The sequence below is a fragment of the Sturnus vulgaris genome, chromosome 19 (assembly GCF_052056855.1).
Source record: "Sturnus vulgaris isolate bStuVul1 chromosome 19, bStuVul1.hap1, whole genome shotgun sequence".
NCBI lineage: Eukaryota > Metazoa > Chordata > Aves > Passeriformes > Sturnidae > Sturnus > Sturnus vulgaris.
In genome coordinates, this window is record NC_142261.1 from 5,111,287 (window position 1) to 5,355,079 (window position 243,793).

At 45.7% G+C, this 243,793-nt stretch overlaps 8 protein-coding genes and 2 long non-coding RNA genes across 27 annotated transcripts; 4 read left to right on the forward strand and 6 right to left on the reverse strand.

The window, feature by feature from the left end:
* Positions 1 to 25,127: 25,127 nt before the first annotated feature.
* On the reverse strand, positions 25,128 to 59,797 carry MN1 (MN1 proto-oncogene, transcriptional regulator). 2 transcript variants are annotated; one of them, XM_014875046.2, is made up of 2 exons: positions 56,258 to 59,797; positions 25,128 to 30,144 (listed from the first exon to the last, which is right to left on the reverse strand). In XM_014875046.2, the coding sequence occupies exons 1-2, from the start codon at positions 59,688 to 59,690 to the stop codon at positions 29,957 to 29,959; spliced, it is 3,621 nt and encodes a 1,206-aa protein (XP_014730532.2). In that variant the 5' UTR covers positions 59,691 to 59,797; the 3' UTR covers positions 25,128 to 29,956. The 2 variants fall into 2 exon arrangements, with proteins under 2 accessions (XP_014730532.2, XP_088032453.1); XM_088176327.1 differs by lacking the exon at positions 25,128 to 30,144 and adding an exon at positions 48,249 to 48,330.
* A 9,245-nt stretch (positions 59,798 to 69,042) lies between these two features.
* PITPNB (phosphatidylinositol transfer protein beta) lies at positions 69,043 to 84,855 on the reverse strand. 2 transcript variants are annotated; one of them, XM_014875073.2, is made up of 12 exons: positions 84,742 to 84,855; positions 83,767 to 83,797; positions 82,814 to 82,959; positions 82,101 to 82,192; positions 81,965 to 81,972; positions 80,772 to 80,846; positions 79,562 to 79,645; positions 74,863 to 74,940; positions 74,267 to 74,377; positions 73,623 to 73,745; positions 70,520 to 70,604; positions 69,259 to 69,702 (listed from the first exon to the last, which is right to left on the reverse strand). In XM_014875073.2, exons 1-11 carry the CDS (start codon positions 84,759 to 84,761, stop codon positions 70,557 to 70,559), a joined length of 816 nt encoding a protein of 271 aa, XP_014730559.1. In that variant the 5' UTR covers positions 84,762 to 84,855; the 3' UTR covers positions 69,259 to 69,702; positions 70,520 to 70,556. The 2 variants fall into 2 exon arrangements, with proteins under 2 accessions (XP_014730558.1, XP_014730559.1); XM_014875072.2 differs by lacking the exon at positions 70,520 to 70,604 and having other exon boundaries at positions 69,043 to 69,702.
* A 2,489-nt stretch (positions 84,856 to 87,344) lies between these two features.
* TTC28 (tetratricopeptide repeat domain 28) lies at positions 87,345 to 195,915 on the reverse strand. Of its 3 annotated transcripts, XM_088176324.1 has the most exons (23): positions 195,832 to 195,915; positions 189,816 to 190,094; positions 134,945 to 135,092; positions 133,100 to 133,372; positions 131,945 to 132,075; positions 119,717 to 120,224; positions 115,760 to 117,101; positions 114,916 to 115,439; positions 113,234 to 113,343; positions 112,887 to 113,016; positions 112,294 to 112,512; positions 110,181 to 110,346; positions 107,372 to 107,512; positions 103,224 to 103,368; positions 102,198 to 102,377; positions 100,418 to 101,138; positions 98,639 to 98,763; positions 97,367 to 97,598; positions 96,874 to 96,950; positions 94,842 to 94,865; positions 93,904 to 94,033; positions 93,307 to 93,414; positions 87,345 to 92,842 (listed from the first exon to the last, which is right to left on the reverse strand). In XM_088176324.1, exons 1-23 carry the CDS (start codon positions 195,913 to 195,915, stop codon positions 91,221 to 91,223), a joined length of 7,419 nt encoding a protein of 2,472 aa, XP_088032450.1. In that variant the 3' UTR covers positions 87,345 to 91,220. The 3 variants fall into 3 exon arrangements, with proteins under 3 accessions (XP_088032450.1, XP_014730422.2, XP_088032451.1); XM_014874936.2 differs by lacking the exon at positions 94,842 to 94,865; XM_088176325.1 differs by lacking the exons at positions 189,816 to 190,094; positions 195,832 to 195,915 and adding an exon at positions 165,531 to 165,572.
* Positions 195,916 to 196,226: 311 nt separating this feature from the next.
* LOC148221634 (uncharacterized) lies at positions 196,227 to 208,420 on the forward strand. 4 transcript variants are annotated; one of them, XR_015807631.1, is made up of 5 exons: positions 196,227 to 196,334; positions 198,214 to 198,322; positions 199,254 to 199,297; positions 202,743 to 203,687; positions 207,608 to 208,420. It is a non-coding gene; the product is annotated as an uncharacterized LOC148221634 (long non-coding RNA). The 4 variants fall into 4 exon arrangements; XR_015807633.1 differs by having other exon boundaries at positions 196,253 to 196,319; XR_015807632.1 differs by lacking the exon at positions 196,227 to 196,334 and adding an exon at positions 196,508 to 196,633.
* Positions 197,115 to 211,105, reverse strand: CHEK2 (checkpoint kinase 2). Of its 6 annotated transcripts, XM_014875014.2 has the most exons (16): positions 210,697 to 211,105; positions 209,458 to 209,712; positions 208,816 to 208,940; positions 208,405 to 208,552; positions 207,562 to 207,652; positions 206,500 to 206,608; positions 205,407 to 205,460; positions 204,790 to 204,851; positions 204,238 to 204,337; positions 203,702 to 203,788; positions 202,818 to 202,981; positions 202,491 to 202,606; positions 201,095 to 201,180; positions 198,856 to 198,936; positions 198,195 to 198,283; positions 197,115 to 197,884 (listed from the first exon to the last, which is right to left on the reverse strand). In XM_014875014.2, exons 2-16 carry the CDS (start codon positions 209,705 to 209,707, stop codon positions 197,851 to 197,853), a joined length of 1,596 nt encoding a protein of 531 aa, XP_014730500.2. In that variant the 5' UTR covers positions 209,708 to 209,712; positions 210,697 to 211,105; the 3' UTR covers positions 197,115 to 197,850. The 6 variants fall into 6 exon arrangements, 3 of the variants coding, with proteins under 3 accessions (XP_014730500.2, XP_088031996.1, XP_088031995.1); XR_015807630.1 differs by lacking the exon at positions 197,115 to 197,884 and having other exon boundaries at positions 198,055 to 198,283; positions 202,471 to 202,606; XR_015807628.1 differs by lacking the exons at positions 197,115 to 197,884; positions 198,195 to 198,283 and adding an exon at positions 202,067 to 202,204 and having other exon boundaries at positions 198,888 to 198,936; positions 202,471 to 202,606.
* A 62-nt stretch (positions 211,106 to 211,167) lies between these two features.
* On the forward strand, positions 211,168 to 216,349 carry HSCB (HscB mitochondrial iron-sulfur cluster cochaperone). Of its 2 annotated transcripts, XM_014875018.2 has the most exons (6): positions 211,168 to 211,370; positions 211,437 to 211,533; positions 211,923 to 212,012; positions 212,501 to 212,645; positions 213,519 to 213,566; positions 214,748 to 216,349. In XM_014875018.2, the coding sequence occupies exons 1-6, from the start codon at positions 211,171 to 211,173 to the stop codon at positions 214,837 to 214,839; spliced, it is 672 nt and encodes a 223-aa protein (XP_014730504.2). In that variant the 5' UTR covers positions 211,168 to 211,170; the 3' UTR covers positions 214,840 to 216,349. The 2 variants fall into 2 exon arrangements, with proteins under 2 accessions (XP_014730504.2, XP_088032456.1); XM_088176330.1 differs by lacking the exon at positions 211,923 to 212,012.
* Positions 215,423 to 226,407, reverse strand: LOC106852402 (solute carrier family 2, facilitated glucose transporter member 11-like). Of its 4 annotated transcripts, none has more exons than XM_014875010.2 (13): positions 225,937 to 226,195; positions 225,545 to 225,615; positions 223,529 to 223,627; positions 222,020 to 222,180; positions 221,143 to 221,267; positions 220,769 to 220,898; positions 220,152 to 220,300; positions 219,110 to 219,297; positions 218,491 to 218,601; positions 218,279 to 218,380; positions 217,683 to 217,758; positions 217,119 to 217,246; positions 215,423 to 216,224 (listed from the first exon to the last, which is right to left on the reverse strand). In XM_014875010.2, the coding sequence occupies exons 2-13, from the start codon at positions 225,596 to 225,598 to the stop codon at positions 216,006 to 216,008; spliced, it is 1,542 nt and encodes a 513-aa protein (XP_014730496.1). In that variant the 5' UTR covers positions 225,599 to 225,615; positions 225,937 to 226,195; the 3' UTR covers positions 215,423 to 216,005. The 4 variants fall into 4 exon arrangements, with proteins under 4 accessions (XP_014730496.1, XP_088032454.1, XP_014730497.1 ...); XM_088176328.1 differs by having other exon boundaries at positions 225,545 to 225,634; positions 225,937 to 225,990; XM_014875011.2 differs by lacking the exon at positions 225,545 to 225,615 and having other exon boundaries at positions 225,937 to 226,407.
* Positions 226,287 to 232,959, forward strand: CCDC117 (coiled-coil domain containing 117). 2 transcript variants are annotated; one of them, XM_014875015.2, is made up of 6 exons: positions 226,287 to 226,384; positions 226,492 to 226,787; positions 227,376 to 227,426; positions 227,784 to 228,017; positions 229,365 to 229,502; positions 230,035 to 232,959. In XM_014875015.2, exons 2-6 carry the CDS (start codon positions 226,495 to 226,497, stop codon positions 230,285 to 230,287), a joined length of 969 nt encoding a protein of 322 aa, XP_014730501.2. In that variant the 5' UTR covers positions 226,287 to 226,384; positions 226,492 to 226,494; the 3' UTR covers positions 230,288 to 232,959. The 2 variants fall into 2 exon arrangements, with proteins under 2 accessions (XP_014730501.2, XP_014730502.1); XM_014875016.2 differs by lacking the exons at positions 226,287 to 226,384; positions 229,365 to 229,502 and having other exon boundaries at positions 226,495 to 226,787.
* A 1,764-nt stretch (positions 232,960 to 234,723) lies between these two features.
* Positions 234,724 to 238,144, reverse strand: XBP1 (X-box binding protein 1). Its single transcript, XM_014875017.2, has 5 exons — positions 237,526 to 238,144; positions 237,346 to 237,442; positions 237,137 to 237,268; positions 236,471 to 236,634; positions 234,724 to 235,732 (listed from the first exon to the last, which is right to left on the reverse strand). The coding sequence occupies exons 1-5, from the start codon at positions 237,732 to 237,734 to the stop codon at positions 235,543 to 235,545; spliced, it is 792 nt and encodes a 263-aa protein (XP_014730503.1). The 5' UTR covers positions 237,735 to 238,144; the 3' UTR covers positions 234,724 to 235,542.
* LOC148221635 (uncharacterized) lies at positions 238,009 to 241,001 on the forward strand. Its single transcript, XR_015807730.1, has 2 exons — positions 238,009 to 238,810; positions 239,904 to 241,001. It is a non-coding gene; the product is annotated as an uncharacterized LOC148221635 (long non-coding RNA).
* The last annotated feature ends 2,792 nt before the right edge of the window (positions 241,002 to 243,793 follow it).

Sequence of the window (243,793 nt, forward strand, 5' to 3'; positions counted from 1 at the left end):
ACAGCATCTTTGAAAAAAATACCAGCAATACAAGGCAAGATGCTTCCTCCACCCTTTAACCCAAATGCTTCAGGAAACCTCTGCCTGGTAGCAGTTCTAGCAGCAGTGTGGCAGGGACAGAAGCTCATGGCAGTGGGAAAAGCCTGGAGGAGGAGCAGTGGGCAAGGAAAAGGCTGCTCTTGTAGTGCTAGACAAGATTTAGGGAAGCCCGCTACAGGCAGCTCTCTGTATGTCCCCCACCCACACAGGTGACACACTCATCACCCCAGGGACACAGCCCAGCAACTCTGGGCTCACCTCGAGACCTCCGTGGGGAAAGAGAGCTTTGTCCCCCACACTGCAGGGAACAGCAGCCCTGGGGATGGGCAGCAGGCAGAGGAGGATTTTCTGCCTATGGGACAGAGTCTGCGGCTCACACAGGACCCAGGGTTGAACAAACAATAGCCTGGGCTGTGGTGAGCCTGGCAAAACCCGCCTCCTACTACTATGCTAAATAAACACTTCACTCAACAGTCTTGGCACTTATTAAGCACCTGGGAGAGAGACTGCCTCACGTTGTCCAAAACACTCTTAATTACTGTTTAATCAAGATCTCTTCCCCTCTAGAAAAAAAAAAAAAAAGGCGGGTAAACATTTGCATATATTTTCCACTGCAATCACATTACACATCTCTGTGACAAGCAAATTCTTGGCAGAGCTCAGGAAGAACACACTGCCTTGTGCAGGAGCATCGCAGCACAGCCTGCTCAGCCAAATAGCCTTAGGTCCCCCCTTCCTTAGGTAAGGAACAGAACCAGGAGGATTTCCTGGCACATGGACTAACGCCATCAAATGCTTCTTTTATTTGTTGTTGACACATGTATAACAGTAGAAGGATCACTAAATAGCCTTGTAATATCTTGATTTATGGATTATTCTTCCCTACGAATAGCACATGGCAGGGACAACATGCCTTCGTGCTGTATCTCTGCTAGCACAGGAGCATTGGATTCCTGCTATTAGCACCCACAAATCCCAGGCAGCACAGGGCTGAGCCAGGCAGATGGGATGCTCAATCCCCAGCTATTGGAGCAGGTAAAGGCACAAAGCACTGCGTGGGCGTTTAGGCACAGATCCTTTTCCTTTTTGCAAGCCTTCTCAAGCTGGATTTTCCCTGAGCAGCTCCTGCAGGGAGCTTTAGAACTGTGCCTGGCAATGTGCAGCTGTTTCCAGAGGCCAAAAGCCTGGGGAGTGCTCTGTGGCATCACCAGCCTGACTGCCCCAGCCAGCACATGGCCTGGGCTTGGGGGTCAAGATCCTGCACAGGACCTCCCTTCTCTTCCACTTCACACTCAGCTCTTCCTTTAGATACAGGGGATTTGCCTCAATTGATTTAACTGGCAGTTGCAGTGCTCTGACATGAATGAATTTATATCAGAGGAGCACAGGAAAGAGAAGGGCCTTTAGGATGGTATCACCACACTGCTTCACACCAAGGTCCCAAACGAGCCAGGCAGGGTTCAGTTTGGGTCACAGCACTCTGCCTCATCACAGAAACACATCAAGCAGTGCCCTCTGAAAGCTCTGGAAAGGAGCAGGATCATGCCCAGGGCATGTGTTCCAGCAGTGTGCTGCACCTGACTAGTTCTGTTGACTAAGTGACAATTACCCGGGATTCACTGCTGGTGATAGATTATCAATGGCATATGACTTTGCATTTTAACAGCCACTAATCTGCCTGCTAAACCCAGAATATCAGGTTAAATCGTCTAATGTGGTCTTCTGAGTAAGGCAAAGCAGAACTCTGGTGATAATGATTTAAACAGTTGCTGGTGAAAGCATCCAAAGCAGCTCAGCTGCAATATTCCAACACGGATGGTCAGGCTCTGGGTAAAGGGGACACCTGTACAGGAGAGGGGATAAACTGACTCCCCAGTACCTTTCACACTATGAATGCATTCAGAAGATCCAAATCTCTTCATAACAACAGGCTTTGAGAAAAGGGCAAGAGTCCCCAGGAGAGATGGGCACAAAGGTCTCTCTAGGATAAATAAGCAAGATGTAGGTAAAACAATCTTAGAGTACACATTAAACAAAGATTCATTTATTCATTTTTATGAATTACTGAATTTCTTCCATTTCTCCTCCCTATCCATGGTACAACACCCTCACACAGACAACAGGCAATCTACCAGATATGTGCACATCCATGTTCATGTGACAGTGATGTGACCAGGAGCTGCACGACTGAACCCAACACCCACTTCAGCTCCAAATTAGCATTCAAGCACAAACTGAGCTGTGTCAGTGCTCCTCAGCAAACCAAACTAGTCTAAGATTATCTCTGTTCTCAGCCCATTTACCAAATAGGTCTTGTAGTGAACATGTGCTGACTCTTGATCTAGGGAATGCATCCAAGGAAAACAGCTGCCAGAGGCTTCACTGCGAATGAACACTGTGTGCTAAAGGAGTCCCGTGCCTGACACGGAGCTGGAAAGCTGGCTGGAGGTTGAAGTGGGGACAGACAAAAGTTCACCCCCTCAAGTGCCATCTCTGAAGAAAGCCACGCAGGGACACAAAGGGTGGGGCAGTCATTTGCAGCAATCCCCAGCCTAGAACAGTCCTCTACAGGAGCACCAAGTCGTGCTGCTCTCTCTGGACAAGTTCCCCCAGCCCAGACACATGTGTCTGTCAGGCACTGAAGCCTGCCAGGTGCCTGCAGAGCTGCTCCTGCCTCTGTGCCTTTCCTCAGCTCCATGGGAGGATGGCTCATCCCACCACCAAAGACCCCTCCAACAGCAGCACTCCCACCCCAGAGCACAGCTCCAGACCAGCACTGCTCCCCTCTGCAGGGGGAGGGACAGCAGTCTGAACCAGCAGTAACAAATCTATTAATTAAAAACTTGGGAAAGGCTTAAAATTTACTTTCCTGGAGAACAGGAACAATTTTAAAAAACAAAACAAACATTTTTTTTCTTTCATAAACAGGCAGTGGAGCCAGAATCTCAGCATGCTGCAGGCAGGAACAGTGGCTGGGAGCAGGCTAATGTCCATCTCTGCCCCACTGGCTGCTCCCCATGGCTGCCCTGCAAAGCTTCATCACCATGGGCAAAAACACCAAGAGAAACAGGCTGGCTGCTGCTCTGTCAGTTAAACAAGACATTTCACATGTTGTGAAATCAGCATCTGATTTCACTGCTTTCTCCTTCCCTCATCTTTTGAAAATTCATTTTCAAAAAGAAAAGATTTTGAGAAACTACAGCAAGGAAGATGGAAACCACTTCAGGGCGCACAAAAGAAAGGTCAGCAAGTGCATCTGGATAACTTTTAAAGATAATTACACATTTTTCTAACCTCCTTCCATTCTTCTGGCTAGCAGCATCAGACACTATGCATACAGCCCTCCTTGGAGCCTTTTCTGGCACAGAGTGCTAAGGGTCTTCAGAAGAAACTCTGAAAACATTCAGACCTGGGAGGTGTTACCCTTGCATCTCACCAAAATGCACATCCCAGGGAAAAAACTAACTCTGGTGTGTAGGATGCCCATCCATTTCCATTTCCCACCGAGCCCACAGCAGGATTTCTCTGGGCCTGGTTAGTGAAGTCCCAGCACAATAGTGCTGCAAGGCCCTTCATCATGCTGTGCTTCAGCAGCATTCCTTGGCCCAGCAGAGCACACCAGCAGTACGAGACGTGAACAATGGCCAAGCTTTGTTTCCATGTTCCTGTCTCCTGAGCCCATGAGGAACATCTGGTTGCCTTCCTTGCACTGCAGAGGGTGGGCATGGGTGGGTCCCCAGTGACAGCAGCAAGGCTACAGTGAGCAGCACACCCCGAGCAGCCTATTGATCCACACAAGATGAGGCAAGACCAAGGACGTGCTTGGAGAGGTGCCTGCAAGACTTTCGCCACGCTGGCAGCAGAAATTGGAATCTGTGGGAATGTCAGCACTGCAAGCAAAACCAGGATGAAAGGCTTGACCGTGGCCTGCAGAGAAAGTGGCCACTCGTTTCCTCATCTCCACAGACTAGAGCAGGGATCCCCATGCTGCACAACATTTCCTGGTTCCTGCCAGGACATGGGCATCTGCTCCAAGGGCTTTAACCACACCAGAGGCAGCACAGGAAGATGCTCAGGCTCACAGGCAGTTTCAGTGGCAATGCAGGACCAAGAAGCAGGAGCCAGCAGCCCAGCACCCCACAGCCTGTGCTCGGTCTTAGAAGGGTTCAGGAAACCTTTTCCACAGAAGTTCCACAAGAACACTGCCCGTGCAAAGCAGAGACACAGTCCTGTTTCTGAGGGACATTCATCATGTGGGACTCCCATTACCAAGAGAGGTGAGGACACCAGTCTTTCATCAGGAACAGCCAGTGCACTCCCTGCTTTGAAGGGGTTCAGGTTCCAGGAATCTTCAAGAAATGACTGAATGTGGCACTGAGTGCCGTGGTCTAGTTGACAAGGTGGTCAGAGGTCGAACTCCATGACCTCGGGTTTTTTCCAGCTGAATTCATTCTGTGAGTCCCTTCTCTTGGTGTTTGGTAGGTGTTCCTTAGAATAGGCAAAGAGCAAGAGCACACACACTGCTGTGCCTCTGGAAAAGAAAGGCTTTTAGGAAATAAAAATCTTGATCCTATAATAATAATTTATATAAAGTAACTCTATAGACTCAGCTTGTCTGATTTGAAAGCCAAGGCACAACTCAGAGAGAGGTTGGGGGGCTGTGAGATGTTGGCAGGAGACACCAAGTCGTTTCAGGAACGTGCCTGCCCCACAGTTCCCTGCTAAGGAACTCAGGCAGATCCCCAACAACCTGGCTGTCACATGCCACATCTGCAGAAACCCATGACTGCAGAGCCACTGGGACCAGGGCTGTGATGGCACAGGCAGAAGCCTGGCCCTGAGCTGTGCCATGCACTGGTGCAGGGTGGTGATGGAGGCACTGCCTGGTGTCTGTCTGTCCACCAACGTGGCCCAGCAGTCTGTCCTGGGTCCTCAGGGCAAAGACCCAGCCAGCAAGTGACACACTGGCTGCAGGCTCAGCAGCTCCATGCAGCTGAGAGCCCAGCACAGAGGGAAGCCTGGATTAGCTCCTGGCACTGTAGGAAGTGCTATAATAGCAGAAGCAGAGCAGCAGGCAGCAATTGTGGAGCCTGAGCAAAAATCCCTTGTTTTCACTGGCTAGTTCTGGTTTCATGTTTCTGATCTTTTAAACATCAGGCACTCCCCAAGCCTGGCCAACAGCTCCCTAACGCAGCACTCTGCTCTGCCAGCAGCCTGACCTGTGCCAATGGGTTTCCTCCAAACTGCCAGCTCCAGGCTGGAGACGGAGCTCCAGCCCCTCTGCACATGGGCTGGCAGCAGCCCCCAGCAGCAGGAGCAGCTGAGCTCCCTGCCCAGAGGAGAGCAGCACCATCCCACTCGCCTCCAGCCAAACTCACAACTCCAAGGCACTTTTCCCAGCCTGTCTGAGTGCCCCAAACCAAGGCAGCAGAGGCACGGGGAGCAGTCTGCAATGGCACGGTGCAAGACCAGTACAAACCAGTGCCAGCTGCCACTGACACATGCTCTGCTGTCAGCCCAGCCACTTATCCACACAGTTTTTTCCCTGGCTGCAAGGCGGCCAACAGCAGACCTGCTTGATTCCCTTTCCAAAGGGGAGAAAGAGAAAGAAGCTTGTGGAAAATAAAATCATTCTCAACAGCCTGGAAAAAGCTGCATGTTATGCGTCCACAGAAGCTATGAGAGGCCGTGTGGGCAGGTGAAGGGTTAACAGGTGGAAGCCAATGCTCCTCTACCAGGCAGCCAATATTTCTATCAATAAATTATGCATCAGCATCTAGTAATAATGACCTAGCAGGCAACGCTATTTAAAACAAACCAATCGATGGTATTAACGTAATCCCCAGGAGAAAACAAGACACCACACACAGAGCTGGGATCGGAGCAGATCAGGCCAAGGAGAAAGGGACCTTTGGGAGAGCACTCAGCCAGCAGGGACAGAGGTCCCCGAGCTGCAAGGCCAGGCAGGGGCTCCAGTTCAGCCTAGAGCAGAGAATAAAAATCACTCCCCCAGCCATGTGCCACAGCAGCCTTGGGAAGGGCTGGCACTGAGACCATCCCTGGCTCACCCATGTGGCAGCTGCTACAGCCTGACTCAATCCCCCAGGCCAGACCCTGCCCTAGCACAGAGGCAAATGGATGCTGCCCAAGCATCTGGACCATGCCACACTGGCCCTCGCTGCAGGGCAGAGGCCAGAGCCCACCCACAGCAGGCACAATGTACTTAATCTTATTTATCCCTGATGCAGCTCACCCTGCAGAGCCACCAGAACCTGGAGGGGAACAGGGACCTGGGAGCTGTTGCACCCCAAGAGCATGGTCCCACTGCACAGATACAGGGCTCAGCAGCCCACACATATAACACACTTCATGTGCATTCTCCATATTAATAAATGGGGAAAGAAGGAACCATCAATCTGTGAACTGCCAATTTGCACAGGACTAGCTCTTTTACTGGCTACGCACTAGCACCTTTTACAGCCCATTAATTACTTTCTCTAATAAAGTTTGACAAAATGATAACTTGCCCATGAAAAGTGTTGTAATAAATACATTTTCTCTAACTTTGGACCATTCTTGCATGTCTGGCTCATAAACCCCTCCCACGGTTCAGTAACTTAGAGCCTACCTGTACTTTTCAGGCAAGGAGGGGGCCTTTGGCATGGTGGCTGGTGGAGAGCAGCAGCACGGTGACACTGGTGCCATGGCCAGCAAGCAGGGGCCTCTGCACACCAGCAGGAGCTGTCCCCACTCTGTCACACACAGCTTGGGCTGAGCAGGGGAGAGCAGAGCCCACACTGGGCCCTGGAGCTCCTGCCTGGTCCTGGGGACCCCACAGAGCCTGTGCTCAGGGCACCCCATCATTTCCCACTCCTTGTATCATATACAGACCCCTCAGCTCAAACCCCTGGCAGTGCCCATGACAGGGTCAGCCAGCTGCATCCACAGCAGCACCAGCTCTGGATGAGGAGGACCAGGGTGTCCATGAGTATGAGTGCTGTCATCACCTTCAAGAAGCCAGATTTCTGTCTCCCATGCATGCAGCCTGCACTGCTTCTACACTCCGTGTCATTTAACTTCCCATTCCAGCCACTCAGACACACCATGTTTCCTGGACAGATGCTGACAGCTTGGGATACCCACTGCTTCCACTATTTCTTTATCTACACAAGGCCACAGCTGAGCTCAGTAGACAATACAATAGCTGAATACAGAAACAGGCAGCAATTGGTATGTTTTAGCCTCAATTTCAAACCATAAGCTGTTTAAAGACCTTTTCGTTACACTCCTTAGGAGCACCAAGAGACCTGACTCATCTGAGACAGAAATTCAGATCTCATCTTTCCCAGTCAGCCCAGTAAACAAGAGTATTGGAGACTGACTCCAGAGCTAATGGTCAGCATGGATGGCCATCACAGCAACTAAAGCAGGAGGCACATCTGCCCTCTCCTGAGGCTGCCAGCTGCTCTCTCTGGCCCAGGCACAGGGTCAGGCAGAGCTCACAGAGCCACCACTGTCACCTCTGCAGAGGAGCACAGTGAGTGCAGCAGCTTTGACTGAAGGTCTGAGCAGGCTGGCACAATGATGGCACAACCCTGGCCCTGCTGCAAGCCAGCCCCACGTTCACTGTGCTGCTCCTCCAAAGGAGCCAAAGGCTCCTTCCCTGTTTAATTAGTTGAGTGACTCTGCTCTGCCCAATAAAATCATCACCCCCCTCGGCAGTGCCATGCCATGGAAATTTATGATCATAATTTAGAGGCTGAATTACCACTGTCGGTACCTGTGCCATATGAATTACTCAGTCATATTAAATTCAACTGTTGATTTTGCAGGGTTGTGTGAAGCAGGAACACTTAGAGCCAATGAAATAATGGAGGAGAAAGAATTATGGCCAGGGAAGTTACATTAGCTGTTCAAAGCACCCTGCACAGAGCCCACCTGCCCATCCCCAGCCAAGGGCTGCCTGCCCCTAGCAGTGCTGGGCTCCTGGGACCAGGAGAGCTGGGAGATGGAGCTGGCCCTCCCCATGGCCAGGGTCTGCTGTCAGAAGATCTGACGGAGTCTCTGTCCTGAGCAGAGTTAAGGAGCTCTGTCAGACACCTGCACTGACATGAAAAAATTCTTCCACTTCTGAATCCAGCAGGGCACATGCTGTGGTAAGACTTGTACCATACAGAATTTGCTGGTCTGTAGTGTCACAGACAGAAGCTCAGGGACACTCAGCACAGCACCAGAGCCTCAAATCCCAACATGATGATCTGAACCCAGCATTGACCTGACTTTCACATGGAGATACTTGTGAAGACTACCCTACAAAGTCAGAGCAATGAACTTGAATTCCTGCCAGCCTAGACACACTTGTTCCAAGACTTCAGATCCCAGCAGCCTGCTCTGACATAGAAAAGACAAAACCTGGAGCCCTGCAATGCCACAAACTGGAAACAAAAAGCCCTTTGACTGGAATGCCTAAGTCTCAAGCAGGCTGAATTTGGAGTGATGGCTTTAACAGCTTATGTGCAGGCAGGATTTCTAATGCACAAAGAGCAAAGTGCATTTGTATATGGAACAAGTATTAATCAACTAATGTAGAAAAAAATCCATCGACAAAAAAAGAAAGCCTGGGATGCTTTATTATAATTCTGAGGTTTTTGGTATTGGCAAAATAATTTCCTCAAAGAAAGTTACCAACCCTCATTTTACACACAGATCTCCACGTGTCCATCCCAGACCGCTCTAATCATGAAAAAAGTGCATATAAAAATTCTCATGCACGGTTTCAATCAAGTGCATTTATCTATATAGATTGCCCTTTTTATGCCAAGATAATGTCAGAAACTCTACACAAATCATCACAATTTACACTCTCCTCCTCTTTAGTATAAGGCAGACTCTGCCAAATCAAGGGCTAATATATCACATTATTTCTAGTAATCCAAGGGCTGCCTCCTGCCACCTGCTTTATGAAATACCTATGTCTTTGATTCATTGATCCCTGCCTAACCTTGTAGGTAGAAAAGCTTTTCTCCCTCCTTACAGAACTTTAACATGTTGTGTACTGTGCTGCTTGGCTGACAGCAGCCTCTGCCCCTCAAGGATTAACCCTCTCCTGTAACACAGGACCACATGTATTCTGGAAGCCTTTTTTAGACAATAAATTTGTTTTTCGTCCTTTTAAGGGAGACCACAAACGCATTTCCCACAATCAATGCAGTCAGTTGCATGTCTGGGGGAATGCAGAGGTGAGCAGAGCTGGAGGGTGCCCCCCTACCACAGCATCTCCCCTGTCACAGCCCAACACCTCACCTTCTGCCCAGCAGGAGCAAACGGACCTCAAGACAGAGATCCCCTCTGTTCTGGCCACACAACACTGAACATGGCAACAGCAGCTGTCACCAGAAACTCAATTTTTTTGTAATAAACTTTCTCTTCTTTACACAGAGGCAGTCATTTGAGTTGCCAACATGACCTCAAAGAAAAACACTAAGCAAAAACAAATTCCAAAGAGCCAAGAACTAAATCCAGCTGATGTGAGCACCTGAATCCCTTGGCAAAGGGTACCCAAGCCTGGTGGCAATGCTGGGCAGGGCACAGACAGCAGTGTGAGCATCAGTGCCAGACACTCTGCTTCTGCAACCACCAACTCCATCTGCTGATGAGAGGATGGGACCAAAGGGAACCCCAAGAGACCCCCAAGGCCTTCCACAGCCATGGCGTGGGTGCTTATACCCAAAAGCATTTGGGAACAGATTTCAGAGGCTCTGCAGCAGCAGTGCTCATGCTGCTATTGAAACTGGGGCCTCCTGCAAGAGCTCTCTGTCCATTCATGATGGAGAAGCTTAGTATTCCAGCTGTGCACCCCAGCATCACACAGCAGATCGAATAGGCATCGGTAAATACTGCTCCTGGTGCAAGAGTCCACAGAGAAGTTACCAAGAGGAAAAGCAAATGTGTACAGCAAACAGTGTGTGGAGAACACAACTGCAATACAAAGCATGTCCTTCCCTCCCAGTGCCAGCTCTGGGATGACTAATTGTGTGCAAGGATGCACAGAAACACCTCAGATGCCCTTCTTCCACAACTCTGAAAGCTGAAATAAAAGTGTGAGGCTGTCTATCTAGCAAAGCTGGTGCCTGCAGACCCAGGTGCTCCAGTGTACCCCTCTCCCCATGAGCAGACCTGTCACTGCTCTTCACATTAACTCAGCAGCCCCTGCAGCCTGCAACAGAGCTCCTGTCCCAGGTAGAGAACAGCCAGCATACCCAATACAGAAATTTCAAGGTTAAAAACCCCTCAGCAGTTTCCAAGCCCCTTCCAAAGCCCCCCAGGAGGTCCCTCCTGGCTGTTAAGGACTTCCCAGGAAGGAGCCCAGCCATGCAGAACCAGCTTCCCCAGCTCCTGCTCTTTCACAGACATCTCTGATCATTTCAGATAAAATTTTTTTAAGTGCAGGGTCTTCTCTGGTCTATCTAAAAGGGTTACAGCCCCTGGCCTAAGAGCTTGCTGGCAAGCCCTTTCTTCGTGCTTTTTTGGTCCAAATGCACTCTCCTAGCTGCGGTGACACAGCTCCCTGGGGAGTGCACACAGAGCCCAACAGGAGGGCACACCACAGCCAGGATGCACTTTGTCCACTTAGAGTCTCATCCAGGGCATAATTTCAGATATTTTCTGCAGATGAGAAAAAAATAAAGTTTGTTTGTTTTGGGGTTTTTTTTAACAAGAAGCAAATCCAGGGCTAGAAATCTTCCCCTGCATCTCATGTCCAGTAGCAAGGTCTCCTCTGTTCATTATAATCTCCAGTGTAACTTCTGCTCTGCAGCTCCTTTAATCACATCAGATATGGGAACAGAAAAATGTCATTGTTCCTTGGCCATGAACAATACCATCCGTGGAGCCATGAGAAAGTGCAAGATGGATATAAAAAAGGCGGGCTCTTGTCTCCCCATAATCTCTTCTACAAACTGACAAAAGAGGGTTTTGTATAGAGAAAATTGCCACATACAGAAACAAAACAAAAATAGAGCATGCGAGCTGGGACCACTTTTATCTGGAGAGGCACCACAGGGAGATATGCCAAATGTGATTCATTTTAACAAGTTTAGCCCTTGAGAGACAAGAGGAGAGCCCCCCGTTAAGAATGAGGAGGTTAGCCAAGAGGGTCAGGGGGGGAACAAGGCCTGGCACAGCCAGGGAGGGTAAGTGACCCTGAAAACTGCTGCTTCCCTTATTACAGTGGCAAGTGGTTCTGGCTTGGGACAAATGTCTGGAAAAAACAGCCTGGTCTGGGGTGAGGATGGGGCAGTTCAGGGTATTTTACTTCTGTTAGGTTAGCCTGTGCATTGGCTCAATTACAGTGGAGTAATTAAAGTCTATAAGCAGATACAGAGGTTTTTGCTCACCCGTTCATTATGGGCAGCTAGCAATGATTAACTGCATGACCCTTTGGGGAGATGCTTTCCCTACACAGACACCTGAGCAAACACCCCAGAGCTGCTGAGAAACTGCATGCAAAGCAGCAAAAGGCTTTGGTAAAACAGCATACACCCACCCACATGTGCTTGGGACCACTCCCCAGGCTCTGCAGGTACAGAAAGACCCAGATCAATACAACCACCAGCCCTTTGAATGAAATCAATGCAGCTCAACAAGCACCTAAGTCCTGGTCTCACCACATTATTTATTGCCCAAAGTCCCCATCCCACACCAGTCCAAGGAAGAGCTTGAGTACATTCCCTCCCTTTGCAGCACACAATTAAATCTCAGGCTCGGGTTCTGCTTCCCAATGCACAATGGGATCAGGAACAACACTGGCACCACACACCACCATGGGGCTCTGGAGCTCTCACCCAGAGGAGCAGGCAGCACCTTCCTGAGAGCAGCTCTGTGCCCACCCTCCTCCTCCTCACAGGTTCTCCTCCTCCAGCCCTTCACTCCCTCCCTGGGATGTCACTCTGTTCACTGCCTCCTTTCAAGCCATTGTTAGTTTATTAAGGGCTTTAAGAGATGCAATTTGTGCCCCAGGAGAACAAGCTGCAGAGAAAGAGCTCCACAGTCCTGGTGGCCTGGCAGCACCAGCCAAATGTCACATCCAGGCCCAGCATGGAAGCAAGCAGTGCCATCCCCCACGGTGCCTCCAAAGAATGGGCAAGATGGGCACGGCCCCACCCTCCACTGTGCTGCCCACCCTCCGTGGAGGGCCACAGCTCCAGTAAAACTGTGGCCATGACAGCAGATAGCCACGGGGCTGGGCACTGAGCCTCTGCAGGGTGGACAGGGAGCTCCAGCATGGCCAGTCCCAGCCTGTCCCACCAGCAGGCAATGGGGCTTGGGCAGGTCCAAAGCAGACTTGTCCCAGCCACCAGCCCCATGCAGGGAAAGGTCGGCCCAGGCTCACAGAATTAACCAGCTCTGGCCTTCCCTGCTCTCACTATGGACACACAGCACACCCAGGGAAAAACTGAGCAGGCTGTGGTGTGTCACAGGAGCAGACCAGCACCAGCCCTGCTCTGAGCACAGTGCCCAGCCAGCCAGCACTGCAGGGGCCAAGGAGATCCTCCAGAGCATCAGCCCCATGGCAGGGATGAGAGCTCAAACACTCCCAGCCCTGGAAATGCACCAGGATCCTCCCTTGCTCTGCTTTCATACATGTGAGAATGGAGACTAAGTGACTTGTCATACACTGGGGACACCCAACTGCAGACATTTTCAGGTCCAGCCATGCTGGGCAGGTGGCTCTCCTCAGCTGTGGGCTGCACAGTGCTCCATGCAGGCTCCTTCCAGAAGCTCAGGGCTTGCCCACAGCTGTGTGACACAAGTGTCAGGTAGGGGCAGTGCAGGAGAGCTGCACATCCCCAAACCCACATCAGACAGTGGCTCTGCTCCCTGCTGCAGCCCAGCACCCCACAACAGGGAGAACAAACTGCCCTCCCAGCACATCATCACAGCCCTCCACCCTACCCCAGTGCCACCTGAGACCTTCCTTACCTTCCTGGTGGACCTCAGGTTTCAACATGCAACGTGTTGCTAAGAATCATCATCACATCAAAAGCTTGCACAAAACACTCCAATCTGCCTTCTGCCATGCAGGTTTTTAACCTGAAGGCTCTGAAAGTCTCAGAGCCCCTTCCTGTACCACCAGCAGCTCACACAAACACCCTTCACAGGTGTTTGCTTTTTTCAGATTAATCCACATTCCCACCCATGAACGAGTGACAGGTGTCTTGCTTGACACCAGATTATGTCAGCCAAATCCCCAGCCAAAAGCCATGTCACAAATTAGGTCATTTAGGATTCTTAACCAACACTGTTAGCTAAATCCTTAACACCGTTAATTATGTTTCCTATCACCAATTTACAAAGCGACTCTATTGATCTTGCCCCTACTCTGCAAATTACAAAGAAATGACCAGAATTAAAAACACAACATCCGAGTGGGAGCTTCCCCCCAGCAGAGAGGAGGGCTGCACCTCAGCACTGCCCTCCCCTGATGTAAGTCTTCCTGGAAGATGATCTGCATGCTGTCATTTTTTTTTGTGGAGGGCAATGAACTAGAGGTCTAAGGAGCAATATATTTTTTAGCTGTGGTTCTAGCTTGGATTTAATGATCTTCCCACAAGCACAAAGCCAATCTGAGGCAGCAGCGGCATTTTACATTATCTCATTGAGAAAAATACCAGAGAAAAGGTGGTTATAAGTGTATGGTGCAGGAAGGTAGCCTGGGAACGAATACCAGGGAAACTATAATTAGTTGAGAAAAGTGTAGAAGTCTCATTTGAAACTGAGAAGTTTCCTCATTCCTCAACTGGGCAAATCCCCACTTTAACCCCCCTGGGACAGGCAGATGGGCCACTGAAGTCAGCACTGCCCTTGCCCTGCTCCCCAGCAGTCGTGGCTCCATGCAGCACCAGGGCTGCAAACCTGGCTCTCATCTGTTCCTGCCAGGAGCTGAGCTCAGCCCCAAAACCTGACACTCATTTCCATGTCGTTTGCTCTGGCAGGAAGAGGCGTTCTTTGAGATGAGCTCCATCAAATCTTGTGTGCATCGATCTCCTTACAGTCAGAAAGCTCAATTAGACCTTCAACAACAGGGGGAAATAGATGGTGATTCTTCCCACCAGCAGATCACAAATCCTCTTACTCAGAGGATACAGTTCATATTACACCCAAGCAAGAAATCTATCAAGTCATTTTAATTAATTCCTCTCCTCTAAAACTTGATAGCTGACTGGAGAGGGGACACACTCCTGCAGGGAAGTGCTGTGTGCTCACATGCCTGGGGCAGAGCATGTCACACTAAGAGCATCTATGGAGAATCCCTTCTGCCTTTACTGGACTGTACAGAAATTTCACTCCACTCTTTTCACATTTTTATTGTTTTTAATATTTCCTCACCTCCTGCAGCTGCAAGTTACCAAACCTGCAAAACTCCAGACGCCACTCACCCAGGCTTGGGGAAAATGAGGCCAACCAGAACAGGGGCAAAGCAACCAGGGCTGACAAAGCACAGCAGAGCCAACCCCACGAGAGATGCTAGCATTGCTCAGGCTCAGAAATAAGTGTGTTTGGATGCTTCACTGACAGTACAGAGAAAGAAAACCACTGGGAAAGAAAAGCCTTATGGAAACTGAAGAGATGGGAAGCTGTCATGGGAACACAGAGGAAGAAGCAGGCCAGGAATAAACCCAGGCTACAGATCAGCAGGAAGCTTCTAGCAACCAGAATGAGAATGTTCCAGACAGAATAAAGTTTTTGTCCCTTCTTCTAACAGCCTGGAAGAGGAATTCATCTCCACCACTTCCTCCTCAAAAAGTCCTACCCCTTCATTAGCACATCTGTCCCATGGGCACCCACTGAGTGACACTCTCAGCAGACAGACAGGGCCGACAGGAACACCCGTGATTCCACGCAGGAGAACAAACCTAGTGAATCTGTCTGTCTGGACATACAAACTGTGTTCAGCACCATAACATCCAAACAAATTCCCAAGGCTCTCAAATTAATATTGACTGCTCCCAAAAGGCTGACAGACACCATACAGGAGGGAGCCTGGGAGATGTTTTACCAGATTTTAGAAACAAAACCTCCTTAAATATCATGAAACATTAAAAAATCCTCATAGCTGCTAGTGTTTGCAAAACGAGAGATGACAGCAGCCGCTGTCCCGTTGCCTGCATGTGCAGCCAGTTGGGTTTTCATTGCAAATCCACTCAGCATCTCATTACTGTCCATCACGGGGGCTCCAGTACCAGGACCAGATTCACTTCAGCAGTGTGAGCCTTGCACTGCACTGCCTAATGCTGCTGGAGTAATGGGAACACATCTTAGGGAACATCCTCACCAACCAGAGGAAAACAGTAACATCCTCTGACAGTTCTTAGGCAGCAAAGCACAGATCCCCAAAGGGAGAGAAGTTCAAAGTATCTCAAGACCTGACGGGGCAGGGACCTTGCAAAAGGCTGTGTATGACATGCCTTCCTCTGCAAAGAACTCTCACAGCTTGAGCTGCAAGAACAGGAGCTACATTTCCACTTGCAGACATGATTCCACATGAAAAGAAGATGGTACGATGTGAAACTCAGCACTGCAGAACAAGAAGAAAAGTAAGATAGAAAAGATACAAGGGTAAAATACAGATACACGAACTCAGTTACAGTAAGCTAGAAATTTTTAAGAAAATTAACTCCTGTTAGCTGAAGGACAAATATTAAATGTCAATAGGAAAAGTATTCAAAATACAGACAAAAGAGACAGCCTGCTATCATTATGTTACTGGTATTGTTATATCACTATCTGACTTTATGTTGTGCTTCCTCAGAGCCATGAAATAGACTTGAAGCGCTCAAAACAGCTGTATTAACCAAAGGAATCCAGTTTTTAAAGTTAGTGTCTTGCTTCACTTCTCATAAAACACAAAAAGAAACAATTAGCTGCTAAAGCATGGAGTTCGAAGCCAGAGCTTCCAGCTCCCAGTCCACTGAAAAGGCTCTCAGTAAATATCCGATTTTGATGGCTGCTGATGACAAGGTGCATCACACTGACACCTCACTGCTTCATCAGTGGCAAGAACAGTGGGGAAAAGGGGCAGAAGATTTGCTCCACTGCTTTTTGCCTTTCCCGTCCACTTGCAGGATGGTCTGGTTTTATAGAAGACGTGTCCCACTCTGGGTAACATCCAGCTCTGATCTCCCTGTTCTGAAGGCACAGCTCAGCTCACAGACAGTCCCTCTCGCCACACCTGCATGGTCCTGCATTCCAAATGGAAAGCAGCAATGCTGAGCACAGACCAGCCACCCACAAGAGCCACCACAGCCATTCCTGTGCTTTCCCTTAGGTCTAGGTGCAGCCTTTAGCCACGTGCCTCCCACGTTCTCCCAGATAAGTTTCCTCTGCACTTTTCCGTCATTCTTATCACCCTGACCAACGGGGTCTGTCTTGCAGGATGTGAGCCAGACCACCTGCAGATTCCCATCCCAGGGAAGACAAGACCCTGCCTGAGGGATGCAAAGCAGAGCAGTCAGCCACACACGGTGGAAGTGCACTGAGTGAGCTCCCAGGGTGGCAGCCCTGAAGGTGCATTTCCATAGCTCGCATTTCCATAGGGTCACGCCGGCAAAGAAAGGACAGCGCTGGGGAAAGACTGGCTTGGTGAGTTTGAGAAGAAGGCTCTTCTCCACCAGCCTTTAGATACAAAGGTCGAGGGCTTGCAAGGGTCAGCAACCCCTCTTAATATTCACCAAAGCAGCAACAACAAAGGCAAGCTGGGGAAAGGGAAGCGTTCCTGTGGAGTCCCATCTTCACTCTGGATACCACTCCACAATGAAGTTATTTCAAACCGCCCATAGGTTAAGCTCCGGCTTTCATCCCAATAGCACAGTTCCTGCTGAGCTCTGCCTGCAAAGGCACATCAAGCACAGACACTCAGATGACATCTAACCTCACCCAGCTCGCTGCAGCAGCACCTTTCTCAGCCAGCCTGGAAATTCAGATAACAGAAGAGAATGTGTCAATTGCCTAACATTTAATGAGACCAGAAGGAGGTCACAGCTCTGTCTGAGCAGCACTGTAAAAGCTCCCATCTGTTACAAATGCTATGCTGGACATTGGCAGTGCTTGGTAAAGAGACAAGTTCCACCTTCCAAAGCAAACCACATGAATGATGCTTGGCTTTGATGGTGATTCCTAGGAGGCAAGTCTAAAATTTCACCTTCACACACCTGGGCATTAACTACAAAGTCAAGGACACTTACTGCTTTCTCATTCAAAAGATCTGGATCACATTTCCCTGAAATTATTCCCATTCTGTGACAGCAGTTGGGAAGCTGGGAAGCCTGTCCCTCTGCATGGAGCAGCCTGGGATGCTCCTGGGAGCCCAGGAATAGCGTGCCTGGCTGCAGGCAGTCACTGACACCATGGTGGGGAGCAGTGGCAAACAGTGTTTGACTACCCCAGAAAAATGATCGAGTTCTCCCTCTCAGGTTTGTTGTCTGAAGCTCTTCCAGGTCCTGTGACCACATAACACCTGCACATCAAATCCTGGGCATCAACAAAACTATAAAGGATTGGCATCACCACCAAGTATTCTCTTCCCCATCTGTGTTTCTCTGGAACTGAAGATGTGGCCATGACTACAACTGGTCACCTACCAGTTTCTTTCCCTTGTGTTTCCATCCTGCATTTATAGAGTGACATGGTCAGCCCTTCACAGCCCAACCCATGGCAGAGAGCAGGAAGGGAGCAGAGCTCCTGTGCCTCTCATCACCCACCTGGGCACTGCACAAGCAGCAAGGTCTGGTCAGCAGCAAGCACTTTGTGTCCTCCTTGTGCCTGGCTGTGCAGGCAGAGCTGTGAGAGAACATGAGGAGTTAAGGTTTTTTTTGTACAAAATGTGTAAAGATTTGGTCTGCACACTTGGTGAGCTGCAGCGGTTGTGGGCCAAAACATTTTGCTGCATATTTCTGAAATTATTTGTCAGAAAAGAACGTCAGTGACATAGAAAATGAGTTGCAGATGTAACCTTTTCAAGCATCAATAATAACTTAAGACATTTGAAACAAAATCTTAACTCACAATTGACTCCATCACATGGGGCAGTTTCTGAGGCGAGGGCTCACAGAGAGGCAGGACTGTAACACATCCCAGCAATGGTGCCCCCTCCAGCTCTTCCACGTAGCAAAAAACAATTCAATTCTTGCATTTGCCAAAGCTGCTTCCCTTTCTGAGACCTTTTTTTCCCGATTTCCAGGCTATTCCTGGAACAAATGGGCACTCCTGGCTGGAAAAGGAGGCTTCCAGACCAGGTCCAATAGCCAAGTCCCACAATACACTGACATTAGGACAGGCAGAGTGATTTCTCTGAGGTCCAGCATAAAGACAAAGGCACTACACAATAAAGATTCATGTTTTAACACTTCATTCACACACACCCAGAGCTCCTGCTCCCGTGGCCAGTGTGGCTGCTCCAGCACAGCAAGGATGGGGGAGAGCAGGGATGTGCATGCTGCAGCACTGCAGACAGCAGGGGTGTCCTGTGTGTCACTGTGTGCCACAGTGTCCCCAGCTCTGTGGACCCGTGGTTCATCCACAGCCTCTGGAGGGTTCCCACTGGCTCAGGGTCCATCAGTGCTACAGGTCTGGCACAGCCAGAGAGCCAGCACTGCCACCACCCTGGTATTTCTGTAATGAATATCACCACTGTCATCTCAGAGGCACATGCTTAAGGAATTTAACTACTTTAATACAATGGGCTCAAATTGCCAAAGAATGTTTGTGCATCAGTGTGAAATCAGAAATTCGGGGAGGGGGTGCTTTATCTGTCAAAGGCCAACCTCAGGGGGCTGCCAGAGCAGACAGTGGGAAGCTGGATTGCATTTGACACGCATCAGCCCATCAAACACAAACAGCCTTCAAAGTGCTGGGAGGCTGAGCCTGCCCCATCACAGGCTGTGCTGGCCCCACTGGGCTCCGACCCAGGTCACGCCCCATGGGCTGTGCAGGACCCACCTGGGCCTCCCAGCCTGATCTCACCCCATAAATCACAGGAAAAGAGATACTTCTTAACAGCTCAAATTAAGATGGAATGCCTTCGTTTTCAGGCTGGGAGCTACCTGTGCCATCCCCATGGCCGTGTGTCACTGCTGAGATGCCCCAGCCACACTGCAGGTGTGCAGGCACCAGGATGCAGCATCCAGGCTGTGCCCCCATCCAACCAGGTGTGAGAGAAAATATCCCAGCCCATACCGTGGGCACATGCTGCCAGTGCTCGAGGGAGGCCAACCCAAGCCAGAAATCCTGCTGGGATGGTCAGACATCAGCCAAGCATGGCCACTGCCCACACAACCCCACTGCTGGGTGTCAGTGGGGCTGGGAGTCCTGAGCTTGGCTGGGGCACGGTGAGCATACTCCCTCTGCCCCACAACCATCCCTTCAAGTTTTGCTGAAGGGTTTCCAGTGCCTGGAAAGAGCCAGACTTAAATTATTTCAGGGGAAAAGAAACTCAAAACCTTGTCTTCAGATTAATCCCCAGACCTCCATGCTGAACAGACCCCTTCTGCAGCTCCCATTGCCAAACCCAGCCTCAGCTCTCCAGCACAGGCTGCCTGTGGAGCTCTTCCAAGGGGCTCTGCAGCCCTCTGCAAGCATGAGCACAGCTGAGGGGAATAAATAACAGCCCCAACGTAAAAACCAGCCTTTTCTTACAAAGCAAAGTCTCAAAGAGTAAATGAAGGGAGAGGAAGGGGAGGGAACGTGCCTGGACACCCCCTCTTCACCTCCTCCAGCATGCACAGCATCACTCAGCTGAGCAGAGTGCACAGCAAATAATACCCACTCGAGTGTCCCCCCTGCCCCAGCACCGAGACCCCACACACCAGGGAATGCAGGGGAACAGATGGATTTTCCATGGGAAGGAGCTGTGACTGCTCCTTCCAGTTGAACATGTCAGCCCAGCAGAGCCATGTGTTCAAACCATTAAACTGCTGCCTTTGCTCTGCCAGCAGTGAGGGGAGAGAGGGCTTTGAGGAGGGATATTCAGAGGGAAATGCTCCTCAGCCTGGCACAAGGCAGACAGGCCACAGAGACCCAAGGCCAGAGCCTGAACCCATCATTTGTTTGCACCCCAACAACGAGGATTTTCTCTTCCAGATATTTCTTGTCAATGAGATGAAGTGGCAGTAAAATAAGAAATTGCATTTGTGCAGCAGTAATCTCACACATGGGGCTGCCTTCACCTGGGCTCCTAAGAGAGAGCCTTGATAAGGAGTACCAGGTTCATAAGGCCAGCATGTTTTGGAGGTTGTTTGCACATGGGTTAGGGGTTATTTCAGAGGTTAGAAGTTATTCCACTGAGGTTATTTCAGGCAAAACCCGTGCACAGCACTGAGCCAGACACAGAGATTTCTCTGAGATGAGGGTGTGGGCCATTAACTGGGGAAACTGACAATGTTTAATCTCACTGCATTAAGAATAAGGGACATTGAGGGTCCATGAATTGAGATAATTTGATTTTAACGCAAATACAATATTCCTCTATCTTTATTAACATTGAAAATGTAAATAGTTTCACACAGACTGCAAAGGAGCCCCTGCCATGTTTGCTGCTGGGAGAGAAGGCCATGGCAGACATAGTGTTTGTTTACAAGGGATTGCAGGCTTAAATTGTCAGCCACTTCCCCAATATCACCACAGAGCTGCTGGCAGACCAGGCCAGGAGCTCAGCACAGAGTGGAGGCTGCGCCAGTCAAGTTCTGAGGCATCAAACCCAGCACCTGCCCTTGCATTTAGGAGAGGAGACACAATGTTGATGGGGCCAGGAGCAGTCAGCTGGAACACTTCAGTTCCCCCAAAAGAGAGAAATTCTTTTCCATGGAAATTAACTAAAAGCTTCTGTTAGCAGCAATGGGAAATAATTTAAAATAGTATCTTGCAGGTAAATGAAAGTGCACACCAAAACCACAGCAGTGGAAGAAGGATGGGCATGCAGAGTTCAGGTGGGAGGTGGCAGGGCTGATGCTGCCTGCAACCCCCAGCACTGCAGCCCTCGTGTGAAGCTGCTTTCCAGGGGGATGTGCAGGTCTGCAGGAGGGATGTGCCATGACCCGCCTGGTTCTGGGTGCACGTGTGCAGAATCCTGTGCAGGAGTACCTGGGTTTACTCCTAAAGGACAGGATTCAGTTCATCTGTGAAAACCTTGGAGTCCACCACAAGCTGTTACCTCCTGAGAGGGTGGGCAGAATGGGAAAAGCACAGCATCATCACCAGCTGGGCAGGAACCTGAGACAAACTCAGGATTTTTTTGCATTTCATCCCAAAACACCTTTATTTGGGCTGAGTGATACTCTGAGTTGCTTGGCTGACCAAGACTTGGGAACACAAGGCACAGAATTCAGACCATTCAAAAATGTAGGTATTCTAATAAACAACCCAGAAGACCTCCCTAATATGGGAGGGAAGCATTCTGCGGGTAGGTTTCCACAGAAGCAAAATATTTCCTGGAGCAAGCTTTCCACCAGAGGAACAAATAAGGTTTCAAGGGCTGAAACCTTGGGCAAGGCACACCTCCCACTGTGGACAGGGTGTCCCTCCAAGGCCACTTTCCAGCCCAGCACTGCAGTGCACAGTGCCCTGGCCAGCAGTGCCCTGGCCAGCAGTGCCCTGCTGTGCTGGGTGCTGTGCACAGGTTATTGCAGGGCTCCCACACAGGTTCATGTCTCCAAGCATTCCCTCATGCCTCAGGAGAACCACGCAGACCTTGTCCAGCTTTGTTGTTCCAGCCATACTGTTGAGGTGCCTGTTTACTTGGGAATCATATGTTTTCTGCCCTGGTCCTCACTGTATTCAGAACAGTTACTTAGCTTCAATAAGCCCCTTGTTAAAGCCTTTTCCTTTCTGTAATCTCATCAAACTAACCAAAAGGAGTTTGTTCTGAAATAGAGTCCCATTTTGTAACCTGGCTTCCTGGAGGAGCGCTCCCCATGCTCACCCGGCCCCTCCACCACAAAAGGGCTCTGCTTGTCCTAGCGCTGACAAAACACTCCGTCTGTTTGGGTTAGTCAGCAGGGGGTTAATGAAAAGCCCGGCCCTGGGGACTCCCACCTTATCTGCAATCATGAATTTATTGAAGAATGTGTTAATGTGCTGGATTTTATTCATCAGGGGTCAGGGCTTTTCAAATTCTTCCTCCCAGCTCCCCCTCTTTCCATCCCTCCCCAGCAAGCTCACAATGCTGTTTAAACAAAGGACTCCCAACACAAAGAGCAAATTTACACAGTAAAGTTTTCTTGCAAGCCCAGAGCAGAGTCTGGAAGAATTCCAGCTTTATAAAGAGAAAAGGGGGTGGGGGGAAGAAAGGGGGAAGGGAGAGAGGGGCATTTTGCAGAGGATAAAAGGAAATTGAGAAAAGTTCCCACCTCCTGAAGCTCAGCCCTGAATATTCTCCATCAGTTAACCCCGAAGCAGGAGGATACTTTGGCAGAACATGAGCCCTCATAGCATCAAACTTCTCAGCCTCCTTCGAGATGGAGGCTGAAATGAGTGTTTCAATATCACATTTAGGGTGACACTTCAACAGCTCCTTTGTCTGTGGACTGCTAACAGAAACTCCTAAGAGGACACAGCAACCATTCACCAGAGCTCCTCCTCTGTTCCTTGTTTCACAGGTGTGACACAAGCACGATCTAAAAGGAAATAACAAGGCTCAGCAATGGTGACATGGTGACACGTGTCCAAGCGAGAATGCAAAGCAGCCACAGATCCCACCTCCCATATCCCTCCACATGCTGTCCCAACACCAGGGACCCCCAAGGTCCTGTCAGAGCACCCCTGGCACCTCCCACCCAGGCTTGGCAAGGTCCCAAACCCATGCTACCTGCCAGCGCAGGAAACAGGGAACCAGGGATCCTCTTCCATCACCTGGAACATCATCCTCACTCCACAGCTGGAATAAAGGGATGTTTGGTTGGTTGCTTTTATTATTTTTCACTAAAAGGTAAAGGCCTTCCACTACTCTGTCCATTTTGGTTGTGCTGGTCAGAGCTCTGCACATAAGAAAACAGGGCACAACCCTGCACTAGTGAACCAAAGATGACCTACTTGATTTTCTTCAGGTCTTGTCACCTCCACTTCCTGCACTGTCATTAATGAGCTCTGGCAACATCTCAGAAAGGAGAGCTTGGAAGAGACATCACCCCCATTCACTCCTCTGCCCTCTAGGCACAGCCTTACAGAGCTCACCTGAGAAGAGAGTTTTTAAAAATTTTACAGGCAAAATATACGTGATGTTATTGGTCATAATGCTAAAACTACTGGGGGGGGGTGTGCTTCAAACTGGTCCCCAGGAGGAGAGTAACCACTTCAAGCATATGACCTAGGGACTTTTGGAAATATTAAAAGAAACACATTATAATTCTATTTTCTAACAACTTTCTCAGCCAAAAGGATGCTATTGGCCCAAACTTTCATTCCTGTGTTTATTTACCTTGGTTTTTATGGAGAGAGATGCCTTCTGCCCTATTTTCATAGCACCAGCAGCAATCTGCAAGCAGCTCACCCGAACAGCTGGGGAAAAGGGAGTTTGAAGGATTCTGGAGTCACACACAGGACCCCAAACAGCACTGCAGGAATGTTGGCTGGCGCTGCAGGGGCAGAGCTGCCCCAGCAGCCACATGAATTCGTGGTGGCTGCAGAGGGGCCGAGCAGATCTCAGCACATGGGATCCAGCTGCACTGCCATGGATTCCTGACTGCTGAACATACAATACATATTTACAGAGCCTCCTCCGTGACAGGAATTCCAAAGCCTCATGCAGAAAGTAACTCAAAGGATGTAATTAAATCAGTTAAATGGCTCGGGCAGAGATGCAGCTACAGACAGATTTCAACTCTCGGCACAGTCACAGGCCACAGGAAACGATTAGGAGAACAAGAACTGTAAAAGCTCCAGGATCAACCACTTGCTTTTCTTTACTTAATAAACTATAATCCATGCTTAACACTGACACAGACCAGGTGAGCCTCTGAGCACAGTGCCCCGGGATGAAGGCGAGTGTTTGGGATAGGCAGGCGCCGTGCCAGCATCAGCAGAGGTGACGTTAGCAGGTGACAAGTAAAGCCAGCGTCAAGAGCAGAAATCAAAGACCAGTCAGTTGATTTTCATCTGTTAATGTGATGTGCAGTGAACAGTGAGCTCCTGCTGCCTTTTTGGAAGCAGGAGCTTGGGGCGGAGCGTTGCCGGAGCAGGAGGGGCTGCTCCAGCTGCTGGCAGAAGCAAAGGAGCCTTTGCACAGTGGGAGATCTGGGAGCCAAGAAATGGCCTCGTGTGCTGGAGGAGCTGTGTGAATCCAAGCATTAACAGAACTCGTGGTCAGTTTTACTGAACAACTAGGACAAAGCAGGAGCAGTGCTGTGCAGGGCTAGGCTCTTGTGGAGCTACGCCGGGGGCTGCTCCCACTGCCCAGCAGCTCCAGGCATAGTCCAGCCCTTCTGGACAAGCTCCAGTGACAGGAGAAGAAAGAGACACACAGAGAGGACAGGACAGCCCCAAGAATCCCATGGCAGCATCTGGGCAGAGGTGCACAGACATCTTCACCAGCCAGCAGCAAAGAGGGCACCAACAACCTCAGTGTACAGACAGGGCCACATTTCTGCAGTCCCTCCGAGGACAGGCTGGGGGGTGGTCACCAGTGGGAATGTTCCTCTTTTTTTTTTTTCCTCAACCAGTCCTCAGTCTCATGGGGGTACTGCCTGGGCAGAGGGGAAGATCTTATCTTCCATGGGCTTCCCTGCAGAGCAGGGACTGCACAGCTGCCACAAACACTGCCTTTCCTCCTCCCTCGGGATCAAAAAGAAGTAAAACTTAAAACCCACCAATCCTGCTGGGCAGAGGGTCACCACTGATGGCAGAGAGGAATCAGCAAAGCAAAGTGCACCCCAAACCTCCCAGGAGCCCCAGGGAGCCACATGTGGGTGAGGGTTTCCCCAGATCCTGGGCAAATTTGTACCAAGGCCCAGGGCTTACCTGAATATGAACAGTATCAGTTCACTTCTTCACACCCCGGGAAAAAGGACTTACTAAAAAAACAACAAAGCTGGTATGAAATATAGAGTAGCCACCATTAACATCATATTTATTGTTATTTAGTTGCTCAGTAAAACATATACAGATATGTACAATATGCAGGAATACAGAAGACTGCACTTTACATATTTAAAAAAAAAGAAAGAAAAATAACACTCAATTTCATGAGCTATCGTCACAGTCTTCCAACCAAGCATTTAGGAAATGAATTTAACAATAAAAAAAAGAAAAAAAAAAAAAAGAAAAAAAAAGATTACAGGATTGCCTAACACACAGCAGAGTCAAGTTTTCATATTTTACATGTGCAATAACATTTTTCAGAAGAGTTTGCTAATGCAGTACGGATTACCAGTGTTTTGAGGTTTCTTTTTTTTTTCTTTTCCATGAACCAAATTTAGTACAAAGAAATAACATCCTTTTGCTTAAGGCTGTTTTAAAGCTGTAATATTCTTGGGTAGTGAATAGTGATAAAGTTATAACTGCCGGAAATCAGAACCTGCAGTTTCATCAGTCAGAACCTATGAGTGGATGGACTCAAAGCAACAATTTTAATAGAGAATTTCTAAGACAAAATTAGACTATTTCCTCCATTAGCCTTAAGCATTAAAGAAGAAACAATTCTATAAAAACGGGTTATGCTCTTACACACCATCCCTTGAACAGCTGTGAATCCAGTAGCTGACAAAACCTTACACTGCAGCTTAACAAAAATAAGTCAAATGTACCAGTTTGGTTTCTATTGCCCCCCCTACCCTCCCAGTGCCCATCCCACTGCTGTGCTCACCTCATCCCTTCCACCTCCCAAAACTGGAACTTTTTTTGCTTTATTGGTGGTGCCTGGAAGTCCAGTCCTGATGCCAGGTTCCCAAGGGCCAGCCAGCCCCAGAGTGACCACAGAGACCACAGGACCTGCACAAGTCCCCAGGTGATCCAAGTGACAGAATTCTGGTGCTCATCCCCTTCCACCCTCAGACACTGTGAAAACCTCATCTAAGTAACAAGCCTAAAGCCCCTTACTGATGCTCAAACAGCAGAGAGCAAGTAACCCCAAGAGAATGTGATCTGGAGAAAATTTGCAAGAGTATTGAATAAATGAGGCCTATTCTGTCCTTTTTTGGCAAAGAGGTATTTGATCACTCCTCCCAATTGAAACGCAAGGGAAATTTTTCTCTGTTTGCTACGACATTGTAACTTGCAGACTAAGCACAGGGTTTCTTTTAGGGAACACAGAGGGAGCCAGGGCACAGGGCCAGGAGATGGGGGCATGTCCTGGCTCCCCCAGCCCAGCCCCGAGGCCGGCCATGGACAATCCCCACGGCAAAAGGCAAAGCCACATTTCAGCTGCTGTTCACAATCCAGAGCAGGCTGTGCATCGTACCACTGGTCTTTGGCTTCTTGGACAATGTCCCCCATCTGGAAGCCATGTAGGACACACAGGCGGGAGGTTTCTCCCAGGCATTCAGGGAACTCGTATTTGATAAAATTCTCCCCCTGTTGACCCAATTCTGCCCCTGAAGGAAGTGAGTCTCAGGCACGGGGCTCCACAGCAAGCAGAGGTCAGATCTCAGTGGAGCTCAGCCCTGCCACTGTTCCCTCAGTGTCCCACTGCTGTCTGTGCCTCAGTTTCCCTCTCCACAAGAGTGCAACTTACCTCTTCCACAACGGGCTTTTACCTACAGCTCCCAAGCACGTTTCATTTGGAATATTATTATTCAGAAAATGATGTAATTTCCATTCTTATTGTGTCAGGACATGCTGACACTTCACATGTGTTAACAAAATTGATCAGTGCATTCAGTATAAAATTAATGGAGAGAATGGGTAAAATAAAATTACTGCAGGTACCACCAGCTCTGTGACAAAGCTTGAGCCTTCTGTATATGCTGTCAGTACCACATCCCCAGGTGATGAGCAGGACATGATGCCTGTCCTGGTCAGAATGTAGAGTTTCTGTTCTGATCTTTGGCAAAAAGCAACAAAACCCTAAAAGCACAGGTTTGGTTGGTCCTGGCTAACAGCTGCCTCAAGCAGAGCTCGTTCAATCAAGATCAAATGGACAGGGGGTCAGCAACAGGACTGTGTGTGACTGTATGAGTCAGTTAAACTCCACGGCCAGTGAGCCCAGCACACAGCCAGCCACTGCCTTAACTCCTCACTCTCTGACAGTCCCAACCCTGCACTGCCTCCACTGCAGAGCCAGAGGTGGCCAAGTGCCACAACACCCACGGCTCCCTCAGCACCTTGACACACAGTCCCTGGCCTCAGGACACCCCAGCCTCCTCATCTCACAGGATTCCACTGATTTTAAAGGAATTGCTTATGCTCTGCATTTCCATAAGTGAGAAAGCAAGTTCCAGGTGGATGAGAACAACACTCCAGGAAAGAAGCACAAGCTGCTGAGAATGAGCCAGCAGAACTGAGGGGGGTGAGACCAAGCCACTACAAACGGGGATTTCTCTTTAAAAGCATCTGAACTCGGTGTTCCCTGACAGGTTCCTTCCCGTGGCACAGGGTGTGCATCCCTGACCTCAGGAAGCCTGAAAAACCTGTTCTCTTCAGTGCAGCAGGAAAAACTAAAAACAAAGCACAAGGCAAGGGACTGCACTCCGAGCAGGAATGCCACCAGACCATGAACTTGGCCAAAATTTTCAGCTCGAAGTGATGGAACACAGTGCTGTACTGGTGTCATCCCAGGGCCCCCTGCTGCAGACTGAGCCCCCCAGAGCAGCACACATGCTCTGGTATGCACAGAACACCCGTGCTCTGCTGACAGGATTTAAAATCAAACACATACTTAGGTAAGCCAGGACTTGAGGAATCACAGGCAAAGAGGCACCTTCCAGAAGGGGGATGACAGTGATTACTAGGAGATACTTTACTGGGGACGGTGACATTTTATTGCAGGTGCAGAAGGAGCTTTGTGCTCCTGGTTGCACACCCTGACAGAGGTACAAACCATCCCAGCTTTTTGATCCAAACCAAGTGGGTGTGAGGCAGCTCCACAGCCAGTTGCTCCAGGATGGGCAAAAATCCTCATCCTCGTGGAAGCTCCAGCTTTAATACAAAGTAAAATAATATTGAAAACCAAGATTAAAAACTATCCAAATTTATCCAAAGTCAATTCATTGACCAGACCCATAAATCAATCCATGCATGGTTAATAAGAGCACATTCAAATCACATTTCCAAACACTGTGAGTCTCTCTGAAGCCACATACGACTGAGAGTGAGGATTCCAGACCACCCTTGGCTTTTTTTAGGCAGAATTTCCTCTCCGTTGGTGTCTAGCAAGAATATTACGTGAAAATAATTAAAGACCCAGCACAATCATCAAAGATAAAATACAAAGCAGTCTTCAACTCTGTCCCTTCAGCAGAGACACATTTGTGAAATCATGAATAAATAACCCTAGAGAGGCCAACCTTTATTTCACAACCAAAACCAAGCCCTCCAGTGCTGTTCCTGAGCTCCAGGAGCTGTGGGAGGTGAGCTGCAGGCGCAGGGCAGGACGGGGCCACTCCTGGGCACAGGGACACACAAATAATGGACAGTGTGACGTAAAACCACCGGAGAATCAGCCCATCATGTCAGCCGTGGGTTTATCTGGTTTGCTTCCAACTTTCGTCTCGAATGAGCATTATCTAGCCCGAGCAGGAAAGTATGGCTTTCCTTTTATTGTGTGCATCCAGCAATGCTGTTCTTCAGTGTGTGGCAGAAACGGGGCCTTGAATGAGTTTGGGGGATTCTGAAACCAGGTCTCCCTGCTCTGGCAGATTAGGAAATGCCACTCCTGAGCACACAGCCCCCTGCATCTTCCAACCTGGGCCGTCCCCGACCCCTGCCACTACACTGGGACCTCTTGTGGCAGGGGCTGGGGCACTGCCAGGTAAATGCAAGGGACACCGGACCTGCTGCCAATCAGCAGCATCTTTCTGCAGTTTAAAATGGGCAAAAAATGGGCAGGGTACAAGGGATTTTCTTCTCCAGCATGAATAAAGTGGGAACTGCAGGAGCACCACCAGGCCCAGGCAAGCAAGATAGAGCCTAGGCCTTTGGAGGAGGAGATAATGACTATTAGATTTCTTTAGAAAAACCTCTTCATACCTTCCCTGCTGTGCCTGAACCAGCCCATTCATGACAGAGCTCCATCCCAGGGCTATACCCAGGTACACAGAGGAAGGAGCATCCTGGCCTCACCAGGAGGCACAGAGCAAAACGAGGCTGAACCTTTTTAACAGCAGAGCCTCATTCTCTCAGGAAAGGGCAGGTCCATGCCTAAACATTCAACAGAGCATCAACTGCTTGGTTTGCATGAGACTGGCAAAGGCTGGGTGTCACTGTAACATATGATTTAATGCTGACCATTTTGCTTTCACTGGTGTTTATTCCTGAACTGCTGCTCCTCAGGATCACCATCCTAATAAGCACTGAACAAAGCAAAACAAAACAAAACAAAAGAAAAACAAAGCAAATGAGGAAGAAAAGGAGGAGGAGGAGGAGGAGGAAGAGGAGAATCTTTGTCTTATTATGACATACGTGACTTGGACACACACTGAGATGAAAAAGGAAAAGGCCTCATCTATAAATGTATGCCAAGGTTACAGAATAATGGGAAAAAGTGGTCTAGCAGGAAAATCTTAAGCAAAAGTGTGCTAACTGCAGAAGGGTTAACACTGGTAACATACTGTGGCAGAAGATTAAAAAAAAGTTGAGGTTTACTTTAAATTAACCCTTTCCAGTCCATATGCCACTAAGCAGGTACCAACCTAGAAAAATAGTCCACCTAGCAGTAGCGGCCCTTTGAAATTAAAAAAAAAAAAAAAAGAAAAAAAAAAATAATAATTTCTTTTGTTCAAGTCAGGGCAGCCACAAAAGTCCCGAATCTGTTGGAGATGTCCGAGTGCAGGGACCTCCACGTCGGCACCGCAGTCCGGCCCTTCGCCTCGCCCACGTCGTCCGTGCAGTGGACCGAGAGGCACTGCAGGTGGGTGCCCGTCTGCGCCGCCGCCGCCGAGGTCTTGCTCGGGGGAAGGTCGTGGGCTGGAAAGGGTTCATAGAGAGACGTTAGGACACGAAACCTCATCAATTCACAGCCTGCCAGCAGCCTTGCCACACCCTCTCCCCCCGACCCGCATCCCTCCGCTCGGAGGATGCTGTGTAACCATCACCGAGTCACCGCCATGGGAACGGCTCCCCCGCCCCGAACCGAACCGAGATCCCGTGGCTGGTTGTACAGAACACCACCCGAGAGAAACCAGCCACGTCTGAACGCCAGGGATGGAGCCGGGACCGATGAGTGTGTCCCAGACCTCAGCACAATCGGGAAATTTCCTTCCTCCGCTGCTGGAAAGGCACGCTGAAACATCTCTGAGCAGGAAGCCAGCCCCAACCCTCCACTCTTCCCCTCTTCTGATGGAGCACTGTGATAATAGTTTTCTTAAAATTTCTTTCTTTAAAATTTTAGGACTTTGTATGATCTTTAGCTATCATTACTTTCTGTTAACCCCAGAAATGTAAGACTTTGAAACATCCTAAACAACATCCTTAGGCCTTTTTCCTCTGGATTTCACAGTTAATGTGAAGAGTAGCTAAAATGGGTGGAATACGACAAAGACGCCAAAAACCAACTGTGAATGTTTAACATCTCAGGACTTTTCCTCCCATCACCTTTCTCCTGCTCCTAAAAGCCAAGCACTGTAGGGATACCACACTTCATGGGGAAACTCACATTACTTTGACTGAACTTCCTGCTATACCAGATACAAAAACATAATTGAACAGCTTGTTACACAATCACAATGATATTAAAAATAATGCTAAACTAGCCTGGAAGTCCCTGGTTTAAACTGAAAAAGGCTTTCAATGCTTGATTATCACAGGACGTCAGAAATGCTCGTTAACTACAATAGTACAACATCACACAGGAACTACCAAGAAACTGGGGATGTGATGCCATAAATGCTGGACTCCAGAGCAGCACTGCTGCCTGCTCAGCCCAGCTCTGTGTTAGTGCTGCAATGTGTAAAACCCACACAGAGCTCCAGTGCACACCTCAGCCAGGCTCTGGGCTTGCTTTTCTCCAGACACCCTCCTGCACTGCTCCAGTCAGGGATCCAGCAGCAGCAGGACAAAGGTGCTCACATTATCTACACTGGAAAGGATTCCAGCTCCCTGCAGTCGGTGTTGGGTGTTTTTAGTCAGTTTTGGTAAATAGGCAGCATTGAGGTGCTGAGCAGAAGTGTGGAGCAGAGGCTGCTGCATGATACCCAAAGTTTCAGCAGGCAAAAAGGTGTTGGCACAGATCCCTTCCCAGCACATGGAGCTTCTACTCTTCTTTCCTGTCACTCCTGAGTCCCATAGCTTTGGGAAAACCACAAGGCAAAAACCTCAGACTCCCTGAATAACCACTGTTTGATCAGGTGGTCAATTTAACTTACTGTCCAGAATGCAAGTATACCTAAGACATTTTTTATTTATAAAATATTCAAAACTCAGATGGGATTGTTCAGAAAATTGTGAACAGGAAATGTTTTCCTTACTTGTATTTGTTCACAAGACACACAGTACCCACTGTTTTTATTCTTAGGTCTCCCTGACTGCACAGGACATGCTGGGCTCGGCACAGGAAGAGCCAGCGCCTCGAGATTAGTCCTTGTGACAGCAGCTCTCTTCCTCTCCTGCAGAGAAAGAGGAAAGAGTCCCACAGCTGAACTGCTGCCACAGGGGCCCAGGGGTCCCAGCAGTGTTCCTGCAAGGGCTGCAGGAGACCCCCACAACTGAGGATTCCAACAGCCAAGGCATTCCCAGGCTGGGATCAGAGCCAGAGCTCTGCTGCACCAGCTGTGCAGGCACCCCAACACCTACAGCAGAGCTGGTCCTCAGCAATGACTACATGAACAACTACATGTGCCACAAGCAATTAGAGAATAAAAAATTAGGCTTATTTGCTTGTAATATTTGCTTGTAAATCAGCAAATTATTTCTAAGCCATTTGCTGTGGATAAAATTCATAAGTAAACTACTGATAAAGAAATCAAAGCAAAATCTGTCCCATACGGATGAACAAGATTCCTTGGCTCGAGAGGAAAATCCAAGTAAAAGAGGTGAGCAGGAACTGAGCCTCAGTTTGCAAAACCAATAGTGACTGCCACTGCCCACATGAGCCTTGCTCACCATGGGACAGCACTGTGGGAGCTCCAGCTCTCCTGTCTATCGTTAACGAGCACAGAAAATGACGTATTCAAATCCAAAACAAAGAGAGCTCACAGCCAAGCTTGCACTGGCACAAGAATTCTCAAAGCCAATCTGGATGGAAATTTTCAGTGCAATTTACTTTTTTCCAGTATTTCTGTCTTGACAAAGGTATGATGCTTTCCAGGAAAAAAAAAAAAAAAAAAACAAAAAACAAAAAAACCTTTGTAGCAAAAAATTAAAGTTGTGCTGATCCAGCTGATGAAAATTATGTTCTTAAGCATGAGATGCTTGTCTGGAACAGTAACACTCTCCCTGCAGACCTGTTTCACCAGCCATCCTCTCTGTCTCCTCCCTCACAGCCACAGTGTCCTGGCACTCCCAAACCAGTGTCCACAGTCCAGAGCAGTTCTGGTAGCTGAGATGGACGTGACTCGGCACGTTAAAATTAGTCAGGTAATGCAAGATGGTGTCACCACATCATTGCCTCACAGCTGCCAAGTTCCAGATAAATCACTGTCAGTCATGAAGTACCTCACTGAAAGCACGGAATTTTCAAACAAATTATCTTTAAACTGCTCAACTGCCTCTATTAGCAACTACTGCAAGGAATTTGTGTTATTAAAAAAAGCAGTACTCTTCTAATAAGGGCCATCCTCCACACCCAAGATCTTGAGATGGTCTGGGTGGAGACTTCCCCTCCAAACCAAAGGACATGACACAGAAGCCGGGACTGACAAAAGCACAACCACCCTGCGCAAAGGACAGCGCGTGCCACTTGGCAACAGCAAATGCTGAAGCAGAGCTAAGAAATCAAACATCATAGATTAGATAAGCTCACGTCATGTTCATGTGAAAGGCATGAAACTCAAAGCAGTGAAGCGACCAAAGACAACAAGAAGTCTGGAAAACGCTCCCCCATGATGGTATCCTTCCCCAGCCTTGTTGGTGACACCGTGGTGGTCTCAAGAGCCAGTTTATTTTTAGGTACGAGCTTCTGACCAAGCTTTACCCATTTTCTGACCAAGCTTTGTCCAGCCAAACACATGGCAGCCATTCAGCCTCAGACAAACAGAGAAGAGTGCCCAGCCAGGCTCCCCAGCCTCCCTCCAGGCCCGACCCTCTGCTCTGACCTTGCACATTTAGGAAGCTGCTCTTTCGTTCTGCTCTACTTTGCAACGGCACACAGCCTTCCAAAAGAAAAGGTTGCTGTTTGTTCGTTTGTTTGTTTGTTTACACAGCATTAATGGCAGCGTGGTGACTAACCCAGGAGCCTGGCCAGCAGCGTTGGAGCCTGCAGCTGGGACACAGGAAGAGAACCAGCAGTTCTGCACCACAAAAAAATTCAATACACACACTGCATGCTGCTTTTCCATATCAGCTCAGGAAAAACACATTTCTCTAGTGAGGTTAGACCCTGGCATTCACCTCACTCTGTGGACACCATGCACCTTCAGTCCCTCCAGCTCCCTTCTCCTTTTTCGTGAGACCCTGAGCAGTTAAGCTGTTCCATATAAAGCCTCTTTTGTCGTGTAGCATCTTTTTATGCATTATGAAAAAACAAACGTGTTCTCTTTACTGTGACAACCCCACCGAGCACTGTGCAAACCCAGAGGTGTCCCAATTTTTAAGTAAAGTAATCCCATTAAAAACGAGTTCACCTGCACGGCTACCACACTTTGCCTGCATCTTCTCATCAGAGAGGAGGCTAATTGGGGGGGGCTGGTGTAGCCAAGGCAACTGCAGATGCTGTGCTGAGACACCGGGAGCCGATGCTGCTCTTCAGGTGCTGCTTATGCCATCCTTCTCACTTTTGCCAAAATCACCACCAACAAAAGGACGGAAAGCAGCAAGACACGGGAGTGAGAGCACAGACACAGTCTGGTAGGGGTCTGGTTGGGAGTGGGTTCCACTCCACATTTCAGCGTTCCTGCGAGATTGAAGTGACAAACAGGAGGTGAAGATCCCTAGAATGGCTCCTTGCCCCAGGGCTCATCCCTTACACTTCTTCACCGCTCTGACACAGCCTCAGCCGCCCGCGCTGCCCAGGGTCCGGCTGCCCGGCACAGCACGGCCCCGCCGCCGCCCTCGATGGCCAGCCAAGCGTGAAGGCCCTGCATTGCTACTCATCTTGTTAAGGCTGAATCTGAGGATTTGGCCAATAACACTATATTCCCCGATCAGAGATCTGTTTCCCCTCTACCATCCGATAACCACTCTTAAAGGACGCGTTAATGGGCTTCCGTTCACTCTGTGCCCGTTAAGCAGAGGCCAAGCTACCATAAGAGGGAATAGATTTGAGTAATGATCCCTTATGAGGCAGCAAACCTACATATAGTGTTTAAAATTATTCCCTTAGGACAAGATGTTTTTCACCAAATCTCCCACATGACAGTTTGACATATTGGTTCAGGCACATAGCTCTGCATTTGTACACAACACAGAAGCATCTCTTTTCAGTTTTTGAGAAAAATAAGGTCTGAAAATATTTCATGTTTCCCTGGACACTGGACCTAGTCTCCACAGATTAATTTATTCCTGAAATTGTATTTTTAAACACTCCCAACATTTTATTTTTAAACACAGCTAGTTCATTTGTGTTGATAAACAAATGAGCAATCTCCTTCCTCACCTCTGCAGCACTGACAGAGTCCTTGACAAAGGCATTTTCTTGACCCTGGAATATAAGGAGGCAATGGCTTGCATTTGTTCCTAGACACAAACATGGCACTTGCCGCCTGCTTACACCATAATCCTGCACTGCTTTCAGGTGTCTTCACCTCTGACAACCTGTGCCTGCTTTGGCCTGGATGTCCCTGCTGTTCCCAACACTTGGAGAGCACAGACTGCCTCTGGGCTCAGAGTGGCACCCAGCTCTGCTGGCACTCGAGGAAAAGCCCCAACTACCCATTACTAGAACATTCCTTTTAATCTGATTTTACTTTTTCATTTATCTTGTGCAATCCCTGCCCGTAAGACACTTACAGGTGCCGCTCTCCCTCCTGCTCTCTGCTCTGTATGCACAGAATTCAGTGTTGGTGGTTAAGGTGAACAGCTGATGCCAAGGACTGCTCACGACGAGCTCAGCGGAAATGGGGACAGGTGACTCCTCACGCTGCTGACCAGAAGCACTCTGCAGAGACTCCCCAGCTCCAGGCTATCGGCCACATTTCACTCCATGACATTTCAAGAAGCCATTTGGCTTGGTCAGCCCCTCAATTTATTGTCAAGGCCTAGCCAGCTGAGTGCTCTCTGAGAGCCTTTCTCACGAAAGGAGGGAAGGCTCTTCATCAAACATGCGTGCACAGTGCAGAGCATCAGCCCACAGCACTCATATATCCCACAAACCAGCAATAAAGCTCCGACTTTGCTGCAATACAGACAAGACTCACCCAAAGGCATGGCACACCCAGGCTAACACACAGTCTGTTCACTCCTAATGCTGCTTGCTGCCCACCCCTTCATCAGCCCATCAGCTCTGGTCCTCACAGACCCTTCCTCCACAGACAGCTTGATTAATTGGAGGTGCCCGAGGCTCTAAAGAGAATGTGTATCAGCCCATGCTGCAGAGATGTTTATTTTGTTTTCAGAGGTCTCCAAGCTGGCATGGGGCTCCATCAGAGCTCGCTGCTTGCACAGAATTCAGATAACAGGAGACACATAGTGCTTGCTGCAAATGAGTATTTTTCTTTTTTCTCCCTTGACCTCTTTTCCTGCTCCTGTTTTCACCAGGAGCAATGGAAGGATGTGCACACCACGACAGGGAGGCTGCCCAAACCCACGGCAGCGTTAAGAGTTTGCTGTCAGGCTGTAGGGCTACAGTCAGCCTGTGAGGCACATGCTCACAGAAAAAAACAGAAGAAACTGGTGAACAAAAAACATGAAGTAGGAAAAATGCTAACCCTATCAATGGAAAAGGCAGCACTCATCTTACATGTAGCATGACCTTGAAGACACAGAATGAAGGATGTGTGGATGAGGACAATGACATTATTGTTCTAAAATCCACGTTCCCTCCACTGTGCCAGGAGCAGACAAGAGATGGGGAACAGGTTGCTCCCCACCTTGCTGCCACTGCCCAGCAGGAGAGCAACATGCCACCATGGCTCCACAGGCAGGTGTGAAACTGCCTACACCTATTTATTTCTCTGGAGGCTACTGTTAAATCACTGTTTTCCAGCTCTGTGACTCTCCAAGAAGACAGGTAAGCTCTGCATCCCTGGAGAAGCCAGAAGCTCTGGGCCTTGGGACAGCACCAGGTCCTGTACCTTGCTAGATGGCCACAGGGACAACGGACTGTTTCTAACTCATATCCTTCCTCTCTTTTGGCTGCCTTCAGTTCCTCTTTTCAGTTTAACACACTGACTCTTAGGCTGGCTTCCCTGCAAAACACAAACCACAGAGGGGGGTCCTGCCTACTCCCTGGTGAAGTGGCTGATGTTGGGGTTTGGTTCTCACAGAGCAAAAGATCGTTCTGGCAAACCAGGTCTCACCCCAGCTCTAGTGCTGCTGTCTGCCAGTCTGGTCCTGCCTACCCCATGCAGGTCAACCACTGCTTGTTTGTGACAGCCATGTAAAGCTGAGCTTCCAACCAGGGCCTAACCCAACCACACAGCTCCAAACTGCTGGTCAGCTCCTGGCACCATCACCAACACTGTGCTCTCCTCAGCTCTGCACGGTGTGAGAACTATGACCCTGCCCAAGCAAGGAAAACTGGCATTAAAAATCAAACCAAACCAACTACCAAAAAATCAAACCAAACCAACAGCAGTCAAACAGTGTCTGGACACTTCCAAGAGAAAATAAACGTGAGTCTAGCAACTTCAGCCCATTTCAGCAGAGCTGACTCAACACTCACAACATCCATATGCTGCCATGGAGCCTTGGGGAGCTCCAAGGTATTCTCCAGGGTCTGTTGTTCTTCCCCCTCAAAAAAACCTGAACACTTCTGCTCACCTCTGCAAGGAGTGAACTGCCTAAGCCCCACCCACCAGCTCCATCACACTGACACTCAGACCTGGCATTGGGAAGATGCTACAACCAACTTCTCCCACATAACCCCTCCTTCCAAAGGGCTGTGTCTGTCTCAGACAGGTCCCTGCCTCCAAATCAAGCCCCCAACGTGACAAGACCACCTCCATGGCAGGAAAGAATACAGGCTGACTGATGCTGTGTTTCCTGTGCTGCTGGCATACATCACCTGCTTGCACTAAATGCTCTGAGCCTATTTTCACCAAGAATGACAAACGACACATCCATGATGAGTAAGGAAATGCTGGGTTTTGCTTTCAAATTTATTTCATATGTATGCAAACTATCACATGACAGTTTTACACACAGCTCCAGCCCATGCAAAACCCGTCTCTCGACTGCCAGAATGTACAAGCAAACAAAAGGTTTTCAATAAAATCCAAAGTGGAATTTTCTGATTGCACAGAAGTCGCATCAAATTGTTCAGTAAACCCTCACTTAAATAAAACCAGTTCTGGACACTGTCTAGTATTATTTCAGGTCAGGCCAAAATTGAAAAAAGATGCTACTTAAACGTTCTGCATTAAATCACCACCTGGACATTTCACATGGAGCAGGCCTCCAAAAAGAAGATAAAATGCCCACTTCTCCTAGCAAGGGAAGGGGTGTGCCAATGGATTTGTAAAGGCAGTGAATAGTTCATGATTATGCACAGAGCAAACAGAAAGGGAAACATGTAAATTCCAGCGCTCCATCAGATTCGTGCAAGAGCTTTGACACAATTGTGGGGGAATACACAGATATTGCAGTAGTAAGTAGGATATTTAAGCCCTGCGGATCATACATGGAAAACTATTTTCCTTAAGTGAGAACAGAATTAAAGATGAAGATTCCCTTCAAAGAACTTTGTTTGTAGTCATCTCATTTCAGGATGCAAATTAAATGAGCACTTGTTAGCCAAGCAAAAGAAGGGAACTAGCTCTGAAATACTGTCAGCCTCTTACAAGGCTCAGATACACTTGGCCAAAGACTTTAGGGTGTTTTGTCACCTTGTCTCCCAAGAGGTCCCCAAGGAGCTGTGTTGTCTCATCCCAAAACCAGACCTGCATCCAGCCTGGCAGCCAGGGCTGGGACAGGGATCTGCCTGGTCCCTCTGTCTCCTCCCTGGCTCTGCCCACAGCTCCTGGAGGTGCCTCTGCCCCATCTATAACTCACAATTACGAGAGACCGTAACACAAAACTGCCACAGGCAAAGTCAATCTCTCCCAGGGGCCTCACACATCTGAGGCTCCTGCACACCAAGAAACGGTGATCATGAGCAGTAATGCTTGGGGTTAAACCACACGAGTTCAAGGATATTCCTGAAAACACAGTGGGAGTTTACCAAAGGCTAACATTAGTGAGAAGAACCAGCATCAAGGATCATTAGCTCTTTTCTGCCATTTATTTATAGCCTACCTTGAAACACATCCCATTTCTCTTTAGGACACCTCCAGCTGAAGTTTGGTGTCTCAGGGGTGAATGAGGAGACTTTGGGAAACAGTGTTCATGAAAACAAAAGGTGTTAAAGCAACTTTACCACTCAAAGACCAAGAGAAAAGGGAGACCAGAGACCTCAGGTCAAAGCTGGCACCTGCAGAGACACAGCTCAGAGATGGACAGAGCAGGCTGAACAGGGTTCTAAGCACCTGGTCTAGTGGAAGGTGTCCCTGCCCATAGCAGGGGTGTGGAATGAGATGAGTTTTAAGGTCTCTCCCATCACAAACCATTCTGTGATGCTGTGGGGCACTCCTTGACCTGCTCTGTGCTCAGCAGCACCAGCTGCTTGACACTTGACACTCCAAAAACAAAGGGTTCCAAATCACTGCCTGCATGTCCCTTGCAAGTAATTCACAGGCAAATTCTAAAGAATCTGCAAGAAATAACTATAAAAATCAGAATTGTCAGGAGGCCTGAGCTTCTTAAAGAACACAAAATCTCTGCTGGAAAACATTTACGTGCTGGCAAATCAGACTGAGAGCTGATATTATCAACCCCGCACTTCCTGGGAAAATTCTTGCTAGATCTCTTCTGCTGTAGAAAAATCCCAAATTCTGATATACCCCAAATTTTGGCTACAGAAAGGGATAGAAATGTCATCATATAATGGATTTGGCATATTCAGAAACATCCCCTAAAACAGCAATAAGGTGTGGTGATTGAGCTGGGGCCCAGAAGTTTGATGGAAGAACAGGGTTTGATTGAACAGCATATTTAAAAATTAAACCTATCTGAAGGAAAAGAAAAAAATCACCAAAAGAAATACATGACCATATGAGAGGAGCAATGGCAGTGAGGGAAATTCAGCATTAAAAAAAGCACACAAAGAAACCTGGCATTCTTGGTACAGCTGTAAGTGCCACTATTAGGATAAGAAAAATATAAGCTCATCTTTTACTTCCAATTGTCACATCACTGTGGAGAGTCTTCATGAAATTCTCAGAATAGCAACGAATCAGGAGCAAACAGCTGTTCAAGCAGGAAAGTCACAGGTAGACAGACTTTCCTTGCTTCAACAAAAAATTAACTCTAAAGTTTCACAGGCCAGTAAATCAACAAAATGGGCCTGTACAACACAGGACCAACAGTCTCATCTTCCAGCCCAAAGCTGATATATGGGCCTGTGTTCTCCTTCCGGCCATATGCTCACGTGATTTATGACCCACAACAATTTCAATACTCCTGGAAAATGAAAGAACAGCAGCCAGTTAGTTCATCCCACTGTGCTAGGGACTGTGTGGGCTCTGCCCTGTGGCACCTCTCCAGGGAGTGGGGGCCAGAAGCCCCAGCTGCCCCTGTCAGGAGGGACACGGGGCTGAGCAGCACCCAAACATTGGCATAGGGAGAACAGCACAGCCCCAGGACTTCACTGCATGGAGCAGCCCACAGGAACTCCAAGGGAAATGCAGAGGGACTTCTAACCAGGGCCTGGAGTGACAAGACAAGGGGAAATGTCCTCCCTCTGAGAAAGGGAAGGATTAGACTGGATATTGGGAAGAAATTATTTACTCAGCAAGTACTGAAGCACTGGAACAGGTTGCCCACAGAAGCTGTGCCTGCCCTATCCCTACAAGTGTTCAAGGCCAGGCTGGATGGAGCTTGGAGCAACCTGGTCTAGTGAAAGGGTGTCCCTGCCCACAGCTGGAATGAGATGACCCTTCCAACCCAATTCTCTGATTCTCTTCTGTGATTCATTCCTATCCCATTTGTAACTACGGCTCTTTGTGACAACTGCTGTGAACCCAGTCTAGATCTGGTCAGTGCAGAAGTACAGACCATCCCACTAGCAAGTCACAGCACCTGGTAATCTCTACCTGCAGCTGTCCCAGGCAGGGCACTGCCTGCAATGCAAACAGCTCTGGATTCAGCTCTGCAGCACCTGCTTCACTGCCACAACACAAATGCAAAGGCATCACCAAAGAAACAAACAAAATCCTCCACCCCACCCTGAATCAGGCTCTTCCCTCGAACAGGTGGGGTGAAGTGCAAGTTCAACAGTTTGAGTCATATAGCCAAAACTTCACCCAACCCCAGCCATCATGGCAGCATCAGCTGGGGCTGATGCACTTATGAACCATCACAGAGCACACAGCTGAGAGCCTGTGAGATACCAAGTCTACTGGCACAACATCAAAACTGTTTTTTCTGAAGCCAAGGGTAACCAGAGTGATCTTTAGCTAACTTCTGACAAACCCAAGTCATGTGTCTACTCAAAGGCATGTCTCTGAACAGCAGCATCATGCCCTCCATGGATGAACGTTTTGTCCACTGGGAAATGTGCCAAATAACTCAGGTATCCATAGCAGTACTGCAATGAAATCTGCTATCTGCCATCCTCCTCGGGTCTGAATCCACACAGCTTCATCCCCCAGCAGCAGAACTGCCAAGGCAGATGGGCCAGCCAGGCTTCAACAAGAGGGTGAGCAAAATGGCAGCAGGAGCACCCAATACCCACAGGACCACAAGGATAGAGGGATGGAATCTGAGCTCAGTGTCTTAATGTACCCACCCTGCCTTCCTTCCTGCAGGTCTTAAGCAGAAGGCAGCTGTGCTGAAGGAGTTAATCTGGCCTGGAACAACCTATCTCCAGTTTCTCAGAAACTCCAAGGCTGCAGAGCTGGGCTTTCTGCTCCCTGCCTGCTCCTGCCTGCCCTGCCTGCAGCCTGACCCCTGACATTTCCACTCTGCTTCTCCCTGGCATGGAAAACTTAACCATACACAAACAAACAGGTTGGGAGGACAGATAAATGGAACAAGGGAGGAGAAAGGGAAGATTGCTGAGATTCCTTGTCAAGGTCCTGATTAAATAACAGCGGCACCACCAGACATGGGTGAGGGGCTGGCATTTATCAGTAAACCCTGAAGTCTACAGCGAGACATCTCTGTTTAATTAATCCTGAAAGGGTCCCTTCCCCCTTCTACTTCCCAGGGAGGTTTTAAGGATCTGCAAGTTTAAAGACACAGTGAATCCTTTTTAGCTCTTCCCTTACAAAACAGAAGGGCAAAACCACAGTCGGGATTTACTGATTCTGTGGCAAAGGCTTCCACTGCATGGAAACATGCAGGACACCTCCACTGAGGGGGCATCTTGGATTTGGTCATACCAAACCCTCGGAGGCAACACAGCCACCACGTCACAGCTTTAGTGACCAGCTAGAAGCCTGCACACACGTAATCATAACCAGGCATGGATCTGCACATCTCACCTGGACTCTTCTGCCATTCTTACACAATACCCATTTCCCAAGGGATAAATCTCAGCGCCTGGAGCAGTTCTACTGTCACCCATTTTTGTACAGTTTTCCCACGGGGGCATCAACATCACCCAGCAATGGAAGAGATTACATATAAACATAAAGCAAGACAACTGCAAATGCTCTTGCCTCTAGGCTTTCACATGGCTTGAGGAGGCTTTGGAGGACTTTCCAAGACATCTTCCATTTCAGGAGGTCCCCTGCCCTTTGATCCAAGGTGAACACTGTACAAGTGCAGAGCACCACAGTTTAAGCCATGAAGGGCCACAAAGCTACCAAGTCCCTCCACAGCTCAGCAGCAGTGCAAGAGCTCTGCTTCCAGGGTGCCTTCATCCCACCACAATGCTCAGAGAGCTGTAAGGTCTCTGAAGGTTGTAACAGCAATGAAAGCTCTGGACCCTAGAGAATGGACAGACCACCAAACCCCACAATAGCTTCCAACAGAAGAAGGTTCAGCGAGCACTTCCCAAGGCTCAGCACCAGTCCTCAACAGGGAGCAGGACAGGGAGGGTCTGGCAGCAGTGCTCAGGCCCCCTGGTCAGCCACCTGAACCACCATTCAGCCAACCATCCATCCAAGCAACCATCCAGCCAATGGTAGAACTACAGAGATCAATTATTTTTGTGTCGTGCAACCCGCAAAAAGAGAAAATGAAAAAGTAGCAAAAAATCGCTGTAAGAATGACTTCTTGTCCAAGCAGAAGCAAAAGAAGGGGTGGGGGGAGAGGGAAAATTTAAAAGTCTAAGTTCAAATTGTAAAATAAATCTGTAAGTCACATCAGCTTTGTAAAATTCCCAGGAAAATACAAAGTCAAAACCAGTTATTTTCTTGAGGATCTATATTCTTAAATACCTGGTTTCAACATTACCTCTTTTTAAAGAAGTACTGGGATGGGGGATGAACTGAGAGGAACTGAAAAAGGTCTCTGCCTACCAAAAAAAAAATCATTATGCAATGACAAGAGACAATCCAGTCTATAATCAAAGACAGAATCCTGACATATTCAAAGAGAAAATTATTGTAGCAACAGTGACTTTGAAGATGAGAAGGGTTTTTTTGATTGAAACAATGGCCATCAAGATTTTAACTGTAGCAGTCAATGTTTAAATGCATCAATCAGCATGCTGAGTGCCTGCAGGTACATGAGCACCAACAGCAAAAAATAATGAAAAAATAAAACAGTGAAAGCTAAGAAATTCCTACCTAAAGTGGAATCAGGCAATGCTCTCTGAGTGTGAACCACTCACACCAGAGAACAACCACTCCTAGTGGTGGGCATACTTGTCCAGGGAGTGAAGTTTTACAGGAAAACTCGAGAGCCAACGTCCCATAACACCAAACTCGCAAGTTACAAAAGGCACCACACTAAAATATTTAAATTTTCGACATCTGCTTCCAGGGAATTACACAATTGGCTGTAGAAGTCGTGATCTGCACTCTTCACTGAACTGGTGTGATTCACAGAAAATGAATCACAAAAGGCAAGTTTGGTGACTAAAAAAGCAGCTGTTCTGTAATGCACCTAACGAGCAGTATCATATTTGCTGCTGTTTGATTGGGAGACTATCAGAAGATGACTATAAATATCCCTTTCAAAAACAGAACTTGGATTAAGTTCAGTGTTAGTAAGGTGTAAGAGTCAGACAGACTGCCTCACACCTCTCCTGTATTTCACCTTTTAGGGGAAAGCCCAAGCACAGTCCTCCTGAAGGGTAATTTGTCATAAAAATGATGTAAAACTGTGCAGCATCACTACCATCAAAATTCATATTTTTAACATGGAGACTTCGAGTTGCATCAATCCTGGCTGTCTCCATCACTATGAGCATTGCTTACATGTGGGAACCATTTTATTAAAACTATGAAAACTCCAAACAATTTATTTAATAAAAGCATTTTCTCCACTGTAACTCAGCAGTGAAAAGCTGCTTAAAGCAGAGTCTATCAGCCCTACTTCTTCCACACACTCCTGTTCTCACCATTACATGAAAAACCTTTCACCAAAAATGAAACCATTAAAAAGCATGAATATATGTTTTGGTTTTCTCTTAGCTAGAACTGGCGAGTCTTCCTGGGGGCATCTCCACTTCAATTTTACAGCTACCCTCTATACAGAGGATTCCCCTTCTTCCTTTCATTAGACATTTATGTATCTTCTGCAGAAAAGGAACATATTGAAACTGATGTCTGCGTGTTTTTGCTGATGTTGTTCCAGGCCACAGCACACCTGGGCTCACCACCTGTGCCCCAGGTGTGCAACAATGAACCAACACAGGCTAAGGCCACAGTGGGCTTGGCCCTCCCCCCTTTTGGAATATTTCTGACAAAAACGCCCTGGTAAGTGCCACATTCATGTCCCCACTGCGTGGTGGCCACTGGCCAAGTAGTGGAGCTGTGAAAGCACAGCACACACCACCACAGTGGCAAACCCACAAATCCAGCTGTGACAGCAGGGTAAGGAGCACATCCTGTATGGAACAGAGTCAGACTGGGACACCCACCTTGGACCCCAACATCTGTTTTCCATGAGTGCCCAGACAGCCCATGGCAGCCAATCCCATGATATTTTAAAGCAGGCAGCACTGCAGATAAAGACAGATCAATTTTGCTGTACAATTTTAAATGAAACTCTCCTGTTTTGGAAAGAACTTCATTAAGGTGAAAATATAATACAGAACTACCCATTTAGGAAGAATGTGCTATTAATTCTTAGCAGTGTATATGGAAGGGAAAATTGCATTTTTATCTAAATGGTTTTTTCTGCATAACCCATTTCCAGTATTTTTTTACAGCTCAGTAGTGAGAACTTTGCACATTTCTATTCGGGCCAGACCACTGAGGAAGGCAGCCTTCAGGAACGTGTCAAATATAAACTCTTAAAACATATTCCAAGAGAAGCTCCACAAACTGGAGAAAGGCCAGAAGAGCACCCCTTAAAGGATGGTTGGAAAAGAAAAGGAAAAAACCTCTCTTTTAAAGATGTAAGCCAAAATTTTGAAGGGAAGAGGAAAAAGGATGTGGTTTAGGGTGTTTTTTTTCCTAAGGCCCAAGAAGAGTTTCAGTCTTTCCTCTCTTCTTCCTCACTTGAAGCAGAAACACCTCCTCTTTGATGCACACAATCCCAAATGCACACAAAGAGCAGAATGGGGCCATGGTATCACTCTGAAAAAATGGACATTCTGAGCTATAACATGTACTAGTACGTACAACCAAAACAAGTGTATGCTATGAAAGACTCATTTTATCAGCATAAACAAATGCTCATTTCTCACTACAGTTTCATACCATTTGAAACTGAATATAATCCAAACAATAATTCCAAACAACTGATGCTGGGATCCAAGTTTCCCTGACATACTGCCATCACACAGCAAGAACAACGTCGAGTAAAAGCAAATGCAGATTCGGAACTGACTGCTTTGAGTTTTACCCCCGTTTTCCTAATCTAGTACAAAGAAACGCAAACATAAAATTCAAAGTTTTTAAAATTCTTCATTTCATCATCAAGGATCTCAGATCCAAGTGAACCTAAACCACAACAGCACAGTGGCCCTGTGTTTAACAAACAAAGCCACTGACTTTCCAAGCACCGCAGCAGGGCTCACTGAAAAAGCTGAAGCTCCGTGTTTTCTAAGCATTGTTCATTTGACATTCTTCACCTCTTTTATTTTTTTCCCCCTGCATTGGCTTTTATTAGCTTACTTCAGAAAATTAGTATAACAAAAAATTTTATCTTTCAAAACAGACATTTAAAAGTGCAGCAGTTATGGAAATACAATTGGACAATGAACAGTTTTTATTCCCTCTACCTCGCCACACTCCGCACAGCAAAGCAGTAATTACAGGAATCTACTTCTGGTTTAAGCTCTACAGTAAGCTCTTTCCAAATTTAAGGCCAGCAACCAACCCTTCATTATACTTAATAGGTAGACATAAAACGTAATTGTATCACAATCTCCCCATGCACGTTCCCAGCTCTGAGGCTCACACGTGTCTGGCTCAAAGAAGAGATTTTTTATCTGTTCTTTTCCATAAGAGAAACACTGCAGCACCATTGGCATCAGCCACTCGAGGAAAACTACACAAAACACTAGAGGATCTGGAAAATTATTTGGAGCAAGACTTGACTGTGTTGTTAAAACCTCACATTTCCAAAGTGGTGTTTGTTGGTCTGCAGTAGCTGGACTCCTGTGTCCCTGCACCAGCAGGAGCCCTGGCACAGTCAGGACCGTGGGGTCCTGCCCTGAGGGCCCGAGCACTGGGAGCACCAAATTCCCTTCTGCCTTTCCCATTCCCACCTCAGCTAAAAAAAGTAACATCAGGACACAGACCATGAACTGGGTTTATCTACAGGACACACCACTTTGTCATGTAACACACAATATGACTCAAAAGCAAAAGCTCACCCAAATCACCAGGGCTGTCCTTGAGCTTTCCCCATTCCCCTGCACATTTTCCAGCCATTACCCTCACACCCATCCCGCCAACAGCACAAAGAATTGGTAAATGATGGGATGAAACTTCAATAATAATAATTATTATTATTATTATTATTATTATTAATAATAATAATAGTAATAATAATAAACCAGAATGAAGGAATGTTTTGCTATTCTCTCTTTTTTGTGACCTGCCCCATTCAAAGCGGTTTGTATGAAATTTGAATTGTACTTGGGACAGCCCTTGTTTTCCCTCTGCCTCCAGAAGCATGGCATGCTAGGGAGGGCACAGGGAACTGGGCTGCATTTGGTTTCTCCCAGCAGAAAAAGAACAGCATGTGCCTATATTTAGAGGTAGAGAAGGGAACTAGAGCATCCAGGAAAAAAAGAAATAAATCTTACTGATTTTATCTTCAAAAAAGCATTTGTGTTTTTGGTTTGTTTAAATCAAAAATGTGCTGCAAGCGTTTGACCCTATATCCAGCAACAATAAAATCTGTTCCATCATAAAATACCAGCTGCTTTGCACTTCGAATAATAATACTATTTTTAAAGGGTTTTAGAATTATTGTCTCAGAGATTGTGGTAGCTTTTATTACAATTACTGGGGAACTCCTTTTTTTCTTTTGTAAAATACAATCAATAGGCCCATTTATTATCTTCTTGTTTTAAAAACCGCATTTGGTCTGAAATTTTGGGTTACTTTTCAGACTAGGCAAAAAACATTTTTCAGCCTAGTATTTGGCACCAATAAAAATTAAAACAATTGAGTCAGATAAAAAACAGCTGTAACATTAGATGCAAACAGTTACCTGGCTGCCTGGCAGGTCTAAGGAACATCCTTCTAATTATCAGCTCAGTACCACTCCAGGAATAAGTCACACCAGGTGGTTGTGATCTACTGGGCAGCTCAGAGCTGGGGTCTGTGTCCTCCTGTGCCATCCCAGGGGAGCAGGGAGGAAAAGCCCTCCCTTGGTGGTGCTCCCAACCCCAGGCATCGGGAGGAGGTGAAAACCCCATCTTGCACCAACGTAACTATTTCTGCAACGTTTAGGTCTCTTTTCCTGTTGCTAAGACTGACAGTTATTTAGAAATTCACTCACACACAGATCAGAAGCGCTGTAACTGGGGTTTGGGTTTGTTTTTTCCACGAGAGGAGAAATGCTGCCCCGGAGAGGGCAGTACAGCCGCGCCATCCCCACCGAAGGAGGAATCCACGCAGAAATGAGATCACCAGGTGGGATGAGACGCTCTCAGCCCTTCATTCCCTGCCCACACACACTTCCCAACCCAGCAGCATTCAGCACCAGCGTGCCAGCCTTTGCTGGGTACCCAAGTGCTCTCCAGTTCCGCTGTGCGCCTCACCAGCATCCTCTGCCCAAACCCTGGTGGCACCGCACGGTGTTCTGGTGGCGAACCAGCAGCCGCCCAGCCCAACGACGCCTCTTTTATCTCACTTGGAAAGTAAATCTTTAGCAGTGGGAACATCTCTCAGGTTTCTAAAGCACCGTGGTAATTTATAGTGCAACAAAGATGATCTGAAATAAAAATAATCTCGGAGTGGGACCTGAACACGGACTCCGCCGCGCTCTGAATCACGCGTAGACGCCGATCTCGGTGACGGCGATGCCCCGAGTGACCGAGCCATGCAGCCAGGAGCAGGAACTCTGTGCAGACACTCCCTCCCTGCCCGATCCCACTCACAGCCTCACCTCCAACACGGCACGGCAGGGAAGGCTCAGCCCCATTCCCCAGGGAGCAGCGCTGCTTGCAAGGATGCGCAGCTGTGCCTCAGACCGACAGCATCCTCTGCCTCTTCTGACTGCTCTCACCTGAGACCAAAAGGCTTTTAAATGCCATTATAGGGGAATATTATATACACAACTCGCCCCCCCCAAAAAAAAAATTAGTGGAAGGTTTTTCTAGGAAAGAGATCCTAAAATTCTGACCAGATAATAACCCCAGCCCAACCTCCATTTCCTATGTTAATAGATCAATTTACATCTTTCTAGCAAAATGGTTTCAGGCTACAGCATAAAAATGAAAAAAGTCATGCCTTTTTTCTGAAACTGCATTTTGGAAGAGGATTAAGGAGGAAGGAAGGATATGACTCTTTCCAGGGCTTTGCAGTGTATTTGCTTCACATAGCAAATTAATATATTCTCAATTTTAACTCAGGAGTACATTCTTAATTAGGGTATGAAATGTTTTAAAATTTTCTTCGCTTTACAAATGGCTGCTTTTTCAATTAACTGTGCTTTCCCAGCCTCAGGATGATCTTTCTATTAGCAACAGAATGCTTTCGAATATTTTGTGAATACTAATTCACAAAATTAATTAAATGCAGACTTAACTCTGAAAACATATATTTTACCACAAAAAAAAGCCTGCTGTCTTCCAGGTACTGACCGATCACAGCCTTTGCTGGGATCAAGGGGATCAAGTCCTGAAGGCCCAGCAGTCAGAAGTGAAGGTAGGAGAGTTAAAAGGAAAAAAACCCAAAGTTCTTCATTTTGTATTTTAAATGCTCCAAACACAGAGGGGGATTAAAAAAAGATAAATATCCCAAAGTTCACACAAAGTGGCCGCGGGAGCAGGAGTGTGGCACATCTCTCCCATTGCTCACAGTCAGAGGTAGCAGAGCCCTTTGAGCTCCCACACGTGTTGTCTGTGTTTAAACTCAAATAAACTGTATTTATTTAGATGTAAAAAAAAAAAAAAAAAATCTATCAAAGCAGCAGTTAAACATAACCAGATTTCTGCTTACCAAACCGAAAAAAGCGTTTTTAGACAAATGTTAAAAGCAGATAAAAAATGTAGACCGCCCAGTGTCATACTCGGTGGTGTTACATTAAAACACTGAACAGACACAAACAGATTTGCTGGAATTGAAAACAAACAGACACAAAGTGCCCCTCTGCAGCACCCAGGCAGCACCTCAGGCTGCAGCTGAGACTTGGAGCTGCCCATGAGGATGCACACATGCATCCCAGGGAGCGGCACCCTCGGCAGTGCCAGAGCAGTTCCTGCCCAAATGGGCAAGGCAAAACTTGGGAAAATGTTACTTCTAAATGGCCAGCACGGATCAGACCCAATCCTACAGAGAGGGATGTGCCCTTCGTGTGAGTCAGGTGTCTCAAAAGCGCACAAGCACAGAGCAAAAATACTCCTATGACAATGCCTGTGCTGCTACAAAAAGTAACCTAAGTACAGGAAAGAAACAGAACAGCGGTGACCAAGTATTTTTGCATGATGTGGATAAAAAGTGCAACTCTAAGAAAGGCACATTTATAGACCATCAAGTCTTAAAACTTATTACATCAACTATGGAAAATGCATTCACCCCATCCAGATGCTTTTGTCATTTGCCAGGAGATGAGCAGAACATGAAGCCTTAGAGGAGAGGGCACTGGCAGGGAGACGAGAAGAAGGGGTGCTGAAGAGGGGAACAGTAAAGCAATATCATCTAAGATGTTCTCTTTGAAGTATTAAGAAAGTCAGCTTGTAAAAATTAATGGATTAGACCTCCAGCTGTTCAAGTCTCAGCTTTAAATTTAGAAGGCGTTTGACTTTGGAACATTGGCACATAATCCATAAAATATATTTAAATTTGTAAAAAAAAAAACCCAAATCCTTTGTATTAAAAGGTCACTAATAACTCAGAATGTTTTAACTGCACCAACGCAAAAGCATCTGGCAAAGGAAAAGCAGCAAACTACAAAGATTTGCAGTATTTTTGTATAAGCCAATCATCTAATCACTGTGTGTAAACTGGGTCTATCTATAGAACAGCAAAAATTCGGAATCACATTTTTAAAAAAACCGAGAAATCCACCCAAGACCAGGAAGGTGAGAGCAGAATTGTGATTCCACAGCTTCACCTATTTAATTTCCATGAGGTTCCCCGTGTCCCTTACCCAAGACCTGGTGCACAGCCAGCCATGTTCTGAACAGCCCTCACTAACAGAGGCTCTCGTTTAAAAACGCCGCGCAAAAAAAACGAAACAAGAATAATTTCGCATCGAAAAATAAACAACACGCCAATCTTAAACGTGTCCTGCAAACCTTAATCGTGTGTTTACAGGTGCAAACATCATTCTTTTCAAGGGTGTAGATTTTTCAATGGAAAAGCCAGACCAGCTGGACAGGGAGGTGGATGCCGGCCGGCGCCGCGGCGCGATGGCGAGGTGGGTACCAGCGCCCACCACCCACACCCAACACACTCCAGTCCAAAACATGCACAAGGACAATCTATTCTATACTAGAGATAAAACGGGGAATGATCCTCTGCCTACAGTTTGACAGGTCTCTTTCAATATTCTCAATGCGCTTGAGAAAATATGTCATTAAACGGCTTCTGATATTTCAGTAAATTTAGCATTAACAAAGCACACACGTTAGACCACCTGAAGATTCATTTTAGAACTGGCTCTGCACTTTCTGAGGAGACTCTCTTCACACTCAGATTTAACAGAAATACACGAGAAACCACTGACTGAAAATGTACAGTAATTTGTCTAGTACTAAAATTTTATATGGCCACATAAAGGCATTTTACTGTACCAAAACCCTTCCCTGGTATAGAACTCTACCGAGGCTGAGAGTCAGCTGGTTCAAATAAAAGCAGCCTATTTAGTTTTAGGTTAGACTTTTGTTTGATGCCTTATTCTTTGTTCTACACAAGTAACAACAAATTGTATCTGTAGACATTGCTAATTAATAATGGTTTTTATCAAAATATTATTTGCAGTCCTATGCCGAGCATTCCACTAGGTCATTGGTAAAAAGAACAGGTATTGTACCTTAAAAATTGAGGAGACATGGTGTAATACATCACAGATCAAAATAAATCTATGCTGTCATCCAAGCTCATATATAAATACTAAGTCTAATACATTTCCTTTTTCATCATACATAAAGATCTGAAGCACATTCACACACCAATTTCAAGAAACATCCCCCTCAAAATCCGTCTCATGCACATCCTCACACCAAGTGTGTGCAAAATAACCCTGTTAAAACTCACCTTGCAACTGAATGGGCCATCAGAAAATAACAGACTTTGGGGCAAGGAAGCACCAGGATGCAAACCAAACAGGTAAGCTGCATTAATTCAAACACAGCTAGATTGTCCACTGAAATGAGAACAGGTAAATCTCGAGACCAAAAATTAATAGCCAGACAGACGGTGGATGCAAAGGCAGACAGTGACCACAGTTGTTACTGAAATGCCAATAAATTTACACACTTCCTGCACTAAATATTTTAGTATATCACAGCAAGAGGAAATACTACTGAAAATTTTGTCCCTTGCTTTCTCTAATATATGCCATAAAGGTCGACAAGCACAATGCTACAGAATGTTTGTAAAACAAAGGAAAATATTTCTAAACAGGACCATTTTCTAGAAGAAAGTATTAAAAATTATAGTCAGTAAGGCAGACAATAGAGTATTTCTGTCATTCACAGGAGGCCAAGCAGGGGCAACCCTTGCAATTTTTTTTTAACAGGTTAGAAAAGTTCAAAGCATCATATTAAATCCAAATCTAACATACACCAAACTCTCTCCCAGGATAAGCAGCGGGAGCGTTCTTCCCTCGTCACTCTGCTTGCTAATCCAGATGATTTAATAAAGATGTGGATTTGATATATGCCAAGTTTATCGTGTAACTTCAAGACAAAGGCAACAGCTTCTTTTCTCACTAAATTGTTAAAATTGTGTAAGTTTCAGCAGCCCAGTGAGGCAAACAAAGCAGCTCCGGGAATCACAGCCCCCTCGCTGGAAAAGGCGCTGAGCTCTGCTGCTGAACTCGCTCTCACAGCGCTCACTACAACACAGCCGCTCACAGCACATCGCTTGCAGTGAGGGTTCAGTGCCTGAAAAACCTCACCAGAGGTCTGACAAACTCAGTCCCAGCAAACAAACGCAGTCCCTTACTAAAGCCTCTAAAAGAACTAAGCAGTATTTAAAATAAAGCAGGCAGCAGAATGCACTGGAAAGGGAAAGAAAACAAAGGCTCCCGGCCGCATCTGGACCGAATTTGACCTTTGTTAATGTATTTCTAGTAATTCACAGATGTTACACACTGGTCCAGCGAGAGGGCTGGCCTGTGGGCTCATTCTAGTGACTGGTTCGGTGTAAGGATGAAATATTAACAAAAACTCACAGATGAAGGCGAACGGTGCCGTGTGGCACGTGCCCGTCAGCCCAGACTGATAAGCCACTGAGCAGCAAAATATATTCCCATCCTTTCCAGTCAACACCTGCAAAGTTCTAGGTACATAGTGATGTCTTCACATGATATCTGCAATATGGGACCTTCAAAATTTCAGTTAAAAACTAAAACCAAAACCTCACCAGCACTTAATCACTGGGTTTCTAAAGAGCACTAATACATATTTCACTGAACATGAAATTGCTCTGGTTCGGTCAAACCAGGAAAAGCAAAACCCCCATTAAACTGGCCCCAGATTTTTAAGTTAATTTGATCTGGTTATTCTTTGTCAGCTAGAGCTGTGGTGTTGGAAGACAAGACAACTCCTCTAGACTCAGTGTTATTTATCTCTCATTCCCAGTTCAAGCTGCTAGGCAGAGGAAAACACGAAATTCTAGAAAGCATTTCCACGGGAAAAAAAACCCCCAAACCTACCAGCTACTTCACATAAAACATGTTGGCACAAGAAATGATGCATCAGAGAAAACTCCTTACAAAAAATGCATTTCAGGGCAGAGCCACGTCCAGGCAGCATTACTAATTCCACATTCCGAAATGGAACGTGCTCGCGGCAGGCCAGCATCGGAGGTGTCACACCTCGCAGGGGCACCGACGTCTGCTCTCAGCAACCTCCAGACATCCACAGCTCACACAACTGCCAGAGACCAGCAAACCATTTGAATGCCATTATGGGAAAAAAGGTGAGCTCCAAGGAATCTGAGCAGCCATTAAAACAACCCGAATTGTTTCGCCCATAACCTGCGCATTAACAGAGTATTTGAGAAGTTCCTGCTGCGTTTTGGGGAGCCTGCTCCTTCCATCATGGCCAGCACTGAAGCCGGACCCTCTAGTCCTGACACTGGCTGAGAGTGGCAGGCAGGGGACACAGTGCCCAGCACTGTACCGAGGGAAAGCTGCCCCTGACACCCACCGCCCCTTCCTCCACCTCCCCGGCACCTGAGGAGCCGCCGGTGCCAATGGCAGCAGTGCCACAATGGGAATAAATCCCCGACCGCCTGCCCTCTCACGGCAGGTGTACATCAACAATGCCTGCACTGGGGAGGACTCCGGGTCTAACGCTGCTCTCACTAACACTGCCCAGCCCCGAAACAGTGCCCACCTTCCAGCACAGAACGCCAAGGAACTGCCTCAATTCGGAGGAGCGCTGTCTGGAGCCTGCGCATCCAGCCGGTCACTGGGTTATGCTGGAACAAACACCACAGTGCAAATCCCAGCCGACTGAGAAGGTCTAAAATCCCAGCCCATGTCTAAAGAAAGCCTTTTCTTAAACAGTTTCACACACTCAGACTATGGCAATGTTAAGTTACATTATTTCTACTGACCGAGGTGAACAGCCTGTTTTGTCTCACCCATTGTATCTTTATCATCTCCAACAACAGTTAAAGTAAATTCTCCGCGAGTCTGTATAAATTTCCTCATCCGATGAACCAGCCCATTCAAATCCCTCAAGTGACTAAAGCATGAACCAACCCGAGCGCCTCTGCATTGTTGTGGAACTGGTTTGCTATTTTATGTTAAGCCTCTGAAATACTAAAACATATCCTTATATAGGAACACTGATTAAATGGTTTTCTTTCCAAGTGATGAACTGTTTTAACACCAACATTGTGGTTATCGCGACCAGAAAGCAATTACTTCTTTCACTAGCTGTTACTAAGAATAGCTGTGATCAAAGTGACTGGAGGAGTGCTGTTAAAAGACGCTGCAGAAGCATCGCTCTGTATGACACACACACACACAAAATATAGATCATTTTAAGCCAAATTACACTTTTAATAAAATGTGCTGTTCAGAACTAAATCACTGCTCAGGATTTCTTTTAAATCACTGCTCAGGATTTCTTTTTTCATCCAGGAAGTCGAGATCTATAGAAGTTATTCTTTCAAAATCTATTTCTAAACACAGCACGATCTGAGATCTGTGTATCTGTGTATGTGTGTGTGAAAGTGCACACGTAACAGGGTGCGTGTGGTGTGAGAGAACGTATGTATGTGCTTGAGCCTGCCAAGGCAGAAGTAACAGGAACTGTGATTTGTGCTAACTAGCTATTGATCCAGTCAGATCTAGATGTTGTGTACAAGAAACAATAAAAGAGAAGGGGCCAGGAAGGATGCTGTGTGCAACTCCATTTAAAAATGGAAAAGAAGGGCCCCAAACAAACCAATTTATGTCCTTGCCTGGGTGAAGCATGGAGAATGCTGATGGGCTTCCTCGGGTCTGCCGTGCATGCTAAACACTCTGCTCGAAATGAGAGTCTCCTGCGCTGGGCATTAAACATGAACAAAGAGACAAACCGTGGGGGCTAGGATTCACGCTTCAGAAAGCCAAAGCTGCAAAGCCAACCAGAACCGGGTTAGGAAATAACCCAGTTTCCTAACCAGCTCCCTTCTAATTTCACCAACAACTTTCTTAGCAAAATTACTAAATGTGGAGAGCTGTAAGAAGTCAGTCTCTACTACCAGAGATAATGAAAACAATTTCAAACTACACTGCAGTACCAAAATATCACCTTTCCCGGGCACAAATAATGAGTTGATATTGTGTAAACTGCACACATGTATTTCTAGCACACCAAAACCCACTTGCCTGCCCTCAGATAGCAGGTACACCATGTGCACCCATTGTAACAATCACACATACAGCTAGGCAGGTTGCAAAACAGGGATTTGATAAGATAAAATAGAAACCAATTGAATCTATAATCATCCTTATCTTAAACAGCTTTTATAATAGAGGGTTTTTCCATTAAAATATTTTTCCTAAGCCTGGAGAATTATGATGCCCTCTGGACACAAGGAAGGATCAAAAATGACAACTAATGTCAAAATTAAACATCTGTCAACTAAGCAAGTTTTACACTAACAGATCCAGAGCCTTATTTTAAACTGCCTTTCAGTTAAATAAAAAATCATTTGTTACAAGCCGTTCAGTTCAGCATCACACTGCTGTGGGCTCCAAATGCAAGCAGGGGGCACCTGGACCTGAAGGGGCAGCACTACCACCAAATTCATGTTTTTGTGGTTTGGGAAATCCTCAGTCACAGTTTTGGGAAAGTGGCTGGAAGGTTCAGCTGGCACTAGGCTCTGTGGGAGGCCCCTCCTCAGCACCCCAAGCCTGATGGGACCCTGCAGGAGCCCCCTCCTCAGCACCTCAGGCTGCAGTCCCATTCTGCAGCACCCCAGGCCCAGGAGCTCAGGTGGGGCTCACTGAGAGCCCCTCTGTCCATTCCCTAGGAGGCATGACAGGGACAGGGCTGGCAGGAGAGATGCCACGGGGCAGTTGTCACCTGGGCCGGTCAGCAGCAGGCACTTTATCCCTGACACTGGACCCCCAGCAGAGCCACCCAGCATCCTGCAGCCCCAGCCTGGACTGGGAAGGTGCCTGGCACCCACCAGGGGTGGAGAGGGTGTGGAGCCAGGGTGTGCTCAGAGTACCAGAGCTGCAGCCCCACCCAGTCCCCTTCTCTGAGCAGCCCACAACCACCCCTACCCCTGTGCCAGCACCCATGTGGGACAACTGATACCTTCTTTGCTGGGGTTCGGGGGCTTGGGCTTCTCCCAGGGCGCCATTGGCTTGTCCTCCTCCTGCCCCTCCATCAGGGCCTTCTCTCCAGGCAGGTACCAGGTGGAGTTGTGCTCTGCCATCAGGGAGTCCAGGTCGATGGTGCTCATGGTGCCCTTGACACCCTCTGAGCAGCAGCTGCCCATGTCGCTGTCCCCATTCTGCCCCGCACACTCCCCCTTCTTGCTCTTCAACCCCAAGGGCTGGTCTTCCGAGATGCTGAACTGCTGCCGCTGGAGCTGGATCTGTGCCTGCAGGATCTCCAGGGGGTGGATCTCATCCTGGGCCGAGGTGCTTGTGGGGGTCCGCACCTGCTCCATGCTTGGCGTGCCGGGGTGAGCGCCCGCCGTGGTGCTGAGCCCATAGCTGTCGGGGGTCGAGGTAGATGTACTGAGAAGGCCAAGGGCCAGGGGCTTCTGTCCGTTGAGAAGTGCGTGCTCCCCACGGGGCAGCTTGGGCGAACCACCCAGCAGCGGGCTACGGGTGGGCTTGGAGGTGGCATTGTCGGAGCTGGAGGACACCTCGTCCTCGTTGCCATAGCTGGTGCTGACCTCGTCGGGAAAGTCCACGTGCGGGGAGCTGCCGTCTGACTTGGTCACGCTCTGGATGCCGCTGTCCAGGGAGGACATCAGGTCGGGCTGCTCCGCCAGCAACAGTTCACTGCCCTTGCCCCAGGATGGTGAGGTCAGGGGCTTGTCATGAGGGGTGCCTCCACCGCGCTCAGCGCCCGCAGCCCCCGGCGGGGCCCCCGCCGCCACCGGCACTGCCGGCTGCCCCGGGCTGACACCGGCTGCCCCACCCTCGGCAGCTGAGAACTTCTCAAAAAACGTGCCGGGGCTGACGTGCCCACTGTCCCGTTTCCGGCGACCCCGACCCCGCCCGCCACCCGCCTTCCCCTCGCCACCGGCCACCGGCTCCAGCGCGTAGCCGGGCGAGAGGCTGCTCTCCGCGGGCAGCAGCGGGGCACTGCCCGCTGCTTTGCCCGTGCCACCCCCACCTACTGGTGGCCCTGCTGGGAAATAGTCCGGGGCAGTAGGTGGTGGGTCAGGCTCGGCCTGGCTGAGCTTGCGCTTGGCCTCGGCCGGGCTCTTCTTGTTGAAGGTGACGTTGAGGTTGGGAGCGCCCAGGCTCGCGATCATGTTTTGGCAGGCAGTGGAGAGGGCAGCCAGGCAGCTCTGCCCGAAGACATTGTCCTTGCTGGCCGCCTTGCTGAAGGAGCCCAGCGAGAGGGCACCCAGCTTGCTGGCGGCGGGCCGTGGTGGGGGTGGCGGGGGAAACTCGGGCGGGGGTGGTGGGTAGGCCCCTGGCGAGGCGCTGAGGGCAGGTGCAGCCCCGTGGGCCGCCGGCTGCCGCGCTGCCGCCCCAAAGGGAAAGCCGGGCTGAGCGGCGAAGTCGGCGGGACCACGGCGCTCGGCAGGAGCACTGGGCAGTGCCACACCGCTGCCTGGTGACTGCAGCTGCGAGAGGCCACCCATTGTGGGGGTGAAGGGCGGATGGACGCCGGGCGACGGCAGGGCCTGTGCCGGCCCCTCGCCTGCCATCCGCAAGGGCTCCTGCAGCCCCAGCCCGCTGGCGCCCGGCCGGAAGAGCACGGCAGGGCCACCCGGCTGCAGGCCCAGCTCGTGGGGGGCTGCCTCGGCCGGTAGCCCGGGTGCTGCCAAGCGCCTCGGCAGCAGCTCCCCGGGCGGCGGCGGCCCTGCGAACCAGGCGCTGTCGGGGGCCAGGTGCGGCGCCGGAGCATCGAAGCTGCGGCCGCCACCAGCCTCCCGCTCGAAGGCTGGCGGGGGCAGGCCGCCGGGTGCGCCCACCTCACCATGATGCCCCAGCTGCTGCAGGCTGGGCGGCCGCAGGCGCTGCTGGCTTCGCGAGGCCATCTGCTTCATCACCAGGGCCGCGTTCTGGCGCTGCGCCAGTGCCGGGTGCTCAGGGCCGCCGTGTGGCAATGGGCCCCCAAAGGCCTCAGGTGCCGGCGGGGTGAACTCGCCCGGCAGGCCAGGGTAGGCCGTCGGGGAAAGGTGACTCTCCATGGCCGGGCCGTGCATGCCGCCGCCCCAGGAGGCGCAGCGCTCGACGCCAGGAGTGTTGGGGAAGTCAAACCGCGGCCTCTTGGCGACGCTCACGTAGGGGGCATCGAAGTGCTGCAGTCTTTGATTTGGTGGCTGTTGCGGAGGAGGGTGCTGCATATTAAACACGGGGTCGGTGTAGGGATGCATATTCCTGTTCTCCAGTCTGTGAATAGGGTATTCAAACTGTGCATGCTGGTTCTGCATTATGGGCCCATTGTCCTGCAGGTTGGAGTTGGGAGCGTTGGCTTCTGTTTGCTGTTGCCTAGGGATGGCTGGCGGGCAGGAGTTCTGTCTGGCCAGCAAGCCCGGCGGCTGCTGCGGTGGTTGCGGTGGTGGTGGCGGCTGCTGCTGCTGCTGCATCAGCGGGTGCCTGGCGTTGGCCCCCGGCTCCAGACTGGCCGACATCTTCCGCGCCCCCCCGAAGCGCTCGAAGAAGACGCCGTGCTGCTGCGGCGGGTGCGCCTTGGCCACGGCCATGCCCGGCGCCCGGGGCAGGGCGGGCGCCCCCGCGAAGCTGCCGCCCGCCGGCACCTGCCGCCCGCCGCCGTAGTGCGGCAGCTGCCCCTCGGGCTCCGACGGGGAGAAGACGGGCAGCTCGAAGTGGCTGGCAGGGCCGTCGCCAGGGTAATTGTATTCCAGCGAGTCCACGCCGCCCTGCGCCGGCAGCCGCCGCGGCTCCAGGCCGTGGGGCTCGGAGGAGCCGGCCGCCGGCAGCCCGTGGAAGGAGGCAGCGCGGTTGGGGGACTGGTCGAGGGGCAGGCAGGGCGCCGGCACGGCGTGGCTGGCGGCGCCGGCGCCGTGGTGCTGGAAATCGGGCAAGGTCCCGGGGCGCTGCTGCCCGAAGCCCTCGCCGCCCTGGCCCTCGGCCATGTGCTCGTAGCCGTCGGCGAACGCCGTCTGCCCGCCCAGCGCGCCGCTGTAGCCCAGAAGGCGCCCGCCGTGCACGCAGGAGGCGCCGGGGTCGGGCCCGAAGCCGCCGCCGAAGTGCGGGGGGTGCTGGTGCGGGTGGGGGGCGCCGCCGGGGCCGCCGTGCGGCTGCTGTCCGCCGAAGAAGCCGTGCACGGGCGGCTGCATGCCGCCGCCGTGCAGCTCCGCGGGGCCGCGGCCCGGGAAGCCGTAGCCGTCCCCGGCCAGGCTCATGTTCATGCCCAGGAGGGGCGGCTCGCCCAGCGCTCCCAGGGCCGGGTCCGCCGGTGCTGGGCCGCCGCCGGGGAAGGCCGGCGCCTTGAAGTGCGCGCTCATGCTCAGTCCGGGCTGGCCGAAGCCCCGCTCCGCCTGCCCGCCGCTCCGGCCGCTGTTCTGCGGCTCGAACTGCTCCAGCCCGAACATCCTGCGCGGCTCCTCAGCAGGGCATGGCTGCTCCGCGCCGCTCCGCCGTCCCGCTGCCCGCCGCTCCCCGCTGCTCCGCTCCGCGCCACTCGGCCGCCCCCGCTCACATCCTGCCGCGCCGCCGGCACCGGCCGCTCGCCCGCGCTCACCCCGCCGCTCGCCGCTCGCTGCTGCCCGAGAGCCGACGGGGCGGCGCGCCGCCGCTCACAGGCTCCGGCGCCCGGGAGCTGCGCGCCGCATCGCCGGCCGGCCGTGCGCTCCCGCGGCTCGCAGCGCTCCGGCGGCGGCGGGGCCGGGGCGCGGGGCCGGGCGGGCGCTGCGAGGGCTGCGCCGCGCTCCCCGCGCGCTGCCGCGCTCTCACCCAGCGCTGGCGGAGCAGCAACAAGTTTTGCATTTCAGCGATGAATTTCAGCCATCGGGGCTGCGCCAATGAGCGCCGCGGTCCGGGGCGGAGCTGCCGTTAAGGTGGCTCCGCCGCCGGCCCCGCGCCCCGCCCGCACCGCGCCCCGCACCGCCCCCTGTGCCCGGCGGTGCCGCTGCTCCCGCGGCGCACGGAACGCGGGTGGACGGGGAGGTGCGCGGTGCCTCGGGGTCCCGGAGCGGGGTCCTGAAACGGGGCGGGGGGCACTGGAGCTGGGACCAAGTGGCGGGTGTGGGGAGCCACCGGGCGCACTGCCTGCCGAGGCGAGACCCGCCCGGCAGCCCCGAGCCCGGGAACAGGAGCGGCCCCGCCGGCCCGCCCCGAGCCGGGCACCGCACGGAGCCTCGCGGGGAGCGGGCGCTGCGGCAGCGGGGGGAGTCACAGCCCCGTTCTCCCGGAGGGACAAACACCCACCAGGCCCGGGGGCCCACAGATCGCCGGCGGGACACGGTGCTTCAGGTGCTCGCGGATGCACATGTCGATAGTTTAAAGAAATAGTAATGAATATTGCTCCCACTAAAAAAAAAAAAAAAAAGAGATCTATAAATAAGCGGCTGAGGACTGTTTGTATATGGCAGGAGAGTTTTAACGGGATTTTTTTCTGCAGGATCAGGATGCTGCGCTGTGATTAAATATTGATTTTGTGTAATTAGTTTTCATGTGAACTATCCTCCTTGCTGATGGCCTGGAGATTTCAGAACTGGCGAAGAAATGGAATTGGACGTGGAAATTATTACTTAGCGAAGTGACAAGGGGGGGAAGAGGGGGGCGCGGAGCTCGAGCTGCGGGGAGGGCACCGGGGTGGAAAACGCAGCACGCACGGTGCGACCGCGGCACAAAGGAACGAGGGGGACGTCTCGCTCCTCGCTACAGGAACGGCGACAACGGAGGGAGTGACTGATGGAGAGACGAGGCCTCTGGCCTCAGCACAGGGACAGCGGTCCGGACCGACGGCTGCGCCGGCCGGGACCCAGCACCCCGGCTCCGCACCCGGCGCGGCTCCGGGTCAGAGGCGGCTCCGCGCCCGGGGCTCCCCCAGCGCCGCCGCCGTCGCGCCCCCTCTGCGCCTGCGTGCGCGCCGTCGGAGCGGCTCTTCCGAACGGGCACAGCGCCCCCTGGCGCCCGCACGGCCCCCGCCGCACCCCCGCCGGGCGGAGAGGCCCCGCTCCGTGTCCCCTCTCCGTGTCCTCGCCGGGCGGAGAGATCCGATCCGTGTCCCCGCCGGGCGGAGAGGCTCCGCTCTGTGTCCCCGCTCCGTGTCCCCGCCGGGCAGCGTCCCCGCTCCGTGTCTCGCTCCGTGTCCGTGCCCCCGCTCCGCCCCGACGGCGGGCAGCGTGCCGGCCGGGGCGGGCCGGGACCCGCGAGCATTCCTCGCCGCGGAAGGACGGGGTCGGATGCGGGGGATCTCGGGCAGAGTCGCCGGGAGCGGCTGATCGGATTCATCTTGGGGCACCGGCTCTGCCGCCACTCCCTTCCCTGCCGCTTTTCTGGGGGCCCTGGGCGAGCAGCCCACCGCCCCGGGATGCCGCCGCTCCCTCCCGAGCCTCTCCTCGCCATGGGCACAGAACGGCCCTCAGCCCAGCGGCGATGTCGCCTCCGGGGCTGCATCCCGGACCTCGAGTCCGTGCGCCGCACCAGGGCTCAGCCCCGCTCCCTCCGGAGCCACCGCGGTCTCGCTGGAGCGGGAAATCTCATCCCCACCCCTGGCTTGGCGCAGCTCGCCCAGCACCACCCCTTCTGTGGACTTTGGTGGGAGCCAGATGGTGTCTATAGCTGGACAATGGCAAACATGGAAATAATCTCAGCGTAAGTATTCTGACAGTAAAAACAGTGAGCCGCTTGGAATGGCAAGGTCGGATACCAGCTGCGAAGTTCTGCTGGCCCGTGGTGTGCATGCGGGAAGGTGGCGCAGCCCCTGTTGTTAACCTGAGATGTGCTCTGGGGCTGCCAAGCTGCCCCACAGCTCCTGGTGTCCAGCACGGGGCTGGGAGCACCGGTGGGAGTGTGGCCCTGGGCTGTGGCCAGCACTGTCAGGTCACCTGTGTCACAAAGGGTCGCAGTCCCCAGCCAAGAAGAAGGAATCCTCTCTCCGTCAGACCAACCAGTGAAAAGTATATATTATAAAACATATTTTTACTTTCATTCTTGGGGTTTTGGTCATCTCGGGGAAAGCAAGGAAAGGCATTATTTAAATAGTTGTAGCTGCTGGGGATTATTTTCTAAATTAACAATAGTAATTGTGCCTGCCAAATCCAAAGTTGAGGGGATTCATTTATTTCAACTCTCCAGACAATAGCACAATTTTGGGTTTCATATTGCAAGCTCTGAAAACCAAATAGTGGGACTGATGTTTAAAAAAAATAATTCAAACATCAATTCATCAGACTTAAATCCAGCTCTTTCCACAGTGTCAGTTTAACTTGCACTTAGAAAAGTTGCTGCTCAGCAAAAAAAAAAAGAAAAAAAATTCCTTTTAAACAAAATGAATGCATCATACATAAAACATCACGGACCATACAATTAGTAAGCAAATGTAAGAGTTCAGCTCAGTTCATAATTATTCAGCAAACCTATTCAGAATGATTTTTTCTCCCTGCAGCAATCTACTGTGTGGGCTCATTACCACTGAAAATCTAACGAAGAAACCACCACAGAAACTGCACAAAATAAGCCCATATGCTCGAGACACTTTAGCTCAGCCAGCCCTTAGCAAGAGCCTCTTAAACCCTGACATGGAGGGAACCCAAGCTCACTTCTCTGCGGTGTTTGCACTCCCAGCTCTCCAAAGGTGCCCTGTCTTTAGTGCAGCTTCAGGTCTTTCAGCTGTAGCCACTCCCTTGTCCTCCGTGGTGCCACCAATTCCTGCTCCCTATCACACAGCGGCGGGCCCTGTCCCTGGAGCCACTTCACAAAAGAGCTGATGGCTTTCTCTTGGCAGGGATCTCCCTTCCTAGCAGAGATATTCGGTGAAATGAATTGTACTATTTTGAAGGACAGGTCTCCAAATCTGGCAGCTGATATTTTCAGGAAAGTTTTCAGCATTTCTGCCTGGCACAGTTTAGGGAAATTCCTGTATCCCCTGTCTCTCAAACTAAAGCGAACGTGGTGGTGGAATGGACGCAGGAGGCAAATGTGTAAAATCATTAGATGAGCTTGTGAGTGCAGGGAGTGCAGAGCCAGCTCCCGAGGAAAGGCAGGGGATAGTGTCTGTCTGTGCATCTGCTTCCTGAGAACAGAAGGATTTTTGGGTGTGGAAGGGCTCTGTTCTGGGCAGGTCCTAGGGTCTGGCATAGTCCAGGCTGTGCCCAGAGCAGGGTCTGCACACGGTGCCTCACAGGGATTTGCTGCCAGCACGGTCACACTGCTGAGCTGGGAGGCACCAGCTAAAAAGCAACACGTAGGGACTTCCAGCAATCCGACCTCTGCCACTCCTTGTCCTTCCCTGCTTGAGTGTCTGGAAGTGACATGGTTTGTAATTGAGATTAAAGAAATTTCATCTGTGAAACCTGATTTGCATTCAGTTTCTGGCAAGTTCACCTTGCCGGTGTAAAAATTTCATGCTTAGTTTTACCAACAATGTGGTTTCTGGAAAGACTGAACCAAATTCCTTCAGACACTTTACGGCTTCCCATTTTTAAAAATGCATAGCTGAATAAACAGAGTTAAGGGACCAAAACCACCTAACCACCTCAGTCATTTCCCATAGGGATAGACAGCAATTTCAGAACTTAGCCCTTCACAGGATTTTCCTGTTTGGCTCTTCTGAAAGGTTGGTTCAGTTGGTTTTAGTTCCTTTACATGGCTGCAGCCTTAAGCTGTGTATATTTTTCCTGTTTGGGTTTACAGGTTCCTCAGTATGGATCATGATATTTTCACAATATCAGCAGAGTTTTCCATTGTTGCAAACAGCTTTTTTTTTTGCCAATTTAGTATATTGGGTGCCCTTTATGTCACTTAGGTGAAAACTTCTGCAGCACATGGGGCACTTTGGTGTACATATAATGAACACCAAAAATATATTTTGATTTAACATAGAATTTGGATGACTAAGAAACAGGATAGTACTAAAATCATACAACACTGAGAGTTTACATTAGTAAAAACACAGGAAATTCTAAAGCAAATTTTTTCTGTCCATAGCACAGTCCATTGCTTGGGCTTTTATTTTTCCCCTTCCAATTCCCATCTCTAAAACACACAAGTAGAATCAGACATTACATTGGGAAAAGGATATTAGAAAAAAATAATGTATATATATACAGCACAACTATATATATATATACACAGCACAACAGAAATAGACAGAAATAGTGAATTAGTTTGGCTACAGGAACAGTGAAAGTTTTATATTTCCTAAAATAGCTCAGTGAAACATAAATAACAAAATGGCACTTCTTTGTATGGCTAATCGGTGTTTAACTCTCCTCAGTGTTTTATGGTGGAGTTTGTGTGACCAACTTTGTTCTGCTGTTTTCCTAAACTTGAACCAGGTGGGAATTTATTTAAGCGCAGTGGAGAAAGAACAATCTTCGAGCATCTGGAAAGTCTGGCTCACTGTGGGTGATGCCAGAAAACTACCAAAATTAATTCATTTTTCATCATCTTATAAATTGAATTATTGTGAAAGGAGAGAGCCAGAGGGTGTTCGATAAAGTCCTGACGACTTAATTTCCCCTAAGTATTAGGGGAGAGCACTGTCCTTGGTGATTCCTCTCGTCATCCTGCCATCCCTTGGGATGCCACATTCGCAGTTCCATCCTCCCCTTCCCTCCCTGTCAGGACAGCGCTGGGCACAGCGGGTGCGGGTTTGGAAGTCACTGGTTCTCAGGAGTTCACCCACTGGGGACCAGGTTGGTTTATCCTGGAGAACCTCCCTCCCCCAGGGCAGTGTCTGAGCATCCCCCGCATCCCGCTGCCATCCCTCCCATCCCGGCCACCACGGCTGGGGACTCGCTGGCTCCCGGGGCTCCCTGACCTCCTGGCTCTGCTGGAGAGCACGTCCTGGGGTGACAGGGATGCTCGAGACCGTGGGGCCCAGAACTCAAAGCCACCAGGCAAATAAGCTGCTCCTGTGTTTATTATTTATCGTGTTACTTCATAAGGTTTAACAGCACGATGTGCGTTCCTGAACCTTGACTCACAGTCCTGACTTTTCCAATTTATATCAAGTGCCCCTGCTCATACACTGTAGTGAAGAAGCACCCGGTCCAGCAGCACGAATTCACCTGCCCCCTTACAGAATTATTTGCTTTCCAGCAGGAATTACTCCGGCACTATTGGCTGCTCCACACAGCTGGCCCGACAGCCTCCCCCAAGCTCCCTGCCAAGGCACAAAGGGTTAACGAGCTCCTGCTGCCCATAGCCATCGCTCCTCCACCATCACGGCCCCTCAGCATCTGTACAAAGGGCCTGATTTAATCCGGGTTGCAGACGACTCACATTGTACTCGCAGCCTCGGAGTGATGTCGGGTGATCAGGTTTCCAACTAATATCCAAGGCACAGCCCGAGCACTGAGCGGGAACAAAGGCACCTTTGTTACTGAAGAAAAAAAAATCCCCTGAAGATATTAGCAGTGCAGTAGAGTTCAAACTGTTAAATGATTCAAATATTATTTAATGAATACATTTGAAATGAGGTCTCACAACCCAGAACACTTTTTAGATCATCGTTTACAAAGAGCCGCCTCTTCGCTTACTTCTTTATGAAGTTGCTGCTTTCAGATTGCAATTATGGTCATTTTGCTTCCAGCCTTTTTCAGGGACTTCCCATGTTGGTGTAGCTCAGTTCTTTTTATGGTACAGTTTAGCCAGTGACTACTGGGTTTTTCAGAAGTCCTGATAATCACATTCCTTTAATTTACCTTGGACTGTGTCTGTGTGAGAAGCAAGAGAGACAGAGAGACTTTTGCAAAAGGAGCAGCAGCATTAGATGTCGTTCTAGAGGGTGCTAAAGCCAAGCTTGTTAAACAGAAGTTTGGTAAATAAGCATATCAAGATTTTAGCTGGGATTGGAGAAGCTCTATATTTCAGGCTCAACAAATACCCTGAATTTCTTGTGTGTCTTGGATACACAACTCTTAACCAGAAAGCCGTGTAATTTTAGAGAGAAAAAATTAAGAATAAAGGTAGATGGGGTTCAGGAAAGAAACATACCTACAACCTGAGGAATAAAGTTTTAAAGTTAAATTAGGGCTTATAGCAATGAGAAATCCAAGGCTGCTCTGAAGCACAGACAGCAGATATTGTCCCCAGAGGGTAACAGCAGCACATCTGGGGCTCTGCTGGCGCCTGTGAGAGGTTTTTTAAAAACACAGCATAACTAGCAAACGTGGGGAAAGAGCACCAGAACAGAGTGACTACAAGTATCAGAACAAGTACCAGCATACCAGCAAAAAAAGGCACAGGGCAGTGGCAGAAATACCTCCAGACTGTGTCACTGCAAAGAAATCACATCCCCTCACACCAGGCACCCTCCTGGCTCCACTGCCACGGGTGGGACCTCAAATAGGCATTGCTGAGGAGACAGGGACAGCCACACAGGATTTCACTTAATTCACATTAAGGGTCCTCTTGCAGGTGATGCCTCAGGTAGAAACAATTGAAAATCTGCCCCAAAACCTGGGTTCGACACATTATAATCTTTAAAACTATTTTAAGTGCCAGAACACTGTTTGTGGTAGGGTTTGCACAGTGAATTCTGCCCACAGCAGGCAACAAGAAGAGGAGGCTCCCAGGAATGAAATGTCTGCAGCCATCATTCTGGATAATCTCTGCTTCCTGACAAGTATACACTGTTGATTAAAATTCATTTTCCATATCAATTCAAGCAAGTAGAAAGTCTTTCATGAAAAGTTACAAAACTTCAAAGAAAATCTTTTCCCAATGATTTTATCAAGACACAATTCAATGGAGAAGACTCTTGAATTATATGAACTGAATAAAACCCACAGCAAAGGACTTGTGCTTCAGATTTTGCCATAAAACCATGGCACTGCATTTCAAGGACTTGATGTAGCTCCTAAACGTGGCTGAATCGACTGGGGCTTGGAACTGCAGAGTAAATTGCCTTACAGGACGTTTTCAAATTGCTCAGAGAGTATTTAGAAAGGCCTGAGGGTGGAAAATCCCAAAAGACCCAAAATCTCAGCAGATTTTTTTCCTGACATTTCTCAGTCTACATGTAAAGGTAAAAGACAGAAATCATTCTCCTTTCTCTTCAGTGATTGAAAATCCTTCAGAAAAAAGCAAATTCTTTACAAGTCCCCTTTAGATCACACTTGTGTACAGCCAAGTGATGGATTTCAAAGGTTACTGCTGGAATATGGTTCACAGCAGTCTATTGCAGTGAATAACTATCACGTTTACATATCCATTATATCAAAACTACGTTACACTTCCACTGCTTCCTGTTGGTTCACCATCTGGAAGCTAAACAAGCTAGTAGTAAAGACAGAATCCAATTCTGCATTTACCAAAGGAGCCTTACAAGCCTTCATTTACAGCAGGTGATTGCACAACCTGAGCAGGCAGAACCCTGCCCCAGAGCCAGCACTGAGGGCAACTCAGCCAGCCCCGGGAATGGGAGCAGCCAGGGAGGGACACCCAGAAGCCTCTCAGCCCCTCTGGTGACCCGTGGGAGGCACCTGCCCAGTCCCACCTCTGCCAGCCCAGCACGTCACAGTGGGCAGCCACAGCAGAGTCCTCCCTGCTCAGGAGGGTCAAGGTTCCAGGTGCTGCTCAGCCTGAAATCCCAAACCAAACCCAGCCCTGGGAGAGATGAGCCTTTGGGACTCCAAACCCAGCTCAGGAGCAAAATGTGAGTGCCTGAGATAAGAGACAGAGCTTTTTATAATAAAATTTATTTAATTAAATTTCATTGCCTGCTTTACTGTCAGTTGCACCAGAGACTGCCAAAGCAAACTAAACATTGTACATCACTACAAGATTCTCTCAAATTTTCACAACTTGTCCAAATCCATGGAATTCAAAGGGCCACTTTCCCTCTGTGTTGCCACACGTGAACAATGGCAGGACACAGCTCCAGGACCTGAGCCCTCGGGTTCCAGGGTCCTTCAACAACCTCTGTGTGTGTGTGTGCCATGCCTCTGCATTCACCAGCCCAGCCTCCTGGTGGGACAGGACAAACAACCCCTGAACTAACCCAGAAAGGAAACCTAACACATCACTGTGGGGCTGGGGCGTGGATGCTGCAGGGCACAGGTGAGGCACCAGTGCCAGGCAGGTGTGGCAGTGCCAGCGTGCACAGCACCTGGACAAGGTGCACAGCACACCTGGCCCATGCTGCCAGGGCAGCAATATTTTGTCACTGATGGTAACAGAAATCAGAGCCCTCCTGGGAAGTCAGGCAAGGCTTGCCCTGCCAAGGGTGCTGGGAGGAAACCAAGCATTAATAGATCTTTATATAACTAGTGCTTTTAAAAATACTTTTTCTTTGATCTAACAAGCATTAGGATAATGTCCCCGTTATGTGCTCAGAATAGTTCCTTAAACATGCTGAAGACCTTTTCCCTAAGGAGTTTCCTACAGGAGGCATTTGTTATCCCAGGGGCTCTCACACATCAGCCCCTCACAGACAGCAGGGAAACATGTCAGGGGCTAAACTGAAACTGTCATCATATCTGCAAGTCTACATCTCCCAAAGTGTATTTCCAACATGAAAACAGCTCAAATCACAATTATATTCCATTGCTGTGTGTGAAATCCAGAATGCCTGCATGGCTTCCAAAGGGAAGCTCTGGAAAACAGCCACTGCACTGGCAGGAGTATTCCTGCAGGGAAGGGCTGACCCTGTTCTCACTGCCCAGCCTAAGATACACTGGAAAATGCCCTACAGGTACTGTCAGTGTACTTCTCTAAAAAGTAGCTTCTGGAAAATTTCAAGTTGCAAATTACTTTATAAATCACAAGCCATTTTTCCTTAATCTTGCCAATTTTAATGAAGAAAACTGTTAGCATTTCAATGTACAAAAGTCCAATAAAACATGATTTTTTTTCTTTTAAATCAGTGAGTGGGTAAAGTTTGGGTTAAACTTATTCAACAGTAAAAGTCTTCCAATTTCCACTAACATAAATTTTTTTCTGATTTGACTAGAGGATAATGACAATCCAGAAATAAATAGCTATAAATACATTCATTGTTCCTATTCCAAAAACTCATCACATAGGGAAGACATAAAACTGAAATTAACTTGTTTGAGTGTTCCTTTACAATGAGAGATGGGCAAGTTAGAGCAGAGTGACTTGGACAGGAGAGAAAACAAGTAGGGCAGAAATTGGTCCAGTATTGACATTCATGAACATACCAGTTAGCAAAATTCATCCTTTAAATGACACTACTCAGTTGATTTTTTATTTGCTTGGGGTATACATAATGAAAGCAGTTTCCTTGGAATCTTTGCTAGGACAGGTATAGCACCCGGAGACACTGTAACCACCCCTCCTGTGTGCGTGTGTGTGGAGTTATATACAGAGTCATGCACCCACACACACGGCCAAGGTCCGGCACCGGCGTCCGTCCGGTCACTCGTCATTGGCAGCGCTCGTTCCTCTCACTTGGCCTTGGTTACGCAGCTGTGGAGAGAGCAAGGGCAAGTTCTGCATTAGCAGCTTCTTCACACACAGCTCCAAACATGCAGGGAGGTTATCTCCAGGGACAAGCAGGACAGGGACTCAGAACGCCACCAGGACTGAGAGTCACACCAAAGCAATGCCGGCTCCTGAATCTCAGTGGGAGCTGTCCTTGGGTAGGACCTGCCCCCAGGGGTGGGAGCAGCTCCCTTCACTGGGGAGCCCACACTGATCAGTGGGATGTGGCACCTTGGGCTGGGATGTTACACCAGTCCCTGTGAGGAACAGCAGCACAGAAGTGCTGGGCACAAGCACCAAGAGGCTGTAACTCCTGCAGTAACCGTTCTGACACAGTTCGGTGTCTATGAAGACTGGGTGGAACTGGATTCCAAGAACTGAACGTGTTTGGAAGGTGATGCTCCACAGCTTCCCTGAGTGACATGGACCAAGTACCCAAATCACTTTGCCACTCTGTGTGCAGCAAAGCGATGCTGGTGTGTCTGACTGGTGCCCAGAAGGGGCTGAGCCAGGGCTCAGCAGCACATCTCACACCTCTGGTGTCAGCACTGGGTGAGCACCAGGCACCAGGGCAGGTGGCCAACGCTGCAGGAATTCTGCTCCCAGCCTCAGTGCCTGCATCAGTGGTGTGTCCTGGGCACTGTGGGTCAGTCCCACCTGCTGATCACCGCACTACAGTACCGAGCAGGAGGAAGGTAAGGCCCACGTGGGTTATGTGGACATTAAGATGATTTCTGCTAGCAATTCCCATCCAAAAGAACATTAATCCCTCTTCTCCTTTTCCATCCAACAGTTGACTTACACAGCTCGCTTTGCCTCAGAACCTACAGAGAACTCCTCTAGACGTCCGCAGCCAAAGTGCCTCGAACGGAACCCTTCTTACGCATCTGAAGTGAAATAAAACGTGAGCTCCACACACAGAACCTGCCACACTGTGGTTAGTATGAGAGAAGGAATGACCTGCAGGGCCAGGATCTGCTTCTCCCTGGCCAGGGCCAGGATAAGCTACAGCTCAAGGGGTTTGGCCATGGTATGATATTTCTTTTTGGCAAGGAGACCTGGGAACTGGAGAGCAGCTGTAAATAATGCTGCTTGAATTTTTACCAAGCCCACGATGCTCCAGCATGGAATCACTGCTCAGGATACCCAGTGTGGCATCTCTACCCTCACATAGGCATGAGAGAGGTTGGTCACAGGGCTCTGGCTGGACCAGATGCTTTCCTACTCTGCACTGATGAGCTGATGCATGTTTCATGGAGCAGAGGTGCTTCTCATCTCCAGCAGCCAGAGACAGAATCCACCAAGTGAAACAAACAGTGATAAAAAGATGGACTGGGATAGAGGAACTCTGGAAGAACACTAATGAGGATTCAGAGAGTAACAGAAAGTAACAAAAGCAGAGATCCTGACTATAAAAATCGACTGAAGATGAAGCACAGGAGCAACAAAAGAACTGGAATGTGCACAGAACCCAGAGAAAGATCAGCTCGGAGCAGAAGGAAGAAAGAGTGTTCATGAGAAGGGGAAGAGTACCAGGACACTGTGTGAGAACATGCACTGCCAGCCCTGCTTTGTGCCTGGTTTGGCTCTCAGCATCACAGAACTGCCTAGGGCAGCCCTGTCCATTCCTGACCACCCTGCAGGAACAGGGGCATGGACATATCTGTGTCACACTGAGCACCTCAACCCTGAGCATTCACTTCCCAGAGGTCCTGGCCATAAAACACTTTGTGGTGAACTGGGGATGTAATGGCAGTTACTGGTGAGCACAATGGATGGAGTAGTTGAATATGAAACAAGATGACAAAGTATTTTGGATAAAACTAGCATTCATATTATTTGGCAGTGATATTTTTGCCCTTAGGTTGTCCAATAATGCACTGCACCACGAACCCATGGAAATTACATCATTTATAGGTGTTTGTAGATACCCCTCTTGCAACAATTGGAAAAACCCCAAGACAGTAGGTCCTCACTCCTCTCACATTTCACAACATCCACAGAAATCGGGGTTAGTGTAACACCATACATTTATCTTGTGCAAAAAAGCAGACCAAAACAACCCAACTTTTTCAACAACACACAAACTCCAAATTCCTGACACTAATATCTTACACGAAAAGCTATTTGCAAAAAACAATTTGCCTTTGCAAAATGAGAAAATATTAAGTAAATACCTTTGATGTTTAAGAATGAAGATAAATGTTACACCCAGAGACACGTGAGCTGGGTTTGGCTTAAGGTAAGAACTAAAAGAGCAGCAAATATTTTGGAAAAAAATATTATAAAGGAGCTACTTACCAGTGAGAAATGTGAAACAAAACATCCACAGTCCACAGAGACACAAAGGAACAATTTCATCATGCACACAGGTGTGTCAGGTTCTGCTGCCTCTCTCCAGCACACCTCTGGTGTGCACTGCTCACTGCCACTACCCTTGCTCAGGGAAACTGGAGAAAGTCTGTTTCAGTGCAAATGAAGAACTATGGATGTGCAAAAGGGAACCCCTTCTGGCAAAAATCAGTTTAGGGAGGACAGCTGTTATGCTTCCTCCTCCAGAGACACCTGGGAACAGGTGGCTCTAGGAACAGGACCAGGCATAAATTAGAATTCAAGAAGAAACCTCCATGATTTGAAAGAACAGCTGCCAAAAATACCCAAATGAGAGAGCACAAGGTCTGCAAGAGTGAGTGAACACCAACCTTGTCCAAGGAGTATTCTGGGGCTGCTGACCCAAACCCTCCAGCTTTATGGGTAAAGAGCATTTGGTGCTACAGCTCAGCACAGAACCGTGAAGAAACACTTCTTCCAAAGCCAGGAAACATCCCTACACAACACAGGCTGTTCCACACTGTTTGCAAAGTCTCTGGACAGCACAAGTGGGGAGGAGGAGCTGCAGCTAGTTTGGTACCAAGAGCAGACACACCAGGCACAGACCACAGGATGTGTCACAGGGCCCCTGTCCACAGCTGGTGTGAAGCAACCAGGTTAGAGGTGTCTGGAATGGGTCAAACCATGCAAACAGAAGCTGTAGCTGAAGACACGTTGTGTTTTGGAAGGACCATGACACTGGAACTGTCTGGGTAACCTGACTGCGTTTGGGGCATGAGGCAATTGTCAAAATGGGGAGAAAATACAACTGCAAATCCGAGAACTGCAAAAATGCCAGCGGGATTTAACATGGGAAAGGTTCATGCCAAAGGTCATGTTCTGGAAAGAATCTACAGAAGAAGAGTCTATGGTGACCCTCCACCTCTGAATGGAGAGAGCAGTGACAGTGCCCTAAGTCTGAGCTTTCTTCCAGACATCAGCCCACAACACATCAGGCCACACAGATTTGGTCCTCACAGCCACTAAAGCAGGAAAACTGACATGAAAATCTCAGCTGATTTTACTGACTTTCTTTTTGGAAGTAAATCTTTGGTTTGGTGTGCTAATCAGAAGTGGAACAGCTGACAGGTGACACAAACTTGCTTGAAAACATGCTTGAAGAGACAAAGTAATCAGATCTAGTGATGACTGGAAATGAAACAAAGCAAGACACGTGATGGGACAGGACAGTAACAGCTTTGAGTTCCAACCAACAAGTGACAAAAGGGCCCTGAACAGAACTTTGTGCAATGGGAGTGGTGCCATAAAGACAGAGGCAGTCAGGGCAGACATCCTGCATTTAATGACATCACAGGTACTTACCTTACAGCACCTCCAGCGTGACAGCACTGAATGCAGGGGGCTTGAAGCACGTGGGGCTGCACTCAAGCAGCCACAGTGCTCACCAGCAATTGCCCAAACACACACACACACAGGCATGGACACCACACAACTTGCCTCAGTTTCTGCACAGATAAATCTGCAGGTAGAAGCATGCACATCTGAGCCTTTAAAAAAAAAAAAAGCTTTCTTACCGCTTCCAGCTCCTTCTGGGTTTCATCCTCCATTCTCCTGATGTCCTCCATAGTCAGCTCAATCCACTTGTCAATCCAACAGAACAGCTGGCGGTGGAAGTTGGTAAATATCCTTTTTTCTTGCTTTAAGAAGATAAACAAGCATTAGATCACAGGTAGGACTTGCTAAAGGCTGGTGAAGTGATAGCAGCTGCTCAGTTTGAAGAGTTAAAATCTTCAAGTGAGTGCTGCTTCACACTAAGATGGATTCAGCCACCTCACACCTCTGGACCCAATTTAAATTCACCTCATTTCTCAAATTCTTTAACATAGAAAAAATGCAAAAATTTCACTATCAAAAAGAGTTTCAAGGAAGTTCACTCATTCATATTACTTGAGAATTATGAAGAATGTTGTTAAAATCTGTTCCAGTTTCAAAGTGGCAGCAGCCAAACCAGTACAGCCACTTCCTGAAGATTTTGCTTTTTTCCCCTAGAGAACTGTTCTGGTACTTGCAGTGAAGCCCCACTTGCAGCAAACCAAGACACAAATGGTTTGACTGGCTTGGGAAATGGAATTCCCTGGCTGTGAGCAATAGGAAACTGCACCACTGTTCCTGCTCAAACCCCCAGATCAACACAGCCCCAAAAGGCAGAAGTACTCACCTTTTGTATAAAGTTTTCGACTTTGTTTTGCAGTCCCCACCACTTAAATTTGATGGTCACCAATTTGTAAGCACACATTTTGGGACACTCCTCATCGGTTGCTAGCTCCTTCTGTTTGGGGATAATAGGGGACATTTTAATACTTTAGAAATTAAATTATTAGAAATTATAATTCTAATTAGCGCATTAAAATGATAATATAATTAATTTATAATAAATTAATTAAATTTAACTATGTTGTTAGGATAATCAGCATTATTACAGAAAAACAACATTCTGATCATTAACTTGGGGTTGTTCCTGACAGCGTCCCTGTGATTCACTCCAGGGCACAGCACTGGGCTGCTCAATCCCTGTGGGGATCTCTGGTGTGGCACACACAGCCCATCCCCTCCTGGGAGAGATTCTGATGGCTGGCAGGGGGCACTGGCAAGCTCTGTGCTGCTACTGGGGACACTGAAGTGTCACATGGGGGATGTGCTGGGCCACAGGAAATTTGTTCCTCAGCTGGAGCTGAGCCAAGCTCTGAAGGAACCACGAACTTCATTCTTCTGCTGATAAAGACTACATAAGGCTGTAACAACAGCTCCTGGTACCTTCCAGTTTGGCCCCAGAGGTCCTCTCTTTGTCTTAACTGACTGGAATAATGCAGGATCTTCATCAGCTTTGTAGTCCTGTAAAATAAAACACTCTGAGAGTCAGAAAACACCACCAGATTCAATATCCCACTGTGTTAAGCTTCTGCTGCCTCACCATGGACAGCTCTGCTCACTCCCTGTGCATGGGGGGAAAGCCAATGGGTACAGAGCTGAAAGGGACAAATGCTTCCAACAGATGGATTTACTGAATTTTACTGATGAGGGGTACGAAAATGATTATTTGATAAAGATGCTGCCACAGAAACTAGGAAAGGATTAAAAACTCTGGGCTTAGTGAAAGCAAGTAAGGTTTATACTGTATATAAAAAGCATTTATCCAAGATTAACATTACACCCACGCAACCCAACTGTAACAGTTTAAGTGGCTTCAAAGCAGAACAACTGCTTGCTACAGAGAAGTCCAAGAAAGTTTAGCAGGATTTAAGATCTCATTTTTAAATTAAGTTTCAGTGGAGCCAAAATCTGCAGAACACAGAGTGAAAGAAACACCTCCAAGAGAAGCAGCTCCGGGCTGCTGAAGACCACATCAGTTTTCAGCTCCAGGTTCTTCCATCAGCACAGAGGAACAGAGGCTACTGCTAGACTAAATTCTGAATCCACACAGCAAGGCTACACATATTAACTGTTAATGCTTTCACAGACATTCTGACATTTACAAAAACCTACTGTAAGCCAAATGGAGCTGAAAAATCCAGGAAGTCCTCTCAGAGGAATATGATTTCACTTACAGAACATCAGCTGTTACACTTTCTTCTCCCCAGTCTTCTCTCATTGTTCCCAGTTCTTTTAACACATCTACCTACACTGCATATTCAAATAGGCTGAAGAAACCCTAATTTATCTAGAAAACTTTACTAGGTGCTCAGATAAACTTCCATATTAAGGACTCAAACATATACTTTGGGAATTGAGCAGGCATTTCCTAGAAGCAGCCAAGTGAGTGAAGACATTTCAGTCTCATTGGTAATCTGTGTTTTATGAACTTTCACAAACCAGGACTCTCCTCTAGTTCTCCCCCTAAGCTGAAACAACATTCTAGTTTGAAGAACTCACACAACAGTCAGCCAACCTCAGCAGGGGCTGCCATGGTGCTCCACAAGCTTTCCCCTGCCTCAGAGTCTGAGGAACCAGCGTATTTGTCACCTGAATTTTAGTGAAACCCACTTATTTATGACTTTAGTATAATAAAGCATGTCCTTTCCACAGACATCACAAAGAGCAAATACACAGCAGCACAGGAGATCCAGCCCTGAGTCCCCTCCTGCTGCACTGAGTACAGCACTGAGCCAAAGCAATTGGCTGTGTACACTTTTTAAAAATAATTTTTTAACAATCCTTGTGTGGGAAAAGAGTCACCTTCTTTATGTTTAAATCACCTTTAAGATAGCTATGCAAATACTACAGCAAAATGTTTTTACAGAAATATATTGAATGTTTTAAACTACTGATCATGACTGCCTTTTAAAAATTTCATTTAGCCACTGGAGAGAAGACAGTAAAGCGAATCAAGCTATAGCAATGGCTAAACAATTTTACTGTGTAACCAATTGCTGGCAGAACTGCTGCTGGTTTGGGGCAGCAACATGCCAAACAAACAGAAACACAAGAATTTCACATCTTAGTGCCAGTTTTATAAATAAAACCAGGTACTGCATTGAGACAACCCTGAATTTATTTTCACTGTGTGAACATCCTGCCAAGGCAGAGCTCACTGTAGTGGTGTGAGGCATGAGGCATTTAAACTGAGCTACATGTGCAGCCTTGATCTGCCTGGTTTATGGAGTGGAATGATTTGTCTGGATACCCCAGGGACACTCAAGTCCACACGGTGCTGCTACCTGCAATCCTACCTCCCATTGCACAGGAACACTGGTAAAAAACAACTGTGCTCTTGCATTTAGGGCCCACATACAAATAACCACAGCTGGAAACACTGGGGAAGAAAATGTTATCTATGAGTAAGATGTAGGAGTGAAAACAGAAATTCCGAGAAAACAGATGAGTCACAGTAAAGTTTTCTATGCTAGAGACAAGAGCTTTGAACCAAGACTTTTTAGAACACAGTTAACCCAAATCCTGTTAAGGACAGGAAAAACCCTTTATAGACTAAAGCCTAGATGGACAGGAGAGCATTGCAGGAACTCCTCTCTACACACAAATCCTACAAGCATGCAAGGAAGAAGACTGGACTAGAGCCAAAGTACAAATAAACAACAGTTCTTTGCAGAGTTTAAGGAAAATATCTATGCAGCAAGAGCTTAACTCCTGACAACAACAAGTCCTTCTTAGGAAGAAAAACAGGCAGCTGCTGGAGCAAATATTACAGCTCAAACCCCTGAAGCTCCCTGGAAAGCCAGAAAGACAAACATCAGCCTGCAGCAGCATAACAAGACAGAGGAGCAAAACCATTTCAAAGAAATACACAAATACCATTTCACAGGCAGTTTCTGCTCAAATTCTCAATACAATATGCATGAGTGCAACCATCTGTTATCAAGAATGAATTAGAGAGTCCCCGAACCACATACAATAAAGTAGTATCACAACAAACCCACAACATGGACGCTTCTTTACAATTCTGTCAGTCTGTAGACCTGCTCATAGTAGTAACAGTGCTCCTGAGAACTCATGGTTCACTATCAAATGGTACAAAAATTCAAAGCACATATACAGGAGAGAATGATTTTTAAAAAACTTTTAGAACTTAACGTGAAAATTACACAAGACTGATGCCTAATCTGCAAACCCATGAAAATTGAACTGAGCATGGGAGTGAGATCACACTAACTAGGTAGATGGACATAAATTCTAGCTTTCCAGCTCAATATTGTATTGGTGTTTTAAGCAAAATCATGTACATACTACTGGTGTTATTGAGCAAAAAGCTCACCTACAGATCCTGTGGAAGGAAACACTTACCAGCACTTCCCTCCAATGTCATCCACAGCTCTGAGTGCTTAGTGCAGCACAACAGAAGATCAAAATCAGGTTTATCCAAGTATATCATATTCCCATATCTTATAACTGAAACAGTCACCAGCACCACTGTACACTGCCTTGACATGCACTCGTGTGTTTTAGGTAGGTTTAGCTAAATGGCTTTTAATAAAAAATGTCTTGCAATCACTCCCATCTCCTGAAGAGTCCTGGAGCTGCAGCACAGCTATCAGGGGAACCACTGCCTGACATCACTTTTGAAAGAATGCCAAGGTTCAAATAAGAAATGACACCAGCCTGCTTATCACGGACGTACATCGTGGTGCCATGCCCAGAACGAGAAGTTAAAGGTCTCTAGGAACAAGGCTGGAAGAGATGAATATTTATAAACATCCAGGACAGAATGAAAAGAGGGGCATAAAACCAAAAGCACATTATATTTGTATACAAACAGGCTGTCCCATGGGATGTGTCATAGCATGATGATTCCAAGGTTCAGCACTAATAACGTGGAGCTGTTTAGCTGCCTATCGTGATAAATTAAGTCTGAAATGGGAGAGATCCACCTATCAAGCTCTGTAACTTGAGAATCTTTTAAGACTACAGAAGAGCAATTCCTATATTCCAATATATTTCCTCAAGATAGAAAAATGGACAGCACACAGAAATCCAAACTCTTAAGGCGTGTGTAATCTGATTCGTACAAAATGGGAATTTTAGAACTTACTTTCAAGTAATAAAGATCCACTATGACCTAAACAAGACATTTAATGTCCTCATTGTACAAAAATAGCTATAAGCCTGAGTTCAATTTGTTTTCTCTACACTCTACTTTTCTACAAATTGTTTCCAAAACCACAGCCTCCTCTGATGTTAATCAAGTGCTCACGTTTGCTTACACTTTAAAAAGTCTTTCTCTCCTGGGAAGTCACTTTTATAGACAAACAACATAAAGTGACACAGACTGTATGCTGGAGATGATTAAGAGAAGGCAGGGTTAAATGTGTATCTAAAGAAAAGTCACAGCTGTCACCCAAATTATTTCTATGCATACTTCAATGAGCACAAGTCAGCACATGCATGCCATCAATAGCTTAAAGAAATTTGTATTTTCATATTTATGCTGACTGTAGTTCTGAAACTAAAGTAACTGCAGCACCACAGGAGAGTGGATAATGTTCATTCACAGAACAAAAGGATACAACTTGAATACACGACAAGTTTTTCAACACTGCTGGATTTTACAGATGTAGCTCCACTCTTTCAGTTCTACTATTACCTGAGGTCGTGCATTTGAGCTTTTCCAGGCAAAACTATGTTTGAGAAAATAAATGTACAAATAGACCTCTCCTTTGGTAACACTGACTATTGCTTTTCACTAAAAAATGGAGCAGATCAAAAAACCTCACCCAGCCACTTAGAATTATAATTCCTAAACAAGCACCATAACAAAAAAAAAAAAAAAAAAACCAACAAACCATACCAAGCACACGATTTCAGACATTACCCCACAGAGTGAACTGGTGATAGCTTGAATATCACTGAACAAAGATGAAGAAACTGCAGGAAAGAAACATCTGACATTCATGTCTCTGTTGGGTGAAATCCACACCATTTTAGCTTATTCACTACCAGCACAAAGCACAAGTGGAATCAGCTGCATGCTACACCCCAGGCCCACCAGAGAACATTTACTTACCCCTGGTTCTACTTGAGTTCTATCTGCAATGTCAATATGGACAACCTCAACACTCTTCCATGTGTTTGGATCTAAATTGTGAACCTGCAACAAAAAGAAGGAATTATTCCCATGCTGGGAATCACACAGTGATGCACCTTGTGCAGTCCATGTGTGTGCCAGGGAGTTTTTCAGGATGCTGTGAAGGCAGCATCCTCCAAACCTACCCTTTCTTCCTCTGCCTTTCTTAAAGGGAATGATTTCCACAATTACAGTTTAATTCAGTCATTAATCAATTTTAAACCAGCACAAAGCATTCACTTCTTGTGCATTCAGGAAACTTGGATTTAAGATTAAGCTGTATTCATCTGTCACATTTGTTAGCCCTAATGAAATCAAGCTCTAATTAGAACAATTACCCATTCCATAATCTGCATTAACTTTTCGAGCTAGAAAGGAGGTGCCAAAATTCCAAGTGCAAATATGCAGATTTCAACAACCTAAGTGATTTCATAGGTTTCCTGAAGCACAGGACTGCCTTGAAGGTGGACCAGATGTAGTCTGAGGGTGTGTAAGAGTCTGAGGATGGAATCAGCTCCACACCTAAACTCAGACACACCCAGAGGAGCTGTTCAAGAACAATCCCCCCTCTGTGCAGCACACCCAGAGGTACAGCTCACCCAAGCACTGGAACTGGCAACTGCTCCTCTCCGGATGGTTTATAAATGTTTATTACTACAGATAAAATTTTCCTGAAGTGACACATGACCCAAATTGACTGGGGAGAAAAACAAGAGCATCACCAGCTGGGACAATTTACAGAGGCAGCTTCAATATTTAACTACACAGTGTTCACAGATCAACTCCAGTAGTCCCGTGAAACCTGTTCTCAAATAAACTTGTCAGCCTAACTCTCAGTAGCATGTCTACAGTAAAATAACATGAAATAACAAAAAAGGACTTGCTGAAAATCTATTTAAGTATTTGCATGAGAATCAAGCATCTGTATTGACTTCTAAACATAAAAACTAAACCTCTTCTCCTGTCCTTGGATCTCCTTAGATGAGACAGCTTGACCACCTTGCAAGGACCTAAAAATGCTTTTCTTGCTTTACTCAATGGTCAGACATTGACTTTATGCAGTAATTATCCACCAGTACCAGGTATAGAATACTTTATCTGTACTAACTGTACAATTGCACTAAGGCTTGGTATCCAAATCCCAACTCACGTTCTCTGTCGTTCCCAAATCTGGTTTATGCCAGGTCTCAATTTTTATGAAGAAGTCATCTTTCATGTATTCATTCTGTAAGAATTAAAAGCAAAACGCACAAGTCTGATTACACCTCTCTGCTCTAAGTTTAGATAAATTATTATCTTCATACAAGCCACTACAAATCCCTGACTAGCAATACAATCTATGAAAATTACCAGAGAAACAGCCCCTTTACCTACACACAGAAACAGGTACATGATAAATCTGAACTAAAGTAGTGAGTATTAAATTAAAACAAGCCATGTTTAAGAAATCCAGCTCTACCTGTGCACACCAGTGGAAATAACCCTGCCATTTGCTGTCCAGCTTCCTCAACCCTGAAGTTCCTTACCTCAATATTCAACTAATATTCAAATTTTTAATTCTGCAGTTAGATGTTACTGTACAGCACAATTACAATCACAAAGCTGGATCATAATGGTCCAGCTGCCACCAAATTGTAGACAGTGACAGAGCCCTGCTGATTCCAGAAGGGAATGCACAAGTATCAGCATGAGTCAAGCTCAACAGTTCAAACTCACTTGTTGTTACTCCTTGTGTCACATCCACATGGTAACAATCTAAACCATGTTTGCAAGTGAGCAGATAAAGCAGTTTAACATTTAACTAATAAGTTTTCATTAAACAGGTCACCAAAACATGTAAAATGGCATTAAAATCTTTAGGACATGCCTCCCATACATCTTAAAAAACAAAACCCAAATCCTGAGCTATGCTGATCCATTTAGATTCCCAATTACCCCACTTCAGATGAGGCAGGAATTCATTTTACAGCAATGGCATTTCAGACAGGCAGGGACTGATTCCATTTCACTGCTCTTCCTGCATTCAGGAGTGTAGAAGCCTCTGATATGTCACTTTTCCCCTCCTACTTTTTTTAGTATTATGTCTTACCAGGACAGACATTATGCATCTGTAATGGTAATTAAAGGCATAAAAGAAGACATAGAAAATGAAGTAATTTCTCTGACAAATTACAGTTCTAATTACAGCCACGTGCAGACAAATAAAGTAACAGGGAGCTCTACACCAGGAGTCCTAGCAAGGCACATATGTCAGGCTGGAGTCTGACAACTGTAGTGGTAGTAACAGACAAAATCTATCTCAAAAAACCCCAATATATAACTGGTAGGATTTCAAATACTCACTGTCACAACTGGTGTCGTTGGAAAACACGTGCAATGAAAAGGAAAAGAAAAGACAGAGCATTATTAGATACAATTGTTTCTGAAAGGTCTCACATACAAAAACACCAAGAAAAGAACACACATGGGGCAGACTCACTTGTTCTACAGTAGGGATATGCATTCCAGGCCTTCTCGTGGAACACCAGGGAGCCTTCTGGAGCAATCATCCTTACAAACCCAGGGACTTTACTGGGAAAACAAACACGGACAATGTGTTTAAAAACCTATCAGCTGAAAATCCTCATTGGTTCCTTCCACTCCAATAAGAAAGGCACATTCTACCCGAATTTGAGGGGTTAAGATGCACGTGGTTGCTTGCAGTAAAAAATACACAGAAACTTCAAAATCTTTCCTGACCACAACATGATTAAGAAAAAAATGAGAAAGGTAATAATAAGGTAACTGAGAACGAGCTGTCTGATCACAAGGAAGGCTGTGCTATCCTTCCTCTTGCAGAGCAGCAAAGACACCTGCTGAGGAAGAGCCCTGCTCAGAGCCCTCACCTCCAGCTCCCTGGCAAGCAGCTCCTGACCTGCAGCATGAACTCTATGTGCCAGTCATCTCTGACTCCTGTCTAGAGCAAGCAAACAATTCCTTCAGCTGTCCCAGACAAGAATCCCACATGTTTAAAATTCACCCATCACATCTCCCCACTCACCAGAACACTCATGCACAATTCAGCAAATTACAAAACGGCAGAAAAACACACACAAGTGTCCCAGAATAGCAAACAATGGAAGGCTACCCTCACCTTTAAACATTTCTTGCTCAATACCAAGGGACTACAACACGCATCAAGGCTTTTCTCACCTCTTTAAATGGTAGATTTTGTGAGTATATTGTCCCTTTTCGCCATCCTGTTCATAAGGCTCATTTTTTAAGACCTGGATTCCTTCTCCACCTCCTGTTTCGTTTTTGCTAGCTTCTGCCACAGAATAAAGTTGCCCGACTTGATACTGAAAATGAAAGAGAAGTCAAATGTTAGCACCAAAGTTGGCCAAAACTTTTAGCACGTTAACAATTAGCTGTTTCCTTTGACAATTCAGTAGCACAAAAAAGATTATCAGCAAAGTAAAATACACCATATAAAATATATTTAATGAATTCTGACAACTTTTGGGCAACACGTATCTGCAGCTCACTAACACCAGGTTTACACCCAGGCTGTTCCACAGCAACCCAACACTTTGGTGCACACCATAACTTCATTTTTCCTATCCCAAGAGCTAAGTGCATTTGTTATTCTCAGCTGCACCAAGAAATATCAATTTTGAGTTTAGATTTTGGAGTGACCGATTTCCAGCTCTGAGCCTTCCCAATTCACACTTTCAACCAACTAAATGCTGCCCTTACAGGACCCAGGACACACACACTACAGAACAAGCATAACCTTTCCCTCAGAAGCACGTTCAACACGCTGTCATGACAGACATCCTATCATGACTCTCATTTAAATGTGCTTCAGTGCCATTTGAATTGCTGGCTTCAGATCTGGGAAGACAATTCCTACACCTGAGTGCTGGATCAGCAGCAAAGTGCTGCCACAGGGCACAACTCTACTGGCAGCAGTGGAAGGCTCAGAACACCTCAAGGCTCTGTGCTGCATTTGCTTCCTTGGAAATTCCCTGATCAGAATAAGGCTCACCCCTGTGTCACTCATCTCTGTCAGCACAGCCACAGCACAGGGAATGTCTGGTCACATTTCTGGCACAAACCCCCTCCCACCCCTTAGTCCAAATAAAGCAAAGAGGAACAGGACATACCTCTTGCACTGAGCAAGGTAAAACCACTCGGCTGAAAGAGGAAAAGAGAAAATTCAGTAAAATGAATCGTTAGACTTCACCTGCAGATAACAGACATAACACAGATGTTCAAGAGAGGTGTCAAAAGGAGCCAATTCAACTTCTCTTCAGAAATCTCTGACAGGGAGGCTTTGGGTATAATAGAACAAACCCAAGTAAAGTTCAACGCCAGATACATTACGAAAGTAAAAACAAGGGATGGAAGATAGTAGAAGCCGCACAAAAGAGCCAGGAAATCTGGGATCTACTTCCAGCTCTGTCATAACTTTGTGTTATGCTAAATTTGTTTATAAACTTTTGAACCTACACATTACCTTTACTACCGCTGAGGCTAAAGTTACTGGACTCTGAAGTAGTTAGCAGCCAAAATGTGGGATAGAGAAATAAACCAGCTTTGCTGGCAGGAGCCGCCACGGGAAAGATCTACCCAGTGGCGTGGAACTCCGGGCGCCACCAGAACAGGGAACAGGGAGCAGGGAAGGGCTGTGGCCCCACCGCGGGGCTGTCACCGCTGCCATCCCAGCTGCTTTCTAAGGAAAACGGGGAGAAATGTCCCGCGGCCCCGCCGCCTCCCCACGGCCCGACCCGAGCGCCGGAGCTCGCGGAGCTGCCGGTACGGGGCCGAGCTCTGCCTGCAGCCAGGGACCGCCGGCACCGCTCGGTCCGCGTCCCCGCCCGCTCGAACGGCCTTTCCCGTGAGGGCGGCACGGAGCAGCGGAGCGGCCCCGCGCCCCGGAGGAAGCGGCGACCCCGGGGCCACACGGCAGGAGCGGCACAGGGCGGGCCCCGGCGGCGACGGGCGCGGCCGGGGGAGCGCCGTCGGGACGTGGCCCGGGCAGGACGGTGGCAGTCGCTGTAGCGGTGGAGGTGACGGCGGTCCCGGTGCCCGCTCCCCTCAGCCCCGGCCCCCCCGGCGCTCCCGCCGCCCCCACTCACAACTCCTTGATCAGCACCATCTTCCCGCCGCTCCGCGCACGCGCCGCACCCGAGCCAGGCCCCGCCCCCGCCCCGCCGGCCAATCGCGCGCTCTCCTCAACAGGAGGCGCGCACGCGCCAGGCGCCGCCAATCCGAGGGCGCTCAGCTCCCGCGAGCGCACACCTCACCCGCCAGCAGCCAATCAGAACGCGTCGGGCCGGCTCCGGTGAGCATCCGCCCTCCCGTCGTTGCCGACGGGGTGACGTCATCGGCGGGCGCCGCACGCGGGGGGCCGGTGAGGGGCGTGAGGGGCCCGGCCCGGCGGGGAGCGGCGCTGGGGCTGGTCCAGGGCACGGTTCCGGCGGTTCCGGGTACCGAGCGCGAGCCTACACGGCAGCGGGACGGACCCTCCGCAGTGCGTGGCGGGCGGGGACGGGCCGGTGCTGCACACCCTGCGTTGGCCGCTCCGCGGTGTCAGGCCCCCACGGACCGCCGCCGTTGCCGAGTAGGGTCACCCCCATCGCCTTCCCAGCGTGTGGAAATGAGAAGCTGCAGTGTTGATGAATTTCGGGGAGCCCGTCCCCGCTGTAACACCGAGCACCGTGTCCGGCTCCGCCGGCCTTGGCACTGTCGCTCTGGGCGAGTGCTGCCAGCAGCGCCGCTGTGCCTCTGCCGGTCCCCTCCTCTGTCACACGGGGGGAAGCTAAAATTCCCTTTTACGATCTGTTTCAAGCAAAATCCTTTACCCGCGGATCCCAGTTAACTCTGGACTGCCCCTGTATTGCCACGCAAAGGAAAGCACACCAAATCCGTAGCAGACTCGGTTTCCACGGCCAATGCCGCCCTCTTGTGAGACCACTTGTAGCCTCCACCGCAGTCACAAGAAGGACGACAGGGATTAATTACGATCAGACAACCTAACAAGCTTCAGCCAGGCCGGGGCTTCGACCTTCAGCTGGCATTAAAAAATACAAAATGAAAGGAGTCTGCAGGTCTAAAAGCTCAGAAACATTGAAAGAAGGCTGAAATTAGCCCCAATTGGAGCCCTTCCAGGCTGTGAGGAACCTGGAACACTGCTCCTGGAGGAGAGGAATTCCATGGTACCTCGGGGGTGCTGTGGGACAGTGATAGGGACAAGTTCTACTGAGGCTCCTGGCTGGGGGGTAGAGGGATGGGACCACCAAAGTGTGCTCAATTTGGATTTATCCTGGTTTACATAATGATTGAAGTTATCCTGTGGCAAAATGTTGCCGTAAGAACAAACCAGCCAGGAAACATACTTCCACTTTGAGGTTCTCAAAAACTGTAATTCAGGGAGAACTACAGGATTTACTTAAAATAATGTATTCTAAATATATTGATTTGCTTTCTAGTTCCTGAGCATTAGCTTTCTTTTTTTTCCCCAGATGTTTTCAACAGCCATACAGACTTCTACTTTCCCTCTGTTTGAAATGCACGCACATATGTAAAACCAGGTAAACTGGAAAGGAAAAAACAACCACAAGCTCCACTTGTGTGCAATGGTGCATCCTTTTCCCCAGAGGTGACCCATGACCCTCTCTGCAGCCCCTCTGGTTCCCCTTCCCCTGGAGAACCCATTGTCCCCCACATTTCCTCTGACAGGAGCCAGAACCAAGGAGGCATTTACACAACAGAAATCCCGATAAAATTCAGCGTTGCCAAACTCCCACATAAATGTCAGTAAGGAAAACCCTTGGCAGGCTCTTCCCATGGACTTGTATTTCCATGGAAGTCCTTGAATGGTGACTCAGGGTGCCCTGGCTCTGGCCATGAGGCACAGCAGTGATCAGGGCTGTGCTGGGGCACAGTTGGAGGGGGTTGTAAATCACTGTTTCCCCAAGCATTCAAGATTTTCCTTTATTTGGTTTTTCAAAACGCTGGCAGTGTGCATTCCCTGCTGCTGCTCCTTCCCCATATGGACAACATTTGTCTGGTGTTTGCTCAGTCCCCAAACCCTCTGTTTACAGCTGCATCCTGCCACACACGACAGTGACACAAGTAGCCACATCCAGCTGACCCCAGAGCTGGCACAGACAAACCACTTGAGCCCAGCTCCACCACAGCCCCACTTGAGGAAGGAACGCTTCCCCAGGAGCTGCTCCTCATGGCAGGGCTCCAGCCCAGGCTCACCCTGGGCAGAACCAGCACTGCCAGTGGCCCCTGGCTGCTCTCAGAGGCTGAGTGTGCAGTCCTGTGGCCCCAGTACAGCTTTGCGGGTTTGGTTTCACTGTCTCCAAAGGGCACTTTTCACATGGAAGCAGAAGGAAGATTTAACTCGTCAAGTTCCAGCTGGCAGCAGTATGGGGAGACTCATCCCTTTAACACCGAGTTCTCTCACAACCCTCAGAGCTCCTCCCCGCCCTGTGAGTCCTTCTGCTGTGACTACAAGAAACACGAGCAATTACTGGCTCTCCCACCACCTGTCAGGAGAACGAAAAGCATTTCCAATGAGCACTGGTAACAGGAACACTGCACAAAAAGGGGAGGAAAGTTCCACAGTGAGCTGAGGAGAGCTGCCGTGAGTTTCAGCCACAGGATGCAGTCACACAGGGGAGTCAACAACCACCCATCCCCAACATCCTTCCAGATTAAGAGACTGAGGCACTGAGAGAACTCATGCTTTAATAGACACTGAAATCACAAAGAAGAAAAGGCCAAATGCCTTAGCAATTTCAATAAAAATATGAAAATCTTTTTACATGGTAAATTTCATAATATAAAAAGTTTAATGCTGTCTGGAAACAGAGTTTTAATTTACAAAGAAAGTCCATAGAGGCCAAACATGGCTAACACTGCACATAGGGAGAGCGAGTGCTGAAGGGCTGCTGCTGGGAAGCCTCTGCTGACCATCCTCTCTGGGTCACTGTCTCCAGTGCTCTTCTGCAGCTGAGGGGACGAGTGTCCACACACACGTGCAGCCCTGCTGGGCAGCATGGCAATGCAATGAACCCGAAACTGCTCAAACCCATTATCACCATCCAGCTGAAACTACCAGTGCTTCCTAACAGATTCACAGACATCTCTGTGCCCCTGGATCTGTTCTGCAACTTGGAAGAGATGTTCACAGAACGAGCTTGCCCTAATGAAAGAAAATATGGCCTAGAGTGATATGCATGGGTGTAACACCCCATCAATGCTTTCTCCTTGTTTCAGTAAGGTATGATTAAACAGAAGGAAAACCAATATCAGGCCAGAGGTACAGGCTAACCAACAAAATCAAATTAAACTAGATTTTGATCACAGGGGTTGTTTACTGTTCCCATTTAGTTGGAGCTAAAGACAGTCAATAAAAAAATCAGAAATCTCAACACAGTAAAACATACAGGGCAAAACCAAAACATTTTGTGGCCTTGGGGAACGGTTGCATGTGGCAGGTTTAATGTGAAAGTGGTTAATACCTAATTGTTATTGCTCACTGTATTACGCAGTGTTGTCACTGGTACCATGCACAAATACAACAACGACAAATGCATTAAACCCACAGAAGGAATTCTAATAGCAAATGGAGAGCACGTGATTTTCATTTTCTGAATTTCTCCACGTATTGGGCAAACCTGATAAAACTCTTTTTTCCTCACAAAGGGGTCGTTTCTCATTCAGGAGGTGGAGGAGTGAGGGACAAGGTGTGCAGTGTCTCCCAGCCACGAGTAAGCATGCATTTCATGGCTCCTGGCAAGCCAATGGAAGTGACCTGTGCCAAGTCAAAGGAGACCTATTTCCCAAAAGACTTGTTCTAGTGACACTCACCTTCCATATTTATACAACATCAAATTCCCCAAATACTGAACTTTCTCTACATCCAAACCCTTCCCTGCTTCTAATGCTCCCCCCTCCTTAAAAACAACAACAGAAGAACCAGTCCCCCACACCCCCCACCCCGATTTAGCTCTGTCTGAAAGCTTTAAGCCAGCATGAAACCTGCTGGAGAACAGAAATGGGTTGTAACAAAATGGCAGCATAGATTTTCTACAGGTTAAAAGATCCTTTAGTTATGGAAGTAAACTACAACAAAGAGGCTTATTTCTGGCGTGTTATGCAGCACTACAGGGAGTATTTGCTGTTGCTATAAACAAAAAGCTGCCCACTTCCATCCTGGGTGTTCCTGGGATGTCGTTTCGAAAAGTTTATGCTGGTTAGAAACAGAGCAGGTCACATGAAGTTTCTCAGCAGTCCTGTGACCACAGCAAGTGGCATGATCAACAGCACCACTGTCTCCACAAGGGACAGACACTGTGCTGACTCATTTTGGCCCACTATTCTAATTTTTCCTGCCTAATGACACGAAGGTGATGTTTAGCACCAAACCATCATAGGAAGATGTCATGTACAGACAAATAACTTGCATCATAATGAGTTGAACAGATTGACTCAACTGTTCTGCTACATTGTGTATGAGTAGGTAACTATTCTTTCCCTCTGCACTGAAAACTTTGGTGATCCCCCCACCCTTGTAGTTGGCTGTAACAACCCAGCCGAGTATCCTTTGCCTTTAGTGCTTGTGTTCATTTCTTGCGACAATAAAAAGGAAAACATTCTCCTGAAACCAGCAGACTCCAGAATATTCTCACAGCATGCATCTGATTATGCCCTGTGAGTAAGCGGAGCCTAAGCATTTTCATGTTTCCATATCAGAAATTCTCTGCCCTGCTATGATGCTTTTCCTCCAAGATCCCTAAGAAAATCACAAATTATCAGATCCATGTTTACAACAAGAGCATCCAGCCATGCTAAGTACAATTCTCTGCATCAGCAACGTACCTTTGGTACGTCCACAGAGCTGCCTGCACTCTCCATTCAGCTGCAAGACTGGAAGTTGACATAAGATCCAGCTAAAACTCAGGGCCTAATGAATTCAGCCTCACAACACCTCTGTGAGGTAGGTAGGTAAGTATTACTATCCCCATTTAGATAGAAAGGGAAGACGAGGCACGGAGAGGTGAAGTGATTAGCCTTCAGTCACTCAGCCAATTCTGGGAGTGCAGAATAGACACCAAAAACCTTGGTGATACAGTGCTCTGACTTCACAGCCTGTGAATACCTTGTGTGGATCTGAGCTCACGTGGTGGGGTCAATGCTGCTGCATGCCCACGGCTTCAGTGCATGTAAATGATCACTGGGATCCTGATCACATCACTGCATTCCACAGCCACTTAGAAACCATCTCCAGCCTGCCCCTAACTCCTAAACCCCACCTAGCCTAGGGAAGCTGACTACATATCGCCCTGGGGGTGCTCTTGGTCCCCTTTCCTTCACATGTCAGAGGGCACTCGGGTTCTGCATCCAGCCCCTCCACTTGCTGCCTCGCCTTCTGGCTCCAGCTGCACCAACAGCTGCTCACACTGGCCCACCTGCTCCAAAGGAAATTTGTTTCCACACCTGCTCCAAAGGAAACCTGCCTCCACAGCAGGGAAAAGGTTCTCAGACCTGCCTGTGCTGAGCCCTGGCAATTTAGCAGGATCAAGGAGGGATGTTTTTGGTCAGGTGATGTCTGAATCACACACACTGATGTCACATTCTTGCCTGCTGTGGAACTGCAAAATAATGTTCTGAGCTGCAGCATCTGCAATCCTTTTCTGTGTTTACTGAGCAGACAGAGGTGTAAGTACTGCCCCAAACTTGCCAGGATAAAAAGTTCACCTTCACAATATGGTGTGCCAGAGAGACCAGAGCACTCAATAAAACCAGAACTTGTCTCTCTGACACACACTCACTACCACACACGCAGGCTCACCCAGTTTGTTAGGCCCCAAACATTTTCTTTGAGCAGACCAACCAGCAAAGTCTCATCTGAGGGCTTTCCCTCCAAAAAAGTTACCTGAGATGCAGATTTTAGAATGGGGCACCTCTCTCCTCTTGTCTTTGTTTCACCAGTCTCTAAATGATGCAACAGAACTGCCAGATCCTGCTGCTGTGGAGTTTTACTGACAGCAGTTTCTGGTTTGGCCAACCTGGCAGAGGTATCTAGAGGCATGTGGTCGTGTCCTCTGTCAGCCTTTGAAAGCAGTTGAGTAAATGGCTCATCGTTCTCCAAGCAGAGACTTGTACCTATGTTCTTTGTGGTACACAGGAATGTTCTGCCTCCTCTCCCTTTCCTCTCCAACCCCTGATATGTGTAATTTCTGTACAAAAAGCCAGCTGGAAAACTTCTTATTAAGAAATATGAGAAGGTGACTTAAAAGCCAGTATTTAATGAACAGACAACCAGATGCTTTGCACCTGCTGCTGCAAATACTGAATACTACAAAGAACCTGTTATCAGGCGAGTCTGGCCAAGGTCCTGATAAGGGAAACAAAAACCCAAGTGTGTGAGGCCGTGTGCCCCCACAGTGACAGCAGGCCAGCCTGTCCCATCTCTGGGCACTGCCAGTGAGGGCATGACCACGGCTGCTTAGCTACTGGTTCTGTTTTGGTAAAGGCAAGTGGGCAGAAGCAAATACTTCAACAAGACTGTAAGTCATCAGCTGGTACTTGGGACATTTCAACACTTGGAGGAAGGGAAAAATCTTCCTGGTGACAAAAATTTATACCCATTCCCAGCTGGCAGCCTCAGGGGACGCACGGCTCCCAGAGTGTTGCCAGGTGAGGAATGAGCTGAAGTCACGGCATTTGTGGTTTCAGGGCGTCTGTGTCCATTTGGAGGGATCTTCTGTGGTGAAGCAGCGAGGTGTTGCCCAACAGACAGGTCCTTCAGTTCCAGCTTCTCTGCACTTTCTTCTTTGCTGTGCCGTGGTGATAAATTGAGCAAGCTGAGGACATCTTTCTTAGAAGTCATTGTTCCAGGAGCTCCTCGGAGAATCTTTATTGGGCCAGTGGAGTGGTGGGGAGTGCTTTGCCAGAACATCTTTAAGTTGTGAATTGCTTGCACTTTTTCATCGATGGCAGCCAATTTTAATTTGTCTATGTCTGGGGCATCAGCTGGGCTTGAGCGAGCAGAACCAGCTGAGGAATAAGAGAGAGCAGGAGATGGAGTGCTGCCACCAGGAGACTGATGCCCTGAGCTCGGAGAGATATTTCTCGGTGATTTAGAAATGTGAGCACTATAAGGAGAGCTGGGGTACTTGAGTTTAAAGGGAGGCTGCTCAGTAAGGGACCCATGTGAATCACAACCTGGAGACGGCTGCCCACTGTACTGCCCTGTGCCTTCTCTGTTTGACATCTCCGACGTTGTGGGGCTGTTATAGCCAGAGCTCACCTTCTGAAGGGATGAACTCCTGGTTGGAGGCTTTGGTTTAATTGCAAGAGGGGAGGACTGGTTCCTCTGGCTGGAGCTGAGCGGGCGGCTGAAGGCGCTGGTCTCGGAGGAGCGGAAGGCGGACACGCCACCCGGGCTGGCAGCCCCATCGTCCGAGCTGGTGCTCTTGCTTACCTGGCTGCTGCTTCTCTGAAGACGTTCAACAGCAATCAGGTGACTCTGAGTTTCCTCCAGAATTTTTTGGGCCAACTCTTGCGGATCAAGCTTTGGATTACTGTCCTCCTGGGATTTGACGGTGCTGTCAGTCTCGGTGCTAGACTGGTCAGATTCCCCAGTATCAGAACTTGCAAGTTTCCCAACTTTTTGGAAAGGTGAATTTGGGCTGGGGATGAGAGTCATTTTAACAGGAGAATTTGGAGTACTTATGCTCCCTTTGGAGTTGATGGACACTTTAATGCCTCCGTTCTGACTAGTTTTGGGCTGTTTGTGATCAGGGGAAAATCTTGGTTTTATGTTTTCTTGGTAACTGGCCAAAGGCTCATTGCTGATTATAGAGAAACCTTCATACTCTTCCTCATCTTTGCTGGCTGCAGTGGCTTGTGGTGACAGCTGGCTCTGAGCTGCAGTCCTGTGTGGGTAGATATTCTTGGGCCTCTCATAATCCTGCCGTCCTCTGTGTCCTGCCCCATCCAGCGTGTTCTCTGGCTTGGAAACAAAGCTCATGGAAGAAGCAATGGAGCTCAGGCTGTACACAGAAATGGCATCTGAGGCAATGCTGTCTGGACAGGTAGGAGAGAATGGAGGGTTTTGATACTGGGGTACAGGGTTGGAAACAGACTGAGCAGAAGCCAGTGACTCCAGTGATGAGGAACTGTCCAGGCTAAGGCGCTTGGGCAGCTCTGTAGAATCTAAAAAAAGAAAAGACAACAGTATGTACAAACATGCCCCTAGATACACCATAAAATCAAACAGAATCAGGTAACATTCTATCAGAATTAAGAGAAAATGCTATGCAACATGCCCTCTGGTTCTATGCTACCTCAGAATAACCAACTACTACTTAGGTAAGGAAAAGGAAGTGCACAGCCCAAGAACTTCTGTCCAGTTATCTCAGATGAAAGCTGTCAGTTCATTATCATTATATCTCAAAACAAAGAAAGAGTTACAAGGTCCTCCAGACTCTATCTCCAGCTTCTGCTCAGACAAGTTTTTCCCATACAAAAATAACATTTACTCCAGTGACTCTGTGTCACTTTGGTCTATGTGACATGAGTGTGACCTCTGCAAAGATGAGAGTGTGAGATTTCAGCAGGAGCCATTCTGATCAAATCATCCAATGACACAAGAGCAAAAACACACTGAGCAGCTTTACCAAAAAGTGCCAGCAAGGATTGTAGAGCAAAGTGCATGGTCCTCCTGGTAGCTTGTTTCCCAGTTTTCAGAATGACCTCCTCTTGGCCAACTTCACAAAGGTCAAAACCTGTAGTGGGACATGGAACAGAAAATTACAGCTCAAAGAAAGACCCTCTGTCTCAAATAAAAGTAATCTCATTTGTAACAAAGACAGAACAGAGATGGCAGCCTCAGCCTTGGAAAGATGACTTCACCTCTCCTTGTTGTCTGTTTTTTATTACTGTTTAGCACACCTTCTCCAGGTGTTGGGAGCTTTTTGGCACTGGGCTGGGAACACACACACTCATCAACAAATCACTCCTGTCAATAATTCTATAGTTGCAAATTATTTGGAGTTGTTGGGAAATTATATACCGAACACATCTCAAGGGACAATATCCTCCATGCCAAACCATTTACTATTAATTCCAGGTTTTCTCACAGAAATGGAGCTGAAGAGCACAGACCTTGGAATTTGGCAAATGCAGGCTGGGCTGAGTCTTATCAGTGCTTCAAGCCCCGACATGAGACACCAGCAATGGTTTTGGAGAGACAACAGAAAGAAGTGTTTTCCTACCTAGAGCTGCCAGAAACTCATGACAGCCAGGCAGCCTCCAGAGCTGGACACTGATGGAGACCTGGATTGGTGCAGAGGGGAAATCTTGCTCCTTCTCGCCTGCCTGAAGTTGAACCAGGACTTGATGCAGCTGAAGACAGCAATACAGACATTAGCCATTCCTTACAAGTCACATCACTGCTTCTCTTAAAGCCACAGATAAGGCAATGCCTTTTCCCTGGACACCCTTTCCCTGGACACCCAGTTCAGCTGCTGCTCCTGAACAGAGCAGTGAGATGGGAAGGTCTGGGAAGGAGGACAGTTCAGGGACAGCAACATCAGACAGACTGGAACAGCAGCAAAGGCAGGGACAGACCAGGGGTGAGGGCTGGGGGGTGGCCAGTGGAAACAAGCAAGAAGGAAGCACAGCAGGAACATCTGTGAAGGGAAAGAAAAGGAAAGAGATACTCTGGGGCTGCTCACAGAAATACACTAAAGGCCATTCCATGACTGAGCCATACTCCTTATGCAAATCCTAAGAAACTCATTAACTGGGCAGAACAAGTCTCATGAAACCATGGAAGACTTTCCTAATATCTCCATGGCCGCCAGGAAAGAAGTTTCTCAACTGTGCCCAAGGGACAGGAGTAGCAAGCTAGAGAGAAAATGTGTTTATGAAGATCTGACACAAATTAAGATGCCAGGATCCCGTGTAATTCACCAACACAGCCAGGGCAGCAAGGATGGAAAGCCATTAATCAGGGAGCAGCTAACCTCAGGACCACCCATCTCTCACAACCCACAAAAGCTTACACAGGCCTTTTTCCACAGTAGCTCTGTGGAGCAAATCCCAGGCCTGAGAGGGGGAGCAGACACGTTGCAGCACAGGGCATGGGTCTGCAGTGACCCCAGCACTTCACCCTGCACAGCAGTGTCATCCCCGTGCACATCATACTCACCATTCCCACCACATTTTTAACAGCCTTCGGGCAGCAGGTAACAAGAAAGGAAAAGAGGAGAAAAGAACATGGGTTACTCTGTGCTACAAAGTGCCTGTGCTGAGGAACCCTGCAGGGACACATCCATGTGCAAGCCTGCACCCTGACTGCAAGATGCTCTGTCCAGAGAAAGAAGGGAGCAATAGGAATGGCCTGAGCTGTGAATCCAACAGCATGGGAACAGGCAGCTGGAATCTGGGAGTGCCCAGCTCATGACAGCTCAGACACTTAGCAGGCAGACACTCAGGCCAACCCACTCTGGCAGGAGGCTGAATATAAAACAACCCTTCTCTTGTTTCCTCTGGGACACAGTACTGGTGCTCAGTGCAGTCAGAAATCCCTAACTTTTCCTTGCACATGCAGTAGTCTGAAGTTCTCTCTTTTGTGGCTCCTGCCTTCTCTTTTGCACTCAAAATAAGCATTTTCTATCCAGTGCAGCTGCTCAGGCTCCCAAAGAGCACCCACTCCCCTGCGATGCCAGTCACCCACTCAGAAAAACCAACGAGCAGCACCCACTGACTGAAATGTCTGACATCCTGCTTCTGCCGGGAACAAAGTCTGCTTTCCTCTAGGACAGGCAGAGCTCCAGCTGCTCACACCATGAACTGCCAAGAGGCAGGAGAGGAAAAAACAATAACCACAATGGAAGGGAGAGCTGCTGAAAACCAACATGTAACAGGACAGACTGGTGCAAAAGGAAATTCTGACAGGGGTCTGGGCTATGGAAGAAAATTTGCAATACCCCTGCCAGTATTTACTCTGTGGGGCAGGGAGGAAAGGGTGAGTGTGTCTTTTGTTACTTGTGCACAGCCAGCTGAATGTTTTTCCTTGGGTAATTTAATTATCTGAGGCAGGGCAGCAATCGTGAAGCCACCTCATTAGCACTCTAAGGCATTTCGAGCCATGGGAATGCTGTCCTGTCCTCCTCACACCCCTCAGACCTGGCTTTCCTTGGGTGGCCGTGAGGAAGATGACCCTGAAGTTAACCACACACTTCTCTGGCACTGATGAGAGCCAAGGAAAGAGGCAAACACCACCAAGGACATTGGGAACATCTCAAACTCTGCTGCAGATCCTAACAGGATCCCTTTCCTTAGAGCAGACTCATCCTAGTGGGCTGCCAGAGCTGCTCAGCAAGTAACAGAGAAGCTGAGGCTCTTCTCCAGCTTTTTCTGCAGGCTCCATGTGACCAAAGGAAGGGCAGCCTGACACCACACAGAACCAATCCCAGCTCCCCACCACAGTACTGCCTGGAATGCTTCTGCATGGGGAAAGGGGAAAGACAGTGAGATATAGGCCCATTCCCTGTGTGTGTCCATGAACTAAAGCAGGCAAATGATGAAGAGAAACCTCATTCCAGGAGCACTCAGGACAGTAAGAACCATGGAATGGAAAGCAGCCAGGCTGGTGGCACAGAGAAAGGTCAGGTTAGGCTAGGCATGCTCCAGAGAGGGAGAGGGAAGAATGTGAAGGAGGTTGAGGGGAGCAGGGAGAAGTCCCATCACCACAGGTAGCACTGCCCTTCCCCTGAAGACCAGGAATCCTTTCTGTGGAGCTGTGAGCATACACTGGAGCAGCACAGGCTCAGTGAGTTTTCTGACAGACATTGCACTGTCCAAAGCCAACCATACCTTGGGAACCTCAGTAAATACAGTGGGCAATAAGCAGCCAACATGGGCCTAGGCAGGATGGCCAAACAGCAATTAGGGGCCTGTTACTCAGTTCCCCCACACTGCTGTAGGGATCATGCTTTCACTTGTCACTGAACAGGGAGTCCCAGGGCCAGGCAGCCCAGTAACCCACCTGCATATTTTCCTTCTGGATACACACTTTCATTCACACAAACAGGCAAGTTTAGAATTTCAACCCTCAAGTCTACTAGCAAGCTCTGGGTTGATAAACCAGGGCATCAACCATTCTGCATATTTCTGAATTTACTGACCTGGGAAGAGCCATTTGGAACCAGGTACTGGAGGAAAACCTCCCAACTCACCCTGTTGATAAGCTGCTCTCCTGTTTCTGAAGCTGTGATAAGTTTACAAAGTGCCTGAAGTGCAGGGTTAGGCAAACCTGAAAAACATCAGCAGAAACATCTGTATCTGTTTCTTGACTGCAAGAAATGCAACAAGCCTGAACAGAACACACACTCAGCTAATTCCTAAAACCTCTCCCCCACATCACTGGACAGCTCTGGAAGCAGCAGCAATTTCCAGAAAGCAGAAGGTCTTCCCACTTTGCATCTGATGACAGGTTTCCTGACTGAGAGCTGGGAGAGAGGAACAGTCACATCATGCTTACTCGACCCAGCAGCAAATGATTCTCATCTGAGACAAAATGTTCAGTTAACATTTACTTTTAGAACTTCTTCCCAGTCCAACACATTGATTTCATTGACATAAAACATCCCTGTTTCACATGCTGACATCACAGAAAGGTGTGAAAGGCTGCTGTCTGCCTGGTCAGGGCTCACAGCTGCCTCCTCTCACCTAGGAGGGACTGGATGGTGGTGCTGCACTGCTGCAGCCGGTCCCCAGGGTCCGAGGTTGGGAAGAACACTGCTGCTGGGAGGCCACTGGCTGGAGGGTCCAACCGAAATCCCACCGCTGTGAGGAGTGCCTGCCAGCCTGGAATGCCACCAACTTTATTCTCCACACTCTGCTGGGAGGTGTACATGGAGTTGTGCTGCCCGTTCTGGATTCGCTGCAATGATTTCTCCACCTGTGGGGAAATGACACAATTTATTGTACAAGATGCTGTTACTGACTGCCTCTTTTTACACAGAGGAGAGACTGGAACAGCAGGCTAGAAGCCAGCAAATCCAAGATTGATCCTGGTCTGCTCACACAAGAGGACATTAGTGCTTTGAAAAGAGAAGCTCAGTAACTCAGCATTCACATCTGTAACATCAAAGTGATGACTGTCAATATTCTCTGAAACGCTGGGAACAATAATGCCAGAGGAAACGAAGTAGAAGTTTGCTTGGGATAGTTTCCTGTAAGCCTGGCAGCTGCAGTTCTCCCCAAAAGATGACTCACCTTGGGGTTCCAGACTGCTTATTACCAGGCAAAAAGCCTGCAGCCACACAGCAAACGGGAAAGAGAGATGAGTGTTCACAAACCCTAGCAACTGGGAAGACCAGCAACATTCACAGGTTTCCATCATTCTATGGATACTTCACACTCCTGTGAGACCACAGATGATGCATTGGGAAGAAAAGTATTAGAAGTCATGAGTGATCATTGCAGCCACCTGGCAGTTGGCTCCAGTCCCGCTGCTCCCCAGGACAGACTGGTGGCACAGATGGGGACAGAAGGGTCTGTTATCTTCCAAATGTGCAGAGACAGCAGTGACTGTGCTCTGTGTTTCCATGACTGCCATGTTCGTAGCTATTTCCCTGTATAAACAATTAATCCCAATGCTTACCCCTTAAGCAGAAACCCAATTCAAGAGCTAATGCAAACCAGATGGATCTGGGGAGGATTCTGTCACAATACAATCTAAGATTTTGCTTACTTTGCCTCTTTTTGCACTGAACACTTCCTTAGGTGTCCAAGTCTTTCCACACTGACCCGGAGTTTTGCAAGAGGATACATCATGCCAGGGGAGAGGGGATGAAGGTGTATATATACTTTTTTTTTTCCAAGTGGGAGTGGCTGCTGTTCCACTCATGGTTCCATTCATGCCCCAGGTGAGGGTGTCTCAGGACAAGATGGGCTGTGGTGCCACTGGTGGCTGTGACAGCATTTCCTTTCCCTTACCAGATGAAGGAGGACACGCAGAGCATCCCGGGCCCTTTCAGGGTGCTGCAGGATCTCAGTCAAGGCCTGTCCTACCAATGAAGAAGGGCTGTTCAGCTTCATATCACTCCCAATAAGCATGAAGCCTGCAGGATTCAGAATAAGAGACAGTCAATCTCCTGTTGTTATGGAAAATGTTCAAACCACACACAGATGTCCTCTGCCCTCAGACTAGTGAACGATGGTTCACTGTACCCTGCACAGGGTCATTCTTTTCCCAGAGCTGCTGCCCACTCCCTGCCCAGTTGTGCAGACTGAACTTCCAGAAAGTTTCTAGATACTTCTTACTGTACCCTGTTATTAAATCAATAGCATCTTCCTGTTCAAGCAAGCAGAAAACCACTGGATTGCTGCTAAACTTGTCCAGGCATGCTCCAGGTCTCCTCTGCAGCCACGGAAATCAACACATGCCAACAGTGCTGGCAGAACAGAACTGTGAACATGAAAAGTTTTCACTGTCCTGGTCAGAAACCTGTCCTGGCTCATGCACCATTCAATGCCAGACTCCCCAGATGTCAGCACAAAGAGCTCTACGTTTCCCTTCTCATTCATGCAGTGAGGATGCAGCTGCTCCTGGCTCTGGTGCTCTGTCCAAGACTCAGTGCCAAGGGTCAGTAGTGGAAGTCAGGGACTGTGTGTGATGCCCAGTGCCATGGAAGGGGCAGTACTCAGCCTGAGCAGCTGAAAGCCTCTGCTTGCTGGCAATGCCAAGCACCATGTCCACACTCATCCTTTCCTGCCTAGGAAGTGGTCACTTTTGAGGCTTTTTAGTGCTCTTTTCTTTTGAGACAGAAAAATCTTGGAAGGAAAATAAAATCCCTGCTGAACTGTGGACCGTAACCTGAACTCAGCTCACAGCTGGTACTACCTGAACCACACCCTAATGCTGAACTCAACATGCTTGAAATCATTGTCAGCCTGACTCATTTTAACAAGCTCACGTTCCTCCAGTCATGTGCAGTTCACACCAGAGCCATGTTCACCACAGTTTCCTGAGCTAAATAACATGGTTCTGCTGCCTGTGCAAAAATCAATTTGAGGAATGCCTGCAGCTTTCAAAAACCAGGCCTCGTGCCAGGAAGAAAAATTAGGTTATCTGTACATATTCCTGTCACAGCACTGCTGAACTCCAAAACTTTGTCATTCCAAATCTCAGATCTAATTGAGAGGGAGCAAGCACCAGCATTGCACAAGGAGCTGACACTGCTGAGACATTCCCAATGGAAGCAAGGGAAACCTTTCTCCTAAAAGGACCAAAGGAATAAGTTCTACGAGGTTTATGTCACAGAAATCACAGCTCCTTGCTACTGCTGCTTCTAGCAGCACTTCTCCTACCTCCTCCTGAAGTGTCACTAAATTTTCCATTAAAAAGTCTTTGTGCTCCAGCTGACTCCCAACCCACAGACACAGGAAGCATGAGCCTGGAGATTTCAAACACAGAGAATGAGTTGCTGTACTGCACTTTTATTTCTTTCCAGTCATGAAAAACACCTCACAACTGCTTCTAATTATACCCAATCCATACCCACCTACTGTGCCCAGTGAAATGCTGATGAGTCCTGTGACACTGACATTCAGCCACACTCAGCTGAATCAGGGTCTGAGACACAGTGCTGAATTCCGGGAAAGCACAGGGCATACAGTGCTCCCAATTATCTGCCAGCACTGCTCCTTGCTTAGCTCATATAGTTTGGCAGCTCCCTAGAAACCCCACTGATTTGTCCAGAAGACTCTTCCTACCTGCCCAGTTGGCTGGATGGGAGAACTGCTTGCTGCTCTGCACAGTTTTCATTGCTTCTCCGAGGGCTGCACTGGCTTTCATCCCATTTAAGAGAGAGGAATAGAAGGCGTGCACAAACATCTTGGAAGCAGCCACAGGAATGGGCCAGAGTGACACAAGGACACATTGAGCCCCAGCAGCCAGGAATGCTCTTGTCAAGCCAATGACTCCATCAGAAGTGACTTTGCTGTTGGACTCTTGGTAAGAGCCAAGAACCACCAGCTTGACAGGAAGACGCAGATCCAGCACATCAGCTGCTGTAAGCAGGAACTCCTGGAGAGGAGGGCAGTCCGAGATGCTCTCCACATCACTGGCATCATCCTGCATCCTAAGAGATTCTGGGATGGTGTAGGGGTTCCCAAAAGAACTCTTGCTGCTGGCTGGGTTGCTGTCAGTGTTGGGTGTCAGGACCAAAGCAGCCAGTTTCCAGGAGACGTGAGTTGCAAAGTGGACACATTCAGCCTGAGTGAGGGCACTCATGACTCTCTCTTTTGTTGATGAGCTGCCGACTAAGGGCTGGCAGCCAAGTAACTCAGATACCATGTATGCTTCCTCTTCTGCAGAGGGCATAGGTCCCCACAGCCACCTGTCCATAACTGCTGAAGGGAGCTTGGGATTTCCTATCACAGCTGCCATTGAGGTAGAACTGGAGTAAGCAGGAGTATTCTTCCTCACATGGGACTACACAGAGAAAAAGAAAGAGAAAATGCCATTCAAAGATCTGGTTTGTATGGTGCTGGTAATAAAATATCCTGTCCATTTGGCTCTAAACATAAGTCTTGTTGTCATAATTACAGGAAGACTGCATTTCTTTAGTTTCTTCTGTTTAACTATTCCAAGGAACACCTCTGTTTGAGTCCGGTCAAGACTTCTATCCCCAGATCTTGGGTGAACAAAAAGGTAAGAACAGAAAGCAACAGATACAGCCCAGATCCCTTTGAGGACTGCAGCAGAGCCAAAAACATAAAGAAGATTCCAGGTTCTCACATTACTGGAACAATACCTGCAATCACTCACTAAGTGGTTCCTTGTACCAGTATTTCCAAGATCATTGTCAGCACTGCCAGCAGCAGGTGCTGCATGCAGCTGATACTGAATGGAACACCGGTAATGCTGACAAGATTAAGACCCTTTTGCTGTTCCACTGTCTGTGCTTAACCCAGATGTGCCACAAAACACTGCCCAGCAAGAGCAAATGTGACTTGGTGCACTCTCCCAGAGACCTGGGCATTAGAAATGCTGCTGCCAAACCTCAGCATGAAGATACTTCTGCAGGATTCACCAGTGGAATTTGCTTTCCCTCATAGCTTTGGTGTCTTGAGATGTTAGTGGCCTTCCCCAGTCAGAATGCTAAAATGGAGGTGAACATACCAGCAATGTGACAGGACAGCCAGCTTGGCAAGGAAGCTCAGCACAGATCACAGACACCTACATCTCTGTAGTCTGCCATGTAGTTCCACACCCAGCACATGCAATCCTTTAGAGGGGATATTCAAATGATCCAATCCCCTTGTCCTTCCTGGCGTGCCTGGGGCTGTGATTTTGTGCTGCAGGAACTACATCAGAACCTACTTCAGAGCTGTGGTGTTCAGCATTCTCCTCAGACCCAGGGTGGCCTGTTTGTGGTTTCTGTTCTTGTGTCTGGCACAGCAGGATAGAGCTGCTGTTTTCTGAGCATGTACCAGGACCTGCACCCACAGGAGAGGTTCTGTGAGAGAGGTTTCATAAGCAGTGTCAGACCTTGGAGCTGGGATTCAGTGACTGGATGGACGGCACTGCAATGAGGCTGAAGCGCTCGTAGAGGTACTCGTTGGAGGAACTGCCCTTCAGGAGAGCAAAAGGAATGAGGTACAGTTCTCCCTCCAGAACCAGCACCAGCTGACGGTGGCGCCCAACAGGCCCACTGGAATGCATCAAACCCTGAAAAGAAAGGAGAAAGAATTAATTGGGAGCTTTCACTCCACCCATGTCCCTGCACTTCCCAAGCATCAGGCTCTAATCTGACCCTGTGTCAGGTGTGGAAACACCCACATCAGAACCGTGCTCTGTGTGACAGATGAGCACATGTCCTGTGCAGCTGGACTGCTGCTCACCTGTGCCCAGCCACTTCCACTGGGAAAAGTGAGCACTGAGGGCACTGACTCGTCTGGGTCCTCATCCTGACCTCACTCTGGTACTGCAGCTAGTTCTGCTCCAGCCTGAAACCTTGGCTAACCCCAAGCACCTATGCCTTGTCAGTATTGTCATCACCTCACCCTTTGTCAGAGATTATTCTTTCTGATACTGAATTTCTAAATAGCCATTTCCTCTGAAGAGCGAACGATCTACAGACAGATTGTGTCCATGGCCTGCACTTCCAGACACTTGACACAGTCTTCAACCCAGAGTCACCAAAAGATCTGACCAGGAAGCATCTTATGGATGGAGAAGTGAAGCAGAGAGATTAGTCAATAGGGAACATGCAGCTGGGCAGAAAATGTGGCAACTGCTCCTGGTCCCATGTAACTGTGGAAGTTTACTCATCTAGTGTATCATAGCTTTCACTCCAGGAGAGAGTAACTTCAAAGCACTGAAATTTACTCCAGCTTAAACACTGGCAGCCCACCAAAAAAAAAAAAGTATGCAGGACTAGAGCCTAAGACTAAGACCCCTTCCAACCCAAACTGTTCTGTGGAAATACCATGCTTCAGAAAACAGCCCCAAGTTGTCTGTTCTTGCTTTCCCACCCTGAGAGGGTTTTGGAAAATGTCTGTGCCAAAGGCTTACTCCTTCCATGGGTCCTATCAATAAGTCGTAGAGAGCACGGAGTGGGGGTTTGGAGAAAGAAGTCTGCCTCCTTGGGAGTGATGATGTTCCATCCTTAACAGGAGACATGGTACTGCTGAACAGGCTGGTCATGCTCTGGCAGCTCCTGTGGGCAAAAGCCAAGGGAGAGGTTAGCTGCAGGAATCTGAGCTGCCCGGTGGCTGCCCTGACTTCTGACAGTGACACCCGTGGGCTCTGTCATCCAGAGGACTCTGCTCTGTAAGATCCTTCATGGGAAGACTTCAGTCTCCCATTCAGCTTCACACCTCAGTGAACAGTGACATGAATGGCAGGATGAATCAGCTGCAGACAGCATACGACATTGCTATGGAGTTTCTCTATACACTCCAGTGCCTGAAGTGCTGCTCCCAGTTGCTCCTGCACACCTATGAGCAGCAGCTGTGTGCAGGCAGGCATGAGACCCACTGACCACAGCCAGAGGAGGATTTGCACTTGGGTTGTGCATCAGCTGACCTAGTATGATACCAGAGGAAATGTGACAACAGGCAAACCACGAGACATCAAGATTCTGCACTTCTGCCTCTGCTGTGTAACACCTGGTGCCCATTCTGATATTTCAGATATTCCCACAGAGCTCTGCATGTGATCTCCTGGCATCAGCAGCCACAAGTGGCTGAGGAAATGAAGTTGCCTCATTCTGGGCTCACTAGTCCAGCAGCTATGCTCCCCAGAAAGGTTATCCTTGGTTTGGAGCCATGAACAATCATTTTACATGGAAAGGGTTGCTTTCCAAAACATTTTAGCAGGTGGACCTTAAAGGAAAGGTAGGGAGGCCTGGAACATAGCCCAGCCATTTCTGATACATACCAACATGTAGACTTAGAAATTGCACTTTTTCCTCTGTTTCTCTCCTCAGCTGCTGTAACCAGCCTCCTGACCCAGCTCACATCATGCCTAAAACCTATAGATCTCTGAAGAAAAAAATGCTCTTACCACCCACAAGGAGTTTCCACCTTACGGGCACATAGGAATAAGCTCAGAATGTCAACAGGAGCCTGGTGTCTGACTCCCTATGCTCTCCAACGAGAGATTCCAGTGACAGAATGAGTATGCTGCTCCTGCTGCTGCTTAGAGCTGCTGGAAGCTCGTCTGGGGGATTTATGAAGCAGGGGATCAGCACAGGCTTGGCACTGTGTGCTCCGCTTACACTCATCTGCCCTGCTTCACTGCAGCACCTGACTGCAGGGTTCAGCTTTTAAAATTTTAAAATCTGATTTTAAAATCAGATCAGGAAAGAAAATCTATGCAGTGATATCCCAGTAGTCCCCCAGGACCTTGTGCCTTGATCCTCCCTGAGTGGCTTGTTGCCAGCAGGCAGCATTTGCCATCCCCACAGCCCACGTTCAGCAATTGTTACACACTCATTTACCACAGGGAATAGGGGTTTGATTACTCGAATCAGCAAAGCCTTCCTGCATCCTGCATTTCCCAGCCAAGCAGCTCTAGATTTATTTCTTCACCACTCAGATTGCTTTTTATGAGAACAAAACCAAGGAAGCACCATAAATCTCTCACATCTCCTGCCTGTGTGTGTGTGGTGGGGGGTGTGTACACAAAGAGTGAGCAAATCCACAGGGGAGGATGGATAGATCTCTTGTGGCAAGTGGAGCTGACCAGGAGCCCAGGCCAGCCCATCCTTTCCTCCCAAAGAAGCCAAAAAAAGGCTCCAGGTGCACTGATGATTTCTACCTTGCTCTTGCAATGCGAAGGATCCCCCGATGTCTGAACAGTGAAATCTCTCATTTGGAAGCCTCTGCTCAGACTCTGCAGCACTGCTGATTTATAACCCTTTGTACAGGCAGCCTGGCCTGCAGCAAGCAGAGAAACAGCACAAACAGCCAGGGCTTAGCTCTGCTCCCTCCCTTTGTCTTGGAGATGCAGGAACAAAGCAAAGCCTCAGAGAACAGGGTCAGACTGACCTGGCTGCCCACCAGCCTCACAGGTGCTGGCTCTGCCTGCTGAGGAGGAGTGGCTGAGCCTGGGCAGCAAGGAGGGCTTCATCCAAAACCCACACAGAGCTGCTCCTGCCTTAGCACTACTTAGAATTTTGGATAAGTCAAATACTCCCCATGGCCAAGCACAGCCATTGGGAGGGCTGGAAGTCAGGCCTGGTGCTGCAAAGGTCTGACAGCCTCAGGAAGCTGAATACCCATCAAGCCTTCCTCAAAGAGACTCAACCTAAAGATGCAGCCCTAAATCCACATTCAGGGCCTTGACACAAACACACACGCCATACAAAGCTGCAGGAAACTCCAGAAAACAGCCATATCTGAGCTCCCTGTGGATCCTTTCAAGGATCCTCAAGTATCTTCAGAGCCCACTACTGGTTGCAAAAAACCCACAGCCCACCCAGCACTCTCTGCCAGGGTGGTCTGCATGTCAGCAGATGCACCATTGCATCCTGGATGGCAGAGAACCACCAGAGAAGGAACTCCCCAGCCACTGCTGTCCCATCTGCCTGGGCTGGCCACCCCTCCAGGGCTGCCCCCATCCCTCTGCTCTGGAGAGGATCAGCTGTATGGCTCTAGGGCAAGTTGTCAGGCCCTGAGGGCAGTAATAGGCTCCAGTGATCCTGATCAGCATGCCCTACCTAAGGAGCAGAGAAAATAGAAGCTGCAAGAAGACAAGAGCTACTGTGGCTATCTTGGTGGCTGTACCAGTGGCATCCTCAGCTCAGATAGCTGTTGCCCAGTCCTGAGATCTCCACAGTGTTCCTTCAGTGCTTCCTTCTCCTCCAAAGTCCATTTCCTCTCAGAAGTTCCCTAACTGAACTGCCAACCCTCCAAGTTTGCTTTTCTAAGAAGAACTGACAAAAAATCCTACTATCCTCTGCTTCGGAATTCAGGGCTCAGCAAGCCAGCTGCAAACAGATGTGGCAGTGTTAGCGCCATCCCCAGGTCCCCCTCCACAGGCAAAAGGAGAGGGGCAAGCAGGGAGGCCATCAAGCAGTGTCTCCTTATTTTTTCACCTCAGTAAGAACATCACAGACACGGCTGCTTTTAATGCTTCCCCTGCTTCTCTTCTGAGGGTGCTTTTAAAGATGTTCCATCCCTGGGCTGCTCCTAACAGCTGCAGACTACTTACTTGACAAACACCTGAGCTAAGCTCCTAGGTCTGGATTCAAAGTAATGCATGTGGCTCCTGTGGAGCAGAAAGACACAGATAACTGGTTGGCTACTGCAGTATTCCTGAAGATTAGCATTCCCTGGAACAGAATCACATCCTACTTTCCCCTGTAATCAGAGGGACAATCTCCTCTGTTTCTAAGCCTGATAAACTCGCAAAAAATCTCAGCAATTCTGGGGATCTGCCTGTGTGATCCAAAACTAGCAAGTACTCATAGTCCCTCATCAGTGCAGCAGCTTGAACAGATATGCTTGTGGATTCTGAAAAGAAAACCAGGCCAGCTGCTGGTGCCAGCAGGCAGCTCCCAGTTCCATGGGGATGCTGTAACAGTTCACAAGCTCCAATGGTGGCTCACAACACTCCAGGCTGATCACATTTGCTTTTCCAGCTGAGAAAGGCCTAGGGTATCCTGTGCTGATAAACCACAATTGAGCACAGATCCAGTCAGAAACCTTGGGTTGCATCACGCAGCCACACTGGAAAAATTCTGTCTTCAATTTTCTTTCCAAATGGTTGCCCTAAGCCCTAATCAGCACAGTCATGTGAAAGGCTGAGAACAAGTTGTAAGAGGCAGAAAATGAGTGGAGACTTGCAGCTAGTACACTCCTGTAACTCTGGAAATGCAGCAGATTCCCATCTAACTGTACAACCCTTGAGATCCACAGAAACATGTATTTCTGTAACAAGTGTGCAGGACAGAGCTCCAAATTCCACATCTCACACACAGCAGGGACAAAACAGCACTCCCCTGCAATTGCTTGGAGTCTCAAAATCAGCACTTGGAGAGGAGAAGAGCAAATTCAAAGCAGCTGCTCCTCCGGACACTCATCAGTTACAACTGGGACCAGTCCTTGCTGGCTCTCCCCTCGAGCACTGGCTGCACCTAAACTTGCAATTTAGAGAGAAGCCCATCACCAACACATGTCCTTCTGCTGATGCCCACAGCAGTGCTGCATTCCCACCTGTTCAATAGGTTGTTCCTGCTGACCATCCTCAGGAAGCCAGTTGGATCAGTCATTGAGTTCAGCTTGTTATTCATCTCCTCAAACTGCTGGTCCATGATGTCCCCAGCTTCACTCTCTGTCTCACTGCTAGCACAGGCTCTGGGGGGGAATCAGAGAGATGAAGGGATCACTGATGCGAGAAGGAGCAACAGCTTGATGACAAATGCTCAGGGAATTTGAGCAAAAATGTTTTTCAAACAGAAGCTCAACCAAATGCTAATGCCAAATCTTCCCCAGCTTGCCTTTAGTCAGGCATATAAGACAGTACCAGCCCCATTTTCTCCTCTTCTGGGAATCCTCAAGGTTTAGTGAGTGGCACACACAGGTGGGAGTGCAGGACCCTTTCTGTGCACTGCAGGCAGAGATTTCTAAAGCTGCAGCACAACACTGAAACGCTGAGTCTGCAGGAAACAACTCAACCCTTATCTGCCTAAGAACACGTGTGAGCACATCCTTTTCAGATCTCCACATACTTCCTTCACTGGCAGAGTGACATAGCAGAGGGAGCTGTGCTGCCATTCCTGTTACACAAAGAGAGAAAGCACAGACGGATTTGCTCTCTCAAAGCCCCAAGTGCAGCAGCAATACAGAAAAACAGCCCAACAATTCTAAATTCCCAATCTCCTGACTTTAATATCTAGAATTTCTCCGTGCAGTTGGGGTGCTTATGGTGGGCTGGGTTGAGCTCAGTGAGCATTTTGCATGTGAATCATGCTCTTTATTTTGTACACTTTTGTTTTAATGTTGTTGTTGTTACTGTTTATTTCCTTGTCTCATTACTGTTTCCAGTAAATTGTTCTTATCTCAACCCATGATCTTCACCTTTTGTGCCTCCAATTCTTTTCTCCAGCCACCAGAACCAGGGAGAGAGGGGGAGGGAGCAAGCAAGCAGTATTGGGCTTTGGAGAGTCTCAGTGGCAGAACTAAACTGGCGAGTACCATTCCTAAACCACAACAATGGCACATCACAAACCTTGGAATCTGTACACTTAAGCTAAATCTACAAAGCCTCCTTGCATCTCATTTCTGCTTCTTTTGGGTTCCTGACAGTTTGAATCCTCTTCCCAAGGGCATGTTTCCCAATAAAGAACACAGGAATTAAATGAACACACAACCAATACTTGTACAGGCAACTTTAGCTGTATGGATCATGGATCTCTTGTGAGTGAATTTCCTGGTCAGTATGATTTATAACCTGGTAAGTCCTGACAAAAGCCAATGACTTTATGAACATTGAAATGAGGACAGCTGAACCACAGACGAGGGATAAAAAAAAAAACAACATAAGGGAAAAAAGGGAGAAGAAAAGGTTGTCAGCAGCTTCTCCCTGCACATTTTTCCTCCAGCTGAGGCATGCTCAGCTCTGAGTCCTGGCACAGTTTGGAGTAACACTCATAGCTCCTTAAAGAGGCAAAAATCTTGAGTTCATGAACCCAAGAGAGCAGGTCACATGCACTCCCTAAAGAGAGCAGAGTCTGTTCTGACACAAGTTCAAGCAGACTTTAAAATCCCTTACACTTTTTTTTTTTTTTTGCAAGAATGCGTTACTTTGAGGATTAATTAGACCAGCTGAAAAGAACCCTTTCTAGCAGAACCTGAAGGCTGCAGTGTGGAACTGAACATCCTGTGCATCCCTTCCCCTCCAGGAAGTGTGAAGACATGCTCTGGAGATTCAGCAGTACCTCTGACCCTGCTCGCAGCAGTGTGGACAGCATAAACTCTTCAACCTGAACCCCAGAGCACTCCAGCAAGCCAGGGACTGAGCGCTCAAGTTCCTTCACATGTGCTGTGCATATTCACACCCTGCTGCTCTCCAGTGCTGGGCAGAGCTCTGGGACTGGGACTGAGGCTGGCAGCTTCTGCTGGGGCCCTGGGGGGCTGGAGAGCAGTGGAATCAGCAGGGCTGAGGGGAAGCACTCAAAACCACACGGGGAAGAAGTTTCAAAGTAGAAAGTGATGATCACCCACATGGAACAGCCAAGATTTGTTTGCTTTATTCCCTGCACATGATTTTGACATGGGGAAAGAACATCTGCCTATGATCGTACCACGCTGGTCAAGGATCTTGGAGACATGTCTTAAACCCAGAATCCTTAACCAAAACATACCCCTATCATTACCACAAAGTGAGGAAGAAGCTGACATCCCAGCAAATTAAAAACTCATCCCAGAACCTGAAGACTGAAGGACAGCCTTTGCCAGGAAGAGAATCTGTAGTGACAAACAGTTAATGAAACTAAAAACTGCATCTGCAAAACTGCTGCATGAAGCCCAACTGCAGATTTCAGTTATGGATCTTGTGTATCTGCATGTCTGCAGGGTAGGACTCAACAATCAACATGTGGGTTCTAAATTATTTACTCAGCTACAGCCACAAGCCACATTGAGGGGGTGGTTAGAATTCCTATGGTATTTGCAGTTTTTCAAAGCAAACTGTCGAAAGAGAATTAATTACACTGGAAACTGTAAGCAGGATAAAATCTGTCCATATGCAGTCAGACATGGCACCTGCCTCCTCATCCAACCTACAGATTCACCACATAGCCCATGGGTTTGGTTCTTATTTGCATGTGCATAGAGTTGTTTGGCAGGAAATTAATCATGGTTACAAAAACAAAGCCATTTTTTTTGTTGCTGCACTGAAAATTTGCCCCTTCTCTGTCTCTCAGTTCTGAGACTTCTCAGCCAATGAGCTCATCCCAAAATGTTCTAAGTTCAGGTGGGAGAGCAGAGACCAGGATGTTAGACCCCCCTGATCCCAACTCACCTCGTGTAGTAGGAATCCACTCCCAGAGCCTCCCGCACGCTGGAGATGTGCTGCTCCAGTGCTGAGTTTGTCACTGTCTGCAGGGCCACGCTGTTGGCTTCATGGAAGTCCCCAGCATTTTCTGTCAGGCTGTCACCCAGATAATACTCATGGAATTTCAGAATTCCTGCAAGGCACCAGAATCAGGAGGTTATTTCTGCAGGGCTAGAACAGTGCTGTCAGCAGCTATCTAAGAAGATGGCACGGCCCAAAGCACTTGGCATTTCCCGCATAACTGGGGCAAAGTGTTCTGTGCCAGGTCTCCACTGAACTTCTCCAGCATTTCCAGCTTTATTTTTAAAATCTGGGTTTGTACTTTGCAGATAATGGCTCAAAGGCAGAGGAGAGCTTTTACGAGATGCTCAGAATGCCTTTGCTATTGCAGCACTCATATAAATTATAAACCAGATCTTCCATACAAGCCTCTACTAGAGTAATTCACATTTCAATTGATGCACATGAAAAATACCTATTAATAGCCTCTGAGCAAATTAACTGAACACACAAGGCTGAACAAGAGTGTTGTTACTACAGCAGAGTCTCCTCACATCACATACAGTGATTTCACTCTATAAAAGGAAAGAAGATGGATTAAAGCACAGTGAATTATTAAAAGATAGCATTTCACAATGGGTAAACCAGATAAAGGCCACTTCCTGTTTTGCTTAGAATTCCACTGCTACTGCAGATAAAACCTTCCTGCTTTCAGCCTGGTCTATTCTTCCTGATGTAATTAATTCTGCAGCCTGTGATCAACAGTGAAAGGCTGCTCTGGATGCCTTAGCAGCACCAGTTAGAGAAGAGCCAAGGAACAAAGAATAAAGCAATTCCTCCTGCAGCAACAGCAGCAAACACAGCAAGAGCCAAGAGGTTCTGAGAGTTCCACATCAGTGGGACAATGAGGACCTTGGGCTGCCACTGAAGCTGCTCCCTCTGTCAGTGAACAAGAACAGGTAACCATGGCTGGACCAGAGCCACTACTGAAGAGCTCCCAAGAAAGTTTCTTGAGCAAAACCCCTGAATTACCATAGCCTGTACCCTTCCCATCATCTGACAGAGCCTTCCAAAAGGCAGTCACAAACCATGGATTCAAACACAGCAACTGCTTTTCTCCAAGACTCACTTTGGGCAAGGAGGAGACTGATCATGAGGCCAGTGGCAAATCTTACACTTGATCCATATAATTTTAATGAGCTCAGCCTGATAGTGATGCTATAGAATTACTGGCATTTTATTGTGCAAACTACAGGCCTGAAGAGCCAATTAGTGACTGGATGCACAGCAGGACAATCCCACCTTACACTTAGACATGCAACATTGCAAAACGCTCCCAAAAAGCATCTGTTTCACTCACTGTCCTTCCATCTAAGTCAGGCATGTGTGAGTGCTTCCTTCCCTTTCTGAAGCATTTTTCATACAATCTAAATAGTGCTCTTTATCTCTTTAGCTTTGTCATGATGAAGGGCTGCAATTATTAAATTATATCCAGAAAGAACTTGTTAAAATTTACAGTCATCACTTTATTAGATAATGAATAACAGCTGTCTGCAAAAAGCAATCCTCTTCAAATTAATCCTCCTTGCTCCTCTGTGATAAGTGTTTCCACATTCATGTGAGGATCAGGCAGTTCAATGGCATATCAGGAAGTGGGGATGCCCTTCTGTTTTCTGCAATTCACTTCAGTGAATAAACGTCAAAAGCTTTTGGAAGAATAAAGCATAGAACTATAATTAAAGTAGGGATTCTTATGCATAGAAGATCCTCATAGAGCCAACATACTTGGAATTTCATTACTCTTCTGTTCTGCCCCGTGGGAAATATATACAGACTGGAGGTTGAAAAATGAAAATATTAAACATGTGAAACATTTCCATCTCCATATGAACATCTAAGTCCTGAATAAGCACTTCTGAATCATTACTGCTGTGGCTATGCTGTAGTTTTTAGTCTATTCAGCTTTAAGGTACTAGATGGAAATTATTCCCTCCTACATTCACTCTGGTCTCAAATTCATTCCTATTTTCCCCCTTTGTGAGGCATGTTCCCAGGCTTTTGTGTGAAATAAGCAGCTCACCTGCCCCAGGAGCCAGAAGCCAGCTGTACAGATAACCTGCAGCCAGTGAGTAGTAGAGAACAAGTCCCCTCTGGCCATTCACAGTCTCCAGGACTTGGTCAAGGGTCACGGGAGAATAGGGATCTGAGTCCTGCTGCCCAGTCTGACGTTCCACAAGCAGGTCAGCAAAAGCCCTCGTTCGTCCTCTCTCTGCTACTGCCAGTGCCTCATCATGGTGACCTGAAAAGACAAAAGCATCTCTCAGACCTGAAATAGGTGTGCAGTGCCATGTTCACAGGGACAGCTGCTATCCCAACCCCAACAGAAACCTGGGGAAGCAGTGTCACCTATTTCCCAAAAGAGCAGTCTCTGCACTGGAACACAGTCCCACAGAATACATTTGCTGCAGGCAATAACACAACGAGCCACAGAAAGGCAAATCAATGGAGCAAGAAAGGAAGAAGAACCAAAGGTGCCTCAAACCCAAAGACAGACACCCGTATTGCTGTCCTGGAACAGAAATGCTGTGCTGTGTTGGACAGCTGTGGAGCAAAGGACACATCAGGAACTGCCACCCGACAAGTTCTGGCTCAGCATCTGAAGGCATCTCTTACCCAGACTGACAAGAACTCGCTGCAGGGCCTGATAGGAGGATGTCTGCAGGTCGAAGAGTGACAGTTTGTAATCCGTGCTCAGCTGCACCTCGTGGCGGATGGTCTCAAACAGTGCAGAGGCCCGGTACAGCTGGGAGGGAAAAGAGCCACAGTGACTTCCCTATGGACACTGCTCAAAGCACTGGCTGGGAAAGCAGGAACATCCAGGGCCAGCATCCCCTCAGGCTGGGGAGCTCTGGCTCACACCCTCCCTGGGACACACCAGATATTTGCTTCCCTGAGAACAGGAATCACCCAGAGGGCTTGGAGGCCACAAGCCCTCCAGCATGGGGCAGACCATGGCATACCTGGTGCTGGGACTCCTCCAGGTTCCCACTCGCCCAGAGGGAGAGGCCGAGGCCATGACGGATTTTTGCTTCATCTTCTCTGCGTCCCAGCTGCTCTGCCAGCCTCAGTCCTGAAAGGGAATCAGAGTGAGAGAGTGCCAGAGGGGAGAAGGGGCTGTGGCTTCAGTCCCACAGTGCTCCTGTCCAGGCAGGGACAGCTTTGAGCTGCTGGCACTGGGACAGAAAGTGGGGCAGCACCAGTGGTAGGATGGTGAGCAGGGCAGGGACAGCACCAGGATGGCCAGTGGGGCAGTACTAGTGCTGGGCAGCCGCTGCCAGCCCTCACACCAGCACCAGCATGAGAGGTGACAAACACTTCCAGGGACTGAGCCCTCCCTAACTGAGGTTAAGGCACCATCCCCTGAGACACACTCAGTAAGCCCCTATCAGGAAGTTCAACTTTTAAACTCTAAAAGTCACACAGACTAACAAAATCACACTGTTGTCAAACATTGCCAGAAAAGACACCTCTTGCCACATTTCTGGCTTGTTTCCCATCAGCTCTCTCCAGCTCTCTGGCAGGATCTGCATGGTTTATGTGCTGAGCCAGAGCAGAGGGCAGGGGCCTGGCCTGAACAACATGGAGCTCATTTCACTTCCAGCAGCACACTCTGTGCTGTCCCAGCTTCTACACACTCCAAACCTCTCGCCTTGGTGGCCCCTGCTGACAACAGGGACACTTCCTCTGAGGCACCTCAGGTTTCCCCCAGCCTGGGGAGCAGGGCCCTGGCTGTCACCACGCAGCTCAGCAGCAGCTAGCATTCCCAGGCTATGCAGGAATTCTGCAGCACACCAGGAGAAGGAGCTGTGTTTCATTTCTCCCCTTCCAACAGCATACTGGAATCCTGCCAAGGTCAGTTTCATGAAAACCAAACTAACTGATGTAATACATCCTTCAGCCTCCAGCTTCATACACTCCAACTACACAGCTCATCTGCTGCATCAGAGCCCACAGTTTGATCAGCTGCTGCCTGCATGCTGCAACCCCTTGCAGCATCACAGCTCCCAGGCCAGTGCTGACCCAGCACTCAGCAGTGGCAGACGGCTCCAGGACACCTCAGGCTGAATTCCCCTCATCTCTCTATCAAACACCACTTGTTTCACTCAGACTTTAGAAAAACTCACTCACTTTGTCTCACTCCTAGGTGAACACACTAGAAGAGCCAGGTGGCTACCAGCAAGGCATAAATCTCTCCTAACAGAGCTCTCAGAATCAGAGAGATTCATCATAATCCTCTGTGGTTTTCCCAGAGCCAGATCCCGGTATGCAATGCCATTTGTAGAGAAGGTTTACACCTTCAGGCACAAATGAGCTTTACAAACAGACTCTGCTAGGTATAGTTTAGATTCATGTCTGAGGCACCTAAGATGTCCCCAGGAAGGCACAGATCATTCTTTGTCTAGAAGACACTAGAAGGCTCCAACTGAGATGGCAGGCTGGCCATAACAAACAGTTATTCACACAGATGCTCAGCAGTAGCTGTGGATGTGTGCAAGAGCTTCTGCATCAGAGGCCCCAGTCAAACACATCCTGTTCAAGCCATGTTTACAGTTCCTCACCTCTCCATGTCTCCAAGTCTCCCTTCCACCCTTCTGACCCTACCACTGCATGCACTGTAGTGTAATGTAACTCAGCCTCTTACCTTCCTGCAGGTACATCACAGCCTGAGAGTAGTTCTGTAGAGCATGATGAGTCCTCCCCAGGCTGCTGTAAGACACAGTTTTGGCTACGAGGTCGTTCATTTGCGCCGCAATGCTGAGGTGCTGCTCCTGATAAACCACTGCCCTCTCATAGGTGCCCAAGGACTCGTAGGTGAGGCCCAGGTTGCCATAGGCCCGTCCCTGGCCCGCAGGGTTGTTGGTCTCCTCGGCGATCTGCAGGTCCAGCTGGTGGTACTGCAGGGCAGTCTCGTACTCGCCCATCTGCTGGTACACCCCGCCCAGGCCACAGGCGGCATCGCTCTCCAGGGCCCGGTCCTTCATCTCCCGTGCGATGTTCAGCTGCCGCTCCAGGCAAGAGATGGCCTGCTCGTAGTTGCCCAGCTGGCTGTGCAGGCTTCCCAGCTCCCCGTAAGCCTGGGCTTTGTTAAATGCCTCCCCCAGCTCATGTGCCACCACGAGCCTCTTCTCAAAGCACACCAGAGCCTGCTGTAAATTTCCCATCGCCCTACAAGGGGAGAAAACAGCAGGGTTTATTTTGCCGGTATTTCCTTGAGAGAAAGTGTTTTGTCATTTCCCCTGGAAAACCATCCAGTCAGAGGCTTTCCCCCAAGAGACATCCCCAGTACTTTTGAATCAACCTCCTCCTCTCTGGACACTGACATCAGCTTCATAATTTGAGCTGTCAGCACCCACAGGACTCTAACTCACTCCTGTATCACATCACTGTCTATGTGTGCCAGACCCTCAAACACACCCCATCAGTACCACCCTGCATCGACTGTACTTGTACTCCACTGACATTAGAACACACGTGCAGCTCCTTACCTGTGCCCACTGCCCAAGCCTCGGTAGGCCTTCGCCTGATCTTGCATACGGTTCAAGCTTTGAGCCACAGACAGGTACTGTTCATAATACTTTATAGCTTCCTCAAAATCTCCCAGAGCCTCGTAACAATCTCCCAGGTTCCCGTACGCTCGGCCCCGATCTAACACGGATTCATTCCCACTGAGCTGCTGCAGCATGGCCAGCTGCTGCTCGAAGTAGCCAATGGCTTCCTCCATCACATTCATGTTCATCTTGGTAATGCCCATGTTACCGTAGACCTGGGCTTCAATGCTGGGGTCCTTCAGCTTCTGCCCCAGCTCCAGCTGTTCTTCGTAGCACTTGAAAGCCATGGTGTACTTCCCAAGTGACATGTACACTGCAGCAAGGTGACCGTGTGCTCTGCATTCACCTGACATATCCCCCAGCTCCTGGTACACCTCCAGCTCCTGCGTGTGGTAACCTAAAGCCTTGTCACACTTCTGTACCATCCTGTATGCAGAGCCCAGGGCTGCATAGGCATTGGCTTCCAGTCTCCTGTCTTTAACGTGATGGGCTAAGCTCAACTGCTGCTCATAAAATTTTATTGCACCATGTACATCTTTTTTACAGACAAAAATATCCCCCAAGTTCCCCAGAGCTCGGAATTTGGCCTGGGAATTGTTCAGAGACTGTGCCAGGGACAACAGGTACTTTTGACACTCCTCTGCTTTGTTGAAGTCCATCAGGGCTTTGAAGGCCAGGCCCAGATTGCAGTAGGCTTTGGCTTGGCTCAGCTTGTCATGAAGATCCTTTGCTAGGGCAAGATCCTGCTCATAGTACTTAACAGCTTCCTCATAGTTCCCGAGGCAATAATGGGCATAGCCAAGGTTGTGGCAAACTTTCCCCTCGCCTTCCATGTCCTGCAGCTCTGGGGACAGGCGCAGGTACTGCTCATAGTATGGGGCTGCCTGCACGAACTCTCCTCGTGTGCAGTGGAAGTTGCCCAAATTGCTGAGGGCTCGTGCTTCACTCTGGATGTCCCGCAGCTCCCTGGCAATGTTGAGATGATTTTGGTAGTGCTGCAGAGCACGGTCATGGGCACCCAGAGCCTGATAAGCAACTGCCAAGTTCCCGTGTGTGGATGCCTGAGAGGCACGGTCGTTGACTTCCATGGAAATCTGCAGCTCCTGCCGATGGTACTTGACAGCCTGGTCGTACATGCCCAGGGCATTGTAAGCGTTGCCCATGTTGCCATAGGCCCGGCCCTGGGCCGCGTAATCGCTCAGCTCCTGCGCTATGGACAGGTGTGTCTTGTGCAGCCGCAGCGCCGTGTCATAGTCACCTTTCATCTGGTGAATGATTCCTGAAAAACAACAGAAACCAGCTCAAACACAGTGCTCTGTACTAAGCCTCTGCACACAGCCCCTTCCCTGGCTCTTCACACTCAGCAGGGCACAGCCCTACTGAACAAACTGCCTCTTTACTTCTAACAGGGAAAGCCCAGGCAAAGTTTAGCTTTTATGTTATGCAAAAGCACCCATTCACCACAACAACCCGACACAGTCTGGCCTTATAAAATTGCTCTTTATTTCCAGAAGTGATACCACAGCTACTCTGGTAGCTCGAGAGCTCAGACTCAACACATTGAGTGAGACAGCACTTGCAGACGCTTTTCAATTTCAGCGGAATCATCTTGCATTTGTTATGAGACATGGGAACAGGAGCTCTAATTCTGCTGATGATACCACCTACATTTCAATTAAACTCTGTCCTAATAATGCCTGTGGCTACTGTGCAAACACCTGTGAACAAGCCTGGAGGTTTGGGAGCAACTGAAGAAGGCCCTGCAAAACTTTTTTAACACTGATTACAAAAGAGAAAATAGCTGGCATCTTTGGGCAACATGATGAGCACATGAAAAGAGGTACAGAAGTTCTCTTGGAGCTGCAAAGAGGCAGCACCAAGAGACTTGAAACTGTGTTTTATTAATAATGTGAAGTGTCTTCAGTCCATCATAGTGGGAACCCTTAAAAGCCACAGAGGCTGGAAAGCCTGGCCTCCACATGGAGCCCGAGTGTTTGGAAATACCAGATGCTTTTCAAAGGTTGAGAGCCTGAGACTTCTGGTTAAACTCCACATCTTGTGAAAGGCTGATAGCTTGTGCTTCACCCTCAGTCCATCACCTCCTACTCCCCTCATCCCAGTGCACAGACAATCTCCCTGCAGAACACTGCAGCAGCTGGGCTCTGTTACAGTCCATGTCTGCCCTGCTTAACACTGGATCACACACTTAAGGGTGCTTTCCATCTGCATCAGGGAAATGCAACAGAAAAAGTCTGTTGCTTCAGCAGAGAGGCCAACTCTAACATTCTGGCCTGGAAACACACATTTAGATACATTTTTTTGCCTGTCAGCATGGTTATTTTGATGAGGTTTTGTTTTGCATGTGGATTAGATGAAAGAGACAATTAAAACTTGACTTTTTGATTGGTACTGGATGCATTTTAAACAACAGTAATAGATTGTCTCAACAAGAACTGCATGTTCCTTTTCTCCAGTATAACTTAACTCTGACAGAGAAGACAAAAATATAGCCAAATAACAGCTGAAACGTGAGACCCCGCGCTCAGACGTTAGGAGAACTATTCTAACACAAAGTGTGGAGTGGCTGAGTCAGCATACCAACCGAAAGTTATATTTAGGCTAAAATCCAACATTGGAAAACATTCTCTGCTGCACCAGTCCATCTCTCACGTCTCTGTGTCTCCCCAGGACTGGAGCCACAGACTCCCCAAGATAAGGTCCCACGCTGGAAAGGAGATGGGGAATGTAGTTTGTGCTTTGCTGTTCATGCAAGGCCTCCTCTCCCAGCCCTCCTGCCTGCTGGGTGCTGTCACATTAACACAAACCTTGTTCATGCTCACTGTTCTCTCATGCTAAACTGCCCACAAGCATTTTTGCATCATAAACCTATTTTGCCCCACGGATCTGCCTCAATTTGTGTAAAGGAGGAGATCTGCAACACTAATTAAAAAACTGTGACTGTTTTGTTTTCTGCAGTTTCTCTTATCTTCTTCATTCAGCTCCTGAAGACTCAGCTACTAAGAGAAATTAAGTAATTCATCAAGCTCTTTTCAATTACCTGCTGTTGATAACATCAGAGTACAATTAGCATCTACAAATGAACCAAGTGCCAACTGCCAAGCAGAAACAGGAGCTGATTTACAGCATGGGGCAGCCTGCAAGGGCTGGGATTCATGGGCTGCCAACAAACACTTATTTTGATATCCCAGCACCAGCTCTGCTGTTCCCAGCCAACTGAGAACACATCCCGAACGACAGCTGGAACATTGGCAGCACAACTGCCACAGCCATGGCAGAGATGGAAATGCATCCTTGCTTGCTCCCACATCTGGTGCTGTGAGGCAGCAGGAGAAATAGGCTTCACTTGAATGTAATTTAGTCTCTCTCAGCCTGCCAGCAGCATGCCAATGCTGCTCCTTAGGAGAACACAACACTCCTACACCCTATTTCAAAGAGTATATCTGGAATACAAACTTAACTAGGATTTGACCCATGTATCTCTCAACTTACAAGGCAGCAATCTATGGACATATCCTGCTGACAAGCTCCCAGAGAAATGGCCAGGTAACAAACCACATCACTCCTTGCATTACATTTATTAAGACTTATATTTACTCCTAACTCCTGAAGAGCTCCTCAAATGCATTTTATCTTTTCATTTCCCTTTTGCTACGAGTTTGTGCTTTCTAGTGCTTTTCTAAGGAATTTAATAATTGAACACGGAACACAGTTCAGCAGCACACAATCTGCCAAGGGCCTGTTTAATTTATTAAGGCAGTCTCGTGAAACTGGGGTGACTAAGAAGACAGCACACAGCAGACCTTGGGCATCCTGGCAGCAGCTCTGATAGTCTCAGCATTCCATGACAAATTCTGCTCCGTGTCAGGACCTTACCTAGATTGGAGGAGGCTCTGCCTTCAGCAGCTCGGTCCTGCAGGCTCTCAGCAATGTGCAACTGTTCTTCGTGGTACTGCTTAGCCCTCTCCAGGTCTTGCATACATCTAGCTGCATGGCCCAGGCCAGCATAGGCTCGCATCTCAATGGCCTTCTCAGCCAGCTCCTGGGCCAGCTCCAACACATAGTTGTGGTAGGACATGGCTTTGTCGAAGTTCCTGCGGTAGTGGTAAGCACTGCCCAGGTTGCTGTAGGCTCGAGCTTCCTCCCGCTTGTTCCCCAGCTCCTTGGCGATCTTCAGATGTTGTTCATGGCACTGCACTGCATTTTCAAAATCCCCCATTGCAATGTACACTGCTCCCATGTTGCCCAGCTCCCGTGCCTCAGAGAGCTCATCTTTGGACTGCTTGGCGAGCAGGACACATTGCTTGTGGCTGGCCAGTGCATTTGGGTAGTCCCCGATGGCTGTGTACACGTGGCCCAGACTGCTCAGTGCCGAGGATGCTGCCTGCAGGGGGAACAGAGACAATGTAAGTACAAGCATTCATGGCAACCAGTCAGATGGCCCCAGTCCTAGAAATCAGAACCATGACAGGCTATCCTGGTGAAAGAATGTGACTAACAACTAGAAAACCTGCTCCCTGCAGTTCTAAACTGTTCAGGGCAGCAGGAATGGGTGGGGTTGACTCAGGAGGACATGGTTGGACTACCTCTTTCTTTGATGTGTGCAGTGTGTGTTTGTACCTGGCAGAGGGGAAGGACAGCACTGCAAAGATGCAGAGACTATTTGAGGAGACAGAACGATTGCTCCAGTTACCAACATCCTTCCATACCTCTGCTTCACCAAGCACACCACGCTCCAAAGAGCACAGTTGTTACTGTGCAGCATCAGGGTCTGAGCCCCACACAACCTTGGGAATGCAGCAAAGAAAACAGCATTTCAGTAGCTGGAGCCTCTGTCCCTTAGGCACATCCTACCTAAATATAGCTCTGTGAAAACCCGAGCTCCTGCCATCAAGAAACAGCTGTATTTAATAAGAGAAATTATCTGAGAATCAGATTCTTTTGCCCCCTGCATCTCCCAGGATGCAGACCTGCCTTCCACCTGGCAGAGCCAGAGCTCCCAACCAGTCAGCAGGGCAAGGAGCCAAGGGCAGGGATGTGCTCCTTACACGCCTGCTGCCTCAGCAAGGCTGCTCCTTCCAGTGTGCTGACCCCAACTCTTCTGCAGCTCCTACATGTGCATTTCCTTTGCTCCCCAGCTGCTGCTGTGACCCAATTCCAAACCTCCCAAAAGGAGCTGTTATGGTGAGGGCAGCAGCTGGCCAAGGGCTGCCACTCATGGCTCCTGGGCAGTCCTGGCAGTGGCCCCAGCCCCTCCACAGTGCAGGCCAGACCAGCTGCAACTGGTGAGGCCACAGGCAGAGCTGGGACTGGGTCCTGCTCCATTCTGGTCAGACTGGCCACAGAACTGGGGTGGTCTGGCCCTGGACAGGCTCTTCAGCAGCACAGTGACATAAATTCTTGGCTGATACCATGAGGGAGAGCTCTTAAGAGGGTTTGAGGGGGCCTGTTTGGAGGCTGCTACAAAACCAGCACAAAAATTGTTGCTCTGAATTTGAATCCATTTTTACACAAATCTTCATGAAGCTTAATATATACAGAAGATTAAGTCATTTGCAACCTAAGTAGAGAAGAAAAGGGAAAAAACCAGATACATGCAGCCATCTTCCACAAGCCCAGACCAAAGTACTGAGTGGGGTCCATTACAGGCCTTAAGATGCATCAGAGCTCCCTTCATCCTGATAGGAAGCAAAGTGCCCACTGCTATGGAACAAGGCAGCAGCACCCCCTGGGCCAAGTCAAGCCCAGCTCAATGCTATGAGAACTGATAGGGAAGTTCAGAAATTCTGTAAGACTGGCCACCACCAGCAACAGAACTTCTGTTATTGCTGGGAAGAGAACAGAAATATCTTTCTGGAAAACAAGGAGTCAGTGAAATCTGGTGTCTCCTGGGGCTGCTAAAATAAAAAAAAGTGGACATCCATGCGTGCAGATTGCTGAGGAGATGAGCTCTGGCCAAGAGCCATGAGGCAGAGACTCAGATGATGTTAATGGGCTATGGCTGGGGAAAAGAGGCATAAATGGAAAGCAGCAGATCTGAGATTGTGTGCGCACAAGAAAAACTTGACAGAAGCAGGGACCGCGTATCCCACACATGGGAAGAAATCTTTAGGATGTCTCCTAGAATGGGAAGCAGATGATAGGAATTGAAATTTGTGAGGCTGGAAATGTTTATTCTTAGGGCTCCTAATCCCTTTGCCCAAGAGCATGCCCAGGCTCTCACTGAAGACCTAGAATGAAGAGTACAAGCTTGGCAACCATTCTCAGAGCATGCAAAAACAGCTTGGCTGACATGCCTGAGTGCCCAGGGCTGGATTATCTAAACCAGGATGTGGCAGGAGGACCAGTGAAGCAGAAAAGAAAAATAAGTTGAAGGAGACAAAAAGAAATAGAAAATAAAGGGTGAAGAACTGATGAGAAACAGCACGACTTGATTAGAAAGTTGGGGGTGATTTTAGAGGCCAGGCTGTGGCTCACCCAGAGACAAGGCAGGAAGGCCACCTCTACCCTCTGATGTGTCCTTCATTCCAATGGTCCTCAGGCTTTATTCTGCAGCAGCTTCCACTGTTACCTGATCTGAGAACAGCACTTCTCAATCCTCTGGGAGGAGTCTGCATGAGGACAGCCTGTGGCACCTCTGGCTTCCCCAGGCTGGGGCTGATTCGTGCAGAGGCAATCCTCCAGCAAGAGAACCATCAGTGCTCTATTTGCTCTGGGGGCAGTAAGGGGAGCTGGCCCTTAGAGCAGTGCTTAGGAACAATTTGGTGATAACATCTGCTGGGTGACTCCAGTGACTCACTTCAGGGGATTAGGAATAAGATTCCATAAGATAAATTCATGACTGTGTATTTAATAAAATCCTCCACATTACAGGGAACCCCAAGTGGCTCACACACACTGGGCCAAGAGGGATGGGGTGTTCCCACGTCACTGGCAGAGGAGCCCTGCTGTGGCAGGGACAGCACACGGCTGACACATGGCAAACAGACCCCATCTCTGCTAGCACACACCTCTGCCTGGTAGCAGGGTGATGTGAGACTACAGCTCCATACCACATGGGGTTTGCAACAGCAAACAAAGAAAATCAATGTTTTATGTATCTGACAAAGACAAATTTTACAGTGGGGATTGCTTACACCTCCAATTAAGCAATTTATCACTTTAATAGAAAGCAGATTCTTCTGCCATTGAGCTGAGGCACAGAAGGGAGTTCTGAAAAAGGTTCCTAAGTGCTCTCTTTCTCTCAGAGGCAACAGCCAGCTCAGGTTTTTCAGCTGAGTAAGGCAGAGTCTGATGTTAAGCAGATGTGCATCACAGAATGGCACCTGACAATTTGGAGAGATGCATTCCTTGGGTATTTTACCCTTGCCAAAGAATGGTCGTTTCCCAGCCATGTTACATTTAAACAAATCTTCACCTGACTGCACAGTCTGCTTAAATAAGAACACTCTAAAATCATCTTAAAATGGGTGAGGTGAAAATGCTCTGCCTGGTATCTCACTGTAAAGTGCCCTTAATCCCTGAACACAGACACTAATTAAGACTGATCAGAGATGGAGCATGTCCCACTGCATGCTGCTTCTTTCAACTTCCCTTCTCCCTCTGGGCACAGAGTAACAGCAGCTCGATCCTACAGATGTAATGGAACTGTATCCAGCAGATTACCATGCTATATGCATATTCATCACAGCTGTACTGGGGGCAGGCAGCAGCATCTCTGAAGGCCAGTGTACCTCCTCATCCTCATCCACACCCTGTCACCCCTCACCTGCATGCCCTTGCTCCTGAATGCAAACAAAGGTGTGCTGGTTCATTGAGAGCCCTCTGAGGGTATTGAGGGGAGCAGATTGCTCCAGAACAGGCACACAGGGAGAGCTCTGAAAGCACAGGCTGAGTGCTGTGGGTGTCACCACACACAGCAAAATCTCGCTGTGCCCTGTGCTGCTGTAACTGCTCCAGGTAGGAAGGGCACAGGTTAACTGATACCAGGGACACATCCCAGCCTGTCCTCTACAGGAGCTGCTTGTTTTACAGGTAAGGACCAAACCAAGTAACTGCTGTGTACACAGGTAGGACAGCACTGTGATGGGGGTAGTTCCAGTACCTGCTAAAACGATAATTTGCTGTAAATTGCCCTTTATTTCCACTTCTATTAAGCCCCTTCATCATTTCCTCAGAGCTTGGACAACGCCTGATTTATGCACTAAGAGAAGTCTCACATCCAAACAGAGCAGGTGCTCCATCAAAATTAAAATTGTCCTTCTCTCATCCCTTAAAGGTGAGGCTGATGTGCCATCTAGCTTCTTCCTTTGTGTGCCATGCTTTTGAAAATCAGAAAGGAAGCAGCAGGCAATATCCTCCCCTCTTATACATGATCAGTACACAGAAAGAAGGAATGGATTTGCTTTTAGGCAATTATTTCCTGGGGGAAAATACACTGAAATCAATATCCCTGCCAATCAATATCCCTATTTATTTGTAGAAGGTCTCAGTCTTTTACAAAGAGGCTACCAAAGAGCACACCCCAAAAAAGCCAAAGCCGTGGAACAGAAGCACTAGTATCTGAAAGCCTGAAAGGAGCTTTGTAACTACTAACTGAAAGAGAATAACCAGGAATTAATGACACAATACAAACACTCAAAATACACAGTATAAAGAGATGGTCCTGACCCCCACTTGATTAATGGATAAAATCTACAGCTCTCAAGTGTCACAGAGCTGCTGCTCACAACAGAGCCTGCCACGAACTCTGCTGACAATCTGCTCTCAACCCTCTCTGTTATTACTTGCTCAGGAAATTGTTAATGTTTCAGAGGACTTCTCATTCTCCCTGCTCTATGGCAAAAATATCACACAAAGTACATGAATCCCAGCAAACCTGAGCAGCACTGCGAGTTTGACTGCCAGACCATTCACAGACACTCCAAGGGGAATGCTGACTTTCAGCTGCTCATTTGGAGATCAAAATAACACTGCTTCATTCCAATGGAAAATCCACTGACTCCATATCCTCCTAATTATCATTTAGGAGCATGGTGTCTAGTTCTGCCTAGAACACCTGTAAAAGTATACCTGAGCTACACCCTTAACAGAATAGTTTTGCAAATGGTTTTAACCAAGTTAACAGGGTTTTGCTGGAAAGTTGAAGCAACAGCTATTCCACTCCATTTTTAAGGAGTAAATCTGTCTGTCACTCCTACTGACCATGCTGTTCATGTGGGAACTGGGGCAACACCCCTCACTCACCATGTGGTGCTGGGGACCTGGGGGAGTGGGCTGCCATTCCGGGTGGGTTCAGCAAAGCTCCACTCATTCCACAAAGACATCACACAAAATGCACCAGCCCAAGAACACTATGAAGGAGATTTCATAATTGAGCCTACACATCACTTGGGGTTGATCTATCTTTACCCCAAGTAGCCCAAATTTGGTTGCTTTCTGGACACAGTCTGAAAGGCTCCTGTGTGCAATCACTTTAGGGAAAATGGCTGACTCGACATTTTTAGTGGTGATGTAAGTATTCCTCATTTAAAACCACAAGCTTCTCCATGGTGGTGACCCTGAGGAGTGACTCATACCCTGGTCAAAGTCAGTTAGGAAGAATAAGCCAGCAAGTCACAAACTTGGATCTAAGAAGTTCAGAGCAGGCAAAGAAAACATCAACTCCTACAGCAGTGTGCTGACCTGTGCCAACCCTTGCTGCTCTTGTTCATAAGCTGGACATCCCCTCATTGCAAACTCAATACAGAGGAGAAAAGCCCTGGCTGAGGTGGGCCTTCTGAAAACCCAAAGAGTGCTACAGCTGCAGCTCTTGCATGGGTTTTCTGCTTCATTTCTTTTACTGCAGGCAGGTCCAGGCCTCAGCAGTGTGCTGAGCTTTGCAGACACTGTGAAAGTAAAACCAGAAGACTGCATTTCTTTCAGCTAAAATCCATGTGCTGTGGAGGTCAAATGGGGACATTTAAAGGAGATCCTCAGGAAGTATTACATTTCCCTCTTGAGTCACAAGTCCAAACAAAACAAAGCATATGGCCTTTTAGTGCATTCCCAAATTTCCTGCACCAGTCAGATTTCTCTTTGTTCTGCTTAATCCTATCATTTTTGAACCAGACAAACCTGTATGAATCCTGTCAAGCTGCCTCTAAAAAAGCCTGCTAAAGACAGAAAGAGAAAGGCAAAGAATTTATACTCTCAGATACAAATCCAAATGCTGAAGGTCAGGCACTAAGGCTGATCCACATCACTGAACTCATCCTTTCAACCACATAGGTGATTCAGTCCAAGCTGTAATGCAGCATTAATGGACCCACAATTCCCAAGCAAACTCCACTGGTAAGTGTTCTCCCAGCAGCTGGCACTCAGCCTTCCTCCAGGGTACAAGGCAGTCTGCCCTGGATCCCTAATAAAGCAAGACTGCTGGAATCATTTCCTCATCACAGCCTGTCTCTGACATCTTAGTCTATGTTTCCAGGCATGACAAACTGCTTTAGCCTGAAGACTCTTTCCAGTTCTCATTTGTGAGGTATTTATATCCTGTCCTCATTTTCCAGATTGTTTGCAAACATAACAAAACAACTGTGGTCATAAGATTTTCAGATTTTTCCTTTCTGAAAAATGTGACAGCCCCAGGGCCAGACCACCTCTTTGTATGGCTGAGTGTCACACACATCCCACAGGCAGGGACACTGCCATGGGCTCCCTTGTGCTGTAGCTCATGAATGGGTGGGATTTTCCACACTGCACCCAAGATTGCTGATAAGGAGCACATCCTCTATGAGATCTAACTCAGAAGAATAGAAAAAATCCCCATTCTGCTGCCCCAGAATTCATATAAGTTCAGGGAAAAGGCTGAATCCATATAGCCCTGCTATTGACTGAAGATGTGGCTTTATAGACAAAGCAGGGCTGGAGGGACACCTGGAAAGCATTTCCCCTTCCCCTCAGGAAAGGGCAGAAAACCTTGGCTTTATAGAATTTACAGATTTCATTAGAAAGGAATGATATATCTTTCCTTCTGCATCTCCTTCTGGAAACAAGGTGAAATTTGATCTTTGATTTGCACAGCCTGACAGCGAGGAGCTGCAGTTTACCAAATGTGGGACCTTTATACTGAGTTTCATTGCTTTGAAGGGGACTGAGAAAAACTACCAAAACTGCAAACCTAAATAACTACCAGCGGCTGAGCTGCTCACAAAGTATGTTCAGACAGTTACAGAACCTTCAAATTCCCAACAGAATCCAACCAAGGATTGTCTGTCCCAGTAAGCAGACTCCCTAACACTCCTCCAGGGATGCACACTGCAGCCAGCTCCGTGACAATGCCCTCTGTATCAAGAAGCAGAGCACCCAGCTGGATTCTGGAGTCTCCTGGGCTGCAAGCCCATGGGTTTCTCTTTCCAGTGGGAATTTCTGCATTCTGGTATTTCCCCTGCCACACAAGAACCCTCACAGATATGCTAGAGCAAGGTGACACAGAAAATCCACCAAAGCCTGCTTAATAAACATCTTTTTTCTGTGCTACTTAACTACCCAGTTCTAATTATCATTTTCATCATCTCCATTTCCTGCAAATAGTCAGCCTTTCTGGACAAAATCTGCTGAAGCTGCAAACATGAACTCTGCCTTACATTTGCAATCATTTTAAAAAGCATCTTGAGACAGCAAAACCTGGCTCATCAGTTACTGAGCACACCCACCTGCTGCAGAGAATTCCCAGAGCCACAGATGCTCATGGAGATGTCCAGGGCAGCAGCCAGAGGCTGATACAAAGGGTCAGAAACAAGAAGGCACTGAGCCCCAGCAGTTCTGCACTTTTTCTTTCCACAAATAGCTGCTTCCAGAGGGAGGTGGGGGGGAGATCCCTTCAAAACCAGGCCAGGAATGATTGCTGCAAGCTGTTGGTCATCGTGAGTCAACCCAGGGGCAAGACAGTACTGACACGGTCTGTCAGTCTGTCCTCAGCTCTTTGCCTTTCTTCAGCCACACTCCTGAGAAAAAGGGCACCAGAAAGTGCTCGGCTGCACCTTCACCCCAGCCCTAGGGAGAATTCAGGGGTGCAGAAAATTCTCTTTCTCACCCAACACCTTCTGCTCACCCCTGCACGGTGAAGAGAGATGCTGCATCCTAGGGAAAAGCACAGCTCAGCTCAAAGTGTGCCTGCCAGCCAACACAGAGGGGCTGCCAGCACCCAGTGGCTTTCTGGCAGCAGCTTCCTTCCCAAGAGCTCCATGCTGGCAGCACAAGCACTCATTTCAGGATGGTTACTCTATGATCTCGCCATCCTGCCCTGCTATTTCTGAACAGCGGGGCTGTAATCGAAGGCGTCTGAGGGCCCAGGAGAGAAGGGAGCTCTGACACTGCAGAGTTCCTGTGGTGTTCATGGCCTCTGCATGGCAGGAATCGAGCACAGCCTTCGTGAGGGTTTGGACACTGGACACAAGAAAGGATCCCAGCTTTCCCTTTCCTGTCCATTTCTGCTTGTCAGCCACTCACAGCTCCAAAACTCAAGTATTAGTTCTCTAAATGAAATGCTCTGGAAGCAACACAGGGCCTTCAAAATGGCCATCAAAAAGGGCCACCTCAACCCATCCCAAGAAATCACACATCCCTGGCTACACACTGACACTCTGGCCTTACAGAATTCCTAATACAAGACAGTTCTGGACACCTGAGGAGAACTAGCAATGAAAAGGGACAAAGGGGACTAGTGTTACAGGCATCAAAAGCTTTCACATGTACATTTTGACTCCATTCTTTCCTCTGATCTTGGCATAGCTCATCTGTTGCATAACCTTTGTCTAAATCACAGCCTGTGATGTGCCACCAGCACATCCTACCTACAAGAGTTACCTGGTGATTTCCAGAAGATTAGGTTACCTGGTGCTAAAACCAAGCAATTAATTCAGAAATAAGAGTATAGACATAACATTCAGCATTTCCATTATGGGCTCGTGTGACTGCAGCCCTTAAACCACTCTGAGGAGAAACAGGCTGCAAGCTTCTGCTGCTCATCTTTCCTGCTAACATCATCTGCCACTCCTCCTCTGGCACATTCCAGTACCTTGGCTGCTGCTTTAGGGAATCTCTCTTTGTACAACTCCCAGCACTTTCATGAGCACTAAGCAGAGACTGGAAAAAAGAGCAGCAGCCCAAGCTACCAGAATGGGATTTCCTCAGCATGTGAACTGCTGGACAGTATGTGCTGACATTTCATTCACAGAGAACATGGAATATCTCACAAGTACATGAGGTTGCTGCTCTAGGACAGGGCTGTGACTCTTTATCCATCTTTATCAATCAGCAAGGAAGTAAGGACTACATTTCACTCCACTGCAGCCAGGTCTGCTCAGAGTGGAACCTCTCATTCCTGTTCAGTGGCAATTACCCCTGCACAGGCAGCAGTTCCTTACTGCAGGACAGGAGAGGGTGAACTCCAAGAGCCTGCAGCCAGCTCTGAATGAGTGAGGAAAACACAAACCTCTACCTAGGGGCCCCATCAGCCCAGGAAAATTTTATTTTCCACCTCTGTACAAACTGTGTGGGCCTTAGTCAGAGCTAGTGCCAAGAAAGATGCCCAAAGACCAGCGCCTGGGGTACACACGTGCTGAGCCAGGGTCCTGCAGCCCCCTGCCCATGTGTTCTCTGAGTTCAGAAGGGCTGGCAGCACCCTCCTCACTTAGGATGGCATGGTTACACTTCGTACTGCTGCCATGGGGTTACATGACCAGTGAAGCCCACTCTGATACCAGTGCCATGGCTGAAGCAGGGACAGGTATATCCACAGAACTAGCCCATTTGAATTCCCTGACCAGCCACTGCAGGTGGTCAAAAAATCTAACCCATTCCTTACCTGAGATGGCTGTTTCATGGCGCCCTTCACAGCATCTCACTAAGAACTAAGAACCAGACTTCTCTCTCACCTGCACAGACCAAACCCACACGTGTTCAACCCCTCAAATCCCCTCTTAGAGATGCTAGAGGTATGCCAAATCCCAGCTACACCTGCCCCATGCTGTCTCTGGATACAACTACAACAAAACAGCTCAAACTTCTCCTCAAATTGACCGAAAGAGCAAATGGCCTGCCCGGACACATAGCCTGTGTTTGTAACAGGAGCTACACAGACTCCTTGGGCCAAGGAATAAAAACGTGTAAAATCTTGAGTCTCTGTGAGCAGCTGAGATGCTTCCCTGCTCAGCTGACACCTCCCCTTCTCCAGGCCTGCATGGGGGAGGACAGACCTGAATGCTCCAGACAGACCCTCTGCAATCTCCTCCTCCCTTTATGGGTGGCACTACCCAGCAAACATTTGCTCCAGCAGTCTTAGAACCCCACAGCCCCTCCAAAGACAGCAGTATCTCATACAAAGGAGCACTTTTTACCTTTTCTGCCAATTCTCTGTACAGTCAGGGGTAAAACAATTACCTCATTACAGTTGCACACCAAATTCCCTTCTGCTGGAATTCACATCAGCTCTACTGCAACTTTATAACATTTGCATTATAAAAATGTCTGCAAAGGAGGCCAAGAAAAACAGCTTTTTGTTCAGAGGAAGCTCTGTGGTCAAGATGATGTCATCAGAAAGCGCCAAATTAATTTCCTGTGGTTACATCCTACAGGAAATCCAAGAAGCTCAGCTTTCTTGCTAAACCAAGTAGTCATTTGTTGTCAATAACTGTTAATTATGTGCCCAGATGTGTCATGAACTAAGGACTATGACGATTAGCCCTCATTCCCTGGACTCCTCCCAGTGAGGTCTGTTTAAATCAGTGGGCTGAAGACCAGGCAAAATGCTCCAGCCCCACATCCCAAGCCATCCTGGGGTTCTGGGGCTTCTGTGCTCATGCCAGCCCATCACCTCCCCTGGTGCTGCCTCCAGGCCCCACAATGGGGGATGTGCTGGACAAGAAATCCCCAGAAGAGCAGCAGCCACACAGGTTACCCTGTTAGCAGCAACAGGGACCCTGATAGAGAAAACCGCACAAACAATGACAAGCAACAGCTTTTCTGCTCTTCATGAACAGAAACAAGGAAATGTGGAGTGATTCAGGAGGTTTTCCAGCTGGTAAAATAATCAAGAAAATGTCTAGGAAGTCCCTCCCCCAGCCATAGTCCTCCACAACCTACTGAAAGATGCATTTTTCCAAGGCTTACTTGATATTTAACTTGCCAAGTTAGTAAAGCAGTAAAGCATTCAGCAAATTCTAGCAGATCTTTTCCACAACTTACCAGTGGGAAACTGATCTTCCTCAGTTTTTAGATATCCTCCAAAACTACTTGTGCTTACATGAATTCTCACCTGTCCTTCTGCCTCTCGCTCTTCCCTGTGCCTGCCATGCAACCACCAGTCTCCATTTTCCCACTCACAGTAGAGGGAATCCCTGGAGCAGGGGACAGGTTTTATATCTGTGCACTAAAATATGATTCTGTCCTTACAGTGAACTTTCAGTAGAAATCCCTTGGGAGAGCCTCCTCAGCCTGTGCAGCCCACTTCCCTTCACTGGCAGGGAGCCCAGCATAACTGAATAGTCAGGAATTGAATGGTCAAGGCAAAGCAGATCCTGTACAACTTGTTTTCAGGTTTGCATGGGTTCTTTTTGTTTTCACTGGTGTTTAGACTAAATGTATTTTATGCAAACACTGGGGACAGGGATTTTGCCCATTTCTTGTCTGGAAAAGCACGACTTAGGCTGCAGCTTGGCAGAGTCGAGGTCAGCAGCACCTGTAAACGTGCTGAGGACAGAGAGTGGTACTGACACTGACCCAGCAGCAGCTCCTCCCCTGGAGCCCAGCGCCTCTGTGCTGTAGGAACACAGATGGCAAGGGACAGGGAGGCAAAAGGACCTGCTCAGAGCCCAGAGACTAGAGATGGAGAAGGTAAATGGACAACCCAAGCATCCTGCCCCCTGCGCTCACATATCACATCTACTGATACAAAGACTTCCCTTAACAAAAGGCAAGTGGACACCTAGGAGGAGAAGTCACAGCTTCCAAATTCTTGGGGTAAAACAGGGCAGAGAGACAAGACTTTTTGGTATGTTCAGATCTGTCTGGAAAACCATGCAGTGCAGACAAGCAGCTTTGACTGTTTAATAAGCTTCCTACCTCTCTGTCCTTGAGCTTCATGGCAAGCACCAGCTGATGTCTGTGGTTAGTAAGGGCTTCCCGGTAATTTCCTTTGGAGAAGAATGCAGAGCCCAGATTTCCATGAGCTCGGCATTCTCCTGTCTGGTCACCTGTGTCACATGCAAACAAAACAAGGATTAGCTAAGACAGGCACTGTTGGAAGCATCCAGTGGGAAGACTGAAACATGAGGTACAAGTGATGCTCTGGTGTGAGAGCCAGCATTAGAACAAACTCATCTTTATGGTTAATACACAGCCAAACTTCCCTCTTTGCTGGCCTTCAGAAACTTATGCAATAGCCATCCATCTTATTTTTAGAATTGTTTTACTTTCTTATGTGGCCTAACACCTGGCAATTTTCCATTCCTCCCTGTTTATTCCTTGCTTGCATTGTAAAGGTCAGTCAATGGCCAAGGCCTAGAACAAGCACAAAGCATGCCAGCTTTCTCCAGAAAGCAATTCTGCAGCACAGCTCTGCTCAGATGTACAAAGTACACCTACAACTATCTTCAAGAGAGCAGTCCCTATGCTCTCAGTGAAGGGTCCTGGCTCCAGCCTTTGGGCAGTCTCTCCAGCTCTGCACAGTCAGGGCTTTGTCTCACACCTGTCTGCTCTCCTACAGCTCTCCACAAAGCTGAATGCTCTCACTGTTGGGCAGATATACTGTACTCAAGAGGGATTTTTGAATTTGTTTATTTTTAAGCACTCTCTGTTCATCATTACGTCACTACTGATTTGTTCCTTCCCTGGCTACTGCCCCAGAATCTGAGAGTGAGTCCTTTTGTCTATCAAATACTTGGAATAGCAGATGGCTTCATTTAAGACTCATGTAAGGTTTTGAGCCCAAGTATACACAGGGAGTAAGAGCAGTTCCCACATACATGACATCAGGTAATTAGAAGATCCTGTAAAACCTTAGCACATCTATTGATCATCTGCCCCTTCACAAAGGCAGGCAAACAGGGATGCACAAATCTGCAGTCTGCACTTTCAGAAGCTTCAGATTGGATTTAGCACTTTGTGAAAACCCACAGAAACCTGAGCATTCGAGAGAGATGCTGATCACTATCCTAGCTCTTGATTTGTTTCACCAGTCCCAACCCAGCACTCCAGGAGTGAAAGAAGGATTCTTACCTAAACTCTTGGCTACGTCCAAGTCCTGCTGCATGTATCCAGTGCTTTTCTCCGTGTTCCCAAGGGACCAGTATGCGCTGCTCAGTGCAGAGAACACCGATCCCCGCAGCTTCAGGCTGCAAGTGCCAATCTTCAGGGCAGCCTCTAGCACCACCACAGAGGCCCCATGGTGGCCTGCAGTCAGGAGCTCCTGGCCAATCACAGACACCACAACAAAGGGGCTCTTGTCCAGCTTCATCTTCTGCAGTTGTTGGTAGGTGGGCTCCAGGGACTCTGAAGTGCAAAACCAAAGACAGAGGTACTCGGCAAACCAAGTTATTTGCATCAGGAATCACCTTCACAACTCATCTTGATTTTTTCATAAACATGATTTAAGGGCCAGACAGCCCAAATCCAAGGGAGCTTGGGTACCATCTAAGATCTGGCATATCAAGACAGATCACCTGGCAAGCTGCTGTTTGCCTTGCAGAAAGCACTTCAGGAAAGCAGCATAAGAATAGAGCTTAGAGCAGTCTCAGCATAGAGCAGTCTCATACGGAGCTCTGAAGTCTGGCCTAATGGCAGAGGAATACAGAAGATATCTGTGGAATTTTGTAGGAAACTGGAAATGGGCCATCTGCACTGTCTGAGAGCATTGCAGTTTTTGCTCTTTCAGCACAAACCTTCAGATGAACGTCTGCAATGTCTTGCCTGTCCAGACACTCAAGCATATGATGTGTGCTTAGAGTGGTGACCAAAACTGCAAAAAGAAGATGCTCCTTCTGCAGGAGGACAGTGCTCCTGGGGCATGACAGCACTGGACCTGCCCAACTGCTTCGATTTGTCCAACTGCAGCAGGAAGCACAGCTGATACACAGCTGCAGAGCAGTTGGCCAGAGACAATCCTGCCAAATTTGGGGATCCCACAGAATACCATATAACCTGCATTCTAAGCAGCAGCCTTAGTACCTTTGGGTAGCAAATCAAATTGCATTCACCAGGTGACTAATGTATAGGACAGAAACTTTCAGATGAATTTGTTTTGGAGGATGGAGAAAAAACACTGTAAAAAAGGAAACACCAACAAGGATATTCTTTTCATTTCAGTGCTCCTTGGCTCCTAAGCCCTGTGGCCCCCAGCACCATCTGCTGAGGATGACAATTGCCATGTTCTCTCCTGACTAACAGCACTAGGGCATTGCAGCACAAATCCTGCAAGAGAAGCAGAGCTAGGAGGAGACAACCCCCTTCCTCTAGAGAAAAAAAATCTTGGAAACGGGGACGTGATGAAAGAGAGGCAAACACTGCACAGCTCATATGGCTTCAAGGTCTCTGTGATTTCAAATACTGCTTGAACAGAAGTGAATTAGCAGAGCAGCCTTTTTGCCTTCTGGAAAGCTGTGTGTTGAGAGACAGTAGCACCACAGAAAAGCTGCTGATGTGCTCCTCTGGGCAAACACTGGCCTGGGGCATTTCAGATGTGCTGCTCCCAACCAAAAAACTGTGGGAAGTTGCTCCATTAAAAACCCAGCCAGGGCCACAGCAGCACACCTCTGCCTGCACTAATACTGGAGACAGGAAAAAAGAACAAGGACTCCATGGGAACTGCTATACAAACCCATTCTGGTTCATCTCCAGCGCCCCTCAAGATGGCTGTCTTGACTGTCCCACTCAAGCAGAAGGATAGTTTTGGTTCCTCCTGTAACATCAGGCTTCATTCTTGGCATCTTGACTCAGCAGAGAAGCCAAACCTTGACATCTTTCCCTTCATGCCTCCAGGTTCTCCTGTCCTCAGATGCTGGGACAGAAGCTCCCACCTCTGGCTACCTCAGCAGGTGAGCCCCCCGAGAAGGCCCGTGTGCTTACCTCGCATGGGAGACTTCATGGCGGCCTCGACCATGCCGACCAGAAGCTGGAGGCTCTTGGGATCCTGCGCCAGCCCCGAGGCAAACGCGGCCAGCGCATCCGCATGGCGTCCCAGGTACTGCAGGGCCACGCCCTGACGGAAGTATGCCTGCAGGGACAGAGACAACAGCACTGAGCCACCACAGACAGGCACCAATAACAGCTGCCATGAGCTCCTGCTGCCGGAGAACGGGTCACACACCATGGCACTGCGGCACGCTGGCTGCAGTCAGTGCCACCAACACTGCAGCCCGCCCTGTGAGCCCCACCAGTGTGAGCCTCACCAGTGTGAGCCCCACCAGTGTGAGCCTCACCAGTGTGAGCCCCACCAGTGTGAACCCCCTCATTGCGATCACCTTCTGAGCTTTAGCAAGGTCTCAGCTGTTTTGGAGACTAGGGTCGGTCACTACTAGTAAGGCAAAGCTTTCCCTTTGGACGTGCCAAATACTGCTTCTTAACTACTTATTACCAGATGCTTTTTCTCAGGACCCTCCTCTCCAGTCTTGCACAGAAGGAACCCACTTCCCCTCTCACCAGCTCTTGCCAACGAGTCCAATATCAACATCCAGCACTAGCAGGGCCCAAAATGTACTGAAACTCAAGCTGCAATGAAACACAATCCAAAGATGCAGCCAGGAGCTGAGCCTTCTTCCTCCACTCACATCCACTGAGGCAGGCACTGCCCAGCACTGCCCACTTGCTAAATGCACTGTATATACCACATACACATGTATACATTGATCTATACAAGCTTCTTAGACTAAAGCAAGACATTTATAATTCTGACTGTTTACAAGACCATTTTTTCTTCATTTCTTTATTCTCTAGAAAACCATTTATGGGATCCTGCAATACCTTTAAAGTAACTTCTATCTTCTATCACCATGTATCTCCATTTCTACATCAGAAATATCAATATGCAGCTGCAAAGCATTCCCAAACAGAGCTCCCACATCTCCACACATACCAGGAACCTAAACACAAAGCAGGAATTTCAGACACATGCTCTGCTCACACAACGAGCACAGGCAAAGCCCCGGCCCAAAGGGTATCCAGAGCTGCCTCAGAGATACTGGGGAAGAAACCACAGAAAACACAATCCAGTATTTACAAAGCACTCAGGTATTTGTAGCACACACATCTGAACACTGTATTATAAAATGCTCTTGACTCTTTAAGCACCTTTGATGCCTGTTACTCAAGTTTTATCTTCATGCCCAGGTAATACCTTTCCAATGCAAATTTTGCTGCACTTTGAGTTCATTCAAACATACTTCCATAGCACAAATAAAAAGGATAAAGCATTATTTGTATTCTCTAAAGGTGCTTTAAGAACCAGTACAGCTCCTTGAGATTAGCTCTCTTGGCTAGGATCTCATCACTCTCTCTTCATCCATAATAGCACAGAGACCTGCACTCAAGATACATTAGGAATACATCTGGGAAGTCCTTTTACTTAAACAGGAGAAATCTTTAATTAATTTTTGAACTCGTTAGAGCATTCAGGCACTTTTGGACTCCAATCCAGGAAGGCAGAGATTAAGGAAAATCAGAAATGATGTGAGAAATTTAGAGACATGAATATTTAATCTCTTTTCCATTAGTAAGCCTTGATTGTAGAACCCCTTTTAATGAATTCAATGGAAGTGAAATGCTTTTCATTAACCTTTAGTATAAATGTGTTCTTATTGAACCAAACAAGCCACTGTACTGGAAACCCAATTCAGAGTTAACTAGATTACAAGCATGAAGCTTTAAATCAAAGAAAATACAAAGAACTAACAACATGCAGCAGCCACCAAGCACAAGTCCTCCCAGCAGAGTGCGAAGTGTCACCTAAATCATGCTGTACACTATTAAGTCTTGTTTTTACAGAATTACCATCTAATTACTTTCTTTACTGCCTGATGACAGAGGGAGTTGGACACAGCACGACTGTGACTGGGACCTTTCCAGCCCACAAAGCTGCTTGGTCCAGGACAGCCATGCCCTGACTGAGCTCTGCAGGAGGAGGGCACGGACATGCAGCCACCAGCACCGAGCTCCATGTGGTGTGTGGGCATCTTCAGCACCTTGTGCCTCACTGGCACATCCTGAATGCTGAGAAAGGAGAATCCCCACCCTCTGAACCTCACAGATGGAGGAGACACACAGGCTCCAGGTGACAGGAGGAGACAAGAGGGAGCAAGACCCACGAACACTCAGTTCCGCACATTCTGAACATCCTTTATGGAAAGGGCTTTTATCTGCTCCCCACATCTATTCCTGGAAGTGCCCCTGGAAACCACTTCATTTGAATACAAACACAACATTCAAAGCCCAAAAGAGAAACCTATTAATCATAACAGAAAGTACGACTTTGGCCTATTTTTCTTCTGCAAAAAACCCTTCCTTCCTTCCTCTTCCAGTTTCCAGCATACACAAAAATGCACTCTGCACATTGTGTTCCCCATGGACCTTTAACTAACTAAATAAAAAGCATTCACATCACCTATTTCCTCCCCAAGAGGCACTCACAAGCTAGTTTAGCATTGGAACGAAGACACTGTATCAAGGGGAAAAGTCTGCAAAAAGGAAATGGTGAGAATCACCCTTTGGAAGAGGAGAGGAAAAGGGAAGGCAGGGAGCCAGTAGCTGCAGCTGAAGGAATGAGCCAAGGAGCAGCTCCTGGTCCCAACACAGACAGAGCCTTCCCCTGCTGAGAGAGCTTTAGATTTGAAATCACATTATGTGAAGATACTACAGTGCTCACTCTCCAGTAACAGTGACATTAATTTTCCAGTAATCCCAAATAAGAAAAAACAATCAATTCCTTTTAAGAAGATTAAAGCAAGGAGAGAGACCATGTTTCACTAAAGACAAGACAGAAACAGCAGGTGTTTTCTAACCTATCTGCATCCTCAGTGTAATACAGACAGCTGGAACCATCTCTCCCATTTTTGTAGACTCTGTGCCACACTTTCCAGGAACAAGGCAATGTGCAAGAAGAAAGCCTCACTCTCAGCTGGAATTTGGCACCAGATGCATCTCCCTCAATGGGAACTCTTTTCTCCTATCCTTGTGTTAGCAGGATGGACACAGCTGTGCTGTTCCCTCCTCCAGAGCCACAGCACGTCAGGGCTTCCCAGCACCTGCACCCAGCCCTGCAGGCTGAGCTCTGCCCAGCACACACACTGCCTGCAGAACGACAGGCAGATACAGCTCTTGCCAGCAGCAGCCTTTTGGGAAGGGAAGAGGATTAAAGAGTCCAAAGCAGCTCTAGGAAGCAGCCAATCTCATCAAATCCCTGATACTCTGTTGGAGAGGCTGTTAAGTGAGCATTCCCACACATCTCTGAGAATCAGACACCAGTGTGGGATCACACAGCCAGGTGGGCTCAGCCTTTTGCACAACGGGCTGTGCTTCTGCCCAGCTACCCAACTTCATGCAGCCAAGGGAAGGAGGGAGGACAAGGAATAGAGAGCACTTTTTACCCAGAATACCTTTGAAAGCACTGTTGATATTCTGGAAGCAAAAATAAGTTAACCTAATTAATAAACTGGCAAAATATATTTGGCAGTTGAGACTTCTGGGCCATGCAAAACACTGTTGCTGTAACAGAGGCTGCTGGCCTCAGGACAGAACCCAGCGAGGTGAAGTGGCATCACAGGACCCAAAAGCCTTCCCACCTCATTCAGGTTTTGTCACCCACTTTTGCAGACTTTTACCCCACGCTTTTCAGAATACCCCATGTTTTCACGGCTGGAATAAAGTTTTTTACTGTTTTTCCCTACCTTCAACTTAATTTTACAAAACTTGTACGAGCACGAGAAGAGCACAGAGACAGCCCTGCCCCTTAGCCAGGGCAGTTCTGTGGAGCCAGCTGGCCACAGCACAGGCAGCATCTGCCTAGGCAGGCACGGCCCCTCTCTGCAATTCTAAGCACAAGTCCTAAGTTTTCTGCTCAATTTATTGACCCATGTCGTTTCTGTACACACTAGTATTTCTCACCTGGGTTTATTACAGCCCATTTAATGGAAAAGGGGAATTTCTGTCTGTCTTAGAGGAGCTGCCACTGGACTGATGGCTGCAGTGTCCAGGCAACACAAATAAACATGCTTATTAGCTCTTTTGATCCTCATCATTTGAGATCCCATCTAGGTAACTGTCTAGATCCTGAATACTAGATTTCCCTGTGCAATCTGAAACAGGATTAGAATGCAAGTGTCATAACTGAATGGCCAATACCAAGAGTGGAGCTGAAATTTTTATTAAATCTTCTGATATCAATATGCAATAACTGTTTTAGGCAACAGTAATTGGTTTATAATTAATACAAAATATGCAGTCAAGATTAAAAATACAGTACAAAGACACAGCATGTAAATAATGAAGGGGGCCTTTAAGTTGCCCAAGATTTTGCTAAATAAAACCAAGTCAAGGTCCTGCCCACAAGGAATGCAGCAACAGATTCTACACTTGGGATGTCCCCTCCCTGCTCAGGAGCTCCTGTGCCTCCCCCTGCACCCTCCCTTTCTGCAGGGGTCCCACTGCCATCACAGGCCACAGCTGCACTGCCAGGGCTCACCTGGTCCCTCTGCCACCAAACCTCACACCACAGGCTCATGGATATGGTGCAGTGCTGGACAACGTTAACTGGATAACAGAGAGAAACAAAACTGGAACAGCATCAGAAGAACTTGCACCAGAAAATTCCTGTCAAGCAAACATGGAAAACTTGAGAAAAAGCACCTTGGTCTTAGACAAAGGCTGCCATTGTACACAGGGGAGGAAATTCAAAGCACCTCCATGCTGCTGTCAGCTTCAGACCCTGGACAGCTGGCCATGAGGGCAGGAAAGGCAAACACACACAAAACGCTTCTTCCATAATGCTCCCTTGGTTTGCCAGATCAGGAGATGATGCCAAAAATAGCAGGAATAATCTCTGATGCATCTCATGCCTGTTCTTAGTCTGCAGAACATCTCTTGTGCAGTCAGACCCGCTGCCCCTGGTGGCTGCCCACGCCAGCTGTGCCCACGGCTGACCAGAGCTGTGCAAGGGACGGCATGTGTGAACAGCTGCCACAGCTTCCCAGGGCCAAGCACCAGGTTGAATCTGTCCTCTCCCCTTGTAACTGTTTTACAGCCAAATTTTAGAGAAAAATACGGACAAATCTCTGCTGTGGGATTTCAGGAATGTGAGGAGAGGGAAGACTGCACTTTAATTCAGAACACATGTAGCACATGCATAAATACTGCTGCTGACCACACGAGCTGAATTCCAGCCTTCCCAAAATTAAGGTTGCACCCCAGGTAACACTTTTCCTTCACAGTCCTACATCTGGCTGACACCTGAGCCACAGCTGTCAGCCTGCCCTGGAGAATCAGCATAACGGATTTGTTGTCTCTGCAGCTTTGTTTCTTTATCTTCTACCTGTTTCCAAGGTGCCTCTTACAGAACTACACTTCTTAGAAATGGAAATTTCCTCTAAGCCCCATTGGGCCTATAGAGAAAAACAAGATGGGTGTGTGTGTGTAAAATATCTTGCCTGGTTTTATCCAAAGAGCATTTAATCATTCTTATTAATTGTGCTTCCACTAGCTGTTAATGGGATTCTGTGCACAGCTCATTTGCCCACCTGAAATAAATCGAATTTAATCAGTAAATAAAGAGTCAAACCTTTGTTTATTTAGTCGATGTAAACAGCCCAGCTTTTCACAGAGCTTATCCTTATTGCTCCTTTCTCACATGCTTCAGGCTTACTCTAGGAACAGCAGCTACATCCTGGAACCCCTCTTCAGAGGACATCCCTCTCCTTCCCTAACAGCAGGTGCCAGCAGACAATCTTCCTGTCTTTATCGCTACAACTCAACCTGGTGCTTAGTTTACTTTTAGCACTGTACTGTGATACAAATTGTAAATTTAATTCTTTCCCCCAATACAGGTACTCTTCCTCTGGACCTCAGTACTGGGTCCTCTTGGCTTCACTCTCCATCTGTAAAGTCCCTGTGTCTTGCACTTCCCAGTTATCCCACCTCCACCTGGTTTTAGCTGCTGCTTGACTGCTGTGAATCTGAAAAGCACTTAGGGTTGCTTTGGAAATGCTCTTGTCTACACTGAGACACTGAGATATAGCAGAGGTCATTTAACAACCCTTTAACAACTTTGGCTTACCATGACTTCATCCAAATGACTCAAAACCTTTGTAACTGCTGAAAATCAGATAAACTTTGATCAGCAAATGGTGATTTGTGTGTCACAAGAATGAGTGAAGTGCCATATTTAAACTAGCATTTCAGGATTTTAACACAGACAGTTTTTCCAACACAGCAGACTCCACAGGAGCAACAGCTCTGCAAACAACCAAACATTCAAAGAGAAGTGAAATGCACCCTTGAGAGCCGCCAGAATTACACCGGGCTTTGTGGAAAACAAGCCCCAAAGCCACTTCTTTATCACACCTTATCCTTATCTCCATGGCTCCATTCTCAAGATTGCCCTGATCTTAAGGTACATCCTTTCTTACCGGTGAAGTAGAAAAAAAATCAGAGCAGCACAACCTCCCGGAGAGCAGAGCAGAAAACCAAAGTAAGATGAAATACACAGTAGCTGGAGCACAGGATAACAGTGACTGCCACGTGTTCACAGGTGTGTGATTACAGTGTACCTGCAGCAGGGAGTTGTTCCATATTCCCTGGAGAAGCACCTGATGCTCAGCAGGGACTGTGACAGAGAAGCCCAGCACACACCTACTGCACACACGGGCTCCTGCCTCTTGGCTCACCACCTCCCTACCAGCACCGCCTGCCAAGGACAAAGCTGATGACAGGGGAGAAGGGAAAAATCAAATTTGCAAAAGTACTAAACATAAATCTCTTTGGCCCAAGTGAACGTGGGAAAAATTCTTCAGCAGGGGCGTCCCATTTAGCAAGTTTTGCCAGATCATTACTCTTGTAATGCAAAGGGGAGAAACATCAACACCATGTTTCCCTACAATGATTTGCCTCCTTTATCACAGATCTCTGAAGCACCAAGTAATTTAGTAGTTGCTATGGAAACTGCTAGTTTTATTGAACAGCCCTGAAAGGGTCAAGAGGTACCATCAAACTGGCCAATTGTAAATTATTTCCCTGCTAAACATCTGCTTTATTTTAGTTGCCCTACCACTTCTCTGTTTTGCTGTTAGAACAGTATCTGGATGGACTCCAGAATAGGTGTCATTCTTCAGTGGGGCTGCAACAGCCAAGTCCAAAAATAGTGATTTTGATTTTCTAATACATTGTAAAATCCTTCATACAAAGGAGCCCTACTGAGGGCAGAATAGCAAAGGACTGGGGATTCTTCCTTCCAGCACACATCAGCACTAACTTGAGGCAGTGGTAACCAACACAAAGAGCTGTTTTTCACCATGGTCCCTGGGGTTTTCACAGGGCTGCTTGCACCAGCCATGAGATGAACAACCCATCAGACTGATCCCCTTGTGCCTTCAGAAAAGGGACAAAACAGCTGTAGTTCCCAGCAAGCACCCAGCTCTTCTCAGCTTTGCAACCCCAAGTCTTCCTTGCCAGCAAGGGTCGGTGCTCTAGGAACACAAAACATTGCATTGCCTGTACTAGACTACCAGAAAACAATGTAATCTACCTTCCTTTATTCATCATACAGAAAATGGCACCAAAGATTCCAAATGCTAGTTAGCAGCTTCTATTCCTACAGGCCAGGAGAACAGCAGGAGTACTGGCTGCATTTCCAACTTTGCTATTGAACTCATTGGATTTGTGTCAGTTCCCTAAAAGTGCCAAATTTCTTATTATTGCCATTTATTGAATGTGTGTCTATGGAGCAAGGCTTCCTCTGTGGAGGACATGGGCAGCTCCCCTGTGCAGAGGTACTCTGTCTCTTCCACAGACAGAAAGCTGCCCTAGACAGCATCACCTGGAAATCCTTATTCCAACATCTTTAAGTTACCTTTAATGTTATCTTTAAGTAACCTTTAAGTTACAACTGTACTTAATTCAAATAACTGGAGCAGGCAGGAGAGAGCATTTTATGACAGAACATACCTGAATTTAAGAGGCTGCATGCTTTCTAATGACAACCATGCCTAAGTTCTGTGCCCAGGGCAAGCCAGTAAAGGGCAGGCTCTGTTCCCTCCTCATACATTCTCTCCGCTCATCTGGCTGAAATTATTCAAGTGATGACAAAGAAAGCAAAAGCTGTGTCTATGTAGACAAGTTCTGGTCTTTCTCACATATCCTGTGAACTCCATTACTTATGTAAAGTCTTGGCTTGGAAGAAAATATTCTAAGTTCTGAGGTATTTGGCATGCCTTGGTATGGTGACTCCAGCCTTGATTCAGACTTTCCATCCCCAGGAATCTCAGGAGAAATGAAGATACTTTTCTGTACATCCACAGGAAAATTTCTCCTTCGTCAGGCAATGAGTTCATGGTATTAATTTCAGTTCTCTTTTCTAAAATTATCCACCACAGACTAAAATTTCCACACACTGGAACACAGCAGGTACTGGAGCATTGCTCTGTTAGGATGCACTCAGCAGAAAGGCTTCTCTCAAGGCCAGGGCTTGCCTGCCCAGCTCAAGCCTGGACTCCTGAGAAAGTTATCAGGGCTATACAGAAATTGCAAATCATGCAGACATACCTATAGAGAGACCAAAACCAGCGAGAAATGTTTGACGTGTCACAGTTCCTTCCAGCTAATGGGAACTCATTACATCTGGACTCTGATGCAGGCAGGTGCTAGGTGGTAGAAGAGCTGCCCAAGTACAAATTTGAGGGGATATGCTAAGCCAAGAGAGATCCTGCACTTCCAGAGGTACAGTTCAGGAATGCTGGAGGAGAAAACCAAGCAGTGCCCTGCTCTGGGACCATGGCTTGGCCAGAGGACAAGAGAGGCCCAGCTCACTGGAGCTGCTCAGCAGCAGAATCTGGTGTGTTAATTCTCTCCTGCCTAACAGACACAGCAACTGCCCCTACAAAGCCAACAGCTTGAGGCTTAGGGTGCTGAGGATCTGTTCAGCATTCTGCAACACAACACCCCAAGGTAACAGCTCCACTCGAGCCAGGAGCCCCTGGGCACAGGCAGAACCCCAAGCACCAGGCAGGCACCATTGGCACAGATCTCCTCAGCTGTACCCCAAGGACAAACCCTTCCTGAAGCTCTTCCTGCAACTTCCTCTTCTGCTGGCCTCTCTTTTGGCATTTCCCAGAGGATGTTCTGACAGCCAGGTCGCTGCTGTTCAGCTGCAGCATTCGTGCAGGATAATTGCAGCCACAGTGAAAGCTGTGTCTCTAGGGAAGGAGAAAGCTCACAATAATTACAGTTCACTGAGAAACCTCCAGCAATAGGGATGGCTGGAGACTCTTCCCCATCTGTGAACTGTACAAATTTGAACTTTGGGTGAGATGTTTAATACAGTACAGCACCAGGCAAGTCTCCCCCAAAAGGAACCAAGAGCAATCAGGAGAACAAAGAGAAGAAAGCACTGCCTGCTGCTTGCCACTGGCCTGCAGCCCTGCCAGAGTGCTGGGAAGAGAACAAGCAAACTCGGTGAATAATTGAAGATATAGTGATGAAATCTTAGAATGTCAGAGGCATAATACAGTTTTGTAGGTTTCATCATGAAGCTTTGAATTCCCAAATAAGACACACTGAATAATTTATCTCCGTGTCAGCACTGGGTCATCAGCTGTTCACTCACACACGCTTCAAGACACTTGAATAGGTCTGAACAGACTAAAGAACAGGGTCCAGAGGGAAAAGGTGATGAAAACTCAACCCACTCACCCTTCCAAACACTAGGCTCAGATAAAAATGTGTAGACCCCTCAGTCATGCCGTGTGCATGAGTTCCCACAGGTTCTGAAGCACCCCCTGTGCTGGCTTCAGGCTGGCATCTGCCATCCTGTCACCCAGACTCAGGTTCATCCAGCTCAGATCCAGAGGCTCACCTGTCTGTAGTTTCTCAAAGCCCCAAGCCACAGCTCTGTGGCACTAAATACCACTTACTCACTAGAGCAGGCCATGAACACTGCACAGCCTTTATCCAGACATCATTTGGAACTTGTCAGGTAGCTATGTGCACTCAGATTTTATCGGTTAAGTTTTTCACATTTTTAGCATTCACTTCTGGGCAGATATCTGTGCAGTAATCCATACCCAGCCTGTTTAATCGATAACTGCATGGCAGTAGGTAAAAATCCCTGCATTTCCAAGTGGAATTCCACAATTGCCACACCCAACCACCCATGATGGGATCAGAGAGCACAGCTCAATCTGTCTGAGCAATCTGCTTTCCTAGAAATCTGCTTTAGATAATATGGACACACAGGCAGGTCACAAACAACAAAGCTTGTAGGATTTAAATCAATTCTCAACCATCAAAGACTTTCCCACATACTAATATCCTGAAACAGCCCCTATCAATACTGACTGACCTGGCAGCATGAGTAATTACCTCCTAGTTCATCCTTTAAATGACAGAGGAATCCTTCCCAGCTGAGCTATTCCCCTGAGCATCTCCCTGGGAAGAAGGAGCAGTATTCAGAAGCAGAGCTGCATGCCTGTAGCTTTCCCTGTGGAAAAGCCAAGCAGTCACCAAGGAATTCCCCTTTCCACCTATGCTGACAGGAGTTTTGTAATGTATCAGATTATTTGAGGGGAAAAAAATAAATGCAATACCACTACACTTGCACATATTCTTTTGGCTTTTGCAATAATAAATTTTTTCTACTGTTTCTCTTAAAAATATCATTTAAATGAAAGGGTCAGATTAAATTGCAGTAAATTTCCTGAGGCATTAATTACGTCCATTCACTATTTGTAAGATATAAGAAACTTTTCAAAGGCTCTTGAATAACAACACTGATACAGTGGGATTTGTGCACTGGTGGTTCAGTCAGTAACTGGATACAGAGAGTCAGAAAGCACCTAGGTGCTAAAAAGGTAGGGGAAATGTTTCAAAAAGAAATGGAAAGTGACACTTAAGAGTCTGGAAAGAACTGGTCATTTAAATGACAACGTGCCAGACAAAGGCAAAAGACAAGGAATGAAGAAATCAAATTCACTTAAGTGAGCACGTGTGTGCACTCATGCATATGCAACAGAAAAAAGACAGCCAGCCACAGATCAATCATGCTAACAGACCATATGAACATCAGAAAATGCAGGTCTGAGATAGTGTGTATCCAGTGGGATAGAAACAGAGGCATAAAGAAAGGTACAACTGCCACAACTGCACCAGTGTGACAATGTCCCTGCACTATCCTGCAGCAAATTTTTCTGCAGATCAGTAAGCAGTCTTTCATTTAATTATTGCCTAATTAAGTGAAAAACAAGAACATCATCCTCTAGGTCTTTGTTAACACTTCAGTAAATAATTCCAAGCTTTTCTCTCATTATATGACAATCTTTCAAGGCATCTGTTCTTTCTCATCACACATCTCTAAATATACTTCCAATTAGGGTGCCACAGCTCAAGAAGGACATCACTGTGCAAGATGACAACCACTACACCGGGTCTGACAAAAGCTCCTGCAGACCTGCAGGTGGTTCTGGCCACAATCAGCCTGGATCCCCTGGGGAGGAGCAGGACAGGCATGAAATCCTCGAAACCCTTCTCCACACTCCACTTATTTGTGATTCAGTACAACCTGGAAATGGCAAGGCACAGCAGCTTCATCACAGCTTTGAGAGGGAGAGTCCTGCAAAGCTCCGTTCTTCACTTGACCAGACAATAAATAGGTGAAAGTTAAAAACCTCTCCTGAAAAATGAAACAATTAGGAAGTGCCTTTTCCTGGGAACATGCTGCTTTCACGGCAGCATGACAGAGGTTATTTTGAACTTATTACTTCCACTGGATTCAGCTGTAAGTAATTAAATTTAGTCATAGAAGTCTGATCTATAAATGGAACCTACAGAAGCAATTACCAGAGCTTCCACTGGATCAGAAAGCAATGGTCTGCTGTTTGATATAAACTGAAAAGAACATTTTTTATACTGCATGAGAAGTCACAGTAACATGGTCCCCTTGCAGAGATTTGCTTTGAAAATTACAGTTTTCAGTGAAGAGAGTCACAGGTTACAAATTCCAGCCATGCTCTGCTCCTTCCACTTGAACAGTCTCATGGGTAAAAAAGACAATTGTATGACACAATTTCAAGGACAATTTCAAGTTTTGGCTCCTGTTCTGTACTCAGAAACCACATGAAGGAAGAGTTAATTAAACATGCAAGAGATGGGGTGACTAAGCATCAAGATTTTTAAAATAATATATTTTGATACCTCATTTTGGTCTGTTTGGAATCTAGACTATGCAGAATCTGATGGATCTGTGAACCCAGTGGGTCTCTCTCAGCCCAGCCCCTGAGCATGCACTTTGTCACCCCTCAAACCACTGCTGTACAACTGGACTCGATGAGGAAAAGCTTGCAGAATTGTGCATTCCTGAACACAGTGGTGGAAAGCTGCAGCCTGACAATGTTTGCTGAGGACACCAAACTGAGTGGGGAAGTGAACACTTGGGAAGGGAGAGCCAACCTGCAGAAAGACCTGGATAGGCTGGAAGAGTGTGCAAATAATTTCCTATCTTTCTGCACAGGCAACAACACTGAAGTGCAGCACCAACTTGTGCAGGAGAAACAGCTGAATCCTGCTCTCCCTTGTCAAGAAGATGAAGAGCTTGCGTGCTGCTGGAAGTGAGATGTGCCACATGCTCATGGAATTTGAATCCCCATCTGGAGCTGCAGCCCAGGTAGCAGAAGGTCACTGCAGTAAACTGCTCTCAGCTCAGACACCAGCACTGCCATCAATATTTCAATGCCCCCCTTCATGCTACAGGCAAGGATAACAACCTACTCTTCATCACAATTTCTTTTACTTCACAGAGTAAAGAAGAAACAATACTTTGTTAGCAAATGCAACACAATTATCAGAGTAATAATAATCAAAACTACTGCACCTTGCAAAATCTTTGCTTGGTTATAAAGATATAAAGAGTTCTTTGACTACTAATGGCATTGTGCAATGAGGTCTGCAGCTTGGCAGCCATTAGCAATAATTCACTGCCACAAGGCACTTCTCAACCAACATATTCAAGAATCACAATTCTGAAAGCTTTTCCTGGTCAATCTCTGGGCATAAAAACATGAGAAAAACAAGGGATTTGTGAGGAATTAACACAGATCCTCACACACTGAATATAATATAGAGAATTGTTAAAAATATGTTATAGGGCATTCACTATCAGATGTTCTAATTTTTTCTATAAGACAAAAAATTGATATTTTGATATTCATCATTTGATAAGGAATGTGCTAGGGCCATCCCTTACTGAGACTGAACACACAGATTCTGCACGTGTTTATGGTACTGTGGCAAAATTGCAAATACACAGCCAAGCTCTGAAAAATGGCCATGTGATAGCTTTTGCACAAGGCAGTCTACAGGAAGAAAATAAGTCAAACATACTTTAGCAGATCAAGAAATCCTCTAGCAGTCTCTTCAGCAAAATTACTTTGAGCCTGAAGCTTCTTAAGCCTGCCTAGGACAGACCTTTTAGAGGACTGTCTTGGTATTTGCATTCTGACATTGTGTTAGAAGTCTCTCCATAATAAAAACCAAACCAAAACCCCACAAACAAAAACTTTTTACCAGAAAACCTGAAAAAAAACTGCCCCCCATAAGACTGCCTGCTTGTCAGCCAACCATCAGCTGCTGTCCTACACCAACACTGGCAAACACCACCTCAGACTGGGCACTTGTCACAGCAGATTTCTTTGAGGAAAGCAGTTTATAAATAATGATGCTGACATGTAATTCTGTGACTCTGCATTTCATATACAGCTGAGAGATTCAGCACAGCAATCCAGGGGAAGAGCAGCCAACAGCCACCATATTCCCAACAAGAACATCTGCTCCATGCCCAGCAGACACAGCAGTTCAAATCACGGGCAATTCTCATGCAGCACCTTACCCCTGCCATGTCTCATCTCTCATCTGTCCTAGAGAGGGACACAGCAGTTACAGACCTGGGTAGGAGTAAATGTTCCTTCAGTAATTCAGTCTCATTTTAAAGAAATGAAAAAGTAATTCAGGAGGGTCTGAAGGTTTCAATTTCAATCATCTCCCCTTTGCCCTTTCACGTGACTGCTCCCAAAGGAAATCCTGCTTCGAGGCGTCACTATTTCATGTATCTGAGTCAATAAGCCTCTGCTGTGAAATACACAATGCCAAGACAATCTACCATCCCACTGCCTTTAAAGACCCCCATCCCTACCCTACACGAACACACTGATCCCCTCTTTTGCACACACAGGGCTCAGCACACAGCCTGCCAAGCATCTCCTCACGTCAGGTATCCCCCAGCTCCTCCTGGCTCGTGCCAGCCTCCCAGAGCAGGGACAAAGCTGACCCACAAGCACAGGCCACAGGGCATTGCCTCAAACAGGTTATTTATTATTCCCAGCTACACAGGAAAAAATAGAGTGCTACAACAGTTTATACTGGCAAAGATATGTAAGATAATGCAAAAGATTTGCTTTAAACTACCAACAAGGTAGAATATGCAGTTAGTGATGATAACAACACTCCTCCCAGGCTTTGGTATTATAAGCAGGTGGGAAAGAAAACTTTCAAGCCATCACTTCAGTTAAAATAGATCTTTAGCTTGAAGGCAAAGAAAGATTCAGCTGCAACTGAAGCCTGGAATTTCCAAAATATGTTTTGCATTTATTAAGATATTATTAACATCAGTAGAGAAGATAACCAGTCAATTCATACAGCAGCCCAGACTCATTTAAAGGTTGTTAAAAATGAAATTCAGTGGCAGAGGTAGGAATGTAGCTGCCATGAAATGCAGAGCACAGACATCTGGCAGAAGGCATGAAAGCAGCACCCTGGAAACACCATCTAAAATAACACTAATTTCTCCAATTGCTGGTTCAGGAAGTAAGGTCCTAGACCTCACTTTGAAGTCTAGGCAGTCCAAGCTGCTGAACCAAAGCAACACAGCTACTGGCTCTGTGAGTATTCACCTCTGAAATCCCGAGTACCTTCAGCAGATGCCACAGAGAGGTGACCTCAGCCTGATCACATTAATCTGATGAAAAAGGCAGGAAAGGCATTTCTCTGATGATTCATTGCTCTCTGTTCAGCAAGTCCCACCCAAGCTGGATGGACCTAGATGCAGTCACAGAGGCCAAAGGGACATAAAACCAGAGACTCACTGCTGCATCAATCTTCACTTTATATTCCTATCTCTATTTGAAACATTTTATGTGCATTCATCAGTAAATTAAAAAGCAATAGCTCAAGTCACTGGATTTACAACAAGAGACAACTGAACACTTGAACTAATTGTTGGGAAATTTTCCTATTTAACAGCTGTTTGCCCCTTTCTACTGCAATTCCATTGCCCCCATCATCCCACATTGAATAATCTCTCCCTGACACATCCCAGTTTATATGCATTCCACAATCACAGACTTTTATGTTCCCCACTCAGTCAGTTATCCAAATGATACAAATTCAGCCCCTTTGATCTCTCCTCATACATCAGTCCCTCCAGGCCCCTAATCACTTTTTTCACTCTTCTCTGAACTCCCTCCAGTAATGATGTGATTCTAATCCTCTGAAAGGAGAGGTTTTTGGCTCCAGTTCTTCCCACAGATGCGAGCAAACAAATTCAGAGAGACTCCACAAGCTCCGTGCGTAGCACTGTCACCAGCCACCACACATCAGACTGTGACACTGAAACAAAGATGGAATTGTCTTGTAAATGCTAGGGAGCCAGAAGCTGAAAGGAACCACAATGAAAATTAAAACAATAAACTGATCTGTGCTTTATACCAGGCCTTTAAAGTCACCAGGACTTTAGGGCAGTTTCCTGCTGGATGTTCTGAAGAAGCCAGGGTGACTGTCCCAGGGTTTTACAGAATTACAGCTCCTGTAGCAGCTTCATGATAAATAAATACCCCAAGAAAATGGTGCACAGAGCAAGGCCAGGGCCCTGCCCACAGCTGGAGAGCTGTTTCATAGCTACCACAGGCCAACCCAGCAGCAGCTGCAAGTGATATGAGCCCTGCTTATACTGATCAAGTGCCTGGCATCCCACCAGAGGAGGAGACACTATTCACACCTCCAACAAAGGCCCTGGCCAGCATGAGAGCCTCCAGAGGCTACACATGACCTGTGTGCCATCATTCAGAACCAGTTTTGAACCATTTACAAACTGAACTACAGCAAATTGACTCCAATTTGACAGCCAGTAAGTAAACAACCTTTAAATTCTATCCACAGATGTGTTGCCTGATTAGTGTATTCTTTGCTACAGTTCTGGCAAAGGAAGGTACATTACAATCCACAGGACTTGCCTGTTGCAGAAAACTTCCCATTTTATGCATAGGGATTACACTGTGTCCCTAATCATACTGGAATTACAGGTATCCCAAGCTGGATCCCATGGATCCCACCACTGCCTCTACTCTGAGGAAGATGCAGATCTCCTGACTTCTTACACATCATATGAAAGCCAGGAGAAGCCTTATGCAAAAAACAGATGGCAGAAACAGCTCAAAACGCTCCATTTCAATGATTAAAAGGTATCAGAGTAAGAAAGAGACAGCTTGTGTTGGGTCACAAAGCATTACATCTGAGAATGTATGTCTGGGAGGGCACTGTGCTGTGAGCATGGAGAAGATGGAATTCATCAAAGCAGGATTCAAACCATAAAAATGCTGATGGAAGCAGGATGATGGGAACTGCAGGCACAGCAGGAGCTGCATCTCAGCACCACTGCAATGGCCACTGCTGATGTGTCTCCATGGCAGCAGGGGCTGCAGCAGGACCACTGCAGAAGGGACAGGCCTGATCCCAGGGGGACAGGAGGCCAAGCAGGACACCAGGACACACTCCAGTAGTGGCAGAAGGGCTCTTTCCCTCGTGTGTTCCTAAGTGAGAGACTTGAGATAAATGGAAATGAAAACACACCCCTGGAAGATGGCCCATAACAAAGCCAGTTCCTGAGCCTCAGTGCCTCACACTTTCCCCATCAGATGGAGAAGAATGAGGCACAGGGATGCAGTGTAAAAACCCCAGGAGAAGAAACCCTGAAACAGGTCCAGGTGGTTAAGGGACAACTGATTTCAATGCAGCTTCAAGTGACCTTTTGCACAAGACAAAAGCATCAGTGCTGTCTGCATTCAAACTGCCTAACCAGACCAGGCTGAACACCTCAACAGATTCAAGGCTGGTCTAGTGAGAGCCTGAGATTAGCTCAGCTGGTTAGAGCATGGTGCTAATAATGCCAGGGTCCTGGGGCTCATCCCCATACAGGCCATTCACTTAGGAGTTGGACTTGATGATCCTTCTGGGTCCCTTCCAAAGCAAGACTATTCTGTGAAAGAGTATTTTCCAATGAAAATAAGTATCAGGCAAGGAAATGCTTGTGTCCCACTGGAACCTGTACTGGTCAAACACATTCAATTGGACGTGGCAAATGAAACAGCAGCAAATACAGGGAGTGGGGACACCTCCTTGCAATTCCTCCACTCATTGTCATGACCCAGACAGACACGGGGTACAGCTTCACATGAAGACAGTGATGCTTTGGACACTTGGTACAAATGGCATGAGACACATTCTAGCTCCAAAGGTCATCCATGTACACGACACCATTACCTTGGGGTGGGGTTCAGGCTTTCTAGGATTTACTACAGAAGCCACAGACTTTTCATGGAAGTACATAGTTCAACCATAATCAGGGCCATAAGAACTCCAGCAGATTTGTAAATAATGTCTCTGGAAATGACTAAAAGATTTGAGGTCACTTTTGCTACAATGCAATGCAAGTGAGTACAGGTTAACATAGCTAACATTTATAACGGGGTGAATCCTAGTTTCAACTGCATTTTGGAAAAAAAAAACATAAATTAGTCAATGCTGAGATGATTAACAAGATAAGATTAAGGTTAAAACTAGAAAATCTATTAACCTGTTTAAGAAGTAAATGTGGCACCTGGCAGGTCATCAGTCTTTTAAGCCTCCAGGGTGTAGATGCTCTAAGCAAACAGGAGACTGACTCAGGCAGCCAGAAGCTCTACGTGAAGGCTAATGGATCTGTTACTGCCTTGACACATCAGAAAGGACATTACTTCTCCCAAAACTCAGCAAAGTGAGCCACAGACCATCCCCTCAGCTTCCACTGCCACAGACCCAATGGACCACAACCTCTGGATAGGGCAGGATCCAGAAAGAAAGCTAGCAAGAGGTTCAACATACAAAAAGAAGCACGAAGAAAAGAAATCAGCATCTAGAATAGCAGATTAAATGTCATGTCTATATCCTAACAGCTGTGAATTCAGCTCACAAAAAAGTTTTAGTCAGAAAACTATATTCACCCATTCTGCTTGTCCTAGTCTGCATATATGCTTGTCATTCAACTGTCACATTTATCCATTCACTGTGTATTGTGAAAATAATTGTAAAGAATTTTAATTATGCCTCAGAAGACACATCATTTCCAGGAGAGACAGACACATGGTCCACCTGCATCTTTGAGTCTAATTTCCCTTAGGAAAATTTTCCTCTAATGCATTATTTCACATCAGACAGCCGACTACACAGAGCAACTCACCAGACTGCACTAATTGTTAACAGTTTGGGGTTTATCATGTCCTGCTTTTTAAAGCCATGTACAGAGCCAGTCAGGATCGTGAGGCACAAAGACAACCAATTCAGAGGGATGCTGACATACAGAAGTAAGAAAACAAACGCTGAAAATGAGAAAATGAAGACAAAGAAGACAGTGATTCAGTCTGTACCCCAGAGCCTCGAACTGAAGCATGGCTGTAACTGGGCAGTTCCCATCTCAATGCCAACAAGTCCTTGTCTAAGATCAAACTGAACAGGGCATTTTTGCTGCAAAGACCTTGGTTCTGTAATAGAGAACCTAAACGCATTACTACTCCCTCAGGACTACTTCTGTGCATTGAGGAAAACTAGAAAAAAGCTTAAGTAATTGTGGCTTTGGGAACTTTGTATCTCCCTTACTGAGTGCCTGTGCAAAATATTTAATATTTCCCTACATTTCTTTACCCACCAAAACACAGACCTAGTCATTCTAATCTGCACTGCACACACCAATATCCAAAACAAAGGACCTGTAGACTTGGAAGAGAGAGGCTTTCATAGGCAAAAGGCTGCGAAGAACAGTACCCAGGCCACTGGAGCTCCTCCTGGCTAATTATCCCGGAGTGTCCATTGGCTATGTAACCAAGGGAGAAGTGTGTCAGACTGTGGCAAAGCTGTCTTCAGCAGCTTATGGAATGTTTCTCCGAGCCCTGATGCAATTAACTGCCAGGAAAGTGCTGAGGCAGGCAGAATTAGGAAGCTATAACAAATCAAGTATATAATCCTACACCATTTACATTTAAAACAGCTGAGTTGCTTTTAACTCACAGAGCTGTAGCATGTTTACAATTTCATTTCGTCTGATCTAGATGTCCTATTCCCCAATCAGGAAAAATTTAAAAATCCAGTTTCAAGGCTAAAATGGGGAAAGACTTAAAAACAAGGTACAGCTTTCCAGAGCTCCCCGAGTCTGGTGGCAAGACTGGCCATCCTGAACCACCAGCACACCCTCAAAGTCACTGCAAACACTCAGAACCACGAAAAAAAATCCTGATTACCCCAGAAGTTCTTGTTTAGCTCATAGGAAGTTTGAGTAACGTACAATATGGAGATTGCTGGGTCCAGGAAACACTTTCCCATGAAAACAAGCATGCACAAACTCCAATATTCTTGCTGCAATATCCAGTTAGCTGCAGAGATAGCAAAGCAACTGCTGTAAAGTGTTAAGCTTTGTGGTGGGAGAGGGGGGAGGTATCAGGGGAAATGGATATTTTCATAGACTTAAGACTTTTAAGGAGGTCTATTAAAAAAAAGAAACAAAACCAAAACAACAAGCCACAAACAAACACACAAACCTGCTTCTTAAAAGACAGGAAAAGCAAGGTTTGACAAGGTTTTAAGCTTAATCTACAGTGTCAGACAAATAATATGCACTACTGTCTTCAGCAATTCTGGCATAAAATGATCAGGCAGACCCAGATCCAACAGCTGCCCTGGATGCTGGGAATTTCTCTGCTAACTTAGCTGACTTTTAGCCTGGAGTGTTGGATGGACTTTGCTGATACTGCTCAGAAGATAATGCCAATTAGAAAAGAAAGCAGTGCAGAGAATCCACCAAATGCTTTTAATTCTGCCAGTCACACAAAGAACAGAATTAATGCCTAAGAAAAACATATAAAAGTGACACCTGTACTCAAAACAACTCATCACCATCCAACCAGCTGCATTACAACTGGGACACCCTGTGACAGGTTTTACTGATTCCCACCCTTTCCCAGGACAGGAAGGTGCAGGACACCCAGGAGTGCTGGCCTCGCTGCCCAGCCACTCTCACTGCTTTAACTGCAGGAACACTGCGGATTTCAAAGGATCATGGACTTTAGTTTAGAGTCACCCGAGCTGGAGCACAGCTGGGGCTTATGCCCATATGGTAAATTTCTCTCTTTAATCTAACTTTGATAGCGAGATGTGTTAAATCTTTGATTTTATTGGCAGATACTGACTGTATTTGCCTAACCTCTGAAGCCTGATGATTGACAGTGTTAATGTACTTTTTAATAGATGAAAAGGGAAATGACAGCTTTTGGCTCACTTTCAAGCACATTTCTTCACTGCAAAATACTCTACAGCTCAACCTGCTTTTCATACAATCTAAGAAACCTATTCTTTATAGTGTTGCTAGTAACTGGTGGCATGCTGAAGAAAACTGTAGCTCAATAGGAACACTTACTGTGGGAGCTACTTTACTTCCTGAAAGGAAGACATTTTCATCCTTTCTTTAATCTCAGCTGCATTGATCTGATCTCGGAAAATCCCAGACAGAAGTTAAACATTACTTCAAAATGATTTCTCAACTCTTTCTACACCAAACAAAGCTTACCCTCAGATTTTTCAAGAGCAGCAGTTATAATGAGATACTGCTGGTTCCAGCATCAAAGGTCATCTGTATGGACTGCTGAGAGTGAGGGACTGCACTCTTCCACATGAAGGAGATTTCATAGAATCCCTGGTTCTATGGTTTGGTCTAGAAGGGATATTAAAGCTCACCCCATTCCACCCCCTGCCAAGGGCAGGGACACCTTCCACTAGCCCAGGTTGCTCCAAACCCTGTCCAACCTGGCCTTGAACACCTCCAGGAATCCAGGGACAGCCACAGCTTCTCTGGGCAATCTGTGCCAGAGCCTCACCACCCTCAAAAGGAAGAATTTCTAGCAAGTCTGAAAGGGGGAAAGCTGTGGTTTGCATTACATGTTGTGAGAGACTGGCAAAGGTGTTTCTCTGCCCAGATATCCTTGTCACAAGTCTGCATCTGAGCAAGACCTAAAATTTAGAACCCAGAAATTCATGAAAGGGCTCTCCAACCATAACAGAGTAACATTTCTATGGAAAATGGGATGGTGCCAAGTCATAAGAGTCTCTGCAAAGGCCTAATTAACATGAATAACACAGCTGGATATTTTATATATCAGCTAAGTCCCTCCTTCCTGCCACTTAAGAGTAAAAATAGTAGAATATTTTATGGAGGTTAATTCATGCTTGCTTAGGTGTGATTCCACTTTAAGAGAGGGCAGAACAGACTCTTGCAGCCATCCATATAGGAGGCACACGGACAGCCTGTCTAAATGGTGTTTGCTGAAGGAAGTCACAACATAGCAGGCTTGTCAGGGAAATGTGGATAGCTGCCAGAGTATCAAAGGAATTGTCTTCTATTCCAGACTTGGGTTTCAGGGCAGATGAGCTAATATCATCACCTGACAGGTTACAAGAGAACCAGAAAAGGAAAGAGTGTGAAGTACAAATAAAAATACGAAGAAATCTAAAAGAAAACCAGCATAGTTTTATCCCTCTGATGGGTGCTTAGTTCAGAATACATTTTGGAATGCTTCTTTACAAATACACAACATCTCAATTAATCTGAGGTGGCGGCAGCTCCCAGACCTGCAAAATCCCTTTGGACCCTGCACCAGAGCACTGGCCAAGAGAAGCATCTTGGCTACCAAAGCCTTTGCAGTGGATTACCCTGGGCTGAATGTCCACCACTGCACCACTGAGCCCAGGTTACAGAACCTGCCTCCTCTGGGCACCACTGAGCCCAGGCTACAGAACCTGCCTCCTCTGGGCACCACTGAGCCCAGGTTACAGAACCTGCCTCCTCTGGGCACCACTGAGCCCAGGTTACAGAATCTGCCTCCTTCAGACACCACTGAGCCCAGGTTACAGAACCTGCCTCCTCTGGGCACCACTGAGCCCAGGCTACAGAATCTGCCTCCTTCAGACACCACTGAGCCCAGGCTGCAGAACCTGCCCAGCTCCTGAGGTGTCAGCTCCAGCTCAGCTCGATCCACCACTACAATACCAAACTACTCTGGTGCTCCATGGCAGGCCAAGCAGCAGCCTGTGTCCAGAAAAATTTCAATCAGTTGTACAGTAACCACAAAAAGTGCTTCTACAAAACTGAAGCCACTATGCTTAATTTTGATTCGGAGTTTCAGATTAGCCTATCCCACAAACATTCTCATCTCAGCTGTGCAATTTTGTTGCAATGCAGCATACATCAGGCAAGAAACTAAACAAGCTTAGATCTGGGTTATTCAAATAGCTGAAGGCACTGAATTGTTAGTGCTGCCCTGGAAAGCATGTAACCATAGTTTGCAGTGTGTTGTCACCCTTAGGTTCATCTCACAGTCCTCATTTACTCCATTAAATGTAGTAAGCTACTAAATAATAAAAAGAAGAATAAAAGAAACAAGAAGCAACTCTGACAAGAAGACCAGTATTCTCATACAATGGAAAAAAAAACAGGTTTTTTGAAAACATTACTTATTACTCTCGACAAAAAAAAAAAAAAAAAAGAAAAAAAGAAAAAAAAAAATCACATCAGTAACGCCAAGGCTCGGCCAAGGACTAAGCCCCCTGCAATCAAACACACTCCCAAGCAGCACAGCCCCTGGACCCACACAGCATCAGTGCCTGCCCCAGCAGGGCAGGAGCAGCTCTGGCCAGCCAGCTCTGCTTTTGGGGAACAAACCCAAGCTATGCTGAAAGCACAATCCATACAGCTTTAATAAATAACCCAGTAGGAATGTTACTGACACTTTTAACTGTGGCTACCCAAAGAGTAATGGTCTCAGAGATTATTCCAATTAAACTGATGACACAGACAGGTATTTTATTATTCATAAAGCCCTGGTTTTCATAGCATAGGAGAAAGCAATCTAAGAACATTTCCCTATTCATTACTCCAAACCTTTTCAAACAAGCATCTCAGCAAAAAATCCCACTATGCTGGGCTTCTGCTGTTGCCCCACATTAAGCCCAGTTATGAACCACCGTGTTTGCCTCACACAGGGAATCCTTTTCCATTCCTCCAGAGGCAAGCTCTCCTTCCCATTCTATGGCTGAACCAGCCCATCCAACTTGTATCAAGGAACTGTACAATTTAATTTTGCCTCTATTTTCTCAGATTTGTATGCTTAGCTGCTCCTGTCAAACTAATATTCCAAGTTCCAGTTAAATATACTTAGCAATACAAGCTGCTGATGTTCTTACAAATTGACCCAGGAATCCCTATTACAAGGGTCGATTTACCAAGCAGGGTATTTCTGGTTAAATAAAGTAACACAAAGAAGAAGGTCACAAATATGCTAAAAAGCACTAATGTCATTTGGCAGATGAAGACTTCATTTTTCCAACAAACATTGCAAACTGACGTTGAAACTAATCAGAAGGACTTCAAATCATGAAATTATTTTCCAGTGTTCAATTCAAATACAGAACTCTGACAAACATGTACAAACACAGCAAGATGATGAGCTGTGCAGAGCAGTGCTTACAAATCCAACCTGACTCCAGGGTGCAAAGCAGGTACAATGTACATATCATGCACCCTTGCTATAAGGCAGAAGTTCTGACCTCAGCCAGCTATCACATCCTCTTCTTTCACCTTCACTGACATCTAACTTCATGCTCATTTTTAACCTCTTTTGTCAGCTCTTGAAGTAACAGACCCAGTTTAAGAGAAGCTTTCTGCATGTCATGGATTTTTCTTCTAAACCAAAGTGTGCTCTAGCAGGAATTCAAGCGGATGAGCAGTACTGAAGGGATGATTTTAGGTGTATCAGAAGGTTACAAGACCCATATACAGGAATTAAGGAAAATTGCATTAATCGTCTAAAAGGATTCAAGTATTGCAAGTAGAGCAATTCCATTTCCTAACAGGAACGAATTCAAACCATTTCCCTTGCAGAAATTTCCATAATTACAAGTAATTATCTTCTACACTGAAATTCTGCAGTACAGCACTTACTGCAAAGGACATTCCCATCAAATGCTCTATTTAGGAAATAGAGGAGGAATATTTTCTTGGTGAATTGTATGTTGCCATCACATTGATTAACCCACGGTTCTGCTCTGCCAAAATATGCATCTATCTTTGGTAACATTAATAAGAATCACCAAACCCTACTTAATGACCCTATCATTAGGTTTTTATAAAAGCCTAAAAGATACAGATTTTTAGAAGCGTAGGCAGAAGAGGAGAAATAGATCATATCCACAGATTACATCAAAGGAAGATCAGTTATAACACTGCATATTGGACAAACAGCTCTTTTCTGCTGAGTGAATCAAAGGCTCCAAGACAGCATTTGGATATATATTCCTTTTTGGGCAATAAAGACAAGTACGGCAACAGCTGCTCCAGTATTTGCAAAAGCTGTATAAACGCAAACAAAATACCAGAGGTTACAAGAAACTAATATTTGCATTTGTTGCTTTTGTGCATAAGGAAAATGTCTGTCAGCTGTTCTCCTTGTGCATAAGGAAAATGTCTGTCAGGAACATGTAATATCGGTTATTCACCATTTTTCATAAGCAAATATGTACAATCCCACATCTCTTGTGACCAACTGTGGGAACAGAGCCCACTGGACTGCTGCTGCCCCTGTGCATCTCTGTTACTCTATAATATCCCAATTCCTTCCATAGTACAGCAAAACAGATCCTGCTCCAAGCCTGTGGAAAGGGGAGCACAGTGTTCACTGATCTTCTGCAGCACCTGAGCCTTCAGTGGTGGGCTGAGCTTGCTCACAGCACAGCATCCTCCAGGCATTGCAGAACATGAGTTTTCAAAGCAGCATTATCAGAGCACACGATTGACCCAACAGTAAGAGTATTATTAAAGAGTGTTTAGTGTGTTGAAAAACTAAATGGTCACAGACAGGTGGAAGTCAATCATCCATGCAGCAGGAGATCCAGAAGCACAAGAGATGACAAAAGCAACAGCAATTTGATAGAGAGGAACAAAATTATGTTTTGGGGGACCGTCCCCTCAAAAGTTGCTGGGTGTTTGCTGTATACAGCACAGAAAAAGAGCTTGCAACACCAAGCAGGAGTCACGTATCTTACTATGCCTGTAAGATTGGAAGTGAAGATGCAGAAACTCTTATCAGATATAAAAAACCTTTAAATAATGCACTGTAGTTACAAAGTGCACATTTCATCACAGAAATCTGATTAAATGTAAGGCAAGACCGATCAGGATTTTGCAGACTTTTCTACTGGAAATATTGTAATCAGCCCTATTAGCCCTGTTCTCACCCAGTCAGCTTTCCCCTCCAGGAGGTGCCCTCATGCTTTCCCCTCTCTAAAAGCAGCTTTTTGATTTCTGTCATTGTTAAGAGGAAGGCAGGACAGTGGTCCATCACAGCAGAACAACAGATTACCAGCTCAGATCACAATGAATTCAGGCATAACATCATTCCAGAGCCAGGGACTGTATTGCCTTAAATGGAAAAGATCTGCAATATTTAACAGGTCAGGAATACTATCCATTTCTGTTTATTTAAGCATATAAGAGGGTAGATTTAGATTTTAAAAGTCTCTTAAGAAATATAAAATAGGAAGGCTCGGGAATACTCCTCTGATAACTGCCAGTTATGAAAGTGGGGAAAGAAGCAAGGGTGAGAAAAAAGAGAAGAAAAAGGGGGAAAAATATCTAAAAAAAAAAAAAATCAATTTGCTTATTTTCACCTAACATGAACAGAATTCTGGAAAATTAGTTTGATTTTCCAGCTTAGAAATATCATGGGATTTGCCACATCAGTAATCCTCATGCAACCAATCCCAGTGCTGCCCCTCACCTGCCAACCTGCCCAGAGAAGGACACCAAGGTCAGCTAAGCTCATGCTCCTTTGCAGGAATTATCAGTCTTGCAAGCATTCCCCATTCCTTTTCCACAGCGTTTAACCCCACAATAGAGTGAGAAAGTGACTTTTACACCAATAGCCCACCCAGGAGCCAGCCCATTCCATTCCCTATGGAAAAGGACTCTAGAGCCTGTGACATTTCAGCTGCAATACAATACAGATTGCAATCACTATAGATTCCCCACAGTGCTTGCTTGTAAGAGTCACACAGACATCATTACTGACAAGAACAAGGTCACAAAAAGGTATTTCATTGTTTCTAGTGAATAACAGAGGTTGTCCCAGGAACCCAAACACTCCCATTCAACCCCACTTCAGCTCCAAATGGCACAATGAGAAAACAGCTCCTCTCCCATGCAGAACATAGTGTCTGTGCACAGATTCTGTAGCAGCAGGGACAGATGGAGCCAGGAATGGTGGCACAAAGTTGCACATTAAAAGAAAAACAAAAATCTGAGCTTTTGGATCCTACTATTACACAGTGACCAAGATGAAATGCACTATTCTAGTCTCGAGCACGTACTGAAAATCCAAACAGAAGACTTGGACATACCATAATATACAGATTCAGACTTCAGAAAACAAACAGATCTCCAAGAGAGTAAGTTATGGCAGAGGGATAATGAGATTTGCATGAATTTACTAAGAACATATTTTCTCTGCACTCCAGGAAAACTGAAGAAGCTGTTTGTACACAGAGGCATTACACATGAATGAATCTTCTCTCTGAAATACTCTCGGTAAATATGCCTAACTTGTGGCAGTCAGGAACAAAGGGATATTTCAGCTCAGCACTGTGTTGCTATTGATGATTTACTGAATCCTTCATGACATCCACACCCACCACAGTCAGGTCAGGTTTAGTCTAGCAGTTAGTCACAGAATTGATTAGCAATTGACTCCTATATGCAATTTTGTTTAGTATCTAAACCAGTCGCTGTTATCAGGCTCAAGTAGGCAGAATTTCCCACACTGCTCCTACATAAAAACAAGGTACATTTCATAAACATGAAGCACCACTTTAAACAACTTGCTGGCTTAAACAGTTTGGAAAGGAGTGCTGTCACCTGAACTCCAGTACCCATTATGCTCATAAGGATAATTACATTTTTATTACTATCCATAGATTCATTACTCTGCATTAGCAAACATGACCACGCCACCATCCACGCCATTCTTTTCTGCCCTTAGCCCAGAGGCTGCAGCAAATCCTAGCCAACAACAGGTCAGAACAGCCCAAGGCAAGTCCAGGGCAACGGGATCCAGCAAAAATCCCCATTTCACTGATGAGGGAGCCGCTTGAGCCAGCATCCTGCGGGCAGCACACGTGGCTCTGCCAGCAACTGTACCCTGGAACCAAAGGAAACTTCAAAAACAGGTTCTGATAAGGGAAAGATTTAGTTCCAAAACTACGAGACTGTCAGCCTGCCCTCAGTGCCAGAGAAGATGATGGAAAAGATCAGAGAAGGGAACAGAGCTGGGCAAGGGTGTGGAGCACAAATTTGATGAGGATCGGCTGGAGGAGCTGGAGAGGCTCAGTCTGGAGAACCAGAGGGTTGGAGGGGATCTTTTCACTCTCTCCAAGTCCCTGAAAGGAGGCTGTAGCCACCTGGGGGCTATTCTCCTGAGTAACAAGTGACAGGACAAGAGAAAATGGCCTCAAGTTATACCAGGGAAGGTTTAGGTTGGATATTACAGAAAATTTCTTCATGGAAAGAATTGCCCAACCCTGGCACAGGCTGCCCAGAGTAGCAGTGGAGTCATCATCCCTGGAAGTGCTCAAAAATGTGGATGTGGCACTTGGGTACATGCTTTAGTGGTGAACACGGTGATGCAGGGTTGACAGTTGGACTTTGTGACCTTGTCCAAACATAACAATTCTATGTTTCTATGGAATTCCTACAAACTGAGCTGCTGAACGCACTGACATGACTGATTTTACGTTTTTCAAAGAATATGATCAATGTAACGAGTCAGTCATGGCTGTAGCCAGATCCTGTAGAATTACTGGCTCCTGAGAGGCTGTCAGCACAGTTGTGCTCACCCAAATGCAGAGGATGCCTCATGCTGGAATTCCAGCCTGGCTTCCCAAGGCAACAAACTCACACACTGCACTGGTAGCCCCTGGCTTCTGGCCCAGTGCCTGTGTCTCAGGGCACTTGTCCAGCATGGACCTTGCTCTGGACTAGAAGACAAGGATGCAGGGGGAACCTGGAAGGAAGTGAAGCCAGAGGTGAGTCACAAGTCCACAGGAAAAGAGTCTTTATTAGTTCTGATGCCTGTGGGAAAAAATTAGTAAACAACGGTCATTTTTTAAACTTAAAAACACACATGGTTTACAATAGAATAGGAGTATTTCAGTAACATGCAAATTCAGTTTTTCACTTGCTGAAGGCAAGAGAACCCGTTACACATTCCAGGCAATAGCTGTGTCTGGGAATCACCAGACAAAGGAGCATACTCCAGGGTTACACACAGGACTAATAAACTGCATGAGATTCTATACAGCACCATCTCACAGCTGTGAAAGCAAATATCTCTCAATGAGCAAAACACCTTAAACATTTAATAACAAAAACACGGGTGAAGCAAAAGACCACGAGTATAAATAAATAAATCAAGGGAGACTCCTGACTCAGTGAAGCAGCACATGCATTCAGCTCTTACTTGGGTATTCTAATAGGGACAAGGCAGGCAAATGACTTCTCGGAAGTGACTTGAGGAAAGGACCAGCAGTACCAGGGGCTATGGTAGCACACAGTGCTGCACTGTTTCATTTTCTGTGCTGCTCAGACCTGGGGCAGCAGAACCTCTTGCATGGTGTGCACAAACCCCTTTCCTGAGGCTACTCTGTGCAGCACATGACGGCAGCACTGCAACGGCACCGGGCCAGCAGAAATCCCAGCCACGCTCACGTGAGGCTGCTGGCAGCACGGACTAAATAACCTCTGCTGAGATTCACTGGGGCTACAGCTGAAAACACAACCTAGTCCAACATGAACATAGTTTGCATCACATCAGGAACAGGAATTATTTCTTACTCACACAAGATGCCTGACAGTTCAGGGAAGTTCAGCTGCCTCCTGTACCCTCTACACAATCAAATCTGGTTGCCCAAAATCGATTTGGACACAGACAATAATGCAGGGAAGAAAAATAACCATCTGACATGGTGATTTAAGCATAAGTGGGTGAGCCAATACTGCCGAGTGAATCCTGACACTCTGAACAGAATCTTCCAGAGCCGAGGAGTCCAGCCAACAGCCAAGAATAATATTTCAGTGGTTCAGTCAATACAGCTGTAACCATGGCCTGGAGGGGTTTCCACAGCCGTAACCACAGGAGTGACTGCACATTCACTTGAAAATAGTAAAAACAGACATTTAAAAATCTACAGCTTGTAGACATCTTAAAACCAGTTCGAAAGGAGGCACAGAGGGGCCTGAAAAATGCACCGACACTCCCACCGAGCTTGACTGTCATCTGTTTATCCTTCTTACGAGACAATGACTTGAAATAAGAACTCCTCTCAGTAGGTACAATCACTTGCTTGAAAAAAACCTGAAGGAACAGCTTCAGACTAGCTGGAAAGAGAGGAGGTACCAGTTACAAAGCCTGACTGACCATCCGGAGCTGCAGTGGCACAAGGCACGTTCCTACCAGGACAGTCTAACACCGTTTATTCGTGTCTCACACTCACAGCCAGAGACGCTCTCATGCCTTTCACATATGATTTCTATTTCTTCCCTGATGTAAGACACAGTATCACACAACATGCTACAGAAGGAGCCCTGCTGGTTCAAGCAGGCTTTCCCAAACGAAAAAAAAAACAACACACAAAATGGAAAAAAAAAGAAAATAAAAAGTTTAATAGCCCACAGCTGCCAGGAGCAAAGGGTCACTGCCGCAGAGGGGCGGCACAGCACACTCGGTTTGCTGGGTTCTCCCTTCAAAGAGTATCCATAAAACGCACTGCCAAGCGCCATGGAAAAGCGTCCTGCGCCGCGTCCGGCGCTGCGGCCCCGCGCGGACACCGCGCCCGCCCCGCGCGGGGCCCTCTGCGGGCACCGGCACCGGCGAGCGCCGCCCCAGCCCCGCGGCCGTGCCGGGGCGCGGCCCGAGCACCGCCCGCATCCCGCCCGGGGCACGGAGCGGCGGCGGTCCCGCCGGGCCAGGGGAGCGCCAGAGAGAGCGCGGCGGACCCTCCCGGCACTCACCTTCTTCCGGGGCTGCCATTTCATCATATTTGTAGAGCGGGGACGTGCAGCATCAAGGTGGCGCTGGGGCGGCGGGCGCAGCGGGGCCGCAGCCCGCGGTCATGCTGCCCGGCCCCGCCACCAGGCCCGCGCCGCGTCCCGCGGGACAGCAGCCGGCCCGGCCGCGCGGGCCATGGGCGGGGGCTGTGCCCAGCCGGCGGCTCCGCCCGCACCGGTCACGCCCGGGGCCCGCGGGGCGCGGCCGCTCCCGGGCGCATCGCGGGCGGCGAGACCCGAACCAGGACGCGGCCCCGGCCCGGCCCGCCCGGCGCGCGGCAGCTCAGGGGCGGTGCCGGCCCAGCCCCGCCCCCGCCGCGCGCCCGGCCCCGCCCCCGCCGCACGCGAGCCCGCGGCGGGCACGGGGCACACGGCCGGCAGGGGGCGCTGCGCGGGGGAGCGGCTCTTGCGCCCCCTGTCGGTGTCACGGGCATGGGGACAGCCCGTGGGGAACCGGCACACGGGGACAGCCCGTGGGGTACGGGTATGGGGACAGCCGCTGTGTCACCGGCACACGGGGACAGCCCGTGGGGTACGGGTATGGGGACAGCCGCTGTATCACCAGCACACGGGGCCAGCCTCTGTGGCACCGGCACAGGGATACAGCGCCTCTGTCCGGGCACGGAAACAGCGCCTGTGTCAGCGGCACACGGGGACAGCCCCTCTGTCCAGGCACAGGGACAGCCCGTGTGTCACCTGCACACGAGGACAGCCCCTGTGACACCGGCACACAGGGACAGCCGCTGTGTCCCGTTCACACAGGCGTGCCCGGGCCCAGGGACAGGCGGTGCTGCAGGTGCGGGCGCTGCGCAGTTCAGTTCCAGTGTGTGGCTGAAATCTTTCCCCGTCGAGCTCTCGCTGCCAGGGCTGGGGCTGCAGACTGAAGGCAGCGCTGGGCACTGTGGCCATGTCCAAGGAACCGGTTATTGTAACATCACAGAGCTTCAGCCTGAGCTCTGGGAGCTGCTCTGAAACTGTTCTAATAAATGAACACAGGCTCGGGAGAGTTACAAATCCTTAGGGCATGAACACAACACAATTGAACTCTGGGCTTACATTATTGAAATGGTGCAGAGGTGTTTTCCTTGCTGTGAGGAATGACCAACAATGTAGAATCTTGGAGGTAAACAATAAACTTAATGGCAAATGTAATGTCAAAACACAGATCAAAAACATTCACTGCCAGGTCCCTTGGAAATACAAGAGTTGCTTCTTTCCACTGCAGCTCCTCAGTCCTGAAGGACACCATGCCTTGGGAGGCCGGAGCACCGACACGGCTATTTCAGCTCTAGCCTTGATGCTCAGATGCCACTCCCTTCCACAGCGACTGTGTGGACTCTGCCACGAACACAAAGCTCGGACACCAGACCCAAAGCTGCCTTCAGCAGGTCCCACCTTGTCCCACACTACCCTCAGACGCAGCTCTGTGTCCCGCCTTTCTGTTCCCACACCTTCCCCTAGATTATTGACAGTGCATGTGGCAGCACACAGATGCAAGTGAAAAATAAAGCTTTGACATGCAGTAGGGACCGAAAAGAACAGGTGTGGCTGAGCAGAAAAGGAATTCCTGCTGGTTTTATTCCCCAGAGCTAGTGTCTCACAGAGCTCTGCCCTTTTATTACACCACCAGCAGAGCCAGTGAACCGTGAAACTCAGATTTCCATAAATTGAAAAACTGGTATTGACAATTCTGAAAAGTTCTGTACACAGCAGTCAGTGCTTGAGTCAAGAAAATAAGTGCTCAGCATCAGAAATGTTCAGCATTCAGACAATGCTATTCTCCACGTGGCTGTCAGAACGAAGCTTCATCAAATTCACAGACAGATCACGAAATGTGGTGTTTTGACATAATCAACAGGAGGTTTTTGAAATTCTTCCCAAGAAGGATAATTAAGTGGAAGCAATGCAGAAGCTGTTGTGAGAGACTGAAATGTTAGAGTTAATGGCTTAACAATTGCTATGAAGGACCTTTTGCCCATTATGGCAAAACTGTGTAAAGAAGCTGCAACCACCTAAGCTCGCCCCTCCCTGAATTTGACTCCTGACTAAAGCATTGGACAAGGGAACTTGAGATAAGATAAAGGTGACGCTGTTTCCAATTATCTCAGGTCTAGCAACAAGAAAATACATAAATATACATATTTTATTCCTTTTACTACTTTAGAGTGAATAATGGTCATAATTGTGGCCAGTTGGCAAAAAATCATCCAGCAAAATGACAGCCTATACCAATACCTTTTATTTTTTTACTTTCCTTGATTTACTGGTGTTTTTAAAATCTGCATTGTAGATCTGACAGTTCAATACCTGGTCCTCCTTTCCTACAGTCAGTGAGTATCAGAAACAAGCTGTGCATTATTAGACATATCTGATAGCTCTCAATCTTACAACTCAACGGATAAAAAACCCTTTAAAGCATCTTCTTCAAATTAATCTTTGGCAAGAACCTAGAACTATCTGATGTACTATCACATTTCTTGCATAATCCTTAATTTTCAGTAACTTCTAAGCTGATATCTTTGTTACACCTTGAAATTCCCTCTGCTCAACCCATGTGAGCATCACCCAGAAGCAATCACACGCTGAAAGTAGGAAAAGGGCCTGTTGGAGATGGCTTGTTGAGCAGTTTGCTAGTCAGGCTATCCAAGCAGTTTGAGAATTCAGTCCATTGTGTCATTCTACTTAGGTAGCAGCTAAATTGGAGAGTGTTCAGCAGGTAGATGAAGACTCAGAGTAACAACTGCCTGGGCTGGCAGAGTGTGAGATGCCAGCACTTTTATAACACCCACACAGCCAGAGCACTGCAGACCAAGCTCCTAACAGCTGAGTCCCCTGGCAAATTCATGAAGGATAATGAAATCAAGTCCCTTTATTCCTGAATTTATTAAAGCAGCTTTCAATTCATTACAGTGATTCTGTGTGTGTCACTTTGCCTCCCTCCAGCCAGAGAGCAGCAGACAGATACAGCACCTCACAAGGGTTTACAGATGAGTCTCTCCACGAGTGACTGAGCTATGGCAGCTGCTGAACAAAAGGGAAAAAGGAGCTCAGAAAAGGCTACTCCGGGAGAAGGCAACTCCCTTCAAGTGCAGGAATTAGGCAATTCTCTAAGGGACCAAGTCCTGTGACAAATTCCATCTATTTCTCACCCTTTGGGAAATAAAGGGCCAACACTCCATCATTATCCATGCCACCCTTTGGTGTTTCAAACGAAAGCCCTCCTCTATACCTTGCAGAAGGGAAAATGGGAAGGATAATGGGAGGAAGAGAGGAGATAATGAGAAAGAGAGAGAAAGAAAGAGAAGAGCAGTGCCCTGTTCCATTTTCCTTCCCTTCACAGAGCAGTGAGAGTCTCTGCTGGCACCTCAGAAGGGACTGTATTATATAAACATGACGTGCCTGTGAAATATCTGTGTGATAGTCCTATGGCAAAATGTATTTCTGTAGCTCAGTGGATACGAAACATATCCTGAATTTTTACTGCATCTTACCAAGGAAGGTGCTTTGAGAACTGCTGAGACTCTGTCATTGGCTTAGGAGGCTTCAGTTCTACCCTTGCATGATCCTGAGCAGAAAACCATGTTTGGGACCTGCTTCTAATTATGACTTGCCCCTCCTCTTTTCCATAGGAAGTACAATTACTTCTGCTATGGAGACAAGTGTAATTCAGGCAAGATGTGGGTCAAAACAATACTTGGAAGGCAAAGATTGACAGAAAAGTACCCTTTCTGCTATCTGTCCTCCCCTGGAGAAAGGTCTTCTCCCAGTCTTCCCTTACAACTTCCATCACCATCTGCTGTCTCAGGTAAGGAGAGCCAAATAAATCACCTGTAACTAACACCTGAAACTTCTCACCAGGGGAGCTGCTCTTCCTCCCTTACCCAGTGATTCCAGCCATTCACAGGATCTGCCAGCACTCACATCATCAGCATCTCTGTGGGCATAACAGCCTCAAATAAACTCTACCTAGCCCAAAATGTGAGGCTTACATTAATTTAGTGGAGAAGGCTATACAAATTTTAGTTGTTTTTTAGGTATACTTACAATGTTATCAGGTTCTCGAACCAAAACACTGCTTTTTTTCCCCAAGATAATATCCTTTGCCTGCTCCTCACAGTACACCTTCAACATATTTGCATGAATTCTTTCCAAAAAACCCAGTTCTAGCTATATTATCTTACATGCAGATAGTAGTGAGACTGAAAAATCTTGCCCTTCTTGGTATGATGCTGCTTGGATTAAAGGCATGAGATGATAATTTGCAGGAAGAGGCAATTGATCCAAAGGAAAGGTTGGTGTCGAAATGAAGGAATTCTGTGTCTGAATATGAAATAACACTAAGCAGGATAGAGGATGGCTCTGACACCCTTAAAGAAACTCCAGCACTGAGGAAACAGATCCATCAACACACTAGAGGAACCAACAAGCTCCCAAACTCTAGCAGCAAATTAAATGTGAAACCTTTCACTAATGATTTAAAATGACATCTCCACTTAGAGACTTCTCCTAAAGAGGTGGGCTTCAGATACACCTGTCAATGACTTGAAGAAACTGAAAGAGAAAGTAAATTAGAGTCAAACTTATTGCTTTAACGATTAGCTCTTCTGGAGCTCACAGGTGAGCAGAGAGTTAGAGTTTGGTAACATACTCCGCACATTAAATTTGTCCTTTTTTTCAGGATACAGAACATACCTTCTAAATTTAAAGAAATCATAGAAGAATATACAAAGTTTTAATAAAAATTCATTTTTAGCTTTTTCTGAAAAGGCTACACAATAAAACTATTGTATTATAAAGGATCTGTTTTGTCTATTCTAAATTTCTCTTCCACACAATGGAAATGTAAGCATGTTACACAAGCTATCCTATTCCTGAGTCTGAGATACTCAACAAAAAATCCCATAACAGTCAGAAACAGCACTTAAAACTCTCTAAGGACTCTTCTCTTACTGATTTAAATGATAGGCAGTTCACCTGCTGAACTTTCTTGTAAAATGTGTACCAGGAATTTCGCTTGTGTCTGTTCACATTTTCAGTCAGGACTGTATGAATAAGAGATGTGACACAATTTATCCATATGCAGCACCATATCTTCCCAAAGCACAGCATGCTGTATCTCACAGCTGCCCTTTTCACTGCTGCAGCAGTAAGAGAACAGAGGAAAGAAATAAACTGAACTCCTCTACAATGACAAAGTGTCTACAGACAGCCGACGAACCTTCAAAACCAGAATCAGATAAATCCTCTTCAGAATGACAGATGTTCAAAGAGCAATTCTTCTGTAGGCTACAGTTAATCTGAAGAACACCTTGTCATTGCCATGTCAGAAATAACCATTTCAAAAGTGGGAAACAACCTTAAGGTGCTGTAAAACCCTACAGCATCACTGAAATCATTGGAGCAATTTGGCCTCTCTGAGGAGTCACATCTAAGATTCTTAGAATAGACTAGTTCCAGCTGGGAAGGACCTAAAACAACCACCTAGTGCAGTTTGCTGAGAAGAAGCATCTCCAATTCAGCACCACAATGAAGAGTTGCTGATGCAGTTTTAGTTAGCTTTTCTACTTCAAATAGTAAAATTAGGAGAGCTCATCAAAACAGGAACTTGAGACCCTGTCAATGACAAAGGCAACTCCAGCTAGCTTTGTCCTACAACAGTGAAGTCAGCACAATGCTACATCACACAAGACTTTCTCAGAACCTCACTTCAACGGAATTTTTCTGCATAAAGTTGTAAGAGCATTTAAGAATAACTAGGACAGCTGTTGGCTCCAGCCTAAAAATACAGAACACATCTGCTTAATTTACCTTTGAGTGCTCAAACATCCAGCACTGAAAAAGCATAAGGCTTAAAATGGTACTAAAATTTTTCTCTATGGAGAAACAGAAGGAGCCAACCATGCAGCAGCTTTCATTCATGCCTGACAGGAAAGGTGAGGGGTGAACTATTTGCAAGAACCAAAAAAAAAAAATTCCATCTGCACCTACATAAAAACGTTGACTGGTGATAACAGATTGGTTTAAAATACTTTTTTGAAGGTTATGTAAATATAAGTTCATTAGTAGATATTAGATTACTCCATAATCTATTTTTGCAATTAGCATCTTTTCTTACTGAAGTTTTATTACAAAAGGTGACCCCACAGCAGATCCATAAGCACAAGCCCAGTCTTGAAGAGTCACCTGTACTCATTTCACCTTTCTTTTTCTCCAGCACAGAATTTTCCATTTTAAAAAATGAGATTATCAGCAGATACCTTAGAAACAGAGGCTTTTTGCACAGGCACAAGGCAAATAGGAAAAAATAACATTATCTGCTTCCCCAGAATGTCTCTGCTGATGTGTCTGGAGCCCTCAGAACAAGGACTCTGGTGTGACCAACAGACCCCAAAGCCCAGGCACCACCATGCAGAACAGAAAACACAATTAGAACTGAAATGTGATTAAGTAATCATAGCTGGAAAAAAGATTGTGGTAAGTGTCCTTAACCTGATACACAGTAACTTTGACAGCAGGTTCTGAACGTGTATCAGGAATACTAAAACAGCAAGTGTGGGAAGGAATTACCCGAATGATAAAAGCAAAAATAAGAAAGGAGAAGAATTAACTAAAAACCTTTCAATTTATTAAGATCTAGGAGAAATGGAAAAGACTTTGTAGATCTTGAAGTACACTGCTACACATGAAGCCTTCTTTATATGCTGCATGTACAAGCAATGACAAACAAAAGAGAGACAAATTAGTTTGATATATTCTCTCTGCCTGGGCACAGACTTTCACTGTTCAACATGACATTGTAGCAGGCTGTCAGAAATGCAGTGATTGTCAGGTTTTCACATTGCTGCCCAACCACCACTCTATAAACATCAGAGTTTAGGTAAAATGCTGCCAATAAGCTCATATTTACAATTCAGAGAAGTGTGCTGTCATTCTTCTCCTTTTAATTAAGCTGTACAAAGGCTGAGGCCTAATAACCATGACTTTAATGTCCTAAAACTGAAATGGTTTTATAATGGTCTATTCCAAATAATTCCAGGCTCAATAAAAATCAGTTGCTAAAAAATCTGTTAATTTTAAAAAAATAAAATAAAGAGTTCTTGTTGCCAGCCTCAGCTGAGGTGCTACAGGACCCCATATCAGATACACACGTTGGTCCCAAAATCTAACAGCCTGGCCTATTAAATCAGTAATTTATTCTGCTGGGTGTCCTGGTCATTCTAAAAGAGACAAAATCTGGGAACATACCTCTTGTAGATCCATCTCCTACAAGATGATGAAGACACAAATGGTGCATCTTGTTTATGAGGAAGAAAACTCCTTTCTGATGCCACTTGTTAGAAGATTTTGCCTTGAAGTCTGGGAGCAATAATCACACCTATCCAAGCACAGGGACACTTAGAGGGCTGTGCTATTCCTCATTAAAACAGCACAGAACACAATTTTCCTCCTGACTTTTCCAGCTGGAGAATCACCATCATATGCTGAGGACAGGGTCTCACTGCCAGCACCAGTCCTCACCAGCACAGCAGAAATGCCTGGGCATCCCAGATCCCTGCTGTGGTACAGCCTCTGAGCTCAGCAGAACAATTTCTACTCAACAAGTCTAAAATATGAGCCTTCTGGCAACTCACAGATCTCACATTCCTCTGAGGCAACCATCAAGAGTACCCTTAAGCAGATCCTTCAGAATGGCACAGTTCCAAAGATTCCAGAGTGGCAATTTACCCGTGTGACTACTGCAGGAGACTTCTTTGTAGTCTTGTACACAGACCAGCAAGATTATAATACTATTAGTTAGCAATGATCCTTTTAGCAGGAAAAATCATCAGTAAACATAAAAAAAATACATAAAACAGAAAAAATTTCTCAAGCTTGAAATGTTGTTCCACTTGGATAAAGAATTCCTGACTTTCTGTAGGCGTTCTCCTGTTGCTGCCTTCCAGCATCTCCCCTCCTCCCTTTAATTAGAGCCTGTGCAAAAGGAGTGAGAAGCGAAGCTATATTTAACTCTCTGTACACCAATGACCAGATAACACATTCTGTACTGAATAAAAACATTTTCAGTTGACCTCAAAATCCAGGGGAAAAAAATCTAGGAAAAAACCCCGTGTTTTCACCCTGAAATACAGAAAAGCTTAAACCCACCTTTGGCTTTATTGCGTGTGAAGCACTGTTGGGTAAGAGATTTAAATAATTCCTGGAGGTCAGTTAATCCGCAGAAAGAGCTGTGCATCAGTAAAGAGAGCAATGTCTGGCACCAGAGCCTCTGCTGGAATGTGGAACCATTCTTAATAGGAAGTACAAGTGAAAATTGGATCAACAGATTCCTTTGATTCTCCTCTGCTGTGAGTAATTCCTATGAAGAAGCCCTCAGTATGTATTCTGGATAAAAAAGGAATTTCTCCGAGCTCATCTCAGAAAAACACTGGGAAAGGCATTCTACATGGGCTGCTCCCAAGGGCAGGACTTGGGCTCCAGGACTGAGAAACCCCATGGAGCATATTTGTACTCTGCACATAGCGTGGCTGAGAGCAGGCTCAGCACAGGACATTTCTCAGCATCTTTACAAAGATGGTTTTCCCATTTTTCAGAGCGCGTTCCAGCGCGCACATCTGGCAGCGCCGCGGCGCGAACAGCAGTTCCTGGCTCTCCGTGCATGTGCTCTGCATCCCATGACATCATGCACTCCTCAGCCTGCCAAAAAGCAGTCTCTACTGTACAGACCACCAAAACAGAGCCCCAGCATCCCTGGGGGGAACAGGGCTAACTTCCAGCCCCAAAAGTTTTTCCCTTGCAAAATCTTGTTCGGTGTTTCATCTGTTGTGCTGCACTCTCTCCCACTCACACCCATTACTCAAAAACAGTTTTCAAATCATTCCTAAATTGCTTCTTTTCTATCCTGCCTGTAAAGAGCTTCTCTTTGCACAAGGCTGTAACTACTCAGTTACTTCTCAGCAGAACAACCCTTTTTTCCTTTTATTCACAGTGGGTTTTTAACTCTTTAACAACCTGAAAACTGGGAAATCTGTATTTCCCAAAGAAACCTACATTTGTTTTTCTTTGCTATGGGTAATCGTAGGTGGCATTGTACAGATTGATTGTTCTCTGGAGATGGGATTAATGGCTCATCTTGTGTCATACTCATTACTTAACACTGCCTCAGCAGCGAAGAAGCTCTCTGGCACACTTAAGAAAATAGGTTCTACATTGTAGGGCAAATCAGAAGAAAAATAATTCTATTACCTGAAAAATGTTCATGTTCAAAATCTTTCAAAACCTTTTAAAGAAAGGCAGACAAATGCCAAGATCAAAGGTCCATGACTTACACACTCATTGGTGGAGAGCCCTGGAGCCAAGAACTGCAGCACGATTAGAGCCTGGAATTTACCAAAACTGGCTCTCTGCTCCAACTCCTGCTATCAATCCCAAACTAATCAGCCAGAAGGAAATAGACATACAGATACTGCAACTTGGTAATGAAGTCACAATGAGAGATAAGGCTGCAAGATTTCCCTGCAATAATTTCACTAACAGAGGTGAAAAACAAGGACTCCAGGCCTGATTCCTCTCAAATAGGGCTTAATTGTCCAAGGGTGGAGAAAAATTGCAACAGATTGATATTTCAAAATGACAAATTTCACTTTTCTTCTCATGCAAAATGATCTCGTGCAAAAGAGCCAACTCTCTCATCAGGCAAGGGTCACTCAGAGGTTATCCACAGCAATAGGACAAAGGCAGAAGCCAGGTCTATCACAAAGTACCAGGCACGTTGGCTCGAGGCAGCAGCAGCCCATAAATCCACTGCTCCCAAGACAGCACTTGCATTTCTAGATACAGTGATTCCACTGACATCTCCTTTGCTTGCCACCAGAGCATTTCCAGATATCAGTCTAATGTTCCAGAACAGAAAAATGAGGGCATTTGCAGGATTTCAAGTCACTGCCCTCCCAAATGAAAAAGACATTTTTTCCTACTGCCTGCCCCCTGACTGAAGGTTCCCAAGCCCAGCTGCTGTGTTTGGCACCAGGTAACTGCACTCACTAATTGTGGCTACTGCCACTCACTTCAGAGCAGCCTTGGAAAGGTCACCCAGTAAACACCCCTGAGCTCCTTTTCATCCAGTATTATTATTTTAAAATATTGATTATTTTAGGCTTTTTTCCAGTGATGACCAGTGTTTAAACTAAGTAATTTGCTTTATATTAATAAAGATTAAAAATGCTATATGCACGTAACTATGTAGTGTTTCTCACACTGAAGTGTACATGTTTTGTTTATACTCTTCCCCTGGAAAAATCTCAGATTAATTAATTGCCACATATGATACTCCAGTGATAATGTATTTTCCTTTTTACTTTTGGTAGGGAAATACGTGATAAAAAGAGAATCCCAACTGCAGATAAAGTAAAAGACCTTAGAAATACCAGATTTAAAAAACACTGAAAGAAGGAAGAGTCAATCTTATTCTGACTGTTACAGGGTGGTTTGTTTTCACTCAGGGAGTCCTGAATATTTCTGGTCCTTCCTCTCTTGTAACAGCAATATAAGGAAATTTATGTTCCTGAATTTCAGTTCCCTGCCTGTTTTCATGGCAAGTTATTCCTGACAGAGTCTTTACAGAAGCTCTAAAGAAAAGTTATCCTGAGATCACAGAGATGGAGCACTAATGAGTTTAATTAGAATGCAGTGCATGAACCCTAGATTGAGACACAGCCCAACATGATTAATTACCCTCTTGGAACGGCTACAGCAAAATAGAGAGGGTGATCAAGGCTATCCTCTAATAGCTGTGTCCACCCAGCTTCTCCACCTGCCTGAAGATGTGCTCTCCATTCCTGCAGCTTGGCTACCACTGTGACAGCTGTGGGTGGTGCCAGTACCAGCTCAATAGACAATAATCCTAATTCATCATCTTCTCTATTAGCAGTTACCCTTGCTCATTTCAAAATCAAGGTCAGTTTTATTTAGCACACTTATCTTTCAGAAAACTATCAGTGTTCTAAGCATGAGTTCTTCAGCATCAACTACTATTTAGTTATGTAAAAACAGGAATGTTCTTATTTCACAGCTAAATTTGTAATCATGTCCAATCAAACTAATTAAAAAATTATCTCAATCCTTTGAAATGCATCAGCCAGTTCCCCAGTTCACCCTATTATAGCAGTATCAAAAAACTAGAATTGAAAATGTATTTATTTGATTTTTACTTTTCAGAACAACTTGAAAAGAGATTTGACTACAAAGATAACTGAAACTTATTTGGAAAGCAGACTGCAGGTAAACATAGAGCTGCTAAAAGTTTATTGGCATTATATTGAAAACTGTCACTTTCTGTAGCTCTGAGATGCCCCCAAGGGCATCTTAGCCATGATAAGGGTTTAGCCATGAGATATTAGGCACCTCAACACATTGTCCATGTGCTCCTCAAACATTACAGCCAGCAAACTGCATGAAGGAACAGATCTCAGCACATGTCCCACTCAGGCACCAAAATTAAAATTTTTCAGTTATAACATCTCCTCCATATCTTGTTCCATAGCTTGTTCCAAAATCTGTACACCTCCTAGAGATGCACATTTCCTTTAAAGACATTTAGACTTGACGGCCTTTAAAGGTCTTGTCCCACCCAAGCCATTTCCTGAATTCTGTTACAACAAGCACAGAATATGGAATTGAAGCTCCCAAAGGACTGAGTCTTCCAAGGGTGTCCACTATTGTCCACTGCCTGTGACATGTGGCAGAGGTCTCCTCTTGACCTCACTGTGTGTGTGACACAGGCATTGCTGGGATATAAATTGTGCTCATACATTCTGTTATTTCTGACATCAGCACCTCCATGCCACTCGGGATTCCTGGCTCTGAGGGTGCTGAGGCCCTGGCACAGGGTGCCCAGAGAAGCTGTGGCTGCCCCTGGATCCCTGGAAGTGCCCAGGGCCAGGCTGGACAGGGCATGGAGCAAGCTGGAATAGTGGAAGGTGTCCCTGCCCATGGCAGGGGGCTGGAACAAGTGTGATTTAAGTTCCCTTCCAACCCAAACCCTTCTGTGATTCTAGGAAAAGTACTACTAAACCCTACTATGTCTCTCAGCAGCTGCCAAAAAGCTGCAAGCCATACCAGCCCCATTTCAGCTCTTCCATTTGTAACACTTCTAATGAGCAGATGGTTAATTCTTGTGAGCGGGGAATAAAAAACAAAACAAGTTTTGTTGGTGCAAGTGTCTGGGGGTCCTTTAGGTTATAAAAACCAGTTGTTTTGGACATCTGCTTAAATTTTTGACAGCAAATTTAGCCTGCTCTGTATTACTAGACAAATATTCATATCCTCCATTTGTTTTCAGGTAAAATAAAAACCTGCCAGATATTGTTCAAGGTTTTTTTTTAGCTATTTAAAAGCTGGGAAGTATTTCAAGAGTAAAAAAAATTTATTGTGCCTGTTTCCTGTGTATTTCCAGCAATAAAATTTTTGTACTTTCAGATCACCAACAGTGTGTGTTTCTCCACCTTTATTACTGCCACCTCACTAAAAAAACAGTTGATGAAATTCCCACACAACTGTGAGCATCTCACCTTCAGAGTCAGTTCCTCAAATGCAACCTCAGGCTGAACCTGAAGGCTACACAATACTGAAAGTGTGAATATTTGAACAATGCTACTGTTCACTTCAGAGGCCAAGGGACTGGGGCAACCCCAAAGTAAGGAAAATAACTAGATAACAAGCTTTCTTTATGTTGTACTGCTCGAATTTTAGGGGGGTGTAGCACTATAGAGACTCACACAGGTACCTAAAGTAAAATGTAAACATGTACCTTCTTTACCATGATAGAAAGCAAAAAATTCAATTAAATGTATACAAAAGCCCTTCAGAGGCCTCAGCATTTGAAAGACCAGTGAGCTCACTGCATTTACCTTCCTGGCAAAACTGTCTTCAACTCAGATTAACAGAATGGAGAGTTGTAGATCTGTTACATTCAAGTTGCTTCTTTCTGTTCTACACTGAGATTTTATAAAACACGAATTCACAGAAGCTGCTGTAAATTTTTAATTAGTGAAATACAGATGGTTATTTTCATACAAATTTTAATTTTTCCTGTTTTTCTTAAGCACTAACCAAACCCAACACAATGTGCACCATATTTACAAATGCATAAAAATATTTATAGTTCCAGATATGATTTATCGCTGTACTTAACAGTACTGAGCACTCTAAATTACAAACAATAAAAATTACATTTCTGTGATTTTTTTTTTTTTTTTTCATTTTTGTTTAGTATAAACACCATTTTGTGTGGGAATACAGAAGAACAAAAGCATTAGTGTTTGGGAGGAGGAGAAATTGTGTGAGAGCACGAGAGACAATGGATGTGTCTGAGCCAGGAGTGAGTTGCTGGTTTGGATCATTAACTAAGAGCTCGATGCTCGCTGCTGCTCCCTCTGCAGACTCCAGGATCAGCATCCCCGCTCAGTGCAGCCCAAGTGTGAGATCAAGCAGAACAAATGTGGGAGGGCACAAAACCATACAGGCAAGTGATTTCTTTTTTATTCGTTGGAGCACTAATTTAGGCTCTTTAGAAAGCTAAATTTACTATACACGCTCCTCTTATCCACATTCCTTTTCTGCTGCATTCCCTTTCTGTTACAGCTTTCCAAAGCCTCAGTAACTGTACCTTGCAATACCAAACATTTCCATCTGAGTTAAGTGCACATATTTTCTGCTTTAAGCCTAGGAGGGCTCAGTGCTGTAGCTGTCCTTTCCCAAACAGTCACAGAAGCCATTAATTTCTCGGCACACTTTTAGAGTGCAACCAAATCCAAGAAGCTGACATTTTTTATTTAGTACCCATGGGCTATAACCATGAAAAATTTACTCCCTGAAATACAGTTGCATGCATTTCCTATCCACCCTACTCATGATAAAAAGTAATTTCCTTGCACAGCCTGGTAACAATGGCAACTGAATGAGATGTATCACCATAAAATAAACATGAGCACATCACACATCTGAATTCTCTGGAGTGAGACTACTACTCTGTGTTCCCAACAAAGATTTAAATGAATAAGAGGCCTTGAAGCTTGACATGTATCTCTAAAGGCATGGGAGAGGATTCAGGGCAACTGGCATTAAAATTAATCACTCTTAGTGATTACAAACCTCCAGTAACACCGTGGCTCACTGCAGGAGAGCTATCAGAGCCAAAACAAGATGTCCAAGCAATGAAAATCAAGAAGATTACAGATATTCCTGTGTGATAATGGAGGGGGGCTAAAGGTTACACTTACAACAAAAGCTGTTCCTACTCATCTGGTAAGGGAGAAGAAAAGGAGAACCATTATTTTGTATTTTGGAGCAATTAAGAATGAATTACAGTGCAAGAAAAAAATAAAAATGAAATAAAATGTCCAGAATTCCTATCCTGAGCTATTACAAAAGTCCAACAGAGTGAGGCAGGGCCCAACCATGCTCTGCCCAACTCACGGGGGAGCTGTCCAGCAAACACTGAACTGAATGTTACCATGGAAACAGAAATAAAACCACCTTTTACCAGCTTTTTCACACATTTAGAAAAACCATGAAACTGAATTCCACTAGATGTTATGGCTTCACAGGACAAACGGGCTCAGAAATTCAGTTCTCGAGAAGTCCATCAGTGACAATGAAGACACAACAGCTCAAATGTGACCTCGAGGACAGAAATCTCTGACAGAAAATCTCTGGCAGCTGTCTGACATGTTTGCCAGGAAAACATTCCCTGTTTCCTTCAACATCTCCCACCCAGCAGAGCTTAAACTCCACGACGTGGCCCTTCAGTCTCAGCACAGCAATTCTCACAGAAGAGCCAACACCTTCTGTCAGCTGGAGGGAGCAGAGCTCTCTCTCCAAGAGACAGGAGATGATTCTAGGATTCTGGGACACGTGGTTCCCAGTGCTTGTGAGGATGTGGGTTTATAAAATCACCTTTAATTACGTCAATTAGTAATTATTAAATTACCGTGAAATTATTTAATGATTTTGTATGATTCACGTTCCACTTTCTGCTATGTCTTGCACTGTTTTTTGTGTTTTATTTGTGAAGGACAAAAGCCTGCATGCAGATAGCCCCAAGGAGTAAAATACAGATTACATAACCCATGGAAAAAAATTAAACCTCCTTTTTCACCCTGAAAAAAGTTGGAAAATTATGCCTGAAGTACTCATTTAATGCAGTGTTTCAAGAAAGTTTCTTTCCACTTCCCATATGAGACCAGCTTCTATTAACAAATGTTTCATCCAACTACATTCTCCCTTTGTTAACATCCAGAATATCTAGGGCTTGGTATACATCTTTGAAGAACTTCATTAAAAATGAATCATAAAACCATTAATTTAACACTTGTCTAAATAAAAAATAAGTTTTCCACTAGGGGAAGTGAGCACTGTATTAGTTCTAACACAAGAAAAACTAAAGGAATAGTTTTCAGTTATACACCTATCAAGCACATGGAATAGAATTTTGACCCTGACAAGACTAACAAAAGTCATCAAATATCCTGCCTGGGGAGAACAGTTTCAAATACTGGACACAAAGAAAAATGCCTTTATTATTTTTATATACATCAATATTCATATGATCTATTTTTTCTATGACCTGGTTCCTCAACTGTTTTAGAATGAAAAAAAGCAATACAGGAATTTGCATACCACTGCCAATTTCTGGTAAAGTCATCAGAAATTACAAAAATAACTCCACTGAAGAGTATAAAAAATTTGTGTCCATAACAGACTTCTAAGAACTTGTGGAGAAATTCAGTTATTTGTCTACCGAGACAAACTTGACATTCCTGAGTGAAGGGAATAAAGGAAGAGTTCAACACTAACATAAATCTAGAAAATAAAATTGAAACTAGAGTGTCTATTCACTACACGATAGAAATTACAATATTGTTCAACCTTTCTTTTAAACTTCAAGGGTAAACTCTCTGTTAGTGGATAATAGCTGAACTATCATTTATTTCTATTGTCCCATGTAACACAAGGGGCTTTATAATTTCCTCTTTGGAGCTAAAGAGAAATCATGTACAAAGATGTTTGTGGCAAAAGGGAAATGCCATCTGCTTCATCCAGCAGTTCAGACCTCAGTGCCCTCAGACACAAATGGAGCAGTGACTCAGAGAACAACAGGTTTATAGAAATAAAAATAATTGCCACAAACCTCGTCCCTGTTTGCATTAGTTTGAACTGTCATCATGCTCTTGTCTCAGAAAATGCCTGTGCTTAATGCAGCAATTATCCCTGTGCTGCATCTCCTGCTTGTACATGATCACAGACACTTCACATCTGACTTGGCTACAGCGAGTGAGATGGAATGACCTGAACAAACCCCTGCTGGCACTATAAGGCCAGGAAGATGGAATGTTAAGCCCTGGATGTATTTTCAGCTGTCAGAGAGCTCTCAGCAAGGCCCCTGCTAATTGCTTGGGTTTTCTTGCCCTTGGCACAGCACAGTACACCGTGTAAATGGTATCCCTGAGTGCTTCCTACTGACTTGCTAGTCAAGGCAATTTCCTGCTTTCTCCATTCTTAGTATTTTCTCCTGTCTACTTGCTCTCACAAACTCTCCATTTAATTTAATTTCCTCAGAGACCAGTTGAGATTACAGGTCTGTGATGAGGATCCAGTGACATCCAGAAATATCATGATGCACCAGCTTGTATACCCAAACAAGAAATGCAGGTTTATAATAGCATTTTTGTCTATTACAGCGAAACCAGGTACAGCATCCATAAATTCATTCAAATCCTCTCCTATTCTTTACTGTCATTCAGCCACCAATGGGCAGCTCTCAAAGGAGAGGAGGGCTTGATGCACTCCTTTTAACCCACAACCTCTTAGGCAGTCTGCCTTGTGCTGCACAAATTCTAGTCCTTGGCCAACCAAAACTACAGCATAAATTCAGAGAGCTGGGACGAACCCAGGATGGCAAACCCTAAGGAAAACAGGACTATTTGCTGCAGAATAAAACCAAAAACATCTGAGACACAGTTGTTGGTGATTTGATTAATCAAAGCAGCAAATAATGTAATTGTAGCAAAAGGAAAATTAGATGGGGATAAGGGTCTTACAGACACTAGAGTAACAAAATTAGAGCAAACAATTAAAAAGCAAAGAAACCCAAATGTGCACAAATAACATGAGTGTAAAGCAAACCATTTCAGAAAGCACAGCTCAGAGCAGCTGCTCTCCTTCTGCTGCCGAGCATCAGTGACACTGCAGCCTCAGGAGCTGGATCTGCCAGCACTGCCTTGCCTCATGTCACACAAACACAACGGGCAGCAACAACAGCACCAACTGTGCAAAGAAATTAATGAAATTCCACTTAAAAGTATCTAAAATATGTGAATATCTGCATGAGCTGAAATGAGATCCCAGGCTGAACGCCTGAGCACAGAGCGCCCTCTCATGTGCTTCACTCATTTCTCCACTCATCACTCCAATCCACAATTCCACAACTTCAGAACGACTCACCAATATGGTAATACTAGCAAAGGAATTAAACTCAGTCCTTGTATGCTGAGTAAAAACAAGGAATATAGATCTCATTCTTAAGAATAACAAAATTGAAGGAACAAACAACTGAAGAACCAAAAACCGAGCAGAAAAATCATCTGGCAACTAACTCCTCAAGGCTTGGGTAGGTGAGAAAAAGAGGTAACAACACATACTAAGGTTTTAGTCTGAAATTATGGGGTACAAAACCCAGAATTGTGTAAATAAATGAAGGCAGTCCAAATGTCTTAAAATGCTAAACAGTAATAATGAGCTTGAATCTCGGTGAACAGATAACAAGATACTTTTTCTTAAATATCACCCTTGCAGATCAATCCTCACTTCTTCATTTCAGAATTACTTGTGCATTTGTGCTTTGGATATTCAGATATGTAAGGAATAAAAACCATGATACCATTCCTGCAATATATTCCTGTAATATAATTGGTTCCAGTGGCAAGAGAACTGTGGGGTAAAAAACTAGCATCTTCCAGGAGGGAAATTTACATTACAGCATTTAGACTAAGTAGAATAACTGCAGTTAATTCCATAAAAGAAAATTTTAAGTTGCTTTATTCCATATACAAAAGGTTTCCAGAAAACAAAAGAAGGAATAATGAAACCCTACAGTAAGTGCTTGGAAAATTTGTGTTGATTTGTTGCATGCTGAGACTCAAATACCTCTATAAGCTTTTCCAATTCTAAGGCAATAAGCCAATTTCTTAGAAAGGAGCAATTTTTCTTGTTGACTTGTCTAATACAGACAACTATTACATGTGAAAATATGTTTGGGTGTTTTTTGATGACCTAACTATAGTGTCATTGGTCCACTACGTCCCTGTCCCTCGCTCTCATGTTGCACTGCTACTGCTCTGTAATTTTAACAATTTAGGGAAAGGAGAACCTATACAACTCATCTGCACAGCAGTCTTCCCCCAGCAATGCTATAACCATCACTTCTGGTACAGAGAATACCTCTCCAGTGGACTTGACTGTTGGGAAAAACATTAACTCCACAGAGCTGTCAAAATATTACAGGATGCTCATTATTTAAGTATCTAATTGGGGAAAAAAAAAAAAAAAAGAAAAAAAGTGGGGGAGGAGAGCAGAAAACTTTTTGGTGAGGGTAGTCAAACACAGGAACATGTTGCTGAGAGAGGCTGTGGAGTCTCCACCCTTAGGGATATTCAAAAGCTGACCAGACAATGTCATGGACAACCTGCTCCAGCTGACCCTGCATTCATCTCCAAGGGTCCCAGCCAACTTCAGCTATGCTGTGGTTTTGCAATACAAAAAGACAGAAAGAAATGCACAAGTCTCACGATAACATAACACAAGTTCTAGCAAAGTGAAAAAAGTCTGTTAAATGGTTTTATGTCTGAAAAACTGGAATGCAACTTTCTGCAAATTAAAGACAGACTGTAAGCTGAAGGACAGGACTGGAAAGTTCCTTGCTCATCAAATTAAAAACAAGAGGTCTATTCATGAAAAAAGTTATGTGGTCAAGCCACATTCTTTGCTCAAAAGTTTTACATGAGACTGAGGGTCGGCACTCTGCTTGCATTCATTGAGAAACTCTGAGGTTGTCAGGGATTGTTAGAGCATGTGAAGGTTTGGGCAAGCAGTCAGGAGCAGTGCAAGTGGACATGCAAGTGTCCCTTTTTCTTGTAAAAGTGCTGCTCACATGACTGACAGCTGGAGTCACTTAACAAAATACCAGTGCAAGCTATTCTGCCAAATTCCCCCACAGTGAGACGACACCTCTTGCACTGCAAACACCCAAATTCCCCTGTCTGTTCTTTCATATTTTTTCTCCACTAGAGATACTAAGCCACATTTTCTAAGTGAGATAATAATATTAAATTAGGAGACACAAAGACCATAAGGGAAATCTATGCCTGATGAAAAGTGCTGTAATTCTTCCTAGTTACTTTTGAATTACATATGCACAGGGCATTCCTTTTGCATCAACTACATTCTCCAGACTATTCAACTTTTTTCTAAAAGGTGTTTCAGCTCCAAAAAAGGTTGATACAAAAAGGTGGTCCTGTTTTAAGAAATAACATTTTTCCCTGCCTAGTGGCTTGAACAGTTGCAATAATCAGAGATCATTACTGAACCCTGATCTTCTGATCTGTTTGCCAGCTTGGCCCCCTCTCATTCAGCAACCCACTGTGCTTTTCAGGGAATGCTGCCCCTCAAGCACCAGTCCCTGGGGCTTCAAACAGAACAGTGTCACTGACTGGTACAGTCAGCATCCTGCTACTCACACAGGACACAAAGAAATCAAATAAAATCAAGGTACCCCTCAGAGTGCTGAAAACATCCATCTTTGTGATTCTTGCTTCCATTTGTCTTAGGCTGTGAATGTACCTATTAGCTAAATGTATTCAAGTCTGACAAAGTCATTTCATCTCCCGTTAATGAACAACTTTTCTGTTGAGAGATGAAGAGAATAAATCAATGCCAAAACCCAGTTAATTGTTCAGTAGCAGTAGGCTGTTTGTACCTTTTGTTAGCTGTCACAGCACTGAGCCAGCACTCGGGTAGTGAAATCTACATTTTAGCATAGAATTAGGTCCAAATTTAAACCATTTAAGCCACGGCATTTTTCCTATAATGTGAGGATTTAAAAATATCTCAAAATCAGCAAGAACTAAGGAGAGATTGTTCAGGTATTGGAGTCACATAATATATATCCCTCCATTTTCATGTACCATGCCTAAGGCTGTACAGCTGTGAAGAGAAATAGAATAAAAATTTTCTAGAGCATGATCAACAGCAAAACAAAGAAAACTGTTTAGTGGGAAATCAAAGAACAAAATGAGCCTGATCTGATTTCTCTTGGATATTTCCAAAATGCACTTTAATGCCTGAAATATTCTGTTATCCTTGCATTTCTCAGTGCCATGCACACAAAATATTTTTCAAATAGCAGAACTCACGATCCAGTCCTCTCAGACAAAGCCTATGAACAGGTTTATGTGCAGTTGTTATAAACATGTTTCAGCCACACACAGTAAGTTATTGGGGTCTGTAAGACATCTGATGTTTCTCTCTGCAATCACCTTCTCATTGTTCGTGTCTGGGGCTGCATAGATATGCACATGCATGTGTATAAACATACCTGCTCATTACCCAACATTCATTAATGCCTTAAAGGAAGATTTTGGGGTGGGGATGTTAAGAGCATGACTTCAGCCACAGATTGTATTGAACTGATGTTAACAAGCATTAAGTGGAGTAGGAGCGAAAAAGTAATAATTAACAAACTACCCAAGAAATGTAGTTTGTACCCAAGGGAGGAAAGGAAATATAGAAACTTACAATTAGTAGTTCAAAACTCAAAAAAACTGCATTCAAATTAATTTTTAGACTTCCTAAGTGAAAGGAAGTCAGGTTCTGTATTTAAAACTCAGGCTTTCCAAACCAAATACCAGCTGTCCCTACTAAGCTCCCTCTTCTGGCTAATTAATAAACTCTCTTAGACTTGATATGCAGAAGTTTTGATCTTCCCAGTTCTGTTCTATCAGTAAAGATCATTTTTTTTTTTTAAATTGTCAATAAAGGTTGACATTGAAATATACAAGTATTCAATTTCAGACAGAGCCCTCCTTTTGTCTCAGGCTGACAAGTTACACAAACACACATAAGGAAATAAACATCCTTGTACTGCCTAGGGACACTGCAAACTGGCACTGGACCATCTGCACCTCCTCCAAGCTTCTGAACACCACTGCCCATTTTCTGGTATCAGATATTCCTGAAATGCCAAACTAGTTAATTCATTCCCCAAAGTACACCTTTCCTTGTTCTGGCTAAAATTAGGATTAAATATGTCATAAAAATCCAAATACACCTTTAAGAAATTGTAAATGAGGAAAACAGAATCACAGGATAAACTAAGTTGGAAAAGACCTTGGAGATCGAGTCCAACCTGTGACCTAACATCACCTTACCAGTCAAGCCATGGCACTGAGTGCCTCAGCAAGTCTTTTTTTAAAAACCTCCAGGGATGGTGACTCAAACACCTCCCTGGGCAGCCCATTTCAATGCTGAGCCACTCTTTCTGTGAAGAATTTTTGTCTAATATCTAGCCTAAACTAGAAGCAACCAGTCCTCACCAAACTAACCCAAATTCAGGACATAGAATGAAGACACAGGGGCAGTGAATGGCCCCAATGTCTTAAGCCAACACTCACCCTCATTGTGGAGCTGCCAAATCAGTAACAAACAGACTCTGGTAAAATTTTTCATTCCATTCTCTTCTAAAATCTAGAGTCATTGCAGATGATTTGAGGAAACAACAATTCAAAGTGAAAGGGAAGTACTATGTAGAAGGGTGTGAACATCACAACTCCAGTGGAATGAACATGCAGAGGATAAAAGATTAATTCATTCAGCTGTGGGTTTTCATTGTTTCAGTTACTGTAAGAGCATCATTCTCCTTTCTAAAAGCCAAGCCACACTGCCAGTCAAGCCAATTTTATGAGACTTCTATCACAACTGTGCCAATGAAGGCAGACAGCACAGTCAAACTCCAACCCCTACAAAACATTTCTGCTCAACACCTTTTTGACCTTCAATCCAGCTAATGAAAGGCCTTAAAGGGAAATTCATCTCATATTTACTACTGTACCTTCAACCCAAGTGAAATGTAAAATCTGTTTCTACATACAAAGTCTTAAAAGAACCATGACAACAAAAGAGTGCAGAGACAAAGCCTCTGAAGCAAAATACTGAGGTATGATATGAAAAAAACCAACACCAAATCTTTCAAAGTTAAAAAACCAGAGACAAGGTTCCAAACAGGATTATGAAGGTTTGAAAGAAAAGAGGGAAGTGTGTGATGCACTGACAAACTAAAGATACCACTGTGAAAAGATAAAAGGGAAGATACAACCAGTGGCTGTGGCTGAGCTTTATTCAAGACAGGATGCCTGCAAAAGCTATGCTGACTCTTCCACTGCCAACTGATAGTAACTTGTAAAGTATATAAACATTTTGTATCACAGAAAAAGAGATCCATTACACACTGATGGAATAAAACAAGAACAGATGCTATGTCATCACAGCAACTTCATTTAAGTCTTCCAATACTTTTTCCACCAGTGAGGCTCAAAATGTTACGTAGAAGTGACTTCTGACTTTTTGTAAAGCAAGAATAAACAAAGAAATAGAGTTTGTTTAAGGTCAGGTAGACATTTAATAGCAGAAATAGAATTTAAACAGTTACTTCATGTTTTTTAAACTCACTGATATGGTGTACCTGAAAAAAAAGAAGTCTCATTTTTTTATTATTAAGAATGTTTTAGGGCTTTTTTAGTATTTCACCTTAGTACTGCATCAATACCTAAGTCTATTACGTCTGTATTTAACTGCCTTCATTTAACACAGATAGCCTTTTTAAGCTCATAAATTTTTTCCATTTCTACTTTTATCCACAAGTCTTTTCCACTGATCATTTCAAAGGTAGTTATACTTCTGTGACTGGCATTTTGGAAGTATTCTTGTATGAAACCTTTTCACAACTTTTCATCTAAGTCAACTTTGTATTAAATCACTACCAGACTTCTTAGAACCAGGATACAAAACTGAGCACAGGCACTCTGGGTTTACACTCCTCACCCACCTGCAGCCAACCAAGCTGGGCAGCTAGAGTTTAATGACAGTAACGAAATTTTCTACTTTTAAACAGAGTCCCTCATACAAAACTTTTTATGACATGCAGCAATACAAACCAGTTAATGACCAAAGAAAAATCCCCCCCCAAAAAAACACCACTCAACAATAACATAACTTAGAAGTTTATAAATCATCTCCCTGACAAAGCAGGTTCTTCTAATGTGGATTAATTCAAGTCTTAAGAAAGCATATGAAAATGCATTTCTAGAGGCTAATAAACAACTGCAAATCCAAATACAAACCTTAGAGTGATCTGCTTTGAAAGAGAAAAAAAAATAGTTTGGAGCTTAGCTGGTGCAGAGCACCATGCTTGTCACCTGCTCTAATTTCTGAGGAGAGGAACCTGGGTGATGAATTCGCTCTTAATCTGCACCTTTAGCTAAAGTGGCTCATAAGGATGTATGAGGGATTGACAGGAGAAATGGAATCTGGAGCAGATGCTGTTAAAACCAATGAGCACACAAAGGGCTGGCCCTCACTGGCCAAGGCAAGGCAGCCACTGGAGCAATCAAGGGCAGCTGGTGGGAAGCAAGCCCAGGAGGAAGAGGCAACCAACATCATTTACTTTTTACAAATGTTTCCTTACATAGTCAGGTCTTATTGAGAATGCCAAGATGCATATTTCTTCAAATGTTTGTCCAAAATGTAGACACAAACACTCTGAACAGTATTCTGGAAGGCCTTATCATTCTAATCTACTAATAAGAATCTCTATGCTACCTCTCAAAGTTTTGGAACCACATGTTCCTGGATGCTGATGAATGCTGGCTACATTAAACATTAAAACAGATGTCTGGTCTTCACAACCCAGGAACCATGCTGTGTTAAAACAGTAAAATAGTAGCATACTCCCATTGGGGAACAGTATGCTTACACAGAAAACTGTTTAATACCCAACAGGTAATTCAAGTCAAACAACTTTTAAACAGAAAATATATTATTATCTGGAACTTTCAGCAAAACCATACTTTAGTACAGAAATACACGAGACCAATAATCCCACAGCAGCTCCTCCTTCCCCAGAGGACAAAATCACTTCCTTACCTTTGGCCACTTGGGATTGAGGAGTCGTGCTTTGATGGCATCATCCAAGGCCTTGTCATACTGGTGGATTTTCATGTAGGCTGCAGAGCGGTTGCTGTAGAGGATGCAGTTCTGAGGATCCACCCCCAGGGCCTCGTTGTAGAGCACGATTGCCGTGTGGAAATCGCCGTCATGGCAAGCCTGGTTGCTCTGGCGAACCTTCTCCACAAACTCAGCTTTGCTCAGCATGGGACTGTCGGGACTTTTTCTTCTGAAGGATTTTGATCCACAGAAAGGAATCTGGGAGGGGGAAAGGGAGAAATTGTATGTTAGTGTTAAGAAATGCTACTCAGAAAGAGAAAAAATAAAGGAGATCAAACTATTAGAAACTGTACAGCAGAAATTAAAGCCACCAGCACCACTGCAGAGCAAATTATGAATTCAGAACCAGATTCTTAAAAAAGTAAATTGTTTATCCATTGAATCTCTTTTTGAGGGTACAGGACTAATAGAGTCTTGCAAAACACATCATTCCCTATGAATGATGTCTTCTAGACACAAGAGCAGCTGCAGTCTGTTTATATATGCTGCACTCTACACACTCAGAAGTGTTCTCCTCAGCCATGCTATTTTATTCTACAACACTAAGCAGAGTTGCCAGGTAGAGAACAGGTGGCAGCTGTGAACATGAAGATGATGCTGGTACATCTGAAGTTTGATATGTAGATCAGAGATAAGCACAGGCATACACAGACAATGGGAAAATGTGTAAAATCTCTTCAAACCAAAGAACCTGCAGCACAACCTCTGCTCACAAACCTCTACATCCAACAACATGCAGCTGCAAATTGTTCATATTTGAAAAGGGAAGGAGGAGTTTTCAGAACCACATATACTCACAGAAGTAAGTGGGACATACAATTTATTTTAATAATGGAACAGTCATCTTTGGCACAGGCACCTTCTCACATTGTCAACTCCAAGTAATACAAAATAACAAAGAAAAAAAATTTAAGCCTTCTAATTATAAGACATCATTTAATGTGAGATGTAGAAAGTCCTAGTTCCATTGCCCGTGGTGCACCTTTTCTCCTTATTTAACTTGCTACATTGCACATTTTCCTCAACCACCCTTTTGCAGCCAGTAGCTGTTTCTGTCATGCAAACCCTACTCTCTCCCAAGGACACTCAAAAGCTCAGAACATCTTAGTCCAACTCTGAACACAAGGCAGTTGGGAGCTGTGTAGAAACAATATTTGGCAACAGGCAATACAATACATATGGTAACATACAAAGTACTTGAAAATATTCATTAAAGGTTTAGACTACTATAATTATGATTGGTGTCATCTAGTTTTAGTCCTGCAGATTGAAAAAGTTTAAGAATATCACATATTGTTACCACAACACAACAACCACAGGGCTTAAATACATTACCAGAGCCAGCTGGGGCATATTTTTAAAGGTGGAAAGGGAAGCAAGCTGCAAACTGACATCCTGTCACAAGGATCAATTGGTCTGTAGACTTTTCTTTTTTTTCCTTTCTTCCTTAAGTCAAATAACAACAATAGAAAAGCATCAAGTTAGAAACTACTGCTTTTTTATTTTTCTTTTATATCCATTCTTTTCTGACAGTGTTCGAGTGTTTGTCCAAACTTTTTCTAAACTTCTCTTTTGAAGGAGATTCCATGCTTTACTCAGGCAATCTTCTCACACTGCTTCAGGATTTTATGAAAATATTTTTCCTAATATCCAAATCTCCTTTGTGTCAGTAGATGTACTGTTTCTTGTCCCGTAGTAGACTGAGCTATGGTCACTGTGGAACCAAAACTTGATTTCCTTTCATCTGTGAGGTTCCTTTTTCTACAGTACTCTTGCTAATGCTAGTGCTGAGCACATTGCTTCGTTCAAGCAGTGCAATAACTCACACACCTGAGAGCATGTGACAATAAACTTCATCACAGGGACAGTCTGTTGTGACCTGAGGGCAAGAACTGAATACAAAGATTCAGCAGCTACTACACAGGCACATGTCCAAACACAAGGATGAGGAAACCCTGAGGAAGGTAATCAGTCACCAGAAGGCTTGGAGGTACTGCAGGAAACAGGGCTGGTGAGTACCCAGGTGCCAGGGACAGCAGTTTCTTCACGTGTCTTTAAAGGTGGCTGCTGTCTCCCTCCCTGTGTATTTCCTGGTCACTGACCTGCATCAGGGACAATGAAAAATACCGAATGTCATGGATTTCCCACACTTCTATCATATTCAGAATGAATGGGTAGCACGACTAGCCATGAACTTCTGTTATTCAGAAGATAAATATTTCAAGAAATAAAAGATAAATATTTCAAGAAATAGATTCCTCACCAGCTGTGGCCATAACTGCCTCCAGCAGGACGCCTGGCCTGGTGCAAAGGCACAGCCAGCCCCACTCTGGAGAGTTCAGGGGCAGCAGTGGCATCTCACCCACCCCTGTGCCTGACCACAGGGACTCTGCTGCTCTGCCACCTGGAGCTGCGCGCCCAGGACCACCAAGAGCTGCTGAACCCACAGCAGTGGGGCCTCTGCCAGGGCACAAAGCACCCAGCACAACCTCGAGGAGCACCAGTGAGACAAGTCCAACAACAGCTGTCTTTTCTGGCAGTTTATTATGCACAAACAAATGAACACACAAAGCTGTTAATGATCCTTCCAGAATCATACTGTGAGTCTGTAACAACAAGGAGAATCCATGAGGAGACATCCTCTCGGTCCAAGTGAAGTGGTTTCTGTCTCTAACATCCTGTGACGCTAAATAATCTCATGAAAAAAAAAGAAACTATGATAATTTGTGGAATATGTTACTGCTTAATTCCTGCTATCATGAGAACTACGTAAGGCAGTAAAACATCATGAGGTAAAAGAAAAAACCCTAAAACAGTAAAACTGAGTCACTCTGGCACTCAAACCACAAATAAAAAAAGATTATGATTATGGTACCAACCCACAAAATGTACTCCTTAGAAAGTCATCCCCACTTTCCAGTCACCACTGCTCCTCTCCTGTTAATACACTGGAAGGTGATGGTAATGCAAATATTTGGGCTGCCTAACATTTTGCTACACAAGGTGCTTGCATGTACTAAACCAATGCTTAGGAATTTTCTTAGTGCAGCAGAACAAATAAGGTTCTAATGAAGTGCAGAAGAGGATCTAGCGAGAAAGTCTGAGTTAGAAGCTCATATATTTCTAATAAAGTAGAAGATGGCACAAGCTTCTCAACATTACTTCTCCAAACCAGCAAAAGACAGCAGAAATCAGCTCCTACTACAGGGATCACATCAGACAGAAGCTTCCACAATATCTGCTTCAGATCAGACTCAGCAATTTCCTTCACTGGTGAAAAAGTCTCCTCTGGCAGAAGATGCTCAGGATTCAACCCTGCTGGCCATGCAAGTGGAGTGTTAAAACACACACAATCTTCTCTGGTCTTTTTATTCTCAAGAAGAAATTAACTCCCAGCCACCCCCAAAGCAAACAGGAACTTGAATATACAGCAAAACTTATCCTACAAGAACTTTTTACTGATCAAGCTTGTTAAACTTAATCCTCTCTTCAGAACATCCATCAAATAAAAGAAGTGCCCATACACATTGAAAGACGTGTCTGGACAGCATACAGCTACCCAGAAAGCCACAGGGAACAGATTCCCAGTGAGTTCCAGTAAGATGAGTGAGAAGAGATAATAGCAAATCCCCATTCTGCTCCAAGAGGATTAAAGAAAACAATGCGGTACAAAAGTAATTGTTTTATCAAAACACTAATGTTACACCTCAGAGCTTGTTGGTTTATATGTAATTCTTCTTATTTAATGCTACATCATGCAAATACATATGCCTTCTATAGATGATGTCTTAGGTAGCAAGCCCATAGTTAAGACACCTTTCTTAAAAATTTCTTAATAATTTTCAAAAAAGAACTGTAAATATGATATGTAGCATTTTTATATTTTAAATTATCTAAATAGCGCAAGAAACTCATTGAAGCATTACGAAGAGTAAAAAAATAAAAAGAGGCAAGCAGAAAAATTGGCACTCCTAAGAGATTCTGAAAAGAAAGAGTGACAGTAACTTATGCTAAATACAAGTTTCCAAAATCAGCAACTGAGCTTCCTTTCTATGACAACTTCTACCCAACTTATATTTTAATCTGTAAAATGGTTTTATGTTTTCTCCCCATATTCTAGGGTATTACTGTTTTTCTGAAATAGAAATTAGCTTCAACAAGAGCTCAAGAATAAATAAAGCACGTGAAGTCTGTCCCTGAAACCTCCCAGCAGCCAGCACTTCAGCCAGGCTGTACCACACTCCTGAAGAGATATGAAACCTTGCCAACCACATGCAACCTTCCCCTAAACATAGCAGAATTTCAACAGAAATAGTGTGGAAAGAAATGGAAGACCACCAAAACTGGAGGTTTAAGCCACTGCAGGATGATAAGAACTTATCGACAGGAAGGAAACTGATTTTTTTTTTCTTAACTGCAGCTTAAATAAAATTTTCTATAGAAAATGGTTTTTCTTAAAGAATTTCTTCCAAATGCAAAGAAATTGTGAGTTTCCAATACTGAGCTTGGAGAGACCTGCACTTGTGACAGCAGTCAGATCCACCCTAATTTAAGGCATACTACATGTTGCTAAAAATTGTAATAACAACTATGCAATCCATGCTTAAATTTAAACAGTACTTTTTGGTTCATACAGAATTTTAAGTCTAGTTATTTGTAATAATAATTATATATATATAATTAAATTACAAACTATCAGTGAGGAAACAGATCTTTCCCTCTGATCTGCCTGTGAGCCAGATGGAGGCAGCAACAAGGGAGTGATGAACCAGTAATTCAGCAAAAGCCAGGCATGAACAGTAACCTCACTCCAGGAACACCTGTTAGGGCAACATTCAGGGCACATCCACTCATCCATTTAGGAATTTATCCACTTGCCACATATCCATTTCAAAGAGCCTATAAAGGGTGCCATTAGCACCTGAAGAGCTCTTGTTTCACACCAGAAGAAAACACAGGAGAGCTATTATCTAGCTATTATCTATATTGTGAGAACCTCCAAGAAAAAGGAAAGACACTTAAATTATGAAGAACACCAAGGAAAGAGGAGGAAGAAGGACAAGAAGGTATAGGCACCCAGCTCTCCGGATTTCCACTCTCTGTTCAGCGGTGGCAGCCGGGGCGTCCCTCTGGCTGCGACATCAACCCAGGGGAGCGCAGGCAGCGGAGCGGGATCACACCGCGCATCGCTGATCGCCAATCCGGCCTCCAGTGCACGGGCACAGCCACACTCGTGGTGACATCTGCTGTCACCCAAGACGCGCTGACTCAACCCAACCTCCAGCTTCTAAGTTCTTTCAGCAACAAAGCCCTTAGAACCAAGTTCATAACAACTTTCCGTACCACTGCAGAGAGGTAAGGAGCTCTGCAGTGCTGCCGAGTACACCTGACGCGCTTACCTTCAAACTTTGCAGATTTTAACGGGATTCGAGTTTGTTTACGGGGGCGCCAGAGCGAGCACAATGCCCATGCCGACATCCGAGCTCAGTGCTCGCGAGGGTCCCGCTCCAGCTAGCGGCGGCCGAGCACGTTCGGGGCACATGAGCCCCGCTCTGGGGCCAGGCCCGGGCCCTCCGCCGCTCCGCACCGCGCACACCCGGCCGGGACTGCGGCGGGACCCCCGCCCGCCCCGGGGCTCCCCGGCAGCGCGGTCACCCGCGGCACCCCAAGGTGCCCAGGGCAAGCGGAGCCGAGCGCTCGGCCTGGAGTCCCCGGAACCCCGCCAGGAGCTGCCCCACCGCCGCCCGGCCCCTCACAGCGCCTCGGGCCAGCGGGCCTGCGCCCCCGCCGAGCTCCCTCCCGCTCGGTGCCGGGACAGCCGCCAGCCCGCGCCCCGCAGCCTTCCCCCGCCGCCCGTGCCCGGCCCGGCCCGGCCCCGCCGGCTCCTTCCCGCCTCCCCGAGCGCTCCGGCGCTGCCCGTCCGGCGTCAACTCACCCGGGGAGGCTCCGCGTCCTGCTCCCGCCGAGCCCGGCCCACCGCCACGGCCCCCGCCGGGGGCGGCGGCGCCTGTTGCTCCATCGCGCTCCTCCTCCTTCTCCTTCTCCTGGGGGGGCCGGGGCCGCCGCCGCCCCCGCCAGGCCGATCCCGCTCCGGCCCCCGGCGCCACGTTCCGGGCCCGGCTGAGTGGGACCCGCACTGCCCCGGCCCCGCCCCGGGGCTGGGCTCCGCCTGGACCCCGGGCACCCCCGCCCGACGGCGCCGGGCCCGCGCCGGACGTCCTGCGGCTGCCGCCCGGGCTCCCCCGGCCCCGCCAGCCCCGGGCCCGGGGCAGTCGCTCGGCCGCACCTCTGCGGACTCCGGCAAGAACAGCGGGCGCCTCTCGGACGAGCTCCGTCCTCACGGAGGATGCAGCTCCAGCGTCGCTCTGTCGCCGTACGGGTGGGGGACGGTCGCCCCAAAGCAGCGGCAGCCGGAGCTCGAGAGTAAGCGGAGCGCAGGTGGGGATGCTGGTTACTTATGACACCGCACTGGCCAGGCACAGCGAGCCTCAGCACTAAGGTTAACCCAAGTCTTCCAACTCCTGTAACCCATTCGGCCTCTTAGAATGAACTAAATGGATTATGCCAAAGGCTCTTGTGCTGCGGATAGTAAGTGATAATAATTTCTTATCCAGGTGAAAATTGGATACCACTTCACTTACTCTTCCGTAGAAAAAAAGAGTCTAGAACTTGAGAAAGCTTTCTGCAATCAAATGATGAACACATGGCCAACAGCCCAAAGATCTCCCATCAAATGAGTAAGATCAAATTTAGGACGTCATTGGAAAGCAGCTCTTGGTCTTAGGACCCAGGGAAAGGACCCAAGCAAAGCAGTTACTGATTATCTAACAACTGTGGGATGTAAAATAAGATGGAGGAATGAATTATAGAAGTTTTCTATTTCTATCTAAAACCAAATCTAAAGTGTAAGTAGGAGCTAGGGAATTACCTTCTCATCGGCAATGATGCAGGTCTTTTTAAAGTAACTGGTAACCAAAGCCCAAAGGTATCAGTTTTTGCAGTACCCCAGGACACAAATCTGGCCCAAACACGCTGCATCCTTTGATTCTTTTATGTAGCAAATGACAGCTCAGTGTTCCCTTCTACTTCATATGAGCTACAGTAAGCACCAGAACTCTCTGAGGATGTGCCAGTGACAGATTTGCACCAAAAGGGCAGACACACCTTTGTTCTATCACCCCAGGGTATCTGGAATGGACTGGAACCAGTGGAATTGTTTCCATCCAGATGCCCAAGGATGTTTCTCTATCCAATCCAATAAGAAAGGCATCAATGCACAAGAATCAACATTTTATCATTAACATTGGTTAATGTCAAATACATCAAAACACACAAGATCTCTGCAATGGGCACATATAGGAAATGTAACTCATTAATATCTTAATTCCTACCTGACATGGTTTATTCCATAATGCATTAGGCTTTATTCTTTACAAGTCAACTTAGAGTAGATTCCTTTAACTTTTCAGAAGACGCATGCTGGAGAACAGAGTTACTAAAGTGTTCTTTCAGTCAGTAATGAAATCAATAATCCTTTAGTAAGAGCCATACAGTTCAAAATTTTCACCTAACAGGCAAGCAAGTTCTCTCTCAGTTCAATTCCTAGTTCTTCCCTGACAGGAATTTATACATCTTCATTTCATCTCTTGTTATCATGTTTCCTCTTACTCATCCCTCCTCTGGGAAATAAACATTGTACACACACGTTAAAAACCATGCAGATGGCAATTGTTGCTTTGGAAGCCAATCAGCCCCATGCCAGGGCACAATGCTGTGAGTCTGCCAGTCCAGCATTTACTGTGGAGCTTTACCTGAAGCCCAGAGCACCTCAAGCTCCATCAGAAGTTTTACATCTGAACTGAGTAGTCTAAGTGTCCTCAGAGGTCTGTGGGCAGCATTGTGTCAGGTAATGCTCTGTCTCAGGCAAAAGTTCAGCAAGTTTAGTATTCCTTCTTTATCTGTTAGGACTAAGCATTTCCATGCCTAACCTAGAAATTGGAAAAGAAAAAAACAGAGAATGTAGGTGGGGATGAAGCTAGCCTAAAAAATTGTTAATAACTTAGTTCAAGAGTTTTTCTGATACTTTCCTTGAGTCAGACAGATGGATGGACTAGAACATGACTCATTGTGCAGATTCTTATGCATGCACAGCAGTCACTTCAGTCTTACAAAGTTATTTTTATTTGGAAATTATACATCTTCAACAGTTTATTCCATTATTAAGATTTTTCTTAATAAAAAATTCTGCTTTCCATAAAAAAGCTATCATTAACAAAGTGATTTTCTCTTCCTTTTCACCTCATTTTCTGAGATGTAGAAGGAACAGCACGCTTAGCAGAGCCATATTCTTCCTCATTTTCATGGAGACGCTTTCTTGTTGTGGTTGGCTGGAAGAAAAACACAGGAGGGTGGCTCCAGGAAACCAGGTAAGGCAGAACCTGACTACTCTGCTTGCTCCAAAGGTGTTGGACAGTGTGACCAAAAAAGCAGCATGCCTAACCCATGTTTCTCTCCCAAGATCTATCTAATTATATTTCATGGTTCTCATATAAGACATTGCTCCCAGCTTGAAACAGCTACTGTTCACAATTTTCCTAAATAGCATCTGGGGATAAATAGCACAATCCTAAGCTTGCACCAGCATGAGAATTTTCACTTGAATAGTAAACATTAGTGACTTGGATACATTAAAAAAAACCCCCATACATTCAACAATTTTATTCTAAATATAGAAATAATCTTTAAAGCCTAGGCAAGTGTTTCTATACATTTAAACAAAGTATTGACAAAGCATGGAAATCCATTGCTGCTCCTCAGGAAGCAAAACTAACCAGGAGGCTGCCACATACAGCCCAAGGGTACATTTCTCTAAACTCTCAAAATTAACTGATTTTCTTCTTAAAGATTACTTCAAAACCTAGTTTCTCTGTGCATCAAATATTAATCTTCAAACACATACCATTTCTGACGTTTCTGGTGGATTCATATTGGTACATGTCTGAGCAAGTAGCTGTTGAAATGTAGTTTTCATATCCTCATCCTGCAAAAAAAACCAGCATCTAAGTAGGATATAGAATATTTAAGGGAAAAGCAAAGATTGGGAAACCCAAAGAGAAGTGAATGGGACATTCACTGCTAGAGACAATTAGAAATAAAGGTCATTGAGCTCCTAAGGATTTCAGCTGTTTTAATTGAGTTTTTTTAGGTGAAGGCAGTAGAGAGGGTCCTTTTCCTAAGCAATGGGGTATTGCAGTATCTCCTTTATTTAATTTAACCATTCTTAAGTGCTACAAAAAGGCTTTGACCTGAATATCCATTTAATTTTATATAGAATTTTGACTTATTTTTCTCTTCCAGTGTCACCTGATTTGATTGTGGCTACATTTGAATTGATGGATAAGGTAAGAAATATTTTTCCATTTCCAAAGACAAACACAAAAAACAAAGTTTTTTCTTCAGCATGCAACCAAACTAATTTTGTGCCATTCAAAAGACTCCAGTGAAGATTTCAGAGGCAGAAACAGCAATTAATTGTTTATATGCCTTTAAGAAATGTTTTATTAAGTAAATACAGGTAAGACATTTCCTCTGAGCAGTGCTTAGGTTTACGCAGCTCAACAAGTTTTAAAGTTGTAGATTTAGACAAAGAATGGAGTAAACAACTTGTTTTGAAAACACTAATTTGAAAACATTCCTAGTTTAAATAGATCTGCAGAACATGCTTACTTCTAGTATCTGAAAAATTCCCTAGTGTCCCCAAAATCACCAGAGGGCTAACAGGCATCAGCTGGTAACAGAGAAAATGTGTTTTTTCCTGCTGACTTGTAAAGTTGATACTTCCAGACAACACAAGAGGGAGAGAGGAGCCAGTAACTCCTCACTAGTCACAGTAACAGGACCCAGGAGCTCTTTTGGTGGTATTCCACGTGTGTGATATCTAGAATTGAACATGCTGGACGCTGGCCTTCCAAGCAGGCAGTCTACATCACCTGTGAACACCTGACACTCTTAATAACAGCCCCTGAAGGGAAACAGTTCAAAGAACAGCAGCTGAGTGCTAGATGACATCTGGATTGGTGCCTATGATGTTTTCTGGAACCTTCTGTCCTGTCTTCAGTATTAAACTTAACAGTAAGAGATGTCCTTACATGGAATATATAATCAAGTTAATAACGACTTGAGTTTGGAAATATCTTAAATTCTTAGCTAAGTCTAAATCAGTCATCTATTTCCCCTTATGCAGACCAGCGATTTTTAAAATCAATGTTTCATGGTTTCTGAATAACTTTTTCTGCTCGGATTTATAATTCAAATGTAAGAATCTATATCTGATTAACTCACTGTAGATGTTACACACAAAACTACAGTAAGTAAAATCCATGAATGCCAGGAAATGTTTCCTGATGCTCAGGAGCATAATCAAAACAAGTTAATCACTTTAAAAAGAGTCATCCACACATGTTTTTTGTCTCAGAACACTATCAGCTGTTGAGCACTGAGGGATACTCCCTTGCTTCCCCTCTGTTTCTTATGCTCTTTACTAAAGCAACTGAAACTCTCCCATTCCCAGTGGGGGAACAGGAACAGCATTGTGCTTGGTGTGAATAAACAGAACCTGCAGCACAGCTCAGATGTAGGCTGGGTGACATTTTTCAGCCTCTTCAAGCAAAAATATTCAAGAAAGTCATAGATCCAGTGGGCACCTCTGCCAAAATGAAGAAAAAAAACACCTAAAGGCTATCCCTCTCAAATCTAATTAGACTGTAACAGGAGACAGGGAAACCATCAATTCCTACTCAGAGGGTTCCCAAAGCAGGGACACTTATTCCTACACAGCAGAGTAAAATCCAAGTAGTATTGGATGCTTGCCAGAAACAAACTCTGCACGGCCTGACCACACAAACTTCTGAGGAAATGGGGCTCTGTTACAATGCTCGGAAGGAGAGATCCATCCTACCAGAACCACAGGCAGACTTGGGCTCTAAAAACACATCTTGATCCTCACACATGAAACAGTTCTGGGAAGAGGTGTCTCAGAAAGGATGCAGAAGCTGCTTGTTGTATTGAAAGAAGGTATTCAAGAGACTACTCCATGCTGCTTTTGCAGTCCCTCTACAGGGACTAAATCTTTGAAAACATAAGACATCAACAAGTTATCCCCCAAATAACTCAGCTTTCAGTTAAAACTCAATTCATACCTGAAGCCAAGGATGCTCTAAGGCTTCCTCTGTGGTAAGACGTTTGCTTGGATCCACTACTAACAGCTTCTTCACAAGATCCAGAGCTAAGACAATAAAATGAGCTGGTTGGCATGTGATCAATACATTCATTATCTGCAACATGCCTACACCAAAACTACATGTGACTTGCATCCCTTCAGAACAATGCACAAAATGCAGGCTGGGCAGATCACTTCTCTTTTTTCTATGCATGAGAAGGGGCTGCAGACTGCAACCATCTTTCCTTCACATGCACACAACTCAGTACTTGTCAGGATACCAGAATTACCCATAGATATATTTAGCATGTACACAATTTATGTCCTGAGCATGCACAGGAGGCTCAGCACTTCCCTAAAAGCTTCAGTTCTACTGTGGAAAATCAGAGACAGCTAAATTTATCCTGGTATACAGTGTCTTGGAAAGCAGATTATCCATCTGGGAAGGTGGGAAAGAAGAGACAGGACATACACATATATGCTCAACATAATCTCAAACTTTCACCTTCTTAGGAAACTGCTTACTAGACACTGTGAAAAATATGGCATTTATTTTTATTACTCCAAATCTCCCATAAAGAAATTTCAGCAAGATTTACTTTGCATTTGATCAGATTATTCTGAATACATACTAGTAGGACTATGGAAATTATGTTAAGATTGTACATTCTCATGAATGTCTGACTTATTATTGAATAAGCTTCAAACTATTCAGGAAGGAGTTTATTAGACAAAGGATCACTACATCATTTATTAGAAACTCCTCTGCACATACAAAGACGTGTCCAAGGTAAATAGTACAATTATTTTGTGCATATAAAATGTCCTGGAAAACTAAAAGCACACAGACAGTAATTATCATTTTAGTTTGCTATGCAAAAACTCTGTTTCACAGACTACTTTCACTTACAGTGGGCCAAATATAATAGATGATTCCTCAAATATGACTTACACTTTCAGCTCAAAGACTAGCACCATGAAAGGACTCTCTTGGAACGTTTGTTTTTTGGAATTCTAACTCGTATTCCTTAAATTCCTGGTATTTTTGGTACAACACTTGAAGAATCTTTAGGCAAAGTCTGTAGACCAGCTTGATAAAGTCAGAAGAAAAAGTGAAAAGAGGAGAAACAGATGTGCCCATAAATTCTATACTTGTGTGGTTAATTATGCTAAATACTACTAAAAATCTCTTCAATAATAAAGTATGTGCTCTAATGCCTTAACTATGAACTTAAAAAATATATTCTTAATATATTAGTTTAAAAACTAAACATATTAACAGACAATGTGCCATGCAACTGAAAGGAGGACAAAGGAAAACAAAAACTACAAGAAAAGAGGTCGATATTTTACTACCCACTGTGCTGGAGTCATACCCATGTCTGACACATGCTTCCATTCTTTAGCAATGAAAGTGTATTTTCCATGAGTGATTTGGTCTTTCAGAGAGAGTTGAGTGTTTTGCTCATTGAATGGTGGATATCCACACAAGCTGTATAAAAGAAAAAAGTTTATTAACACAATTTATCATTGCAAATGAAACACTGACATCACACATTTTAAGGCATCTGCTATTGTAGTGTTTTTATTGTAGAGTTTTAAACTCACTTTTACTCTTCCTTATATAGACACTGAAGTTGCCAAGTCTCAAGCCATGTATGTCAAAGACTGCCCAGTGAAGGTACATCTACACAATATCTTACCATACAAAAAGAATAACTCCTAAACTCCAGCAGTCCACAGCTCGGCTGTATCCAGCAGTCCCAAGTGAATTTAGAACCTCAGGAGCAAGATACATGGGAGTACCACATAATGTTTTCATAAGAGAAGCTTCTCCAAGAATCTTGGATTGTCCAAAATCTGTAATCTTGTATTTAAAAATGGTAACACCACATTACATATTAGGATGGACTGTACTAGAACACATCATATTGTAGACATACATCAGGAGGTAGCATTCAGTTTCTTCCTTCCAAGCCAAGCTCCAGTACATGACTATGAACAGAAGTCACCCCAAACATTATTAAGTGAGAATGGGAGAGGAGGAAGAGGGAGAGATGTGACAAAGGATCACACTTTACACTAGCAACAAGTACTCTCAGATTTGGATATAAATGGACAACTACAGAATAAAGGTGTTGTAGCCTAGTAGAAGAGTTTTTGTGAAAAATAAGCATTTAGCATTGAAGTATATTCAATGCTTTCTCTGGGAGAAAAAAAACAACAATACAAAAGAAAATCCACAACCCTAATTCCCCCCACAAAAAAACCAAAACAACAAAAAATCCCTGTCACCATACAGCTTGGACATTTGTGGGAATGCTGTCTGTAATTCAAGAATTTAGATTTTATTGGGGAAAAATAACATTGACATTTGAAATTATAGATGCAGTGTATGGGTTGAAATATGGGTTAAAAGTAAAAGTACAATTATGAAAAAGAAAAAAAAGTCTATGTTTTAAGTTACTTCATGGTTTGTATGACTAATTCCATAATATCTTTTTGCCTATGCTTAATGAAATATCAAGAAGAATGTGAAGGAACACTCCCAAATCTCTCCATTAACAAGAAATGTAAGTTTCCTTACCTTTATAAGACATATCTCTTCAGAAGATGAAAGTAGCACATTTTCTGGCTTTAGATCTCGGTGGATAATTCCATTGTCATGAAGATACTAAATACACACAGATGGGCAATTAAGGAAATCAGACTATTAACTTGCTTTAAAATGTAAGCTTTCCGTTTTTTCTCATGGCAATGGCATAATAACTGAAATGACTGTGTAAGAGGCAGGCATACATTTAAAGCTCCCCAACATGTGACTCTCCCTTAAAAAAAAACAAAATGAAAATAAAACAAAACAAAAAAACTCACACCAAAACACCATCACAAAGAAACAAAAAACCACCTTAGAAATCATCATGCTTCAAATGTCAAATCTCAGTGCAATGTGCAGACCCACATTCTGTGTCACCCTTGTAGGAATTCTGCTTTTCTGTCTCTGTCTTGTTAAACCAACTTGTTAAGAACGCTGTGCTGATTCCTTGCAAGGGTTTCAGCAATGACAAGTGACAGAAAAACTCATCTTATTGACTTCTTTTTGTAGAATTCACGATTATGTACCTTTACTGCCAGCAGCATCTGATAAAAGTACAACTTGCAGGTATCTTCTTTCATCTTGATTGGCCTTGACACTCTGTCATACAGTTCTCCTCCTTCCATCCTAAAACAAATGCAGGTTAACAAGCCAATATATAACTTCCAAAAGATTAGACAAGACTAAGACCAAAACATCTGGCTATTCTGGCTATAGAAAAAGAATATATTTCTGAAAATGAGTGAGCAATATTCTAAACACACCACAGGCATGGCTGAGTTAAGGTCAATCTCTTGAGTCTTCACTGGGAGTTGTTACATGATTTTTGATCAACCCCCTCTTATGAGCTCAAAAAAAGAAAAAAAGCAGCAATCTACCACAGCAGCAGAGCAAACAATATCCAGGAATAAAAGGATGATTTCTCCTGGTTATCCCAGCTCCTAATCTTACAAAGGTTTCAGAGAACAGTGGAGGCCAGCAAAAAGAAAACAAAATAAAACAAGCAAAAGCTCCACAGTTCATTGTGGCTATGAAAAGAAAATTTCATTGTATGCATTTATTTCAAACAGGTTACTTACAGTTCCAAAACAATGTAGTAATCCTCTGCTTCAAAGAAATTTTTAATCTTGATTAAGCAAGGCTAATAGAAAAGGGAACAAAAACAGAGACACACAAAATAGAATAATTTGTAAAAATTAATCCTAAAGCTCTTATTTCAGTATTTCAAACCAGATCACTTAAACTTACACTTAACACAAGTGACTTGCCAGCACCCCAGACCACACCCTCAATATTTTATCTATATTACATGCAGAGGAAAGAGGGGATACAAATTCAAGAAACTGCCAGTGAAAACTAATCTTTATACTTAGTTCTTTCACAGCATTTACAAAAACTTGCACCAAAGAAAACTTTCTGCAACAGTGGCTCAGGTTAAAACTTTTCCTGTAATGTTTCCTCTCAAATTTACATCTCAGTTAATCAAAGCTTTAAAATCTCAGATCTGCTAGGATATAATATACTTTAAAAAAAGAAAAAAATACCCATTCAATAATTTACAAGGAAAATTATCTGTCTCCTTTAACGCATTTTAAATGGCTAAAATTTTTCTTTCGTTACTACACTAAGGTCAGTAAACTAAACAAGTACATGCAGGAGGAAGCATAAAATAATAAAAATGTACAGGAACACTCACATGATCTATTTTCTTCAAAATTTCAATTTCTGTATTGATATTTAAAGCTGGGTTCTATTAAAAGAATCAAATACCATATTGGGTAAGACAGAGCTGTTCTGGAATAAGACATACGAGAAATAAGAGACAGTACCAGGAAAAACATCATTTCATGCCTTTTGCCAATGTAAGTGACCACATCATAGAATTTTTTTCCATAAAATGATCAGGTGCCTTCAGTGAATTAAATAAACAGAGTTCTGTCACGTTAAATGTCAGAGTTCATGTTGCTCTTGACATCTAATTTCACTGCAGGTTAGAAATCCTCAACTAATTTCCAGATTTTAAAAAAATCTTTTTGCTTATATACTTGTATTTAAACAGCTTTTCTCCCTCCAAGATGCTTTGCAAATGGGTCAATCTAAAATTACATGCCACTCTCTCCTATTTTGCAAGATACTTGAACAGATTCTAAAATCTGTGGCTTAGGCTCAACTAATGAAATCAACTCAGCAGGACTTTTTGCTCTTCTTCCAATCCAAATCAATCATCTTGGAATACACAACTTAACCCACACAAAACATTCCAGATATACTCCTGTGTCTGTTTTGTAGAATGGCATATATTAGTAATTAAAATTCACAACAGCATCTTGAGCCAGTTGTCTTTGCTCTTCTCCAAATTCTGGCTTCTGCCATTAGAAACATGAAAAGCCCATCCCAAAAGGCTTCAAACAATTTTCTTAAAATGTATTATGATGGAGCATTCCAAAAAGTTAGCTTAGTTGGTACATTTTTGGTCAAGACTCTGCTGGCTATGATGTGTTTATTTGATGCATTTTAGGGCATAAACCAAGCCCTACAAGACACCACAGACCCTTTGTATAATCCCATTAACAGTCCTAAATGATGAACCTAATGGAATGTGCTCAAGGAATAAATACAAGCGTTCCCTACAGAATTCTGTGCATCAACGAAAAGCATTTTGAAATTAAACACAGAAGATATGAAGTAAGAAAATCCTCATTTGAAGATAGCTGAAGAGTCAGAGAAGTGACCAAATATTCCACTGCAGGGTGGCCAAGACAGACAGACAGACAAACAAAAATACTCACTGCCTCTGTCAGGCCACTCGCCACAAACTTCCGTTTATTGATGATTTTCACTGCGACTTTGTTACACGTGCTCTTCTCAAATGCCAGTTTGACTTCTCCACAGGCACCACTGAAACAAGAGCACAGCTCTGTCAAAAATCTGTGTAACAAGTGCAGGCAAATGAAAGCATAATTTGGAGCTGGCTGCTTTCTAACTTTCTGAATAAGGCACACTGCCTGTTCTGATGAAGTATTCAACAGTTAAAGTCTACAGGACTTCTCAGGAAATAGTCAAGAGTTAAAAAGTCTATTTAAATAGCAAGTGTTGTCAAGGGCCATTCATTCAAAATTCAGGAGGCAATAAGCAGAGCAGCTACTCTATTTGTACCAAAAGTACTGGCAGACAGGAAGGAGAAGCTCTGTCAGCATTTCCTTCATGCAAAGGCATTTAGGAGAACTTAGGAAGAGTTCTCTTAAACGGAACTGCACAAATCTGAGGAATAGATATGACAATACTTGTATTTTTAATAAATAGCAATTATATTACAAAAATAAATTCTTCTGTTTTCCACTTGGATTTGTTTCTATTTAATTATTCACGTCCAAATTCTTCACCGACAACTGTTTCCAAAGAGAAAAAAACCAGCCCCCATTTAAAATAACTTCTCACTCCTTTTTCCTGGAGAATTCGTTTCCTTTTTGTCTAAAGGCTTCAATAGTGATATTGTAGGAAGCTGTATTCTGAAATAAAGCTCTTCCTTCTACTTCCAATAACTGAGTAAATTAGTACACAAACTTTAAAAACTCATTAAGAATTTACAGACTTCATTCCCTTCTACAGAAAAAAACCTCCAACCTAAGCAAAACCTAGTTTTTGCAATTGGTGGTAGCTTCCAAACCCCAAACCAAACAGAGAGATAAAGCCAATTGTTGTAAAAAACATGTTTATTCACATGTTATCTTCTTTTTCACCTTTTTTCTTTTAAAACACCAGCTCAATTAATAATGGTAATAATTCCAGCACAAGATACTGATAATGGTAATGAAGTCAATCCTTTCTACTGAGGGAAGAAAGATGCTTACCTTCCCAAAGTCTTTGACATGATGTATTTCTCTCTGAATTCTTTAGGAAACATCATCTGATCATCCACCATAAGATCAGAAAACACAAACACTGGGAAGACAAGTGGAGATCATTTTCCTATTACGAAGTTTAAAATTTTTATTATAACAAACAGCTATGTTTCATGAGCATTTATAGTCAACAATATAAATAAAAAAATACTGCCTGCTAGAGGAAAAGCTAAATGTATGCTATAAATTATACCAGCTATGGGCTAGCAAGGTGATCTTATTGTTGAAAAAATTACATTTTGGGATTAAATTCACAACAGTCTTTAACTAATTAACTATATTTAAGGACAAAAGAATCAAAATTTTGAATGTCCCAGCAAAGATCAAAGATAAGTAATAATCAAGAAGACAGCATCTTAGTGGAAAATCAAAGACAAAGAAACAAAAGCCCAGCCCCTGTTCATTTTTAAGAGGATTTTCTATTTATTATGCAGTGTCTGGTTAGGTATCTGGGGGTTTTTTTTCAATTTTTCTTGAATAGTCTGTTTCCCCTGTTCCCACCATCATATGCACAGCTACTGAAGTCCAAAAGTGTTTCAAAAATAGGAAAACAATTATAAAGGTTCATAATCTAGTAAGATGCTACCTGATGCAGATTTCAAGTTTTCTTTTTCAGTTTTTTTTCCTGGGGTTGACAGGGACATGGATAATTTTTATCTGAGTACTAAAACACCTATTAATGAGATGTGCTCATGAAGCAGCTCAGCTCCCAAGAAACATGCTCAAATCAATGCAGAAACAGCCTCTTGGCCAATACATAAAAAAATCTACTTCAGTTAAAGCACATTTTACCCTTATTGGTCTGTACAGACAATGAGATTTCAGAGTTGTGTGTCAGTGGCAGCCTCTTCCCTTTTCCAACGAGCTCTCTATTAACAAATGTCCCATTTGCACTATGGTCTTCAATGTAGGCAACAAAGGAATTTTTTGGACCCATTTCCTCAAAGAGAAAAGAAATAGGGAAGATGACAGTAAAGAACAAATGACTTTACAATAAAGACTTGATACACGAGAAATTTACTATTATTGACTCAAGAAATGAGACCATGAGGTTACTTCATAACCAAATGAATGGAGCATTGCCAAGAGTCTTGTCACAGGAGTCAACCCTGAAGATACTTTGATTTTTTTAGGATCTCTGCCCCAAAGTCTCTTTTTGAATTATGCCAAAATAGACAGAGTGTTAATGTTTTTTGCACTTACCCTGAAAATTCGGAAGTGCTTCTTGCTATAGTTTTGGTAAAAGCCAGTCTCAGACAATCCCAGCTTAGAAAAACTGTAATCACAGCTTTTGTCTCTCCCAAACCAGTACTCCTCATTCACACAGTCTGCAGAAGAGGGGAAGGTACAGCAGAGAGAGAAGACAATGTTGCAGGAAGTTAATAACTATGGCACTACAGAATGATGCCAAATGGTGATGAATAGGTTAACAGAGACAAGATTCTTCCCAAAGAAACAAGTTTGTCTTAGCTCATACAAAGCACCACACCTTGTCAAATCCTTTAATAATTTTACCCTCTTTAGCAGTGGTATTTCTCAGTTCACCTTCAGCAATACAGAGACATACAACTAAATAAAAGAAACGATAACATTTTAAAAAAATGAAGCATGTAACAAAGAACACGAACACCCCAGAATTTCTGAAAGTCTATGGAAGCTGTGTATGCGAGTACTCAGTGTAAACACTGGGACGTAGTATGGAATAAAACATTATAGCAAAAAGTTGCATACCTAAATTTGCTTATACCTAATTTGAAAATGAAAAGAGACTGCTCTTCAGCAAGCTGCTCAGAACTTTTCTGAGATCTTACAAAGAAACCGAGATTTATTACAACATGCACATACCACAATTGATGAAACCTTTTCCAAGTGCAAAGAGTCGACCCCAAGGCTGAGGAACCAGCTCTTCAGATTCCTGGTCCTCAGGGATGGACGGAAGCTCCTGAGTGGGAACAGTGTCCAAGGAACTGAGAGTCCCAGAACTTAAGGAAGATTGACTAGTGCTCTGTGACCCACTGGAAGAGGAACAGGTACCACTCTGTGACTGCTGGGCACTCTGTGACTGCTGTGTTTCACTGCCAGTCTCTCGAGACATGTTGGCTTCAAAGAGAATATTAAAAAAAAAAAAAAAATGCAATTACTACATCAAAGTCAAACCAGCAAACACTCACACGCTGTACTATTAATGTCCAAGTCCATTCTCAGGCTCAAGGAAGTAAAAGTTCCAACCAAAGAAATTCCCAGCAATTTTGCAGAACTTTTGCGAAAGGATGGTTTTCCTTTTGAAAGACAACGTGGAGCGGCCTCTGCTGGTTCGACAGCAGAACTAACCCTCATTCCCGGATCGCTACCGGAGACTTCAGCGCTCACTTTGGGTCTGACAGAGCATCCCCGCACGGACTAAGGGACCACAGCGGGTCCCCCAACACAAAGAGAAAAACTGAAAGGAGTAAGAACTACATAATGACTTTCTTGAAATAATAAGCTTTCTTGAAAGTGCCCGAGAGATTTATCACGCCCGTACACAATCACTGTACAAAACTTTGCCAGATTCAGACCCGACAGCCCCGGCAGCTGTTGGTACAGGCAGTGACAAGAAACAGCATCTCCCTGCCCCGTTACAGCCGGAAATTCACATCCTGTGCTGCCTCCTTCTCCACTTCATTGCTGCACCCGCCAGCCTGCCCCTACAGGCAGCTTCCTCCAGCACATCAGTGCTCACCGGGGCTCCTGGAAGGTCCGCGAGCCTTCCAGCCTTACCACCTGTACATCGGGTTTTCAGCTGGTTGCCAAATAGTTCAATGTAACTTTTCCTTACCGGTTTGCTCTACTTCATTAGGAGCCATAGAGCCACAAGAGCTCCTGCGTTTCCTCCCACGTCCCATTTGCTACGGGTCTACAATTCATAGGCGAGGCCCAGGGCTGCGCCCGCAAACACAACAGAATCACGGAACCCTCTGGGCTGGAAAAGACAGAGGCCATCGAGTCCAGCCGCTTCCCCGGCACTGCCGATGCCACCACTGGCCCCGTCCCCGGTTCAACACCCAGACAGCTGTGGAAGCTCTCTAGGGATGGTGACCTCACCTCTGACCGGGGCAGCCCTTTCCGCAGAGAAGCTTTCCCTCGTATCCAACTTAAACCTCCCTCGAAAGGCTCAGATGGCGGGGTCGGGCCACCAGCGGCCGCCTCACACGGTGCGGAGCGGCGCGGCCGAGCTGAGGGGCGGCACTGCCGGGCACCCGTGCAGTGAGCGCCCGGTCCAGCCCGGCCCGACAGAACACTGCTGCCCCGGACTGGTACCGGTACCAACAGCCCCGCCGTCCCCACTGAGCGCTACGGCCCCGTCCCGGGAGAAGCAGCGAGGAGCAGCCTGTCCCGGGGCGGGAGAGGAGGGCAGGAAAGGGGAGGGCAGGGAGCGGCCGGGCCGGAGCGGGACCCGAACTCACGGCTCGCGGGGCTCGCGCCGTCGGGCCGGGGCCGCCATGCGCGCCGCGCGCGCGCCCCGAGCGCAGCCAATGAGCGCGCGGCCCGCGCGGGGGCCGCCGGGAGCGGTGCGCGATGCGGGCGGCGCTGCGGGCGCAGCTCGGGTGGGCGCGCCGGGCGCTCCGCGGGGCCGCCGTGCTGGGCCACGCCCCGGGGCCGCCGTGCTGGAGCTGCGGCGCTGCGCTCCCCGGCGGCGATGGGCCGCGCTTCTGCCCCGGCTGCCAGGCTCTGCAGCCGCCGGCACCGCGGCCTGACCTCTTCCGCCTGATGGACTGGTGAGTGTGGGCGGGGCGGCCGCGGGACCGGCCGGCCGCGGGTCTCACCCGCCTTGTGTCCTGCAGTGACCGCTCCTTCCGCATCGACGAGCGGCAGCTGCAGCGGCGGTTCCGGAGCCTGCAGCGCGCCGTCCACCCCGACCGCTTCGGCCAGAGGCCGCCGGTGAGCGCCGGGCCGGGCGGGGGAGCCGGGCCGGGAGGGGCCCGCGGGGCTCGGTGGCCGCCGGAGGAACTCGCCTTTAGCCTTCGGCTGCGTGGTGGGGTCTCAGTGCCGAGTCCCCACATCTCTCCCGCTCGGGGAGTGAGGGGATTCTCCTGTGTTTGTCTTTCGGTGCTCAGAAGAGACTGTCCCTTGGATTGGCGTTGGAGGTGGACGATGAGGGGCGCTGCGGTTCGTCAGGCCGTAGCTGAGTGCACTGACACAGTTCCCAGGCCCACAGAACCTTCTCCGTTTCACACACGGACTGCTGTGGGGACGCTGCTGTTCCGCGTGTAACAAAGCGTTTTTTGCCACTTGTTATAAGCTTCCAATTATTTGCCGTCCATTTGCAGAAAGAGCAGTACTACTCTGAACAACACTCTTCCCTGATCAACAAGGCCTACCAGACCCTGCTGAACCCTCTGAGCCGAGGCCTCTATCTAGTAAGGTCTCCGTTAATATTGCAGTGTTCCTGTAGCTAACCCTGGGGCTGGTGCTGCTCTTAGGGATCGCACCTCCCATTCAGTCCTTCATGTGCTAATTTGCATTCCTCTCAAGAGGATACCAGACACTGAAGGGAGACTGGAACCAAGTTTGTCTAAAAATTAATCAGCATATCATCTAATTTGCCACTCCTCTTATACTGATTTGTCTTTCACATCACACGTGGTATTTGGCCATGGCTGCTCATTTAGAATTTCTGTCTGGCCCAGGGCAGCCTTTTTTATGTTTTTTTTTTTGCTTTGGGTAACTGCTGATCTTTATGGTCAGCCTATGTATGGAGTTAATTTTCAGTGTAACTCTATTCACTGCAGGTTTATCAGATATTAATCTGAGTATGCCCCAATAAGAGACTTAATATTAAAGAAAATGATTCCCATTGAAATAAATGTGGGAATATTTATTTTCAAATTCCCATTTCCTCTGCCAGCTGGAGCTGAGTGGAGTGGAACCAGTACAAGAGACAGACTGTGATGCAGATTCAGCGTTCCTTATGGAAATCATGGAAATTAATGAAAGATTAGCAGAGCCCAAAAATGAGGATAACCTTGAAGAAATTGAAACTTTAATAAAAGGTAAGTTATGATCTGAGGAATTTGTACAGAACTAATATACTGAATCTTGTATAATAGAAGAGTCTGAAAGCTTTTAACTGCTTTGGTATATTTCTTGTAATGTTTTTGATTTGAATTAGTCTGGAATTTACTTACTGCAAGAGCTTCTGCCCTGTGCCCCCTTTTCCAGTGTTGTCTTTACCAAATTATGCACCTAAACATGACATCTGTCTTGAGAACATTTGTGTAACAGAACCTATTCTGATGTCAAAAGAAATATATATAGACAATAAAAAGGAATTTACTCAAGCTTCATCAGGTGAGGGCTAGTCAATCGTTCGAAAGAAAAAAGCTGTCAGAATGAAGTTGAATAAAATGCTTGTCTAACCACACTAAATAATGTTATTTATACAGGCATTGTAGTTATTTCACCTTCTTCATCTGGTATATATATCCATTATATTAAGTGGTTATTCTCCTTACACCAGCAACTTCCTTATTATATTGTTGGTGATATCAAAAACACTTGGTTTACTGATATATTTAATTCTTTGCAGTAACAACCATGTGCTAAAAGCAATTAGAATAACTAGAATAAAAACTGAGTAGCACAGGAGAAAATTAACTGTAGCAGGGTAAAGCGACAGACCAAAAATAAGTTAGATTGCTGGGAAATCAGTAACCATTAGAATTCCTGTCAGTATACCTGTTTAAACAAAGAAATACATGTTTGAAATTATAATTAAAACAACATTGACAGCATTATTGTGAAAAACTCGCTTGGCTCCCGTAGGCTGAAACTAGTAATGAACTTTCCCCCACAGACAGTCAGAATGCAGTGGTATCAAATATCCAAAGTATAACAAAAAGTAAATTAAATATTTTGTTTTGCAGTTAAACAAGAAGAACTGACCAGAGAGGTGGCTGCAGCTTTTGAAAGAGGTAACTGTTTTTGTGAAGTTTTTAGCTGCTATACATACCTGTCAAATGCTTAAACTCCACATTCTCTTATCAGCAAATATTTCCTGAGCTGTGGAACAGAAATACTGCATTGACAAGGGTTCTTTGTTAGGTATTTAGAATAAGTACTTCTAAACTGACATTCTTGGTGATTTGGGAAATTCAGGACCTCACGTTAAAAATGAAGTCCAGTACAAAAGTTCCATTCATCAAAATAATCATTTTGAGTGGGAATGTGGATGCTAAGAAATTGTTTGCGTGTTTCCCAGAATACTGGGAAGGACAGACTTCATCTTTGACATATTCTGAGGTTTCACACTTGAATTTGGGAGATGTTGTTCTGCAGTCCTGGGGCTATAGCAGAGCAGTGAGTGCTGTTTTTTGCAGTGAAAGCCACAGAAGCTGCGTGGCAAGTAAAGGCCTGTTCTGCCCAAGGTTTCAGGGACATCCTGTGCAATAATCAATATAACCATAACTTTATTCTACAACCAATGCATAGGCACAAGCTGGAACCATTCCCGAGCTTCTGAAGCTGGGAACAAACCTCTGTTTCTCCTCTGTGCCAGGTCCAGAATGCTGCAGGTTTATCAGGGGTGGGTGTGTGTAACTGTAAACATCAAAGCAGCGCTGGCTGGGCCTGCCTGTGAGGAGTTACATTCTGTTACTCTGTGCCATAAGAAGGACTGTGTTACATCTGTGTTTGTCAGCAGGTCATAAACTACCCTCCCCCTCTAATTCTTTAACTGAAGAGAAATTGTTTCATTATCAGTTTTGGAATTGGCACTATCCAGACCAGACTCCTCCTGATTTGCATTGTTCAGTTATGTCAGTTGGTCTATTTTTACACATTTAAAACAAACATTTGTCTTGCCTAGTAGGTAGATCAATACTGCAGCCACTTTACATAGGTCATTAAAGGGTATTCATTCACATTTCTTTTCCAAATTGTTCATTGTTACATGTTTTGTGGAACACTTGAGTAGAGATCCCAAACCATCCCAGATTAAAACAATAGGCAGCATGGTTTTAATAGTGTCTGAGTCTTTACAGCTAACAAGTCTTGGTACTAAAACAGGTGCTGTCACTGAAATCTTGAGATTCATTTTGAAAATGTAAATTCACCTCTCCCTCTGTAAACTAGTAATGTTTTTATTTCATTTTAGGTGATCTTCAAGAAGCCAAGAAGCTGCTAGCAAAAATGAAGTATTTTGCAAACTTAGAGGATAAACTAAAGGCCAAGAAGGTCCCTTCCTGATGTTGCCTCCTTTGTTATTAAGAGTCAGTGTTATTTTCAATTAAACAGATGGTTTTGTTATCAAAATCAGACCAATGGTGTTTGTTTCCTATACTTCCATTAGAAGCTTTAATTCTAAGAGGAGGAAAATAAATGTAAAAGAAATCCCACGCTTGCTGCAGCAGTAAGAGATGGCATTTGGAAATGCTTACAGCCAGGAAAAGTTGTACTGGGTGAGGTGGGCCACTGTCCTGGCAGTGGCAGGTATGCAAACAAATGTCAGAGAGGCACAGAAACACCAGAGGTGGATTTCTTACTTCCTAACATGTGAAGAATTTCTTTTGAGATGAGTCCAGGAAAAAATACTGGAGAGCAGGCAGAAGGCTCATTCAGCATGTCCTACAGACTCCCTGTAGTTTAAAGGTAAAAAGTATTTAATTCCTGTCATCTGTCCTCTCTGCTGCTTCATGCTTTTTGGTATATAGATCTCAGTCTGGTGGGAACTGACCTCCAAAACTAGAAGAAGTTTTGTTTTGTTGCATAGTTTAAAATGTTAAGATGCTAGGTTAGGGAAAAAAATAAACCAAATTGAAACCCCAGGAACTCTTTTATCAGGATAAAAGCTTTTATTACAAATACCTGTAACTCAGAGAGGTGCTGTATTTTGTTGTACAATACAGTAGCAGGACTTGATGAGTAATGTCTTTAAGGCTTTCAAAGTTACATAATTGGAAAACCAGAAACTAAATACCCCTATTTCTACATAAACTGGAATAATTCAAATACCAGTTCTAAGTTACCAGCTCTTGCGTGGGTTTTAACAAGAGCTCAGAATGTTACACTCAGCAAAGAATTTGGATGTGCCCGATGATCCAAACTGAAGACAGAGATTTGAAATGCAAGAAGAGTGAAATATCTGAAATACCTGCAGAAATCTGCCAGAGGGGCTCACTGAACTTCCTCCCTGGCATTTCTGCATCCCTACAGCACCAGGTTACAGCTAAACATCAAGTTTTCTGTGGATAATACAATATGTTGTTAATAATATTTCAGCAGTACTAACTTGCCTTTAGTTACCCTTCCTCTAAATACACAGGAAGATTTAATAAGCCACTTGATCATGTATTGCACTCCTAATTTAGAAAACTACATTCATAATTCTCACAAGTTCTGTTGCATTTGTGAAATTATGCAGAATTCTTTAAAAATTCATCTTGAAGTTGTCTTCTTTCATAAAGCTCCGTTTCCTTTTTCCTGGCATTTCTTCCAAAATTAAGCTTGTGAAATTCCTTTTTGATTTCCAGAAAAGATTTGTTTTTTGTCTCAGGAATTATGAGGAAGATGAAAGCAGCAACAAAGAAGCACTCCAGTAAGAACACCACAAAACAATACTGCTTCAGTCCATTCTGAAAATAAACGTGATTGCAACATATTTCAAGGGTAATAGTAGGTTTGAGAAAATAAGCTTTTTGTTTCCATTCACACTTAACATTATTGCTCAGATGTTTTTAATAAAGAGTCATTCAACCTATTCTATACCTGTAACTTTTTAGATAAAAGACTGTCAAGTGCTTCTATTTAAAAAGTAAGATAAACCATTTAAACAATTAAATGTCACAATCTAGGGAGAAGTCATCATTTGCTGCCTAGCTGTCACATATTCTAAGATTATATAATTTAAGTTTTCCTGAATATTTTTCAATGCTGTATGTTAAAAAATAAACCACAACTGTTAGTGAGAAGCAGAGCTCAACCATGAAAAAAGGACAGGCAGATCCAGATACCCTGATACATGCTGTTCCTGCAGGTTTTGCTGGCAAGAATATGTACTAAGACTTTCATCTCCAGCTTTGTATTTGTTGTTTGTCTTGCCTTTCCAAATAATCTTCTGTCTACAGAACTGTCAGTTCAGGAAGTTCTCAGAGATGTGACTCACTGGCCACAGGTATCACCTCAACGTTACTGCCATAAAAGCACAGGGCACTATTAAACAATGTTTTATCTAAATCTCAGTATCTGATTAAGTTTTTCTGCTTTTGATACCTTCTCTGTTCTTTTCATCTGAACATGAACATTGCCCTCCAGTGCATTCCTTTTACTTTTCATTTATTGTGTTATATTGTGGTTTGTGATACGTAAAAAATGCTTTTAAGAAGGACTGAATCTAGTTAAACTCATTTGAGAGGCAGTGTGCATCCTGGTCAAGTGTCAATAATATATACAAGTGCATATAATCCAATACAAGCAATGGGATGGAACGTGGGAGCAGATGAAATGGAAATTGTGCTGTGCATACTCACCACTATGAAGGGAAAGAGCATTCCAACTGTGAAGAAACTAATCCAACTCACAGTCCCTGCAATCATGTAGGCAGCAGGACGTGAGGACTGCACAAATAACTCAGCTGTCAGGGTGTTTGTTATGCCACCTGGGGATGGTTCAGAAACAAAACAGAGAATTGTGCTAAATGTCCATTTGAGGTATTTCCAATGCTACAAAAGATTGACTTGCTTTTGAATGTGCCATTAGCTGATCTATTATAATTCCTAACAGCACAGAGCTGAGACTACTGCCCTTGCAGGAAGTTTCCCACTAAAACAACTCTATTTCAGCAGCACTGATCAGGGAGCAGGCCCCCTTTGACAAGTGTAGAACCCCTGTGTTCTGAAGGGCAGAACTAAGCCCTCCCTCACACACAGCTGCCCCAGAAGTGTGCATGGTAAGCCTCAGTTGTGGGCTGCAGGATGGCCTCACTTGGGCTCCTTAGCCAGAGCAGCAGCAACTGTGCTGCAAAGGCTTCTTGCCTGTGTGACAGCACGGCCCTCCCAGACCTTCCACCACTCACACACATTCCTGTGCAATACCTGGACCCAGCCCAAAGCTCAAAATGAAGGCAAACACACAAGCCATACTCAAGTAAGGCATCCAGGAGTACAGCTCCTGAAACAGAAGACAATGAGAAGGTTTAGTTCAGATTTTGATAATCCAGTCTTGAAGTCTGGCTTAACAGTTCTGTTTCCTTTTGTAATTTATTTCAACTAAGACCAGCAGTCTTTCATTACTCTTCTACAGCTAATTTATTTAACAGTTCTGCTTGAGAGAAATTAAATAGTGTTCATTCAATAATTTTTACTGAATCGTATAATAGAATTATGTAATCATAGTGTGGGCTGGGCTGGAAAGGACAGTAAAGCTCATCCCATCCCACCCCTGGCCATGGGCAGGGACACCTTCCAATAGCCCAGGTTGCTCCAAGCCCCATCCAAACTGGCCTTGAACACTTCCAGGGATGGAGCAGCCACAGCTTCTCTGGGCACCCTGCTCCAGGCCCTCCCCACTCTCACAGGAAAGAATTTCTTCCCTCCCTAATCTAACCCTACTCTCATTCCCCTTTATTAGGTCACTACGTGCCCTTCTCACTCCTCAGTCACACTGTGTAATAGGAACGAGTCCTTTGCACCTGGTAAGTCAGAGAGAAGGTCAGAACAGTGCACCAGAGTGTCATGAGGAGATAACCCCCAATGATAAGGCATCTTCTTCCCACATAGTCTATCAGCAAACCCTGTGGACAAGATACAATCTTCTGTTAATATATTCATCTCCTTTTTACCAATGCTCTTCAGGAAGAATCATTACTCTTTGTACTGGGAGGTAGAACAAACTGCTCCTTACACAGGAGAGGGCTGTGAGACATTCACAAACTCCAGTGCCAAGTGTTACATACGGGATTTTTTCTGCCAAGATCCCAGCTTGTTCAAAAACGTAAATTGCATAGAAATAAATCTACAACAGAAAAAAAAACCACAAAAACAAACAATTAGGTTTTTCTGGTATTTAAAACATTGTCTGGAAACAGAATCATGTTCATACTAAATATATAGATCAGTGTATTTTATATTGTGAATTACTAATGCAACACTAATGCAACATAAGCAGCAATAACAATCTGTTAAATTAATGTCTAAGTAAACATACTGCTAATGTAAAAGCCAATAGGATTATTCAACTTACTGAATATGCTTTATATTCTTAAACTAGACACAGTGGGATAAGCTGATCCACCTTTATTTACTTTTTCAGAGGAAGTATCAAGTCATTCTTTCAAAAAGCTTGCATACCAGAAACACAGAAACGAGAAAAAACGAGAGAAACACCCAAATGCAAGGACATTCTTTCCCACTTATCCCATTTCTCTGAGCTTCTCTATGTGGATCCTTGGTGTTAATAAATAGTTGAAAAACAAGTGGAAGTGAAATAATTATTTAAGCTGTTTGTTCATATGAAATCTTACAGCATTAATGCCACTGAGCTGTTGGCCTATTGTCATCACAATGACAGTGATGAGCTGCCATCTCACACCACGGTCAGTGAATAATTGCCAGGGCTTCTTGGGTTTCTCCCCATCTAAAGCAAAACATTCTCGCTGGATGTCTTCCATCTCCCTTCGATACTCTGAGGAACCATGAAATCTTTTCAAAGCTAAAAAGAGAAAAAAATAATTTATGTTTATCTATTAGCCACAACTCATGGGAAATAATATCTTTCCATAATGACCTGGATTTTGCTAAGATATGAAAAATTTGCTTTGTGATTTGCTTATTCCTTGCTGTTTTTTCAACATTTTTTGCTGTCGTGGATTTGGAGAATTCTATGGCATTTCTTTGCTTCTTTGTAGAGGAAATCTGACCTTGAAATATTCACCAGGCAAAATACTTTGTATCTGAACCTCAGACCTTCAAATAATCTTTTCCTTAAAGGACACTCTTAGCAGTTTGAAGTGTTTTACTTAAATTCTAGGCAGATATTGAGTCCTTTATTATGGCCTTGACTTTAATGTTGCCAGTGGGATGCAGTTAGTGAGCTGGAGCAAAGACAGAAAATCCTTCTCCTAAGGCAAATATAATCAGAAGTCATTTGGATCTCAAATTAAAATCTTTACAAATGGTCTTAAAAGTTAAAGAGTATACAGCATCTGTTCCTTTACAATCTTCATGATTAAATATATATCAAGTGACAATTTGTCTTCTTAAGGCCAACAGAAAGAGTTTTGATGATCCTTGATCATGAACTTCTCACTAAGAGTAATCAGCTTGAAGCTCTAGTCAATGAATTTCTATTTGAAACAGGATAATAAAGTTTTGTTCATAAACCATTATAGGCTCCTGAGTTCCACAATCCCTTCTTCCATATAAGCTCACTGGAGAAAGAACATGGGCCAAAAAGCACTAGATGATACAACTGGGCTGTGTGGATAAAGATAAAAGGAGAATCTGGAATCCAATATATTCACTGTACCCTTCTGGAGAACAGAAAGTACAGATGCTGGATATTACCTTTGGCACAGCTCAGCTCATCACCTCTGTCAATAAGAAGATATCTGGGACTTTCAGGAAACCATGGAAGGAATAAAAGTTGGGCTAATGCTGGAATACAGCTGCTGGATAGCAACAGAGGCCAATGCTTTTCTCCACCTAATAATTCTCTGTGAGAAATGTGGAAAAAGAAGGCAAAGAAATATAATAATTAGCTATTGGTTATTATTTGGTGTAGTCTCTGCTCTTGGAACTTCTAAATTCCAGCTGGATCCTCTGATCACACAGGGGACAAAAGCAGTGATAGTGCTGTGATACAGAAATGTGAGTCCTTTCCTTTCAAGTCCTGTCTTGCCAACATCCACGGTCTCCAGCAAGAAATTGGCAGAAAACATGAACTCAGCTCCAATGTAGCTGCTGTGACGCTGTGCTGGTGACCCATCTCAACTGACACCACTGATGGCTGGCAGTTGTAGGAATAAGGTGACTGGAGCAGGATTTTCTTCTCCCAGGGGGACCTTGTATGAATTCTAATGTTACAATGGCACAAGGAATGTTCTGCAATGAGCTGTAGGAAATTAGAATTCTTTACACAGGAGTAACACAAAACAAGAGACAAAAAAAAAAGCATTTCTTACCTCAAACCAATTATTTGTCCTGTCAGAATTCCCCCAGTCAGAAAGATGGAAGTCCCCATGGCCAAGCCACCTCTTAGGTGTTTTGGGGCAAACTCCCCAATATAAAGAGGCTGCACACAGAGCCCAACACCTGCAAGTAAATGGAAAAAACATTTTCCTATCAATAGAAATTGTTTTGCAAAGACTTACTAAACCAAAACACATACAAAATGGGATTTAATTAATTTCCTATTCATTTAGCTCCCTTCAGATTCCAAGCTAAACTACAGAACATTTTCATCATAAACAAGGATCATAAAAGCTAAAGGATCAGAAGTAACAATCATTTATCATTCACCATAGTTTATTGATAGTAGGAATAAGAAATCATTCACCTGAATTTATGCCAATCAAAAACCTTCCAGCAATCAGTAACTCAAACAATCCTGTAGGAAAACTGATCCCCATTAAAATGGAGGCTAGTATTGCTATAAGATTATTCATCAAAAGAGCTCCTTTCCTAAAGAGGAGGAACAAAATAATAATAATAATAATAATAATAATAATAATAATAATAATAATAATAATAATAATAATAGTAGTAGTAGTAGTAGTAGTAGTAGTAGTAGTAGAGAACAAACAAAAACTGATTGAAACAAACAAAAAAAAAAACCCAAAACCAATCCACCCCAATCAGATATTAAGGAAATCTGTAATAATGTGAGGTTTTAAAAGTTTTCTTTTCTGATAATGGGGGGGCGGGGGGGGGGGTGGAGATGGACTTTATACTAAAGAAACATACAGTATCTGGAAATCCAGATATCTGACACAACTGCTTATGTTTTTAAAAATGTCTAAACATAAGAATAATGCATAAACATGACAGAAATGCCTGACAAGGTAGGAGTGGGGTTTCTTCATTTAGACAAATGAAGTGCAACAGATGAAGCAGCACGTCCTTACTGGCACAAGGGCTGCAAATGTGTCAGGGAGGAACTCGTGTTTCCAACACACTCTGTGTGCATTCTCCTACTCAGATTTCAGTAAATGTAATGCAAAGACTAAGTCAAAGGTCATCCAGGGCTCATCCTTGAAAATCACATTGGAATAAACTATAAAATTCTACTAGAAAACTCAGTTTTAAAGTGAAAAAACATGGATAGGTACCCAAGGTACTCTTTTCTCCCATTCCTCTACCATTTATTTACTTTCTATTCCAGTGGGAAGGTAGGAAAAGCAAACATTCTTTTCTATGCTGCTGCTGCAACTGACCTGCCCAGCCGGATTGCCATGCTGCCTCCAATCAGGGCTCCACACAGGCCTCCGAGGGAAAAGATAGAAGCAATGACAGACCAGAGAAAAGTCAGCAAATCTGGATTTAGTTCCTTCTGATAACGACTATTCCAGGTCTCGTTTAAGAACTTGTGTATATGCTGCAGTAGAAAAGAGTGAGGAATGTGTAGCATTTTATACAGCACTACAAATAACTTGCACCCCAATCCTAAAAATCAATTCTGGGAGCTAATTCTAAAAGATATCATCTGACTGGCAGAATCTTCCTTGACCTCAAGGAAGACCTTGTGTTTCCTACTCCCCACACACCTCAAAGGCTGCTGAGCAGCTCTGATTTGTGCCCTGCCTCAGGTGCTGCAGCAGAGGAGAAATACAACCCTGACATGCACTGCCAGGAAAGAGCTCTGAGGTCCTTCTGAACAAGGAGGGGGAGAGGGTGAATGGTTTTAAGGTGTTATTCCACATGCTTGATTTTCTAAAATTTGCCTTTAGAAACCCTTGAACTGGCATGCATCTGTAATCACGGGCTCCTGCTCTTCGCCTGCAAACGAAGACTAAAGAACAAACTTCTTGAACTCTCCCTCTGTTCCCAAAATATGACATGTTCTTTCACAAACAGCTTCTTTTAAGCTTTGTAAAAAGCATACAACGTTGAAGCAAATTCATTCTTCACAGTTTCCCAAGCAAATAAATCAGCTGGTAGCAAAAACTGATACCTATCACTTTCACAAGACCATTTGCTCAGACCCTTGAGCATCCACAAAATATGCAGAATCCTGGAGGCCACACAAAGAACGCTCAAGTAACAAGTAAGTGAAAATATCTACAAGTTACTCAGCCACTACAGATGCAACATTTTAATTCCCTGAGATGATCTTTTTCAGTAATCTGCCTTGTGATGGACACCTTTACATAGTAACTTTCCTTTTTCCCTGTTATCCAGTGATAGAAAGAATGGGAATGGCTCAAAGCTGAGTCAGGAGAGGTTTAAACTTGACATGTGGGGAAATACTGGTGATATCCTACAGAAAGGGTGGTCAAACAGAGGAACAGGCTTCCTAGACAAGTGGTCAGTGCTGCAAGGGCATTTGGACAATGCTGTTAGTAACATGCTTTAACTTTTGGTCAGCCCTGAAGTGGACTAGATGGTCACTGTAGGTCTCTTCCAACTGAAAATGTTCTGGTCTATTCTACCCTTAGTGTTCTGGGCTATTTTGGTAACTCAAAAATATATTACTTATTCAGTTAATCTTTCTAATAATAAAGGTATTTATGTGGCCTATTTGGCACTTTTGTCTGACACAGAATACCTCTGATGGGAGTTACTCACAAACAAATGCACATGAAACCACATGGGAAATTCACAAGATTCCTTCACATGAGAGGAAGACTGCTTCAGTTCCCACTGTGATCACAGCAAAAGCACATTTGGCCTCTTGGCCGAGTTCAGAGAGGAAACAGCCCAGTGAACAAAAGATGAGCTTTTACCTGGGTGGGTGCATTGATAATAGAGACATTATACCCATACTGAAAGGTGCCTCCAATTCCAACGGCACAAACAGTCAGGAGCAACGTCCAGCTGGGGAGCTGGGGAACAAAAGAAAGTCATGGGCATGAAAAGAGATAGGACCTTGAGCCCACACACACGTCACAGCTAGAAGAAAATGATGGTGAAACACATCATGTATTTAGTTTGAAGCAGTGAAAGTATTTGTTTAAGAAAACCACCTGAACACTTGCAGCAGGGGAAGCATTTCAGACTGGCCTTGGCCCTGATCATTAAGAGCCTTTAGAAATGCACACAATTACAAGTCTCCAGATTATGTGTAGGCAATAAAACCTTTACAGCTATTATTGGAAACTGAGTAAATGCTTTTTGCATAAGCCACACTGCTCACAGTGTCTGTTCTTAATGAAAGAATGCTGGGACTGTTCATGTTTGGTGTTAGAGACAAAACGACTCAGTATAAGAATTAACCAAATCTCAATTTCTGTGAGTCACGTTTTAATCAAGATGTGAGAAGTAACAATATTTTATTTCCCTTTAAACAATATTTTAAGTCCCTAAAATGATTACTCGATGTCTGCAAGTTGGAAGGTGTAAAGCCTTAGTACCTCAGTCACAGTAATTTGTTCACTGGTAATAATATTTAATTTAAAGTTTATTGGCATGTATTTTTTTTTAAGTTGTCAACATCTATGACCTAGTTTCATTCTCAAATCGGTGTTTACACACTAGAACTCCTAGAGTCACAGATTCACAGGTTTTCAAGGTCAACACAAATTACTACTGTGATACATTCAAATCTCAAGAATATAACTGGTCGTAAAATGTACTTTGGATGATGCCCCATGGCCAGAGATCTCCAGAGGTTTTTATTTGATATTCTCCTGCAGTGCCCTCTAAGTTTACTTTTCACTGAATATGATCATACTAAAAATAACATCAAATGTCTAGAAAACATTTTGTTTTAAATTAGGTCCTATTTCATATCATATTATCTTATTGACTGACTTCAGTTGGACACAATGTTTCCTATATTTAAGGCACTTCAGTGAATTTCCCCTTCCTTCATATATAAAGGCTGTATCTATTTCTTTTAATTAACTTGTACTCCCTGAATTTCTCATTGTAAAGTATGCAGACTAATTCTTCATCATTCTTATTCTTGGTCCAGTTCCCAGAAATGCTGAGTTATTCCAGATACTGTATTCTGAAAGAGTTGTGTCCTTCCTAAAGATAATTCCTCAAAACTTCCTTCCTTCCTTCAAGACTGAAATTTGCAAGTTGAAATTGATCTTTTAAAGTAAAATCTAATTAACATTTCCTTACCATGTCCTAGAATAAAAAGTGTTTCTCTGAATGTCAACCAAAGCAATGAATCAAGAGTAAGAAGTAAGGGCTGCCGTGAGTATAGCAGAAAAAAATTAAAACTTGATGTGGTAAATACTGGCACTGCACTTCAGCCCCTTTTATTAACTACGTACTGTAAACCAATTTTGTGTGTTTTATGGGTCACCTGGCATCTAGAAGGGACAGAAAATAAACAAACAACCCAAAATAATGAACATACATCATATAACTTAGGTTTTGTTACGACAGATCTTTTGTTCTTCCTGCCCAAATCAGCTGGTCTGGTGGCACTGGCAAATGTCTCACATTTGGAGAGAGCACAGATAACAAACAGCCTCATGTGTTCTGTCAGCTACTCAACTCCTGACAGCTTATAAGGGCGTTCACCTCATCTCAGAAACATGACACAAACAAAATTCCATTTGTATTCAATGCTAAACATGAGGATCAGAAAGCTGCTTTTATAGCTTCCACTTTCCAACACAGCCAGGTGTCCAAGGAAAGCGCAAAACTTTATGAGTCTAATCACTTAATGGATTTCTACTTAAAACTTACATGAAATACCCGCACATTCCACATCTGAACATCATTGCTAAAACTACAAATTCCCTGCAGGATCCACCTTCAGAGGCCAGGATGGTTCTGCTTACCTTGCAGGGCGAGCTAGACCCTCTGACCAGGGGCTGGTGCTCCATTCTGAGCATGGGCCGAATTAGATTTCCTTTGCAAAATTTAATAAACTACGTTACAGGAAAAAAAAAAAAAGGTGCCAAAGAACTTAAGTTACTAATGTATTAAGATCAGCTTTGCTTTTTTGTTGTTGTTTTGTTTGGTTGGTTTTGGGTTTTTTTTCCCCCCGCCCATTGGGACTCTCCTCAACGGCCCAGGACTTTTTGTGACAGGAATGTCCAACTTAGATAAAGCCTCATAGCAGCCTCAGGGAACTTTCCCTCCTCTTACACTGCGTACAGGCACTGTCCTTCTGTAACTCCGCGCAGAACCCCGCAGCCTCCCGCAACTAAAGACAAGGACGGGCTCTTACCGTGTGCCTGGGCGCCATCCCTCTTCTCCCTCCTGCTCAGCTCCGCTCGCCACCTCCCCGACCCCGCCTGAGCTCCTCAGCTGACCGGGATTTGGCTGCTGGACCATACCCGCCTCGCTACCAGGATTAGACAGAGCCACGGACGAGAGAGGGGCTGTCTCGGCCCTCCTCGATCGTCCCACAGCATCCTCAAAGCCGGGGAGGGGATTCCGCTCCCAGAGGGCATCCCCGACAGCACCCAGGACTACAACTCCAAGAGGCCCCACAGCGCCCAGGACTACAACTCCCAAAGGCCCCGCAGCACTCAGGACTACAACTCCCAGAGGCCCCACAGTGCCCGGGACTACAACTCCCACAGTGCCCGTGGGTCCTTATCGGATCGCGGCGAAAGGCCTGGAAGGACCCGGGCTGTAGCGGCGGCCGCAGCCGCGGGCCCGGCTTGGCCCGGGTGAGCGCTACGGGCGGACGCGGTTTCGTGAGGGGCTCCTCGGGCAGGGCCGGCGCGTCGTGCAGCGCGGGTTGTGGCGTTGATGTGCGCTTTCTCCTCCGCATCAGGAAATGGCAGCGCTAGGCAGATCCTGCCAGGGTATCCCGGCGGGCCCGGCCGTGGAGCTCCCCACAGCGCCGGCCGCTGCCCCGGACCGCCACGGCCCGCAGCCCTTAGCCGGCGGTCACGGCCGTCTGCAGCCACCCGGGATGGTCATGACAGGGATCGGAAACGACGGCGTCGGTGGATCCTCCGGCCTCTGTCTGCAGAGTAGCTTCGACCTGGCCTCCCTGGCCGCGCTCGGCAGCCACCACGAGGGGCTGACGGTGGCCCCGGTGAGCTCCTTCACCAGGAGCCGCAGCCAGTAAGTGCCAGACCCGTTCCTGCAGGGCCGAGGCCCGAGCGCCGGCAATGGGGAACTGCGCCGGGTGCTTTGGAGGCGGCTGGGGGCTGTTTCCTTGTCAGTGTTGCGCTGGTAGGAGGTTAGAATTGTCTTGTGCTCGGCTAAGGACCTTGACGCTGGCTGGTGGGGAATGAAGGAGCCTTTTAAGAGGCAAGGATCGAGTGTAGCAGCATCTTTGCATCCTTTGAAACGAATTTATTTTTTTCAGTATGTCCCTGTGATACAGAGTACTAAGAGACTCAAGCTGGGTCATGTGTTGCTCTTGAAACATTTGAATTTTAGTAAAAAATTGATCTTGCCCCTTGTGGAAAAACAAATAATGTAAAGGAGAAGAAATTAGCATGTAATTCTGTTCAAAGAACTGAGCAATTACAGTCACTTTTGACTTCCTTTGGAACAAAGTAGTCAAACTTTTATTCCTTGACAGCTGGTGATATACTGTGACTGTTATCTCAGATAAAATTTTAAAAGGGAGGAAAATATTGTTTGAAAATGTCAGTGTAACCAGAAGATATGACTTGAAGCTAAGTAACTGTTTTTCTTTTGTAGTGTCTCTGTGCGATGTGGAAAGAAGCATAAGCTAGAAGAAGAGGCAGAAGGGTAAATTAATTTGTCTTTTATAGCCTGAAAAATCCTGATTTGCTTTTTGTTTTGTAAAAGGTTTGAGCACATCTCACCTACAAACAGGAAGGAAATCTAGAATTGTTTCCATTTGGAACTCTTCCCTTGAATTGCACTTGAGCCCAAATCCATTTCTATTACCTAATTAATTGTGTGGAACTGATTTTCCTGAATAGGTACTCACATTTTACTAAGAGCAATGTGGATTTATTTTCTTTGTTGAACTTTCATTGCCATAGTGTGTTAATGCTGCTGAAATGCACTTTCAATAACATTTGTTCCTGTAGAATGCCACATTTCTTTTTTTGACAATTGTAAACTTACTTTGTTTCCTAGCTGTCCTGTGCGGAAGAAGAGACTGACAGGAGCCAAAAATTGCCCTTTGAATCCCAACACTGAAGAATGGATTCTCTGTGCAGGTCAGCAGGCAGCTGGGGAGGTAGCAAGTCAGTATGGTGGCAGCGGTCCTGAAACTGCCATGTTAGAAATTCCCTGTGAAGAAATGGATCAGACAATGGGGGAACAGCAATGCGAGGTTGCTCGCAGGAAACTTCAGGAAATTGAGGACAGGTAAATGCAGGGATTGAGTAGCCTGGCTTTGCTGAGCTTTCCCTTTTTTGGTGGGCATTCAGGGGTGAATCTAGCACTTAGCAGTGTGATAACACTGTTGTAAGTCTGAGGTGAACCTTCTGTTCAAATTATTTCATTTTAGGCTACCTGTGATCCTGTAAGTCTTCAGGCTGATCTGAAATTGAGGGTGCTAGAGCAGGAGATGCTGACTAAATAACACCCTGCTCACAATCATTATGCAACTTTAATGTACCATAATGGGGTTTAATGCTCTTCTGTGAGCATCCAGAGCTCAGCTTCTAACATCTACCTGCTCAGGCTTGAGCTCAGCTTTTTTCAACCAACTGCAGCTTGTTCTGTGATTAATACTTAAAAGAAATGTGAATTTGTTACTGTAGAGAGTAGCATGAACCAGAGAGGTCTCTCTGCATATACGCAGTAAAGCTGAGATTCATCCTGCTGATGGTGTGATGTGGGGTAATGGGGGGGCTATAGAAAGTCTGCTGTAGTCATTTAATAAATTTACTGTGCATTCGGTCCCTTGAAAGATTTCTGGGAATGGCATGTGTATGTATCAGTTGATTGCAGGTGGTTAGAAAAGCCAAAAGTTACAGAAATTTTAAAACAAGATTTTCTTGTAGATTACTCCATAGATGATGCATAAGGAGAAGCAAGGTACTGTTAGACTGTTACTTTTTTCATGGGTAAATCAGAATAGTGAAAGATGTCTCTGTTATCTGTCTATGTCTGCTTTGGTCCTCTTGGAGGATTGTTCCCTATTCTTCCCACCTAGTCTGCTAAATTTTCTATGAAAAGTTTACCAAAAACAAAGGAGGTGCTTCCATTTGTTCTAAACGCTGCAACAATTTATGCCAATTTATTTCTCAGAAACTGACACAAGTTGTGAAAAACGAAGCACTGTTTTCAGTACCTTTGCAATAATTCTCAAAGTCCAGTTTTGGGGAATTGAGCAGGTGAAGCAGCTGCATAGCTGAGACTCACTTGTGTAATGTGACTGAATAGTAGAGTTTCCCTTAGAGGGAATTTGTTTATTTTCTCTCAGTGTATGTCTGCAGTGACACTGCTGGGATAACACAGGGGTGACAAAGCTAGCTCAGGTACCAAAAGTGGCATTGCTGCTCCAGTGGCTTCTGTGATGAGTCCTTCTCAGGGTATATTGGCCCAAGAGAGACTCAGGTTAACATAGCCCTGCTGCTTCTGGTACCCAACCTAGGTCAGAGATCTGCACAGAGCAGAGCACGTAGATGTGACTGTAGTCTGCAGTGGATGTTCCTGATAACAGTATGCTCAATAGTGTTTATCTCCCTCTTCCCCCTCCATTCCTAGGATAATTGATGAAGATGAGGAAGTTCATGCTGATGGAAATGTTAGCAATCTGCCCACTCTTATCCTGTCAGATACCCTTAAGAAAGGGATGAAGAGGGATTTTGGTGAAGTCCTGACAAAGAAAATAATAGAATCTATGTAAGTTCTGGAGGAAATCATGGTGCTATGTAGTGAACATGTGCAAATGAAAAGAGAGACCTTGTTTCATGTTTATGGAGATGTCCTTGATTACTGCATGATGCAGCCAACATTTATAACAGACCATTCATCTGGTTAAAAATAGGAAAAACTGTCCTAATGTAAAAAAGAAATAAGTGTAACTGTAGTGGTCATGAAGTGTCTGTTTTGTACTCCTCATTTCTACAGAGTGAAATTTGTTGAGGGAACCAATATAAGTTTTGGTTTTATGTATGTGAGTTTTCAAAATGAGAAGATCCTGAAGTGTGACCAACAGTGGTCAAGTTTGGTGCAAAAAAGAGAGGAAATAAAGGGTTAGAACTAGAAATAATGGAACTAGTTAGGGAAGAGGAAATTTAATAGGGGGGAAGAAAAGGTATATATTTTCTGGAATATAGTTCCAGGCTAGCTCAGAGGATGAAGATACACGTCTTCTGCATTTAATAGCTGTGCTTGGAGAACTTATGTTTTACTGAAACTCTGTCCCTTCTAGGAGCCGTCCGTCTATGGAGCTGGTGCTTTGGAAACCTCTTCCTGAATTTATGACAGATAAACTGAAGTCTGTTTCTGTTAAGAACTTCAAGCAGCAGAGTACAGAAGTGTGTCAGGCTAAGCAGCCAACACCAAGAGCTCCTTTTGACCCACAGACTGAAACGTTCCCTGCATCACAACAGACTGCCATGTCTCCAGATCCATATGCTAGTTTGGGAATATCTGGGTGTGCAGAAGAAGAAATGGAGTTGTAGATGCCAGATTTTAGACTGGAAGTGGTGAGCTTCTGATGCTTATTGTTGGTGTTTTTTGATTTTTTTTTTTTTTTCTGGTTTGATGTGTGAACCTGAAGTTACATTATTTGTTTTTTGTTTTCTTACTAACAATCATAAGCACACCACAATCATAGGGTGGCCAGGAAACACCCTAAGATTTCTGTGTTCCTGTCTGTTAAATATTCTTACTTTTACTCAAAAGGTAATTCAAAGGCCTTTGGAACAGGGAAGTAGCTTTCCATCTTGCTTAATGGTGAAATATCCTCTTAATTGCCCTTGGTAAAGTATAAAATACAAATACTGAATGTAATTGTGGCTTAAGCCACACCTTTCTCTTACTGAGCCATTGAAACTAGTGCACATACTATGCTTGGCCATTTGCTTTAATTTGAATTACAAAATGTAAAGGAAGAAATACCTTCAAATCTGGTCACAGATAGAAAAGCAACCCCTCTGGTAATTCAGCTTTTCGCACCATCTTACCTGTTTGGACTTGATGTAAACTCAGATGTAGACATTATAAAATCCATGGGGTGGTAGGGAAGGAATATTACAGCTGAGCTTAAGTCTTTTGCTTTTTAGAAAGTAAAGCCAGTATTTATAACTTGCAGGATACCTACTAACTTCATCTTTGGTTCATTGGCTTCTAAATTTTATCTGTGGGTTTTTGATGTTCCCCTCCTCAAACAATGCAAAGTTTGGGGAAAAGTGGTTCTCACCAAAGAGATTCACAGTTCACATTGTGCTGGGATTCTTTGTATGCATGGAGTTGGAAAGTCAGTTGAAGATAGTATAACTTCTGATTAAATGAATGGCATCCATTAATTTGGATAAATATGATAAGTAAATCAGATAACAGGGAGCTGCTGTCAAGTGCTGGATTATTGTCTGTATCCAAGTCCCAGCCTTTGGTGGTGAGGTAAAGGAGATGGCTGTCTTTTTCCTGAGAGAATCTAGACAAAATTTAAGCCACAGTATGTGCCAATAATATAGCATCACATTGTTTATACAGATGCATGCCAAAAGAATTTTCTACCCTGTACAGGGTGCCAAGGAAAGGAATCCACAATGAGATATTGTTTGTACCTTTTCTCAATGCACAGCAGTTCCTTATGCTTAAGGTTCTCTAACTTGTTTAAGGGTTTTATCTTTTATTTATAAGTCCTTCAGCTTTCTCAGAGATAACTGAATTGAGGCTTTTCTTAAGAAATCCCTTTCCCAGTAACAGATTCTGTTCAGTCCTACGTCCCAATCTGGTTTTGACATCTTGCTAACGTAAAGGAGCAAGTACAACAGCTGCTCATGTAAGAAAATCTACTCTTCTCTGCACAGCTAAGAGAGAATCCTTCTTATAATACTCTTTATTGTTGAATAACCCATAGCTGAAAGTTAAAAATCGAGCTTCTCTTTCTGCAGTCATCCTTTATTTCCTTTTGGTTGTTCAAGATACCTGTTTGTTAAACCCTGTTTATCTTGCTGCTTTTGTTGAAGGTTTTCTGAAATTTTCTGTCTCTTGATAAAACATTTCAGAGCTTCACTAAGATCACTCCAGCATTTGATTAGGTATTACTCTGGAAGCCAGTATACACGTGTGCCATTCTAGAAGGTTTAAGTTGAAGAACATGTGCAGCCTATCTTGCTATAATGCCTAATTTCATTTCAGGGTCTGCTATGAATCTCTTGCATGAACTGTGTAAAATTCCTTACGTATTATTAAGCTGCTGAACGTGTTTGAAACCTACAGCCTTTGATGTGCTCCAGTGCTTGAGTAGAACATAAAGCAGTGTAGTTTGGAGAAGGCTGTAGTCACTGCAGGTAGAACATGTTGTGCCTCCAAGTAAGTAACTGGGTGCTGGATTGTAGTGAAAGTTCGAAGTTGGAAGTATTTTAGGGGAAAGCTCTGAATCCTAAATAAGCTGAAAAGAAAGGATGAAAATTTCAAAAATGTGATGAAACCATCTCAGCAACACTAAAGTTGCAACAGATGTAAAAAACCTGTAGGAGGCCTAAATATATCAAATGATGGAAGTTGTTTTCCTCTTAAAAACACCAAATTGCATATCAGATTTGCAGAATAAGAAGCTGCTGTAGATGGCTTTTAAGCATACTTTTTTCTCTGCTAGGTTTGTACCAAAGGTTGACTTTCAGAGGTGTCTTTCTTCTTAACTCAATGCCAGTAGGGCATCACTGACCTGTTACCTGACATTTAAAACAATATAGTGGTGCACTGTTGACAGAGACTATGAAATGGAGAAAAAGTTGTCTAAGGATTTTGCTTTGATAGAAAACATTTACTTTCATTTTTTCACAATGCATTTCTGCCCTTATGACAGGAGACAGTGGGTTTGAGTTGCTAAAATTGATAGAAGAGTGGGAACCAAGTGACAGGAGCACTGAGCTACAGCAATCACTTGGGGAGGGTGATTGGATGAGATCAAGCTGTGGGCATTTCCAGACTTCTGTATTTGTGAGTTTCCTTTGTTGTCTTCATTAAAAGACTTTTATTAATGCTGTTCACAGACGGGATGGCAGATGCAATGCAGTATTAGGAGAAACCTTATTTTGAAATATGGAAGATCCAATTCTGGTCTGTCTTCTCTTGGGACCAAATCACCCTTTGTATGTCAGTTTTCAATAAATTTTCTAAAATATTTTTTAGATGACTGTTTCATTCCTGATAAGAGTGAAAAGACCTTGGGAGCCTATCTACAGTCTTCAGCTGGGCAGTAAAGTACTCTTCTGGCTTAAGATTTGAATTTAACTATGCTGTGTCAAAGGAATGCCCCTTTTTTTCCTTCACAGTATTCAGCAGGACAAGGGAAGGCAACAGCAGGGTAGAATAAACCTGAAGCTGCCAGGAAGGAAGAGTTGTTTTAAGTTTGTCGTGACCCAAAGGCCTCTGACAAAGCAGTAGAGGTACCAATAGGTGTTGCTACAGTTTGTGTTTTCAGATGTTTCATTTTACTTCAGAATGAAACTATTCAGAACTAAGCAAGCTAGGTATTCTTGAAGTTAAGGAAAGTTGAAGGAGAGTTTTAAATTCAGATTTTAATAATTTTGTTGGAATGTAAGACTTTGCTTTTTTGTGTACCATCTTAGTGGACTTGATTCTAGTAGAAAATATTAGTGCTTATAGGAATTCTGAATGGTAGTAGGCCTCTAGATGCCAAACAAGAACTATGATTTGTTTAGTGGAAGAGAGCTCAGTAACTATTAACAGCTTGTTGTGGGACCCAGTGCTTGCAGTAAGTAAGGATAAAGCATGCTAGGATGTAGCTGTTAAGTTAAAAAGTGGAAGCAAAACAGTGTAAAGACGCTGTCCTTGAACATTTCTGTCTCCTGTATTTAATAAGTTTGAAATGTTAAGTACAGCCCGTGTCCTCCTGTGATGGAAAAGAGACTGTAACACAATTTCCTTGGGACTTTTTAGATGTTGAAATGGCTTGCTCATGGTTTCCAGGAAGGACTGGGGCTCTGTAAAAGGGTGCTAACAAAATGTAATGCACAACTACAGATCAAATCCTCACTTCTACTTTTTTTTTGGACTCGCAACAATTTATTTGATACTCTTGCAGTCATCCCTGTTTTCCACCTTGAAAGTAAACCAACTTATTCTTCTGACTGCTTGGATTTTCAATCTAAATTTGTTATATTGCACAGCTGTAGCCTTTCCTTCTACCCACTTTTCAGGTAGAATCCTTCATTATAAACTAAGTTACTCAAGCTTGTAATCCAAAGCAGTCCTGGCACCTGGAACATTACTGACTGAAACATCTCTGGTTTTCTTTCCTCCCCACCCCAAGTTATTTTTGTCAAAATTGAATGCCAAATATGAAATAGTACTGAAACCAAGAACAGCTGTGCTCACACCTGCAACAGCTCTTATTTTCAGTATAGATTTTTTTCTGTCTCTCCAAGTATTTTTAATATTGTGATAAATACTGGATACTGGAGCAAATGGATGTGGACAATGAGAAGTCCTGCTGTGGTATTTGAAATTAGCTCCTGCCAAGGCCATTTGATGCTTCAGGATTTCCTGTGGGAATACAGAATCTGCAACCATTTCCACACCTTGTTTGTCTTGCATCCACCTCCCCTCAGACTGAGAATTTTGGACAGTATTACTGGCAACCAAGGTGCCACCACGGCCCTGACTTTTGAATACTCAAGACTTCAACCTCCTGCTCTCCTGCCTGCCTTACAGAGGATGCAGGTTTTGCCCTAGTAGCTCTGGCCCTCACACAAACCCCTGTACCACATCCCAAAAGGGAACTGCTGAAACATCCAGCTGCAGTTACCCTATGAGCACTGCTCATCAATGCATTGCAGTAGGATGAGACACCAAGGGACCTGAACATAAATTCTCCAAGGCCCAGATTCTCTCCCCTCCCCACTGAGTTCTAAGGCAAAAAAAGTCAGTGAGCTGCACTGCATTTTAATTGCACCAATACAGTTAAATATTAAATGGACAAAGCAACTCTACATAGCAAATGGAAAACAAGCATTTAGTGAAGCTGTAAGACTTAGAGACTATTAAGGTTTAGCCCAGTTGTCTACACATGAATATCCCACTTCAGTTTTTGGTGTTAAAATTTTAACCAGAAAACAAAACATTTTCAGGTTCATGGAGAATGAGCAAGTTACTGAGTAACAAACCTGCCTCTCTCCTAAGCAAACACTGACTGGGGGGAGCCAGGGCAGGACAGGACACCCTTGGCTTTTTCATACCATCACGCCATCTACTAGCATGGGTAAAGATGAGAAACACTTCTCTGAATGGACTGGATTTTCCCCACATACACCCCAAAGGGGCGTATGCTGAGATCCTGCCAGGACAGGTATCCAAGGGGAGTTAACACTACCAGGTTAGACACTGATGAGCTGGGGAAAGAGTTCCTTGGCAAAGCTATCCTCCCACGCATGGTCAGCACCAAGCGGAGACGATGTGTCACTGAAGGGTGACAGGGATCCTTCATACCCAGAGTCACTACAGCCGTCCAACAGGTAGCTTGAGGTTTCAAGGCTATGACAAGAAGAGAGCAGATGAGAAATGCCCAGTTCAGGCATGAAGCTGTCTACAGGTTCCTTCTTCACAGACACCGGGACCTCAGGGATGTCCTTGTTGTCAGATGAAGAGAGATTTTCTTTCTCAATTTTCACTAGCATATTGGTTTGGTTGGCCACTTCGACAGGAATCTCCACTACTAGGGGTTTGGTATACACATGATCAAACCTTATGAGTTCATTAATGGCTTCCAGCTTAGCTGATGGGGACCCCAAAGAGGGAGACAGGGAGGTCGGTATGGAATTTGTTTCTCCAGAGCTGTCTTCCTCCAGCTTTTCCAGGCACGTTGACTCTGAATCAGCATATCTGAGAAACATCTCTGGGTCCAGACTGTCCAGAAAGCCAAACAGGAGATCAGACTGCAAAAGGAAAGACAGTTTTAGAAAGACAGTTTATTACCTTTACAGCCAAACACCAATGTGTATCTATTAACCCCACATGGAAGTTAAAATACACTGATGCAATCACAGTTGTTTTACCAAAGATATCATCAAACACACAAGGCAGTTACGTATCCTGCAGAAATTAACAGAATATGCCAGGTTGGTAGGGACCACATCTGGTCCAATTTCCCTGCCCAAGCAGTGATCATAGAGCACACAGCACAGGACTGCACCACATGGTTCTTGACTATCTCCAGTGAGGGAGACGCCACACCCTTCTGGGAAATCTGTTCCAGGGCACAGTCATTCTTTGCCCACAGATTTTTTTGTAAGGGTATTGGTAATGCCTAGAGAATTATACATGCATTTGAGATTTACAGCCACTGTTAGAAGTTCATTGAGATCTTGTACCCATCAAGTACGAACACCACAGTGCCTGCTGGTTACACAGAGCACAGACCAGAACCTGGCTTAGGCAGACATGACCAAAGCTGTGGGGGCTGGGTTTTTTCACGTGGTTGTTGCTGAACCCCTGTACTACCCAGACACAGCCTAACACAGCTGTTCTGAGCCACAGATATAGCACTCCAAGACTTAGAAAACAAAACTATGAATGGAAATCATCAAATGATTTAACATCAAAGCATTACAACACTAGTCTTAAATCTACAGTGGCTCCTGACTGCATGGACAATTATAGGATTGGATGCTCACCTCAGAGTCTGAAGAATCACCGCCATCAGAATCCATGTGGAAGCTATCAGAAATGGTGACTGCTGGGCCTGCACCTGCTGCAGAGGAACACGTAGTCTGAGTGCTGCGGACTCAGCGGACCCGGTCACCAATCTGATCTCATCCACCTGGGATTCCTTCACAACCTGTACCAAGACAAAAAAACCTCGGTCACTGCAAGTGTTCTCACAGGCAGTATAGTACCTGATCTTGAATATTGTAATTTTTCTGCAGAGGCTTCCAACACAAAATTCTCTATTTGCTTGTTCTGTAGGAATCTGAAGGTAAGACAATTTCCAAAGTTAGCCGAAGCTTCCCTACACTTGCATGTTTATTTTGTTTGACACTTTTAAATGAGCACCTGACCTTCTCCACCACATCTGAGACACACCTACGTGACTTTAACAGTTTCTACTTCACTTCTACAACAAAACGTAGAAAACCAGATAAAACTGTCTTAAAACTAGTCATCTTTCTACCTCTCACATTACCAGTAGCACCCATTTCGACTTGGCACCTGTTGAGTTTCAGGAGAGCTTCCATATGGAGGACAAAGGTATTTCCGGCAAATCCGTGCCCTGAACACCGACGCTGCAGAGCGGGCAGCTCTGCCAAGGCGGGGGCGGACACGGCAGCAGCGCGGCTTACCTGGAACTCGTCACCCTCCTCCTCTGTCTTCAGAGCATCTAAACCCAGGCGGCAGCGGAGCTCCTGGTTCTCCCGCGCGAGGTTACACGTCCTTTCCCGCAAGAGCTGGTTTTCCCGCAGCAGCTTCTGGTTCTGCAAAGAGCCGTGAGGCAGGGAGGCCGCTCCATTCTTCCCCCTCTTCCAACTCCTCATCTCTCCCAGCCCCTTACCTCCTCCTCCAGCTCCACCACCTGCTGCTCCAGCTCTGTCATCCGCGCCTTCTTCCTGTCGCGGGCGCTCTGGGCCGCCACCCTGTTCTTCAGTTTCCTGTGGGGTAGAGCGGCCGTCAGCGGGAGATCTCGTACCCATCAAGTACAGCCGCAGCCTTCTCACCGCTGTCCCCCACTCACCTGCGCAGCGCCTTCTCCTCCGGGCTCAGATGCGTGAGCCGCTGCCTCTTGCGGGCCGGCTGCGTGGCCTCCATCCCTGGGAGGCCGGGGTCGGCTCCTGCCGGCAGGACAACGGAGAGATGCCGGGCAGCCGCGGGGCCGGGAGCCTCGGCCGCTTTGCTAGGGATGAGGAGCAGGCGCGGGGCCGCGGCACCGGGCAGCGCTGCCATGGCGGCACGAGAGGACAGCGGACACGCCGCCCGGCGTCACCAGCGCGGCCGACTGCGCCCCGTGCCGCCCCGCCCGGATTTCTACCATCGTGGCTCTCGCTCATTGGCTGCGAGGTGTGACGCCGCGGCCGGGAGAGTCCGTGATTGGCCCGAGGCCGCGAGCAAGGGGGGAAGCGAATTGCATCAGACAAGGGGGCTGCGGTGGGTGAGGCGCTGGCAAGGGGCGGGGCCTACGAGGGGCGGATCTTATGAGGGGCGGGGCTTACATGGGGTGGGACAATGGGGCCGTGAGGGGCCCCCGGGATGGCTGCCGTCGAAGTTGGCCGATTTCTTGAGGAGGCACTGAACGGCTCCTGGCCTGGCGATGCAGCTGAAGTCTCTCTCTCTGGTCTCCTTTCCGGAGCGGGTCTGTCACAAGTAGTCACAAGCAAAATCATGGGGAACACAAATGCCACGAATGGAGCTGTAGCAGATACCATAAGAATGGGCTAAAAATGGGCTAAGAAGACTAAAAAAGCAGCGAGGTTAGTGATTGATGAGCGGAAGTTGCAGAAATCCCTCAGGCTGCCCGCAGCCTGTTCTGGGAAGCAGCAGTGCTGTGTGGGCAGCGGAGTGAGCTTCACCCTTCTGAGGTGTCTGACGAAGGAAATCACCCAGCCGCCGTGGGTTGGTGTCAGATCTGATAGATCTAGCGTTCAGACAAACGTTTTGTAGGTACAAAGCCCAGAAATATTGTGCCCATGGGAATGCAGGTGTTCGGCAACCTACCGACAGCAATGCACAGCCGTGCAGGGCATCGAGGGCGTTTGAACTTCGACAGCTCCGTGCCTGAAGCTTTCCAAGTTTCCACTTGTGACAGTTGCCAACGACCTGAATAGTTATGAAATGTCGAGACTTCGGCTGCTCACAATTATTTCTAAAAGCCATTTGTACATTGATTTTAAATTAGTTGAGATGTTAAACACTAAAGGAAAACACGAGCTTTAGAAGATCAAAGACACTGGTGTGCTGGTTTGGCATTAATCCAGGACTGGAGTTCTGCCAGGCTTTCATGATACAGAGAACAAACTGCATTTGTAAGTTTGTGTTTGTTCTTTTCTTACGCACTGCAGCATGACATTGAGCTAAGGCTGAAAGTTCATTTTTCTACTTTGACACCATTGTGAAAAATATGGCAATTTTTCGATAAGCCTTTTAATCGGACTACAAAAAATTGTTTGTTCTGGTCCTGCTAAGCCCCTTAGATGCTGGCCATTGAAAACTATCTACTTCTCTTTTGTGTGCCTCTTCTGGATTTGGACTCATGTTTCTTCTGTAATTCTAATTCCCAATTAAAAGTGGTACTGTTTTCTACCAAAATACAGGTTCAGTATTAATAACTGGTTCAGATTTCAGGCATCCATTTCAAGAAGCCCTCATTTGCAAGAAAAGTGTTGAACAGGTTGAACAGGGCTGTCTTACATTTTCTGATTTCTAATATTTACAGCTATACTGGGGAGGTCTGATTTATCATGACATGATTTATCACAAAGATACCCAGATATCTTGGTATTATGACCAAAGAAAAATTCTAACCTTCTGTCTGCAGGTGATTTAATTTTCCTATTTAATTTTATATGGAACCAGAGCCCACGTAAAGCACGCTTCCTTTTGCAACAAACACTTGTGATCATGAATAAACGATGAATAAACCAGAAGTGCAGGGACATATGTGCAAGTAGTGATGCCTGAGCTGCTTCACACTGATGTGTAACCAACAAAAGTGGAAGCTGGCCTTGGCATTGGTGATGTCCATTGTTACTGAATATAATAACGGCATCCGTTAGCATGTCTAGTGTTGGCAGTAATAGCTAGCAAAAGAAGGGCATGACACCCTGCATTCTAGTCCTGTTGGATAGTTTTAGTAGTGCTAAGACTAGCTCTGGTGCAGTTGCTGAGAATATTTAGGCTCACAAATATTATGTTACTACCATTAGGATATATGAAGTGTTTTATTAAATATATGGTTGAGTCACTGGGTGCCTAAGGAAAGGTCCATAAAGCTGTCCTTACACTGTGACACCCTTTCAGAGAGCTTTAACAAAAAGGCTTAAAGTTTGATTCTGATTTCCACCTTTTCCCCCCTTCACTGTTTACACATTCCAGTCTTTGTATTTTTCTTTTTTTCAGTCACTGGATTTAATCCTGTGATCCACGTGACTCAAGAATGCTTCTCACCCTGCCTTCACCTGCTGTGGGGCTCAGCACCACCACCAAGGATGTGCCAATGAGGATACTGTTGGCTGTCCTGCCAGAAACCACATTAGTTCCTGTTAAAATAGCTTTATGTTTTCTGTTCCAGGTGGCCAACCCACCAGAGGAAATAATTTTGTTTAACGAAGGTGGAGAGGCTTTGCACTTGTGTAATCTCAGATACAGAGAAAGAAATGTGTATTGAATGTTATCTTCACATGAAAAAAGGGGGAATGGAGAAGGAAAGTAAAATGGAAGAGGGGGACGTAGAGAAAATATTAACTTACAATCATAATCTGAGAAAGAGCTTGCTTGCCAAATGTATGTCTGAAAATACTCGGATGGAGGCCCAGGCCCCCAAGTTCTTGACAACAGCTGGAGTGTTCCCATACCTGTATCAATAGCTGATTAAACGAGAAGAGAACCTGTTTTACAGCCTAAAGCAAGGCTATTCAAAACCTGTAAACTAATTTTACTTATTCTTAAATTTTGTCATTACACACTGGGATTCAGGAGTGCATCTTTCAAAGTTTTAGTGCTCTCAGTCTCAGGAAATATGGAGAATTTGTATCCTCTGGCTACTGCAAGGAACTGCCACCCTGCCTGCATGCTGTCCAAAGTGACATTGGCTTTCCCTTCTCTTAACACTGCCACAAGCAGTCCCTAGGCACTGAGGCTCACCTTGGAGCTTCTGGGGACAGTTCAGTTCCATTGCCCTCATTCAAAGAGGTTGTGCCCTATTCCAGGTTTAATGGTAGCTTAGCAGCAATAAATTTCAATGCAGTACCTTGTAAAAAAAGGGAGATAGGAAGCACACTGTCCAAAGGCCAGGTGTGGATGAATGTATAACAACTGATTAACTTAATTTTTAGGAAATATGAACCTCCGTTGTGGCCTTCTTCTGTAGTGACGTCTTTTCATCGCAGATTTTTTGGCAACAAAATCATCTCACATTTCATGGCTTCTAACATTTTGTGTGTGTAATTCCTTTTTCTATTGTTACAGAATACAAGATGCAGATTTTTCTTAGAACAATCTAATGATATATTGTCTTTTTTTGAGTGATAACAGTAAATTTGAGATCAAGCAATCTCTATAAAAGTCTCAGAACATTCCTTGAATCTCCATAGTGGTTTTCCCCCTGAATTTCACTTGCACTGTAATTCCAATTTGCTTCACTTTTAGACTCCTCTGAAACACAAGAATTCACTGGTCTCAGGCAAGACCAGAAATTAACAAATGTATATAATTTTGTAGCAGTTGCAATTTTTTGCCAATGTACTAATTTTTCCAGAAAACTGACGTGCTTATTAAACAGCAGAGGTCCCAGTGTAGAGACAGCTTCCTAATCCCCCTCACACTGTCAAGGAATGCTGATATAAAGGGAAAATCTGTCTGCTTACAAGGACATGGCACTATTTTGAGATAAAGATCTCTTGATGTGATTCTTTCTGTCAGACAGAGAAGCAAATTTCTCTTGCACATTCAGAGCTTGCAGCAAACCACTGATGAGAATTTAAAAGAAGACAACATATCCACATCACAGTAAACAGAAAGGCTGGCAGCCCCCTGCTACCAGTTCTGGAAGAGTGAAATGTTACTGGAAAACTCTGCAAACATTAGTCATGTAAACAGATCTTTATACATAGCCACTGGATGTCCTTGGGAAGGTTTATGCCATCTGCCCTGGGAAACTCCAGCTGGGAATCAAACAGCATTGGTCACTTATCAGGAAAAAGGGCTCAGGTCAGATAATCTGTTTGGTGGGCACCCTGATCTCTGCAGGATCCCACAGGTCAAGAGGAGGTTGTAGTTGTCATTTGGGCTTTACTTAGTTGTTCTGGCTTCTGCTTCCAACCAGCTTGGCTTCCCACACCACCTTGCATGGATTCCCTTTCCCTTTAAGAGGTCCAGCTGTTGGCACCTCTGGTGCTTTGCTGTAGTTTGTCTGACTGTAGTACCTATTTCCATGTGTAGTCCTACTGTAGTCCTACTTCAGCTCTTTGCCTTTTCTCTTTCTAGCTTGGTCCCAAGCACAGTGTTCCCCTGCAGGGTTTTCTCCTCCTGCTGGCAGGAAAATGTGGACCAGGGAGTTGTGCAGAGGACACAGGGTTTGGAGGTTCTGGGAGATGCACAGGAGCTGTGCAGGGAGAGGTGTTGTGCTCACTGTATACACTGATGCACAATAATACATTAGAGTGGTAGTCACAAGATAAAGAAAAAAGGTGAAGGTACTACACTTCCTTGAGAGGATGCATTGTTTGGGGTGATGCTGCAGAATGTGCTTGGACAGTACAGGAGAGACTGAGCTTGCTGTGTGCTGTCCCAGGGAATCAACAATGTTTTCTGGGTTTTGTGCCAGTGTCTCACATGTTGAGCAAGCTCTCTGAGGAAAACATTTCACTTGAAATCCCACATACCTAAAAGCTCTTGTTCCAGTAAGTTTTTCTGTTTGCACATCCTGGTTCAGAACTGGATCCTCTTCTTGGAAAACACCCAGGGAGGTAAACAACCATGCTTAGGAAAACTTGATGGCTACTTCCTGTTGGCAGAAGCCAGCTCTTCCTTGGAGCACTGCCAGCGTTTGAAAGGGAAAACCTTTTCTTATTTCTTAGACCTTCCCTAGGCTTTGAAATTCTTTTAGAAGCCCAGAGCCCTTGAGTGTCCTGAAAGCTTTCTCATTTTGTAATTTTGAATTCATTTCCTTATATTCTTCCATTTGCCCTTTTGTAGGTAGAACCCTGTCTCCAGCTGTCATGTGACACTGTATGAGAAGAGGAAATTATCAGGAAAAGTCAAGTAAGAAATCAGTTCTGTTCCAGCATAGGTTCAGCAGGACCCAAAACGTGGGGGATATTGTCAGAATAATCCATTTCCTGCCTCCTACATCTTTGATTTGCTGACTCCTCAGAGGGCACGGGGTAACAGCTGGTGTTCAGAGAGAGAAAAGTCTATTATGGTTTGTCTCTGGTAGCCTCACTGATTTGCTGTGTTAGCACTGACTTTAATGATAACTCCTATGTAAACATGCAGGGACAGCTAAAGCCCTTAATCTACTAATTAAATGGATCCTATACTAGTAGCTGAAAGTGGAAAATTAGTGTTTTAAGGTGATTAATTAAAAGTGCCAGTCAGATCTTTTAACTTAGGTGAGTCTTTAATAGGTAAAGATGAAATAGAGTAGATAGTTGCTTAACTCACTGTCACATGAACAAATCCATTGTTAATGCAGGAATTCCTTCATTTTATCCAGTTACATTTTAAGAGGTTTTTTTGCTTTTGGTACTCAGAACCAGTGAAATCTATTGTTTGGCTTTAGCATAGAGTTCTTCATACTGCAATTAGTATTAGCAGCTGATACACTTCACTTCAACCATGTGCTTCAAATTTATTTGGCAATGCTTATATATTGTTCATTTTATATTATTGCTTGAAGTAGGGCTTCCTGAACAGCAACTTGTACCCTGTATTTACTCCAGAAATACTAATAACAATGTTGAATTAAGTAAAGAAGTGTCAATATCTAGATTGTATATAAATCTGACTGTGAAATATGCAGGGTATGTTATTTATGTATTATTTTCATAGGCTACTTCTTCAATATTACGAATGAGGAAACTGCTAAGCATTGACATAATGAACACATGAAATTAACAATAGTCTGGGATTTAGTGCAACTGTAACTGAAAGTGAGTAGATGTGATACAGAGCAATCTCAGGAACACAGGAGCACAAAGACATTGGTATGGATGCATTTGAGGGTCTTCTTGCAGAATAGATACTGAGAATCTTAGAAAATATGGCTCCCAATTTTCTCCAAATCCTTT

Coding starts and splice junctions, on each gene's coding strand:
- MN1 (XM_014875046.2), bottom strand. CDS start 59,690: ATGTTCGGGCTGGAGCAGTTCGAGCCGCAGAACAGCGGCCGGAGCGGC. Junction 30,145..56,257: donor CCCGAACCCCAGCAAAGAAG/GTATCAGTTGTC, acceptor AACCCTTTCCAG/CCCACGACCTTCCCCCGAGC.
- PITPNB (XM_014875072.2), bottom strand. CDS start 84,761: ATGGTGCTGATCAAGGAGTT. Junction 83,798..84,741: donor ATGGTGCTGATCAAGGAGTT/GTGAGTGGGGGC, acceptor TTCCTCTTTCAG/CCGAGTGGTTTTACCTTGCT. Junction 69,703..73,622: donor CCCAGAAGGAGCTGGAAGCG/GTAAGAAAGCTT, acceptor CTCTCTCCACAG/CTGCGTAACCAAGGCCAAGT.
- TTC28 (XM_088176324.1), bottom strand. CDS start 195,915: ATGGAGCAACAGGCGCCGCCGCCCCCGGCGGGGGCCGTGGCGGTGGGC. Junction 115,440..115,759: donor GGCTTGGGCAGTGGGCACAG/GTAAGGAGCTGC, acceptor CTCCCCTTGTAG/GGCGATGGGAAATTTACAGC. Junction 107,513..110,180: donor GTGGATTCCTACTACACGAG/GTGAGTTGGGAT, acceptor ATTCCCCCCCAG/AGCCTGTGCTAGCAGTGAGA.
- CHEK2 (XM_014875014.2), bottom strand. CDS start 209,707: ATGTCTCGAGAGACTGGCAGTGAAACACAGCAGTCACAGAGTGCCCAG. Junction 204,338..204,789: donor TACTACATTGTTTTGGAACT/GTAAGTAACCTG, acceptor CATTTGTTTTAG/GATGGAAGGAGGAGAACTGT. Junction 198,284..198,855: donor CACCAGAAACGTCAGAAATG/GTATGTGTTTGA, acceptor TTTTTCTTCCAG/CCAACCACAACAAGAAAGCG.
- HSCB (XM_014875018.2), top strand. CDS start 211,171: ATGCGGGCGGCGCTGCGGGCGCAGCTCGGGTGGGCGCGCCGGGCGCTC. Junction 211,534..211,922: donor GCTTCGGCCAGAGGCCGCCG/GTGAGCGCCGGG, acceptor GTCCATTTGCAG/AAAGAGCAGTACTACTCTGA. Junction 213,567..214,747: donor GGCTGCAGCTTTTGAAAGAG/GTAACTGTTTTT, acceptor ATTTCATTTTAG/GTGATCTTCAAGAAGCCAAG.
- LOC106852402 (XM_088176328.1), bottom strand. Junction 220,301..220,768: donor GGACAAATAATTGGTTTGAG/GTAAGAAATGCT, acceptor CATTTCTCACAG/AGAATTATTAGGTGGAGAAA. Junction 218,602..219,109: donor AGCTCAGTGGCATTAATGCT/GTAAGATTTCAT, acceptor TTTCTGTTGTAG/ATTTATTTCTATGCAATTTA.
- CCDC117 (XM_014875015.2), top strand. CDS start 226,495: ATGGCAGCGCTAGGCAGATCCTGCCAGGGTATCCCGGCGGGCCCGGCC. Junction 226,788..227,375: donor TTCACCAGGAGCCGCAGCCA/GTAAGTGCCAGA, acceptor TTTCTTTTGTAG/TGTCTCTGTGCGATGTGGAA. Junction 227,427..227,783: donor CTAGAAGAAGAGGCAGAAGG/GTAAATTAATTT, acceptor TTTGTTTCCTAG/CTGTCCTGTGCGGAAGAAGA.
- XBP1 (XM_014875017.2), bottom strand. CDS start 237,734: ATGGCAGCGCTGCCCGGTGCCGCGGCCCCGCGCCTGCTCCTCATCCCT. Junction 237,443..237,525: donor GAGGAGAAGGCGCTGCGCAG/GTGAGTGGGGGA, acceptor TCTACCCCACAG/GAAACTGAAGAACAGGGTGG. Junction 236,635..237,136: donor AGGAGGGTGACGAGTTCCAG/GTAAGCCGCGCT, acceptor GTCTTGGTACAG/GTTGTGAAGGAATCCCAGGT.